The sequence below is a fragment of the Pongo pygmaeus genome, chromosome 22 (assembly GCF_028885625.2).
Source record: "Pongo pygmaeus isolate AG05252 chromosome 22, NHGRI_mPonPyg2-v2.0_pri, whole genome shotgun sequence".
Lineage (NCBI taxonomy): Eukaryota > Metazoa > Chordata > Mammalia > Primates > Hominidae > Pongo > Pongo pygmaeus.
In genome coordinates, this window is record NC_072395.2 from 56,924,415 (window position 1) to 57,204,850 (window position 280,436).

A 280,436-nucleotide genomic window follows, 5' to 3' on the forward strand; every position below is an offset into this window, starting at 1 on the left:
AAAAAAAAAAAAAAAAAGCACGTCCTGTCGATCAGTTTTGAGTCTCTCTGCCTTGTCTGTCCCGACTCCCCTTTCATGCACCGTGGCATGAGAATCTTTCCTCACGCTGCTCGTTGCGGTATTGCTGAGCATTGACACTGATCTGAAGGAAAAGCCGTGGTTGGATCCAGCTGTGTGTTTCACTCAGGTGCAATTCAGTAGCTGTTGCCAGGCTGTCCGTGCTTGTTGTGACTACCGGTTGGGGTCAGATTTGGGGTGAAGAATAAGTAACTTTCTGCATGCTTTGTCTCTACCTGAGACACTTATACAACAAGCCAAGTATAATCTCTCCAGCCCTGCAGATTTTCACCTGACTTGTTCAACCCCATGCGTAGACTCCCGCTGCAGGCCTCTGGCCTGTGGCTCACTGCATGCAGCCCCTGGCGTGCAATACTAGTGCTCCACGGCGTGATGTGCTTCCAGCCCTTGCACTGCACCTAGGCTCAGGGTTCAAACGGCCAGCCCGAAACGCCTGCCTGCCTTCTTTCTGGAAACAGCACGTCCCCGGCCGTGTGCCTGCCCCTTTCTCTACTGAGCTAGTCCCCAAACCAAAGGCAAGCCCCCTCGGGCCTCGGGGGATGGGGCCGGCCACGCCCCTGACTCCGCCCTGGCTCTGCCCCATACCCCTGCCGTGGGGCCGACCTGGGGGATGCAGACATCCGGCTCCGTATTCCTGCCTATCGGGGCCAGGATGCAAAAACAATTTTTGTGTAAAAGATGTCACACTGATCTGCTCGAGTGGGGTGGACACATGAATTAAGTTTTATCATGAACATTCGCTGCTTGTTAATTCAGGGATAATGGTGGCATTCTTACAAACTGCTCGGGAAATAGAATGACAGGAACACTTTTAGGGAGCCCAGGAAGTTACCAGGGACATTGGTGTCAGTCGGCCCAGGCAACAGCAGCGTACGCTTTTCAAAGATCATTGAGTTGTCTTAGAATTTGAAGCTGTGTAATGACAATGTCACCTGGAGTTTGTCTCCATTTCTTAACTTTTTGTTGCACAAGTATTTGGACAGAAGTCGAACTGTGAATGAGATACTGAAATGCACTAAATTGTATTAAATTAAACTGGAGTTACTTGATACAATGAAGAAATGCATCTGATCTACTTGTATTTATTGTCTCAGAATTGTACGTTGTGACAATCAAATGTTACTTGCCTAAATGCCAGGAAATTCAACTGGCCTTTTAATCACCAAGATTGCCAGCAAGTACTGTAACTGTAAATGAATATCTCTCTCTCTGGAGAACCCACACAAACCATTGACCTGAGTGCACATGACCGCCACTGGCTTCTTTTTCTATGATTGAAAATCTGCCATCGTTGACTGTTGGCCAGTTTCAAAGGGACCCATTGTATACAGGGTGCAAATGTATTATATGGATGTTTCCTTTTGTATACTTCATTTTTACAAGTTTTGCTACTCACAAGCTTTATGCAGTGGAGGATAGAGGTATTTTTGGTCTTTAGAAGCTTGTCAGGGTGAGGGCTGCTAACTTAACACTTCAGAGGCCTGTGTCCCAAAGGCCTGGCTACGTTTGCCGTGCTATGCGAGGACCTGTGTACACAGGCAGGTGTGCGCCTGCCCAAGCGCGAGTAGCTCTTGTGTAGTGGTGAAATGCTGCAGGCATCTGTTTATTAAAATTGCTGCTGTGAAAGACAGGGATAAAATATCCACAATATAAGAGAAAGCGACTCCGTGCCTCCTTCTGTTTCTTTGTTTCCAGTCTGCATAGATGTCTCCAAGGGGAAACCAGGGCCACCAGGCACTCCTGTCCCACGGGGCCACCCACCTGCAGAACCCACTCCCACAGGCTCTGTTTCCTTGGAGGCCATCCTGCCGATGGCACTTTTCAGGCCCTCCATTCTCTACGAGTTGCTTTCTGGAAGGGGAAATTGAAAAGGAGAGAGGTCACCTGGCAAAAACACAGGGGAAAATCAGCCAGTCCACAAAAACGCAAAATGACCTGATGATCTCCAAAAAAGGGTTTTAAAAGCCATCAAGGACAAAAGGTTTTCCTAAGTGGCATGTATACATCCAAAACTACTCTTTTTTTATAAAAACATTCATCTGTGGAGAAAACCAAGGAACCCTTTTCTCTTCTTTATTAAAAAGCAAAACAAAAACTCTTGTTAGAACCAAAAGATATTCTGGGTTCTCGTTTCGTGTCTTCTAAAAATAAGCTAAGCTGAAGACTCTGCGTGTCCTCATGCTCCTGGGAATGGCCCTGGCAACCTTGGTGACATGCTCTCTGCTCCAGGGCTGCCTCCTTCCCCAATGGCATTGGTGAGGGTGACAGGTCCATGCTGGTGCTTAGCCCAGCTCCTGAGAAGCTGGGAAGGCCTGGCTCAAAGTCCCGCGTCCAGATGCCATTTATTTTTTACAATATATCCTGAATTCAGAGCACCCAGAATTTTGCACGATGTTCTGTTGTTTTCTTGGGAGATGAAAGTGAAGTGCCTGGTGCCACTTGGTATGGGGATGTCATGGGTGGGTCAGGCCTTGCCCTCTAACAAGAGGGACTGACTTGCCTGAACCCTACTTCGCCTGTTTGAACACAAGTGCTCACGGGCATTGGGGGGCAGCCATGCAGACCCCTTCGGACTTCATCACCCCGAGCAGCACAGGCATCCGGCTCACCCAGGAGAGGGGCCAAGGTTAACCATGAGGCCCATTGCCTGCCTTTATTGGCCCAGATCCCACCTCCGCTTCAACCAGAAGCTCAGTACGTAGGAGTCAGTCCCTGCCACCTGACATTCTGGGACATGTGAGTGTGTACACATGTGCATGCATGCACACACCATGTGTGTGGGGACCTTCATGGCCATACGCATGCACACATGTACACACGTCCCAGCACACACACGGGCATACCTGAAGACTAAGGGGCAGTGTTAGGAAGTGGGCTTGGGAAACCATCCTCTTCATGTCTCTTCTTGTTTGTTTGTTTGTTTTTGAGACAGAGTTTCGTTCTGTCACCCAGGCTGTGGAGTGCAATGGTGCGATCTTGGATCACTGCAACCTCCGCTTCCCGGGTACAAGTGATTCTCCTGCCTCAGCCTCCCAAGTAGCTGGGATTACAGGCACCTGCCACCATGCCTGGCTAATTATGTATTTTTAGTAGAGATGGGGTTTCTCCATGTTGGTCAGGCTGGTCTCGAACTCCCGACCTCAGGTGATCCACCTGCCTCGGCCTCCCCAAGTGCTTGGATTACAGGCGTGAGCCACCGCACCTGGCCTTCTTCACGTCTCTTCTGCGCATAATGCCTGAGAACCCGGAATTGTCCAGGTGGCTCACACAGCAGCAGGGTTCATGGAGATAAAAGCCCTTCTTGAAGAAAGTGCCCCACCAGGGCTAAGGAACTTGATGAAGAAATCAAACAGTCCTGTGACGTCTTAGCAAGCTAGCAATGTGGGCTGAGCTTTGCTTTGCTGTTGGGTGTGAGCTCTTCCACTGCAGGTGGCCTGCACCTGGGCTGGGCAGGAACAAGTCCAAATACAGGTACCCTGGACTTGAGCCTTGATCGTCCCACGTGTGGCCAGGGGGCCTGTGAGGGTGCACGTGCACATATACATGCGCACATAGACACCCACGTGCACACAGACACACACGTGCACACATAGACACACGTGCACACATAGACACACATGTGCATGTACACCAGCAGGTGCTTGCCCTGCCGCTGAAGCCCTGGGGGAGGGACATGCCCAGTCACAGAGGCAGGCACCAGAGGACAAGGCCACAGAGGGCTCTGCATGGCTTCGGCTGCTGCCCTGCAGTCGGTCCCAGCCTCATAGCACTTGCCAGGTGGAGCCGCTCCAAAGTCTTAGGATTCAGGGATGCGAAATGCCAGCAAGGTCATGCCGTCCAAACGCCTGTCACATGTGCGGCCTCACTTCACAGCTGCTGGCGCAGCCTCTGCTTGAACCCAGCCAGATCCCAGCGTGCCTCTACTGTCTGAATTGGCCCATTCCATCGATCACAGATGTGGAGCAGAAGTGTGTTTCCGTGGGACACTGTGTTATGGGGGAGGCTTGGATTTGGGGGTCTGGAGGCCTCTAGATGAAAACCCAAAACTCACTCCTTAGGACCTGTGTGGCCCAGGCCAAGAAGGTTCTTAGCCTCCATGCCCTTCTGTGTTCTAGCCTGTAAGGTGGGGATGGTCATCAAGACGACCAGCGTACATCCTGAGCTTAGGCCGTGACAGGTGCTGAGCAAGTGGCTACTGTCCTGGCAGACCCGGGGGCATCCCAGACCTGCATCTGTCCTGGGCCCTGCCTGTGCCAACCTGGAGGGGAGGGGCTGTGGTAGTAGCCTTTGCTTCCTCTCCCCTTGGAACCTTTCATGAGCCCCCAGTGGCTCCTCCTCCCCATCATTCATCTTTTCCTGTCACTTCTTTCTTTTTTTTTGAGACGGAGTCTTGCTCTGTCCCCCAGGCTGGAGTACAGTGGCCCAATCTCGGCTCACTGCAAGCTCCACCTCCCGGGTTCAAGCCATTCTCCTGCCTCAGCCTCCCAAGTAGCTGGGACTACAGGCGCCCACCACCACGCCCGGCTAATTTTTTGTATTTTTAGTACAGACAGGGTTTAACCATGTTAGCCAGGATGGTTTCAATCTCCTGACCTCGTGATCCACCCGCCTCGGCCTCCCAAAGTGCTGGGATTACAGGCGTGAGCCACTGTGCCCGGCCTCCTGTCACTTCTTAAACCCTTTTCGTCTGGGTGCAGTGGTTCACACCTGTAATTCTCACACTTTGGGAGGCCAAGGCGGAGGATCACTTGAGCCTAGGAGTTCAAGACCAGTCTGGGCAACATAGCAAGACCCCATTTCTAAAAAAAAAAAAAAATTTTAATTGGCCAGAAACTGTGGCTCATGCCTGTAATCCCAGCACTTTGGGAGGCCAAGGCAGAGGATCACTTGAGCCTAGGATTTCAAGAGCAGCCTGGGCAACATAGCAAGACCCCATCTCTACAAAACAAAATTTTTTTTAATTGGCAGGGCACCGTGGCTCATGCCTGTAATCCCAGCACTTTGGGGGGCCGAGATGGGAGGATCACTTGAGCTCAGGAGTTTGAGACCAGCTCAGGCAACATGGTGAGACCCCATCTCTACTAAAAAAAATATATATATATGGCTGGGCACGGTGGCTTATGCCTGCAATCCCAGCATTTTGGGAGCAGAGGTGGACAAATTACCTGAGGTCAGGAGTTTGAGACCAGCTTGGCCAACATGGTGAAACCCTATCTCTACTGAAAATACAAAAATTCACCAGGCATGGTGGCGGGAGCCTATAATTCCAGCTACTTGGGAGGCTGAGGCAGGAGAATCGCTTGAACCTGGGAGGTGGAGGTTGCAGTGAGCCGAGATTGCACTATTGCACTCCAGCCTGGGCCTCAGAACGACACACCATCTCAAAAATAAAGAAATAAAAATTATATATGTACATATATATGAATAGCTGGGCATAATGGTGCACGCCTATGGTCCCAGCTACTTGGGAGACTGAGGTGGGAGGTTTACTTGAACCCAGCGGGTGGAGTTTGCAGTGAGCCAAGACTGTGCCGCTGCACTTCAGCATGGGTGACACAGCAAGATCCTGTCTCAAAAACAAAAGCTCCACCAGGTGTGGTGGCGCGCACCTGTAGTCCCATCTGCTTGAGAGGCTGAGGTGGGAGGATCACTTGAGCCCAGGAGGTTGAGGCTTCAGTGAGCCATGATTGTGCCACTGCGCTCCAGCCTGGGCAACACAGTGAAATTCTATCTCAAAAAAACAAAAACACCCCTTTTTGCTGGACTGGGCCTCCTTTGCGGGTGCAGTGTGGTTCATCCCTTAGCATCTCTGAGGCACGTGCCCTGCCGTGTCCCTCCACACTGCTGTGACAGTACCGCTCTTGTGCAAAGTTGATAGCACAGGGCATGGTGACCGATGTCATCCCCCCCGAGTAAGGGCACATGAGGAGGGTGGGCTCCTGACCGGCCTCAACAGGACTGCATCCACCAGAGCGACACACCCAAAGCCAGGGCTCTGGCTGCAGCTCCTCAGACCAGTGGGAGGTCATTAGACCCACAGGAGCACACGTGTCTCCGGGAAGTGGGATGGGACCATGTTGCCAGAAAAGCCAGATGAGCAAAGGTGAGCAAAGGCAGGCAAGCCCAAGGTGTTCAGACCCAGCCGGAGAGGCGGGAGATGGGGAACACAGCAGCTGCAGAGCTCTCCCAGGGAGAGTCCGCGTGTGGTGGGAGGGACCCAGCACAACTCCGTAGGAGCTGGTTTTCATGTGTGGGGCCCATGAAGACCTCGAGCTGCCTTCCGAAGGATTGTCATGCAGGGCAGGGTGCGTAAGCAGACGAGCTGCTCTGTGCCAGGGGAGCAAGCCCCAGGGCTGTGCCAGCTTGTGCTCCTCTACCCACACAGCAGGCAGTAGATTCCGCACCTGGGATGTCTGGGACGCCCACAGGCCTTGGCCAGGCTCAGCTCGCAGAGTGCAGAGCAAGGGCTGGTGGAGCTCCCTGGGCACTTGGAGCCAGGGAGTGTGTGCAGTGGCAAGGGGGGGGTCCTTGGAGACAAGCGAATGCTAAATGATCTGAAATCAGGATTGGAGATGGGGCTGGGGGGAGTCGGCTCTAGACAGGCATGTCCAGCCTGTTTGCAAAACCCATGCAAGATCTAAGGACATGCAGGGGACAGACATCGCGAGCGTGGGGTTTGGCTCCCATGTGCCTCTTGTCATGGAGGGAATTGAAGCCCTGACCTATGCCAGAGGTCAGAGGACCTGGAAGGACCCACGGCATGTCTGTCCTGGGTGCCTGCAGAGCTGGGTGGGCCTTGGCTGCAGCGTGTCTGGGAAGGGGCTGCACACCTGTCCCCATGGCTTCCCTTCAGATTCTCTGCGATTCTCAGTCGCCCGTCAGGACCAGAAGGGATTCTAGAGCATACTTTCCCTTCAAGCAGTTGTTTGTTTGTTTGTTTTTTGGAGACAGAGTCTCGCTCTGGCTCCCAGGCTGGAGTGCAGTGGCGTGATCTCGGCTCACTGCAACCTCCGCCTCTTGGGTTCAAGCGATTCTTCTGCCTCAGCTTCCCAAGCAGCTAGGATTACAGGCACGCACCACCATGCCCGGGTAATTTTTTTATTTTTAGTAGAGATGGGGTTTCACCATGTTGGCCAGGCTGGTCTCGAACTCCTGACCCCTCAGGTGATCCACCCGCCTTGGCCTCCCAAAGTGCTGGGATCACAGGCATGGTCACCGAGCCTGGCTCAAGCAGCTTTTAAATGCATCACTTCCGCCCCCAAAATTCCAACTCATACAACTGTAATTACATAGTCAGTTCCACCTGCCCAAGACTTTATACGAATCCTGACCCCCCTTGGCCAGGCGCGGTGGCTCACGCCTGTAATCCCAGCACTTTGGGAGGCCGAGGCGGGCGGATCACGAGGTCAGGAGATCGAGACCATCCTGGCTAACATGGTGAAATCCCGTCTCTACTAAAAATACAAAAAATTAGCTGGGCTCCTCCCAGCTGCTCGGGAGGCTGAGGCAGGAGAATGGTGTGAACGTGGGAGGCGGAGCTTGCAGTGAGCCGAGATAGCGCCACTGCACTCCGGCCTGGGTGAAAGAGCAAGACTGCATCTCAAAAAAAAAGAAAACTGACCCCCCCTCAGGCTGGTCCAAAGCCATCGGATGTACCCTCTCCTCAGAACAAACAGGAAGGTGGCTGCCACCTCCAGTGGCTTCATGGCAGAGCTTGTGCAGTCTCAGGACGCAGCCTTGGATGGCTGAAGACAGCAGGGCAGTTGTGAACAGTCTATGCCATGTCTCCTGCCCAAACCTTTCTGCTGCCCCCAACCAGAAAATAAGGATGGAGACAGCCTGCAGCCCCTTCTTTGCCAGTGAAAGATCTGGTGGGGAGGCGTGGGGTCTCTGGGGGCCGGGGGGGGGGTGGGTATGACAATGCTGGTGCCCATCTCTCTGGGGTATGCCGCCCGCTTTGGACTTCATTGTCGCTGCTGTGTCACCAGGGGCCCTGCCACACCCTGCCTCAGAGTGTGTGGGGTCTGTACCTGCCTTGCCCCTGCTGGCCGCTTTCTCCAGGACAGCCATGAACATTTCCAGTGTCCTCGGAGCAAGGAAGGAACGCTTCCTGGAGCAGAAGTGGCCATAATGACGCTAGGTCAGCAGATGGCCGCAGAGGCCTGGGCAGTGACCGGTCGGAGAACAAAGCCTGAGGTGTTCCCGGGCCGGTTTCCACGGGAGTCTTGGCGGTGACCCATGCACGGAGGAGACGTGTGCCTTCCCGGCCCCTCAGTATGGATTCCTGGTGCCTCTAGGGTCTGCTGATGGCAGAGCTGCACCCAGGTGAGCACAACCCAGGGTGGGGTGGGGGGGTGGCCCTTCACATTCCCTGTCCTCAGTGACAGAAACTCACTTTTTTTTATCCTAAACTCTGTTTCTGCTTAGAATTTGGGGCAACCTGCCCTAAAATAACCCTTCCCTTGTCCTTGGCATGAGGGGACTCTGTCCTCAAGGCATAATCATGTAGAAATAGGTCATCCTGCAGGTCCCCCCAGGAGACTCCTGAGAGGAAAGAGGGAACCCGCTTTGAGCCGCCTGGGTCATTCCTCCTGCACGTCCCCTCCCAGCCCCAGCCTGTGCCGGAGACTGGTCTGAGTTCAAAGGCCGCGCCTTCTTCAGAGAACGGCCACAGCTGGCAGAGTCAGGCCTCCCATCCGCTCCAAGACAGCTGGGCTCCCTGGGGCTGTGGGAAGATGACCAGCCGTTTCTGGACCTGTGTGCCCAGCACCTATCAGGCCACGGAGCCTCACCATGGCGCCTCCCCTGCCCACCAGCACACGGAGGGAGCAGGAAGGGATGCCCGCCAGAGGCTTCGCCCTCAGTGGGGGAAGGAAGTGATCCCACTCCATCTTCTGGTCCGAGGCCTTTTCCCTCTTCAAGGTGGGCCTGTCCACACCTGCCCCCGAGGTGGCTCTTCCGTCTCTCCCGCCGGTGCAGGTGGGACCCACAGGCTGCAAAGTCAGACCTGAGGGAAAATCCCGACTTCAGAAGTCATTTCTCAGCGTCCTCATCAGAAAATGAAAACCCAAACCAAAAGCTCCCCAGAAGGCCGAAGGAAAGGAGCCGGGCTCCCATCCGACAACTCACTGGGCCATAAGCACAACCTGGGGTGTGGGGAGAAGCCACCGCCCTGCCCTGGGGGTCTCCAGGGTACCTGGGCCAGAAGCCTGCAGTGGGGGCCCGGACAGTGGGGGCCCGGGCAGCGGTTCACGAGGAGACCTTGGATGAGAGCTTGTCTCTCCCTTTCTGCAGCAGCCACTAAGGAAGGCGCAGAGGGACTGGGCATGGTGGCTGACACCTGTAATCCCAGCACTTTCGGACACTGAGGCAGGAGGCTCTCCTGAGGCCAGGAGTTCAAGACCAGCCTGGGCAACATGGTGAAACCCTGTCTCTACAAAAATCAAAAAATTGGCTGGGCACGGTGCCTCACGCCTGTAATCCCAGCACTTTGGGAGGCTGAGGCAGGTGGATTACCTGAGGTCGGGAGTTCGAGACCAGCCTGACCAACATGGAGAAACCCTGTCTCTACTAAAAATACAAAATTGGCCAGGAGTGGTGGCACATGACTGTAATCCCAGCTAATTGGGAGGCTGAGGCAGGAGAATCGCTTGAACCCGGGAAGCGGGGGTTGCGGTGAGCTGAGATCGTGCCATTGCACTCCAGCCTGGGCAACAAGGGCAAAACTCCATCTCAAAAAAAAAAAAAAAAAATAGCCTGGTGTGGTTGTGCACACCTGTAGTCCCAGCTACTTGGGAGGATGAAGTGGGAGGACTGCTTGAGCCCAGGAGTTCAAGGCTGCAGTGAGCCACAAATGTGCCACTGTACCCCAGCCCACACAATGGAGTGAGACCCTGTCTTAAAATAAGAATAACAATAATAATAAAAAGGAACAGAGACAAAGCCACACGGTGCTCTCTGACTGCCGAGTCCCAGGACTTGGTACAAAATTGTGAGGGATCTTTGAAACTCCCAACAGCAGCCCACATGCTGCACGATGAGGATGCCGGGGACCAGACCAAGGATGCTGACCATGCCCAAGCCGTCCAGCTAGTTCAGAGTCAAGTGGAAATAACCAGGGCGGGAGCACAGAGAGCCACATCCCAGTGGCTCCAGATCCTCGTGTGGGACAGCTGGGTGCTTGGGGAACTGCTGTTCGTTCACAGGGCTTTGTGGCTGAGCTCAGAACTTGATCTTGACTTTGATGGATGGAAGGAATGTGAGTGCCTGGATGAAAGCGGATTGTCACGTAGCCACAGGATTCACGTGGGTAGAGACCCCTGGGCAGCAAGGAGCAGCCTCCAGCCCAAGTTAAGGCATGGAGACAATGAGCTGGGCGTGCCACCCGAGTGTGCCATCCTCAAAACCCCCAGCCCAAGGCACGGAGACAGTGAGCTGGGCGTGCCACCCTCGTGTGCCATCCTCAAAACCCAGCAAGTGCTCCCTCCTGACCTCAAGTGATCCACTCGCCTCGACCTCCCAAAATGCTGGGATTACAGGCGTGAGCCACCACCCTCAGCCAGGTTTCCAGTTTTTTGATGTATGTATTTATTGTTATTAACTTACCTCTTAATGCTTCTACTGTGTCCAGGAGGTTTTGGCACATTGCGTTTCCATTTTTATTTGTTTCGAGGAATTTAATATTTAAAAAACTTTTTTCATTTCTAAAAATATGGATCAGTTCATGAATTTGCGGGTCTCCTTGTAGGGCTCATGCTAATCTTCTCTATCATTTCCACTTTAGGATATTGCCACAGTTTCTACGGGACTGAACAAGGGGGGACCAGCGCAGAAATGGAAACTTAAAACAAAAGTAAGTATTTTAAAGGAAGGGGCCAGGGGAAGAAGAAGAGCACTCGCAGCTTCCGGTGAGCAAGAACAGCCCCTGAGCTTCCACAGCCCTTCGTATTTGTTGGGTAGAATGAGCAGGGAGGAGGAGGTGATGATTGCTCAGTTGCTCAATTGATCACAGGTTCATATTATTACTAACAGCCTTCAGATGTGCCCTGTAGAGCATCACAAGAAACACCTGTGCCTGGGGCGTGACTGCCTCAGCATTCCTTCTGGGCGGCAGAAGCAGTTTGTCAGTTTACCAGTTTGCCAACGTTCTGCTTTTCTGAGAACAGTTTGCTGCTTACTCATATACCCTCCAGTGGTATACTGAGTTGATCACGACCCTCACTTTCTACAGCTGCCACTAAGGAAGGCGCAGAGGGGCTTCCTTTCAGCCTGAAACAGTATCTGTGCTGCCAAAGTGAGTATGGAATTTTAAATGTTCATTCTTAAGCTCTTCCTTCACCCACTGGTCATTCAGGAGCATGTTGTTTAATTTCCATGTATTTGTATAGTTTCAAATGTTCCTCTTGTTATTGCTTTCTAGTTTTGTTGCACTGTGGTCAGTTAAGATACCTGGTATGATTTTGATTTTTAAAACATTGTAGAGACATGTTTTGTGTCTTAACATATTGTCAGTCCTGGAGAATGTTCCAAGTGCTGATGAAAAGAATGTATTTTTCAGCTGTTGAGTGAAACGTTCTGTAAAGGTCTGTCAGGTCCATTTGGTCTACGGTGTAGTTTCAATCCAATGTTTCTTTGTTAATCTTCTATCTAGATGATCTTTTTAATGCTGAGAGAGGGGTTTTAGAGTCCAATTGTTATTCTATCGGGGTCTATCTCTCCCTTTAGATCTATTAATAATAATAATTTGCTTTATATATCTGGGTACCCTGGTGTTGGGTGCATATATAAGTGTTATATTCCCTTGCCACATTAACCCCCTTATTATTATACAGCGTCTTTGTCTCTCGTTACAGCTGTTTACTTGAAGTCTGTTTTGTCTAATATAAGTACAGTTACTCCTGCTCACTTTTGGTTTCCAGTTTTGTGGAATTTTTTTTCCATCCCTTCACATTTAGCCTATATGTTTCTTTACACGTGAGGTGAGTTTCTTGCAGGCAGCGTATAGTTGGGTCTTTTTAAAAAGCCATTCATGCCAGGTGCAGTGGTTCATGCCTGTAATTCCAGCATTTTGGGGGGCTGAGGGGGGATGATTGCTTGAGCTCAGGAGGTCAAGACCAGCCTGGACAACATAGGGAGACCCCATCTCTACAAAAAAATTTAAGAAATTAGCTAGGTGTGATGGTGCATGCCTGTGATCACAGCTAATTGTGAGGCTGATGAGGGAGCATCACTTGGGCCTGGAAGGTTGAGGGTGCAGTGAGCTGTGATTAGGCCATTGCACTCCAGCCTGGGTGAAAGAGTGAGATCCTATCTTGAATGAATGAATGAATGAATGAATAAATAAATAAATCCATTCAGCCAGTCTATATCATTTAAATGGGGGAATTTAATCCATTTACATTTAGGGTTATTACTGATAGGTAAGGATTTACTCCTATCATGTTTTTGGTGTTTTCTGATTATTTTCTGACATAGAAGATATAGAAAATAGTCAGAAGTGCACACCTTGTGCTCCTAGACCAGGGCAGTGCTGCTGTGTGAATTCCCGGCAGCTCTCTAAGCTGGGCTCAGGGCTTGCAAGGACTGTGGGATTCTCCTGTTGTAAGGACTGTAGGTGTTGGCGGTGGCAATGGTGGCTGATGAGGATCTTCTACTTAACTTTGCCCCGCAAGGGGGTGTCGCTCTTGACTCCCGGCAGATTCAATCCAGGTGGAGGAGATGGAGCTGCAGGGCCAGGTGCCTCGACGCTGCCCTCCAATTTGATGGGCTTCCAGTCACCAAAGGTGTGTCTCTTCTCCCCACTGCACTTCAGCACTCTCCCACTGACACTCCAGTCAAATCTTAGCTATTTATTCATTGTCTTGGTCCTTTCTTGTGGAGGACAAGTGCCAGGGGTCTCTAGTCAGCCACCTTGATGACATTATGCTCTGTGGTTTTAATTTGAATTTTCCTGCAATGCAAATAATTAGTCATGCTTAGTGATGAGTGTTTTTTATATACCTGTTGGTCAGCTGCATGTCTTCTTTTGAGAAATGGCTATTCCTTTTGCCCATTTTTAAGATTGGGTTGTTTCTTGCTGTTGAGTTCTTTTAGTTCCATATATATATATATATATATATATATATATACACATATATATATACACACATATATATATGTATATATATACTTTTTTTTTTTTGAGACAGAGCCTCACTCTGTCACCCAGGTTGGAGGGTAGCAACGCCATCTCAGCTCACTGCAACCTCCACCTCCTGGGTTCAAGTGATTCTCCTGCCTCAGCCTCCCAAGTAGCTGGGACTACAGGCGCACACCACCACACCAGGCTAATTTTTTTGTATTTTTGGTAGAGACAGGGTTTCACTATGTTGGCCAGGCTGGTCTTGAACTCCTGACCTCAGGTGATCCGCCTGCCTCGGCCTCCCAAAGTGCTGGGATTATAGGCGTGAGCCACTGCGCCCGGCCCCTTATATATTTTGGATACTAACTCCTTATCGGATGCATGGTTTGCAAATATTTTCTCCTATTTTGTAGGTTTTCTCTTCACTCTGTCGATTGTTTTCTTCGATGTGCAGAAGGCTTTTAGTTTGATATAATCCCATTTGTCTATTTTTGCTTTTGTTTCCTATGCTTTTGAATCATATCCAAAAAAATCATTGCCCAGAACACTGTCATGGAGCCTTTCCCTACGTTTTCTTCTAGTGGTTTCACATGTTCGGGTCTTGTGTTAAGTCTTTAATCCATTTTGAGTTGAATTTTATACATGGTATGAGATAAGCGTCCACTTTCATTCTGCATGTGGATATCCAGATTTTCTGGCACCACTGATTGGAGACACTGTCCTTTTTCTGAGTAGTGAATACACTCCCATCGTTCAGACATTGCAGTCACCCAGCCCAGTGCAAAGGAGAGGCCTCAGTCTCCCCCAGCCCTGTCTGCCTGTGTCCTCCACCCCCTACTCCCTGGAGCTTGGCTGGTGCGGTGCCCATGATACCTACTCTGAGTGGCTGTCAGTCTGTTTCAATTGGTCAATTCCCGTGCTATATTGGCCAGCAAGTATCATAAGTCTTACCCCTGCTTGTAGATAAATATTTGTATTAGTGTATGTTTCCGGTAATTCTTTTTTTTTTTTTCTGAGACAGGGTCTCACTCTGTCGCCCAGGCTGAAGTGCAGTGGTCAACCTTTACTCACTGCAGCCTCAACTTGTTGGGCTCAAGCAATCCTCCCATCTCAGCCTCCCCAGTGGCTGGGATTACAGATGTGTGCCACCACACCTGGCTAACTTATTTTTTGGTAGACATGTGGGTCTCTCTATATTGCCCAGGCTGGTCTCAAACTCCTGGCCCCAAATGATCCTCCTGCCTTGGCCTCCTGAAGTGCTGAAACTACAGGCATGAGCCACTGCACCTGGCCTTATTCTTTCTTTTCAAAAAATGGACATGCTTGGCTGGGTGGCTCTCTGGAAGCTTCCTTGGCAGCTTAGTGTACATCAGTGTTTAGAAATGTTCCACTGCCATGTGGCACTGCACCCCCATTGCTGGGTCAGGAACGTGTCCCTCATCCACCTTATTGCTGATGCTGTTGGTGTCTCAGAAGGGTTTACTTTTTCTGCTCATGATGGGTTGGACTGAGGGAAAAACCTCCTATCACTAGCAGGTGTTGGCCTCTCCCTCTCCCGACATGAGAATGCATCTTAAATAAAGACCTACCTCTTTCTCCCATGTCTGAAAAGGGCCAAGACGCTCTGGCTGAAGTTGCCAGGAGGTCAGCACTTCTTCCTTTCCCCTGCATTCTGGGGATTGCCCCTCCCCACTGTCTCTGGTTGAATGTGTCTGTGCAAACCTCTGTAGTGATCTCTGCAAAGGGAGGAGGGGAGCGGGGCCGGGACTGAGCCCAGGGCAGAGGTGGGAGCTGGGCCGGGGGAGCCTCCCTTGGGGCCAGGCAGTGGCAAGAGCCACGTGGAAAAAAGCAAGTCCCTTTGATCAGAAAACCCACTGCTGTCCCTGCACCAGCCTGGGCCAGGACGGGACAGATGGGCCTTGGCAAGCCTCCCACAGACACCACGCAGCCTCACCCAACATCAGTCAGCCGCCTTAGGTCTGCAGCTCACAGCCCATCCTGCCAGGGACAGTTGGAAGACTGCCTGGAGGAGGCCTTTGGTTCCCAACAAAGCTGGGCTGAGGCCATGGGGCCCCCTGCAGACCCTTGGTCCTCAGACTTGTTTCCACATTTATTTAAAGGATGCAGGGAGGAGCTGGTTTTCTATTAATAACAATTAAGTACTCTTCATGTTCAAAACAGAACACTTATTACTTGCAATTTTCTGAGTCAGCCAAGTTCCCAGCCAGTGTATTAAACATGTAACGTTTAGGCAATGAGATGAACTCTTGATTTCGGTACCAGGCCGTGGGTGCATCTCTCCTAGAATTCCGGCAGCCATCCGGCCCCTCTCAGGGCTAGGGGCTGGATGGCAGGGGAGCAGGAGAGATGCGTCCATCACAGAGCCATCTGCCTTCGAGGCAGAGAGTGTGCATGGACTGGGGTGCAGGTGGTTTATTTGGGGTGGGCCCAGAGAGAGGGGGAAGGGAGTGGGGATGGTGGGGTGGAGAGGATGGGGGTAAGACAGGGACTGTCACTGAGCTAGTTCCTGCCATAGTTCGACCTGGCCAGGGCTGTGAACAAAGTACCTCTGAGCAGAGGGAGGTTTGCATGACCACCCACCTACGCCAGGGCAGTCATCATGGAGACACGGCCTGCTGGTGTCCATTTTCCAACGCTTCCTGGCTGAGCCTATTTCTGAGCCCATGGAGAAGGTTCTAGGCCTGGGGCAGAAAAGTGGGGCCCCCAACTAGTCTCAGAGGAGGGACCCTAACAGTGTCTGGTGCCACCCAGCTGCAGCTGAAATCAGAGTGAGCTGAAGGCATGTGGCCTGGGGCACCCAATGCGTCTGTCAGGGTCTGAGTGCACCAGGGAGGACTGTTCTCATCACCACTCAGGCCACTGTGACTGGACAGTTTCCCATTGTACCATTTACGTAGGAAGAGACGTAGAAACCGGGCTAGATGACACCACCTTCCAGGCTATTCGAGTGATGTTTTGGAGGTTGGCTTACTGGCAGCTCAGCCCTCAACCAGCTCTTCCCTCTTGCCACCTTCTTCTGTGCATATCACCCGATGTTAGGTGTGCCAGGGGTTGGCATGAAAGGCATCGGTGCTGCTCCTATTGCTGAGCCAGGCCACAGCCGGCTTCTGCCATCTGGGCAGTGGGTGGCTCCCTGGTCCCTGAGAACAGCAAGGAAAAGGTGGGGCACAGATGAGGGCCTCCAGCAGGATGGCTGCTCCTGCCCCAGTCCCGAACCCCACCGTGTAGGGACACAAGTGGGGGACATGAGGCCAAGGCACAGACAGGCCTCTTGGGGAGTGACCTCTGCTTGGAGAGGGAGCACGAGAATCCAGGCTGTCAAGAAGCCAAGAAAGACGCAACTGAGTTCAAAATAGGAGCATGGGCTGGGCACGGAGGCTCACACCTGTAATCCCAGCATTTTGGGAGGCCGAGGCAGGCGGATCATGAGGTCAGGAGATCGAGACCATCCTGGCTAACACGGTGAAACCCCGTCTCTACTAAAAAAAAAAATACAAAAAATTAGCCGGGTGTGGTGGCGGGCACCTGTAGTCCCAGCTACTTGGGAGGCTGAGGCAGGAGAATGGCGTGAACCCGGGAGGCGGAGCTTGCAGTGAGCTGAGATCGCACCACTGCACTCCAGCCTGGGCGATAGAGTGAGACTCTGTCTCAAAAAAAAAAAAAAAAAAAAGGAGCATGGGGCAGAGTGTTTGGAGCAGCAGCGCCAGGCTTGATTCCATCAGTGCTACTTATTTACATCACACTATACAGCCTAAAACCTGGGAAGAGCGTATTGTTTCTGCACAAGCTCACGTGGGAGCAGGTTCTTTCTGAAGACACCACACAATGACGGCAGCCGTTGACAGTGTGCCATGCACAAGACTGAGACTCAGCAAGAGGAGAGGCGCCAGGCTGAAGGCCGGGCATACCCTTGCTGTGCCGGGGGACCTGCCATTTCCTCTTGTATGAAATGGGGTGACAGCTGCAGTCCTGGCAACTGTGTTCCGGGCGCAGCCAAGCCCCAGTGGGCCTGATCTCTGAGCTGCCATGGGGCGATCCCTGGGCCTCTGTCTGTCTCTCCTCTCATCTGGGACGCGGAGCTAGGATACCTCCTCCCAGGCTTTTTATAGGCATTAAAATAATTCAAGGCCAGGCGTCGGTGGTTCACACCTGTAATCCCAGCATTCTGGGAGGCCCAGGCAGGTGGATCACCTGAGATCAAGAGTTCGAGACCAGCCTGGCCAACATAGTGAAACCCCGTCTCTACTAAAAATACAAAAATTAGCCAGGTGTGATGGCATGTGCCTGTAATCCCAGTTCCTCAGGAGGCTGAGGCAAGAGAATTGCTTGAACCCTGGAGGCAGAGGTTGCAGTGAGCTGAGATTGCACCATTGCACTCCAGCCTGGGCAACAGAGCCAGACTCTGTCTCAAAAAAAATAAATACATAACATAAAAAAATAAATAAACCCAGGTGTGTTGACTGCATAGAATACATATTTTAAAGGGGGAAATTCTATCATAATCCCTGCTTTCAGATGAGACAACAGATGCAGGAGATATGAAGAGTAATTGAGAATCCATGCGGCCCTGCTCCAGGATCTGCTGCTTAATCACAGTGTGGCTCCACTTTTTGCGAACAGGTAAGCTCCTTATGGACCGAGTGGGCTGGGTGTTGTGGCATGCACCTGTTATCCCAGCACTTTGGGAGGCCAAGGCAGGAAGATCACTTGAGCCCAGGAGATGGAGGCTGCAATGAGCTATGAATGTACCACCACACTCCAGAGTGGGTGACAGAGCAACTCTGTCTCCAAAAAAAAAAAAAAAAAAAAAGATGGAAAATGCAGATACGTGGGTAAAAGGGGGAAGAAACTGCTGAGTCTGTGACCCAATCGCAGTCGCTGATACTGTTTTGATGAATTTCCTTCCAATCTCTTGTAATGATAGCGGGGTGGAGTTTTTTTGCTTTTATGTAGTTGTTATTATATCACATCACTTTTTTTTTTTTTTTTGAGACAGGGTCTTGCTCTGTTGCCCAGGCTGGAGTTCAGTAGTACAGTCTAGGCTCACTGCAGCCTCCACCTCCCAGGCTCAGGATCCTCCCACGCTCAGGATCCTCCCACCTCAGCCTCCCGAGTAGCTGGGACCAAACGTGCAGCCACCACACCGGCTAATTTTTGTATTTTTTGTAGATAAAAGGTCTTGCTATGTTGCCCAGGCTGGTCTCAAACTCCTGGGCTCAAGTGATTCTCCCACCTTGGCCTCCCAAAGTGCCGGGACTACAGGTGTGAGCCACCGTGCCTGGCCTTCACTTCCAAGATTTTTATCAACTGACGTTTTAAGTATTTCCCAGATTATCATAAGCCCCTCTAAAAAGTGTTTATAGATGGAGAGGGTCCAAGTGCAGCTCTGTTACATGGATATACTGTGTACTGGCAAGTGCAGCTCTGTTACGTGGATATATTGTGTACTGGTGAGCTCTGGCTTCTAGTGCACCCGTCACCTACATAGCAAACATCGTGCTCAACAAGTAATTCCACAAACATTCATAAGCCCATTCTAAACACTGTTTTGACAGTGACACAATAGTTCATCAAATGGACAAAGCATGGTTCATGTGACACAGGCCTCGCCTGTGGTCCCAGCTAACAGTTGTTGACGTGCAGGTTGTTTCCCGTTGTTTGCTCCTGCAAAGCAATGCTGCAACATGTGTTTTTATCCATAAAGGTTTGGGAGAGATTTTGCTTCCTCAAAGAGCTCTAGAAGTGGAATTGCTGGCTCAAAGGATGAAAGACTGGAACTACTTTTTAAAAAACCGACACCTGGCCAGGCGCAGTGGCTCATGCCTGTAATCCCAGCACTTTGAAAGGCCGAGGCAGGCAAATCACTTCAGGCCAGGCGTTGGAGACCAGCCTGGCCAACATGGGGAATCCGTCTGCAGAAAATACAAAAATTAGCCGGGTGTGGCGGTGCATGCCTGTAATCCCAACTACTTGGGAGGCTGAGGCAGGAGAATCACTTGAACCCGGGAGGCGGAGGTTGCAGTGAGCAGAGATCATGCCACTGCACTGCAGCCTGGGTGACAGAGTGAGACTCCATCTCAAAAACAAACAAAGGTGACACCTTAGAGAATCTCCCACCGAGCCCCAGGAGGCAGTATTTTCCCTTTTTGGGACTATTTGCTCACCTGGGATATTATTTATGGAGGGATTGCTTAAATGGGTGGATGAAAATGCGCATCAAAAAATATCTGCACCAAGGTTGGGCTCACACCTGTCATTCCAGCACTTTGGGCTGAGGTGGGAGGACTGCTTGAGCTCAGGAGTTCAAGACCAGTCTGGGCAACATGGTGAGACCCCATCTCTACAAAAATTAGCTGAGTGTGGTGGCTGTGCCTGTAATCCCAGCTACTCAGGAGGATGAGGTAGGAGAATCTCTTGAACCCAGGAAACGGAGGTTGCAGTGAGCACAGATCGCACCACTGTAGTTCAGCCTGGGCAACAGTGAGATCCCGTCTCAAAAAAAACCAAAAACCAAAAACTGCACCAGGCTCAGGCCTGGCTTTCCCTGCACCCGGAGCGGCTTCTAGAACACCTGGTGAGCCCAAGAGGAGGAAGCGTGCGGTGAAACACTGAAAGCCACACACAGTGTGAAAACTCACATGTGATTACTTTAAAGTCACTTGGTTTTCTATTAAAAATGTGAGGCTGGGCACAGTGGCTCATGCCTGTAATCTCTGCACTTTGGGAGGCTGAGGTGGGCAGATCACCTGAGGTCAGGAGTTCAAGACTAGCCTGGCCAACATGGTGAAACCCCATCTCTACTAAAAATACAAAAAATTATCTGGGCATGGTGGTGGGCGCCTGTAATCCCAGCTACTCAGGAGGGTGAGGCAGGAGAATTGCTTGAACCCAGGAGGTGGAGGTTGCAGTGAGCCGAGATCATGCTACTGCACTCCAGCCTGGGCAGCAGAGTGAGACTGTGTCTCAAAAAAGAAAAATTTTGAGATGATAATGGGTCGACATGTGGTGTAAGAAGTAATCCAGGGAGGTCCTGTGCACTTTTCCTGAGTGTCCCCAGTGGTGACGTTTCGTAACACTGGATCACAGTGTCACAGCCAGGTATTGACGTGGACACAGTCCAGTCCAGAACATTCTGTTTACGCAGGAGACACTCTGTTGCCCTTTTCTAGCCACACCCTCCTCCCTCCTTACCCCACAGCCCTGTGGCCCCTGGCAAACACTTGTCTGTTCTCCATTTCTATAATTTTGTTATTTCAAGATGTTGGATAAAAGCAACTGCACGGTGTGTCACCTTTTGGGGCTGAAGGGGCTTTGTGTTTTGTTTTTGAGACAAGGTCTCTCTCTGTTGCCCAGGCTGGAGTGCAGTGGCCCAATCACAGCAACCTCAGCCGACCTGGCTGAAACAATCCTCCCACCTCAGCCTCCCAAGTCGTTGGGACTACAGGTACACGCCACCAGGCCCAGCTAGTTTTTGTATGTTTTGTAGGGACGAGGGTCTCCCTATGTTGCTCAGGCTGTTCTTGAACTTCCGGGTTCAAACTATCCTCCTGCCTGAGCCTCCCACAGTGCTGGGATTCCAGGCATAAGCCCCCGCGCCTGGCCTGGGAGGTTTTTACTCAGCATTATTCTCTGGAGGTTCCTCCAGGCCTTTGTGGGGATCGTTTGTTCCTTTCTGTGCTGAGTAGTATGCTGGGTGTGGATGGGCCACACTGTTTGACGATTAAGCGGCCGAGGGATGTCTGGATTGTGTCCGGTTCTGGGCAGCTTGCTGTGAACATTCACTGACTGGCCCTTCCTTTTGCCCTCTGTGCAGAGGGCCCGAGCAGTCCCTCTGGTTAGATAAGGCAGACACAATGTCCCAATACATAATTTAACAGGCTCTTTGCAGCCTGGAGACGATGTAATGGGTTACCAGGAAAAACCATTTGAGTTCAAGTTCCAGCAACTTTTCAAAAACAATAAAACAAAACAAAAAACACCCCAAATGCTGCCTCATGAAAAAGGGTACTAAAAAAAAAGAATGAACATCAATTCACAGGAATAGCATCATTTCACCATGATTCATTAAAAGAAAGTGCCAAACCAGTGTTTGTGCTGAATTCAAGCATTTTCTAAATTCCCAAGTGGAGAAAAAAATCTCTTATCGGTCTGCTCAGAGGGAAAATAGGCTTGCAGTCCACTTACTGCCCACGCAGCAAGGGCTGCCTGGACCAGAACTGGTGGGGTTGGAGGAGGGGACTCTGCCTTTGCCTCCCTTCCTCCAGAAAGAACGCTCCCTAATGTGGGAACCCATCCAGCCGCACAACGCTGTGTCCATGTTTTCGGGAAGGGGAATGGCTAGTGTCTGTCTTCTCAGACCAGCTGGACTCAGTTCTCTGTGAGAACAGTACAAAGACATAGATATTCCTCGGCTTGGAGTCTACACTTGGTATTGTCAGAGTTTTTATTTTTTATTTATTTATTTTTTGTTTTTTGAGACAGAGTCTAGCTCTGTTCCCCAGGCTGGAGCACAATGGTGCAATCTCCACTCACTGCAACCTCCGCCTCCTGGGTTCAAGCGATTCTCCTGCCTCAGCCTCCCAAGTAGCTGGGATTACAGGTGCACGCCACCATGCCCGGCTAATTTTTTGTATTTTTAGTAGAGACAGGGTTTTACCATGTTGGCCAGGCTGGTCTCGGACTCCTGACCTTGTGATCCGCCCACCTCAGCCTCCCAAAGCACTGGGATTACAGGCATGAGCCACCATGCCCAGCCTTGTCAGGGTTTTTAATTATAAATTTTAATTTTATCGATTTGAGTACATGTGACGTGGCATCTCATTTTCATTTTAACTTGAATTTCCCTGATGTCTAATGAGTGCTGAGTGTCTTTTCCTGACATAACCAGTCCTTTCTGTCTTTGATTCTTCTGTTGTTCTTTCCCTGACATGACCGGTCCTTTCTGTCTTTGATTCTTCTGTTGTTCTTTCCCTGACTTCTTTTGGATTAGTCAGATATTTTCTATTATTTCTCTTTTCTTTGTTGGCTTCTTAGCCAAACCCCTTTTGTTCATTTTCTCCCTAGTGCTTTTTCTCCTGGGCACACTCTATGTATGCCTCACATATCAAATTTAATGTAGGCTCAATATTGTATCACTTCAGTCTTCCCTCTTCATACATAACCCTTTGCATCTTGCACCTCACACCTGGAGTTCCACACTTCACAGTGAGGAGCTTATCAGTGGATGACCTCTCTCCATCCATCCTTCACACTGTCTTTACCTTTTACTTCTACACACACTGTAGAACTATCACAAGCTATTGTTTGTTTTAAACAGTCAGTGGTCTCTTAAAGAAATTATGAGAAGGGCCAGGCACAGTGGCTTATGCCTGTAACCCAGCAGTTTGGGAGGCCAAGGTGGGCAGATCACCTAAGGTCAGGAGTTCAAGACCAGCCTGGGCAACATATAGCGAGACCCCCTGCCGTCTCTACAAAAAATAAAAAAAAATTAGCTGGCATGGTGGTACGTGCCTGTGGTCCCAGCTACTTGGGAGGCTGTAATGGGAGGATGGCTTGAAGCCAGAAGACTGAGGCTACAGTGAGCCGTGACTGTGCCCCTGCACGCCAGCCTGGGCAACAGAGCAAGACCCTGTCCCCCAACCAAAAAATTTTTTTTCTCTTTATCTGTTTCACCAGTTTGAGTATGATATGCCTGCATGCAATTTTCTTTGTATGTGTTCTCTTCCGGTTTTGCTGAATTTCTTGATCTATAAATCAGTATTTTTCACCACGTGTTTGGATTTGGAGCCATTATTTTGCAAAAATGTTTCCTTCCTAGACTCACACTCTCCTTCTGGAGCTCCTATCACACATGCTTTTGGCCATTTCATACTGTCCCATAGGTCTCTGAGGTTCTCTCCACTTTTCTTCAACTTTTTTCTCTTCTTTGGATTAAATTCTATTCATCTGCCTTCAAGATTCCTAACTCCTGTCTTCTCCAATCTGTTAATCCAATTCAGTGAAATTTTCATTTCTGTTATTGTACTTTTCAGTTCTAGACTTTTCTTTTGATTCTTTTAGATACTTTGTTATTCTGCTGTGAATTTGATTCTTCACTCATTAAGACAATATTTTTCTTTAATCCTTTGGACATATTATTTTTATTTATTTTGAGATGGAGTCTTGCTCTGTCACCCAGGCTGGAGTGCAGTGGCACGATCTTGGCCCACTGTAACCTCCACCTCCCGGATTCAAGGGATTCTCCTGCTTCAGCTTTCCGAGTAGCTGGGGCTACAAGCGTGCGCCACCACACCCGGCTACTTTTTGTGTTTTTAGTAGAGATGGGGTTTCACCATGTTGGCCACGCTGATCTCAAACTCCTGGGCTCAAAGGATCCGCCCACCTCAGCCTCCCAAATTTCTGGGATTACAGGTGTGAGCCACCGTGCCTGGACTCCTTTGGACATATAGCTGCTTTAGAGTCTTTGTAAATACAGAATCTGGTTCATTGTAGGGGGACTGGTTTCTGTTAACTGCTTTTTTTTTTTTCTTAACTATGGTTTACATGTTCCTCTTTCTTTGCATGTTTAGTGATTTTTGTTTTTTTAGTGTATATTCGACACCGATAAATAACAAATGATAGACACTCAGGGTGTCCTTCCACTGAAAAATCCTGACTTTCGTACTAGTTTGTAGTTCCATTACTGGACATACCATGTTGGGCTGTGTAGGCTTAGCTTTAGGCTCTGTTTACTGAGGAATGTCCCAGGTGTTTCCCAGGCCCATTACTTGGCAGGACTTAACCTCCAAACTCTGCCTGCCTTGTGGACCCAGTCAGGGTTTTGCTTTAGACGTTGTTAAGGCGGGCCTGGAGTAGTCCTTATTCTAGGGGAGGGACTGGCAACCTCTGGCTCACAAGCCACATGTGTTGCTGGCCTGTTTTTGTACAGCACTTAAAGCTAGGAATGGTTTTTATATTTTTAAAGAGTTGTTTAAAAAAAAAAAACGAGCAAAAATATGAAATGAAAATTGCATGTGCCCACACAACCTAAAATACTTATCTGGGCCCTTTATAGGTTGTTTGCTGACCCCTGGGGACGTGATTCTCAATCTAGTGTCTCAGCTCAATGTCCTCAGTGTTAATGGCATTAAAAAGGTCTTGACTGGGCACGGTGGCTCGTACTTGTCATCCCAGCACTTTGGGAGGCTTAGGCAAGAGGACTGCTTGAGGCCAGGAGTTCAAGACCAGCCTGGGCAACAGAGTGGGACCCTCTCCCTACAAAAAAAGAAAAAATTAGCCGGGCGTGGTGGCACTCACCTGTGGTCCCAACTACTTGGGAGGCTGAGGTGGGAGGATCACTTGAGCCCAGGAATTCTAGGCTGCACTGAGATATGATCAAACCACTGCACCCCAGCCTGGGTGACAGAACAAGACTGTTTAAAAATAAAACAGGCCTTTCCTGTAGCACTGCTGGACCTCTAGTCTTTGTGCCATCCTCAACTCTGTAACAGCCGCTTCCTGGTAAACCCATGGAGTCGTCCCACACGTGTAGTCCAGCCTAGGCCAAAGACTTTCAGGGAACCCTACATCGACTTCCGGCTCCCCACTCCTGCTAAGCTGCTTCTCCTCCAGTGCCCTGCCTTGCCGGCCTGCTGCTTTAGCTGCCCAGAAGTCTGGTCTCTTGCCTCTCACACCATTACAGTGCACCACACTACACTATGTTCACGCATTTAGCAGCTGTGTTCACACCCAAACTATCTCATATATACGTTTTGTTAAAAAAAAAAAAAACTTCAGGACTCTCTAAACTTATGATGCCAAGAGTGAAGTTAAGCCCTGGAGACTGAGTCAGTAGCAAGTTTGCAATTCTGCTTCTTCTATTACAGTTTAATGCTCTTCCTCCTTGTTCTTGAGCAGAAGTGTCTTCCTCATTGTTCTTGTTCTGTAAATTAGGGCTCCCCAATCCCCAGGGCCACAGACACCTACTGGTCAGGCCACACAGCAGGAGGTGAGCTTCAGGCCAGTGAGCAAAGCTTCATCTGTATTTACAGCCGCTCCCCATCGCTGGCATTACCACCTGAGCTCCGCCTCCTGTCAGGTCAGCAGCAGCACTGGATTCTCCTAGGCGGGTGAACCCTACTGTGAACCACACATTGGAGGGATCTAGGTTGTGCGCTCCTTATGAGAATCTAATGCATGATGATGTGTCCCTGGCTTTCATCATCCCTAGATGTGACCGTCCAGTTGCAGGAAAACAAGCTCAGGGCTCCCACTGATTCCACATTATGGGAAGTTGTATTTTATTACATATTACAACATAAAAATAATAAAGTGCACAATAAATGAAATGTGTTTGAATCGTCCTGAAACCACCCCAACTCTGTCTGTGGAAAAACTGCCTTCTATGAAACCGGTCCCTGGTGCCAAAAAGGTTGGGGACTGCTGCTGTTAATGACTAAGAGAGACCAGGTCTCCCCCTTCCCATTTGGTGATTTTTGTTATAGATTAGCTGTCTCCATTGTCCTGTACCTGACTTAGACCAGACAGCACAGAGACCCCAAGACTGTTTCATCTTCAGTGGGTCCCCAAAGAAAAAGACCACCTCGACTAAACAGACCGTTGTAACTATGCATTAGGCCTTATACAGAAAAGATGTTGAAATTCGGTTAGGCTTCCCGAAACGTTAGCTATAGAAACGACCCCAAATTTCTACGTTTGAGAACACTGACTTCCATTCTTTATAATGTTTCCTGGGCGCCTCAAGCTTCGCATTTGACTAAACTCTAGATTCTGATCCTTTTGATTATTTTTGGTTGACAATTTTTGTCATTTTATGGCTGGGAGTGATGGCTCACACCTGTAATCTCAACACTTTGGGAGGCCGAGGCTGGAGGATCACTTGAGCCCAGGAGTTTGAAACCAGCCTGGGAAACATAGTGAGATCCTGACAAAAGAAAAGAAAAGAAAAAAAAAATTAGCTGGGCGTGGTGGCTGCCCCTGTGGTCCCAGTTACTGGCGGAGGGGGTGGGTGGGGGGGGGGAACAAGGCGGGAGGATCGCTTGAGCCTGGAAGGTCGAGGCTGCAGTGAGCCGTGATCCCGCCACTGCATTCCAGCCTGAGCCAACTGAGGAGGACCCTGCTCCAAAGAAAAAAAGAAAAAGAAACACCCGCGCCGCGCCCCCCCCCCCCCTCGTTTACGTGCACAAGAAGCCCATACGCAAGTAAGTGTGAGGTTTATTTTGTGGCATTCCGAAATGCCGGGGGCCAGGTCCCCACAAAAACATTTGCGGCGTGAGGGAGACAGGAAGAGCCCAGCGGTAGGCGGAAGGCACGCGCCGGGGACACTCAGCGGCGAGGGCCTGCGGAAGCCCCCAGCGCGAGAAGGAGCCCGGCCGCGGAGCAGCGGCCCCGCCGCGGGACGCCCGAGCTGCGGGGAGCGCGAGGGCAGCGAGGCCGGCGTCTCTGGTCCGGGAGCATCCAGGCTAGCTCACCGCGCGCGAGGCCCGCCTGCCGAGTCCTAGGCTCAGCTCCGGCGCAGGGCCCAGCGGGGCGCCCACTGCCGAGGGAGGAAGATGGACGTGTCCCGGGATCCCCGCTCCGCCTCCCACTTCCCACCTCCCGGTCCCGCGCGGCCGGACCCGGCGCCCTTCCGTCGGAGGCCAGGCGCCGCGAAGACCCGCCCCGTGAAGCCTCGCGCGCCCCGGAAATGGTCATGCGGCGGCGCCGAGGCCGGAAGTGGCTGCGGCCGGCGGCAGCGGGCGGCAGCTGCGGCGCAACCGGCTCCGGAGCTGCCTAGCGCGGCCGGGCGGGCGGCGCCGCTCAGGCTCGGGCTCCGGCTGGGCCCGGCGCGGCCTCGGGGCTGCCCATGGGGCGCGGGGGGCCGGGCCGGTGACGCCGGACGCCCATGGACGCCTCTGAGGAGCCGCTGCCGCCGGTGATCTACACCATGGAGAACAAGCCCATCGTCACCTGTGAGTGCCCGGAGGCGGGGAGGGCGCGGCGGTCGTTGGGTGGGCCCGGGCCCTGGCGTCATGCACCCGGCGGCCCTAGACCTTCAGCCCCTGGCGCGCTCCGGGCTGGGCCGCTTCCTGGAGGTGTGACCGGGGCTGCGGCTGAGGCGGGGCCCTCCGACTTTTCGGGGACGCCCCCTGACCTTCCCGCCGGGCGACCTCTGACCCCTGGGGGGCGCCCTCCGGGCCGGCTGCAGTTGGAGCCGGTGGAACCCGGCGGACTCTGCCCGGGACTGGGCGCGCGCCGGCGTCGCGGGCGAGGAGCGGGGGCTGCCGCCGCCCCGTCCCGCCCCCGTTGAGCCGCGCGCCCGGGACCTGGGGGCCCCGGCCTTTTCTGCCGGCGATTTTCCCCGCGGGCGCCCTTTCCCCGATTACGGGGAAGTTCTTGGGGGCTCGCAGAGTTGCAGGCGTTGGCGAAGTAGGAACAGTTTGTTGCGGGGTGAAGCGTCAGGTAGAGCCGCCGGGATTGCTTTCGCTCCTACACACTTCCCCGCCGCGCACTCAAACCATTTTACGGATGAGAAAGGCGAGGTTCGGGCGCTTAGGCGAGCTGCTCCCTATGAACAGCCTCCCGCTCAAGTCTACACTACGGACACCTGGTGCCTCTTGGGTGTCGTGTCCTCCCCGCACCCCTCCTTTAATGCATACACAAAGGAACTATTTTTCTGTTACGGGAAAAATGTTCCCTAAATTTTATAAGTATGACTCTCCAGAGTTAAATACGGTTAAGAACAGTGAGCTTATGGGAAGTATTGAAATGTTGGTTGGGTTTTTGGTGACTTGCAGAGAGGTGTTTCAGACTACTGCGATTGTTGACCTTTGACAGTATTCTGTATTTTCATGCATGTATGCGGTTAGTTTTTTTCTGATTGTCTTTCATGCTTGGAAAAGAAGCACTCTCTATTGCAAAATCTGGGTGCCCAGGCCACAGTAGACTGTATGTCGTGAGAACTCCTGTTTCCCTCTCACTCTGTCAGCGGGGATGCACCTGCTGTGTTCCTTCCTGTTAGATCCCTGAGAAACTGTATATTGAAGGTTGAATTTTGTTGCTTCAGCTTTAGATGATAGACTTACTTCTTTCCTTCCTTTTGCTTTATTTTTTCTCTTCCTCTCTCCCTCTCTCTCTTTTTTTTCTACAGAGACCTAGACGAGATGATAGACTTTTCTTAGGGAAGTGGACTGTGTCTCATTTAAAATTGGAGACTTGCATAGTTCAGCAGTAGCTTTTTTCCTCCCCAGAATATTTGTCAGCTGAAAGTCTTTCCCTGCTCTGCATCTTCAGCCCCAGAGGGCAGATGTGGGTAGAGCTGGTCTGTAGGCCCTGCCATTTCCCAGGGGCTTTCCCAGTGCTCAGGGAAGATGAAGCCATGCGCAGTTCATGTGAAGTTTTACTGTCTTCCAGAGGTTGAACATTTTTCTTCTAAAGTGCTGTGCACGTTGTGAATGCTGGATGCACATTAATTGCCTGTACGGACATCCACACATCTAATTTTATCTTCTACCTCCTAGCTTGCTTACATTTCAATAGCAATATGTATTTATAGGCATTATGTAAATACATTTCTGAGGAGAAAGTTCCTAAGCTCTATTAGATTCAACTGTAACTAAAGGGGTAAAATTTGTTATCTGGATGGTCAGTGTTGGAGATATTTAATGTTTAGTTCTGTACATGCATGCATCACGGACAGCTAAAGGATGCAGTTTTCTTTCCTACAGATTTATTGGATTGTCATCTTGGTGGTGGTTTTTTTCCTGTGTTTTGAGCAGCAGAGTGAATTTTTTTTTTTTTTCCTTCTTCTTTTTTGAGACGGAGTCTTTCTCTGTCGCCCAGGCTGGAGTGCAGTGGCATGACCTCGGCCATGATCTTGGCTCACTGCAACCTCTGCCTCCCGGGTTCAAGCGATTCTCCTTCCTCGGCCTCCCGAGTAGCTGGGATTACAGGCGCGTGCTGCCATGCCCGGCTAATTTTTGTTTTTTTTTTTCAGTAGAGACAGAGTTTCACCATGTTGATCAGACTGGTCTCGAACTCCTGACCTTGGGTTATCCACCTGCGCAGCCTCCCAAAGTGCTGGGATTACAGGCGTGAGCCCCGACCCTTGGCCTCAAGCAACATAGTGAATGTTAATCTCTGCACGGATGGTACACTGTCTTAGAAGGTGCAAACTTTCATTCATTGGAGTCTCAGAAGAGAAGGGGGCTTCAGTAGACTTTCAAAGTTAACTTGAAAAATGATCACTTTAAAAGTGAAGGTAAAAAGCTGACTTCATACTTCCCACTTGAAATTATGTTGTGGTATATCTGGGACTGAAGCTTTAGGAAGCACTTGGCCTGATTTCACTTTATACCTTCATCTTGCTCCCCTCTTTCAGCTATACATGTTTTGAAAGGAGAAGGTGGTATGAACAATTGCTTTAAAAAAAATCCACCCAGAGGCTAATTAACTCAACTTTTTAATATTATGTACATAGTTCTCTTAGTAGGCAACATTTTTGTTTTCAAAAATCTTTTAAATTCTTACTTGAAATGGTATTACCTCAGATCTGTTCATTTTAAAGTGAAAGTAGAGTTTATGCATGTTGTGAATTTTATTTTCATAGAATGTATAATATTTTACTTTAGTGAAAATGCATTCTGCTTAGACCTTTCTGGGAAGAATAGAGAATGTAACTGGTTCAGGTGAATTTAAAAACTGTGTATATGTAGGGATAGAAGAATGAAAAGTTCCCAAAGATTAAGGGTAATTAGAATAGATTATTACTTTAAAACCTAGCTGATTATTTCGCTTCATTTTATTATTATTATTTTTTTAGAGATGGGGTCTTGCTCTGTCACCTAGGCTGGAGTGCAGTGGCATGGTCATAGCCGACTGCAGCCTTGCTGGGCTCAAGTGGTCCCTTCCCTTAGCCTGCCAAGTAGCCAGCACTACAGGTATGACCCACCTCACCTGGCCTGAATTATTTTAATAATATTTTGAAGCTCTCCAAATTTTTTTTTTTCTCTCTCTCTGAGACAGAGTCTTGTTCTGTTGCCCAGACTGGAGTGCAGTGGCGCAATCTCGGCTCACTGCAACCTCTGCCTCCCGGGTTCAGTCGATTCTCCTGCCTCAGCCTCCCAAGTAGCTGGGATTACAGGCGTACACCACCATGCCCACCTAACTTTTGTATTTTAATAGAGACACAGTTTCACCATGTTGGCCAGGCAGGTCTAGAACTCCTGACCTCAGGTGATCTGCCCACCTCGGCCTCCCAAAGTGCTGGGATTACAGGCATGAGCCCCCACACCTGGCCCTAAATGTTTTAACAGACTTTAGCCCATAATTAAACCTCCTGCCTGAGGGGCTCCTGTGAAGAGGGACTAGCACAGTAGGGGCCTTCTTAAACTCAGAACTATTTAAAGCTTGTAAATACTGAAGAGTGTATGTGAAATGGCAGGGATGGGAGCTGAACAGTTAGTGGAACTAATGCTTTGACGGGGTTGGGTGATGAATGACCGAATCATAGCAATAGGAAAAGCTGTAGTATATTTTATTAATCATGAAAAATGCCTGGCGAAACTGAAACAAATCCAGCAGATCCATTTGGTCTAAATTTAAATTTTAGCGTAGATTTTTTTTTTCAGCCACAGGGTCAGTTTTCTGTTTTGAAATAGACTTGGGTTTCTGTTCCAAGGGTGTGTTAGGAAAGACACGTTACTTTTCCAGCTATCTCATTCAGTTAGTGACAAAGTTAATGTAATTCCACTGATTTGTGGCTTTTCTTTGTTGACTGTCCTCATACCTATAATAGCACATACCTGTTATTACCTTGGAATTGAATTTATCTGAACAATAATAGTACCCTCCCTCTAGATGATCTGTTTTCACTAGTCGCATCTATTGCCTGTTTCATTTTTCTGAGTTTCTGTATTTGGGGTTCCAGGTCTGATATTAGAAACTTTTAAAGGGGAAAACAGGCAACAGAAATGAGCAGATCTGTAGAGCTTCATGTCTGGTTGGACTTTGGGATTTTCCCCTGTAGGTTAAAGTTTTTTTAATTTTAATTTTTATTTTTTGAGACGGCGTCTCACTTTGTTGCCCAGGCTGGAGTGCGTGGTGCAATCTTGGCTAACTGCAAGCTCCGCCTCCCAGGTTCACGCCATTCTCCTGCCTCAGCCTCCGGAGTAGCTGGGACTACAGGCACCTGCCACCACGCCCGGCTAATTTTTTGTATTTTTAGTAGAGACGGGGTTTCACCGTGTCAGCCAGGATGGTCTCGATCTCCTCACCTCGTGATCTGCCCGCCTCAGCCTCCCAAAGTGCTGGGATTATAGGCGTGAGCCACCGCGCCCAGCCAGGTTAAAGTTTTTAAATTTGCACATTGAAATTTTCTACTAAACCTGAAAATGTGGTGCTTGCAATTTAACCATCACTAGTTTTACTACCGGAAAAGTCACTTGAAATGTCTGTTTAAATGGGTGAATATGTTATAAATGCAGATTTTGTTCCATATTGAATTCTCAAGGCAATGTTGAACCAAAGATTGAAAAGTAGGAGAAACATTCTCCTTAGGAAACCTCAGTTGTTGGAGAGAGTATGTATTTGGAGGCGGGGACTAAAGGCACCAACAAATGTGCTTAACTTACTATGTCATTTCTACCCGAGCATGGTTCAAAACCGTTCCATCTCGTACACATGACCTCGGTTCTTACATAATTTCACAGACCCTTAGCTGTGAAACGGGTAGACTACCAACCCCATTGGGTTGAGAAGGATGTGTAAAGCACTCAGGAGAGTGTCAGGATTATAGTCAGTGTGCAAAAAAAGTTACTAAGGAGAGATTCCTCAATTTTCTCTGTTCACAATGCTTTTAGTGTCTCGGTAATTTTTTTCATGGCACCTCTAGGCTAAAAGGAATACTTAAAAATTCCATTTATTAAGTAGTAGGTTCCAGTAATTTATTAAATATTATGTCCTAACAGGAGCTGTTTGAAAAAAAAATATGTAAGTTGGAAGAAAAAAATATTTTCATCATTCTTCCTAATTGCAGCAGTGTGCTACGGGGAGGCAGGCCCTGCAGGAGCTCTGTGGCGCCTCTCACCTGAAGGTCGGATTGGATGCTGCTGCTCCTTTTGGTTCTTTTTTTTTTTTCTTTTTGGTGGTACTTGCTTTTTATCAGAGCAGCCACCCTGTTTTGCGACGATAATGATGTCATTGAAAGAAGTGGAGCTCTGATATGTTGACACTGTGAATACCTTATGTGGGGTTCCTACACCACGAGCATTGCTGTTTCCCTCATAAATTTAAAATATCTCTTGGTGCCTCTCTGCGTAGTGTGTGGGAAGCCTAGGTACACAGTTTGGGAACCCGTGCTGTTAGTGTTATTAGCCCAACTCCGGGGTGGATTTGAACTGATACTTTAGAAGTGAAAAGCTTCCTTTCTTTTTAGCTCACACACCTATTTTACTACAAGATGTGTTTCTGAAGAGTTTCTAGTAAGTTCTTTATGCAAATGAAATGGAAAGGTCTGATTTTTTTTTTTAAGTGCTGATGAATCTCTGAAATAATCAAGTATGATACAGCTTGGGCAACATAGGAAATTCCTGTCTCTACAAAAATGAAAATAAAAAAGTTAGCCAGGTGTGGTGGTGTGTGCTTGTACTCCCAGCTACTTGGGAGGCCGAGGTGGGAGGATCACTTGGACCTGGGAAGTCAAGGCTGCAGTGATCTGTGATTGTACCTCACACTGCAACCTGGGTGACAGAGCAAGACCTGGTCTCAAAAAAAAAAAAGGCTGGGCGCAGTGACTCACATCCATAATCCCAGCACTTTGGGAGGCCAAGGTGGGTGGATCATGAGGTCAAGAGATTGAGACCACCCTGGCCAACATGGTGAAATCCCGTCTCTACTAAAAATACAAAAATTAGCTGGGTGTGGTGGCTCGCGTCTGTAGTCCCAGCTACTCTGGAGGTTGAGGCAGGAGAATCGCTTGAATCTGGGAGGCAGAGGTTGCAGTGAGCCGAGATCATGCCACTGCACTCCAGCCTGGCGTGAGACTCCGTCTCAAAAAAAAAAAAAGTATGTCAGGCATAACACATGAGCCAGTCTTTCCTTAGAGAGTTTTTGCTGTGTGCTTCCACCAGAGGCCTGCCAGCTGACAGTGTGATTGTGTAGCTCACCCTGGCTGAAAGTTGGTTATCTTTTAATGGAAATACAAGTAACTGACATAAGGATTTTTTGTCATAGAAAAGTTTGTTGCCAGTTGACAGAGTGTCTTCCCTGGAGTCGCATGCTTTAGTGTGTGTGTGGTCTCCGAAGGTATTGCACACTGATCTCCCAAGTACTGACCCTCCCACCCCCATACTCCACTCCAGATCTGGTGGCTTTAGATCTAGAGTTAGAGACCAGCAACGGCAGATTACAGGGTCTTTTTTTTTTTTTAAGACGTGGTCTCACTGTGTCGCCCAGGCTGGAGTGCAGTGGCATGATCTCGGCTCACTGCAGCCTCGACCTCCTGGGGTCAGGTGATTCTCCCACCTCAATCTCCCGAGTAGCTGCTTGTGTGCCACCACGCCCAGTTAAATTTTTGTATTTTCAGTAGAGATGGTGTTTCACCATGTTGCCCAGGCACGTTTTGAACTCCTGGACTCAAGCGGTCCGCTCTCTTTGGCCTCCCAAAGTGCTGGGATTACGGGCATAAGCCACTGTGCCCAGACAGCTGCAGGGTCTTAAACAGTCAAAACATTCCCACCTCAGTGCCTGCCTCTGTGGTTGTTTACCTCAGAGCCTCCTGTGGCTTCCCCTCCTGTGTCTCACCTTCTTTCTTCCTCAGATCTTTCCTCTATCTGCTCTTAACGTGAATTTCAAATACAGTCACAGTATTTTGGCCTTAGAGAATATTTGTTTTTAAATTAAAAATTGATAACCTTGGAGTCATTTGTGACTTCTTTTTTCGCTCACAACTGACATTATCTTTGAAATATATCTAGAATCCAGCTATATATAGGGCCTGTCTGGATAATCTGGGATAATCACATCTTGAGCTCCTGAACTTAATTAAGTCTACAAAGACCCCTTTCCCAAATAAGGTGACATTCACAGGTTTTGAGGGTTAGGATATTGTGGGGCACCATGCCACCTGCTGCACCACTGTCTGTGTTAGCTACCAAGCGCGCAGTGGCCGGCATTCATCAAGCGTCTTTGGTTTTAGACAGCCGCGTCTGTCTTTGGAGGTTTGTCCTTCCTGTACTCCTGACTGAGGGAATGTTATCTTGACATTTGGGCTTTTGGGTTCTAGATGTGGATACAAGGTGGGGTGATCCCTTCTTAGGAAAAGTCCAACCTCTTCTGTGCTCTCTCCCTTATGTGGCTTTTTGGACATTTGTTACATGGTGTTTCATTTCTGAATATTATTTTAGGCCGTGTTTGCAATTTTTTTTTTTTTTTTTTAAACAGTGACCAGGGACCATTCCATTGTATGTTTGGACATTTTTCTTTTTTTTTTTTTTTTTGAGACAGAGTCTCGCTCTATTGCCCAGGCTGGAGTGCAGTGGCGTGATCTCGGCTCACTGCAAGCTCGGCCTCCTGGGTTCACACCATTCTCCTGCCTCAGGCGCCCACCACCACGCCCGGCTAATTTTTTTGTATTTTTAGTAAAGATGGAGTTCACCGTGTTAGCCAGGATGGTCTTGATCTCCTGACCTTGTGATCTGTCTGCCTCGGCCTCCCAAAGTGCTGGATTACAGGCATGAGCCACCGCGCCTGGCCCATTTTTCTTATTTTTAACTGAGATCTGTTAGCAGTTTGAAGCGATTGTATACATTTCAGAGTTAGCTGGGCGTGGTGGTGCGTGCTTCTAGTCCTAGCTACATGGGAGACAGGCCAGAGGATCGCTTGAGCCCAGGAATTTGAGGGTGCGGTGAGCCATGTTTGTGCCACTTCACTCCAGTCTGGGTGACAGAGTGAGACCCTGTCTCAAAAAATAAAAAATAAAAAACAAAAAAACAAAAAAACAATTTCAGGGTTGAAATTTTTAGCGGAGCCTTGGAACTGACAACCACCTGTTTGGATAGTAACTTTAACTAAATCTGTAGCATGCCATTTGTGGGTACTGTCAGTTCACCTAGACCAGCCAGCAAGCTATAAACATCCAGGCTAATGAGAAGGGCCGTCAGAAGTCATTTTGAAGTTGAGGAGCTGAGGGCTGGTTTTGCTGTGACTGGCCATGATCAGTGTAACTGTTCAGTAGCACAGCTCGGACCAATATTAGCATGTCTGATGACTCCTGCTTTACCAAGTACTTAGGGAAGGCAGACACCATCTGTTCACATGGAAGCAGGGAGTTTGTCCCTAAAATTATGCCTCTGAGAAAGCCTTTGCCATATAATTAAATAAAAATGTCACTTTAGCATTCTAAGAATTGAGTAAGTCAGCTATACACTAGAAATTTTTAGTATAGTCTTACTCATTCCAAAATTAAATTCCTATTCTGAGAACTTGATACCCAGCACTGTCTTTGCTTCTCCTGTAGTCTGTTCTGTCCTTTGGGGATCCTGGGTTGTCTAGTGTGGACTGTGGAGGAGTTGGGCTGTTTTCATCAGTGAGCAAACATTAACGGAGCACCTATTACATGCCAGTTACTGCTGAAGGGGCTTGGGTTATGTCAGAGAGCAAAGATCCCAACCCTTTGAGAGTTTACATTCTGGCAAGAAGAGATAGATAATAGACAAATAATGTTAGGTGACAAGTGCTATGGAAAAAAGAAAAAGAGAAGGATAAGGGAAATGGAAGAACTGTAACATTTCACATATTTTATTATAAAAGTTTGCAATATGTATCAAAGTAGACAGAATATTATAAAGAGACCCTACAAACCTTTCACCCAACTACAATTAGGTGAATTGCCCAATCTTGCTTCTCTATACCCCCCATTCTCCCCGGTCTTATATTATTTTGAAGCAAATCTCAGACATAATTTATCCACGAATGGATGTTATGGACTGAACATTTGTGTCCCTTCCTACACACCGAAGCCCTGACTCCCAGTGTGCTAAGAATAGGAGATGGGCCTTTGAGAAGTACCAGGGTTAGATGAGGTCAGGAGGGTGGGCCCTTTATTATGGGATTAGATGAGGAAGAGTGAGAGGACACCTCCCCCTTGAAACAAGGAAAGGCCACCTGAGGATAACAGCAAGGAAGTGGCTGTCTGCAGTCTGTGACACAGGCCTCACCAGAAACCTAATCTACTGACACCTTGATCTTGGGCTTCTTGACCTACAGAGCTATGAGAAAACATTGCGATTTTTTTTTTCTTTCATAGGGTCTTTTCAGAGAAAAAAAAAAAATTGTTTTCTAAGCCACCCAGTCTATGGCATTTTTTTTCTTTTTAAAAATTTTTTTCTTTCTTTTTTTTTTCCTTTCATGGTATTTTTTAATTACACCTAAAACGTTTCTTTCTTTTGTTTTTGTTTTTGTTTTTGAGATGGAGTTTCGCTCTTGTTGCCCAGGCTGGAGTGCAGTGGCACAATCTCAGCTCACTGCAACCTCCGCCTCTCGGGTTCAAGCAACTCTCCTGCCTCAGCTTCCCAAGTAGCTGGGATTACAGGCACATGGCACCACGCCTGGCTAATTTTTTTTTTTTTTTTTTTTTTTTTTTGAGGTGAAATTTCACTCTTGTTGCCCATGCTGGAGTGCAGTGGTGCGATCTCGGCTTACTGCAACCTCCGCCTCCCAGGTTCAAGCGATTCTCCTGCCTCAGCCTCCCGAGTAGCTGGGATTACAGGCATGTGCCACCACGCCCAGCTAATTTTGTATTTTTTTTTACAAAGACAGGGTTTGTTAGTAGGGATGGGGTTTCTCCATGTTGGTCAGGCTTGTCTCGAACTCCTGACCTCAGGTGATCCGCCCACCTTTGCCTCCCAAAGTGCTGGGATTACAGGTGTGAGCCACCATGCCTGGGCCTAAAACGGTTCTTAATACCAAATATTCAGTGTTTAAGTTTCCAATGTGTCTTAAATGTCTATTTTTAAAACTGTTTGAATTAGTATCCAAATACAGTTTTTAGATAAATCCTTTAAGTCTTTAAAATCTTCATGTTCCCTCTGTCTCTTTTTTTTTCTTTATAACTTGATGAACCTGGCTCGTTTGTCCTGAAAAGGTCCCACTGCCTAGACTTTGGTAGTTGGAGCTGGAGGCTGGGTCAGCTTCAGGCTGGATTTTTTGTTGGCAGGACTGTATCATGGGTGGTGGTGTTCTTCCAGCAGGTGCGTGATGTCTGATTACCTCTCCTTTTGGAAATTGGCAGCCATTTATTTTCACATCATTAATTCCCTAAAGGTTGCAAAATGGTGGTATTCTCATTTCCCTATTTCTTTTTTTTTTGAGACAGAGTCTCGCTCTGTCGCCTAGGCTGGAGTGCAGTGGCACCATCTCGGCTCACTGTAAGCTCCATCTCCCGGGTTCATGCCATTCTCCTGCCTCAGCCTCCCGAGTAGCTGGGACTACAGGCGCCCGCTGCCACGCCTGGCTAATTTTTTGTATTTTTAGAGACGGGGTTTCACCATGTTAGCTAGGATGATCTCGATCTCCTGACCTCGTGATCCTCCCGCCTCAGCCTCCCAAAGTGCTGGGATTACAGGCGTGAGCCACTGTGCCCAGCCTATGTAACCATTTTCAAAGTGAGTTGGTTCACTGGCATTCTTCAGAGGTGATCAGTTGGCGTGTTTTTGTTGTTCGTTTAGTATGGCTGTGAACTTAATCATTATGAACATACTTGGTGTGTTTCAGTCCATTGCATTGTTGCCTCGTTGGTGAGCAGGTTGTTCTCCCTTTGGCCAGGGAGAGTCTCTTTCACGTTGGGGTCTAAGATAGAGGCGTCTTTGTCAGATTCTTTCCTATCTAGCCTGACAAGATGTTCCGGGCTCATTTTGAACATTTAATGCCCTGATCTGCGCTTAGCAATTGCCAAGGAGCCCTGATTCCTTTTAGTGAAAAATAGTATTTCAAGACCATAGTCTGTAAGCTTGGGCTCCTAGTTGCTGTGAGGCCTTTTCAATGGACAGAGCTAGGAATAGCTGGGAATTTTTGTTTGTTTTTTGTTTTTGTTTTGTTTTGTTTTGAGACAGGCTCTTACTCTGTTTGCCCATGCTGTAGTACAATGGCATGATCTCAGCCCACTGCAACCTCTGCCTCTCAGGTTCAAGAGATTCTTGTGCCTCAGCCTCCCGAGTAGTGAGTAGCTGGGATTACAGATGCATGCCATCACATCTGGCTAATTTTATATTTTTGGTAGAGACAGGGTTTCACCGTGTTGGCCAAGCTGGTCTCAAATTCCCGACCTCAGGTGATCCACCCACCTTGGCCTCCCAAAGCATTGGGATTACAGGCGTGAGCCACCGCACCAGCCGAGGAATTGTTCTTTGTTTGTTTTTTGTATTTTTAAGATAAAATACATCATAAGTTCACTCTTTTTGATGAAAACTCAGGGCTGCAGGGTTTTAATTAAGAGCTCCATCCTCTGTGTTTTCCCTTTTCCACACTGAAAATTCTAATTCTCATGGGTACTTGAGGAGGCTAGAGTTAGAGGTTCCCCAGCTCGTGCTGCTTCAGTCACCTGGGGGGCTTGTGGACACACAGATGGCTGGGTCCACTCCCCATTTCTGAATGAACAGGTCTGGGTGGGGCCTGAGAATGAGCATTTCTAACAAATGCCCAGGTGGTGCTGACGCTGCAGGGCCAGGGGCCACTGAATAGAACGTCACACGATTGCTCAGTTGCTTTCAGTTGCTTTATCCCTCATTACATAGACTCTGAATAACACTATTAACTCCACCATCAACAGCAGGACTAGTGAACACAGGTCTAGAACTGTTTTTGACAGTTCTTATTGGCATTTGGATGTATCCCATAAGGAATGAACCATCAAATTACTGTAGTTTTAAAGTTACTTGTCATAGCTCCTCTCTCTGAGATTATACCACTAAATGTATATGTATACATTTAAGATCACTTGTTTTATTTTTCCTGATTATTTTTAGGGGAAACCTTGAAAAAATCTAATTGCTTTATAATTATATAAAATATTTACTTCCAAAATTAAATCTACAAAATGAGGTCTATTTAAAGAAGCCTTGTGTACGTTCTGTCCTCTCCATGCTAACTCCTCCCTTCCTGAGTACTCCATCACAGTTTTGATGGTTTTCCTTCCACGTGAAAAACATCCAAACTTGTATTTCCGTTTCTTAGCTTGGACATTGCCAGCTGCACACACTGTCCCATCTCACTTTCCCCCGGAGTCCACTCCACGCTAGGAGTACGTTGAGGTCGTTCTCATTCCATGATGTCGATGTTCCGTGTTTATTCTGCCAGTCCCCTCCCGGTGGAATTGGAGTTGTTTTGTGTTTTACTGTTTCCAGTAGTTGTGCACAGATGGCCTGTCTGTGGCCTTTCCGATGGGCCTGTTGGGATGGAGCCCTGCAGGGCGGGTTGCTGGGCTGAGGTAAATGGTTATGTCACTGTGCTGATGCTGCCTCAGCTCCCTCCTGAGTGCTTGCACCATTGGGAAACTGCCTGTAGGCCTCGCTGAGAAGCCAGCCCTTGAACAAAGGCTGTGGCGAAGGGGAAGTCTGGGGAAAGACCAGTTTGGGAACCCTTCTGTCTAAAGCCTTAAGGCATTGGGGTGCCAGGAACAGGAGTGTCTCTTTTTAACTTGTAAATACAGTACTGTGGTTCAAACTGCTACAGTAATGCTGTGTTTATTTTAAAAATGTATACACTGTTAAAGGCTGATTCCTCAGTATTCTTATATTCAGATGCATTTATCCAGTCTTTTTGTTTTTAAACTCTTGAATTTTAAGTTTGCTCTCCGAGGGCTAGAGAAGGCAACTTGTTTCCTTGATTAGAAGAGTTCATTCAACTTCTTAACATTCTTGGCCTGTGTGTTCTTGTCTTTTAAGTTAAAATAGAAAAAGACTGGGACTTTCTGTCTTTTGACTAGTCTTTATGTATAGTAGTTCCTTTTCTGCAAATTTCCACAGTAGGAAACTTGATGAACACTAATGTATGGGTTTCCTTTTGACCCCACCTACAGTGGGTAGTAGTGTCTTATGACTGGGTGCTGGGAGAGAGCAGCAGAGGGCAGGGGGGTGTGTCCGTGTGTGTGTCTGTGTGTCCGTGCGTGTGGTGTGTGTGTGTGTGTGTCTGTGTGTGTGTGTGGTGTGTGTGATGTGTGTCTGTGTGTGTGGTGTGTGTGTGGTATGTATCTGTGTGTGTCTGTCTGTGGTGTGTGTGGTGTGTGTGTGGTGTGTGTGTGGTGTGTGTGTGTCTGTGTGTGTGGTGTGTGTGGGGTGTGTGTGTGGGGTGTGTGTGGTGTGTGGTGTGTGTCTGTGTGTGTGGTGTGGGTGTGTGTGGTGTGTGTGTGGTTTATGTGTGTGTCTGTGTCTGTGTCTGTGTGTGTGTCTGTGTGTCTGTGTGGGTGTGTGTGTGGTGTGTGTGTGTGGTGTGTGTCTGTGTGGGGTGTGTGTATGGTGTGTGTGTGTCTGTGGTGTGTGTGTCTGTGTGTGGTGGGTGTGGTGTGTGTGTGGTGTGTGTGTGTGGTGTGTCTGTGTGTGTGGTGTGTGTGGTGTGTGTGTGGTGTGTGTGTGGTGTGTGTGTGTGTGTGGTGTGTGTGGTGTGGGTGTGTGGTGTGTGTGTGGTTTGTGTGTGTGTGTCTGTGTGTGTCTGTGTGTGTGTGTGGTGTGTGTGTGTGGTGTGTGTCTGTGTGGGGTGTGTGTGGTGTGTGTGTGGTGTGTGTGGTGTATGTGTGTGTGGTGTGTGTGTCTGTGTGGTGTGTGTGTCTGTGTGTGGTGTGTGGTGTGTGTGTATGTGGGTGTGGTGTGTGTGCGGTGTGTGTGGTGTGTGTGGTGTGTGTGTGGTGTGTGGTGTGTGTGGTGTGTGTGTGGTGTGTGGGGTGGTGTGTGTGTGGTGTGTGTGATGTGTGTGTTGTGTTTGTGGTGTGTGTGTGTATGTGGGTGTGGTGTGTGTGTGGTGTGTGTGGTGTGTGGTGTGTGTGTGGTGTGTGGGGTGGTGTGTGTGTGTGTGGTGTGTGGGGTTTGTGTGTGTGTGGTGTGTGTGGTGTGTGTATGTGGGTGTGGTGTGTGTGCTGTGTGGTGTGTGGGGGTGTGTGTGTGTGTGGTGTGTGTGTGGTGTGTGTGTGTGTGTGTATGTGTGTATGTGTGTGTGGTGTGTGTGGCGTGTGTGGTGTGTGTGTATGTGGGTGTGGTGTGTGTGGTGTATGTGTGTGTGGTGTGTGTGTGTGTGGTGTGTGTGTGTATGTGTGTGGTGTGTGTGTGGTGTGTGTGGTGTGGGTGTGGTGTGTGTGTATGTGGGTGTGGTGTGTGTGTATGTGTGTGGTGTGTGTGTGTGTGTGGTGTGTGTGGTGTGTGTGTATGTGGGTGTGGTGTGTGTGGTGTGTGTGTGGTGTGTGTGGTGGGTGTGGTGGGTGTGGTGTGTGTGTGTGTGGTGTGTGTGTGTGGTATGTGTGTGTGGTGTGTGTGGTGTGTGGTGTGTGTGGTGTGTGTGTGGTGTGTGTGTGTGGTGTGTGTGTATGTGGGTGTGGTGTGTGTGTGGTGGGTGTGGTGGGTGTGGGGTGTGTGGGGTGTGTGGGGTGGGGTGTGGTGTGTGGTGTGTGTGTGGTGTGTGTGTGGTGGATGTGGGTGTGGTGTGTGGTGTGTGTGTGTGGTGTGTGTGGTGTGTGTGTGTTTGTGTGTGTTTGTGTGTGGTGTGTGTTGTGTGTGTGTGTGTGGTGTGTGTGGTGTGTGTGTGGTGTGTGTGTGGTGTGTGTGTGGTGTGTGTGTGTGGTGTGTGTGGTGTGTGTGTGTGTGTGTGGTGTGTGTGGTGAGTGTGTGTGGTGTGTGTGGTGTGTGTGTGGTGTGTGTGGTGTGTGTTTGTGTGTGGTGTGTGTGGGTGTGGTGTGTGGTGTGTGTGTGGTGTATGTGTGTGAGTGGTGTGTGGTGTGTGTGTGTGGTGTGGTGTGTGTGGTGTGTGTATGTGTGTGAGTGTGTGGTGTGTGGTGTGTGTGTGGTGTGTGTGGTGTGTGTGGTGTGGGTGTGGTGTGTGTGGTGTGTGGTGTGTGTGTGGTGTGTGTGTTTGTGTGTGTGTGTGTTTGTGTGTGTCAGAGGGAAGGCAGAGACCACAGGAAGGACCTGGAGGAGAGCCAGGCTGAATGGGTATAATGTTAAGCCAGCGATGACATGGCAGGCGGTGTACTGAGTACTTCTTTAGACTTGGCTTTTAAACTTGGTGGTGCAGAACTGTGGGAAGGTTCATTTGCTTTACTTCTCAAATATGTGCCTTCTAATGAAGGGAGGACAGTGTCTGTGCTAGAAATGTGGTCAGTTGCCTAGTCATCTTAGGGGATGACTAAATCTTGCTTTCTACCTAGAGAATCTGGATAACATCTGGATCCTTTTTTGTGCTTTCTCGTTGACCTTCACTCCCTGCCCCCACCCCCGACTGCGAAGGCTTTTCACGGACAGATACTCTGGCAGGAGCACCGGGGAGGCTTCCATACCCATGATTATGCATTTGATGTGAGTTTTCACCGTGAAAGAGCTCCCAATCTGAAGCATTAATTTTCATTACTGCCTCGACATTACACACGAATTATAGCAAATACTTTATGCATTATTGAACAGGCTGAGATGACTTCCCAGTTTGTAATCTTGGCCATTTTTATCGTCCATTTGAAAGCCCGTTTTACCAAAAGCCATTGAGGAGAAATGAATGTATGGCCTACGGGCAAGCACTTGCATTCCCAGGCTTGAAGACAGGCCCTCTCTAATCCCGTGTTTTCAAACATGAACTGCCTCATAGTGGATTGCAGCTTTCTTTTGTTTAATAGGCTTAAAGAATCATTATTTCTGAAAAATTTTCTATAAAGCAAATCTTAGATAAATTATACATTTCCTTTGACTTTTTTGTTCAAAAATAGAATCATAGAACCTTGCTTGGAGGGCCTTAAAATTAGTTCATCTCGTCTAGTCCAGTCACTCCACTGCTTTTAGTCACAACTGGGAGATGACCCAGCCCCCGGTTGAGGCCCCCAGCTGTGGGACACTTTCTGTCACTCTTCACCCCCCTCCACCCTCAGGTTCTTCTCTCTTAGGCCACAGCACTTCTTGGGTTGAGCTAAATCCATTTCTCTGTCTGTCCCACCCGTTAGTGCTCTGGGGCCTACGAAGCCCTAGAGAATAAAGCCAGCCTTTTAAAATAAGACAGCCCATTAGGTGGCTGAGGACAGTGTCTTGTTAACAGGTTGAAACACTCCACATGTCTCCAACAATTTAAGATAAAGTGAGATGTGTTTTATTAGAAAACTTACTGTTCCTTTTACCAAGATTATACTAAAAATTTGAAGAAAAATTGTTCTGTATCAGAGTATCAGCAAATATTCAGACTCTTTATGTCAAGATTTTTTTTTCCAACATAAATCTCCAAATAAAAGTATTGACCTTGAAAATATATCATGTCAGGTATTTAGGAAAGCGACGAACTGACTGAACATTCTGTTTTGCTTAGCCACTCTCTCATAGTTATAACTTCATGATCCTTTTATACTTTTGTGTGAGTAAGACCATCACGACTTTGCGCATTCAAGAATTGGTTCAGTAAAAAACAGATGACAGAAATGTTCACTCTGTCTGCGGAAGGCCTTTTGGAACCCATATTTTCAGCCAACCATTGTTAAAACAACTGCTGCAGAGTAAGTAGTAAACTTGTTAGAATTGAGAAGTTGGGAAGGAGCACAGGGCAGTATTGAGTCCCAAGCCAAGCTACCTGGGTTCGATTCCCAGCCTTGGCGCTCATTGGCTTGATGTTGGGCCAATTAGGGGAGTTCTTGATGCCTTGGTTTCCATATGAGGGTTCAGGGTGAGTATGCATGAAGTGCCGGGGGCATAGCAGGCCCACGGTGCTGTCTGGAGGGACGGTAAACAGGTGGTCTGTCTCTTGACTCTGTTCCCTAGCAGCTGTTCTGTGACCCTAATGTGATGGTTTTGGGAGGTGGGGCCTTTGGGAGGTGATTAGGTCATGTGGCTGGAGTCCCCACAAAAGGGATTAGTGCCCTTATAAAAAAGGGCCCCAGAAATCTCCCTTGCCCCTTCCCCCACGTGAAGGCACAGCAAGACCAAGGTACTCAATCTGCTGAAGCCTTGACTCAGACTTACACCCTGCAGAAATGATAAATCAATTTCTGCTGTTTATAAGCCATCCTAGTTTATTGTATGTTGTTACGGCAGCCTGAACAGACGAAGACATTGAATTTATTGAAATGTTACCTGTTACACTAAATCACTGAAGTCATCTTTTTGAATTCTTTTCCCCGTCGTGTTTAATTTTTATTTGCTTTGAACATAAAAGGTTTTAAATTACACAAGTAATGCATGAATACGTGCTTGTAAAAATCTCAGGGAATACAGTAATAATTCAGGAAATAGCTAAGCCTATGTTAGTAATTCTGATTGCATGTAACAGAAAATCCAATTGCAACTGCATAAATAATCCGAAAACTGATTGGTCCATGTAATCAGACTCCGGAGCTCTGCCCCCCTTTCCCGGGGATTCTCTGAACTGGGCTTTCATCACTCAGCCTGGGGGCCCATCCAGCGGGTCCAGACGGCACCCTAGAAAGAGTGCCCGTGTTCCTGTGAGTGGCTGCTGCTTGCCATTCCCTCTACATGTCTCTTCCCATTTGGGGGCTCCAGTGCCTGCTGTTCAGCCAGGGTGATGCTGTGCTCCCATGGGCTCTGGGGATCCATGGCGCCCCAGCTCCCTGACCTGCTGCATCCTCTTATCTCCCTGTCTCCCCAGTTGGCATGAGAGCCGATGGTGGGTGTGGAGACGCACAGGGAGGGGGGTGTATGTAGTGAAGTTGTGTTTTGAATTGCTCTTATAAATTATTTTGGTAGGTCTCCTCTGTCACCAAAAAAAGGAGACCTTAGTTATTGGAATAAAAGGCCTGAGTTGACTCTTAATAAATAGCCTCTTGAGTCAGAACAGTAAACTTGGTGACTTTGTGAACAGGGTTTTCTGAACGTGGGCACATCAATCTCAAGCCCCGTTTTGGCTCTTAGGAACTACCTTATTAACAACCGAGTTCTTACTGGGTTTTGTCATGCCTCTGTTGCCCGTGGGATTAAAATGAAAAATCAGCCTGGAAGGTGCTCTGCCTTGCAGTTCAGCCCTCAGAGCTCTAGTGACTTTTCTGCTTAATGGTTGGGTTAGTTCAGGAAACTACAAAGTCTGTGTTGTTAATTTAATTACCTACCGTGTGAGCCAAGATTGAATTCTTTTGGGCTCTTAAACTTAAGGTGTTCACCATCTTTTTTTTTTTTTGAGATGGAATCTCGCTCTGTCGCCCAGGCTGGAGTGCAGTGGCGTGATCTCGGCTCACTGCAAGTTCCGCCTCCCAGGTTCACGCCATTCTCCTGCCTCAGCCTCCCGAGTAGCTGGGACTACAGGCACCCACCACCACGCCCAGCTAATTTTTTGTATTTTTAGTAGAGACGGGGTTTCACTGTGTTAGCCAGGATGGTCTCGATCTCCTGACCTCGTGATCCGCCCGCCTTGGCCTCCCAAAATGTTTTTTTTTTTTTTTGAGACAGAGTCTTGCTCTGTCAACAGCCTGGAGTGCAGTGGCACAATCTCGGCTCACTGCAACCTCCGCCTCCCAGGTTTAAGCGATTCCCCTGCCTCAGCCTCCCGAGTAGCTGGGACTACAGGCGCGTACCACCTTGCCCAGCTAATTTTTGTATTTTTAGTACAGATGGGGTTTCACCATGTTGGCCAGGATGATCTCAATCTCTTGACCTTGTGATCTGCCCACCTCGGCCTCCCAATGTGCTGGGATTACAGGCGTGAGCCCCCACGCCCAGCTGCTCTTCACCATCTTTGATGTGCTGGTTCTCCATACCCCATTTTCAAAGGCATCTCTAATTTCGTAAGACTTCATGTGAAGATTTTAGAGTGTATTAAAATAATGGTTGTATATGCTGAGAAAATTGTGGTGATTTTTCTTCACATTCTTAATGCAGAGCTTCAGTGGGTTAGAATTTGGCCTTCAGATCTACGTTGGGGCACTGTCTTAGTGTGCTAGGGTTGCCGCCACAGAGTCACACAGTCTGGGAGGCTTAGCAGAAATGCATTGTGTCACAGCTCTGGAGACCAGGTCCAGGCATCCACAGCAGGGCCTCTGTGTCCTCATGGGGCCTTCCTGCATTCCTTCTGTCTGTGTGACCAAATCTTCTCTTTACACCAGTCAGTTGGATTAGGGCCCATCCTGAAGACCTCATTTTAGCTGAGCTACCTTATCAACTCTGAAAACCTTATCTTCATATGGTTATATTCTGAGGTACTGGATTTTAGGGCTTCAACAGGTAGGTTTTCATGGGACACAGTTCAGCCTATAACAGGTACTGAGGTCAGATGGTCACAGGTCAAATCCCTACTTATGTCAGATGACACTTTTGCCACTGTTGGATCTGCTGACTGACTGGTCATCTTCTAGGTGAACACAGGTTAGAGAGTTAGTCCGTGATGGAATGCGAGAGACATTGCTACTTGGTAGTCTCCATTTAGACGAGTCTTACTGTACGGCAGGGTTCCCGGGGAGAAGAGCTTGGAGCAGGTGTTGGAGGCAATTCCTCTTTTACTCTGTATGGATGTTATTTGTATATGTATGTGAAGTAACTATTGCAAAGGCAGAATGTGAGAGAGAGAGCAAGAGAGTGTGTGTGTGTGTGTGTGTGTGTGTGTGTGTGTAGTTTTATATAGAAAACCAAGTGGAAGAGGAGAAAGCTTCCATTTAGTTGGCTTACTTTCCACTTAGCAAAGAGTAATGATTTTTATATATTAATCTTGGAACCGTTTAACAGGACAGCAGAAATTGGCAATCAAAGTTAAGAAACCAGAGGCTAACTAAATATTTTCTTCTTTTCTTTTATTGATTTCTTTTCTTTCTTTCTTTTTTTTTTTTTTTTTTGAGATGGAGTCTCGCTCTCGTTGCCCAGGCTGGAGTGCAGTGGTGCAATCTTGGCTCACTGCAACCTCCGCCTCCCAGTTCAAGCGATTCTCCTGCCTCAGCCTCCCGAGTAGCTAGGATTACAGGCATGCGCCACCACGCCTGGCTAATTTTGTATTTTTTTAGTAGAGACAAGGTTTCTCCATGTTGGTCAGGCTGGTCTCAAACTCCCTACCTCAGGTGATGTGCCCACCTCGGCCTCTCAAAATGCTGTAATTACAGGTATGAGCCATCGTGCCTGGCCTCTTTTATTGATTTCTAAGATGACTACCAAATAAATGAACAAGATGAAAAGTGATAAGTTCAAACATATTGTTTTTGTGTTAACAAAATGTAGTAATAGTCCCTTTTTAACCACTATGTGCCATGCCTTGTTTGAAGTGACTGACGTGTGTTGTCTCATTTAATCCTCACCAGAGCTCCTCTGGCCGAGCTCTTCTCATTTTCCCATTTCCCATGTCCCCGAGGCACAGGAAGGTTAAATGGTCTCCCCAGGTGTAGTCAGCTGGTCAGTGATGGAACTGAGATGGGGACCGGGCAGTGAGGTTCCCAGCGCCCTGCCCACTCACCGTGCCATCTGCCTGGAAATGTTGTTGCCCTTCCTCAGTGACTTGACATTATTATATGAGTTTCAGGAGGTTTTTTATTTTTAGGCTTTTGATAGCAAAATAAGCAGATGCATTAATGGCACACATCAATTCCCAATGATTTCTTAAAGATCAATATAAAAGCAATTTGGAAAATGGTTTGCTAAAGTAAAGAGGATCCTCTGAGTACAAGACTTTTAGTCATCTATATTAAAAGGTTCTTTTTTAGCTTAAGTGTAATACAGTTATATCATCATTTTATGAGAACAAAATGGATTTTTCATTTCTATTAAAGCAAAGATAAAAGAGCTGAATTAACACTGAGCGTGTAGTGTAAAGTCGGCCACAGCTGGATTCCTAACTCGTGTCTGCCACTGTCATCTCTGCACACTGAACACATTGGCCCTCAAAGCTGACTTTCCTCATCTGTGGGGTCGTGTTTGTGCCTTTCCTCCCAGGAGTTATGGGGAAGACAGAATGAGAGGGTGCCTGGCAGGTGCCTTGTGTAATATTCGCACATGGGGAGCCACCTATAAATTTTAGCTCCTCCTGGCATTTGGTTGAACAGTGAGTTGATTTTGGTGAAGTTTTGGTTTCTTTTTCTCCATGGATTTTGGCTGTCTGGGAGAAAGTGGAGGCTGTAGAACACAGTGAGGTGGAGCAGGCTCCCTCTCTCCTTAGCTTCATGTCCTTGGGGCAAGTTCTTCACCTTCTCTGATCCTCGTTTTCCTCGTGGAGAAAATCACACCCACCCCATGGAGATGTCACGAGGGTTCAGCTTCATCACATCTGTCCCGCGCTGGGTTTTACTGAGACTCATTATTTAGAGGCACAGGTACAGAAGAATCTTGCGATATCGCTTTACTAAACATAAAATTACCTAAAAACACCAATTTATTAACCTCTAGAGCCCATTTTGCATGTATTCACCTAAAAATATGGTAACTGAATTTCTTTCTTCCCTTCCTAGGTGCTGGAGATCAGAATTTATTTACCTCTGTTTATCCAACGCTCTCTCAGCAGCTTCCAAGAGAACCAATGGAATGGAGAAGGTATGAGTTGTGTGTTTTTTGGCTGTATCCCTCTCTTCATTTTTTAAAATGAAGTACATGTTTTTTAATAAGTATATGTTGTTTAGACATTTATGTGAACAAGTGAAGTAGCACAAGTTAAAAGCCTCAGTTCTAAAGAAACAGAATGACCTCACATAATCTATGGGTCTTATTCTTTATGGAATACCATAGTTTTCTTTCTTTTTTTTTTTTTTTTGAGACACAGTCTCGTTCTGTCGCCCAGGCTGGAGTGCAGTAGTGCGATCTCAGCTCACTGCAACCTCCACCTCCTGGGTTCAAGCAATTCTCCTGCCTCGGCCTCCTGAGTAGCTAGGATCACAGGTGTGCGCTACCGCACCCGGCTAATTTTTGTAGTTTTAGTAGAGACAGGTTTTGCCATGTTGGCCAGGCTGGTCTTGAACTGCTGACCTCAACTGACCCGCCCTCCTCGGCCTCTCAAGGTGCTGGGATTATAGGCATGAGCCACTGTGCCCAGACTACGATGGTTTTCTTAACGAGACGTTGGAAAGTGGAAGCAAGACAATTATTTTGAATTAAAGACTCACTTTTATAGGAATGATCTGTGATTCTTCATGGTTAACCAGAATGTCTTAAAGGCACAGGCGTTTTGCAAAGGAGACATGTACTCACTTAGACTCTACCTTAAAGCAGAAGAACTGGGCTGTATCAGCCACCTTCTAAGACCCTCCCTCCACCCTGGCCCCTGTGCGTTTTCCGTAAGGACAAGAAGGTAAACAGAAAGATGGTGTTTAAAAATTAGGAGCGAGGTTAGATCAGCCGTCACCGTTGCTCTGTTGCATGTTTACAGTTAGTCGTCTGGTGACATACTCATAGGAAATCACTGGCTGGGAATCCTCTTCTTGGAAAACTTATTTCTTGTAAGACCAGATGTTACTTGTAAATATAAATTTGTGTATATGTAAATATAAATTTGTAAATTTGGATTTTGTCTTGTAACATAGGTAATCTGATTTTAACCAGGGTATACAGAATTTCCTGTTGTTATTTGTGTTTATGTAATTCTGATTCTCATAGCATTATTCCTTTCTGACCACCAGTTTGTGCCTTAGTAACATGAGGGATTAAGGTGGCTTTCTGGAGTTGACTTACCCAGGTGGATATAGTCTAATTTCTGTGCTGATTATAGTGTCTTACAAGATATGCATTTAGTTGCTAATATTTAATATAAAGAGTGTACAGAGTGTAAGAGAAAAATCGCTTAACATGTGAGGAGGCCCAGTGCTGTGAAAGAGAGAAAAGAGTTTAGCAAATGGAGTAATCTGTAAGGGCATTCTGATAGATAAAGGGGAAAAAAAAAGTGTGTTCATGAAACAAGATAATTTTGAGAAAAAAATTAAATAGAGAAACTATGCAGGCCCAGCATGGTGGCTCATGCCTGTCATCCAGACACTTTAGAAGGGTCAGATGGGAGCATCGCCTGAGCCCAGGAGTTCAAGACCAGCCTGAGCAACATAGTGAAACCCCTGTCTCTGTAAAGAAGAAATAAAATTAGCTGGACGTGGTGGTGCATGCCTGTAGTCCTAGCCACTTGGGAGGCTGAGGTGAGAGGATCACTTGAGCCCAGGAGCTGGAGGCTACAGTGAGCTGAGATTGCACCACTGCACTCCAGCCTGGGTGACAGAGCAAGACCCTGGCTCAAAAATAAATAAAAAGAAACTGTGTAGATTTAATGTTTGTATTCATCTCTTCCCCTTTCTGAAACTCCAGTAGATGGACTACATAAATACTAAACAAATAAATGGACTAAAAAAAATGGACCAAAGAAATGCTAAACAAATAGCTCTAAAGAACTAAAAAGGCAGACGTGCATAAAGACAGAGAAAGGAGGAGGCAGTGGAGGCTGGAGAATGTAGCTATGTTTTTGGGAGAAAGAGAAACAGGTGGAGGAATTGGGAGAGAAAGCTGAGGAAGTTCAATCCCTTGTGTCTTGTGGCTCCATGAGAGGAGGGGAATTTCTGACAAGGGACAAAGTGCCAGATCTTGGAAGGCCCGGGTGAAAGCAGGGCTGGAGATGGGGGTTGGCAGAGGTATGGACAGGGACAGTTAGACTCAGGGTCCCCACTCCTGTCTGTAGTGAAGTGATTGCTGTTATTGCCCACCCCCGCCGCCCCTCAGGTACCTGGAAAGTCTTTCTGTGGACAGAAGAGCTCCACACCCTCAGATCTGAGGCGCTGCAGAAGGCAAGGGAGAAGGGCCATTCTAAAACCAGTCAGCCTAGGTTCTGAACAGGGCACAGCTCTGCTCTGGGAACTCTGAGGCCAGATCCATGCTTCCTAGGCAAGAAAGTAGAGAACTTATCTCAGGAAAATTGGATGGCCCCAGGGAAAACACTATGTTTTTCAGAAACGACCTTGAAATTTAGGAAAGAAATGTGTTACCTTAGAGAAGATACGTCCACCTGAAACCTCAAGATGTGTCTTTATTGGAATAAGGGTCTTCGCAGATATACTTAAGATAAGGACCTCAATGTGAGATCATCTTCAATTAGGGTAGACCCTGAATCCAATGACAAGTGTCTTTATAAGAGGCAGAAGAGAAGACACAGACACAGAGGAGAAGACCTTGTGAAGATGGAGGTAGAGATTAGAGTGATGTGTCCATGAGCCAAAGAATGCTCAGGATGCCAGCAGCCACCAGAAGCTGGGAGAGAGGCAAGGAACCTCCCACTGCAGCCAGAGGGAACTAAGCCCACCCACACCTTGATTTCAACTTTCTGGCCTCATGAAACATGCAAGAATAAGCTAATGTCCTAAACCTCCAGGTGTGTGGTGGTTTGTGACAGCAGCTCTGGAAACTCATGCAGGAGGGCAGGTTGAGAAGGATGGAGTAGGTACTTGCCGTAGTTTGAATGTGTCCCCAAACATTCTTGCGTTGGAAACTTAATTTTTGCCCTCGTGAGTGGATTAATGTTGCTGTCACGGGAGTGGGCTCCTTATCACATGAGTGGCTTTGTTATCAAAGTGAGCTCTCTTTGGCTCTCTGGCTCTTGCCCTGTCACCATGTGATGCCCTCTGTGGGTTTTGACATAGCGAGAAGGTCCTCACCAGATGCTGGCACCTTGATCTTGGACTTCCCAGCCTCCAGACCTGTGAGCACAATAACTTTCTGTTGCTTATAATTTACCCAGTGTGTGGTATTCTGTTACAGCAGCGGAAAACAGACCAAGACATGGATGTGTGTGTGTTGGTGGGCGGTGAGGGGGAAGAGAGGGAGAGAGAGAAAAGCTTTTCAATACTCTTTGTATTGAAGTACTTAGCTCAGCACAGTGGCTCACACTTGTAATCCCAGCACTTTGGGAGGCCAAGGAGGGTAGATCGGAGTTTAAGACCAGCCTGGCCAACATGGTGAAACCCTGTCTCTTCTAAAAATACAAAATTAGCCAGGCATGGTGGCACACGCCTGTAATCCCAACTACCCGGGAGGCTGAGGCAGGAGAATTGCTTGAACCGGGGAGGAGGAGATTGCAGTGAGCCAAGATTGCACCATTACACTCCAGCCTGGGTGACAAGAGCAAAACTCTGGCTCAAAAAATGAAATGAAATAAAATAAAACAAAATAAAATAATTACTTTGATAAAAAGTAGAAATTTAAAATTAATTGATTGGATCTAGGAAATGAAAACAATGGAAACAAAGTTTGCCAGATGCGTTAAACAGCTGTATAGCTGAAAAGCAAATTAGTGAGCTGGAAGAATTGAGTTTAGAGACTCGGGAGATCATTGCTAAAAGGAGTGGGAGAGCGTGGAGGAAAAGCTGGCTCTGGAGGATAAATCAAGGAGCTCCAGGATCCACCTGAGGGGCTTTTCAGAAGGAAAGTGGAGGGAACAGAGGACACGTGACATTTGAAGAAAGGCTGTCAAGCTTCTCCCAGAAGGGAGTCGGGATACTGCAGGAGCCTAGTGAATGTCAAGCAGAATGAAGAAAACAAAGCAAACAGAAAATCATGCCAGGGAATCAGAGAGAAACAGAAGAAGAACCAAGTAGACAGTTTCTAACAGAACCATTTACAGTGCAACATAAAATACATTTACGAGCAGCCTCCCCACAGTCCTGAGGGAAAGTACCCTAGACCCTAGAATTCTTTATCATTCACAGTGTCATCAAGAGGGAAGACTCTGTCACAGCTTCCCACCCTGAGGGTCTTGCGTGAGCCACAGGTGCTGTGAGGTTTTTCCTCTAGGCCCCCGGGTGGCCATGTGGGGCCCAGGATGGCCAGGAGTTCTGTTCCATCACTTCTGTGTGCAGAAAGCCATTCGTGTCTACCCCAGAGTCCCATTCACATATGTTCATTGCTTGTCATGATATGGAGATAGGTGCACTGAAGTGAATACAAATATTTTCAGACATCAATAAGAACAGAAACCTTGTGACCCTCTGAGTAATTAAAGGATGCATCCCAATACGAAGGCAGATGAACCCAGGGATCCAGGGTGAGAGCAACGTCTGCCAGCAACATGACACGTTTTGCTGAAGTTAAGGTGTCACTTTTTAAAAAAAAATTAAAAATCTAAAATTTCAGATGTGTGTGAAGGAGAACAGAGAGAAGGGGGGATAGACTTTAACTTTAGTCTTTGTAATAAAACCTTAAGTTACATACTGAGAATTAAAATGTAACCAACGGTAGAATAGAGATAGATGATAAGACTTTCAAACCAGCGGAGAGAAAAGATGGAAAAAGAAAACTTGATTAATCTCCCAAAAGACAGGGAAAAGTAGAGCTGGCAAGTAGAAAATGCACGTATTTAAGCATCAGCATAGTCACATTAATGATGGTTGGTTTTAAGTTATTAAACACAGCATCCTTAGATTGGATGAAAAACAAAATCCAGCTATAACATTCAGAAGAGGCGCAGCTGCTAGAAGCGAGAAGTACAGGCATGGCACAGAGATCCATGCAGTGTGGTTCACGGTTAGAAGCATCGTTAGGCCGTCACTGAGAGCCTTGGATGAGATGCAGGGGACGTGTGGGATTTCTTGATGGGTTCCTTCTTCTTGGGTTGAGAATAAAGTAGAGGTTTGTACTGCTATTTTATTTGTGCTCTGCAAACAAAAATCTGTTATCTTTTCGCCAAATAACTTTGTTTCTTGGATAAAATACAAGTTGTTCCAAAAATACGAATGCAACCCTAAAGCTTTCGTAAGTTAAAACTGCACTTGGGACATTTGGGACATACTTTTCTTCTTTTGTAGTGACATAATTATAGATTCCGTTACACTGAAACCCACCGTCGAGTCTGTAGTGGCCCTGGTTAAATGCAGTACTTGGAAGAATGTATTACTGTGCCTGTGTCCTTGAGGAAAATGAAAGATTTTGTGGAAATGGAGCTTTGACCTGTTCATGTGAACTGTGTTTAAAATAATTCATAGAACGTTTTTGAGCAGAATAGCATAGTTATGATTTGGGGTTAATATATATGCTCTGAACTCGTGGATACGGTTACATTATTTGTTGTTCTGTTTCCCCTCTTCTGATGAATGTTGTTTAGTTGTTTTCTCAGTGACTTCAAACAGTTGTTTACAGGTCCTATGGCCGGGCTCCGAAGATGATTCACCTAGAGTCTAACTTTGTTCAATTCAAAGAGGAGCTGCTGCCCAAAGAAGGAAACAAAGCTCTGCTCACGTTTCCCTTCCTCCATATTTACTGGACAGAGTGCTGTGTGAGTACCAGTGACGGGAAGAGGACGCACTGTGGGATAGGGTTGAAAATGCATGGAGAGTGCTGTGTGAGTACCAGTGGGGGAAGAGGATGCATGGTGGGATGGAGTTGGAAAGGTGTGGAGAGTGCTGTGTGAGTACCAGTGACGGGAAGAGGACGCGCGGTGGGATAGGGTTGAAAATGCGTGGAGAGTGCTGTGTGAGTACCAATGGGGGAAGAGGACGCATGGTGGGATGGAGTTGGAAAGGTGTGGAGAGTGCTGTGTGAGTACCAGTGAGGGAAGAGGATGCGCAGTGGGATAGGGTTGAAAAGGTGTGGGTCTAGCCTTTGTTGAGGCAGCTGTAATTTTTCAAATTTACTTTTTAACATACTCTGTTATGGGTTGTCCCTTCATTCCTCGGCCAAGTGCGGGACTTGCTGTTGCGTGTTTGCGCCCTGGTCTGGTGTGCTGTGCTCACCGTGGCACCAAGTGCGGTCGTGTTCCCATGTCTCCAGTCTTGTGAGCTGTCTCACTGTGCCCCACGGCTGCCGGGCTTAGTCTGGGCTGTGTTTGATCATGACTTTCAGCTTTGTTTTCATGACCCCCGTGTCCCCGTCGTGGATCCATTGTCCTTGGTCATCTTGTTTCTTCTGCTTGTTTGTGACCCCACTGAGGCTAGGACCGTGTCCTTCCTCCCTGCTGCCCTGCCTGGGCAGGAGGCGCCCCGTGACTCTCCGTGGAATGAGTGGGCCTCAGCCCTGTGGCCGCCGCAGCTTTCACTTGTATTTTCCGGTTGTGGATTCATGAATCCAGAAAGAACCTTTTCATTCTTGACACACTTCTTCTGTCGTGAACTAATAGAAAATTCTGTGCGGCATTTCTTCCTGTATTTTGACTCAAATAAAGCAAGATTTAGCAGCATAGAAAGTACATAGATTATTACACACTGTGACATTGTAGCCTAAACCTGAGGCACAGAGGTGTTGGTGATTTTAATGAGACAGGAACTGTAAGTCTGCACCTGGTTTTCCTCAGACTTCACCTCATGCACCCTTTCTCTGCTGACTTTGCTCCACCTCCTTTCCCAGGGGCTCCACACAGTGAGTGAGGACACACGTGAGGAGTTTTCCACCGGGGAAGCCTCTGCCGGAGACTCTGTGCCCAGGGTTTTCACCAGGCTGCTCCGTAGGCCCCCTCTGCCTGGCGTGCCTGAGAAGGACACTGTCTCTGGCCTGCTGTGCCAGCTCTTCTCCCCATAACCCCTGGTTGTAATGTTCCATTTGATCACTCCTTCAGGAGTTGTCCAGTTTCTCCCTGGTGTGGGGCTGTTGTCCCCTTGCGATCAGTAATCTAACTCTGGGGAAGCACTGTGAGACGACATGAGTGTCCTGCCCCTCACCCAGTGGTGATTCTTTCCTGAGCCAGTCTTTACTAAGGGTGCTAACCTTTCCACCCACCTCCGTCAGCCCGTCCCCTATTCTGGGGAGCACCCGCAGGGCCTCCTGTTCAGGCAGTGGTTAGAGTCAGTCACCTTTACTGATGCTCAGGTTGTCCCAGATTTGGCCATCAAGAGTCACTTCAGACTGGCACCTGTGTTCTTTTGAGCACTTTCTAATCATTTATGGCATACCAGGATGTTTTAGGTTCTGGGAGCTCGTTGCCCTTGTGCTGGAGTCAGCCGCGTCTCCATGGAGCCCTGGTTCCTCTGGCAGCAGGTGTGCTTGCTGCCATGGGGGCGTTGCTGCCTCTCCACCCTTTCAGCAGACAGAGCTGATAGGGATGTGCCTTAGACATCATGAACTGGGCCGGGCATGGTGGCTCACGCTTGTAATCCCAGCACTTGGGGAGACCAAGGCGGGTGGGTCACGAGGTCAGGAGTTTGAGACCAGCCTGGCCAAGATGGCGAAATCCTGTCTCTACTAAAAATACAAAAATTAGCTGGGCGTGGTTGGCACATGCCTGTAATCCCAGCTACTCGGGAGGCTGAGGCAGGAGAATTGCTTGAACCCGGGAGGTGGAGGTTGCAGTGAGCCGAGATCGCGCTACTGCACTCTAGTCTGGGAGACAGAGCAAGACTCTGTCTCAAAAGAAAAAAAAGAAATCATGAACTGATACTGATGCGTCCAATTTTATAACCTGGAGGGCTCTTTCTTGCCTCTTATTTATTTCTGCTCTCACCAACATCAACAGATCTCTGTATTTGCTCAGTGCTACAACGTGCATAAGATAGTTTCAGAATTGCTACACCCACGCCACAACTAGGAGCAAACCTACTGAGAACAGCTCCAAACTTGCAACTAAACTTTTCCTTTTGGACAGTGTGTATCATAGTGTTTATTAACGTCTCCTTCAGCTTCATCCTTCTCAGGGTTTTTATGGTTACTCTTGCATGTTTAATTTAGGTATTTTTGTTGTGATCAAACTAAGTTTATAAATTCCCATATGCAGAACTAACATCTTGATCACGTTGAGACATACTCAAGAGCAAGGGCTGCCTTTCCTCTTGTGCAAGTCTACTTCTGTGTTTTACACTTTATTTTATTAGAGATTTTTAAAAATTCTCTCTCTCTCTCTTTTTTTTTTTTAAAGACAGGGTCTTGTTCTGTCACTCAGGCCAGAGTGCAGTGGCGGGTTCTTGGGTCACTGCAACGTCAACCTCCCGGGCTCAAGTGATTGTCCTGCCTCAGCCTCTTGATTGAGTTGAGACCACAGGCATGTGCCACCATGCCCAGCTAATTTTTTTGTATTTTTTGTAGAGATAGGGTTTTGCCATGTTGGACAGGCTGGTCTTGAATTCCTAGGTTCCAGGGATCCACCTGCCTCCACCTCCCAAAGTTCTGGGATTACAGGTGTGAGCCATGGTGCCTTACAGGGTCTTGCTCTGTCACCTAGGCTGGAGTGCTGGAGTGCAGTGGTGCGATCTTGGTTCACTGCAACCTCCACCCCTCTAGGCTGACGCCACCCTCCCACCTCAGCCTCCCAAGTAGCTGGGACCACGCCTGGCTTTTTTTTTTTTTTTTTTTTTTTGGTGTTTTTAGTAGAGATGGGATCTTACCATGTTGCCCAGGCTGATCTCAAACTCCTGGCCCCAAGTGATCCTCCTGCCTCAGTCCCCTGAAGAGCTGGGACTACAGGTGTGAGCCACTGCACCCAGCCGCCATAGTTCAATATTGAACTATATTTATTTGCATTGCTGGTATAAATCCCACTTAGTCATAGTATTATTTTCTTAATGGGGTATTAGAGTCTATCACTTCAATTTTATTTAGGAGTTTTTGCATCATAATTCACAAGTGGTTGATCGGTAACTTGTGTTTTATGCTCTTTTTATGAGGTTTAGGTATTGATGTTCTATGTAATTCATTAAAATAGTTTGAAAGTTTTTACTTACTTTCTGTTTCTGAAGTCATTTATGTAGCACTGGAGCTACCTGGTCTCTAAGGTTTGATGGAATTTTGGGAAACTAGCTGGGCCAGGTACTTTTTTGTAACTCTGATGAAAATTGGTCTGTTTCAGCCATTTGCTAATTTTGATAAACTGCATTTTCTTGGAAATTACGTATTTCAGTTAAGTTGTAAAACTTACTTTCATTGAGGTATATGAAGTGGTCTTTCTTTACTTTTTTTTTTTTGAGATGGAGTTTTCGCTCTTCTTGCCCAGGCTGGAGTGCAGTGGTGCGATCTTGGCTCACTGCAGCCTCCGCCTCTTGGGTTCAAGTGGTTCTCCTGCCTCAACCTCCTGAGTAGCTGGGATTACAGGCATGCGCCACCACACCCTGCTAATTTTGTAGTTTAGAGACGGGGTTTCTCCATGTCGATCAGGCTGGTCTCAAACTCCCGACCTCAGGTGATCTGCCTGCCTCAGCCTCTCAAAGTTCTGGGATTACAGGCGTGAGCCACCACGCCCAGCTTTTTTGACTTTTAAAATGTGCTGTCAGTAATTATTTTCCCATCATTATTTATTTATTTATTTATTATTATTTTTTGAGACGGACTCTTGCTCTGTCACTCAGGCTGTAGTGCAGTGGCGCATTCTCGAGTCACTGCAACCTCTGCCTCCCAGGTCCAAGTGATTCTGCCTCAGCCTCCCAGTAGCTGGGGTTACAGGCGCCTGCCACCATGCCCGGCTAATTTTTGTATTTTTAGTAGGGATGGGGTTTTACCATGTTGGCCAGGCTGGTCTCAAACTCCTGACCTCAGGCTATCTCCCAAAGTGCTGGGATTACAGGCATGAACCACGGCGCCCAGCCCCCATCATTATTTCTTATTTTGTATATTTGTGCTTTCTCTCTTTCTTCCTTGATTAAATTAGCTAGTTCGATTTTTTTCCCTCCAGAGAACCAGGATTTTAATGTATTCATCTGATTTATCGTTAGTCTGTTTTCTACTCAAGTTTCTACTTTCATTTCTATTATTTTCTTCTTTTTGTTTTCTCATGGTTTACTTTGTTCATTTTTTAGTTTTCGGGAGTTTGAAATGCATTTATTTTCATTCTTAAATTTTTATTGATATAGGTCTTTAAAGTTAGGAATTTTTCTCTGGTTACTACTTTAAATATATCCCATTGTTTTATCATTATTTTTCAGAAATTCTCTATTTTTGATTTGTATTTCACCCTTTCATTAAATAGTTGTTTAACAGAAAGCTTTTTAGCTTACAGAAAAAAAAAGATTAAAAAAATTTTGTTTAGGAATTTCTAGCTTTATTGCATTGTGTTCAGAAAGTGTTTATATTTTTGCTTTACGAAACTTATTTTTAAAATTTTATGAATTTGACTGTTGTGTGACCTAATAAATGATCAGTTTTTTTTTGACATTTCATGTGTGTTTGAGAATGTATGTTCTGTTTCCAGATTGTAATGTTAAATATCCACAAGACCTATCTTACTGCTTGTGTTGTTTAGGTCATTTATATTTTGAATTTTGTCCATTTGACCTATCTTTAACTGATAGTGGTATGGTAAAGTCTTCTGTTAGTGGTGTGTTTCTGTTTCTCTTGCATCTCCTGTAGTTTTTGTTTTGTATAGGTGGTTGATGTATTATTTGGTGCTTAGGTGTTTACAACTTTACAGTTTTTATGGAGTGAAATATGTCATTTACAGAATGGCTTCTGGGCAGTGTATCTTGCTTAGGGAGGCCTTGTCTGTCTGAAGAGAACTGATTTTCTGTATTTTATTTTAATAATTTTGTAATTTATGTCTTATATTGGGACCTGTATAGATTCGAATTATTTATATATATTAGGAGCTGTGGGAGTTGAGGGTCTAATTTTACTGTCTGAGTGCATAGCAAATTGGTCTAACACCATTTCATAATAGTGTGTCTTTTCTCCACTTACTGGGAATGTCACCTTTATTTTAAACCAACATCCTGTATGGACAGTATTCTAGACACTTTGGTTCTATTGATCATTGTCTATCCTGTGTCAGAATCAGACTTTTAATTTTTTTTTTTTTTGAGATGGAGTCTTACCCTGTTGCCCAGGCTGGAGTGCAGTGGCTTGATCTTGGCTCACTGCAACCTTTACCTCCTGGGTTCAAGCGATTCTTCTGTCCCAGTCTCCTGAGTAGCTGGGATTACAGGCGCCCACCACCACCTCCGGCTAATTTTTGTATTATTAGTGGAGACAGGGTTTCACCATATTGGCCAGGCTGGTCTCAAACTCCTGACCTCGTGATACACCCGTCTCGGCATCCCAAAGTGCTGGGATTGCAGGCGTGAGCCACCGTGCCCGGCCTATTACACTTTTATAATATGTATCAATATCTTTCTTTTAAAATAAACCTTGTGGCCGTCTAGATTTTCCCTTCCACATGTCGAGTGTCCAGATTTATTTTCTGAAGATGGCTGTAGCAGCATACCCATCCCACATGCTCCTCTCTATGTGACAGTGACTTTCCCTTGTTGAAAGGCTGGGCCTGTGTTTCCTCCAGTTGAATCTGGGTGGGCCTGTGACTGTGGCAGAAGCAACACTGTGATGCTTGAGAGGAAGTCCTAAAAGATAACGTGCCTTCTGCTGGATTCTCTCGGGGTGCTTGTTCTTAGATCCCAGCCACCATGCTGTGGGGAAGCCAAGCAGCCCCGTGGGAAGGCCACTTGCAGGTGTTCAGCCTGCCCCAGCTGAGTCCCACTGTGTGTTTCAGCTCCCAGCCTCAACACGCCGCTGACACCAGGTGGAGCAGAGACCTTGGTTCCCACCAAATCCTCTATAGGTTGTAGATCTGTGAGCAAAAGAAAGTTTTACACCACTATAGCTTGGAGTGGGCTGTTACACAGCAGTAGATAACTGGAATATCAGTTGAAAAAGAGAAGGCTGGAGGCATTTTGGTTGGGATTGCCTTGAATAAGTTGTTAATTCATTTGAGAAGAATTTTAATCATGAGTCTTCTTGAATCAGGGAATGTGGTATGTATGTTTTTCCATTCTTTATGACTTTTTTCTGCCCTTATTTTTCATAAAAGTTTTACATTTTTATTGTTAGCTTTAGCTTTTGTGGCCATTTTGAATGAGACTTTTTTTTCTTAAAATTACATTCTAATAGCCTTTTTTTTTCCAAATCTTGATTATCGTCTATTTAAAAAAAGGAGTAAGTTGATAATATTTAGGATTTTAGATTTAAAAGTAAAACTATTTGTTATGTTGAGTAGTTGCTTTAGGATTTATAGAGTACATCTGTAACAGCATAATTCTTCCTTCAAGTAATATGAATTATATTACTTGATGCATGATATAAGAACTTTGTGTCATTGATTTGTTTTCTCCCTCTCAGCCTTTGTTATTGTTGTCATACGTCTTCTATACATGTTAAAACCCCATAGTACATTGTTACTATTTTTTGCCTTAAACAGTCTGTTATGCCTTGGAGAGATTAAAATGGAAAATCATGTCTTTTTTTTTTTGGAGACAGAGTTTCGCTCTGTTGTCCAGGCTGGAGTGCAGTGGGGGTGATCTCAGCTCACTGCAACCTCTGCCTCCCATCCCAGGTTCAGTCGATACTCCTGCCTCATCCTCTGAAGTAGCTGAGATTACAAGCGTCTGCCACCACGCCCGGCTAATTTTTTGTATTTTTAGTAGAGATGGGGTTTCTGTCATGTTGGCCAGGCCAGTCTTGAACTCCTGACCGCAGGTGATCTGCCCACCTGGGCCTCCTAAAGTGCTGGGATTACAGGTGTGAGCCACTGCACATATTTACCCACCCAGTTTCCATTTCCATTGCTGTCTGTTCCTTTTCTTTAAAATCCCTCCGCCTCCCGGGTTCAAGCAATTCTCCTGCCTCAGCCTCCTGAGTAGCTGGGATTACAGGTGCACACCACCACGCCCAGTTCATTTTTGTATTTTTAGTAGAAACGGGGTTTCACCATGTTGGTCAGGCTGGTCTCGAACTCCTGACCTTGTGATCCGCCTGCCTCTGCCTCCCAAAGTGCTGGGATTACAGGCGTGAGCCACCGTGCCTGGCCTTTGTTGCTGTCTCTTCCTTTGTGCAGATCCAGGTTTTCATCTGGTCTGGATTTCCTTCTGGCTGAAGGATTTCTGTAACATTGCTTGTAGTGCAGGTCCGTTATGGTAAGCTCTTTCGGCTTTTGTACATTGGGAAAGTCTATTTTGCCTTAATTTTTGAAAAATATTTTCACTCGTTAGGGAATTCTAGGTTGACAATTTTTTTTAAAGATGTTTCACCTCTTTTGGGTTCCATTGTTTCCCATGAGGAATCTTTCATTATTATTTTTGTTATTTTGTACATAAAGTGGCTTTTTTTCTTTGCATTTTAAGATTTTTTCTTTTTCTTTCTTTTTTTTTTTTTTTGAGACAGAGTCTCGCACTGTTGCACAGGCTGGAGTGCAGTGGAGCAATCTCGGCTCACTGCAACCCCCGCCTCCCGGGTTCAAGCGATTCTCCTGCCTCAGCCTCCTGAGTAGCTGGGATTATAGGTGACCGCCACCAGGCCCAGCTAATTTTTTTTTTATTTTTAGTAGTAGAGACGGGGTTTAACTGTGTTGGCCAGGCTAGTCTCGAACTCCTGACCTTGTGATTCGCCTACCTCGGCCTCCCAAAGTGCTGGGATTACAGGCGTGAGCCACCACGCTGGGCCAAGACTTTTTTCTTTATATTGGTTTTTAACAGTTTGATTATGGTATACTTTGGTGTAGATTTCTTCGTATTTCTTGTACTTGGGGTTTGGGAGTTTATTTTTTTTCTTTTTTGTGGGGGTGGATATGACCTTTATTGAGCATATCCACCAGAGAGAAAATAATGTTTGTACAAAACCAGATGTTTGTTACTATAACTTCTGCATCACAATTAAAATCCGAGCAGTTTTTAAAAAACAGTCAACTCAGTCAAAACCCACTGCTTCAGAATCAATAGCTTCTTTGAAGCCACAGTAACACTTAAATATGGTTAAGACTCGAATGTAGAAATTTGGTTGGTTGGAAAGCTAATTAAACTTCTAACTTGCTTAAATAGAATTACAGAAAGGTAAAATTGTGTTTTTCACAGAGATGCAGTCCACTGGAATCACCAGCACTGGACAGCTGGTAGAGTATTTAGAGTCTTGAGAAACAAGGAATCCAGGCATCCTTTAGACAGTCTGCTGTTGTCCCTTCTTCCCAGTCAGAGATTTGTGGGTGTGTGCAGTGACACCACCAGCAATTGTAGCCTTGACAAGAGACTCCAATTCTTCATCTCCAGGAATAGCAAGTTGCAAGTGACGAGGGGTGACACGCTTTACCTTTAAGTTTTTTTTTTTTTTTTTTGAGATTGAATTTCGCCCAGGCTGGAGTGCAATGGCACGATCCTGGCTCACTGCAACCTCCGCCTCCCGGGTTCAAGCGATTTTCCTGCTTCATCCTCCCGAGTAGCTGGGAGTATAGGCAGCCACCACGCCCAGTTAATTTTGTATTTTTAGTAGAGATAGGGTTTCTCCATGTTGGTCAGGCTGGTCTTGAACTTCAAACCTCAGGTGATCCTCCTGCCTTAGCCTCCCAAAGTGCTGGGATTACAGGCATAAGCCACTGCAGCCGGCCACCTTTAAGTCTTTTGATGCGTTTCCTGCCAGTTCAAGTCCCTCTGCGGCGAGGTACTCCAGGATGGCTGTGTTGTACACAGCGGCAGTCGCGCCCACACATCCATGACTAGCCGTCCTAGATTTCAGGTGTCGATGAATACGGCCCACTGGCAACTGCAAGCCGGCTCTGCGAGCGGGAAACCGCCTTTGTCTTGGCCTTTCCGGAGTCCTTCCCCACCTTACTGCCAAGCCATTTTGAATTCTGCTGAAGCTCAAGCAAGCAAGGCAGAGAAAGGGCTAATCAGACCCATGGTGAGATCCCACCACCTACTCCTTCGGTGCACTGTGATTCAAACTGCCTGGGGTTTATAGTTTTGATCTAATTTGGAACATTTTTATTTTATTTTATTTTATTTTTGAGACAGGGTGTTACTCTGTCACCCAGGCTGGAGTGCAGTGGCACCATCTTGTCTCATCACAACCTCTGCCTCCTGGGTTCAAGCGATTCTTGTGCCTCATCTTCCATGTAGCTCGAAGTATAGGCGCGTGCCACCATACCCGGCTAATTTTTGTATTTTTAGTAAAAATGAGATTTCGCCATGTTGGCCAGGCTGGTCTCAAACTCCTGGCCTCAAGTGATCCCAAAGTGCTGGGATTACAGGCATGAGCCACCGCACATGGCCTGATGTAGAACATTTTTGGTCATTGTTTCCTCAGATTGTTTTTCTGTTGCTCCCTCTCCTAGGGATTCTGTGTGTGTGCGCTACATGAAGTTCCATAACTCACTGATAATCTGTTGATATTTTTTGTAGTCCTTTTTCCCTTTTTCTTGGTGTTTCATTTGTGTAATTGCTGCTGCTCTGTCTTCCTGTTAACCTTTTCTTCTGCAGTGTCTAATCGGCTCTCATTCCACTTAGTATATTTTCATTTTAGATGTTGAGGTTTTCATCTCTAAAAGTTCCATATGGGTCTTTTTCTTAATTAAGTATCTTCCATGTGTCTTCTTCACTTCAGTTCACTACCTTCTTCAACATATGAAATAACTAAGTGACAGTAGTTACTGTAACTCTTTTAATTGCTTTCTGTGTCATTACTGGGGCTATTTCTATTGATTGATTTTTCCTTTTGAGTATAGCTTTATGATTTGATAGGTCTGGAGCAGTGATCAGTCCAGGACAAATTATTCCTTACAGCCGAGGCAAGACGGTCTTGAGTTCCTCTGGTTTTCCAGACTGGCCTATGGGGACAGCTCTGTTACCTGCCCTGTGTGACTGCCAAGCATGGGTGCCTCTGATCGTGTCTGCGGGTTCTGTTCCAGCAATGGGTGGTTCCTGCATGCACTTACTCATCAGTTCCCTGTGGAATACTCGGGGGCCCTGTGCCGGTCTACGTTACTCACTGTGTTTCTCTCCTCTCCCAACACAGTCCTAGGAAGTCTAGCTGTCTTGATCTCCCTGGCCTGGGCTCTGTGTCCTCAACTCAGGGAGTCTGCCAGCTTCCCCTCTGTCCCCGCCCGCCCTCCCCACCCTCTGGTGGGCACCCAGAGGGCTTGCTGGGCTTGTTTCCCATCTCTGAGTGTTGAGGGGAGGAATCATTGTCCTTTGTTCCTTGGTGTCCTGGTCTTGAAAACCATTGATTTCATGTTTCTTGGTTTTTGGTGTTTCGTTTTGTTTTTTGTTTGTTTGTTTGTTGTTGTTGTTGTTGTTTGAGACAGAGTCTTGCTCTATCATCCAGGCTGGAGTGCAGTAGTGAGATCTCAGCTCACTGCAGCCTCCACCTCCTGGGGTCAAGCAATTCTCCTGCCTCAGCCTGCTAAGTAGCTGGGATTACAGGTGCACGCTACCATGCCCAGCTAATTTTTGCATTTTTAGTAGAGATGGGGTTTCACCATGTTGGCCAAGCTGGTCTTGAACTCCTGACCTCAAGTGATCTGCCCACTTCAGCCTCCCAAAGTGCTGAGATTACAGGTGTGAGCCACCATGCCCACCCTGTGTTTTTTTTTTTTTTTTTTTTTTTTTTGGTTGGTTCAGGCGGTGGTGTAAATCTAGTCCCTGTCACTTCATCTTGGCTAGCAGTTCACTCATTGATTTCTAGCTTTTGATGGAGTGTAATCTATTACTATCATAGTATTAATAATTAATATTGATGTGCAGATTGTTCTGAATTTGGCTTCTGTACTGATGTACTGAGAATGTACTGATTCTTTGAGTACTCTCTGGGCTCATCCCTCCTCTTGCTTCATCTCAGGGCTCAGCCCTGGCTCCTTCCAGTGGGAAACTGTATTTAGAAGTCAGGACCTGGAGCTAGGGGAGAGCTTTGCTGGTGAGCTCTCAGTGGGCATGGCTAGAGAACACATGTGTGTACACCCACACGTGTACGTGCACACATTTACAGCTGTATTTCGTGTGTAGCTGCTTGTGTACGTACATACATACATGTACACACACGAGCCCATTTCAGTCTAGCACTGCAAGAGTGATCCTGGTTTCCTCCCTTCTATGTTTGTAACTCCCTTCTCCACATGAAGGAGCCAGGCGCTGGTTCTCCTCCGTGTTTCTGATGGGAGTAATCCCTCTGTGAATGACCATCCTCCTGTCACTGCTGCTCTGCTCCCAGCAGGTGGATGCCCATTCCCACACTTGCCTGGCAGTGTGCCTGGTACAGACTTCCTCCTCACCTCACTTGATCTGCAATTAGGACAGGCTCGGGACTTGAATAAAAAGGCATCCCTGTCTGGGGGATGCTCTTTGTGCCCTGCTTGGCCCCTTATACCACTTATACCCTTATACCCCTGTGCCAGCCCCAAAATCCTTCATCATCTCACTTGGGGCCTCACATCTTGTTCTGTACTTCCCTCTACTGCCACCTGGACACCCTCCTCATTGCTGAGCTCTGGTATCTGGGGCGGCCTGCTGTGCTTGCCCACCTTGGGCCCTGATGCCCTGCCCCTGGCTGCTGCCTCTGTCTTGGAGCTGGAGCCTTCCCCTCTGACTCGGCTCTTGGGTCCTGCATGTGTTCCTACCCACTGCTCATGGGTTTTCCTGTAGTGACTTTGTTTTCTTTCTTTTTTTTTTTTTTTGAGATGGAGTCTCGCTCTGTTGCCCAGGATGGAATGCAGTGGCATGATCTCGGCTCACTGCAACCTCCGCCTCCCAGGTTCATACAATTCTCCTGCCTCAGCCCCCTGGGTAGCTGGGACTACAGGCGCCCACCACCACGCATGGCTATTTTTCTATTTTTAGTGGAGATGGGGTTTCACTATTTGGCCATGCTGGGGGACTTTGTTTTCTTTAGAGACCCTTAGCTTCACTGGCTCTGCTGGTCCTCTTAAGAGTCACAGAGTCGTTTTTAACACGTCGTTTTGTTTGCTCGCTGGGATGAGTGATAGGCTGGATCTTGCCAACCGGTTTGCCCCAGAATTATGTGGAACTTCTCTGTACTCCCTCTGTCCTGCCTCATGCTCTGTGAGGTTTCTTCTAGAGAGTTCCTGCAAATTGACTGAGCAGAGCTGCTCCAGTGTCCCCTTGGGATGTGGCAGCCCCTGCCCGGTGTGGACAACTTGGAGCCAGGACTCCTTCTGGGGTGGGCGTGGGGAGGAGTCCAGGTAAAGGGCTCTTGGTGGCTTTGTAAGAGGTGGAGAGGCTTCCAGCAGCTCCTTGGATGGCTCACCTGTGATGTGTGGATGGGGGCAGCTGGGTGCTATGTGTATTTTTTTGGCAGTCACAGGCTCTGGGCCCTGTTGGCCTTTTGGTTTTGCTTCCAGGCATGGCGTGTTGGGGCTTTCAGCACAGAACGGTTCACCAATGCTGTAAAATCTATGCTTCAAGTCCCAAGAACTGCCATGCTATCGAAAATATGCACTAGATAATTAAGTTACTGTTGGATATTTATTTGCAGAAAATTGAGTTTACCAGATGGTTTTAATCTCAGTTTTCAAAGTAAAAGATCTTTTCAGATTGTATGATATTTGTAATTTAAATCAGGACGTAGCAGTTTTAAAAATCAGGATACAAATGAGAAGTACTGCCTTTTGGAACTTTTTATTTAGTTAATTAAACCAAAAGAGAGGCTGGATACAGAATTTAGGATTTAGTATTTTTTTTTGGAGATGGAGTCTCACTCTGTCACCCAGGCTGGAGTGCAGTGGTGCGATCTTGACTCACTACAACCTCCACCTCCCAGTTCAAGCAGTTCCCCTGCCTCAGCCTCCTGAGTAGCTGGGACTACAGGTGCACACCGCCACGCCCAGCTAATCTTTCCATTTTTAGTAGAGATGGGGTTTCACCGTGTTGCCCAGGCTGGTCTTGAACTCCTGAGCTCAGGCAATCCACCCACCTTAGCCTCCCAAAGTGCTAGGATTACAGGTGTGAGCCACTGTGCCCGGCCAGGATTTAAGATTTAACTCACTCGTGGATACTCTGATTGGCTTCTCTCTGCCTGAGTGTTACTCAAGAGTGACTTGAAAGTCCAGAGGAATTAGGGCAGGACAGTGAGGAACTAGCAAAAGAGGAGAAAGCACTGATTTAGATGGTAGCTGTGAGTTACTGTGTCCAGATATTGTCAGTGCCTAACTTGGAAATAAGTATCTTGGTTTTAGATTTTCTAAATCTAAATGGAGTTGGACTCTTCTGAGTGGATTTCTGGAATAGAAGGGCAGTTATAAGTGATAATAGGCAAAATGTCTGTTTTCCTGGTTCTTTATGGAAGAGAACCAAGCTGAAGGCCTTGGCATGTATGTAGGAAGGGCTCTTTCTCTGGCAGGCTCATGCTTGGGCCTCTGCGTGAGAAGCAGGATTGATTTCTGGGATGGCGTGGCTCCCTGCTGCCTGTCGGGAAGTAGAGCAGCCTTGCGGAAGCTGCAGGTCGCCTTCTTTCTGAGGTCTCACAGCTGTAGCTGCTTGCCTCTGAGATGGCCTTGGCAGACTTGCGGTTGGGGTGGTTCCCAGGGGTACAGAGCTCAGAGGCTGTGGTAGAAGCTGCCGGGAAGCTTGCCTGGGGTTCCTGTGGGCAGTCCGGGCTGTGCCATGACAGCCAGCTTGCCTCCTGAGACGAAGGCATGGCACACAGCAGGATGGCAGTCATGTAGTGCTTAGGCCTAGAGCTGTTGGCCATAGTGGACCTGGGTTTTAAAGCCCTGACTTGCCTAACAGACAGTAGTGCTGTGGGCAGCTCACTCAACCCTCTGACTCTCAGTCTCTTCATCTGGATCGTTGAGACACTCACATCCCTTGGGGTTGTGAGAACTGGGGATCGTGCATGCCTGCGTGCAGCACTGAGACCCACAGAGCACGCTTGCTAGGCCGCTGTGCTTTTTATTCAGTTTAAGTCCCGAGCCTGTCCTGACGCTTTAAAACATTGTGGCCATTGTAGGCTGTTATTAGGCACATTTTGCTGTATAAACTAAAGGGCATTAGTTAACCTGCTTTCACAGTGACTTGTTTGTTTTTAGGATACCGAAGTGTATAAAGCTACAGTAAAAGATGACCTCACCAAGTGGCAGAATGTTCTGAAGGCTCATAGCTCTGTGGACTGGTTAATAGTGATAGTTGAAAATGATGCCAAGAAAAAAAACAAAACCAACATCCTTCCCCGGACCTCTATTGTGGACAAAATAAGAAATGATTTTTGTAATAAACAGAGTGACAGGTAAGTGTATCTTTAATTTTACCTCATTTGGTTAATACTTGACATGATACAGATTGCTGGCTTCCTGGATAGTAATAAATATTTACTCAGCAATCTTGAGTGAGCATCCATGGGGTGCTGTCAAGGAGACCTGGTGCCTGTCCTTGTGGAGTTCCTGTTCAGGCAGGCAAAGAACTCGAAGCAGTCATCCCCCGAGTGTGCTGCCTGGGAGGAGCGGGTCTTGGGCCCATGGTCCTGGGAGGCGTCTTGGTGGGTCCTTTCTGAAGACTGACAGCAGCAACTCTTGCAGTTCTTCTGTAGAACAGGGGTCCTTAAAGGTTTTTTTTTTTTTTTTTTAAATGACAGCACCTGTGTTTTTTTCTCTACCTTAACACCTCCTGAGAGTTCTTAAGAACACACGTTATAAAATGCTGATCTAACCCCTTCAGAAACTGTGAAAGGGAATCCTGAAACTTTGGCAGTTAATAGATTGTATGGGCTTTCTCCACCTTGCCCTGCTCTCTCTCCTGGAGTAGCTCACTCCCTTTCTCTTCAGTGATGCCATTGCCAGCTGAGCCAGCCAGCACGTTAACTCCTCTATAACTGATGGTCGGTATCTCGTAGTTTAGCACTGGAACTCACCCAGGGCCTGGGGATTCAGCGGCGAACCTGGACCCTGCCCTGGTCCAGCAGGTCGTTATAGCCGTGGTCACCATGCTTATGGTGGTGAGGGTTCAGATGGAGGACTCCAGAGTACTGCAAGAGCCTACAGCCGGGCAGTTGGCCTTCTCTGGGGCCAAGGGAGGCTCACTGAGAAAGCAGAGATGGGCTGAGAAATAGAGGATGCATGGGGGGTAAGGGAGGAGCAGGGGCAGGCAGTGCGAGTGCAGCCTGCAGCCCCAAACAGACAGGGCCCTGCACTGTTCTGTCATGTGACTCTCCATGCCTCAGTGGCAGTTCTTCAGCGGGAGGAGCTATGGATGGGTGCCTTTTTCATGTTCCACACGATACTGGATACATAGTAATGTTCAAACTTGCTTTTTTTTTTTTTTAATGTTTTGAATTAAATAATTAGGTAGTTGAGCTTATGGTTTATCTTAGAGAAGTTTCATTCAATTTGGACTTATGGAAACTTCTTTATAAGGTGTGTTACTCATAAATTAGTTAATCAAAAGGAATCAGCTTAGCATTTAACAAGATGCTACATGATTGAGTATCCATGCTCTCTCTGTGGTTCAAGTACTGACATTTTTTTGTTCTGAAAAAGAGAGTGGACTGCCATGAAGCCTGGCAGGAGGAGCACTCTGTTCTGTAGCCTAACGGGAGTGCAGGCCAGCGCTGACGGGGAGACCATTGAGGCAGGGCTAGGAATCAAAACCAAGTGGCCTTGGAGGTTTTTATTAATATCACAAAAGAAATCATATTTATTTGGGATTCTATTAAGTAAACAAATGGGTGCTAATGAGGTCTATTAGTCTCAACTTGTGAAATGTTCAAATTGTATAATTTTTGCAAGGTACCTATTGATTACTTTTAAGTGTGTTTATAATCTTTATCTAATTTCCAATATGTTTCTACTGAGCCTATTTAAAACAAACTTGCTTTTTAATGACTATTCTTTATACATTAAATGTAATTTATTAAAACTTTCAACATTTCATCTTGAGTAGGTTTAAATATACCTTCTACCATTTGATTTTTATTAATTTAAAGCCACCTCTTAACAAATCTATTTTTTTTTTAATGTAAAGAGTTTGGTGAGATTTTCATAAATTTGAATTTAATAGAGTCTGTATTGACAATTGTTTTGTTTTTTTACTTTTTTTTTGACAATTGTTTTATTACCCAGTATAATTTCTGGCCTTTGAAAATGTGGCAACACTTGGCCCTTAAGTGGCTTACTATTTTTCAACATTAGACTGGTGTTTAATTTTGATTATGCACACTACATGCTCATTGTAGAATTATTAGAAAAAGGTAATGAGCAAAAAGAAAATGGATATTAACTCTTAGTATTTTGGTATGTAACTTCTCAGACTTTTTTTCTTTATGCATACATAATACGTGTGTGTATTTTAAGTTAATATAACGTTATGTGTTGTTTATACTTGTTTTTTTCACTCAATATATTGTAAAGATTTTCCACAAACAATAAATGCATTTCCAGACTCTCAGTGTTAGTGAGTGGATAATATTCCATAGTATTAATGTGCCGTAAGTTATTTATGCATTCTGCTGCTGGACTTAGGTTATTGCTTACTTATCGTTATAAACAACAATATTAGATTACTTTTCTAGCTCAAATGTTGTGAGCATCCTTAATTATTTCAGAATACCTTCCCTAAAGGAAAATTGCTTGGTAACAGATTTTGTGCATTTTTCGGGCTTTTGCTAAGTACGAGGCTGGTAGAGACAAGGGTTGACTTGTTATCAGCAGTGTGACTTGTGACAGCAGTAGCCGTCATGGTGACTCGCTGAGGCTGCAGCCGGGAGCCCCTTGTTCCACATGTGCCTCCAGCCCCTGCAGTCTGTGTGCCTGGGGGAATCACACTGCTCTCCAGATTGGCCCCACCATCCCTGACTTCATTCGTTGTTTTGGGCTCTCCTTTTCTGAGTTAACGATTTAGGCTTGATGTGAACTTCTGAAGTGTAGTTCTTTTTTACTTAAAAAAAATTGATGATGATGTAGAAACAGGATCTAATAGAGATAGGACATTTCATGACTGTGTATCTGATTGATCTCTGAAAACAGTTACTGTTTTGGTGGTTGGCACTTGTTTAGTTTCCATTTCCATTCACCCCGTAGGTGCACAGGAGAATTCGCGTCTGGTCGGGAGTAAATGTTGGTAACTATAATCCTTGAGAATGCCTTAAGGATAAACTACCTAACTCATAGGTTCTAGCAAGCTCCTACTGTGGATAAATACTCGTTAGTCCTCTGGGGGACCTTTGGAGTGAGCGGCTCTGGTCCCTTTGTCTTTGGGGGAAGGAAGTGTGCAGTGGGGTAGATTGAATGGAATTAAAGCCAGCCACCAAGTGATAAGTTTTCTTCTTGGTTCTGGTTGTTCACATGGTGGAACATGTAGAGTGTATGCTGCTTCACTGTTTTGTCCACTGATTTATAATTGCATGAATTTAGCCATGCCTCCAAAGGATATGCTGGGGCACGGAGAAAAGGAGCTTAGAGTCAGTTCATTTTGCTACTTTTTGGTAATTCAAGTAAAATATTTACTAAGGAGAACTGGTGAAGCTCATAGAATCAATGTTTTAAAATTATTTCTGAGTTCAGATTTATTAATCATCTTTCTAGATTACTATGACTACGGCTAAAGACATTTACCATTTCCAGCCTATCAGATAAATACATTGCCTTGTCCAAATCTGTTGGGAACTTTGTGTAATTTCGTGTGTTTGACCTTTTTACATCATGGGTTCAGCCTCTTTGTAATTAAACTGTTCCGCCCTATATGTTAAGCCATGTTCTAAACCTTTATTTGTTAATTGTTTATTAACCCTCCCCTTCAAGAGCTCACAGGCTAGTGGGAGGGATAAAGGTCCAGAGAAGGGGAGTGTTTTCCTGTGAGGCCCACAGCCTAGCAGCAGTGTGGGCAGAGCTGTTGGGATGGTGATGGGGGAGGTTCGTGAACATGCCACGCTTGTGTGGAAGGAATGTGCTCACGAAGCGAGGAGAGCGGGAGAAGGTCAGCAGGCTTGAGCTGGGAAGCAGAGGAAGTAAAGTGAGACATTGTGGTCCTTGTGTGCCGTGCTGAGAAATCTAAATTTATCCTGTCGATCCCAAGGAACCAAAATGTATTTTGAAGGCGGCAGGGAACTGAGTGAGGCGTGATCACATTATTTTACAGAGAACTCAGACCTGCGTCTTTGGCTCAGGGCTCATGTAAATCCCTTTCCCCCTTTCCAGTTGATTCTATAGCAAACTCTCCTTTGAATTTCTGTAGAACTTACTGCTCATGTTCATGACCAGTTCGTGATGAAGCCTTTTCCTAACCTGGTTTCTTACTGCCTGCCTCATGTTTTTGACTGTTTATAGACGGAAGAAGCTAGATGCGGTGGCTCATGCCTATAATCCCAGCACTTTGAGAGGCCGAGGCAGGAGGATTGTTTGAGCCCAGGAGTTCGAGACCAGCCTGGGCAACATAGCAAGACCTCATCTTTACAAAAAAATACAAAAATTAACCAGGCATGGTGGTACGTGCCTGTGATCCCAGCTACTGGGGAGGATCACTGGAGCCCGGGAGGTGGAGGTTGCAGTGAGCCAAGATTTTGCCACTGCACTCCAGCCTGGACCACAGAACAAAACTCTGTCTCAAAAAAAAAAAAAAGGAGGAGGAAGGAACGAAATTGCCGCTCAGGACAATGGCAGCTTCTGAGCCGTGGCGCTGTGCATGGAGGGTCTTTCCCAGATAGTCTGTTCATGTCTTTGCAGGTGTGTTGTGCTCTCCGACCCCTTGAAGGACTCTTCTCGAACTCAGGAATCCTGGAATGCCTTCCTGACCAAACTCAGGACATTGCTTCTTATGTCTTTTACCAAAAACCTAGGCAAGTTTGAGGATGACATGAGAACCTTGAGGGAGAAGAGGACTGAGCCGGGCTGGAGCTTTTGTGAATATTTCATGGTTCAGGTACTTGACTCATTACAGAACTAGACAGTTCCCTTCTCTCCCTCCCTCCTTTGTTCCCTCCCTCTCTCCTCCTTTCTTTCTAAGTAAGGCACCTCTCGTGGTAATCTCATTGGCAGAGTTTTTAAAAACAAAAAACCTGGAATATCTTTAGGACTAGAAAGGAAGTGCGTGGAAGCAGATGGGGCATGAAAAGGACACACACACTGCCCCGGGGAGCCTCTGGGGGCCAAAGCTGGAGCAGTTTCAGCGACAGAATAAATAAGGGTAGAGTCGGGGTTTAACCCATGGAATAAAATTAATATCCATGAGTCTGTATCGATAGAAGTCATCGGTTAAATAAATAAATGGAGGAGAAGGGTCAACTCTTCCATACAGAAGAATACCACTTAAACGCAGAAGGAAAGAAAAACAGAAAATCACTTTTAAGCCAGTGCCCCAGCAAGAACTGTTGGAGGCAGGATTACTGATGGGTGTCCGGGGTGGTGGGCAAAGGCCTGAGAAGAGGTGGGCTTGCATAGTCTCACGGTGGCCCCCCAAGATGTCTGTCAGCTACCGAGGGAGCAGTAGCCACTCCACAGTGGGGAAACCAGGTACATACCACCTGAATGAAATGCTAAGGCCGCTTCCGTCCATGAGAAGCTGTGTCCACCTCATGAAATCCTTGGTAAGATGTGCTGAGAAATACTTAGCGTCTTTTCTCTGTAAAAAATGATCATCTTACAGCAGTCATGGAACATATCAAATGAACCCAAGTAGAAGGACATTAGACAACGTAGCTCTCTTCAAGGGTGCCACGGCAGTGAAAGACAGACTGTGAAGCTGACAGACTGCAGGGGCTGAAGGAAGCAACAGCTCTGGCCTGGTTGGGGGTTGAGGGTGGGGTCTTAGAGCAGAAACAACTACATCAGTGGAAAAACCACTGAGATTCCAATGAGGGCTATTTAGTTAATAGTATTATACTTAGGTTAATTTTCTGGTTGTGACAATTGTACCACGGTCATATAAGATGGCAATGTTCGGGAAGCTGAGTAAGGGCTATATGGAAACTAGGTAATTTTTTTTTTGGCAATATTTCTGTAAGTCTAAGATTAGTTCAGAATTTAAAATGAGTAAGGAAGGAAATTCTGACACACACTACAGCATGGATGGGCCTAGAGGACATGATGCCGAGTAAAATAAGGCACTTAGGGACAGATGCTGTGTCTGCTTATGTGAGGTCCCTCGAGTGCTCAGGTTCAGAGACAGAAGGTGGAATGGGGGCTGCCAGGGGCTGGTAGAGGGAGAATGGGAATGAGTGTTTAATAAAGGACAGAGGTTCCGTTTGGGAAGATGAGAAAGTTTGGGATATTGGTTGCACAACAGTATGAGTGCATTTAACACTACTGAGCTGTACTCTTCTCTCTCTCTCTTTTTTTTTTTTTTTTTTTATGATGGAGTCTTGCTCTGTCACCAAGGGCTGGCGTGCAGTGGCGTGATCTCAGCGCACTGCAACCTCTACCTCCCAGGTTTAAGCGATTCTCCTGCCTCATCCCCCTGAGTAGCTGGGATTACAGGTCTGTGCCACCACGCCCAGCTAATTTTTGTATTTTTAGTAGAGATGGGGTTTTGCCATATTGCCCAGGCTGGTCTCAAACTCCTGGCCTCAAGTGATCTGCTGGCCTTGGCCTCCCAAAGTGCTGGAATTATAAGCGTGAGCCACTGCGCCCGGCCTGAACTGTACTTTTAAAAATGGTTAAGATGGTCAGTTTTATATTACATACATTTTAATCACAATTTAAAAGAAAAAGATTAGTTTATTAGAGTGCTCAGTCTTGAAAATACTTCACAAAGAAAATGAGGTTCAACATAACTTAGCAGTTTCTCTTGCAAAACACAGCCCACCACTGTTTTCAGGGGAAACAGGATACAAAGGAGAGCTCTCAGTTCTCACCTAGTGAGTGGGACCTGGGTGGGCCCTTAGGGGTCTGGGAATAATGTCCACAAATACATGGGGTGGAACTGGATTCCAAAGACCTGACCATGTCAGGGGAGGTTTATGTGCGTGCACATCCTCCTGGTCTTTACTTTTTAATATGCGGTAATGGAGATCAGAAAGCAACCACCTGTTGCCGTCTCTTCATTTTCTCATTCAACAAAGGTTACTGAGCACAGACAGGTGCCAGGCCCTCCGTGATGCTGGGACACCGTCAGTGTACGATTCTTGTGAGCTTGTGTGACAGTGGAGGAGATACAGGAAAGGAAGTGACGCAGATGCTAGGGCGAGAGAGAGGCATGAGGCAGAGGTGGTGTGGGGTGCCGCGCGGGTCAGGAGGAGAAAAGGCCTGCCTGGGCTGGGGACTTAACCAGAGCCGAAGGAGTTTGGAGAGCAAGCCATGTGGCTGTGTGGAGGAAGAGGAGGTGTTCCAGGCCTCGGAATGGGGCGGCGCACAGGCCCCGAGGCAGCTCCCTGCCACGCACACGTGAGCAGCAGTGAGGAGGCCTTGGTGGTGGAGCTGAGTGAGGCCAGAGGGCTAGTGCTGGGAAGGGGTGGGGGTGGGGGACATAGGTTTTGCAGGGCCTGGGGATGTCTTGAAGGGATTTAGGAGTCTTGAATGTGATGAGCAGTCACTGACTGAAATGGGAAAGACTGTGGGTGGAGCACTTTGTGGGAAAGGTTTGGGGTTCGGGTTTCCACGTGTAAGCCTGAGCTGTCTGTTAGGTGTCCACACAAGGGTGCTGTGCTTGCCGTTGGAGCCAGAGTCGGGTCTGAGCTGGAGTCCTAAATGTGTGGTGGTTATGCTGTGTAGATAGGCTCCATCCCGGAGAGGGAATAGTGAGTGTAGACAGGGAAGTCCAAGGGCTGAGCCCTGCGGCCTCCAGCAGAGAGCCTGGGGGAATGAGAGGAAGCAGCCGTCTGACCAGAGGGAGCCACAGCGAGGGGTGAGGGGAGCAGGTGGCCGGGTCCTGGACAGCAGGAAACATCCCAAGGACAAGGAGGTGACCAGTTACATCCGGTGCTGCCGATAGGTCAGGGAGGGTTCAGAAATTATCTTAGCTTTCTCTAGCTTCTTGTGCGTGCGTGAATGTTGACATATGTGGTCATCACATGGTGTTTACTTAGCGGAGCATAGACATTATTCACAGTGCTGCGTGCCTTTCTCTGTTGTCATCTTTAATGGTACATACTGTTTCTTCAATACGTTATGTTTTTGTTTTTTTAAAAAACATATCTTGGGTGAATAGGAGGAGCTTGCCTTTGTTTTCGAGATGCTGCAGCAGTTCGAGGACGCCCTGGTGCAGTATGACGAACTGGACGCCCTCTTCTCTCAGTATGTGGTCAACTTCGGGGCCGGGGGTGAGTAGTGGCACTTCAGTAACTCATGCTTTTCTTAGTGTGGCTTTCTCCAAAGCTACAGATAATCTTGAAGCAGCCATTTATTTACCTCAGGAGTATGCATGTTTTGTTGTTGTCTTTATACACATTATATCAGGTATATTCTCGTGATTCCTAGAGGAAATGAAATGAGAATTAAGAATTAGTCATTTTTACTTTTAGAAGAATCTTAAGTAACAAAAGTAATTAAAAAAACAACTGTTTTCCAGGTATAAAATGTCCTTTCCACAACTCAGTGGCCTGCTGGTGATGCTTCAATTCTGTCCCTCATTAGAATCAGAGTGGACGTCCGTTTGCCTTCCATCCAGGGGTTGTCTTTGGAATGCTCGAGTGCTCATTGCTGTGAGCTTATATAATACCCTTGGGTGTTCGTCTTTCTTTTGCACTTTTAAATGATATCTTAAGCTCTTTTACAATTACAGAATTAGCACAGTGAAACCATACACAGAGGGAAACATTGGTTATTGTCCTCAGTGTTTTTCGCTGGTACTTATTTTGATGAAAGTGATACCATGTTATGTAGCTGTTTCTCTGTCGCTCCTTTTTCTTACAGCCCATCGTGGGCATCCCTCCAGGTTAACAGGTGGGGTTTGGAGTTGTTTTTGTTACAATTGATATTCCTCGCTGGATTCTGGTACCTGGTGTTGGACATTGGGTTCTTTTATGCTTCTTGCCAGCACAAGCAGTGCTGTAGTGGGCGTCTCTGCCAGGTGTTCTTTTTCAGAACCCTTGTCACCACGTGTGAAGGAAGGAGTAATTTTGAGGAGCCCCAGTGTCAGCAGGAGAACCTGGAGGGAGATGAAGTGTGGGGATGGTCAGTGCTGGCTGTGAGCACCGTCCTCACTCTGGAACTCATCAGTGGCGCCGATGGATACTGGCTCATAGTGCTTCTGAAGATCAGGTCTGGATATCTCACTCTCCTGAGATGCCAGTATAGACACAGAACCAAAGCAAAGTGTTTACTAAGTAAAAAAAAACACAAAAAAACAGAAGAGGTAAAACTCTATTTCTTATATTTTATGTGTCCTTTTTTTTTGAAATGGAGTCTTGCACTGTTGCCCAGGCTGGAGTGCAGTGGCGCAGTCTCGGCTCACTGCAAGCTTCGCCTCCCGGGTTCACGCCATTCTCCTGCCTCAGCAGTGGGACTGGGACTACAGGCGCCTGTCACCACACCTGGCTAATTTTTTGTATTTTTAGTAGAGATGGGTTTTCACCGTGTTAGCCAGGATGGTCTCAATCTCCTGACCTCGTGATCCGCCTCAGCCTCCCAAAGTGCTGGGATTGCAGGTGTGAGCCACCATGCCCGGCCTTATGTGTCCATATTATACATATATATCTATTTATTATTTATTTTTGAGACAGTGTCTCACTCTGTCCCCCAGGCTGGAGGGCAGTGGTGTGATCTTGGCCCACTGCAACGTCTGCCTCCCGGGTTCAAGCGATTTTCGTGCCTCAGCCTCCTGAGTAGCTGGGATTACAGGCACACGCCACCATACCTGGCTAATTTCTATATTTTTAGTAGAAATGGGGTTTCACCATATTGGCCAGGCTGGCCTCGAACTCCTGGCCTCAAGTGATCCTCTTGCCTCGGCCTCCCAAAGTGCTGGGATTATAGTTGTGAGCCACCATGCCCAGCCTATACATACATACATACATACATACACACACAAACACACACACACACTTTTTTTTTTTGAGACAGAGTCTCACTTCGTTGCCAGGCTGGAGTGCAGTGGTGTGATCTTGGCTCACTGCAGCCTCCTCCTCCTGATTTCAAGTGATTCTCTTGCCTCAGCCTCCCAAGTAGCTGGGACTACAGGCGCGCACCACCATGCCCAGCTAATTTATTTATTTATTTTAATTTTAAATTTATTTTATTTTTTGAGACGGAGTCTTGCTCTGTAGCCCAGGCTGGAGTGCAGCGGCGCCATCTCGGCTCACTGCAACCTCCGCCCCCCGGGTTCACGCCATTCTCCTGCTTCAGCCTCCCGAGTAGCTGCGACTACAGGTGCCCACCACCAAGCCCGGCTAATTTTTTTTTGTATTTTTAGTAGAGACGGGGTTTCACTGTGTTAGCCAGGATGGTCTCAATCTCCTGACCTCGTGATCTGCCCGCCTCTAGCCAGGATGGTCTCAATCTCCTGACCTCGTGATCTGCCCGCCTCGGCCTCCCAAAGTGCTGGGATTACAGGCCTGAGCCACTGAGCCTGGCCAATTTTTTTATTTTTAGTAGAGACCAGGTTTCACCTTGTTGGCCAGGATGGTCTCGATCTCTTGACCTCGTGATTCACCCGCCTCGGCCTCCCAAAGTGCTGGGATTGCAGGCGTGAGCCACCGCACCTGGCCTGTATTTTTTAAATATCTTACATTTTTTTAAAAATAGATTTATTTAGCAAAAAATGTTTGAATTTAATAAAGGAATGGCAATAACTGGTACATACATTAGTTGAAAATATTAAAATATTTTCACTGAGCACCAAATAGAATAGTTCTCAGTCTTTTCATGGAGAACTCCTTTGAGAGAATGCCTAGAACTTAATCTGTTTATTTAGGTTTTTAATCGAGAAATCTAAAACTGCCAATCACAGTTTTTAATTACCATGAGATGACCAGGTTAACAACCTTGAGGTCATATCATATGAGCTTGTAAAAGCTGTGTTTAACCTGTACATTCTAACTGAGGGCATTTGTTAGCCTCAGGCAGGCTGGTAATCACAGGTCCATGTGCCTGTGATGCCATATACACAACATTGAGTAAATAATGTCATGTATAAGGTAAAGACCATATGGTCCCTGGCAGCAGAATAGGTGCTGGGTGGCTTCAGGGACCAGGCACCTGAATGGATGTCAGTGCATGTGAGAAGGGGCCTTCAAGGCTGAAATATCTTACATATTTCTTATATTTCACCTAATTTATTTGTTTTTTTCTCTCAGTTTTAAAAGTTGGGGCAATTTAAAATCCAAAAGTAAGCCTGGACCAAATTTTGCCACTGAATAAGATGGTTCGTTTTTGTTCTTTCATTCAACAAATACTTACTGAGGGACCACCATGTGCCAGACACTGTTCTAAATACAGGGAGGAATAAAGCAGAATCCCTTTTTTTATGGTGCTTACATGAAGGGGAAACAGGCACAGAAAGGTAAATCTATCACTTGCCGTCCATAGTAGTAAGTTTGGGCTGTAGAAAGGGGCTCAGGTGAGAGATGGGGCGGTATGTGCCGTTGGAGCTTAGATAGGGCACTGGAGTGGCCTCTCTGTGGGGGCGGCACTGGCACAGAGGCCTGACTGAAATGTGGGAGTGCCCTGTGAGAATCCTGTGGGAGGGGAGCTTAGCCAGGGGAACTGCTGGTACAGGGCTGGGCTGGCGGGGCTGCAGCACACTGCTGGGTGCTTCAATAGCCCTGAGGATGCTGGTGCAGGGGCCGGGCTGGCGGGTTCGCACCACACTCTGTGTGCTCCAGCAGCTCTGAGGATGCTGGTGCAGGGGCTGGGCTGGCAGGTCCACACCACACCACTATGTGCTCCCCGGCTCTGAGGAGAAGCTCGCATCAGTGAAGGGAGGGTTTAACCATGCCAGGATGCCACGTAGGAATGAACTGGTTATGACACCTCTCTGTTGAAGTGAGAAAAATAGATTCAAAGATTTTTTTCAATAATGATTGATGGACTTGTTATTATACATTGTTATGCTTATTTTAAGATCATATTTGAGTCTTAGGGATGTAAGTAAACCTCTGGGAGCCTTGCTGAAATTTTCGACAAGCAGTAATTCTTTTTCCTTCTATGTGCTGCTACCAAGTCCTCCCTGTCCCTTCCTCTAGGAGCTTGACTCAGGGACGTGACGTGGTTGAGTTAGGGAAATAAGGAAGGAATATGTAAATCTAAGGAAGACCAAAAACACCAGGATGGTCAGAGCAGGCTGCACTCCAGCCCACAGGTAAAGATAAGGAAGCCCAGCCCCTCTGCAGCCTAAGACTAGAGCCCTCCCTTGGCCTGAGACAGAGCCTGAGCTCCCTAACCATGTAGCCTGTCTGTCTCTGGGTGACTTCCCAACCTGTTCAGCTCCCGCCCGTGACTTTCTGGGCATGGTAGGGTGGCGTGCCCTGTTGCCTGGGTCACGTTACCCTCAGCTTGGCTGTCAATGCTGGGAGCCGAATGGGTGCGCATCACTAGACCACAGCGGGTGGGCAGTGTTCACAGAAAAACTGGTTATGAAGCTGCCTGTTTGCCCACCATCCTCAGCCTGAGCAGGAAGCTCAGGAAGGTGAAGTACCTGCAATCAGCACCTTTCATGATGTGTGTTTGTTTAGATGGTGCCAACTGGCTGACTTTTTTCTGCCAGCCAGTGAAGAGCTGGAACGGATTGATCCTCCGAAAGCCCATAGATATGGAGAAGCGGGAATCGATCCAGAGGCGAGAAGCCACCCTGTTAGATCTGCGCAGTTACCTGTTCTCTCGCCAGTGCACCTTGCTGCTCTTCCTGCAGAGGCCGTGGGAGGTGGCCCAGCGCGCCCTAGAGCTGCTGCACAACTGTGTGCAGGAACTGAAGCTCTTAGAAGTGAGTCGGCTGTTTTCCCAATTTACCCGTTTCTTGATTGTTCCAGCAGAAATCTCTGAACCTTGAGATCCCAGGCATTGAACTGTTTGTGCTTAAGAAAGGGTTTTCTTTTCTGAATGTCTTTAATTTTCAGTATATTATTTGCTTAGTTACTTTTTACGTTGATTAATTGCTCAAAAATAGAACTCTGTTCTCAACATGCTGAAGTTTGTGCCGGTCCAGAGCAAGCCTCTTAGATGAGCTTCTCAGTGAAGCTCACTGGCTGACTGCGGCCTGCGCTGCTGCTGCGTGAGCTGTCTCCATGGGGAAGAGTCACTCACCTGAGGGACACGCAGAGCTAGATTTTGCATGTAGACATTTATTTTATTTCAGACATTTATGTCATGTAGACATTTATTTTATTTGTCTTTTCAGATAAATAGTTTTGCACATGGCCATGCAGGTAGCAATGTGAGTGACACACAGCAGGCTGTGCCCCATTGATTAGTAGTACGGAGCTTCATGGAAGATATGTCATAAATAAGTGTGTGTGTGTGTGTGTGTGTGTGTGTGTGTGTGCGCGCGCGCGCACGCGCGTGCACTTATTGGGTGTGTGAATGTAGTTAGTAAAACATTTGTCTTTAGAGATAAATCCACCCAAGCACTGAACTCTTACTGTCCATAGAACCATGGACATTCTAGTGAGATGAAAGGACTGTAGAGACCGTATCTAGTCTGGTGATTCTTGTTTCAGGGTCCTCTTTACCCAGAACAATTCACACACACACAAAATGATACTTAGGACTTGAGGATTTGTGTACACCCCTGCCACCCATCCCCTGGTTAAGATCTCCTGAGTGAGTGGTCTCTGATGCTGTTTTGTAAACAAGAAAACGGAGTCTGGAAGTGATTAGGTCTGAAGAGTATAAGCCATTGATGGGGATGGTGTTTCATAATATAGGAACTTATTTTTGTGTGCTTGGTTTGAAATAATTTTAAGAGATTTAAACTTTAATTAATGAAGAGAAATATATTTTAGTTAATTTCAAAAGGAGAAGTTATTTCAGAGCTAAGCTCATTAGTACCTAGCCCAAGTCACAAACTCAGAAACTTAAGAATTTTTATCAAATGATTTTTCTTCACCTAATGAAGCAAATGAGGAAAAGCAACATTTTCCGCCTCAAAATGACCCTCTGGGCTGCCTGTAATCACCTGGATTTAGAGACTGCCTGGGTTGCCCTAACCGCTGGTTGGGGACGGGGCCGTGAGGGAACCATTCACTCCTAGAGCCGGGCTCTCTGTTCACGTGTGCCTAGGGATTTCACGTGATGTTGAGATTTTTGTCTTACTAGCCGCGGGGGGGAAAAATTGAAGTAATCAAGTCCAAATGATTCAGACATGATGTCTTCTGAGTGAGACGACCCCAGGAGGCTGATTGGAGAGGGCTGTTAGTTTTGTTATTACCTTGCGGCTGGAAGGAGAAATGTGTAAGTAATAGAGGGTGTGGGCTCTGGAGTTCCTTGTAACGTCGGGGTTCACAGGAGCCACACGGGGTCTGTTGGCTCCTCTAGGTGCTCGTCCGCAGGGCTGGGAAGTCACTGAGGTATTTTCAAGGCTTTGTATTGTGTGAGGAGCCTCTTATCCGCGGTGTATTTTCCGAGCCCTTTGCTTTGCTGAATGAAGTTGTTGTCCGCTTGGCCTTTCCTTGAGTGGAAGCTGCCCATTGCTTTTAGTCATCGCTATTGCACCTCTTTTCACTGTTGAGTTCTGCGTCTCCAGTGAGAGGAGGTGGCCAAAGGTGAATGCTGGATTTGAGGCAAGGACATGTCACCCACTGATGACTTTCTCACAGTCTATCAGTCTCTTTCCTTCTAAGAACCCACTTCCTGTTTCCTCATCTCCTTCTGATGTAAGCTGGCTGCGCCTCCTTACATGTGCTGTGCCTGTCGGCTTCCCAGGCCAGAGAGGACAGCCTCCCTTGTTGCTTGTGTTGAAGCCCACACAATCCTCTTTGCACACTTTGCTCCCGTGTTTGATCAACACTGAGATTCACACTGTTTACTTAGAGGGCTTCGCTGGTAACTTCACGTCAGAAGTGTTTCTCTTTCTCTCCTTTTTTCTAAATTTTTGAATTTTTTGGTAGAGATGAGTGTCTCACTGTGTTGCCCAGGCTGGTCTGGAACTTCTGGGCTCAAGTGATCTTCCCTGCTCCCCTCCCAAAGTGCTGGGATTACAGGTCTGATCCGCCCCGGCTGTGTTTTTCTCTCTTGTGCAGTAGTTTTTACTCCAGTCTAGTTGTTAGGATTTTTTGGTGAGAGTCAGGTTTTAGGGCTACAGTTGAGCAGAGGCCAGAGGATAGGTGTACCACTGTCAGCTGCAGATCCCACTGTCCCACTTTCGAGTGGGTGGCTTATAAAACATGTTCTGCTAACATCTTGGTTGCTTTACCAGTTGATTTGAAGTACCTCATTTATTTAAAGAGAATAGGAGGCAACGAAGTGGCCAGCTGTGATGGAAACTAGCCCTGCTCTGTAGTAGGGCTTGATCCACACTCCAGGGGCGACGGGGGCTGAGGAGGGGAGCAAGATGGCCACATAGAGGCCTCTGCCCTGTGGGTGCCGCTTACTAGCCTTGCGCACTCCCTTGATGGAAAATGTGTTAAGAATGGAGATTGTGCCTACTTTGCACAATCTAATTTTCCCTCCATTTACAAAAGTTGAATGTTTTCTCTATGTAAATTTGGAAAATAACAGACAAATATACGAGGAAAATGTCGTTGCTTTTGCTAGCAGGAAGAGGTTCCCTTTTTTTGTCCATGGCCTTCTTATGTATAGATGAACTGCAGTTATTTCCTTGCTCCTATTTGGACATTTGAATTCTTCAAAATTCTTTGCAATTGCAGCAGTTTGTGTCCTTATACATACATCTTTGCGTGTAAATTCATACAAGTAGAATTGGAAGGTTGAAGATAGACATGTCTTTAAAACTATATGTTGTCAATTTGTCCTCCAGAAAGGTCTCCCCATTTTCAGTCATGCTAGTGATGCCTGTTTTCCTGCACCTTTGGTAAGAAAAAAGTATGATACGTATATATTTTGTTGCCAAATTAGAACGGGGAAGATACTTTCTTGAAGGCCATAATGTGTTTGTTACAATGATTGCCCAAGTGATTTTTTGGGGGGTTGCACTCAAATGGTAGGAGTATCAAAAGAGAGAAGAACAAGAATGCCTTTAATTTTATACTTGGAAGTGGCAAAATGGCACTTGCCATTGCTAATACAGCAATCAGGAGAGGAGGAGGGGCTTTAAGGAAAATTAATATAAATTAAGAATTTGTTTAAAAAGTCTGTTATTCACAAAAGATGATATCCAAATGGCCAGGAAGTATCTGATGGCCCATTAGGGAAATGTGAGTTTTCTGGAGACGGTGAGGCCACCACCCGGTTCCAGAGTGAGGTGACCAAGCTGCACGCTCTGCCATTCAGTCTCAGGCTCTCAGGGCGGAGCGGAGCCTTGGTCTTTGTTGTGTTGGGTGCTGTGGCATGCTGGGTGGCAGATGCCACCATAGGGGCATGGCCTTCATGGTGTTGGCTGAGTGCCCATTTTCTGTGTCGGCCACCGTTTAGGAGCAAGGGGCTGACATTTGTTTGGATGACTCAAAGCCATGAAGCCATGGCTGCAGAACAATTGTTCTTTTCCAGAGTTTGTGAGACTCTTGTTTTTTATTCTCAAGCTGCACTCTAATGGGTAAAAGAAGCCAGGGTGGCTCCAGCACTCTGTCCCCTTCCCCCGAGCTCTTGCGTCTCTGCTGCAGGGATGCTGGTGGGAGAAGAGTGCTGGTGCTGCCTGTGTTCTGCTGTGAGTAGCCTGGCGCACTTGGGGCTGGGGGCGTCTTTGGAGCCTGAGAAGGCGTCCCTCCGTTGAGGCAGGGGTAACATTGCAAATAGCTTTACCCATAGTAGCCAAACACTGGAAACAACCCAGACACTTGATAGGAGTGGATAAATAAACTGTGGCCAACTTGTAGAAAGGTTTAATAAGCAGCAGTGTAAAAGAACAGGCTGACAGACTCAGCAAGGTTGAATCTTAAAGATACTGCGTTGAATTAAAGAAGCCCCATGTACGAAGGAGGACATGCTGTGTGATTTCATAATATGAAGTTCACAAATCAGCCAGAAGGAATTGATGGTGGCCGAAGTCAGGATAGGGAGTGCCTCTTTGGGGTGGGTCTTGACTGGGAAAAGGGACTTGAGAGAACCTTCTAGGATCATTTTATTTCTTGATTAGGTGGTGGTTACATTTGTAAAAATCATCGACCTCTAAATTTAGGGTTTGTGCCCTTCACATACCTTGTTGTATGCATTTTGCCACTTGTTTTTTCAAAGCAATGAAAAAGTATCACTGCAATTAGGTGTTAAATAAATTTGTTTCGTTAACATGTCTGGAAGTCTTAGATGTCTTACTGTGGAAGGTCTCGCTGCTGCACAGCCCACCTCTGTCAGGCCCTCCAAAGTATAGAGAAGAAGCAGAGTGCCCGGCCCCCTTTGGGGTGTTACCTGGGGTTTGGGTGGGAGCTGAGAGACACACACGGTAAGTAGTAACATACGAGGCAGGCGGCTCTGCAAGGCGGCACTGCAGAAAGGGTTGTGTGTGCCACATCACATGCCAAATTCACATGCATGTCTTTTTTTTCCATAAAAACTGAAATTTTAAATGATGTGTGATAGGAAATGTAGGGAGCTGTGATTCTCCTGGGAAATAAAGGCACTTAGAGCACGGAGCCAGTGAGAACTCACAGCAGAGACCAGAGCAGGCTCGGGGGAGGCTTTGCACTGTGGGAGGTGTGAGTTCCAGAGGGAGGGGTGGCCGAGCTCACCTTCAGGTTTCTGTTATTCAGTGAAAGCGGGCCCCTGTTCCTTGGCGTGGGTGTATGCAGGACCTGCCTGCTTTCTCCCACCTCCTCCAGGATGGAAGTTGAAGGTGAAGTCTCAGCAGCCAGTGGCCAATGGCTGCCACTGGATTTTGTTGTTTTTACCCCAGAAAAGCTGCTGATACTTGATGCTGCTACTTTTCTAATAACTGTCGTTCAAGCTTACCAAAGCGGGACTTGCTCTTTGCAGGAAAAAAATATACCAAGAACTGTTCTATAATCATGCCACACAGTAATTAATGCCACTGTTGGCATTTTGGTGGTATCATTTGGGAGCCTTTCTGGGGTGCACCTGTGCTGTCAGGTGGCTCCTCAGCTCTCGGCTGCTGCTGTTCCCTGCTGACTCAGTTCAGCGCCTGGTTGCGGAGCGGCCCTCGTGCCCTGGCTGCTCTTGCTTCTGCATCTAGTGTCCTCTGCCGCGGCTCCCCTGCTGTGGCTCCTGGGCTTTATCTCCCTTCTCTGTGGATGCATCTTTACTAAAAGCACTGTACGTCTTCCTGCTTTGTAAGAGTCTCTCGTGGTCTCCTAGGAGGTTTTTGTTTGTTTGTTTGTTTTGAGTTTCGCTATTGTTGCCCAGGCTGGAGTGCAATGGCATGATCTTGGCTCACCACAACCTCCGCCTCCCGGGTTCAAATGATTCTCCTGTCTAAGCCTCTCGAGTAGCTGGGATTACAGGTGCATGCCACCACACCTGGCTAATTTTTGTATTTTTAGTAGAGATGGGGTTTCATCATATTGGTCAGGCTGGTCTCAAACTCCTGACCTCAGGTGATCTGCCCACCTCGGCCTCCCAAAGTGCTGGGATTACAGGCGTGAGCCACCGCGCCCGGCCTCTCCTAGGAGGTCTTTCTGTGTGTGCCCAGGGGAGGTGCCTGTTTACAGAAGCTTTTGCGCAGTGGGTACTGATGGTGGTAGCGTCTTGGGAGATGAAAAGTATCCCAGATCTCCTGGCACCTGGGAACCAGGTGGGCCTGCAAGGTGCGGTCAGCCCACTCCAGGCCTGCTGTGGTTTGACTGATGAGGACGCTCCTCAATCGGAGGGACACGCTCTGTCCAGGATCTCAGAGCTGCGTCCTGCTGCCCCGCTTTTCTGTGCCTTCTCTCAGTGTGGTATGTTTGGGTGAGAGAGTTGTGCAGCTTTATGAAAGTGGCTTCCAATTATGCAGTTTTTGTCCTACACTGATTTTTTTCCCCCAAAAGGTTTAAGTAGCTTATCTTATTTTTCAAAAGTTGGGCTTTTTAGCTTTTATGGGAACATTTGATGGCACTCTTTGGTTCTTCCTTGTTGGTTCCAGGTCCTTTATTTGTGCTCAGGGTGCCTTGCAAGAGTTCTTATGGGAGTCAGTTTCCCCAGCATTGGCAGCTCATCACCTGTTGACTGGTGATTTGAAGAGCACAGGTGAACACATTTCACCAAAACTAAGACACATGGTGAAGTTAGTGCCACCAGAGAAAAAGTCAGCATTGCCACTTGAAAGTGTAAGATGCCACTTGATAAAGAGAAACATTCCTATTTCAGAAGTGCTAAAATGTGGAGGAAAACTGCATCTTAATACAGCAGGCGCTTTTGCTTTTCTGATAGTGTTTCTTTTGTTTTTTAAGTGGAAAGGCTCAAGTAAATACAGAAGCAGAGAGGATAACATAATGCCCGTGTAGAACCCATGAACAGTTACAGTAGGCACAGTGCCTGGCCAGCCTCTACTTCATCTGCATCTTCATTCACTTGCCTTGGGACGTTTTTCAAATACAGACATTGGGTTTCACCTGTAAATACTGCAGTGTATAGGGAGCACTAGGGAGCTCTTTTTCCCAAACATAACTATACTGTCTTTATCACGCCTGAAGAGTGAACTGTAATTCCTCATGTGATATTTCTACTTGGTATTCAGTTTCTGCTGTTGAATGTGATCTTTCTTAAATGTGACCAAGCAGTCATTTGAGGTCTTAGTTTTCCCTCCCCTCTTGACGCTGATCTGTGGCCAATCCTCACTCTTGGAGAAAATGATCATATTTGGTCTTTTTCTAGGTTTTTCCTTTTTTAAAAAAAATTCTTTTTCTATATATATTTTTCAGATCTGGAACTGCAGACGCTTTTTCTTAATAAGGTTTTCAAAAATACAATAATTGAAAGTTATACATAAAACCTGATAACACATTTGAATGTAGGTCACACTGCTTTTCTCTTCCCATGTGAATGTAGGTGATTAGTGTTCTCTGCCCCTTTCTCTCTCCTGTAGCTCTACATATCACAGAACTGTTAGATGAGGTGGCTGCTTGAAGGATGGGGGGTTTTGCACGTTCAAGCTAGAGCATGTGGGTTTGTTCAAGCTAGAGCTCTCCCGGAGCACCCCTCACACGTTCGCATTTACACCCCCACAGGTCTCTGTCCCACCTGGTGCTCTGGACTGCTGGGTGTTTCTGAGCTGTCTGGAGGTGTTGCAGAGGATAGAAGGCTGCTGTGACCGGGCACAGATCGACTCAAACATTGCCCACACTGTGGGGCTGTGGAGCTATGCCACAGAAAAGGTGCCTACCTGCCCAAGTGTGGAATGCTCGCGTTGTCTCTGCAGCCATGCCTGGGTGGCGGAGGAAGTCTGCTGTTTGGAGGAAAGGTGTTGCTCATTTAGATCACAATGCATCCACTTTAGTGGCCCTAGAAGGTGTCTGGGTGCAGCCAAAGAAGTCATAGTTCCCTACCACATGTCGATGTAGTCAGCAGACAGCAAGCACTTGCTGTGCTCCTGTGAAATTGACTCTGTACCCTGAGTCAGGGGACACGAGGGTGGTGCTGAAGTGTCACCTCAACAGGCAGAGCTGTGCTGGTGTGTGCAGCAGGTAGGCTGCCAGGGCTGGGCTTATGCAGGTGCAGGTGGAGCCTGGGGAACTCAGGGAGGTGAAGGACAGAAGCGGAGGATTCCCACCCTCTAAGCCTCACTGGGAGCTGTTGTGTAGGATGTATTTTTGTATCCAGATTTGAGTCATTGGGTAGGAAGGCTAAATTTCTTCTAGAATTTAGCTGGATTTGAATTTTTATATTTAAATTCTTGAATTCCCTGATGACTCTTATGGCAAATTAATTGAAATTGTGGATTTATCTTAACAGTTAAAGTCCTTGGGCTATCTGTGTGGACTTGTGTCAGAGAAAGGACCTAACTCAGAAGATCTCAACAGGACAGTTGACCTTTTGGCAGGTTTGGGAGCTGAACGACCAGAAACAGGTACTTTTTTGTGTGTACCTATGTGAGTGGTGAGGTGGACAATAATGAAAATGTCCTTTGCAAGTTGGCACATGTAACCCAAGTTCTAAGAGTAATCATATTACTCACCATTTGGAAAATTATACCCATTATTAGCTGACTGGATTAAAGCACATGATAGTTTACCTTTTAACAGCATAATGCAATATTAGAAATAGTTGAAGAAATTGGAAGGAGTTTCAGAAATGTAGCTGAGTTTCTCCTGGGCTTAAGGGACTTTATAGCTCATGTTCAAATGCACCACTCTCTCTCTGAATTACAGATGATCTGTTTTTCTAACAATACGACCTGACGATTTTTTTTTTTTTTTTAAGAGACAGAGTCTCACTGTGTTGCCCAGACTGGAGTGTAGTGGCACAGTCTTGGCTCACTGCAGCCTCGACCTCCTGGGCTCAAGGGATCCTCTTGCCTCAACCTCCCAAGTAGCTGGGACTACAGGTGTGTGCTACCACACTTGGCTAATTTTTAATTTTGTGTAGAGATGGAGTCTCGCTGTATTGCCCAGGCTGGTCTCAAACTCCTGGCCTAAAGTGATCCTCCTGCCCTGGCCTCCCAGCAAATTTTTTAAAATAAATTGGCTGGGCACAGTGGCTCCCACCTGTAATCCTAGCACTTTGGGAGGCCGAGGTGGGTGGATCACCTGAGGTCAGGAATTCGAGACCAATCTGACCAACATGGAGAAACCCCGTCTCTACTAAAAATACGAAATTAGCCAGGCGTGGTGGCGCCTGCCTGTAATCCCAGCTACTTGGGAGGCTGAGGCAGGAGAATCGCTTGAACCTGGGAGGTGGAGGTTGTGATGAACAAAGATTGCTCCATTGCACTCCAGCCTGGGCAACAAGAGCAAAACTCCGTCTAAAAAAAAAAAAAAATTCTCCTGGATAATAAGACTCTTTGAAAGGAGGATTACTCATTGTTTTACGTAGGAATATATGATGAGTATTATTTAGCAAGACTGTTGCTAAAGAATATCTGATGAGCTGAAAGCATTCTTAGTAAATTGAATAAATGTTTAAGGGAAAAAATACATAGTATTTATATTTCACTGTTTCAACTTGAGACCATTTCAGATCACTTCGGAAGTAATTTAATTCATTGGAGTATTTGTAATATATGTTTCTAAAAAAGTCTAGTTCTAAAGATCAGAGAAAAGCATGACACAAAGTGTTTTGACTATTTTATGAATATGTGAATTGAAAGAGAATGTACATAATCATGTAGTTTCCGTTGGCATTGGCCGGTTTATAATTTCACAAGAGTCAGATGAGGTCATCTACCTGCAGTATGTGAAGGTGAATGTAAAGTCATGTGACTGGACATGATGAAGATGAAGAGGGACTCTCGTTTCTTTCTCTTTAAGCCAACACAGCTCAGAGTCCTTATAAGAAACTGAAAGAAGCATTATCATCAGTGGAAGCTTTTGAAAAACACTACTTAGTAAGTATTAACAGTGTTCAATGTCTGTTCCATGAATGCCTGTCTCGAGAAGGCTTTGCTGCCTGGCCTGTGGAGTTGGGAAGGAGCTGGTATTGGGGGCCCCTTCTTGTTGGCTTGTTTAGTTTCTTTGGTACCTGGGGAGTTGTGGACAAAGCGTGGAATAGTTTTGTTCATCGACTGTGTATTAGTACCCATGGCACCATGTTAGGCATGAATCATCTTTGAATATTTACAGTTTTGTTCAAATTGGGTTTGCTCACACAGAAATTATGAGAGGATACTGAATACTTTTCTTTGTAAAAAGGAGTAATTTGGACTTGGGCAGAGCTTATTGTATTTGATTTTGAAAGACTTAAATTAGCAAAACTTTAAAAAACGGTGTAGGCAGAAGTGTGGCGGGTCAGCGTCATCCCCGGGTCATTGGCAACTTGAGCGTTTGGTCTGCCCGTAATGGCTGTACCTCTTATACACACAGCTATGAAAAATACCCAGCATGTCACCCACGTGCGGAAAGTCCTTGGAAAAGTTAGATGTTTTGGATGAGTTTGTGGATTTCTTTTATTATTATGCTTCATAATTTATACACAGGTTACCAATTTTGATTATATATTACAGAAAAATTCACAAAAATAGATGCAAAGGAAAAAATAATGTTACATTATTAACAGTGTCTTCTGCGGGCTGGGCATGGTGGCCCACGCCTATAATTCAACACTTTGGGAGGCTGAGGCAGGTGGATCACTTGAGGTCAAGAGTTTGAGACCAGCCTAGCCAACATGGTGAAATCCCATCTCTGCTAAAGATACAAAAAATTAGCTGGGCGAGGTGGCGCCTGTAGTACCAGCTACTTGGGAGGCTGAGGCACAAGAATCACTTAAACCTATGCAGTGAGCTGAGATCTTGCCGCTGTGCTCCAGCCTGGGCGATGGAGCAAGACTCTGTCTCAAAACAAAAACCCAACAATGTCTTTTGTGTAAGCTTTAGGTGAATAAATGTAGTATTTGTCCATCTTTAAAAGTTCAAGTACATAATTGTGTTTTTACTTCCCCACAGGATTTGTCCCATGCCACCATTGAAATGTATACAAGCATTGGGAGGATTCGATCTGCTAAGTTTGTTGGAAAAGATCTGGCAGAGTTTTACATGTAATTGATTTTGTACTTTTCTTTGAATTCTAAACATACAAATAACATGAGAAGATTTGTTATATATGGAGTTAGTGTAAAGTGTACATAAATTTGTAGATTGAAAAGTGTAGATTCTCTTACCCAGTCCTCATAATTTTGTTTTTCAGTTTCTTCTGAAAACCAGATGGAGAGCTTTTCTGCTTGTTACTCTTAATAACTGTTACTGGTCTTTGAGGTTCTTTTATTTAATTAAATATATACATTTTTGTAACTAAGTTTAATTAAAGAATTATAAGACAGTATAATGGTGAGTAAATTGGCATATAGATTCTTACATATTTTGTTATATAGCATTTCTCTAGTTTTATCAAGTATTAAGAGGACTGAAAAACCTCAAGGCCATTGATGTAAAGCTACCGCATGTGTCAGGTTTGTGAAAGAGGGATGATCTAGGGATGACTGGAAGAAGGTGTGTACAAATACTACAGCATTTCCATTCCAGCTCCAGCTTTGAAGTTTGATTCCAGAAAAACTCAAAATTTAGTGTATTTCTAGTGTGCTTCATAAAATCAGACTATCAAAGAGAAGAAACCCCAGTGGGTCATGTGGTTACCATTTCAAAGTACTCAAAGGAGATACAAGCTGTAAGGAAAAAGATACTTGTTTTCATTTTCTTAAAAAAAAAAAAAAAGTGTGATTGAAATGAGATCTTGAAATCTGTACTCAAGTAATTTCATTAGGTGAAGCAAGAAATGAGAATTGATTTGAACTGATGTGAATTGGCTAGAAAGGGATTCTTAGATCAGCTAAGTGAACTTTCTGGTTTTCTAGATGTGGTTGGAGCAGCTTAGCCAATTACCCACTAATTAACAGCAGAGTCACAGCTAGAATATAGCTCTCTTGAATTTCCATGTAGTGTATCTAAAGAGGAAGGTGCTCCTTAATGAAGCAAAGAGGCTTCTTGGGAAAGGGGAGGGGATCCTTGTTGCTCCTGAGGCTTTGACAAGCCCTTATTAATTTGCATTTTAAAGGCAGGCAAGGTCGCACACACCAGTAGTCCCAGTTATAGTGGAGGAGGCTGAGGCGGGAGGATCACTTGAGCTGAGGAGTTTGAGACTGCAGTGAGCTCTGATCATGCCACTGTGTTCCAGCCTGAGTGACAGAGCAAGACCCCATCTTTAAAAAAAAATTGTGCTTTAAACTTTGCTTTGGGGGCTGCTATTTTAATTCTCCAGCGTTCTCTGGAAGCCGGAGCCTGTGGAGTGCTCTTTGCCTGAGTTTCCAAGTGGCTCTGTGCTGCCTTCCGCTTGCGCCCTGTAGGCTGCTTCTGTGTTTCTGTGCCTTTAGTAGGTAGTGTAGACCCATACTTGGACTTCCTGGCTTCATTGCTGACTAGCAGTGTACTTGTGGACAAGCCCTTCCTTCACCTTCTCTTAGCCTTGGCCCTCTTGCCTGTCAGCTTGAGATCATGAATGATAGGCTCACTTTCTTATCCTGAGATTCAGCTATGCAAGTTCCTCGACGTGTGTATAAAGCCAGACCGACAATGTGTTGTGCTCTTATCACCACACGCTTATTTCTCAGATCTTTGCCTGGGAGTCTAATTATGTCGTCCTGAGGAGGTGTTCTTTCTCATGGAGCGGGGTGGGTAGAAAAGGGCTATCTAGAGATGTTGAGTCTGTCCTGGCATGGGGTCTGGAGGATGGAGGCCAAAGCGGGAGAGATGGGGTCTCAATGTGTTGATTATCCCTAGCTGTAATGAAAGCTACTGTTTGTTGACTTTGCAAGGAGGAAAAAGGCTCCACAAAAGGCAGAAATCTATCTTCAAGGAGCACTGAAAAATTACCTGGCTGAGGGCTGGGCACTCCCCATCACACACACAAGGAAGCAGCTGGCCGAATGTCAAAAGCACCTTGGACAAATTGAAAAGTATCCTTTAATGTTTTCATGAAGCAGGAAAATTATTTTCTATTTATACAGCAACATTGCCCGCAATCAATGTTTCATTCACACCTATTATTAAGGAGAGAAAAGTCCTAACTTATACATATGTATTGTATAGAAAATGAATGAAATGTCTAGTCGATTTTTTATAATCTAATTTTGAGTCCTAGTAACTAAAAAAAAAAAAAAAAAAAAAAGCCCTTTGGCTTTTGAAGCCTCTATGAAGGCCGTAGGAGACTTTGCATCCGCTTTGCCCCGCACTCCTCAGTGTGAACCTCTCCACGCTCCTTACCTCTCCACTCCAGCTACCTGCAGACCAGCAGCCTTTTAGCCAGTGACCACCTCCTCACTGCAGAGGAGCGCAAGCACTTCTGCCAGCAGATACTTGACTTTGCCAGCCAGCCGCCAGACAGCCCAGGTAAGACCAGTTCCTACAACTTTACTAGGAATATTTTCAAATATTACAGAAGTAAAAAGAATACAAGATATACCAACCACTTATAGTAAACAATTGCCAACATTTTGCTGTGTAGCTAACATGTATCTATGTCTTTCACTTGCCTTTTTTTTATTTTTGCTTAAAGTCAAACTCTAGACCACATTGGATCTTCTAAAAATAAGGACAGTCTCTTAACCACACCCAAAGAATTAATAAGGTTCTAATATCATCTACTAAGTAGGCCATATTCACATTTCCCTAATTGTCTTAAAATATTTTATAAATCATTTTTAATAGAGTCCAACAGGATATCACATATTACATCTGGTTGTTAGATCTCAGTTCTCTTTTAATTTAAAAAAAGTTCTTCCCAAAAAAGTTCTTCCCATCTTTTCTTCTTCTCTTCCTCCTCCTCCTCCTCCTCCCCCTCCTCCTCCTTCCTTTTTTCTTCTTCTTCTTCTTCCTTCTTTCTTCTTCTTCTTTCTTCTTTCTTCTTTCTTCTTCTTTTCTTCTTCTTCTTCCTTTTCTTCCTTCTTCTTCCTTCTTCCTTCTTCTTCTCCTTCTCCTTCTCCTCCTTCTTCTCCTTCTCCTTCTTCTCCTTCTCCTTCTTTTCCTTCTCCTTCTTCTCCTTTCTTCCTTCCTTCTTCCTTCTTCCTTCTTCTTCTTCTTCTTCTTCCTCCTCCTTCTTCCTTCTTCCTTCTTCTTTTGGGTCTCGCTCTGTTGTCCAGGCTGGAATGCAATGCTGTGATCTCAGCTCACCACAACCTCCATCTCCCGGGTTCAAGCAATTCTCCTGCCTCAGCCTCCCAAGTAGCTGGGGTTACGGGCGCCCGCCACCATGCCCTGCAAATTTTTTGTATTTTTAGTAGAGACAGTGTTTTGCTCTGTTGGCCAGGCTGGTCTCAAACTCCTGACCTCAGGTGATCCACCCACCTCGGCCTCCCAAAGGGCTGGGATTACAGGTGTGAGCCACCGTGCCTGGCCTTTTTCTTCATTTTTTAAGACAGTGCTTTTTTTTTCTTTTTTTCTTTTTTTTTTTTTTTAATATAACAGCATTATTGTGATATTCACAAACCATGTAATTCACTCATTTGAAGTTTATAATTCAATGGCTTTTAGTCTGTTTCAGAAATGTGTGCAACCGTTACCACAGTCAATATTATTTTTTTTATTTATTTATTTTTTGACTATCTTGCTCTGTTGCCTGGGCTGGAGTGCAGTGGCGCGATCCCAGCTCACTGTAGCCTCAACCTTCTGGAGTCAAGAGATCCTCTTACTTTGGCTTCCTGAGTGGCAGGGACCACAGGTGTGGGCCACCACACCCAGCTATTTTTTTTCTTCTCTGTCACCTAGGTTGGAGTGCAGTGGCATGATTGTAGCCCACTGCAACCTCTGCTTTTTGGGCTCAATTGCCCCTCCCACCTCCACCTCCCGTGTAGCTTGGACTACAGGAGCACACCACCATGCCTGGCTAATTTTTGTGTTTTTAGTAGAGACAGGGTTTTGCCATATCACCCAGGCTGGTCTTTAACTCCTGAGCTCAAGGAATCTACACACCTCGGTCTCCCAAAGTGCTGGAATTACAGGTGTGAGCCACCGTGCCTGGCCACCACAGTCAATTTTAAAACATATTTATCACCCTAAAAAGAAATGCCATACTTAACCCCGCCACCCCCTTCCTGCAGCCACGAATCTACTCTCTGTCCCTCTAGATTCCGATTCTGGATGTTTCATACAAATATAGGTTGAGTGTCCCTAATCTGGAATTCCGAAATGTTTTAAAATTCAAAACTTTTTGAGGACCAATATGACTCTCAACGGAAATGCTTATTGGAACATTTTGGATTTTTAGATTAGGGCAGCTCAACAGCATGTCATACAAATATTGCCAAATCCAAAACAATCAGAAATCTAGAATGCTTCTGGTCCCAATCATTTTGGATAAGGGATACTCAACCTGTAGAATCTGTCAGCCTAAATAATACACACAGGGAGTCTCTCTACAAAATAATATTTATTTGGAAATAGGGCATTGCAGTGCGAAACACAGGCCATAGTAAACTATGTGCATATTCAGGAAAGGGGTTTTAAAGGGAAAATGAGGATTACGTCACTGGTTTGGGGTGGTGATTCTCGGCTACAAGGATCAACGGGGTGGTGCCAGTCAGGGTTGGACAGCAGTTGCTGAGCAGATACCTTGGTGGAAGAGTGTTTCGTATAAGGTTGCAGCGGCCTTTCTGCCAGGCTGTGGTGTTTGCAGATTCTTTCGTAACATTTTTTGTTATCAGGCATGCATGCATGAGAGTCCTCCCTTCATGGCCTTCTCTGGCTCTGTTAGTCAAGGTTTTGTTGTAGTTGTTGTTGTTTTTTAGCACAAGTGACTCCCTTTTGATTCTGACAACTTTGACACATGGTCCAGTGTGTGCTGTTTTGTGGCTGGGTTCTTGACTGACCATAATGTTTTCGAGGCTCATCTGTGTTGTGGCCTGTGTCAGTGCTTCATGTCCTTTCATTGCTGAATCCTCCAAGCCAGTTGTCCTACAGGCTGGCCTGCCTTCTGGAATTTATCTCAGTGTTTCCTCATAGGAGCATCTAAATGGAAGTTAGAGTCAAATTCATTGTTTTGGCAAATATACTTGTAGATCATGCTGTGTGGTAAGATTAGATTTATTGTGAAACTGAGCTCCTCGCCTTAGTTTGTCTAGTGTGCTTATTTAAGGTAGTTACTGTGTTACTCTATTCGGGCTAATATAAACAACAGGGATTTATTTTCTCACAGTTCCGGAGGCTGGAAGTCTGCTATCAGGGTGCCCCAGGGTCAGTTTCTGGTGAGGGCTCCCTTCCCTGCTTGGAGACAGCTGCCTCCTCGCCTTGTCCTCACATGGTGGGAAAGAAGAGAGAGCAAGCTGTCTGCTGACTCTTCTTAAAGGACAGTAATCTCATCATGTGTGCCCCACCCTCACAATCTCATCTAACCCCAGGCACGTCCCAAAGCCTGGTTCCAAATACCATCAGGTTGGGGGTTAGCGCTTTACCACATGCAAGTCGGAGAACACATTTCAGTCATAGCCATGTCTAACTATTTGAAAACCAGTTTTCCTAGAAGTTTCAGGTCAGGTTGATGTGGTTATTGACTGCTGGGGTGTATTCACTTATAGGCATCTGGGGCCCGGTGTGGTGGCTCACACCTGTAATCCCAGCACTTTGGGAGGCCTGGGCAGGCAGATCACTCGAGGTCAGGAGTTTGAGACCAGCCTGGGCAACATGGCAAAACCCTGACTCTACAAAAAATTAGCCAGGTGTGGTGGCGGGCACCTGGAGTCCCAGCTACCCAGGAGGCTGAGGTGGGAGGATCGCTTGAGCCCAGGAGGACTGGGCTGTAGTGAGCCAAGATGGTGCCACTATACTGTAGCCTGGGCGACAGAGGGAGACCCTGTCTCAAAGAAAGGGGGAAAACAAAAGGTCCATCTGGATGGGTTTCTCAGGAGCATCATGACATTAGTTTGGCTTTGTAGAGTCTTTAATTTGCCCAAACTGATTGTTGGTAGAGCCATGACCACATCTGCTGCTTTGTATTTGAGATTATTTGACTTGTGATTTTCCTGCCAACGTTCCTTGGTATCTCTATATGAATAAAATATTCCACAATTGTTTACTGTTTTCTCATGATCTATGGCATCGGTCTTGGCAAGTCCTTTAGTTGATGAATATTTAATAAATAATTAACTGGTCAGTTCTGCAGCCTTGTGTATTTTCTAGACAAAACCAAGGTACTTACAGTTTGGTCAGAGAGAGAAGGGCCCAGAGAGAGCATTAGGCTCTCACTCCAGCAGCAACTGTAGACCTGGCTGGTTGCTGCCGTCCTGGGCCTGGGGGCACAGAGGGGTCCTACTTAATCGGCTGACTTCGTAGACTGGCAGACACCTGGGGTTTGTTTCCACATCACAGCAGGGCACTTGGGCATCTTCACTGAGCATGTTTTTAAGTAGGTGAGAAAATATTGGAATCCTTTGGAAATAGCTCTAGAAATTGGACTATTTACAAACTGTAGTTTGAAATTGAGAGGTAATTGACCTGTATTTCTCTTAGGTTTGTCAAAGCAGACTTGAGAAGGTTAATTTCTGTACATTTTATGATTTCTAGGCATTATGTAGGTATTTGCTAATATTTTGCTTTTGATACAATAGCTTTTGGGGGGTGTGAAGATGGCAAGAGGCTGGGCTCAGCTGTTGTGCACATCACTGCTTCTTGCTTCAGTCTGCTCTCGGTGATCTTACTGTGTCCAAGGCCTGCTGCTGCTTACTGTCAGGAAGTGTGACTTGGGGAGTCAGTTATGATAATGTCTATTTACAGGTCATAAGATAGTGCTACCCATGCATTCCTTTGCACAACTGCGAGATCTCCATTTTGATCCCTCCAATGCCGTGGTCCACGTGGGCGGCGTTTTGTGCGTTGAGATAACCATGTACAGCCAGATGCCTGTGCCTGTTCACGTGGAGCAGATTGTGGTCAATGTCCACTTCAGCATTGAGAAAAACAGCTACCGGAAGACTGCGGAGTGGCTTACCAAGCACAAGACGTCCAATGGGATCATTAACTTTCCACCCGAGACCGCACCTTTCCCTGTATCCCAAAACAGTTTGCCCGCGCTGGAGTTGTATGAAATGTTTGAGAGAAGCCCATCTGATAACTCCTTGAACACGACCGGGATTATATGCAGAAATGTCCACATGCTCCTGAGAAGGCAGGAGAGCAACTCCTCTCTAGAGATGCCCTCAGGGGTGGCTCTGGAGGAGGGTGCCCACGTGCTGAGGTGCAGCCACGTGACCCTGGAACCAGGGGCCAACCAGATAACATTCAGGACTCAGGTATGCGTTCAGGGTGGGAACTTGACTTTCAAGTTTGTAAAGAACGGCCATGGAGCTTACAAGAGCTGTCTGGAGTGTGGTGTGAATTGAGTAGAGTCCTTTGTTCTCCTAACCCTGTTTTTGTCTCTATCCTTATACAAAAATACACTGATGTTTTCTTTCGTATTTATACAATTTTCTGACATTTGATAAATTCTGAGTGAAGTTCTTAACGTAGATATTTGTTCTTAGATTAAGTTAGCTTTTTAACTCATTGGATTATTGGATTCAGTTAGCTTTTCCCCCTGTGTATGAAAATATACACCCTCATTTGTTAAAATGAGGTTTCAAAGAAGGTGGTACACTTTCCCACTCAAACTTATTTTCCTTTTGTGGCTGGCTGGGTGTCAAAACTGGTGTTGCTCACCCACTCTAACATAAAGTTTTCTCTGACACAGGATATCCTGTAAGTTCCACTAACTCAACAGGATTTGGCCTGTGGAAAGTACAGCTATTTGTCACATTTTTTAGTCTAGAGCAGGGCTTAAATCTCGTGCTGAATATCTCTACAATGTCACAAATACAGTTTATTAAGTTGAAAATACCTTATTAAAGTTAAATTTAAGCATCAGTTACTCAGAAAATCACAAATTGAGAGATTCTGAGGGCCTTTTGAAGAGCCCAAGCTTAGAGGTTTAGGCACAAGAGCAGGGGGTACAAGAGGGAAAGAAGTACAGGCCTTTCTGGAGTTCAGAGAGACTGCTGCACCGCGCAACCGCAGGAAGCTCCTAACTACAAAACTGGGTGACGTGGTTTCAAATGCCTGATTCTTTGACTCTAGGCCAAGGAACCTGGAACGTATACACTCAGGCAGCTGTGCGCCTCGGTGGGCTCCGTGTGGTTCGTCCTCCCTCACATCTACCCTATTGTGCAGTACGACGTGTACTCGCAGGAGCCCCAGCTGCACGTGGAGCCACTGGCTGGTGAGTGGGGTCCCCAGCCCTTGAGGAGGCGCACCGCTGGGGCGGTTCTGAGGAGACCTGCTGAGATGCCAGGCTTCTCATAAGTTTTAGCTGTGTCTGCCTTTAAGAGATATTTTGGGTAACATAATGGAAATTTTGCCTGGGAACTAGCTGACTGCCTCTTTTGTTTATCTGAATATTTGCTTTCCTGTAATTGCTTTTTCATGTTTAATAAACATGGTGTATCTGAAAATAAGAAACACAGAAGAATTAGCTCTGAGAGTGGAAAAAAGAAACTCAAGGTATTTTTTTCTATTGGCTCACTCAACCTAATGGTCAATGCAGAGGACTTCTGGGCCCAAATGTGCAGGGTTTCCCCCAACAGGCAGGCAGTCAGCCCTGCAGCGAGGCTCCTGCAAGTTAGTTCTGACCCTGTCTACTGGAGCTGGCATCAGACGCCACAGGGTGAGGGCTCAGTCCCCAAGACAGTCCCCCTTTCCCATGCCAGCCACCAGCCCAGGGTTCTTTTGCTTGTGCTCCTGACCGACTAGCTAGAAATCAGGGCTCTCACAACCCCCTTTCAGGGTTTGATGAATTTGTTAGAACAGCTCACAGAACTCAGGGAAACACGCTGACTGGATTATTATAAGGGATATAGATGAAGAAGTGTGGAGGGTGAGGTATGGGGAAAGGGGTGCAGAGCTTCCACGCCCTCCCTGGGCGCCACCCTCCAGGAACCTCCATGTGTTCAGCTGCCTAAAAGCTCTCCAGACCCTGTCCTTTGGTTTTTATGGAAGCAACATTACACAGGCATGATCAATTACACCACTGGCCACTGATGAGCAACTCGACCTTCAGCCCCTCTTTCCTCCCTGGAGGTTGGGTGCCACTGCTGAAAGGCCCGACCCTCTAATCCTGCCCTGGTCATTCTGGTGACCAGTCCTCATCTTGAAGCTACCTTGGAGCTGCCAGCCTCCAGTCAACTCATTAGCCTACAAAAAGACTTTGGAGATTCTAAGGAATTTGGGAGCTGCTATGCCTGGAAATGGGGTTGAAAACTACATGTGTATTTTACAGTGTCACATTAGCCAAGAAGCAGCTAATGTCTACCACAGGGTTTCATAAATATGTATATAATTTCTTGCTTAGAAGTACATTTCAAATGCTAAACACTAGATTTAGTTAGGATCTATACTCAGATCCCAGCACTTTGGGAGGCCAAGGCTTTGAGACCAGCATGGGCAAGCCAATCCAGGCAGGATGACAAAACCCCATCTCTACAAAATAAATGAAGTAAATTAGCTGGGTGTAGTGGTGCACCACGGCCTCTAGCCCAGCTACAGGCTGGAGCCCCAGCTGAGGCTCCTGCCTCAGCCTCCTGAGCCCAGGAGTTTGAGGCCTCAGGGAGCTGTGATTGCGCCACTGCTCTCCAGCGTGGGTGACAGAACAAAACTCCATCTCTTAAAAAAAAAAAAAAAAAAGTTTTCCTTTGAAAGCGTTGATTAAACTTGTCCATCTGGCATGGCATTTGAGAAATTCAAAGCTATTGTCCTTTCTGATAAGTTCTAAAATTGGAAGGAGTTGCTATAAACAAATGATTGAAGAACATGTGGCAGCTGAACAAGAGTGAGTGAATGTCTCCTTTGTTCAGGCTAGCAACAGTTTATTTATTTGCCTGTTTCTTCTATGTGGAAAAAAATCACAAAGGGTATTTTTCTGTTGTTCCCCCCTTCCCACTATTTTTCTGCATTCGTGCCTCTTGTGTGGCCACCAGCAAAGGCTGTCAGATGTGGGACACAGCAGTCAGTCTCTCCAGTGATTCTTCCATTGGAACATTGTGTAGAGAAGCTGAACTCGATTCCCGCAGGGGAGCCGAAGCACCAGCCAGCAGGCCCTGCCCTCCCCATGGCCCGGTGGCTGCAGTGCCAGGCTCATGGCCTGGCTCCTGCTTCCTGCCTAGTGTCCCCTGTCTCTGTCCACTCTCCCCCTGGTCCTGGTATCTTGCCTGCCTTCTGTCTTCCCTGCAGCAAGATTCTCAGAGGCCTCAGCTCACTCCTGCCCCTCATTGCTGTCTTGGAATGAGGGGGAGCCACCTGACTGCTGACTGTTCTTAACCCAAAAGCCCGTGGCCTGAAGCTGAAAAAGCCAAAGAAGGTTTTGAATATTTGAACAGCACCAGCACAGTCAAGTTTTCTTTACAGTCTCTTCTTAAGCCTCATTATCTGATTCTCTTCTACTACTTATTGGCAGGCAAATTTTGTGACCCTCAGAGACGTAGTCATGATCATAATCCCTGACTTGCTAAACCAAGATGAGTATAAGACTCCTTGACTCACAGAATTCTTTTTTCCCCAGCAAGGTTCTCCTTCAACCCTGTGGTCCACATCATTGAGATGAAAAGTTAGGGCAGAAGGGGATGGAAGTAGAGAGAATTCATGGAGATCCCAAAGGAGCAAATCTTTCATAGTAAAAGAAATAGAGCCCCTCTCACCCCATTGCAGGCCCTAAGTTGCTGTCTTCTGGTTGGCAATGGTGCTGAGCCGTGATCTCTTTTCCTTTAGATAGCCTTCTGGCAGGCATTCCTCAGAAAGTCAAGTTCACTGTCACTACCGGCCATTATACAATAAAGAATGGAGACAGCCTGCAGCTCAGCAATGCGGAAGCCATGCTCATTCTGTGCCAGGCGGAGAGCAGGGCTGTGGTCTACTCCAACACGAGAGGTGAGGTGCCTCCCACCCAGGCCCAAGGAGGATACCCACCTTGCCCTGCACCGTGTGGGTGTGAGGGTGAGCCTGGCCTTGCTGCCATCCCGCTGAGCGCCCCTCAACAGTGTCTGGAGTCAGCGTTCCATAGGAGTACTGCGGCCTGGTGCCTGTGCTGGGGTCCCATTTGAGGTGATAAACTGAGAGTGGTTCACACGCTGAGTGGCCGAGCAGTGCTTATCTGGCTGAGGATTAGGAGATGGGGGTCACGGCTGGGGTCACGTTCCATGGCGATGCCTGCCAGACCCTGTCCACCCCGGGCTGGCCCTGCTCCCGAGAAGCAAACGCAGAGCAGCCCTTGTAGGTGCTGTTGAGAGCCCTGAGCACTCCCATCCTCCCAGCCACGAGGAAGGGGAAGGGGAGGACCGTGCTCCCCTGGGTGGGGGTGGATCTGCAGATGAGCTGGAACGGGAGAAGGTCATGCAGGGACCTACACAGGACTTGGGTGGGCCCCGTGGGAAATGCCCTTTTCCTGTCTTCAGATTGAGATCAATGATGGGTCTGGGCGCCTGCCTGCCGGCTTTCACACGGGGCCGCTCTGTCCTAGGGGCTTTGTTCTTGGGTTTGCCGGCCAGGTGCGCAGGAGTGGGAGAAGTTGAGCAGTGGCCTCACTGCTGGGCCATCACCTGCTGTAAGGAAAAGGACAAGTGAAACCGAGGGAACAGCTTTGAAGTGACTTTTTCTGTCCTTCGTAGAACAGTCTTCTGAGGCCGCGCTCCGGATTCAGTCCTCCGACAAGGTCACGAGCATCAGTCTGCCCGTTGCGCCTGCGTACCACGTGATCGAATTTGAACTGGAAGTTCTCTCTTTACCTTCAGCCCCAGCACTCGGAGGGGAGAGTGACATGCTGGGGATGGCAGAGCCCCATAGGAAGCATAAGGACAAACAGAGAACTGGCCGCTGCATGGTTACCACAGACCACAAAGTGAGTAGGGACAGTGGAGGAGCTTAGCTTGTGGGGCCTCCTCCGCCAGCCTGCCTGCTGGGAAAGGCGAAGTAGTGATGCCTGCTGTTAGCCTGGCTCCTTCTGATTCCCGATGCCCTGGGCATGTGTTTAGCAGTTCTATCTGTGAATCACCCTTTCTTAGATAAGAGGTGCATTTTTTGCAAGGACAGAGACAAGCCAGCTCTACGTTTCCCTCTCAGTTCCAGGGGCCAGGGAGTTTGCTGTAAGAGGTTAGGGCCGGCCTAGGCATGAGGGGCGTAAAACTTGGGTCATGTCCATTAGACCGATGACGAGGCCAGAGGAGGTCTGTGTCGTGTGTGCCTTGGTGTCTGTCCACTGAAACTCATAAGCTCAGCCAGGGAGGAGCTGTCTCATTTTAGGCTTTGGTGCTGGTACTTATTGACAGTTTCTTGAGAAAGATGTGATTTCGGTCCCAGAGCCACAGGAAATCAGCTCATGGAATGTGTCGCTGCATCATGTTACTCAGGGTGTGCCCAAGTCTTGTAGCCCAGAAATCAATGCTGAGGGCTCTGAAACAGCCCAAGGGTCGCAGTATACGCCCAAGAGCAGCGGGGGAAAAGGGCAAGGAATGCCGTCTTTCCAAAGCACGAAGTCACCAGACAAGTCCACGCCTGAAGAGGAATGTTGTAATGTTCAGCTTTTGAAGATACCCGCGGAAGTGTCTTTCCCTTAACTCACACACACATTCACCATTCGCGACGGTGGCGCTTAGCTCAGCAGGAGCATGCAGCACTGGTGGCACGCGTGCTGTGTGCCGTGTTATCCTGCTTTTCCCTGGCGCTGGCGGCACGCGTGCTGTGTGCCATGTTATCCTGCTTTTCCCTGGCGCTGGCGGCACGCGTGCTGTGTGCCATGTTATCCTGCTTTTCCCTGGCGCTGGCGGCACCTGTGCTGTGTGCCGTGTTATCCTGCTTTTCCCTGGCGCTGGCGGCACGCGTGCTGTGTGCCATGTTATCCTGCTTTTCCCTGGCGCTGGCGGCACCTGTGCTGTGTGCCGTGTTATCCTGCTTTTCCCTGGCGCTGGCGGCACCTCTGCTGTGTGCCGTGTTATCCTGCTTTTCCCTGGCGCTGGCGGCACCTGTGCTGTGTGCCGTGTTATCCTGCTTTTCCCTGGCGCTGGTGGCACCTCTGCTGTGTGCCGTGTTATCCTGCTTTTCCCTGGCGCTGGCGGCACCTCTGCTGTGTGCCGTGTTATCCTGCTTTTCCCTGGCGCTGGCGGCACCTGTGCTGTGTGCCGTGTTATCCTGCTTTTCCCTGGCGCTGGCGGCACCTCTGCTGTGTGCCGTGTTATCCTGCTTTTCCCTGGCGCTGGCGGCACCTGTGCTGTGTGCCGTGTTATCCTGCTTTTCCCTGGCGCTGGCGGCACCTCTGCTGTGTGCCGTGTTATCCTGCTTTTCCCTGGCGCTGGCGGCACCTGTGCTGTGTGCCGTGTTATCCTGCTTTTCCCTGGCGCTGGCGGCACCTCTGCTGTGTGCCGTGTTATCCTGCTTTTCCCTGGCGCTGGTGGCACGCGTGCTGTGTGCCGTGTTATCCTGCTTTTCCCTGGCGCTGGCGGCACCTGTGCTGTGTGCCGTGTTATCCTGCTTTTCCCTGGCGCTGGCGGCACCTGTGCTGTGTGCCGTGTTATCCTGCTTTTCCCTGGCGCTGGCGGCACCTGTGCTGTGTGCCGTGTTATCCTGCTTTTCCCTGGCGCTGGTGGCACCTGTGCTGTGTGCTGGGGTATTCACCTCTTCCCTGTGGGGAATAAGGCTTGAGACTCGCTTCCTTCCTGCCCTTAGGGCTGTAATAGCTTTGTCCTCACTGTGCCCCTAAACTGATTTGCTTTTCAGTTACATATTCAGCCTCCCATGGATTAAATGCTTAGATAATTCATTAAATGTGGAGTAGTTACTGATTGGCTCATGTCATCTGGAAATACATGACTGAAAGCACTTTGTCAAAACCCTGTGCACATTGCAACACGCATGGCTCCGCGGCCCTGCGCGTATGGGAGCAGCAGGTGGGTCTGCTGCTTAGAGGACGGCTGTGCTCTTCCGCCGCTGAGATGACTCTGGTGATGTGTGCACGTCTTGCCAGTTCTGCGTTCGTTTCTCGTCTGTATACGTAGCTTCCTATTTCTCGTTGGTTTGTGTATGTGTTGGGTAAGGCTTTGCTGCCTGGATAATGAGTGGTTGAAGCCATAATAAAATGTCTAGGGCGTGGGCAGGCACTGCAGGTGTATCTGGGCAGCAGTGGTGGTGGCTGTGCTGTCCATCGGGCGAGTGGTCTGAGAGTGTCTTTGTGCTTCCTCCTCAGGTGTCGATTGACTGCCCGTGGTCCATCTACTCCACGGTCATCGCACTGACCTTCAGCGTACCCTTCAGGACCACGCACACCCTGCTGTCCTCAGGAACACGGTAACGGAGGCGTGGCGTGCGGGCCCTGGCTTCTTTCCCCGGACTCTTCTAAGTGGAGGTTCCTAATGTTCAAAACTGGCCTTCGTGATGACCAAGGATGTCGTCTTATGTGACCACAAGGCCGTTGTTCGTCTCTTAAAATCCACAATTCCCTGGTATCCTGTGACACCCAGTTCATATTCAGGTTTTCCCAACTGTCTGAAAATGACCTTTTATGGTTGGTTTGTGTGACTTGGGATCCAAAATCTCCATCAGGCCACTAGATCTCTGCTCATCCTTTCTTCCCTGGTTTCAGGCCATCGACTTGTTCACATGCAGGCCAGGTGCCCGCCTTTCTGGATCTGGCTGGATTTGTTAACCAGTTCCCCTGTCCCTGTATTTCTTGTCAATTGCCTGCAACCTCTAGAACAGGAGCTTTCAAGCTCAGCATTAGTGACATTTTGGGCTAGATAACTCTGTTGTAGGGGCTGTCCTGTGTGCTGTAGGGTGTTGAGCAGCACCCCAGGCTCTCCCACGAGATGCCAGTAGCACTCCCCACCTGCAGGTGTGGCAGCCACAGATGTCTGTAGACACTGTCCAGTGTCCTCTGGGTGGGGCGGACGTGCCCCAGTGGAAAACAGATGCCCTAAAGGCTTGAGTAGACTCCAGTTCTGCTTTGAGGCAGGCGGGGCTGTGTGCTTCCCGTTGACTGCACTGGGAGGCCCACGGTGTCCAGGTGTCCTACCTTAGTGACGGTGCTAGCATTGATCACTGGGCTCGGGATGCTAGCCTGGCCTCTTACCACAACTTTTTATCCATTGATGATGTGTGGATAATTTGGAAACAAAAATGTCAGAACCATGTTTAGAATGGAACATTATACTAGCAGCTTTTTTCCCCTTCAAATCACAGCAAAGGGAACTATAGATACTAATGGTTAAAAACATCAATAATCTCTAAAAGAACCTTATTAAAAAATTATTTTTCAGCCGGGCGTGGTGGCTCATGCCTGTAATCCCAGCACTTTGGGAGGCCGAGGCAGGCAGATCACGAGGTCAGGAGTTCAAGACCAGCCTGACCAACATAGTGAAACCCCGTCTCTACTAAAAATACAAAAATTAGCTGGGCATGGTGGTGGGCGCCTGCAATTCCAGCTATTCAGGAGGCTGAGGCAGGAGAATCGCTTGAACCCGGGAGGCAGAGGTTGCAGTGAGCTGAGATCATGCCATTGCACCCCAGCCTGGGCGACAAGAGCAAGGCTCTGTCTCAAAAAATAATAACTATTATTAATATTTTCAAAGTTTTGCATGTAATGGAAATGGATATAAGCCCCGCCTGTCATCTCTCAATGGAGAGTCTTCACCCGTAATGAGGAGGGCTGCTGCTCTCTCCTCGTGGCTCCCCAGAGGCCAGTGAGGGTGACCAGCCATGATCACTTAACAAGGCTGGTCAGAAACTATGTTCTTTCTTCCATTTCCTCACAGAAATCGCCTCTTTAAAAACGTTTGTTTATTTTTATTTGTTATTTTTTTGAGATGGAGTCTCGCCCTGTCACCAGGCTGGAGTGCAGTGGCGCGATCTCAGCTCACTGCAACCCTGCCTCCCGGGTTCAAGTGATTCTCGTGCCTCAGCCTCCCGAGTAGCTGGGATTACAGACACATGCCACCATGTCTGGCTGATTTTTATATTTTTAATAGACATGGGGTTTCACCATGTTGGCCAGGATGGTCTCGATCTCCTGACCTCATAATCTGCCCACCTTGGCCTCCCAAAGTGCTGGGATTACAGGCGTGAGCCACCGCGCCCGGCCAAAAAGGTTTATTTTCTGGCACTTTTCGGTGTGAAATCTGAAGGGAAACTTACGCAACAACTTAGCTTACTTTGCTTTGTTGCTTTTTTGATTCCCCAGGCAGAGGGGGTCTCCTTAACAAAGCTAAGATATATTTAATAAAGTTCTTACATATCAAAATAATACTTTTTGTTTTTCTACTTTAGGAAATATGTTCAAGTTTGTGTCCAGAATTTGTCAGAACTCGACTTTCAGCTGTCAGATAGTTATCTTGTAGATACCGGTGATAGTACCGACCTGCAACTAGTACCACTGAACACGCAGTCCCAGCAGGTAAACATTGTGTAGACCTGAGCATAAACTTCTCAACAGAGAACCAGAGCGTGCGGAAATGATGTAGTATGTGTTGCGACTGAGCATTTAGATAGAACAGCTGCACTGCTGATGAGTAAAGACTCCTGTGCAGCTCCTCCGGCTGCCCTGAGGCTGGATCAGGGCTTGCTGCTGAGTAAGTGGGTGGCTGGATGGATTATTCTTCTTTTTAGAAGAATTAAATCTGAAATTGGTCCCACTCTATGCGTAGACGTGTGCAGATCCAAGCTTCTGTTTGAACGCACTGTTGATTCCATGGGCACTGCTCCACTCTGCCCGGAGCCTGATGCCTGCCAGTGCCAGAGCGATGGTGCCCGACACCTTGGTGCCTTTGTAAAAGAGCCATGCTCGTGCCTGCATCTGGACCTTGCTTTTCCTGTTTATGCCTCGCTGCCTGGATGAATCTTGACCTTGCTTTTTCCGTTTATCTTTCACGTGTGTTTTTAGGCAGTAAATGCTGAGTGTTTAGAGATCAAAGGTTTTCTTAATGGATGTCTGAATCTTTAGCATTTTCAAAGGATGTTCCCCCACTAGTCCTTTAGCTCTTTCAGATATTACTGGAGCTCGTCACTGTGCTTTTAGGTGCGGACTTTACATGTAATAGCGGTGTTCAGCCCCTACATTAGGTTGTGCTGGTTCCTAAAATAATTTAAATATAAAATAATTGGCTGGATGTAAAGATTTACTTTTTATCTTATTTTTAAATTTTTTATTTGTCTTTTTTTGAAATGGAGTTTCGCTCTTGTCGCCCAGGCTGGAATGCAATCGTGTGATCTTGCCTCACTGCAACCTCTGCCTCCCGGGTTCAAGCGATTCTCCTGTCTCAGCCTCCTGAGTAGCTGGGATTACAGGCGCCCGCCAACATGCCCAGCTAATTTTTGTATTTTTAATAGAGATGTGGTTTCACCATGTTGGTCAGGCTGGTCTTGAACTCCTGGCCTCCGGTGAACCACCCACCTTGGCCTCCTAAAGTGTTGGGATTACAGCCATGAGCCACCAACTCTAGCCAAGATGTACTGTTTAATTAATTGATGATATATTCCCCTGTTTTGGAGCGCATGGGATATGCTATATATTAATTAGTATCCTTTGGGCATGGTGGCTCACACCTGTGATCCCAACACTTTGGGAGGCCCAGGTGGGTAGATCACTTGAGCTCAGGAGTTTGAGACCAGCCTGGGCAACATAGCAAACCCCATCTCTACAAATACAAAATTTAGTCAGGCATGGTGGCACACACCTGTATTCCTAGCTACCCAGGAAGCGGAGGTGAGAAGATCTCTGGAACCTGGGAGGTTGGGTTGCAATGAGCTGTGATGGCACCACGGCACTCCAGCCTGGGTGACAGAGTGAGACCCTGTCTCTAAAAAAGGGAAAAAAAAAATCAGCAGGGCGCAGTGGCTCACACCTCTAATCCCAGCACTTTGGGAGGCTGAGGCGGGTGCACTGCCTGAGCTCAAGAATTCAAGACCAGCCTGGGCAACCCGGTGAAACCCCGTCTCTACTAAAATACAAAAAATCAGCTGGGCATGGCGGCAAGCGCCTGTAGTCCCAGCTACTCGGGAGGCTGACGCAGAAGAATCGCTTGAACCCAGGAGGCGGAGGTTGCAGTGAGCCGAGATCGCGTCACTGCATTCCAGCCTGGGTGACAAAGCGAGACTCCGTTTCAAAAAGAAAAAAATTAACCTACTTTTTAATGATCTCATATGATATAAAACTTATGGAATCATAAAAAATTAAAGATTTACCAATTTTGTACAATCTTCTGCTAGGACAAGGCCAGGCAAAGGGAGTCAGGGCAGGGACAGGTGCTGTGGGGCCTAAAGCAGCATGCACAGGCATGCTTTGAGGCAGGGGCCTGCCCATGGTGTCTGCTCAGCACCCTTCGCATGGTGTGTGTTTCGCTGCAGTGTCTGTGTCCTCTTTGCGGTTATGGTGCTGTGTGAACAGTGACCCCCGACTCTCTTTCCAGTCCATCTACAGCAAGCAGTCGGTGTTCTTCGTCTGGGAACTCAAGTGGACAGAAGATCCTCCTCCTTCTCTGCACTGCCGGTTCTCTGTCGGATTTTCCCCAGCTTGTGAGGAGCAGCTGTCTATCTCCTTAAAGCCGTATGCTTATGAATTTAAAGTGGAAAACTTTTTTGTAAGTGATGTATTATTTTGGGAGGGTGGGGTGGAAAAATGAAAGATGGCATTATGTTCTTTATAATCTGAAGAACTGAATAGACAGCTTCTGTCAACATAATGAAGGAGCAGCTGGAGAAAAACAGTTGTTGGGGTAGTTGAATCATTGACCGTCTTTATTTTAGAACCCCAGGTCCTTCTCAAGTGACACATCTGAGATGCCCACACTCCTGGGGGCATCTCTAAGAGGAGCGTTTGTCATTTGGAAAGCCCAAAGATTCCTTTTTTCTTCTATCTTTTTCCCTTTCTCATGTTGACTTAGTAGCTCCCTGGAAATATTTCTTGGAGTCATTTCATCTTCAGGGGCATTGCTTTCTAAGGCATATCTCTAGTTTTCCAAAGAAAAGCTGAAAACATATGAAAATCTGCTAGCTGAATATTGTGAAGATTTTCTTAGAACTTGTGCATCATTTGGTAGAAGCCAATTTGAGTGTGGAATGAAGAGTAGCCTTGAGCTAGGTGAGTAGATACAGGTGTGTGCTGTGTTCCTTTAGGGAGATTATTTGACTTAATGTTTTGCAATTTTGTGATACTTCCTTTTCTTCTCTTTACTATTTGAAATTATCAAACAATGTTTATTTGAAGTGTTTGTCTTTATAGTTTTGATATTAGCAGTTTTTTTCTATCTTCTTCTATCCAAGACAAATTGTTTTGACCTTCATGTTTTATATAACTCTCCTTATTTAATAAATTTAAATGAATAAATAAAATCACAAATTATTAAATAATTAAATCAAATAATAGTATATATTATAATAATAATTTATATATAAACAAATTATTTTTATGAGACAAGGTCTCACTCTGTCGCCCAGGCTGGAGTGCAGTGGCACAATCATAGCTCACTGCAGCCTGGACCTTCTGGGCTCATGATCTTCCCACCTCAGCCTGCCAGGTAGCTGGGACCACAGGCACGTGTCACCACACCTGGCTAATTATTTTTATTTTATTTATTTATTTTTTGAGACGGAGTTTCATACTTGTTTCCCAGGCTGGAGGGCAATGGCATGATCTCGGCTCACCACAACCTCTGCCTCCCAGGTCCAAGCGATTCTCCTGCCTCAGCCTCCCGAGTAGCTGGGATAACAGGCACATGCCACCAGGCCTGGCTAATTTTTTGTATTTTTAGTAGAGACGGGGTTTCACCATCTTGGCCAGGCTGGTCTTGAACTCCTGACCTCATGATCCACCCCGCTTGGCCTCCCAAAGTGCTGGGATTACAAGCATGAGCCACTGTGCCTGGCCCAAAGTACAGGTTTGTATGTTGCCATATCTATTCAATTCTCCTGGTAAAGACCTGAGTGGAATTTCTGGGTCATAGGGTAACTCTGTGGTTAGCTTTTTGAGCAACTGCCAACTTTTTCCAGAGGGCTCTACATTCCCACCAGCAACATAGTGGATTCCAGCTGGGACCCAGAGAGTCCCAGCTTCTGTGTGTCCTGCCAGCGCTTGTCTCACTGTGTTTTTGGTTGTGGCTGTCCCATTTGGCGGGCGTTTCCCCAGTGGCTGGTGATGTTGTGCTGCTGCTCGTGGGCGTGTGGCCTATTTTTCTGCCTTCTTTGGAAGGATGTCTGTTTAGATTCTTTCCTGTTTAAATAGGGTTATTTGTTTTTTATTATGAATTGTAAGTTCTTTATATATCCTAGGTACCAGGTCCTTATATATGATTTGCAAATATTTTCTTCCATTTGTTGTCTTTTGAAGCACAAAAGTTTTAAATTTTGATGAAATCCAATTCAACTCTCTCTTTTATTGCTTGAATTTTTTGCTTTGGACCGAGAAAATCATTGCCTTTGGTCAAAAAGATTTTCTCCTGCATTTTCTTCCAAGATGTTCGTAATTTGAGCACTTACATTTAGGTCTGTGATCTACTTTGACTTAATTTTTGTGTATGGTGAGAGGTAGGGTCCAAATTTGTTCTTTTCAAATGACCCACCAGGTGTCCCTATCCCATCTGTCATGACGATGCTTTCCTCCCTGCATGGTGGCCCTGGCCCCCTTGTCAGATTCCAGCTGGCCGTCAGTGCTCGCGTGTCTCTCTCAAGAGGCTCTGCGGTTCTGGTCCCTGTGCCTGAGCTCCAGGCACTGCCAGTACTCGCTTGTCTCTCTGAAAAGGCTCCGTGGTTCTGGTCCCTGTGCCTGGGCTCCAGGCACTGCCAGTGCTCGCATGTCTCTCTGAAGAGGCTCCGCGGTTCTGGTCCCTGTGCCTGAGCTCCAGGTGCCGCCAGGTGAGGCCCCTGCTGCTCGCCTTGGGCTGTCCTTTCCCCCAGCCACTCTCCTTCCCAGAAGCAGCCGAGAGCAGCGCTCAGGCACACGCAGGTCTCAGCACAGCCCCTTTTGTCCTACTGCAACTCTGGGTGTCCTTCAAGCCCTGAGGCAAATCTGCATTCTTTGCTGGATTCAGAAACATTCAGACTGTGCTCCAGCCAGAAGCTTCTGAGGAGGAGGTATTTCAGTGGGCCTCTAGCACATGGTTCCATTGCTTCAGTTCCCAGGACCTATGGGCACCCGGGCCCATGGCTGGCACTTTTGCATCTGTGTATTTGGGATCTTTTCTGCCCTGTGGCTTGAGAGCCCCAGGAAGTCCCAGCATGGCCCCTCTTGAGACTGGTGGGAGTTTGTCCCATGTCTGAACAGAGGTAATTGGGGATTTGATAGGAGATCACCTAGAAAGGCCGCTCTTGGGACTGCTGTTTAGGCTGTGAACTCCCATCAAACGGCTTCATCTTGGCCTCAGACTCCAGACAAACACTTCTTAATATACTAAAATCTCTTCTTTGAACATTTTACAATGCCAATAGAACACTTTTAAGTCAAGTTATACTGTATTACACACGCTCGCGCACACACACGACGCTTCCCCTCAGAAGCGGAACTGCCAGGTTGTAGTGCGTGAGCCCTTTTTCATCTTGGCAGTGGCAGGTGTGTTTTGATCGTTTGTCATGGGTGGTGGTAGAACGTTAAGCATGTTTGAATAGCCACTGAGAATAGGTTGATTATGGAAAGAAAACACGGACAAAGTAGATTATGGACTGAATTGGGTTATACCAAGGAATTCCTGTTGCTTTTGCTAGTTGTAATAATAGCATTGTGTTTTGGTAAGAAAAAGGCCTTAGTGTTTAGTAATGCATACTGAAGCAGATGGGGCAAAATAACAGGTTGTCTGAAATTTGCTTTATTTTCTTATTTTAGAGAAGAGTCTTGCTCTGTCACCCAGGCTACAGTGCAGTGGCGCGATCTCAGCTCACTGCAACCTTTGCCTCCTGGGTTCAAAGGAGTCTCCTGCTGAGTAATCCAAGTAGCTGGGATTACAGGCATCTGCCACTGTACCTGGCTAATTTTTGTATTTTTAGTACAGACGGGGAGTTTCACCATGTTGGCCAGGCTGGTCTCGAACTCCTGGCCTCAAGTATCTGCCCACCTCGGCCTCCCAGAGTGCTGGAATTACAGGTGTGAGCCACCATGCCTGGCGTGAAATTCGCTTTAAATTACCTCAGGCAAATACAGAAATGTACATGGCTTGATAGATGATGCTGAGGCAGCAACATGCTGAGATCTCGGGATCTGGGTAATAGGCGGCTGGAGGGTCGCTGTGCTATCCTTTCTTCCTGTGGTTGAAAATGTTCATAATTTAAAGAAGGATGTTAAGGTTCGCAGTGTAGGACTTCCGAAAACATTGCATCTCCAGTGGGAATTATTAAGAGTGAGTGGCAACAGTTGCTCTAAGGCCAGCCAGGCAGATAGGTGTCTTTCCTCAGCTCTCCAGGGTCTGTGGGCAGCTCCGCTTTTTCCTCTAGTTGCATTTCTTGAGACCACTTTAGGTACATTTCCTTTCTGTTCTCTCCCTTTACTGCCCAGACATTATACAACGTGAAGGCTGAGATCTTTCCCCCTTCGGGAATGGAGTATTGCAGAACAGGCTCCCTCTGCTCCCTGGAGGTTTTGATCACGAGGCTCTCAGACCTCTTGGAGGTGGATAAAGATGAAGCACTGACTGAATCTGATGAGCATTTTTCGACAAAGCTTATGTATGAAGGTAGGTGGTCTCGAACCCATGGTTTCAAGCAGTCCTCCCGCCTTGGCCTCCCAGAGTGTTGGGATTACAGGCGTGAGGCACTGCACCCGGCCTATCTTGCATTTTGAATGGCTCTTTTACCCAGGCATCATAGTGTTACACCCTGTGCCGTTAGTCATGTGGGAAACGTGGTTTCCTGAGTTGTGCAGATCTTCCAAATGTGGGCACCTTTTGTTTGACAATATTTTTTTAAAATCTGCATTTGTGATCTCTCAGGGAGGGCTTGGAGCATCAGGACTCTTTCAAGCTCACAGTGGCAAGTGTAAATTTTCCAAAATTCTGATTTTTGCTTAAAGTCTCAGATGGCATCATGGGCAGCAAATACTCGTGTTGTTTTCTTTGAAGTGACAGGCTTACATCATTTTTAATCAAACGTCTACCAAATACCCAACACTGAATAACTAGCTTCCCCAGCACTCTTGCAAGTGAAAAGGGTGTTCTGTGAAAACAGCAGCTATTTCAGCTCGCGGCACCGAGCGCTCCCTGTGTGCTTTCCCTGAGCCAGCTGTCATTCTGCAGCAGAGACCCAGAGATTGTCAAGAACACAAGCACTCAAGAATGGAAATAACTCAAATGTCCTTCAGCTCGAGAGCAGTTAAACTAACTGGCACATCTGATTCCTCCTCAGCAGTGAAACAGAAGGGACTGTTGACACACGCAGTGCCGTGGTTGGATCTCAAGGGCATTATACTAAGAGTAAAACGCCAATCCTATAAGGAGGTGTACTGTGTGATTCCATTTCTAAATGACATCCTCAAAATGCCAACCTCAGAAGGAGAGCGGGTCAGTGTTTCACGGAGCAGCGGGAGGCAGCAGGAGGCCGTCCTCTGCGGTAATGGAGAGTTCTGGGCCAGGGCCGCTGTGGTGGGTACACAAATCTACACATGTGACAAATGCCATAGAATTAGACCCAAAGAATGCCTGCGAAAGCTGCTGAAATCCAGTGGGGTCTGCAGCCTGGTTCACTCTGCAGTGAAATCCAGTGGGGTCTGCAGCCTGGTTCTGTCTGTATTGAAATCCAGTGAGGTCTGCAGCCTGGTTCACTCTGTAGTGAAATCCAGTGGGGTCTGCAGCATGGGTCACTGTATAGTACCAGTGTCAGCTTCCGGTCTTACGTGAGGTGGCACAGTTGGGTGAAGCTGGTGATGAAGGTATGTGACCCCTCTACTACTTTTACAACTTCTTGTGAGTCCATAAACATTTCACAATTAAAAAAAAGTATACTTCACAATTAAAAAAAGTATACTCAGGAGCTGAATTTAATAAAATGAGCACTTTTGACTGCTTTGTGAAGCGTGGCATTTTTTTTTGTTTTTTGCTGTGAGTTCCTGGTAGTGAAGAACATGAGTGACGTGACTGCACAGTCTGGCCGCTGAGTTCATGCCATTGTGGTTGCCCCAGCAGCGCCGAGGTCAGCAGCGTGGAAAGGCAGCAGTGTAAAAGCTGTGAGCTTGCGGGTGCCCTGAGAGCCACACTCTGAGAACCGTCACTCCATTGTCTTCCTCCTGACACTCCTAGGGCCTCTGCGTGTCCTGTAGTAGCTGCTGTCCTCAAAGGTCCCCCATGCCCACCTACAGGATGTCCACCTCCCTGAGCCCTCTGCTGCTTGTGGCCTTCTGGTCACTCACTCCCCCTGGGCGGTTGCTTGGTATCCTCATGATGGGAAGCTGTGACCTCTTTACCAGGTCGACTGCTACTGGATGGCAAGGATCCTGTCTTGCTTACTTTCATATCTCCAGGGCTGGTCCCAGTGAATGATCACTTAAGTGTTTAAATTGCATTGAATTACATGATGGTAGTGTTTTAATAATTAATGTTAATAATAACACCTGCCATACATTAAGACACTGCCATGTCCCAGGAGTGGTACTAAGTGCTTTACATACAGGGGGTCTTCAAAAAAATCATGGAAGATACATTATGAAAAGAACTATGCATGGATTTCAACACTTTTTGCACCAAAATAAGCTCCTATTCACTGAGCAGGATCTAGTTTGAGGCACTAAGAAGGATAAGACATCAGTTTTAAAAGAACCCCTATCGAGCAACATGAATTCTGCTAAAATTAAATCAAGAACCAACATTGGCCAGGTGCGGTGGCTCACTCCTGTAATCCCAGCACTTTGGGCGGCCGAGGCAGGCGGATCACCTGAGGTCAGGAGTTCAAGATCACCCTGGCTAATATGGCAAAACCCCGTCTCTACTAAAAATACAAAAAATTAGCTGGATGTGGTGGCAGGCGCCTATAATCCCAGCTACTTGGGAGGCTGAGGCAGGAGAATCGCCTGAACCCAGGAGGTGGAGGTTGCAGTGAGCCAAAATCGTGCCATTGCACTCCAGCCTGGGCAATGAGTGAAACTCCGCCTCAACAACAACAAAAAAACCAACCAACATCAAATTTATGGTGAAGCTTGGGTGGAAGAATGGTGAAATCATTGATGCTTTATGAAAAGTTTATGAAATTCTTTGGACAGTGCCCGAAAGAATTAGTAGTTTGCAAATGGTTATCTTAAGAAGGGATGAGATGATGCCGAAGATTAAAGCCACAGCAAGCAGACCATCCACATCCATTTTCAAGGAAAAAATTCACCTTGTTCATGCCCTAATTGGAGGGAACTGACAACAGCAGAAATGACAGCCAACACCGCAGACATCTCAACTGGTTCAGCTTATGCAATTATGACTGAAGGGTGAGCAAGCGTTCCACTCAGTGGGTGCCAAAACCCTAGTACCCAGGTCCACGGCCAACCAGAGCAGAGCTTCCCATGGAAGCTTCAAACACACGGGATCAAGATCCTGAAGTATTTACTCAAAGAACCATAACAGGAGATGCAGTGTGGCCTTCCCAGTACCATCCTGAAGACAAAGCAGACACGGCAATGGCTACCAAGAGGTGGGGTGGCCCCACCAAAGCAGAAGCAGACTGGTCAAGAGCAGAGGCCACAGCAACAGGTCTTTGGGATACTCAAGGCATTTTGCTTGTTGACTTTCTGGAGGGTCAAAGGACAACAGCATCTGTGTATTATGAGAGTGTTTTGAGGAAGATAGCAAGAGCTTTGGTAGAAAAACCCCTGGGGAAGCTTCACCAGAGAGTCCTCCTCCACCATGACAAAGCTCCTTCTCATTCCTCTAACAAGCCCAACTCCGTGAGGGTTTCTATGGGAAATCATGAGGCATCCACCTTGTGGACCTGATTTCGGCTCCTTCTGACTGATTTTTGTTTCCTGATCTTAAAAAGTCTTTAAAAGGCACCCATTTTTATTCAGCTAATAATGTGGAAAAAGACTGCCTTGACATGGCTATATTCTCAGGCCTCCCAGTTCTTCAGGGACGGACTAAATGGCATCGTAAGCAATGGCATCATTGCTTACAAACATGTCTTGACCTTGGTGGGGCTTAAGTTGAGAAATAAAGCTTAGATTTTCTGTTTCCATCTTTGGATTCCATTTTTGCATGAACTTTTTGTAGTTCCCTCATATGTATTCTCTTTCCATCCTTAAAAAGCAGCTCTGTGAGGCTGGTGGTGTTCTCACCACTGTACAGAGGTCATTGAGCCTGGAGGCCTTGGGATGCTCTTCTGAGTGGCAGAGTTGGCTTCAAACCCAATGGTCTTGGAGACTGCCACTTACCAGACAGAACTCATTTAAGTGCCAAAGTAACCATACTTTGGAAGATGACACAAAAATTTGAAAACAAATCATTTATTAACCTCACAGGAAAAATGCAGTTTTCTGTACACGTCCAGCATAATTCATTCTAGTCCAGAACTAATTGAAATTGGACTCAGTGAAATAGGGGTTGTCACTGTGAAAGTGCATGGCTTTATCTTCAGGTGCAGCTACAAGGCACTGGGCTCTGTGTGCGCAGTGTTTTGTTAGACAGCGTCGGGTGAGAGGATTGGGTAACGGCGGCTGTGACTCTCGCCTGAGTACTGGAAGGCCCATCCTGGATGACACAGCGCTTCCTCTCGTTTCAGTTGTCGACAACAGTAGCAATTGGGCAGTGTGTGGGAAAAGCTGCGGTGTCATCTCCATGCCAGTGGCTGCTCGGGCCACTCACAGGGTCCACATGGAAGTAATGCCGCTCTTCGCCGGGTATCTCCCTCTGCCCGACGTCAGGCTGTTCAAGTACCTCCCCCATCATTCTGCACACTCCTCCCAACTGGACGCTGGTAAGGACTTTTTAAGAAAAAGTTTACCTTCAGTATTTGAGCAGGTGATCACTTTGTGCGAGAGGTGATAAACTTATGACTGAGCAGGTTTGAGAACTAGCAGCATGTTTTCAGTGCCAGTAGAAACTGGTACCAGAAGCCTCATCCGCTATTAGAATCTCAGGCACCTGCTCTGAAAGCCATGCCTCTGTGCGCAGAGTGCTCTGTCAAGGGGCCCAGCCTCGGGTGGCATTCTGCACGTTCAGCCTAGCTCCGTGTGGCTTTGCCTGTCCCCAGGTGAGTGTCGGCGCAGCTTGGGTCTAACTTCCTGTGTGTTTTGCAGACAGCTGGATAGAAAACGACAGCCTGTCGGTAGACAAGCACGGGGACGACCAGCCGGACAGCAGCAGCCTCAAGAGCAGGGGCAGCGTGCATTCGGCCTGCAGCAGCGAGCACAAAGGCCTACCCATGCCCCGGCTGCAGGCACTGCCGGCCGGCCAGGTCTTCAACTCCAGCTCGGGCACGCAAGTCCTGGTCATTCCCAGCCAAGATGACCACATCCTGGAAGTCAGTGTAACATGACAACGCCAGGATGAACACACGCCACTTCCCAGCTAGGAGTGCACTTTATGGGACTGTGACTGGACTCTTCTCCGTTCTGGCTCCAACTACACCTTCAGTGGTCCTGCCTGGCCGTGGGGACATCAGAGAGTGTCATCACACAGCTGGCCAGCTGAGTTCTGTTGTTGTTTTCATGCCGCCTGTGATCTCAGATTCCTGCTTTTCTCACCCTGTCCCCATGCTGGTGTCCCATGCCGCTTACTCAGAGCCCCGGCCTCCCTCCCCCTACCTCACACGCTGCTTACGAAAGTTTCCACCCACGCTGTCTCCACGGAACAGCCTCCATCTGCTGGCTCTTCGTGGAAGGCCATTTGTCTTTCAGGTAGACACTCAGCAGGCCTCGCAGTCTTAGTGACGTGTGTGCCTTTCTGGTCACACAGCTGCCCAGTTTCCTGATAGGGGTGGATTTGTGTCCCCTAAGGGGTAAAACAGCCATTTACCGCAGATCCTCTCGTTGTGCTTTTCTAGAATAACACCCTTCTAGGGGAGGTGGGTGGGGGGAGGGAGGGATCATAACCCCTTCTGTGCCTTGGGATGCCGGAGCTGGGGGACCTGGAGGCCCATCAGCCGGAGCCACGTGAAACGTACTGAAGAAAGCTCAGACCCGGCTGTGAGGAGTGCCTCAGTGGTGAGGTGGTTTAGGGATAAATGTTTCTGGAACCCTGTGGTCCCCCATAATGTTGATAGAATATCATATGCACTGGGAGTTAAATATATTTAATTTAATATCATTATATATGTGGGGGTTAATATGTTGTTTTTCTGTCCCTTTAAAGTCTTTACATGTAATTGTAGCTGTATAATCATTTTTCTTTTGCATCTTAAGTCTTAGAAATTAAAGTATTCCATCGTGAGGATGAGAGAGGTCCTCAGTATGGTTTTGGTCTGGTTGTAGGGAAGGACTCAAGTCCTGGAATGTCCTCCACTGGTCTACTCAGTTGCAGTCACACTGTTCCAATGGATTATTTGCTTTCGGTTGTAAATTTAATTGTACATATGGTTGATTTATTATTTTTAAAAATACAGACTAACTGATGTAATGTTTATGTATAAGTTGCACCAAAAATCAAGGACAAAAATAAGTGTGTTTGTTTTTACAGGTGTGAAAGTCACAGCTTGTAAATAAGTGTTGTATGTATTAAACCTTTTCCAGCTCTCCAAAGCGATGTATTTTTGTACATTTGAAATAGAGTACTCTTAATTTACTGGGCAAATGTGCTTGGAATTGAACTTGACAAGATTAGCTCAAGCAGATAAAGTCAGGTCCAGCAGTGGGTGACCCTCGTGTGAATCCCCGTGGATGTGCAAGTCATGGAGAGAAGGAGCACCGGGTTCCTGCCCAGCACTGTGCTTGTGAGAGGCGGCGGGGCGTGGGAGGAAGGAGGCACAGACCGGGGAAATATGACAGCCGTCATTTCCAGTATTCTCTATGTTGTCTTTTAGCTCATTCAACAAATAAAGGTGATGTGACTTTTTTTTTCCTCCTGTCTTTTTCGTTTGTAGAAATTGGAGACGTGTAAAGAAGATAAATAATTGTGTAATTAAACTTTCCAGAAATTTATCTTCCTCATATGCAGTTTAAAACTAACAAACTTGGTCGAACTAGTTAGCAAATCAGAACTTCAGAATCTAATGATAGTTTAGGGTTTCTAAAATAAGGTTTTTTATTGTAAAAATTGACGATTGCCCTGCATTTCTACCAAGTCCTGTGAATAAAGAGATGGGAGACTTGATTCTGTCAGAAGAGCCTGTAATCCGTGTTGTCAGCCTGGGAGCCTTCCCCAGCATAATGTAGCTTTCTCTCTTACCTTCTGGAAGAGGGAATGTGATTAAATGTTTCATTTATTACTGTTTGATTTTCTTGTATCTGGGTTCTACTCCCAGGATGAAATTATCCAACTACATATATATTTAGAGGAAGAAAGTGAAGGGGAAATTTAAAATGTTTACGGCGCTTTCTTATTGCCTGGAAATGGAATGAAATCAAATTTATCAGTTTTTTCCCCCTAATTACCCAAAAGATCTCTTGCAAACTGTTACATGAATGCTTCTGCCTCTTTAAGACAAAGAAGAATGTCACCCAAAATTGTCATTTTTTTCTTAATGTTCATCATAAAAGTCCTAAAAGAGTAACTGTAATTGGATGTTTATTGTTTTATATAAAGTAAGGTCTATGTGTTTGAGACAAGCTGGTTTTGTTGATAAAGATATAAGAGATGTTAAATAATTGTGAAGCCAGATACACAATGTGTATCTAAAAAGCAAGGAATTTGCAGCCGTTTTACAAATATCTGTGGAACATGTAAGTACTGTCAAATGGAAAATAAAATAAGTTATAATTTTTGTGAATTTCATGGGATGTCCTATGATTGGAAAAATTATAACTCTTCTGATTCTAATGTGGAAATTGTTGTATTTAATCTGAAAATGACTTTACCTACAACAGTTCCATCGTCAGCACAGCCTAGGAGGGTCAGATTCCTGTATTAATTACTCTTAGTGGAGATGCTAGATATCCCATACAGAATTAGCAGAGAAAATACACACAGGCTTCTATTCAAATTTTCTTTAGTGCTTAAAATTAAGTTTTAAAATGAAATCAGACACTGCAGGTTTATACATAAAGTGAAAAGCTATACTACTTTTTATAAAAGGGCAAACTGGGCTGATCTAAATGTTTTACTTTCAACTGTGTTCTTTAAAATAAATCCTACCTGGTTTTTAAATTTTATTTTTCATGAAAATGCTCCTTTCTTTACATTTATTCATCCTATATACATCAGGCTGTAAGACCCCCCCCCCCCCAGGCATCATTAATACAATGTGTTGGGATTCTGTGACTGGAAAAGGTGACAAGTTGGTGACTTTGACACTGCAGGTATTCCATTTTCATGGTTTACTACGAAAAGTCATTTTTCATATTATGTAATATATTGTTAGATTAAAACCATTGTATTAAGACTGTTTAAAATGTAAGCATTGTAATTCTGAAAATACACATTTTAAGAAGAAACTATTTTGCACTGGATCTTTTGCTGCGACATGGTGTGACAACAGTATGTAATGTGAAGATTTTCTTGTTTTATCTCCCTAGTCCTTGTTCCTGACTCTTGGGCATAGATTATTTGCCTTTTGGGAAGCATTCGGATTTTTTTTTTTTTTTTTCCTGAGACAGTCATGCTCTGTTGCCTAGGCTGGAGTGCAATGGCGCGATCTGGGCTCACTGCAGCCTCCGCCTCCCAGGTTCAAGCCATTCTCCTGCCTCAGCCTCCCGAGTAGCTGGGACTACAGGTATGCGCCTCATTTTTATACTTTAGTAGGGACGGTGTTTCACCATGTTGGCCAGGCTAGTCTCGAACTGCTGACCTCAGGTCATCCACCCGCCTGAGTCTCCCAGGCGTGAGCCACCGCACCGGCCAGCATTCGGGACTTTATTCATAATTCCTTACCCAATAGTTCACAAGAACGAAGACATTTGGGTGTGCAGCGCCCTCGGATGTTGTGGACGCTGCTGTGCCAGGCTGGGCGTCCGTGCGGAGAGCGCCCTGCGCTGGAGCGCGCCTAAGAGGCGCCCTGCAGTGAGGCTCCGGGGGTGTGGGCGGGGCCCGGAGAAGGCCCCGCCTTGGGAGGGGTTGGGCCTTTGGCGTTCAAACTCCGCCTCGGGGCGGGGCGAGGGCGAGGCGGCTCCTCCGGCATCCTGGGCCGCTGAGGACGGTGGTGCGCGGCCCCGTCCCGGGCGCGCGCGCTGTGGGCGGTGCACACCGTCCCTTCCCGGAAGTGCGTACTGTGGGCGGTGCCGCGCGGACCCCCGGGAAGTGTCTCTGTGGGCGGCCGCCGGGTTGAGCTGCGGCACACGTGCGACGGCCGTGATGAAGTTCGCTTACCGGGTGAGCGCGGCCGGCGGGCGGTCTGTTGGATCGGCGCGGCTCTTCCGGTGGACGGCGCCTGAGCTGGCTCCGGGCGGGCTGGGGGCGCGTGGTCTGCTTTCGCGGCGTCTGGCCGCGTGGGGGTCGCCGGCGGTCTGCGCGCCCGTGGCCTCGGGGACGCGGGGCTGTGGTGGGGCTCCTGGGAGAGCTGGGACGGAGGCGCCGACGGCTTCTCGGAGGGAACAGGGACATTTGTCGGGGTCTCGGGATATTTTTAACCTGAGTATGGCCCAACCCAAAGGCTGGAGTTGGTGCCGTCGGGGAGGGCACAGCACCCTCGGGAGGGATGAGGAGGTGGGACGGGGCGTGGGCGCGCGCAGGCGGGGTGAGAACAGGAGGGACCCGGGGCCCGGTGCTGCTCCCTAACGAGCGAGCGTCCAGGTGAGCGGAAGGGCGGGGAACCCAGGTGTGAGCTCTGTTTCCCGAGGCCGGAGGGAGTTCCTGAGGCGGACGCCCTCAGCTTTGAGAGCCAGGGAAGACTTGTCCCAGATGTGAAGTGCAGGAGGCGGGTGAGACAGGTAATAAGAGGGGGCCGCGGAGCCGGCCTGGGGGTCTCTGAAGCGTTTGCTACAGCTGGCTGGTTATGGGGACGCCCGTGTTTCCCACAGTGGCCCTGACCGTTGGGCTTCCAGGGTTGCACGGGCCGCCTGCTGCTGAGCCCACCGTGTACTACACTTGTCCTGTCCGAAACTGAGCATGGTACTGGCCCCTCAGAGTGCTGCTCCTGTGTCCCCTGTGCTGGTGGAGGCACCACTGTGTGCCCAGCACCAAACCAGAAACCATATCCACGTCCTCACAGGCCAGGGCTTCATCCGCTCCACATTCCTGCTGCAAGGTGGCAAAAAATGTGCCTTGGAGCCTGGCCGCTTAAAGTCCTTCTGCTGACCAAGCTCCTCCCTGAGGTTCTGAGGGCACTGCCCGCCCACAGCTTCGGGGCCTGGCGGGTGCCTTCCCATTTAGATTCCAGCTCAGGTGACCCTTCCAGGTGGCTCTCCGTGACCACCCTCTAAAGTAGCCCCTCCTCCCACACTTCTCATCCCCCTCCTGCTAGAGATAGAATATAAGGTGTGCGTGTCTGTGCGCATGGCAGTCTCCAGTGAACGCTCGTGCTCGTGAATTAGTAAATAGGATGCTGGCTTACCACACTGCTGGAAGCCCTGAGCTCTAAGCACTTTTGGGGTGCTGTTCCATTGTTGCAGCTTTTTTCTTGGTGAAGTGTGGGCTCCATGCCCCTCTTCACCTGGCAGGCGCCTCCTGTCGTGGGAGGCTTCCTCAGTGCTCACAGGGGCATCTTACCCATCTCTGTGGGAGCTTGGGGCCGCCCGGGCTCCTCTGGTCTCCTGAGGATCAGGCTCACTTCTTCCTCTCTTACCAAGGAACTGTGAACGGGCCCCCAAGGTGGGGTTCTCTATGCCATCTCTCTGCCCAGATGCCGCACTTAGTGCTTTTCTGGGAGTGGACTGTTTTCTTTGTGTTGAGACAATTTTGTTTTCTTTACAGTTTTCAAATTTGCTGGGTACGGTGTACCGGCGTGGGAACCTAAATTTTACCTGCGATGGAAATTCAGTTATCAGTCCCGTGGGCAATAGAGTCACTGTATTTGACCTTAAAAAGTAAGTATGTGAAAGTGGTATTCATAATAGTGATACTGATTAGTATTATCACTATTTTTTAAGTAACATATGAAAATTTGATAGTGTCTTCTGTGCCTTCCTTTTAATGGTACACCCTTTTTAATTAAGGGAGCCCAGGACAGGACTACAGGACGGATTAGAGTCAGCAGATCAGTTGTGGAAATTGGCAGCCAGACCCAGTTATTCGTTCTAGTGCCTTAGCCAGGCCCCATAAAGTGGTGTGTCACTTGTCTCCGTTCCCTGGGAAGGGACCCTGTCTCTGTGCTGTGAAGGGTGGGTGGGGGAAAAGGTGTAGCTCAGGGTTAGCCCTTCCCCCATCAGGGAAGGCCTCTAAGGGCTGAAAGGCCAGGGCTGCTGGGGGAGTTGAAGGTGCCTTGGACCCCTGCTCGGGAGCCCTGCTGCCACTGGGCCTCACCAGTCGGACGGGCAGGCCCAAATCTTCCAGCTCTGCAGCCGGAGGTCAGTTTTTTTCTCTGGGGTTTAGCGATTTCTTCCTGTGTGCTGTTGCACTTTGCTTCACTTTGTTGCACTTTGGCTCTGTGCGGATGCTGTTTTACCACAAAGTGAGGGTGTGTGGAAACGCTGCTTGGAGAAAGTCGGTCGGTGCCGTTTTTCCAGCAGCGGGGGCTCACTTCATGTCTCTGTGTCACATTTTGGTAATTTTGCAATATTTCAAAGTTTATTATACCTGTGAAGGTGATCTGTGATCATCTTTGCTGTTACTATCGTAATTGTTCTGGGGTGCCGTGATCCATGCCCATGTAAGACAGCGAGCTTAATCGGTAAGCATTGTGTGTGCTGTGACTGCTCCACCGATCGGCTGTTCCCCACCCCGCATCTCTCTTCCTCTGCTTGGAAGAGAAACAAACAATATTGAAATTAGGCCAGTTAATAATGGCCTACAGTGGCCACTACATGTTCATGTGAAAGGAAGAGTCACACAATTCTCATCTGAAATCAGAAGCTAGAAGGGACTCAGCTTAGTGAGGAAGGCATGTCAAAAGCTGAAATAGGCCAAAAGCCAGGTCTCTGCCACCAAACAGGCAAGTTGTGAATGCAAAGAAAAAGCTTTTGAAGGAAATTAAAAGTGCTACCCCAGTGAACACACGAATTACAAGGAAGCAAACAGCCTTATTGCAGATACGGATAAAAGTTTGAGTGATCCAGATAGAAGATCAAACCAGCCACAACATTCCCTTAAGCAAGTCAAAGCCTAACGTACAGCAAGGCCCTACCTGTCCTCGTTCTGTGAGGGCTGAGGTGAGGAAGCCGCAGGAAAAAAGTTGGAAGCTATCAGAGGTTGGTTCATGAAGTTTAAGGAAAGAAGCCATCTCCACAACATAAAAGTGCAAAGTGAAGCAGCAGGTGCTGATGGAGAAGCTGCAGCAAGTTACCCAGAAGATCCAGCTGAGATCATTGATGAAGCTGACTACACTAAACTACAAAATTTCAATGGAGACAAAACAGCCTTCTATTGGAAAAAGATGGCCAGGTGCAGTGGCTCATGCCCTGTAATCCCAACACTTTGGGAAGCTGAGGTAGGCAGATCACTTGAGGCCAGGAGCTTGAGACCAGCCTGGCCAATATGGTGAAACCCTGTCTCTACTAAAAGTACAAAAATTAGCCAGGCATGGTGGCACATTCCTGTAATGCCAGCTACTCAGGAGGCTGAGGTGGAAGAATTGCTGGAATCCGGGAAGCAGAGGTTGCAGTGAGCTGAGATCGTGCCAGTACACTCCAGCCTGGGCAACAGAGCAAGACTCTATCTAAAAATAAATAAATTAAAAAAAAAGAAAAAGATGCTGTCGAGGACTTACATAGCTAGAGAGAAGTCAATGTCTGGCTTCAAGCAACAGGCTGACTCTCTTATTAGGGGCTAATGCAGCTGGGGCCATTAAGTTGAAGCCAGTGCTAATTCACTGTTCTGAAAATCTTAATGCCGTTTACAATGATGCTGAAGCTACTCTGCCTGTGCTCTATAAGTGTAACAGCAAAGCCTGGACGACAGCACATCTGTTTACTGATGGTTTCCTGAATCTTTCCAGCCCATTGTTGAACCCACTAAGGTTCCTTTCAAAATATTTCTGCTATTGGACAACGTACCTGGTCACCCATGAGCTCCGATGGAGACACGTAAGGAGATGCTGTCTTCGTGCCTCCTAACAGCACATCTCTTCTTCAGCCTACGGGAGTAACTTTAACTTTCAAGTCTTACCATTTAAGAAATATATTTTGTAAGGCTCTAGCTGCCAAAGATAGTGATTCTTGTAATGGTTCTGGGAAAAGCCAATAAAAAGCTTTCTGGGAAGGAGTTGCCATTCTAGTTGTCATTTCATGATTCATTGAATGAGGGCAAAGTGTCGACATTAACGGGAGTCTGAAAGAAGTTTAGTACCAAGCCTCATGGATGACTTGAAGGGTTCGAGACTGGTGGAAGAAGTTACTGCAGATGCAGTAAAAATAGCAAGAGGATTAGAAATGAAAGCAGAGCCTGAAGATGGGACTGAATTGCCGCAATGCTGTCATCAATCTTGAATGAATGAGGAGCTGCTGCAAAGCAAGTGGTTTCTTTTTTTTTTTTTTTTTTTTTTTGAGACAATGTCTCACTCTTGTCCCCCAGGCTGGAGTGCAATGGCGTGATCTCGGCTCACTGCAACCTCCACCTCCCGGGTTCAAGCGATTCTCCTGCCTCGGGCCCCCCCACCAAGTAGCTGGGATTACAGGCCCCCACCACCACGCCCAGCTAATTTTTGTATTTTTAGTAGAGATGGGGTTTCATCATTGTTGGCCAGGCTGGTCTAGAACTCCTGACCTCAGGTGATCCACCTGCCTCGGCCTCCCAAAGTGCTGGGATTACAGGTGTGAGCCACCATGCCCGGCCAACAGTGTCATTTCTTTTTCAGGAGTGGGGGGTATCCACAGATGAACTCTGGCACGTGGGGTCCAGTAAGATTGGAGGCGCTACTTGGGGAGGGTGAGCCACTGGTCCCAGGCCAGGCCTGGCCTGTCTCCCTCATGTGACTTAAGGACTAACAGTACACTGTGGTTTTTGTTTTTATCAGCAACAAATCTGACACGCTGCCCCTGGCCACTCGGTACAACGTCAAGTGCGTGGGGCTGTCCCCGGATGGCCGCCTTGCTATCATCGTCGATGAAGGTACTCGCCCTTGATGTGGGTGGGGACTGAGGGGACCAGTGAGGAGGACTCAGGGCTGTGTGGGTCTGAAATGATCCACTCCCTAGTCGCTTCCGTGTTGGGGCCTGGGTGGGGGTTGGGGATGAGGGTGTCACGGGTGAGGCTGCGTCCCCGCCGCAGGCTGTGTCTGTGGCATCACCTGTGGCAGGGCAGGGCCTCATGGCCCTTGGGCAGTCTCAGTCCTGACTCCTCACAGTGGACGCGAGAAAGACCTTTCTCCGTTTTTCCCGAGCTGTGTATCTGGGGTGGCCCCTGGGGTAGCTGCACGGTGGTGACCTCTGGCGTCCTGCAGGGGGCGATGCGCTGCTGGTCAGCCTGGTCTGCAGGTCTGTGCTGCACCATTTCCACTTCAAGGGCTCTGTGCACAGCGTGTCCTTCTCCCCTGATGGCAGGTAAGGGGGACGGCTGGGGGGCAGGAGGGGTCGGCCGTGCGTGCCGGCGGTGAGGCCCACTGCCCAGCTCTCTTCCCTGGGCCCCGGGTTGTGATGTTGGACACACGGCCCAGTCTTTGGCATTGGTGACCCCCTTTTCTGGAGCAGAAGGCTTGGTGCGGCCAGGCTGCCCTCCCTCCAGGGCTGTTTCTTCCCTGACTTCCGCTTCCTCTGCTCCTCAGCCTCCATCCTGCATGAGGCGGGACTCCAGAAGGCCCAGGTGGGCGCAGGCTGAGACTCCACAGTGGCCTTAGGGCCATTGCTGGTCTTGAATATCAACTATGTCGGCATTCCTTCCATAGGAAGTTTGTTGTCACAAAGGGTAACATTGCCCAGATGTATCATGCCCCTGGGAAGAAGCGGGAGTTCAACGCCTTCGTTCTGGACAAGACCTATTTTGGGCCCTACGATGAGACCACCTGCATCGACTGGACGGATGACTCCAGGTGCGGCCTCGAAGGCTTGGGGAGAGTGGGGCCTGAGTGAGGCCCCTTGGACGGGTCCCCCGCTTGGGCCCTGCAGCTTTGTTCTGCAATGGCATCTCGGCCTCCTTTGGGGCTGGGCGCTGCCCGCACCATCGGGACTGGCTGGGTGGCTGTGGTCGAGTCTTCGTGGCTCTGAAGTGCGTGCTGTGGCCGAGCCTCCTGCCTCTGCGCCGCCCTTTCACCTGTTTGTCCCGGAAACTGGGAATGCTGCGGTTGGCTCGGGCAGCGTCTGGGAGGTGTGAGGAAGGCAGACAGGGCAGGGGCAGCGTCTGGGAGGTGTGAGGAAGGCAGACAGGGCAGGGGCAGCGTCTGGGAGGTGTGAGGAAGGCAGACAGGGCAGGGGCAGCGTCTGGGAGGTGTGAGGAAGGCAGACAGGGCAGGGGCAGTCTGGGAGGTGTGAGGAAGGCAGACAGGGCAGGGGCTGTGCTGGAGTGTCTTCCTGTGCCTGAAGGCTTCTCAGCTCACTCTGAGACCACGTGGGGCTGTAGCGGTCTCCATGCAGCCCTCTGGAGCATGCACCTGGCTGCTTTGTCATGGCCAAGCCCTGAGGAGGTGCCGTCTCTGTCTTTTCCAGGTGCTTTGTGGTTGGGAGCAAAGACATGTCCACCTGGGTGTTCGGAGCCGAGCGCTGGGACAACCTCATCTACTATGCACTGGGGGGACATAAGGATGCCATTGTGGCCTGCTTCTTTGAATCCAACAGCCTGGACGTACGTCCCTTTGTCAAGTTCCCTAGCTTGACGGTGGCCAAACCGGCTAGTTCAGGGAGGCCCCAGGCTGCAGGTGGCCTCTTCCTGCGGTTCCCCCAGGCTGTTCCCATGTGGCCTGGGGGCATCTAGGGACCAACAGCAGCTGTTGCGGCCCATTGAGAATTGTTCTCAGAGTTCAGAGGGGCCTTCGGTGCCGCTGGTCCCTGGATCTGAGCTGGAGGGAGGTGCCTGGTTGTGGCAGCTGGGCCAGTGTGGCTGGGGCTGGGGTGACCCTGTGCTTCCCCTTTCAGCTATACTCGCTCAGCCAGGACGGAGTGCTGTGCATGTGGCAGTGTGACACACCCCCCGAGGGCTTGCGGCTGAAGCCCCCTGCGGGCTGGAAAGCAGACCTGTTGCAGCGGGAGCAGGAGAAGGAGGAGGAGGAGGAGGGGGACAGAGAGACCACCATCCGGGGAAAAGCCACTCCGGCCGAGGAGGAGAAGACAGGAAAAGTGAAGTACTCACGGCTGGCCAAGTAGGTCTCCGAGGGTGTGGTGGGCTGCGGTGGGGCACTCCTGTGGGAATCTCTTGCCCTCAGAGGGATCTGGATGTGGGGTCCCCAGGGCCGAGGAGTGGGAGGTACAGAGAGCAGGCCCGCGTCTCAGGGCCCCAGTTTGAGCACCCTCGAGTGCTTGGGTGTTGACCCTGCCCCTTAAGCAGGGTCCCTGCCTCGGCTCTCTGAGCTGCCTGTGTGCCCAGGGCAGGGCAGAGGGCGGTGGGTAAGGGTGCATAGGGGGCAGAGAGGTGTGCGGGCACTCCGTGACGGGAATAGCAGCACCTTGGGCCCTAAGGGGGTTGGGAGTTGTCTGTGGCCCCACCAACTTCTGTGGAGTTTGGTGTGGGCAATAGTCCCTTGGCCTCGTGCAGGGAGACGCAGGGAGAGCATTTGGCAAGGCTGGAGGGAGGGACCGGGCTGTGAGTGGGCGCAGCGGGTGGTCTGAGTCCTGCTTCGGGGCCCGCTGGTGGGTGGTGCTTGGTGTTTTTTCGGGCACTGAGCTGGCTATGCAGCCCCACATCCGAACTCAGTCCCCCAGACGAGACGAGACAGCCTGGCCCTGCGGACTGCCTGTGGGATGGCCTTAGCTGTGCCTGGAGCCCTGGCAGAGATGCCACCCTGATTCGGAGTGTCCCACGTCTGGGCTGTGGGGGAGGCTGGTCAGGATCTCATGAAGGCAGAGTTGCCCGCAGCTGTGGTGTCTCCGTCACCTGGGTGTTCCAGCCTGGGCTCCTCCTTGCTGCAGTTACTTAGAACCTGCTGTGTGCAGGGCTCCAAACTTGGCACTGAGACACACTGCCCACCCTTGTGAGGCCTCCTCTCCGCCGGGGAGGAGAGGTGCAGTGATGAGGTGGCTGCATGTGGAGGTGGGCGGCAGTTGGGGTCCCTGGGCAGGGAAGGCGCCCACATGAGGCCCTGCCTGTGGAGGGAGTCAGGCAGCCAGAACGGGCTGCGTTTGGAGGGTGTTGGGGTCTGATGGGTAGGTGGGAGTTGTGGCCATGAGAGTCCTGGGTCTGAGGAGCAGGGAGGGCCAGCTGGACTGGCCCTGGACTGCTGGACTGCCAGGGGCAGCGGAGTTGGAGGGTGGCCAGAACAGGTCCAAGTGGGTCAGTGCCCGCGAGTGAGTCAGTGCCCGCGAGTGAGTCAGTGCCCGTGGGGACTTGGGGGTGTTGTGCTGGAGTCAAGACTTGAGTGGGGACTGGAGGAAGAGGAAGGGACGATAGGCCCCCCCAACCCCGCCCTGGGGAAGGGAGATTCCAGGCAGCTCCAGGAAGACAATGTGCCTGCTAGGCGGGGAATGCGGGCTGTCAATGCGAAGCATGTGAAGGGAGGGCCTCCTGCAATGGCAGCCAGTGCTCCCTATCACTTGTTCAGGAGGGACCGGGGCCAGAAAGAAGAGGGAAGGACCAGGGCTGAGCTACACTGTGACTTGGGGAGGTCTCGAGGGCAGAGGTGCCATCAGGGTCACCTTCGTCTGCTGATGGGGACCGAGGGTTCCTTAGAGGAGGAAGCAGCAGGGGATGATGGGATTCGGGTGTGCCCGGTGGCCATGCTGCACCTCCCGCACCTCCTCTGCCTCCCATGGGCACTGCTGCCTCTGGATGCACCACTAGCTCTGCTGTGGGGCCAGCTGGCGACAGTGCAGATGCTGTGTGAGGTTCCCTTGGGGTCCCGAGCTTGGGATGGAGGCGGGCAGCTTCAGGGCCTGGGGTGGAGAGGGAGAGGGCAGGTCTGGGACCTCCTGCCTGGATCTGTGTCCTGTGTCCTGGAGCCTAGAGCGAGCTGGGGTGGCAACCTGGCTCTGCGCTCCTCCTCACAACTCTTCTCTCTCGTCAATTCAGGTACTTCTTCAATAAAGAAGGAGATTTTAACAACCTGACAGCTGCAGCATTTCATAAGAAGTCTCACCTCTTGGTCACTGGCTTTGCTTCTGGAATCTTCCATCTTCATGAGCTGCCAGAGTTTAACCTCATCCACTCCCTGAGGTAAGCCTCGGCTCGCAGTGGGGTGTGGTTTTATGCACTCACTGGCCCGGAATCTGAGGGCCCAGCCAAGCCTGCCCTTAGCAGTGGGGGCAGCAGAGCCACTTGGAGTGCCAGCTCAGACCACAGGACGCCAGCCCGAAACCTGCCCAGCCGCTGGTGCTGGTCAGTGCGACAGTGTTGCCGCCCCCACCGGCAGTCAGCACCATTGGTCTCGGGTCAGTCACAGCCTTTCGAGTTTTTGTCTCCACTTTTCTTCATCTGTGAGACACAGAGAACAAAAATACTATGCTCATAAACTTGTGAAGTTGCAAGTTTTTGAACGCTGGCCTCTCCTCTGGGCTTTCTCTGATTCTTTTCTTTGAGACAGAGTCTTGCTCTGTCGCCCAGATTGGAGTGCAGTGGCGTAATCTCGGTTCACTGCAACCTCCGCCTCCCGGGCTCAAATGATCCTCCCACTTCAGCCTCCTGAGGAGCTGGGGCCACAGGTGTGCGCCACTACACCCAGCTAGTTTTTAAATTTTCTGTAGAGACGGGTCTTGCTGGGTTTTCTCAGCCTGGTCTTGAACTCCTGGGTTCAAGCAGTCCTTGCCTCCGCCTCCCGATGTGCTGGGATGACAGGCGTGAGCCACTGCACCCAGCCCTCTGATACTTGAACTGAAGTGAATTGTTGGAGTCTGGTGACTGGGTGGGGTAAGCTCCACACACAGGGATAGAATCTGGTGTCTGGGGCTGCCCTGAGTGGGCACTGGGGCTTCAGCCCGGGCAGGCTGGCCTCCCACTTACAGGCCCGTTCTCTGCAGCATCTCAGATCAGAGCATCGCCTCAGTGGCCATCAATAGCTCGGGGGACTGGATTGCTTTTGGCTGTTCAGGTTTGTCCCCAGCCTGGGTGGTAGAGATGGACTCCTCATTAGGGACCACTGCTGCCCGGCTACAGGCCTGCTTGACAGCCACCCACTGGGGGTGCCCTCCCCTCCCCCAGCTGCCTTTCAGAAGGGGCCCTCCCCTCCCCCAGCTGTCTGCCATGGGGTGCCCTACCCTCCTCCAGCCGCCTTTCAGGGGGTACCCTCTTCTCCTCCAGCTGCCTCCCGGGGGTGCCCTCCCTGCCCTGGCCCTCCTGAAAACACCTCTCTGTCTTAAGCCCCTTGCTCAGGGGTGGGGGGTCATAGCTTGTCTCAGTTGTGACCGGCAGCCACTGGGTTGCGCGGGCGGGGCCCGTCACTGGCTGGCGGAGCTGCAGCATCAGACAGTGGTCCCAGCCTATGCTTGGGGGTTTGTGCGTTTCGCCCCGTGCCCGGCAGCTTTCTCAGTCCTGTGCCAAGTGCGAAGGTGTGCCAGGCCAGTCTGACCTGGGGTGGGCCTGAGCCGGGTACCCCAGCTTCCCCCGTGTGCACAGGCCTGGGCCAGCTGCTGGTGTGGGAGTGGCAGAGTGAGTCCTACGTGCTCAAGCAGCAGGGCCACTTCAACAGCATGGTGGCCCTGGCCTACTCGCCCGATGGACAGTACATCGTGACTGGCGGGGATGACGGCAAGGTAGGCTCCTGTCCCTGTCCTGTCGGCCTCTGTGCCTGGGGGGCTCTGAAGATGCAGCGGTCTGTGGGGCTGTGCCTTGACAGTAGGGCTGGTGTTCACAGCTTCACCCGGGCTCATTAGCTCAGTAGGCGTTTAAAAACATACAAAAATTTGAATGGAGAGGGTTGGGTGTCCCTCTTTCTCCTTTCTGACTTGGTCTCCTGCACGGTGGTGGCTGCGTGGCCGAGAGTGGGTCTGTGGTGCCGGCAGCCGGCATCCAGCCAGCGTCCAAGGGGCTCCAGTACGTGGCCGAGGGTGGGTCCATGGTAACGGCAGCTGGCATCCGGCCAGCATCCACAGGGTTCTGGTGTGTGCAGTCACCCCGCGGGCCATCTGGGCCTTAAATGGGCTCCTCCTGGAGGTGACAGGAAGAGACGGGGCAGACGGCCCACTCACCACCCACTCAACACAGCCTCAGGCCTGTGGGGGAGGCGTGGGCACTGGGCAAGGTTCTCAGGATGTGGCGTCACATGCGGGGGTCTCAGGGATGGGGGGGTCTCAGGGATGGGGGGTCTCAGGGATGGGGGGTCTCAGGGATGGGGTATCAGTCACAGTTGGGGGTCTCAGGGATGGGGGGTCTCAGGGATGGGGGGTCTCAGGGATGGGGTATCAGTCACAGTTGGGGGTCTCAGGGATGGGGGTCTCAGGGATGGGGTATCAGTCACAGTTGGGGGTCTCAGGGATGGGGGGTCTCAGGGATGGGGTATCAGTCACAGTTGGGGGTCTCAGGGATGGGGGTCTCAGGGATGGGGTATCAGTCACAGTTGGGGGTCTCAGAGATGGGGTATTACTCACGGGTAGGGTCTCAGGGATGGGGCAGTACAGGGGCAAGCATCTTAGGTGGGGCGGCATGGGGACAGGGATCCTGGCCGAAGCCGTGGCACACAGGGTTGGGGTCTGTCCCTGCCTCTCCTGTCCTGCCGCAGGTGAAGGTGTGGAACACCCTCAGCGGCTTCTGCTTTGTCACTTTTACGGAGCACTCCAGCGGGGTGACTGGTGTGACCTTTACTGCCACCGGCTACGTTGTGGTGACCTCATCTATGGACGGGACCGTGCGAGCCTTTGACCTTCACAGGTGATGTGTTTGCTCCGGGTTGGCTCGGGGCAGGCTTCCCCCATGCAGAGGGGAAGGTGGAGGGTGAGGCTGCGGCACAGCTGCTGGAGCAGGGGACCCTGGCACGTGACGCTGACCTTGCCTCTTCTCTGCAGGTACCGAAACTTCCGCACCTTCACCTCTCCACGCCCCACCCAGTTCTCCTGCGTGGCAGTGGATGCGAGCGGTGAGATCGTCTCTGCAGGGGCGCAGGACTCCTTTGAGATTTTCGTGTGGTCCATGCAGACAGGCAGGCTCCTCGACGTAAGCACCCTGAGGGGCTGGGCTGGGGCTCGGGAGGGGCCCTCCTGTCTCTTGGGAGAGGAGTGCAGGGAGCTGAGGTTATACTCCGAGGGCCCATGCCCCTGGCCCAGACCTGCCCAGAGAGCCGCCTCGGCCGCCACCTCCACTCTTCACGCCTCCTTGCTCTATGGTAGGTTTTGTCTGGACATGAAGGGCCCATCAGTGGTCTGTGTTTTAACCCAATGAAGTCCATCCTGGCCAGTGCCTCCTGGGACAAGACAGTGCGCCTGTGGGACATGTTTGACAGCTGGAGGACCAAGGAGACGCTGGCTCTGACCTCTGATGGTGAGCACGAGGCAGCAGGCAGGAGCAGCGGCCTGGGGACCAGCAGCATGCTGTCACACCCGCTGCCCTGTTCCTGGTTGTGGGTTTGGTGTGAACCTTCTGGTGGGAAGCAGGGGGTGGCTTTTAACCCAGACCTGCTGGCATGGCAGCCCTTGAGGTTGGCAGTACCTAGGAGACAGCAGATTGGCAAGTCGGGCCAGCGTGGCTTCCACGAGTCCTTGTAGGGCTCCCGCTCTGTGGGCAAGTATGCCAGGCAGGAGAGAACAGCTCCCCAAGGGTGAAGGGCTGCTGCCACAGCTGCTTCCTGATTTTCAGAGTTGCTTTGGAGCTCTGCCAGGCTTTTGGCATCACATGTGGCTTCTTTGCAGAGCTCTGTATTCTAGTCTGTCCAGCCACCCTCAGTAACCACCATCACTCACCCGTCAGCCTCACCTTCCCAGCGCCCCCTCCATCGGCCTTCGTGGGTCCTGTGGCCCCAGCTGGACTGCCTCGTGCTCGTCACTGGCGCTGAGTTGTTCCCTCACCTATCTGGGTTGGATTCTCCTGGGAGGAGATTCTTGTGTACCAGACCAAACAGGCGCTGGTCTCTTAGGGGTGCCAGGGCACGGCCTGGTCTCCAGCCAAGGGTGGTTGGTGGCCTGCCTGCGGGAGACTAGGGTCTTCGTTGGGCCTTACTTTGCATCTCTGTTTAGCTCTGGCTGTGACTTTTCGCCCTGATGGTGCGGAGCTGGCTGTGGCCACACTGAACTCACAGATTACCTTCTGGGACCCCGAGAACGCGGTGCAGACGGGCTCCATTGAGGGCAGGCATGACCTGAAGACCGGCAGGAAGGAGCTGGACAAGATTACAGCCAAGCACGCGGCCAAGGGGAAGTGAGTGTCGGCGTTGGGCCTCCTGATTTGAGACCTCAGCCAGCCACCAACCTCCTGCAGCTTCTCCGTTTTTGGCTTTGTCCTTTGTTCCTGAGACCGCTGAGTCCCTGTGGGTGGAGGCAGGTGGTCCTGAGCCCTCTGGGGAGAGACCATGTCCTCCTCAACTCCTGGGCTCTCACAGCCCCCAGCACAGGAGGACGTCTGGATTTGCTGAACATAAACTTGTTCAGCTGAGAGCTTGCATCCACTTCCAAACCTTGATCCTGAATTATGACATCGTCCTGGTGTGCAGAGGGGAGAGCAGCCGGGTGCCCGAGCTCACACCGGAGACCCGGCACTTGGGGAGGCTGAGGCGGGTGGATTGCTTGAGCCCAGGAGTTTGAGACCAGCCTGGGTTACATGGCAAAACGCCATCTCTACAAAAAATAGAAAAATTAGCCAGGTGTGGTGGCACATGTCTATGGTCCTAGCTAGTCAGGAAGCTGAGGCAGGAGGATCGCTTGAACCCGGGAGATCAAGGCTGTAGTGAGGATGGCGTCATGCCATTGCACTCCAGCCTGGATGCTAGAGCAAGACCTTGTCTCAAAAACAAAACAAACAAAAGCAGAAAACAGCCCTGGCAGCCTCCTAGGAGTAAAAATGCAGGTCCTCAGTCACCTCACCTTGCTAGAGAGTGCTACGTGGATGGTGAAGACATAGTGTCCCCTTGTCTCGAGGAGTCAGGCCAGCACAGCACTGACCGAATTGCCTGTGCGGGGTCCTGGCTGGGCTGTGAGGCTCACCTGGATGGAGGTCAGGCTTAGGAGAAGGGGGAGGATCTGTGGGATGTGCCCGGGGTGGGTGTGGCCTTGGGGCCTGGACCTGTGTCCCAGGAGCTCAGAAGCCTGTTTGGCAGAGGGTCTTCCTCCAGAAGGAAGTAGCGACCCTGTCTTGGAAGTGGCATGAACGCCTATGTGCAGTCCTCATGGGTTTGCCCTGAGTGTGGAACTTACGGGTGCTGATGGTTCTGTTTCCAGCTTGGAGGAGCTGCACGGTTGCCATTCCCATGAGGAACGCCGTTGGCTTCTGGCTTCTCCACCTCCTCGCCAGCACTTGTTGCTTTATTATTATTATTTTTTTAATGAGAGCTGTTGCGGTGGATGTGAATTCGTATCTCATTGTAGTTGTGATTGTAGTTTCTCTAATGACATTCAGCATTTTCTGTCTGCGGCTTGGCCGTTTGTAAGTTTTCTTTGGAGAAGCGTCTGTTCAGGTCTCTTGCCTGTTTTTGAATTGGGTTGTTTGGTTTTCGATTGTGGATTTTAGGGGTTTCTGTGATACCTGATGTGCAGATATTTGTTCGCTTTGTGAACCGTCTTTCCACCGTTTTGGTGGCACTCTTAGTTCTGATGACGTCCACTTTGCTCATTTTTTCTATTGTTCTTTGTTCTTTGCTGTCATAACTAAGGGACCTTGCCCACCCCGAGGCATCTGTTGAGCTGGGCGGTAAGGGCTGGTTTCTGGTTTCCGCAGGACTAAGCAGATGTGACTGAGAGTAGGCTGCTTAGGGTGGAGGCCGACTGGCCGCCGTTTTGTGCTGACCTCAGCAGGGAACACTGTTCCTTGAGCCACTTGTTCCTTTTGTGAAAAAGACATTGACTCTCAGGAAGCTGAAGCATCTAAGGGTGGTGCTGGCTCAGAGCGGAACCAGGTGACAGCACCATTGAACATTGTGGGTTTTAAAAGTCTCGTGTGAGTTGAGGCAGCGAGCCTTGGTGAAAGTTGCTGAGGCTGGTGTTTGCTTCCTGGAGGGCTGGTATAGGATCTCCTTTATTTCCTAAGGTTAGTTTTTATTGTATTGATTTTGAGTTTTGATTTTTGAGACGGTCTCACTCTGTCACCCAGGCTAGAGTACAGGAGTGCAATCGTGGCTCACTGCAGCCTCCAACCCCCGGGCTCAAGTGATCCTACCACATCAGCCTCCTGAGTAGCTGGGACTATAGGCACATGCCGCCGCACCCAGTTAATTTTATTTTTTGTAGAAACAGGGTCTTGCTATATTGCCCAAGCTTGTCTTGAACTCCTGGACTGAAGCATTCTTCCCAACTCAGCCTCCCAAAGTGCTGAGATAACAGGCAGGAGCCACCATGCTGGCCTAAAGTTGGTTTTTAGGAGCCATATGCTGCGGTTTCCACGGTGGCCACCCTAAGTCCACGTGTCCTCTCCACCCAGGGCCTTCACCACCCTGTGCTACTCTGCAGACGGCCAGAGCATCCTGGCAGGAGGCATGTCCAAGTTCGTGTGCATCTACCACGTCCGTGAGCAGATTCTCATGAAGAGGTTCGAGATCTCTTGCAACCTGTCTCTGGATGCCATGGAGGTGAGCCGGCAGCGCGGGGCTGGATGGATGTTGCTTCCAATGCAGGTGGAATGCGTCGGGCTCCTGCATTCTGCACTCCTGGCTCCAAGGGGCCTTGGGCACAGTCGTGGTGCTTGTCCTGTATCTAAGTGCATGGGTCCGTCACCTGCCCCAGCAGAGCCCGGCCGTGAAGCCCAGTGCCTGCCTCAGCCGTGTGTGGAGCCGCGGTCCCCAACCCTTTTGGCATTTGGGACCGGTTTCGTGGAAGGCAGTTTTTCCACAGACAGGGTTGGGGGGATTGGTTTTGGGATGAAGCTGTTTCACCTCAGATCAAGATCACCAGGCATTAGATTCTCAGAAGGAGGGTGCAACCTAGATCCGTCACATGTGTGGTTCACAATAGGGTTCGTGCTCCTATGAGAATCTAATGCTGCCACTAGATCCGTCACATGTGTGGTTCACAATAGGGTTCGTGCTCCTATGAGAATCTAATGCTGCCACTAGATCCGTCACATGTGTGGTTCACAATAGGGTTCGTGCTCCTATGAGAATCTAATGCTGCCACTGATCTGTCAGGAGGCGGAGCTCAGGTGGTAATGCGAGCAATGGGGAACGGCTGTAAATTCAGATGAAGCTTCACTCACTCGCCTGCCCACTGCTCACCTCCTGCTGTGCAACCTGTTTCCTAACAGGCCATGGGCCGGTACCAGGGGTTGGGGACCCCTGTTGTGGATGACCCTGCCAAGGCTGGTTGCTATGAGGCTGGAGATGTGGGGGGCAGTGCCCAGCACACGCTGGCTCGGGAGACACGGACACCTGTCAGGGAAGGAGTGAATGAAGAGGGTGCTGGTAGGCCCTGCCCGATGGCTTCCTGCCCGGGGTCCCGCGTACAGGGCTTTGCCTTCACTGTCCCCACTGGTGCCTGCCCTCCCCGCTCAGCACAGCCCTCGGCTCAGGTCCCACTCACATGCTGGGTTCACCTGCAGGACCTCAGAATGAGAGTGAGGGAGCCCTGGTAGCCTCTAAGCAGGGGTGTGGCTGCTGGGTTCACCTGCAGGACCTCAGAATGAGAGTGAGGGAGCCCTGGTAGCCTCTAAGCAGGGGTGTGGCTGCTGGGTTCACCTGCAGGACCTCAGAATGAGAGTGAGGGAGCCCTGGTAGCCTCTAAGCAGGGGTGTGGCTGCTGGGTTCACCTGTCCACGCCCCATCAGAGCAGAAGCCCAGTGTCCCCTAAGTGTTTCTGGGGGAAGGTGTCCTTGGCATTTTCACGAGGGAGTAGACGGCCATCCTCGCTGTGAGCCCCAGCCCTTGTGATGGTGGCAGCAATGGCAGCATGTAGACCTCAGTCCATCCCCTCCACAGCCTCCACACCTGCCCCGCTCCACAGCTTCCACACCCACCCTGTCTGCAGCTAGCTCTGCAGGAAGGGTCCCTGGGGCACTGCAGGGCTCTCTCCCTGTCCTCGTTCTAAACAGGGCTGAGGCTGGTCTGGTGTTGGCGTCAAAGAGCAAAGGTAGGAGAGGAGGGCCAGGCGGCCGGGCCGTCAGAAGCAGGGCGTCCACTGCTTTTGCTGTTCTAGGAATTTTTGAACCGAAGAAAAATGACAGAGTTTGGCAACCTGGCACTAATTGATCAGGATGCTGGGCAGGAGGACGGAGTCACAATACCACTGCCAGGCGTCAGGAAAGGTAAGCAGAGGTTCCTCCCGCATCTGCCCACCACTTCACCGATCCTGGGTGACCGTGCACTCATGCCCCTGGTTGGGGCTGCAGTGTGGAAATAACGGTCACTACGTGGTGACGTTTGCTGGACACTGGGGGTGTCGAAGGCCCAGTGGGTTGGTGCTGGTGCCGTCAGCCCCTGTGGCCGGAGAAGCTGCCCATGTGTTGCTACATGTGGTCTCCCTGCCCTGGCGGGACCTGTCCATTTACTGTTGGGACTGGGTGCCCTGTCTGCTGCACAGCACACAGCATTCTGGCGTGAGGCCATGTGCGCTGCACGGAGAGCCAGGTGCTCTAGAAGATCTGGGTCCCGGGTAGACCGTCCTGATGGGACACTCGCCAGCCAGAAACCCTGAGTGCCTCCATATGCAGGCCCAGGGTACCGTGTTGAGCACAGCAGACCCACTCCTGGGCTGGGCCGGGGTCCTTTTCTGGGTTGGACACGCAGTCTGCTGGCCGGGCTGGCTTTTTCAAGCATCTGCCCCACGGGCTGGGCCATCTGTTTGGCAGCTCACCTGGAACAGCCTCTGCGGCCCCAGCACAGGCCCACCTGCCACAGCTGCAGCGAGGGAAGGGCTGCTTATGCCTCCGCTTTGTGCAGGGCCCAATGAGTAGAGGCTGCTGCTCTTGATGGGGCTCCCACGGCACCCCCCAGCCAGCTGGGAGACCGCAGGATGACTTGCTTCGTGGGGAGAGCAGCTTGGATATGCTGTCCAGTGACCACTATCGGTTCTTTTTTCCCCAGGTGACATGAGTTCTCGGCACTTCAAACCTGAGATCAGGGTGACCTCACTCCGCTTCTCTCCCACTGGTGAGCACTGAGCCATGGGCTTTTGGTGCCAGTGGGCACTGGGGCATCTGTGCCGTGGCAAGGCTGGCCACCATGGAGCTGCCTGCAGGCTCTGGGCTGTGCCCTGTGTCCCTGGGTAAGAACATGGCGCTGCAAACCCTGCAGGCCGCAAGATGGCTGTTGTCCCTGAGGATGGACGGCTATGACGGTGCCAACCTCAGACGCACTGAGCTTTGAAACATGGCAGGCCTGGCATGCCCTCGCTCTAGCAGCTCCCCAAGTGCCCTGGATGTGCTGCCTGGCTGGGGCGGCTCTGCCATCATGGAGAGCCTGTCTCCTCCGCACTGCCCCCATCCTCTCGCAGCGGGGAGGAGTGTCTGTGCCACAGGCCTGTGGAGCCTGGCGGTGCACATGGTCCCCACACAGAGGAGCCAGGAGCAGGGCTATTGGCAAGTGTGCTCCAGCCTAGACTGAGTGTCAGAGCCAGGGGTCTGTGCCGTCGGGCCCAAGGGCCAAATCTGGCTGGCCACCTGCTTTGGTCACTGATGTTTTACTGGGACATTTTACTGGGCATTTTTTCGTTGGCGGATCCTTCTGGCTGTCTCTAGTGCTCCGTGCAGCACTGAGTAGGTGCGGCAGAGACCACAGAGCCTGCGGAGCTGGAGACGCCTGAGCTTGACAGAAGACTTGGCTGGCTCCCGGCGTCAGGAGAGGAGGACGCATGCGTGTACATATTTGCTTATATGTGCATCCCTGGGAGAGTAACTTCGGGATGATCCATTCATTCCTTCTCAGGGGAGTAGTGGGGTGGGGGCTAGAGGCAGACGTCCCGGTTCCTGTTGACTTTTGCACTTTGTCCCAGGGGAATGTACTTAATACTGTTTCTTTAAAAAAAAAGAAAAAATGTTGGGAGGAATGAGCTTAAATTTTTAGGAAAGCACTGCTTAATTTCCCAGGGCGCTGCTGGGCGGCCACCACCACAGAGGGACTCCTCATCTTCTCCCTGGACACCCGCGTGCTCTTTGACCCGTTTGAGCTGGACACCAGCATCACCCCCGGGAGGGTGCGCGAGGCACTGCGCCAGCAGGACTTCACCAGGGCCATCCTCATGGCCCTTAGGCTCAACGAGAGCAAACTGGTGCAGGAGGCCCTGGAGGCAGTGCCCAGCGGCGAGAGTGAGTCGCAGCTTCGGTGTCGGGCGCCGAGGTCATCCTCTCTTCTCCTGCTTTGAGTTGTTGGCAGAATAAGCATGTTTTTTTCTCCTTCTGCAGTTGAAGTGGTCACCTCCTCCCTTCCTGAACTGTATGTGGAGAAAGTGCTGGAGTTCTTAGCTTCCTCCTTTGAAGTGTCTCGCCACCTGGAATTCTACCTCCTGTGGACTCACAGACTGCTCATGTTGCATGGACAGAAGCTGAAGTCCAGGTAGAGGGCCCCCCCCGCAGTTCATCTGTGGCTTGTCCTGCTGGATAAAAGGGAACTTTGACATGCAAATGCAGCATGAAGTGAGCCCACTGTACCACGGGGTGAGCACCGCATGCTTAGGAGTCTCCCTTTCAGAGCCGGGACGCTGCTGCCTGTCATTCAGTTCCTCCAGAAGAGTATCCAGCGGCACCTGGACGACCTGTCGAAACTGTACGTGCAGGTGCAGGGCCTGGGGGTGGGTGGGGTGCACGGTCCCCTGCTGGTCCACACTGTGGAGTGCTCCTTGTGTCATCTGATTTGAGGACAAAAGGAACCAGTGCTGGAGGCTTGTCTTCTCACCTGCGGGTGAACTGCACCTGCCCGGCCACCCCGTGGTTGACCAGCTTGGGAAATGGCCTGGCGCTGAATGGAAAGCAGCGAGCACTGTGGCAGGCAGACAGGCTGCAGGTGGCGTACTCCAGGTGCGGCCGGAATCCTCCAGGCTCTTGGAGGGATTGCCGCGTTTGTAGGACCAGGCAGCCTTTCCTGAATTTGCAGGTCACTTGCACAGGCAGTGGGGGTGGTCACAGGACTGTGAGGCCAGGCAGCCTGGAGTCCTGGAGGCGTGGCTGCCCTGAGCTGTGGCTCCCCTAGAAAAGGGTGCTGCTGCTGTTACTGCTGCGAGGATTCATCCGCCGGCCTAGGACAGGGCCCGGCCCTCCGCAGTGCTCACTTTGCAGGGGTGCCCGCCTCTTCTCCTGTCATTTCTTTGTGGTTTGTGCCTTTTTTGTCCCTACCAATTCACCTTCCCTAAAGGTCCTGCAGAGCCGGGACTAGGCAGGCGTCAGAGTAGCCATGTGAGGGATATCACCCTCTGTTGCCAATCAGTTGCCAGGTTTCCCAGCTGCGTTTCTGAAACATCTGTTCTCTGCCCTATCTGCGAGTTGCTCTGTCCAGGGTTCAGGGGCTGAGGCCTGAGTTTGGGTCTTGTGGGTTTGTGTGGTCCTCCCGTCTGTCCTTGAAGTGTCACTCAGTCTTTGGAAAGAGTCCCAGAGTCTAGGTCGAGCCTTTCCTCCCCTCATGTTCTGGGTGCCCTACAGAAGGCTGGGATGTGCCCTGATCCACAATTTTGGTGCCAGGCCTTCCCTCAGCTGAGATGTCCTGGACTTTGCACAGAGCTCTGTAGAGGAGGAGGATTGTCTAGCTCCCTTATTTATTTATTTATTCATTCATTATTCTTTTTTCCTTTTTTTTTCTTTTGAGACGAAGTCTCGCTCTGTCGCCCAGGCTGGAGTGCAGTGGCATGATCTCGGCACATTGCAACCTCTGCCTCCCAGGTTCAAGCAATTCTCCTGCCTCAGCCTCCCAAGTAGCTATGGTGCCAGGCACATGCCACCACCCCCAGCTCATTTTTGTATTTTTAGTAGAGACAGGGTTTCACCCTGTTGGCCAGGCTGGTCTTAAACTCCTGACCTCAGGTGATCTGCCTGCCTCTGCCTCTCAAAGAAAGTGCTGGGATTATAGGTATGAGCCACCATACCCGGCCGAGCTCCTTTAGATTTATTCCCTCTTATGGGATGTTTTTAGAGTTCACGTAAGCGCATTGTTCCTTGGACCTCCTGTCTAGGCGTTCACTGCCAATCTGTAGGGTTGCCATTGGCTGTCAGGAAGAGTCCTGCATAGAGGGTCCTGTGACCTGCAGATGCAGTGGGGTGCTTCCTTCCTTTCTCATCCATTTATCTTTCAGTTCTCATTTCCTATGTAAAGTGATGGTGGCATCACTTTTCTCCTTTATTCTTTTAACTCCAGAAAATTAACTGATTCAGAGCCTGCTTTCCTCCCCTCTCGCTCCAAAACACCACATAGCTCTGCAGCGGTCTCTTCTTAAGTGTTTGGTGGAACTTGCCGGTGAAGCCATCTAGATTGGGCCCAGCGGAAGGGCTGAACTGCCAGGATGACCCCAAAGGGATAGGATGTTACAGTTGGGTCCTTGGGTCCTTGAAGGCCTCTGCTGCCCCAGGGCTGGATGGGGCAGAACCAGATTGTTGGGGCAGGGAAAAGAGGAAACAAATGGCTGCTGGGGTGGAGGAACCAGCATGTCTAGCCCCTGCTGCTTTTCTCAGGGGTCGCAGAGGAGGTGGTTGGGTGCAGGACAGGCCAGGGCCTGGGCGTTGCTGGCATTGACCATCCTGTGTGTGATTGACAGCTGTAGCTGGAACCGCTATAACATGCAGTACGCACTAGCAGTTTCCAAGCAGCGGGGCACAAAACGCTCCCTAGACCCACTGGGAAGTGAGGAGGAGGCAGAAGCATCTGAAGATGACAGCCTGCACCTGCTTGGAGGAGGAGGCAGAGACTCGGAAGAAGGGATGCTGGCCGAGAGCTAGCCGGTTGCAGCGTTGGATTGTGCCGGCTAAGACCTGCCAGGGAGATGGGACCCTTGTGCCACCTGGGCCAGCAAAGAGGAGGGGTCCAGAGAGCAGCTGAAATACTGTCCCTAGTGGTAGTGACTTGCTTTTCCTGTGCACACATGTAGCCCATTAGGACAGTGAGCCGACGGGTCACGCCAGGGGCCGGCACGCACTGGCACCTGGCCCCAGGAGCGGGGCTGTGTGAATGGTGATGAATGTTGAAAATGCCTCTCAGAGAGGTATTCCCATGAACTTTGTATGAGACTTATTTATATCTTTAACATAAAGGTTTGATAAAGAACTTATGGATAAAAAAAGATGGAGTTTTCTAACACGTGAGGATGAAGTCTACACTTCAGATTAAAAAGGGTTATGTTGTATCCTGGTGTCTTGTGGGGGCTCCCGACCTGCCTGTCTGCCCACTAGGGCCTCCGTCGTGGGGAAACAGGCTGACTGAGCAGGGTGCTCCCGCTGTCTAGCGGGGGCCCTGCCCTGTGACCTGTGCATATCCTTGGGGTCAGGGGCACAGAGCCTCTCCCTGACCTCTTGGGGACGCTTTGGAGTCTGGGGCTGGGATTGGCCTGTCTTGGTGAGCTCACTTAGACCTGCACCAGCTCTGCGTGGGCCACACGGAGGAGGGGACAGCTCCTCCCCTCTGCAGTGCCCTTGGGAACGGTCATCATGAGAGTGGCTTGGGTCTCCATCATGGTAGGACATCCTGGTCCCCACAGCTCAGTAACAGCAGCCTCCAGGGTCAGGACCTGAGGCTGACCCAGTGCAGTGGGCACTTCACTGACTGCCAGTGCTGTCTGCCAGGCCCAGCCTGTCCCTCGCCAGCGGTGTGGCCCACGAGACCCTGGGTAGTACCTGGCTCCCTTGCTTATCTGGGAAGTGGAGCTGATATCTGCCTGCCGGCCTCCCGGGGGTGGTGTGAAACCACATGTGCTAGAGAGGAGATGAATATGACAGGCAGTGCCTTGTGGCCCACAGCACTGTGCCTGGAGGCCTGCAGACCAGAGGTCTTTGTAGAAGGGAGGAGCTCAGGCCCTGATGCCACCAGGTGTTCTGTGGCTGCACAATCTGTGACCTAGACTGGAGAGAATCCTTAGCTATCGCCTACCCAAAGCACAGTTTCCAGCGTTCCCCTCCCTCGCCTTACCCTTTTCTGTGTCACATGTGCATGGCGATGGACACCTGAGTAGTTGCCCCTGGGACAACTGGAGCTGTGGCTCTGCAGTGGGGTCTGGGAGCTCCCGGCCAGGGGCAGCTCCTGCGCACTTGGTAGAGATGGTCCTGGCCCCTGCACCGACTGAGCGAGAGTCTGCATTCGGCATTTCCTTTCTGAGTGGCGCTTGGTGTTTTTTTTGTGCCATCCCACAACCCCATCACCCCCACCAGCTGAGGCTCCCTGGCTGGCCGCTCCGCAGGACCTGAGAAGCCTGAAGAGGGCCAGGCACGGAGGAGCAGGAACGAGGACAGTCAAATGTGCCAAGCTCGTCTTTGGTTTTAACTGTTAATGTCCCATGTCTGTTATTCTAGTTCCCCACTATCTTGCAAGGATTGGCAGTAAAGTCTTAGTGATGGATGACGCGACAGTGGGGAAAGTGACAGCCGTGGGCTAGATCATCAGATGTGTCTGTAGAATCCAGCGTGTCCCTGTGAACATCCTCCAGCAGTAACCATTCAGGTTATTTAAAAAACCTGAATTATTAGGTTGAAAATGTGTAAATCGGGGAAAGAGCCAGCACTTATCCAGCCATTCCTCTGTGAACTAACCCATGCATAACAAATAGATTTTTTTAACGGAAGAATTCCAGCTAGGACCTGAGCCGCTGGGATCTTCACAGCTGTGCTGTGAACGTTAAAAAAACAAACAAACAAACAAAAACCCAAACAGTGCCCGGGAGTGGTGGCTCACGCCTGTAATCCCAGCACTTTGGGAGGCCGAGGCGGGCGGATCACCTGAGGTCGAGAGTTCCAGACCAGCCAGACCAACATGGAGAAACCCCCTCTCCACTAAAAATACAAAATTAGCCTGGCGTGGTGGCGCATGCCTGTAGTCCCAGCTACTCGGGAGGCTGAGGCAGGAGAGTCGCTTGAACCTGGGAGGCGGAGGTTGTGTTGAGCCGAGTTCGCGCCATTGCACTCCTGCCTGGGCAACAAGAGGGAAACTCGGTCTCAAAAAAGAAAAAAAAACCCAAACAGAATCGGCGGCCCACTTACCCCCAGACTAACCCAGATGAAGCCCCTGGGTGGAACTGCAGTTTCCAGGATGCAACATCCCGGCGTCGGTAAAACCCGGAGGGGTCGCTCCGCCAGGAGACAGTATGAAAGCGGAGGGGTAGTCCTGACCCCGCGTGGGTCCTGACGCCGAGATTATGACGAATGGCCATTTAGGAGGATGTGGACCCTGGGTGCTCGTGCTGGTGAGTTAAGGATGAGAGGGAGGTAAGGTAACAAGCCCCAGGCTGAGCCGCCCCGAGGCAAGGCTGCTCCGCGGATGGCGGGAAGGGCGCGCCGCCTGTGGAGGCGTCCGATGAGGGCGGGGCTGGGAACCCCGGGAGTCACCAGCATCCCTCAACCTCGAGCCCGAGCCGTCAGCCACCACCGGAAGGAAAACACGGTTCCCGAAACTCTACCCGGAGGCTCTGCGCAGGCGTGGCCCCGCCCACCGGGGGCACTCACGGGATAGGGCTGAGACGGGGGCGGGTCTTGGCTCTGCCCCGAAGGCCGCGCAGGCGCGGTCCCGACAAGCAACGCGTTTGTAGACGGGTGGGTGCGCACGCTCTGTCCCGGCGTGACCTTCCGATCCCGCTGTCCTCACCGCAATGGCGGCTGTGAGGGCCCTGGTGGCCTCGAGGCTCGCTGCGGCATCTGCGTTCGCGTCCCTGTACCCCGGCGGTCGGACGCCTTCCCAGCGCGCAGCCCTTCACCTCTCCGTGCCGCGCCCCGCGGCCAGGGTTGCGCTGGTGAGTGGACGGAGGGGGTGAGGTCAGCTCCCGCCTCCAGAGATCAGCCTTCGCTGTTCTCTGCCCAAGGTCGGCCCCTCTTCCTAGGTCCGCTCCCGCCGCCCCAGGTCGGCTCCTTCACCCCGAGTCAGCTTCTGTGGCCCAGGTCGGCCCCATTTTCCCGGGTCAGCTCCCGCCGCCCAGGTCGGCCCCTTTCCCCTGAGTCAACTCTCGCCTCCCAGGTCGGCCCCTTTCCCCCGGGTCAGCTCCCGCTCCTCTCGCAGGTGCTGTCTGGATGCGGAGTCTACGATGGGACCGAGATCCACGAGGCCTCGGCGTAAGTCCTCAGGAGCAGCTGGTCCTCCACCCCGGGGGCCTCGAGAAGGCCTCTTTACCAGTGAAGTTTACTCTTTTTTGAACAACTTAGAGAAAGCATGTATTTTATTTTATTTTTACTTTTTGTCTTTTGAGACAGCGCCCAGTCTGGAGTGCAGTGGTGCGATCTTGGCTCACTGCGGCCTCCGCCTCCTGGGTTCAAGCGATTCTCCTGCCTCAGCCTTCCGAGTAGCTGGGACTACAAGCATGCACCACCACACCCAACTAATTTGGGTATTTTTAGTAGATACGGAGTTTCACCATGTTGGCCAGGCTGGTCTCAGACTCCTGACCTCAAGTGATCCTCCCGCTTCAGCCTCCCAAAGTGCTGGGATTACAGGCATGAGCCACTGCACCCGGCCGAGAGAGCTTGTATTTTAAATACCCTATTCTTGGCTAAAAAAAAGCAAAAATGACTCGCAAAACCCAGGGAGACACTAAGGAAGAACAGTTTTTAAGTGTCACCTAGAGGTGATCACTCAGCATTTCACTTGAGTATTTTTCAGGACACACACATTTTGAAAACACTGAGATCACGCTCACCCATGTTTTGCAAGTGTTTCTGACGCATGGGAAGTAATTCCCATTCATTCAGTTCTCAACATCATTTTAACAGTTGGTATTTCTGGGTCCTAGACAGGTTACCGTTTATATAACTGGTCAGCTGTTGCTGAGTGGTTGGTGGCCTGATTTCCTGTGTTACTGGAAATGACTGCAGGCCTAACCGGTAGGGCAGGAGGCCACCACACATGCCAGGTACCTGTAGTTCCCATGTGGTTCAGGGTGAACTGGAGAGGGGAGAGCTGGGTGGTGGCGAAGGGGTGTCAGGCCATGGAGAGGGGCCTGAGCCTGGTGGCTTTGTGGGCGGCCCGCCTGCGCCGGTTGGAGTTGGCACTAGGCAGAGTGAGCTGGGGGAAAGGGCCAGGATGTGTTTCATGATTTGGCCTTAGTGGGTTAGAAAATAGCCCCGAATAGCTTGAGCCCTCCCAGGCAGAACGGCAGGTCACTGTGTCTGGGGTGTCTGGGTGGATTTCTTATGGGTAGCGGAACCCAAGTGCCAGGGACAGGTGCTGACCTCTCCCTCTGGCAAGTCACTGCACTTCATGCCTCGGTTTCCTCCTCCACGTAAGGGGCACTGAGGGCTTAGTATGTGGGTGGGCTTAGCGACCTATCTCCTGTTGGCGCCGGGAGTTGCGGATGCCAGCGTGAGCCCTCGTAATGTCAGCTGTTGTCCCCAGGAGGAGCTTCTGTTGCCCTTGCCCTTGGGGAGATGGAGCTGCCTGGCCTGTGGTGTTGTCCTGGGGTCTCTGTGTCTCTCCCACCGTCTGTGATGGGAAAGTTGAGGGAGACTAGAAATTGAACTAAGTAGTGACTGAAAGCCCCGTCACACCCTCTGTGCACGTGGCACTCTTGAGCACACTGCTGCTTCTCACTCTTGGTGCTTGCAGCAAGCAACTGGAGGAGGGCAGCCAGGCCCTGGGTGTAGGCAGAGCACTCAGCAGCCGGGGACCCGCATGCCTCCAGGCTGTGCCCTCAGTGGAGTCACCCGGCCCCCATACCCCAGTTTGCAAAGGGAGCTGTTGGGACCAGCTGATCTCCATAGCCTACTTCTGAGGGTCTGTCATAGTTGTAACCCACCAACCGACAGTGAATTGGAATGGGGGTGTGGGGGATATTTGGCTTGGTATGGAACCAACCATAACTTTTTGCAGAGCAAGTAAGATATTAATATACATTAGGAATTTGCTCCTGGCACTTAGCTAAAATCCTGTTTTTAAAAATGTGTTAACACAAATCTGAGTGGGGCACGTTTTGAAGAGTTGTCTCTGGTTTTCCCCCGTGCAGGATCCTGGTGCACCTGAGCCGTGGAGGGGCCGAAGTCCAGATCTTTGCTCCTGACGTCCCTCAGATGCACGTGATTGACCACACCAAGGGGCAGCCGTCCGAAGGCGAGAGCAGGTGTGGGGGTGGGATTGGAACTTGCTTCTTGTCCACCTCCCACGGTGCAGCCTTTTTTTGCTGGCTTAGCGTAAACCAAGTCTTGTGTGGAAATGAACGTCCTTCTGAGCAGCTGTGCTCAGGCTGTTCTGGAAGTAATGCTGCTAGGGCTCAGGAGTGCCTTCCTTCCAGTACTCACAGAAGGAGTGAAAATGGCGACTGTATCGCTTCCCACTGAGTAAAGCTGCTCATACTTGGTCTTGAGCAAAGATGGTGTTTCTCAGTTTGGTCGCCCACCTTCTTCCCCTGTCTGGGCTCCAGATCTGTTTTGCTGGTTCCCAGCAGCATGTCTGTTACTGCGGTGTGTGTGGTTCTGGCCTGTGTGGCCCGAGATCCCCTTCCCTTACCCGTCCTGCCCGACAGCCCTGTGCAGGCCATTCCCAGCTGCCTTCCAGCTGGCTTCGGACCATGAGAGGTCGGGGCTGGAGATCCGAGGAAGAAGCCATAGCCGCCTCCTGGGGCTGTGCTTCTCACCAGTGGGGACCCCTGTGATTTCTTTTCCTGCCTGGGACCCTGGCTTCTGCACCTGGACTTGCACCTTCGGCCCCCACACCTGGGGGCTAGCAGCTTCCTGCGGTGGCTGGCCTTCGGGTTGCTTCACTGGTCCTGAGTCCTGGCTTCTTACCTTCCCCCCTGAGTCCCACCGTCCCGATGAATGCACAGAATTCTGTCTGCTTTAGACACTCGGAGAGACTTTCGTTTCCCATGGGCCTTGACTGACGGTGCAGAAGATTCAGAGTGATTTGGCGCAGGTTCTGAAGTGGTGATCTGAAGAGCCCAGCATAGATTTAGCGTTGCTAGAACCATGTTGCCTTTCCAGGTAGTGACCAAACATGCTGACCTGGAAGTAAATCCCCGTGTGGCTGAGAGCCACGTGTGTGGAGCGTGTTGCCTGTGGGCTGTGCCCCTGCCCCGCTCCACAGTCCTCCACCTGCATGCTGAGGCTTTTTGCCCTGTGTTCTTTCCCAGGAATGTTTTGACCGAGTCTGCGAGGATCGCCCGTGGCAAGATCACAGACCTGGCCAACCTCAGTGCAGCCCACCATGATGCCGCCATCTTTCCAGGAGGCTTTGGAGCAGCTAAAAACCTGTGTGTATTTGAGCTTCGAGGTCTCCCGCTTTCCATGTGGAGCAGATGGGAAGGGGGTGCACCTGCCTGCTGTCCGATGTGGGCAGTGGAGCAGCGATGGGACGGGGTGGTGATAGGAGCAGCCTCTGGGTTTAGGGTCTGGGCAGGGCACGTGCCTGCCCTCTGACTCGGGAGCCGTTCTTCGGGTTGGGTCTTAGGTAGCGTTTTAGCGAGACATGCTTTTTTTCTGCTTCTCTGCTGCCTCTTCTCTCAGCATTCCTGGTACCCAACAGCTGTCAGAGTGGGTTTGGGGATCCCTCTTATCTCATCACTGTGCTGGTAGGTCTCATCACATTGAAATCAGTCTCTGAGTATTTACTCCTTGCAGGTACCAGTTTTTTCTCTCTCTCTTTCTTTTTTTTTTTTTTTTTTTTTTCCTGTAGAGATGAGGTCTTGGTCTGTTGCCCAGGCAGGGATGCAGTGGCATGATCCTAGCTCACTGCAGCCATGATCTCCTGGGCTCAAGCCGCCATCGAGCCTCATCCTCCTGAGTAGCTGAGACTCTAGGCGCATGCCACCATGCCCATGTTTTTTTTTGTGTGTTTTGTTTTTTTTTTTTTTTTTGTAGCCATGTATGTAGCCCAAATTGGTCTGGAACTTCTGGGCTCAAGTGACCCTCCTGCCTCCCAAAGTGCTGGGATTCCAGGCCTGAGCCACCGCGCCTGGCCCCAGTTCTCTTATGGAAACTTAAAGGATCAGAAATGGGTTTCCTTCTTGGTAGTTTGGGCGGCGGTCCTGACAGGAAGAAGGGAGGCCGCCTTGGCATGGCTGTTAGGGTTGTTTCCATGGTAGCTGGACCGTGAACTGTGGAGGCCTGGCCGGCTCCCACACGGTGGCGTCCTTGAGTTCCAGATCTTCTTTCTGTTCTGTGTCTCCTCTCTCTCTTTGCACATTCATGGAGGTTCTCTGGGCACTGCCCCCATGGCCCTGCCTGCGAGGTGGAGGTGGTGCCGGGCTGACCCTCCAGGGACAGCTCTGCCACCTGCAGGAGCACTGGCCACAGTGCATCTGAGCGTGCAGGTGGCTTCTGTGCCGCAGTGTGGGTGGTAGCCCCAGCAGGGCTGGCGCCGGTCGGCAGCTCCTGTTTCAAGGGCAGGTTGGAGGCTGGCTGATCGCTCACCCCACTCTGGGTAGCCTGCACCCAGAGTCGAGGGGCAGGCAGTCTCCATCCGAAGAATGCGCCCCTCCTTATCCCGAAACCTCAGAGGTCGCCTTCCTCAGATGCCAGCCGTTTTCTCAGTGCCCTTGGCCGTGCCCTCACCCCTCTCTCTCACCGGAAGCCCCACCCCAGCCTGTCATCCCCCCACTCCTGAAAGCCAGCAAGCCTCGTCGGTGCCACCCACACCCCTGACCTCACGCAGCCCCACGTCAGGCTCCATCTTTTGTCCAGTTGTCCCCGCGTTGCTGCCGTCTCCACGAGGCTCTGACCACTGACACCGTGTGTGGCGGGGCGCAGGGGCAGCTGGAGGGTGTGCTGGTGGCTACGTGCCCTGGCATCGCTCCTTCACGTTTTGCCAACCCAGAGGCACAGGCTTGAGGTGTGTGGTGGTTCTTGGGGTCAGTGGGTCTTGGTCTTGGTTTTCAAGGTGTTGATGGGCCCTGGGATTGACGTGCCCGTGTGTCTGAGTCCATGTCCCCTGGGCGAAGCTCCCATTTTCACTGATCTGTCCAGAGCGTTCTGGGTGAGCCTGCCCTGCGTGTTCATGGTGCAGTGCGCTCTGCTGAGCTGCAGCCGTGGCCACTCTGCACCCTCTGAGACAGTCACCCATGGGGACGGCGAACACCCACTGCCTCCAGAAGATTCCCAGCACTCTGCCAGCAAAGACATGTGGAAAATGCTGGGGCAGAGGACTGGGGTGCGTGAGGGTGGCGTAGAGCCCAGGGGTGGGTTCGTGGGAAGCTGTGTCCACTTGTAGATTTGGTGGCATTGCCAAATCACACGCCTCATGGGCAGTGTGGAAAGACCTCCCGTGCCCCACGTGCCCTCCACAGCTCCTGCTCCTTGGCCTGAGGCGTGGATGCTGGTGTCGCAGGTAAACTGGCGTTTCCTTCACGGTCATCGAAGCAAGAGTGCTTGGTATGCCTGGAAGCCGATTGCGTTTCTTTTTTCGGGAACTCCTGGAGTTTCCTGCTGCCCCTTTGTTTTAAGGAAAAACTCTCACACTGTGTTTCTCCCCTTCCCACCACAACAGTCGTCCACACAGAAGGTGGGTGTGAAGGGTCTTCCCCATGCACCACGCAGGGGTCGCTGCTGCCTTCTAATTCAGTTCCAACAGTATGGACCTGGGGTAGCGTCTGATCGCACGGGTTGAGGGCTCCGTCCCCAAAACTGCCCTCTGACACACACCGGTAACAAGTCTGAGCCTCTGGAACTGACCGATTGGCTTCAAGTTGGGCTTCCCACAACCCCGTTTGCTGGAGTGGCTCACAGTGCTCAGGGAAACATGACGTCAGCATTCTCCCCCAGGGAGTGGGGGACCCTCTCAGGAGAGGGTCCTGAGACCCACAGTCAGAAAGGTGGGGAACATTAGAGTCCTGCTTTGGGGCAGGTGAAAGGCGGGCAGGAGGTCAGAGGCTGCCCAAGGCCCAACACAGCCAACGTCGTAACAGAAAGCTAAGAAGCACCACGGGAGTTAGGAGCCGGAAACCAGTGTCTGAGTCTCAGCACCGCAGCCCAGCTTCCGCCAGCTGCTTCGGAAGGTTCCAGGGCGTGGGTCCTCTCGTCCTGGTGGCCTCCTGCTGCACCACTTCCTGATCCTCCTGCTTTCTATGCTTCTTTCTGTTTAAAAAACAGGAAAATATGTTCACATCAAACGCGCATATGTGCAGCCATGCCCATGTCCCTTGCTGCAGCTGACTGAGGGTCTGGAGCTGTGCCTAGGAAGCCCCCGAGGAATAGACCCTGGTTGTGAGGCTGTCTGAGGAGGCCTTTTGTCTCCCGGTAGGAGCACGTTTGCCGTGGACGGGAAAGATTGCAAGGTGAATAAAGAAGTGGAGCGTGTCTTGAAGGAGTTCCACCAGGCCGGGAAGCCCATCGGGTGTGTACAGCCGCGCAGGCCTCGGGGAGTGAGGGAGGAGGGTGCGTGGGCCTGCAGCCTCTGTTCTCAGCCAGGAGCTGCCGCTGATCTGAAAACTCACAGCTGATTTTCTTGTTTTAACTGAGGGGATTTCACACGATGTCACTGGTGACTTAACAGGAAGGAGAGGGCACACTTCACTTCCCTAGAGGAGACCTGGAATTCTCTTGGCTCCCAGAGGTGTCCCTAGGCAGTCCCTCAGGACCGCTAGCCTTTACCAGACCCCTTCTCCCAAGCCCCTTAGCCACAGTACCCCCAACCCCGCTGACTTCTGGCCAGTCACTGCAGCACGTGCACCATCCCTGATGCTGTCCACTCCCAGCGGCCTCCCTCCTGGGGAGCCACAGCCGACCACGCCCCTTTGTCCCTGCTCAGACAAAGCCTGGGTCCTGAGGCTGGCGGCACGAGTAGGGTGCCCACTCCTTCATCCACGTAAGCGCCTTGGCTTACGTGGCGGGTCACAGCCCCGCAGGGAGTGTGTGCTCTTCACCGTCTGCTGCCGGGAAGTCACTCTCAGATGTGTGAGGGTGACCCAGCAAGGCCGAGTTCCGCCTCGGCAGGTGTGATGCTTCCTCGAGCCTCCCGGCATCTGCTGCTTGGTGGTCCTGGAACGCGGCACTGCGCTGCGCTGTCCAGGTCTCAGCTGTGTCTGGTGCTGGCAGGGCGAGAGCTGCACTTGCGTTGATGAACATCTGTGAGGCGCACTCGCAATGGCCGCTCACTACCGGGTTCTGTCAACCCAGCAAGGATAAGGCTCTGTCGGAATCCTCTGTCTGAGCGGGGCTGGGAAAGACACTCCCCACCCACAGTCACTCACTTAAGGAACTGTCTGGTCACCGTCCAGGGAGGCCCCTAAGGCGGAGCCACGGGAAGAGGTGCAGGCTCAGAGCTCCCGAAGGAGGTCCCTGCTGCAGCCGCATCACAGCCGGGGTGAAGATTTCGCCCACGGTCTCCACCTCGGGATCCCGTGCTTGTCAGAGAAACGTTCCCGGGATGAGCGCCCAGAGGGAGTTGCCCATGGCCCTTTCTTTTGTGACTAATTCAAAATCTCGGTGAAACAAGACAGCCCCTAGCAGGTGAACCACTGCCTCTGAGCATGTGCGGGGCGCAAGCCCATCTCCCTAGTCCAGCCATGAAGCTCTCCTGAAAACTGCAGGGCACAAGCCCGTCTGCTCCCCGGTCCAGCCACAGGGCTTCCGTGCACGGTGACCCACAGGCTCTTTTCCTGAGGAAACCTAAATCCTTAACCGCTGCAGCTTTCCCTTCCTAAGAGAAGAAGGGGCGTGGCGTGGTGTGGCTCTGTGGCCGAGCACACCCTTTACATGCCAGCCTGTCTTGAGGTCCCTCCTGCAGCCAGCCCCACCCACCCCTCAGCCTGGTGCCAGAGGCCTGCGTGGCCAGCCAGGGGCTGTTAGGCGGCCTGGCCACTCACTGCTGGGACCCCTTCCTTGAATGCAGTAGTTGAGGTGGGCGCTGGGCTGTGCCAGGAGCCGCTGTGGCATCTGTAGCTGGCACTTGATGGCCGGGCGGCTGCACGCAGCATCGGGAGCTGCTGAGAACCTGCTTCCCGGACTTCCTGCCTGCTCAGAGGGCGGCAGGGGGATTTCATCTCATAGGCAGCCAGAAGCTGCTTCAGGACATGCAGTTTTTCGGGGCAGGTTTGTTTTGAGAGTATCGCTTTGTTGCCCAGGCTGGAGTGATCTTGGCTCACTGCAACCTCCGCCTCCCAGGGTCAAGCAATTCTGCCTCAGCCTCCCAAGTAGCTGGGATTACAGGCACCTGCCACCAGGCTGAACTTTTGTTAATTTTAATAGTTTTCGCCATGTTAGGCTGGTCTCGAGCTCCCGACCTCAGGTGATCTGCCTGCTTCGGCCGCCCAAAGTGCTGGGATTACAGGCATGAGCCACTGCACCTGGTTGTGAGATGTGTTTTTAACAGTTTCGTTACAGCCCATGGTAGCAGTTTCCACCTGGGCCTATCGGGAGTGGGTAGGGCTGTAGACAGCGGGAGGAGGGATGAAGGAAGACGGGCCAAGGTGTGGGGTGTTGAGGGCAGGATGGGGCCTGACAGCTGTGGGCTACACCACAGGTTGCCAGGGGATGGGGCTGCTGTTTAATGAGGCCGTGACCCTTCCACTGTTGCCCCTGGGTGGCCATGAGGTGCTGGACAACACAGGTCACTGAAGGCCCTGCTGTGGGCACAGTGCCTGGCACACAGAGGGGCCTCTGTTGGCTGGGCAGGGAGGGGTTCCTGGTGAAGCAGAAGCAGGTCCCAGGGGTGGGTGTGGCAGGACCTTGGGGCTTAGCCCATGGCTGTTGGGGGCTCACCTCGGGGGTCGTTGGCCTGGTGCTTGAGTGCCTGCAGGGAGTGCTCGGCGGGGAGTGGGGCTGAGGACACTTCACTCTCAGCCTTGAGTCACCTGGTGCCACCTCCATCACATCCCATGGGCCACAGCCTTCTGGCAGCCCAGGCTCACAGGGGGCAGGGACGGCAGGGCTCCCGTGGCAGGGCAGCCTGGGGTCGTGGCAAGGGTAATTTCTGTTCTGCAGGCCATGCAGCATGCCTGACCCATGTTCTCACCTTTCAGCTTGTGCTGCATTGCGCCTGTCCTCGCGGCCAAGGTGCTCAGAGGCGTCGAGGTCACCGTGGGCCACGAGCAGGAGGAAGGTGGCAAGTGGCCTTACGCCGGGACCGCGGAGGCCATCAAGGCCCTGGGTGCCAAGCACTGCGTGAAGGAAGTGGTCATATCCTTCCTGGTAGCCAGGCCCGGCCTGCCGTCGTGCTTGTCCCGGAGACGTGCATAGGGATGCCCTTCCCTCCGGGCTGCCTTGGTGGGTGGCCTCTTCACTGGCAGCTGCACCTGCTGCTCTCCCTGTGGGGCCTCCCCCGGTGGGCACCATGGCTATCTGTCTGAGGGCATAGAGCAGATGGCTGTGACAGCCCAGCTGGTGTGAGGTGGGTCGCAGACACACGTCAGAAGCGCAGCTTTGGTGCGTGGTTGGCAGATCCAGGTCCCTAGCCTGACTGTTGAGTCTGCTCAGCAACCCCCAGGCAGCAACACTCGGGGCCCAGCCAGGGGAGGGTGAGGAAAGAGTGTGCGCAAGGTGTGGAGGGAGAGCGGCTGGGCGTGCAGGAGGCAGGGGCTTCCTGAGATGCTGGGGGAAAGCGGCCGGGCGTGCAGAAGGGGCTTCCTGGCTTTATTTGGGTGGAAGTTCTCAGGCCAGTTTGGGTGGCCAGGTGATTCAGCCAGCCTCGTGGCCTCCAGCCCCTTCTGTTGAGGTGTGTCCCCTGAGTTCTGAGATGATGGACCAAGAACGCCAGTGGGGCTGTTGCCCAGGGAGATTTGGAGGGAGGCTCATGGAAGGCCCTGCCTGGATCTGGGAGAATGTCCATGTGGGCCCATTTGAGAGAACAGAACACTCCAGGGTGCCGGAAGGCACTGGAATGAGTAGAGCATGGACCTGGTCCCCTGCAGGTGTTGTTCCGAAGGGTGCAGTTCCTCTCAATAGGGTAGCTATTTACTCACAGGCAGCTTCGGACGTCAGGCCCCGTCTCCCTCCCTGCGGCTTTCCTGCCGGGCAGGAGCGCAGGGCAAGGCTGGCCCCAGGCCTCTGACTGCTTTCAGGAAGATGGGGACACATGTCTTGGGTGGTGTTGGGGAGGCTCAGGTCTGTGGGCTGGCCGGCCCCAGTTGTGCCACATGCTGCCCTGTTGCCTGTTGCCCTGCAGCATGAGGACCGGCTCCCTCACGGCCAGTTCTTCATCTGAAAAGTGGAGGCGCTGCCACTGCCTCCCGTGGTGGTTGTGAGGACCCCAGGCATGTGTGCGCCCCCATGGCGGGGCAGCTCGTGGCCATGTATGGGTGTTGGGCCTGTGTGATGCTGGCATGAAAGGTGCTCCGTTCCCTGGAATTTCCCCCTGCTTTCTTCCTCTAGAATGCATGTGAATTGGGAACAGGTTCCTTCTTATGTTGTTCAGCAGCATAAATCATACAGAAAGCGGGGTCCTGCCCGCACAGACTGCACCAGGAGCGAGTTCTCCTGTTCCAAGTTATCTGAGAACAAAGTTAGGACATGCGGTGAGGGTGGGGGAGGGGCTGGGGCTCCACACCTAAAAGTCCCTCGGGTCCGTGGTGGGTGGATTTTTCCATAACTCTGCACACGAAGCTCACGTGGACCAGAAAAACAAGGTGGTCACGACCCCAGCCTTCATGTGCGAGACGGCACTCCACCACATCCACGACGGGATTGGAGCCATGGTGAGGAAGGTGCTGGAACTCACTGGAAAGTGACGCGCATGGACGAGGGCCCAGCTAGGCGCCAGCACTTGGCCTTACCCTCTGGCTGAGGAGCTGTCGGCTGCTTTCCATCCAGCTGGGAGTCTGGCAGGCCCTTTTTTTTTTTTTTTTTGCTGAGACCTGCAGGCGTTCTCTCTGTAAGGAGAGTGTGCTGCAGTGCATGGGGGATGTTTCTTCCCGGGCATGGCTGGGCTGCTCTCACATACAGAGGCCGAGGGGCCAATTCGTTCTCTGCCACAGGGACTTGCCTCACTGTGTCCCAAAAACAAATGGCAGCCAGCTTTTCCAGAAATAGAAAAGTCTGCCGTCTGAGGTTTTATACTTCAGGTTAGTTAGTTTTTGGAAGGAAGAACATTTTTAGGTTTGCAAGTCTCCTCATCAGGAAACCAGAAATACCACATTTACGGACCATGAAAGGTTGGTTCTTGACTCTGAAGGGACTTTTCAGTTAATCAGCGTAAGGGGGTTTCTAAAGCAGGCAATCCCTGTAGCCGCAGAGAATAAACGCCTTCCCAAAATGGCAACTTCCCACAGCCATGTTTCAGGCCTGCTGAGACTGCTGAGTGAGGAATGGCAGTGAGGTTTCTTCAATTAGTCTCAGTTCTCTTAATTTTCAGGAAGAAAGGGAAATTGCAGCTCCTCAGCCCCCAGGATTGACCTCTGGGGAGTGATGGTAGCGTTGGGGCCAGGCCGTGGGTTCAGGTGTGGCAGAAGCTTGCAGACGCGTCTGAAGGGAAATAAAGTGTGTTGGTGTTCGAGTTTGTGCTGTGTTCATCTGTGTGTGCAGGGTTGTTTGGGGAAGAAAGCATTTGGGGTGGGAGTCAGGTGTTTGCACACTTCACTCAGTGTCACATATCTGTTGCCTTTTGGGTCTGTCTCTGCCTGAGCAGCCAGGGCCAGGCTAGCCTGAGAGGCCCCACGCTGGGTGGGTGGCAGGAGCTGCCCAGCGTTGGGGTGGCGGTGTGGGAAACACCCGCTCTGGCTGCTGGCATGGCTGTTCTGTGTGGTCTGGTTTGCACCTCCCTGTGTGTCAGGTGCTGGGCCCGGAACGGGTGTGCAGGCCCTGGTCCCGCAAGACTCGAACCCTCAATTGCACTGGTACCCACCACACCCCCTTGGCCCTCCCCACCCGCTGCGTGGAATCAGCGGATTCATTCTACCGCCTTGAGAGGGCGTGGGGGGCCCATGGGTAAGGCAGGAAGGCCCCGGTGCACCCCGCATCGGGTCTCGGCCTGACACTTATGGTTCTTCCTCCGTGGGAGCTGGGTTCTCCAGTAGCCTTCCTCCCACTGAGGCCGGGCCTCAGGAAGGCCTCACGGGCACCCACACCTGCTGCACACGCCCACAGCACTCTTTGCCTTGGGGCCAGGATTACCCTGGCCCAGGCAGCGGAGGAGCCTCCCACGTCCAGGGTAAGGTGGGGCTCCTCCCCTTTCTCATAGGCTGGTATGGACACATTTTGCATGGTCGGGGGGGTGGCGGTGGTACCCGTATACCACGCATGTTTATTCACGTGTGCGTGAGTGTATGGAAAAGTGCACAAGTCACAAGCATTCACTTTGGGGTTTCCACAAATATGCCCAAAACCATAGCTCGGGCCTGGAATGGTGGCACTGTCCCCAGCCTCCTGTAGGCACTGGCTGCGTGCTTGTTTGAGCTCTCTCTCTCTCTCTCTCTGTTTCTTTGAGGTGATCCAGTGTGGCGCCCCACACGCAGGTGCTTCTGCTGGGCCAGGCCTGTCCTCACCTGCATCTGCCCTTAGCCCAGGTGGCCCTGGGGGTCCTTAGTGTCCTCACTTGCGGATGAGGCTTTGCTCCGCCCGGGGCCCTGCAGCTTGTAGGGCTTGGCTGGGACTCAGCTCCGGGCAGCACAGCACCAGAACCCCAGCCCTAGAAATAGATCTTGGGACGTTGGGAAGCCCAGAGAGGGGCCGTGACAGAACCGGAGAGCTCGGTCCTGGGTTCACTGGACAGTGACTCTGGCTGCTGCGTGCCAGGTGCCTTCAGGTACCAAGGGCACTGTCATGAGCATGCCCTCGTCCTGGAGCTCAGGTGGGGGCAGCCAGTACGTGGCCCGGCGAGCCATGGAGTTCCCCCGGCAGTGGTGGGGGGGTGGACATGCTGGGAAGGAGGATGGCAGTGCCAGGCATGCATAAAGTGATCAAGGAAGGGGACGGGGGTCCAGTGGGAACAGGAGCTAACCAGGGGTTCAAGGTCAGGGCGTGGGGAGGGAGGGAAGCTGGTGACATGCATGGTTCCCAGGACCAGCTCCTCCTGCCATCCCAGAGGCCTCTGCATCCCACGGGCTGTGCACCCTGGAACGTGGTTGTGGCTTTAGGCGCTGCCACCAGGGGGCGTGGCAGAACTGTCTTTGGGGCTGACCACGGGCAGGCGGCCCCTCACCAAGCTGCTTCCTGTTGGCGCCATCAGAGTCTGGGCTACCCTCTCCTGAAGCCCTCCCTGGTTTCCACATGCCCCACCCCTTTGCCCTGTCCCTCTTGTTTCCTTCCAGGGCACCTCCTCACCTCCTGTCCAGGTCACCAGAGCTCCAGCTGTGGACATGCCCCATTCCCCCATAATCCTTTCTTCGTTCTCCATTTCTCCACCACTCCCAGCTCCCCCACCATTCCCAGCTGTTCTATACTCAGTCCTCTGCTCCACACTCAGCCCCCAGCTCCCCCACCACTCCCAGCTGCTCCACACTCAGCCCCCAGCTCCTCCACACTCAACCCCCAGCTCCCCCACCACTCCCAGCTCCTCCACACTCAACCCCCAGCTCCTCCACACCCAACCCCAGCTCCCCCACCACTCCCAGCTCCTCCACACTCAACCCCCAGCTCCCCCACCACTCCCAGCTCCTCCACACTCAACCCCCAGCTCCCCCACCACTCCCAGCTCCTCCACACTCAACCCCCAGCTCCCCCACCACTCCCAGCTCCTCCACACTCAACCCCCAGCTCCTCCACACTCAACCCCCAGCTCCCCCACCACTCCCAGCTCCTCCACACTCAACCCCCAGCTCCCCCACCACTCCCAGCTCCTCCACACTCGACCCCCAGCTCCCCCACCACTCCCAGCTCCTCCACACTCGACCCCCAGCTCCTCCACCACTCCCAGCTCCTCCACACTCAACCCCCAGCTCCCCCACCACTCCCAGCTGCTTCTCCATTCCCACCTGTTCTTCCTTCCTGGTGTTCTTCTCCCCAGACCTGGTCTGACTGTCCCTCCCAGTCCCTCATTACTTGGGGATGGTCGTCTTCTGCTCTGACCTCCAGGCTCTCTTGGAGGCTGCTCCTTCCCTTTCCTCCCCCTGAGCTTCTTGCTGTCCCAGACCCCTGCCCAAGGAGGCCTCTAACTCCAGCCCTTCTCTGCACTACACTTGGAGTGGGGCACCGCCCACTCAGCATATCCAGACCGGGGCCCCCACGCGCGCTTCTTCCTGTCTCATCATGTGCCCAGCTCCCCATGGGAAACTGGTCCCAGCCGCCTGTTTCTCCCTGCCCCTCCCTCTGCCCAGCTATAGGTTTTGCCTCCAAATATGTCCAAGCCACCCCCTTCCTCTCCTGTGCCTAGACCAGGTTCATGCCTGCTCCCCATGTCTGGTCCTGACACCCTGCATCCCTCCCTCCTGGGATGACCAGCCTCCCTCTTTGTGTTACTGGCTCTCTTTGTCTCTCAGCTCTCAGCATCACTGCAGAGAGGACTTCCCAGCACGCCCTGGCTGAGGAGGGGCCCCTGGGCCACTTGCCTCACAGATCTCGAGGTCTGTGAGTACACACGTATCACAGCTTTGTCATCTGTCTCCCCACTGCACTGGGAGCGTCAGGAGAGAGGATGGGGGCCTCATGGGTGCCCCTCCATCTTCCCCGGCCAGGCCTGGGCCCTGAGGTGGTGGGCTCTTGGCGTGAGCCGGCCAGTGCGTGCTGCGAGGCCCAAGGCTCACGGACCTGACAAGCCCACCTTGGCGCCCGCCCGCTCCCAGGCCCCTTCCACCTACTGCTGGCCAGCGCCTTCCTCTAGGGCTCCCTCAACATCACCTTTGCTGTTTTGTTTTAAATAGACTTTATTTTCTAGCGCAGTCTTAGGCTCGTGGCAAAACGGAGCGGAAAGTACAGAGAGTCCCACACACTCCCTGCCCCCACGCATGCACGGCCTCCCTCACCATCACCCCCGCACACCCCCGCCCGCCAGAGCACACATTTATTATAGGCAACCAACCCACACGGACACGTCATCTCCCCGAGTCCGCGGCGTCCGTTAGAGTTCACTCTTGGTGTTAGCCGTTCTGTAGATTCGGACAAATGTAGGACATGGATCCACCATTTACAGAGAATGCAAAATGGTTTCATTGCCCTGAAAACACTCGGCTCTGCCCGTTCCTCCCCCACCCTCCACCCCCATAACCACTGATGGTTTTGATTGTCCCCACAGCTTTGCCTCTTCCAGAATGTCTTGTGGTAGGACTCATACACTATGTGGCCTTTTCTGATTGATTGACTCCTTTCGCCTGGTAATAGGCATTTCTATTTCCTCCGTGTGTTTCTATGGCTTGACAGCTCATTTCTTTTTAGTGCCGAATAATATTCCATTGTTTGGCTTTACCACAGTTTATCCGTTTACCGCCTCAAGAGCATCTTAGGTTTGTCCCAGTTTGGGGCATTTATGAATAAAGCTGCTATAAACACCGGTGTGGAGGTTTTTGTGTGGACATACATTCTCACCTCCTTTGGGTAAATACCGGGGAGTGTGATTGCCGGATCATATGGTGAGAGTTTTGCAAGAAGCTGCCAAACTGTCTTCCCAAGTGGCTGCACCATTTTGCGTTCCCACCAGCAATGAATGGGCGTTCCTGTGGCTCCACGTCCTCACCAGCATTTGGTGGTGTTCGTGTTTTGGATTTTGGCCAGCTGGTAGGTGTGAGTGGTATATTGTTTTAACTTGCTATTTCCTAGTGACGTATGATGCTGAGCCCCTTTTCGTGGCTTATTTGCCATCTGCGTATCTTCTCTGTTGAGGTATCTGCTCAGAATTTTTGCCCATTTTTAAATTGATTGTTCCTTCTTTTTGTTGAGTTGTAACAGTTGTTTGTAAATTTTGGATCGTAATCCTTTCATGGATATCTCATTTCTAGTTATTTTCTCCAGGTTTGGGGCTTGTCTTCTTGTTCTCTTGACAGTGCCTTCACAGAGCAGTTTTTAATTTTAATGAAATCGAGTTTCTGACTGGTTTCTTCTTGGATTGTGTTCCCCCGCCCCCGCCTTATTAAAAAAAGAAAGAAAGAAAGAAACAGGGTCTCACTATGTTGCCCAGGCTGGTCCCAAACTCCTGGGCTCAACTGATCCTCCTGCCTCAACCTTCCAAAGTGCTGGGATGCCAGGTGGGAGCCACTGGGCTGAGTCTTGTGTTTTTAAAACTCATCACCAAACCCTCGGTCATCTAGATTTTCCCTGTGTTATCTTCTAGGAGTTTGATAGTTTTGCATTTCACATTTAGGTCTGTGATCATTCTGAGTGAATTGCTGTAGGGGTGGAACGCGTGTGTTGGGATTCATTTTTGGAATGTGAACGCCCCGTTGTTTGGCTCCATTTGGTGGAGGCTGTGCCCCATTGCATTGCTTTTGCCGCTTTGTCACAGACCAGTTGACTCTCCATGCGGGTCTGTTTCTGGGCTCTCTCTCCGCTTTCATTGGTCTGTTTTGCCAGCACCCTGTCGTGAGTACTGTAGCTTTACAGTAAGTCTGGAGCCTGCCAAGTCATCAGAGTTGGAATCTGCCCCTATCAGATGTCCAAACCATGCCCCCAGGGCCCTGAGATCAGGTCCCCAGGAGGGCCTGGCTGAAGTCCCCGTAGCCCTGAGCGCCAGGAGAGCAGGGTCTGCCTGCTCTGGGAGGTCTGTCCTCGCAAGGCCGGACACCCAACCCTGGTTGTCCTGGTCTACCTAGTGTGACCCTGCCCTGTTCCTGCTTCTTCCAAGCACCCGTGACCCTGGGAAGCCCATCACAAATGCCTCCCTGGACAACCCATGCTGTAGAGTGCACCACGCCGTTCCCACCACAGCCTCAGGCAGCACTGGCACCCACAGCAGAGGCCGCCCTCACAATCTCACACTTCAGGAGCCCGGGTGGGATGCCAGCCAGGCTCCCTAGAGGTGGCTTTGCCGGCCCAGGTAGCCCCATCTCTCCGGGACCCCACTGCTCCCCGGGTCCAGCCCAGGCCCTGATTTCACAGCGGCTCCATAAAGAAGTAAAATGAGAATATGCACGGGGCCCACACTTAGGGGACTCCTGTCACATGGTGTCCAGCATGGCTCGTGGGTGAGGACAGCAAAACCACCAAGAAATAACCCGAGAGGCCAACAGCAGCTCCCTGGGAAGACCACACTCTCCAGGAAGACATAGCAACTCTGAAACACACAACTTAGGTAGAAATCTAACAAGATATTTACAAGATCTGTGAGGAAAATTATAAAACTTTAATAAGTCAAAGAGGTAAAATGGAAAGATATTCCACACCCCTTATTATGTATAACCCCTTTTATTCCTGATAAGCTTCTTTGCTCTGACGTCTGCTCTGAAATTAATATAGCTATTCCAGCTTTCTTGTGATTAATGTGAGTACGGTATTTCTTCCTCTGTTCATTTACTTTTAATCTATATGTGTCTATTTATTTATTTATTTATTTATTTATTTGTTTGTTTATTTATTTAGAGACAGAGTCTTGCTCTGCCACCCATCTCTACAGTGATGAGATCATGGCTCACTGCAACCTTTGCTTCCTGGGTTCAAGTGATTCTCCTGCCTCAGCCTCCTGAGTAGCTGGTCTACAGGCACAAGCCACCACGCCCGGCTAATTTTTGTATTTTTAGTAGAGATGGGGTTTTGCCATGTTGGCCAGGCTGGTCTCGAACTCCTGACCTCAAGTGATCCGCCCGCCTCTGCCTCCCAAAGTGCTGGGGTTACAGGCGTGAGCCACTGCGCCCAGCCATTGTTTTTATTTTTAAAGTGGGTTTTGTGTAGATAACGTATAGTTAGGTCTTATTTTTTGGTCCATTTTGACAATCTCTGTCTTTTAATTGGTGCGTTTATACCACTGACATTCAAAGTCACTATTGATATGGTTGGATTAATATCTACCATGTTTTTTCCTATTTTCTATTTTTTGTTTTTGTTTTTTATTTTTTCTGCCCTTTGTGGTTTTAATTGACCATTTTATGATTTTATTTTCTGTTCTTTCTTAGACATCAATTATACTTTTTCACATTTTCAGTGGTTACCCTAGATTTTGTGATACACATTTCCAACTATTTCAAGCCCACTTTCAAATAACACCGAACTGCTTGCTAATCGGTAGCACAAGTATCTTTTTGTTTTGTTGTTTTTTTGAGACAGGGTCTTGCTCAGTCGCCCAGGCTGGAGTGCAGTGGTGTGATCACGGCTCACTGCAGCCTGGAACTCTTGGCTCAATCAGTCCTCCCACCTCAGCTTCCTGAGTTGCTGGGACCACAGGCGCATGCCACAGCACCTGGCTAATTTTTGTATTTTTTATAGAGACGGGGTTTTGCCACGTTGCCCAGGCTGGCCTCAAACTCCTGGGCTCAAGCGATCCACCTGCCTTGGCCTCCCAAAGTGCTGGGATTATAGGCGTGAACCTCTGTGCCCCACCAAAAGTATCTTTTAATAACAGTATGTTCCCAATTCTTCACTCCTGTCCCCTGTATCACTGCTATTATTAGTTTCACTTATACATAAGCATATATAATCAAGTACATTGTTATGACTTTAACAAACTTCTGTCTGTTCCATTAAGATTAATGGCCAGGCACTGTGGCTCATACCTACAATCCCGACACTTTGGGAGACTGAGGTGGGAGGATCGCTTGAGGCCAGGAGTTCAAGACCAGCTTGAGCAACATAGTGAGACCCCATCTCTCCAAAAATTAAAAAACGAGCTGGGCATGGTAGTGTGCACCTGTGGTCCCAGCTACTTGGGAGGCTGAGGTGGGAAGATTGCCTGAGCCCAGGTGATCAAGATTGCAGTGATTACACCATTGCACTACAACCTGGGTGACGGAACAAGACCCTGTCTCAAAAAAAAGAATAAGAAAAATAAAAGCTTTTATTACCTTTCTTATTCCTTCTCCATCACTCATGCCTTTCTTTATGTAAATCCAAGTTTCTGACTTGTACATTTTTTTTCCTCTCTAAAGAACTTTTAACACCTTTTGCAAAGCAGGTCTACTAGTAACAAATTCTCAGTTCTTGTCTATTTTTCCTTGACTTTTGAAGGATAATTTCTCTGGATACAGAATTCTAGGCTTGTGGATTTTTTCTCAATACTTTAAATATTTCATTCCACTGTCTTTTTACTTGCACAGTTTCTGAAAAGTCAAAACTAATTCTACAAGAAATGAATGTATTCTTCCTCTGTAGTTCAAGTGTTCCTCGCCACCCCTGCTGGCTTCTTTCAAGATTGTTTCTTTAACTTTCTGCAGTTTCAATAGCAAATGCCTAGGTGTAGATTGGGCATGATACCACTTTTAGCCTGCTCTAAAACACTTGGTGCCTGGACAGGCACCCAGCAGGGCAGACAGTTCCAGGACTCACCCAGCCTGCTGCAAGCGTTTCCCTGCAGGAATGGGGTGTGGCTGCGGAAGGGGTGTGGCTGCGGAAGCCTTCCAGGCTCCTGCTGGGTCTGGAAGTACTCCCTACCCCCGTGTCTGTGTTGCTTTCCTAGGGCCTCCAGCCGTGGTGAGAAAGGCGTGGGTGGGGGCCGAGGGAGGGGCTGGCTGGCTTTAGACTGTGCTGCTGCGTAGATGGGTGCCTGGCAGCCTCCCTGGGCACAGCCGTGGAGGAGACTGTGCCATCTCTATCAGCCTCAGTCACCTCGACCCCGAGGCCCAGAGGCTGCCCTAGAGGGGAGGAGCTGGAACCTGGGAGGTCGGCCAGGTGTGCACCACAGGGTCATTGGCTGGCACTAACCACCAAGTGGCTTCAGGGGTGGGGGCAGCCTGGGGAGACCAGGCCAGGAGACCGGTCCAAACCAAACGGCTGACTCACGGGATTGTGAACAAATACAATGATGGTTATTTCAAGCCACTAACAAAATCAGTTTCACTCAGCTTCATGTCCTTGGGGCCCATCTGTGTTGTAGCGTGTGTCAGAATTTCCTTCTTATGGCTGAAAAATATTCCATCGTGTGCGTGGGCCACATTTTGTGTGTTCATTCCTCTGGCGACAGACACTTGGGCTGGTTCCACGTTTTAGCCGTTATGGATAACGCCGTGAACATGGGCGCCAGGTGTCTCTCTGAGACTCGCTTTCGGTTCTTCTGGGTACACGCCTGGAAGTGGAGTTGCCGCGTCATGTGGTCATTCTGACTTGAGGAACTGCCTTCCTGTTCTCCCTGCAGCTGCAGCACCATCTTCCATCCCAGCAGCGCTACACAAGGCTTCCGGTTTCCCCACATCCTCGCCAACACTTGTCACTGTTTTTGTTGATAATGGATGTGAGGTGGTTGTGGGGATTTCTTGCCAGGCCTTCCTGGGGAGCTGCTGTTGGCCTCTCGGGTTATTTCTTGGTGGTTTTGCTGTCCTCACCCACGAGCCATGCTGGACACCATGTGACAGGAGTCCCCTAAGTGTGGGCCCCGTGCATATTCTCATTTTACTTCTTTATGGAGCTGCTGCGGAATGGAGGGCCCAGGCTGGACCCGGGGAGCAGTGGGGTTCCGGAGAGATGGGGCTGCCTGGGCCAGCAAAGCCACCTCTAGGGAGCCTGGCTAGCGTCCCACCCGGGCTCCTGAAGTGTGAGATTGTGAGGGTGGCCTCTGCTGTGGGTGCCAGTGCTGCCTGAGGCTGTGGTGGGAATGGAGCAGTGCACTCTGTAGCGTGGATTGTCCAGGGAGGCATTTGTGACGGGCTTCCCAGGGTCACGGGTGCTTGGGAGAAGCAGGAACAGGGCAGGGTCATCCTGGGTGGACCCGGACGACCAGGACTGGGTGCCTGGCCTCAAAAGGACAGACCTCCCCGAGTAGGCAGACCCTGCTCTTGTGGAGCTCAGGGCTAGTGGGACTCCAGCCAGTCCCTTCCCCGCTCCTCCTGGGGACCTGATCTCAGGGCCCTGGGGGCGTGGTTTGGACGTCTGACGGGGCAGATTCCATCTCTGGTGATGACTTGGCAGGCCTCCGGTGAGAGGAGTGCAGCACCCTGGCTGGTGCTACGGGAGGGGTGAGGGGAAGGCGGGGCAGGGCATTCTTCCCACGGCCACCGAGTTGCCTGGAGGGCCTCATGAGGAAGGAGTTTCACTGCCCAGACAAGCAGTGTTGGCCAGCCAGGCCTAGTTCCTGATTCCAGCTCAGCGGCTGACTCTTCTGCCGTGGGACCTCAGACAAATCACGTGCCCGCTGGGGCTCCAGAGAAAGGGGCCGAGGACACCTGCTCATGGGGCTTGCAAGGACTTGAACTGCATGTGTGTGCAGGTGTGCACATAGGCATGTGTGATGTGTGTATCCATGCATGTGTGTGCAGGTGTGCACATAGGCATGTGTGATGTGTGTATCCGTGCTGGTGTGTGTGTGCAGGTGTACAGCGCACCTGTGGGCAGGCAGGTGTGTGTGCACACATGTGCACATAGTCATGTGTGATGTGTGTATCTGTGCACATGTGTAAGCCTCTGGGACCAGGTCCGGTAGGCCCCAGCCTGCAGGTGTGGCATGAGTGGTAACTATTTTTATTGCCTTGCAGTGTGAGTTACCTTCTTAGAAAACTACCGCAGCCACAAGAAAAACAAACAGCAGCCAGTCATTTAGAGACACGGGCTGGGTGCTGAGTGCAGCAGAGCCTTTCTACGGCGAGTGCGGAGCCTGGGGCCGGCAGGAGCTGGGAGGTCGTCGTCTCTAAGCCTGGAGCTGGCGGGGCGCTCCCGCTCCTGTGGTGGGGGCAGTCCAGGGCTATCAGGCCCTCTGGCTGTCCCGGCTCCCGCGTCTGCCTGGTGGGCAGAGGGGAGGATTGGCAGTTTGCTCCTGCCATGTGGCGTCTGGCTTGTGGGACGCCCACGTTGCCGGTCCTCAGGCTGCGCCTGGGACACACCCTCCGAATTTTCCGAGGACCGAGTGCGGTCACACACAGGACCGTGCTGTAAACCTGCGCAGCTCCGAGCGAGTGCACAGGGCTGGCGGGCCATCGACTCGTCAGCAGTCGGGGCTCAGTGCTAGCCCAGAGCCAAGGCGGCTCGTGGGTGTCTGGGAGGTTTGGGGTTGCTCAGAGGAGCCCCCCAGGTCAGACTCGGTGCCTCAACCCCTTCTGGAATTCTTTGGTCCATCCCAGAGCTCGGCTCACATTCTTCTCCCATCTTTTAGGCCTTCTGGAACCTTCCAGGGCCCTGTTGCTCCCACCACTTCTTCCGAGGGCGTGCCCACCACGTGCTGGCTCTGTACGTATTTTACCTCATTTAGCCGTTGCTGCAGACGTGCATTGTAGCCGTATCGGAAACCCAGCGCTGCTGTGGCAAAAAATCACCACACTCCAAACCAGCAGAGATTCACCCCACACCCCCAAACCAGCAGAGACTCACCCCACACCCCCAAACCAGCAGAGACTCACCCCACACCCCCAAACCAGCAGAGATTCACCCCGCACCCCCAAACCAGCAGAGACTCACCCCGCACCCCCAAACCAGCAGAGACTCACCCCGCACCCCCAAACCAGCAGAGATTCACCCCACACCCCCAAACCAGCAGAGACTCACCCCACACCCCCAAACCAGCAGAGACTCACCCCACACCCCCAAACCAGCAGAGACTCACCCCACACCCCCAAACCAGCAGAGATTCACCCCACACCCCCAAACCAGCAGAGACTCACCCCACACCCCCAAACCAGCAGAGATTCACCCCACACCCCCAAACCAGCAGAGACTCACCCCGCGCCCCCAAACCAGCAGAGACACCCCACAGCCCCAAACCAGCAGAGACTCACCCCACGCCCCCAAACCAGCAGAGACTCACCCCACGCCCCCAAACCAGCAGAGACTCACCCCACGCCCCCAAACCAGCAGAGACTCACCCCACGCCCCCAAACCAGCAGAGACTCACCCCACGCCCCCAAACCAGCAGGGACTCACCCCACGCCCCCAAAGCAGCAGGGACTCACCCCACGCCCCCAAAGCAGCAGGGACTCACCCCACGCCCCCAAAGCAGCAGGGACTCACCCCACTCCCCCAAACCATCAGGGACTCACCCCACGCCCCCAAAGCAGCAGGGACTCACCCCACTCCCCCAAACCATCAGGGACTCACCCCATGCCCCCAAACCAGCAGAGATTCACCCTCCCACGGTTGTGGTGACGGAAGTCCAAGGTGGAGGTGTGGCAGGGCTGGCCCCGAGGCCATGAGGGGGTCTGTCCCAGGCCGCTCCTGGCTTTGTGGCCTGAGGTCTTCGGTGCTCCTTGGCTGGCGGAAGCACTGCCATGGCCTCGGCCCTGTGTCATGTGGCCTGTTCTCTCTCTGTGTGTCTGGGTGGGTCAGGGCCCACCTGGCTGACCTCACTTTAACCTCGTTACCTCTGTGCAGACCCTGCCTCCAGATAAGGTCACACTCACAGGTCTGGGGTCAGGACCTCAACACATGGCTGTAGGGGACACAGTTTAGCCCAGGAGGGAAACTGAGGCACGGAATGGGGTGCATTTCCTGAGGCCCCATGGCTCACAAGGAGACAAGGAGGGGCCGCGGGCTGGGGTCCCAGATGCCCTCTCAACACAGCAGCCACCATCCTGGCTAGTCCCAGCCCCTCCTGGGTCCCCCATCTTTACTCAGGGTGGCCCGTGTGCCTGGCCTGTCCTCAGATCACCCTGACTCTAGTGTGGGACACCCCACCTCAGAGGGTAGCTCCTCAGGGTTGGGTTATGGTTTTTTTAAGTCTGTTGGAACGGCCCCCGATGGCGTGGGCCCAGCTGTTGAGGAGGTGGGGCTGTGGTCTTGACTGACGGTGCGGCGCCCGCATACCTGACCTGGTTAGGACCTCCAATCTGGAATTGCTACTGACTCAGTTTCCCCACATGGAAGCCACCCCTCATGCCAGCGACGGGCCTTCTTTTCTGTCCCCTGCTGTGGCTCCCTGGCGGGTCTTCTGCACCCTGTGTGGCCTGGGTTCTTGGCCCCAAGGGAAAAGGGGGCCCCTGCTGGGGGCAGAGAGGGAGGGGCGGGGCAGAGAGGGAGGGGCGGGGCAGAGAGGAAGGGGCGGGGCAGAGAGGAAGGGGCGGGGCAGGGCCCGGAGAGAGATCTCAGGATTGTCTTCGGATGGCACGGCCTGGTCCCTCAGGTTCTGATCATTTTCTTCATTTTCACGACTCCCTGCACTTCCTGGTTTTGGGTGAGGCCAAATAGCAGAAGTATTAAAATATTCCTCCTTGAGCGTCTCATGGTGTTTCTGATCTGGGCTGAAACAGGAAGCTCTGTGAGATGATGTGTCACCGGAAGTCTCTGGGAGCCTGGGCTGTGATCCGGCCCAGCCCACCCTGGTGGGGAACGCGTCCTGGGGACCGTGCTGGGTTTTGGGAAAACACTGGGTCACCCCCTCCCATTGAAAGATGGCCTGGGGGAGCTGGGTCCTGTCTACGTGAGTTTGCTGGGGCCGCCTCGCATACACCATGGCCAGGTGCTCCCACAGCAGTTGCGGGTTCTCTCCAGTCCTGGGGGCGTCCCGGGTTGAGGTGCGGCGTGGCTGTTACGAGGCCTCTCCTTGGCAGGCGGGCGGCGCCACCTCCCCGTGTCCTTGCGTGGCCGCCCCTCCTGTGTGTCCGTGTCCTCCTCTTTTAAGAACGCCGGTAGGTCGGGTCAGAGCCCACCCTGGTAACCTTGTTTCACCTTTGTCGCCTCTGTAAAGACCCTGTATCTGAATACAGGCGGATCCTGAAGTCGGGACTTCACCCTGTGAATTTGGGGGATGCAGTACAGCCCATACCTTATCTTTTGTATGTGTGTGTGTGTGTGTGTGTTTTTAAATCTGTCTGGCAAAGCAGTTAGCTGTGTTGTGTAGACAACGCCGTGGGCAGAACAGAACTTGTTCTCGGGCAGAAGGAGAGTGAGGAAGCTGAGCAGGGATGGTGTCCCAGAGGCCTTGGAGGCCCCAACATGGTCCAGGAGCCCCCAGGAAGGCTCTTGCTGTCCCCAAGCCCAGAGGTTTTCAGGGGTCTATGTGAATTGTCACCTTTTTTTTTTCTTTTTTTCTCTTTTTCTTTTCTTTTTTTTTTTTTTTTGAGACAGTCTCACTCTGTCACCCAGGTTGGAGTGCAGTGGCGTGATCCCGGCTCATTGGAACCTCTGCCTCCTGGGTTTACGTGATTTTTCTGCCTCAGCCTCCTCAGTAGCTGGGACTACAGGTGCCCACCACCATGCCCGGCTAATTCTTTTGTGTTTTTTTTTTTTTTTTTTTTTTCAGTAGAGATGGGATTTCACCATGTTGGCCAGGCTGGTCTTTAACTCCTGACCTCGGGTGATCCACCCGCCTTGGCCTCCCAAAGTGCTGGGATCACAGGCGTGAGCCACCACGCCCGGCCTACATTTCCTTTTTTTAATTGGTAAAATCTACACAAAACACAAGGTTTACCACTTTAGCCACTTTAAAGAGCTCACTTGGTGTCCCCAAGGGCCCCGTGGTGCCACCACTGCCAGTGCACAGGCCCGGCCCCTCCCCCGCCAGGCCTGTCTGTCTCTAAGGCCTGCTGTGGCCACACATGGACCTCACACCCTGGAGAACCTGGGCTTGTCCTCGGAGGAAGCAATGACAAAGAGCCCACCCGGTCTTGGATCCCAGCTCTGCACCAATGGCCGTGAGACCAGGGTCCCTGCCTCAGTTTCCTCATCTGTCAGCGAGCCTGGACCAGGGTTGTGAGGTGGTGTGGGAGGCCATTGCAGTCCTGGGCACAGCCCTGGGGGCCAGGAGACGCCTCCATCAGCCCTGGGCCCAGGCGCTGCCAGCATTAGGGCAGTCCCTGAGGGTCTCCCCAGAGCACTCCAGACCCCCTTCCCCTCCGCGTCCCCGCGCACCTTTGCTCCTCAGCAGACGACAGGCCAGCTGCTCTCCTGGGCTGGTTCTGCAGCGCCGACTGAGATGAGGGCTCCTGTGCAGGTGACGCGAAGGAGGGATGTGCAGTTGAGGGGACAGGTGAGGGGCAGGGCAGGGCCTCCCTTAACCCACCCCCCATGGCCCTGGCACAGAGGTTCCAGTACCTGGGCTCCAGGCAGAGTGTATCTAGCACCCCAGAGGCCCAGGTGGGCTGTACTATTGGCTGCTGGGAGCCAGAGCCCTGGCTGGGTAGGCAGGGGACGGGGAGGGGAGAACATGAGGGGACCCTCCCAGCAGCCTCTGCATGCGGGCAGCCGGCCTGCCACCCTGGGGAAGCAGGAGGGGCTGCCTTGCCAAGGGACCCTCACAGATGAGGTGTGGGGGACAGAGACCCCCGACGACTGCTGGAGGCACCCACAGGGCTCCCTGGAGCCTCCCTGTGGTCCTGGGTCCCCTTACCTGATTCTTGCAGGAGGGGCCAGCACAGGGCAGGTGCCAGAAGAGCAGGTGCCGGAAGAGCAGGTGCCGGAAGAGCTACGGCAGCCCAGGCAGCAGGGGAGGAAGTCAGTTTCCTCGGGGGGTTTCCAGACAGGGACCGTTTTTATTGAGGGCACAGAATGTCTCCAAAAGGTCGGTTCTTTATCACGAGTCACCAGAGAGAGGGGGACGGAGAGAGGAACGCCACAGCCTCCAATTCCGCTTTAGCTCTGTGCCTGGGAGCAGTGGCTGGGCGAGGGTGGGAGCCAGGCTCCCCGAGAGGGCAGCAGTGGAGGCTGCACTGTCCCTGTCCTGCCCCTGCCCCTGCCCTGTCCTGCCCTGAGTCCCTGCCCCCTCCCTGTCCTGCCTCATGTCCCTGCCCCCTCCCTGTCCTGCCCCACATCCTTGCCCTGTCCCTGTCCCTGCCCCTGTCCTGCCCTGCATCCCTGCCCCTCTCCCTGCCCTGCCCCACATCCCTGCCCCGTCCCTGTCCTGCCCCATGTCCCTGTCCCTGCCCCGCGTCCCTGCCCTTGTCCCTGTCCTGCCCTGCATCCCTGCCCTGCCCCTGCACCTGTCCTGCCCCGTGTCCCGCCCCTGTCCCTGCCCCTGAACTGCCCCTCGTCCCTGCCCCGTCCCTGTCCCTACCCCTGTCCTGTCCCGCATCCCTGCCCTTGCCCTGCCCCTCTCTCTGTCCTGCCCCACCTCCCTGCATGGGTCCTGGGCCTCAGCACCGGGTTCTGGGCCCGCTTCCTTGCAGCCCCTTCCCCAGAGCCCACCAGAGACCCGAATCCTCACACTCGCGGGACAGGTAGCTGTGGGTGGCTGAGAGGGACCTGGCCCCTCCCTGGCCAAGTCCACAACGTCAGGACCCTCGCTGCCCTCCTGCTTCGGGTTCAGCCCCAATGCCCCCGATTTGAAGCAAAGCTGCCCAGTGCCCTCTCTGGGGCCCTCCCAGGAGATGCAGGCTGGAGGGGCTGCCCTGGAAAGCCCATCCTTTCCCTAGAGAGGTCCCCGCCCTGAGAGGGAAGGGCCCGGGTGATGATTCCAGGCTGGGAGGAGGAAGGCGCGTGCCAAGCGCTCCTCAGAGCTGGTGACGCATGGCGTAATGTGCAGCTGCTGCTAGAGAAGAGACGCAGGCAGATTACTGAACCCTGATAAATGAAAAAGCATGATTGCGGTCTTGCCAGCATAGGCGGCCGCGGTCCGTGCTTGCAAGTCTGAGGGTGGAGGAGCCCGCCGCCCGCTTTTCATGGGCCCACGCCTGTGATCCAGCATCTGTAAAACTGCCCCGGAGGCCGCAGCCTGCCCTGGCCCAGCCCCTGGGACTGCGAGGGCCGTGGGATACTTTCTCCAGTGGCATTTACAGAAAACTTCCCTCCACCCCACCATTTTAGTTGGCTTTGGGATAGTTTGCAGTATTTCCTGATTAAAATAATGTTGAGAAGAACATTTTGGCCTCTGAGGCCTTTTCCCTAGGGTATTTTCTGAGAAATGACAGGGATTCAAGGGCTGTTACATTTTGTAGCCATGTTGTGTTATAGAAAGGCGCGTGGGTTCCTGCATGTGGGCTGCTCTTCTGTGGGATTCTTCAGACTGGACACGGCGGGGGGCTGGACATGCAGTGGGGGGGCTGGACACGTGGGGGGGCTGGACACGCGGCGGGGGCTGGACACGTGGCGGGGGGCTGGACACGGCAGGGGGCGGGACAGGCAGTGGGGGGGCTGGACACGGTGGGGGGCTGGACACGTGGCGGGGGGGCTGGACACACAGCAGGGGGCTGCACCCAGGGCAGGGGGCTGGACACACAGCAGGGGGCTGCACCCAGGGCAGGGGGCTGGACACACAGCGGGGGGCTGGACACGCGGCGGCGGGGCTGGACGTGTGGCGGGAGGCTGGACATGTGGCGAGGGGCTGGACACTCAGGGGGCCTGGATACATGTGAAGGGTCTGGGCAGGCAGGGGCCTGTGTGTCAGGCGCCCGTAGCATATGGTATGAGCCCTGCTTTTCTTTTCTTCTTTTCTTTTCTTTTTTCGAGACAGTTTTGCTCTTGTTGCCCAGACTGGAGTGCAATGGTGTGATCTTGGCTCACTGCAACCTCCGCCTCCTGGGTTCAAGCGATTCTTCTGCCTCAGCCTCCCAAGTAGCTGGGATTGCAGGTGCCTGCTACCACACCCAGCTAATTTTTGTATTTTTAGTAGAGATGGGGTTTCACTATGTTGGCCAGGCTGGTCTTGAACTCCTGACCTCAAGAGATCCACCCACCTCGGCCTCCCAAAGTGCTGGGATTACAGGTGTGAGCCACCACGCCCAGCTGAGCCCCGCTTTTCTAGATCTTGGTCTAGGGGAGAAAAAGGAAGCTGTTTCCTCTCCACTCCCAGGGCCCAGGGAGAGGGAGGTGGTCCTGGCCCCCTGGGGAGGGCAGGACTTTGGTTGTAGGGTTGGCCCCCAGAGCCAGGGGTGGAAAGGGTCTCCAGGGGAGCTGGTGGGTCCTTCCCCGCGGGGCTCTGCTCAGCCTGTGGTAGCCACGTGGCAGGGGCCCCATCCCAGACCTTCAGCCACTGCCAGCCTGGCCAGCCTGCATCTGACGATGTCCGGTTCTCTCAGGTTTCCTTGATCAGGCTTCCTCAATGCCCAGAGCTTTGGGACACTTCTTGGTGGCTCTCCGGGGTCCAGGTGGCTGCCGTCCGCCCCAGCTCTCCATGTTGCCCCCTTCTGAGGCCCTGGCTCCTGAATGCTTCAGCCTACATGTGCCTCCTCGCTCTGTTTTCATGGGTGCTACCCCTACGCAGGGCCCACCTCCTGGCTTCAGCCCCTGCCCACTCTTTGAGCAGGGGTGGATCTCCCCAACACTCTGGCCCACACAGCTGTGCTTGCGTCCAAATGACACAGGCGTGGCAGAGACTCCTGGAGCCTTTTCTCGAGGGGGCCTCAACCTTGCTTCCACGTGCAACCTCGCCGAGTCCAACGGAGCAGAAATCCAGAGTCAGGTCAGAGAGAATCCTACTCCGATGTCTGAGCTCCAGGAGCAGATCAGACCTCAGTCCTCGACGCCTTCAGCAGGACGCCCCAGCCCTGCTGCGCCCTCCTGGTGATTTTCCAGCCACGGACCCCCTCACTCCTCAGCTGTGAACCCCCCTTGTCCTGCTGCACCCAACATGGAGCCCGTCTGTCCCCCACTGCGGGAGTCCAGAATGAAGTCTTCCTTGCCATTGTAATAAGCACCAGGATAATTTTTCCTTAACAGGTTCTCTCTAGACTGGATCAGGAACAGTCTCGGCTGTAAATTGTGAATTAGCTGTGACCCTGCCACCCACGGTTGCCTGCTAGAGTTCTTTCTAAATGTTCTATCTGAGCCTGGCTGTTGCTGCTGGCTCTGGAGGTGCCAGGGTTTCTAAACGTTATATCTGAGCCTGGCCGTTGCTGCTAGCTCTGGAGGTGCAGTCACACCACCCTGGCTGACACCTCTCGGCCTTACCTGCCGTCTCACCCCACAGAAGGATCTGGGGTGAGCGTCTGGCTCCAGGCACTGTTGCAGGGCTGTTGGGTCCTGTGTCTGAGCCCACAAAGGCTTCCTGGGAGAGGTGTCGCCGGCCCTGTGGACCCTGCTCCCCATGGGCTTCCGGGTGTAGATCAGGTGCCCAGCATGTGCCCCCAGACAGGGGCTCCCCTCTGCCCTGCCTCTGGGACCCACTTTCACCCAAGTCCTGTGGGGCTGGCATAGCCTAGGGCCCTGGTGCTGGCAGAGCCTGGCTGGAGCCTGGGACAGGGCAGGGCCTTCCAGGCGCGTTCCTGAGCGTGCACTGAAGGTGTTAGCACGCGGCACTGGAGACACCACGCTGGACGAGGCTGGACAAGTGCCTCCGCCAGAAGCAGCACAGGCCTGACACAGGCAAACCTCCCGGAGACCACCCCACTGACCCCAGCCCCTGCTGACCCTCCCAGGAGGTATTCCTGGAAATCCACCCTGAGAATTCTGCTCCAGGAGCTGAACTAGTGATATCAGCATCTTAAAGTGCTGACCTACCTCTCGGCTGTGTGATGTCTGGGGGTCCGTCCAAGACCAGCATCCCCAGGGCTGACGGGTCTGCAGGGCACAGAGATGTGGGACCTGCTGTGTCTCTGCCCCACAGTGGCCATGCCGGGACACAGAGCTGCTGCTTGGGGAAGGGACAGATTCAGACACCGTAGTGGGTTAACCTGAGGCCCTCTCAAAAGACACGTCCACCTAGAACCTGGAGAAGGGACGCGTCCGCCTGGAACCTCGGGAAGGGGCGTGTCCGCCTGGAACCTCGGGAAGGGACGTGTCCAGCTAGAACCTTGGGAAGGGACGCGTCCACCTGGAACCTCGGGAAGGGACACATCCACCTGGAACCTCGGGAAGGGACACATCCACTTGGAACCTCAGGAAGGGACATGTCCGCCTGGAACCTCGGGAAGGCCTTTGCAGATGTGATCGAGTTAAGGATCAAGATTCAAGATAAGGTCACCCCAAGTTGCCTGTGTGGGCCTTGAGTCCAGTGGTGTGTCCTGGCGGGAGACCAGCAGAGGTGGAGGGCGCGTCCATGGGCTGAGAAGGGCAGGACTGCGACAGGAGGGAGGCGCGGGGCTGCTCCCCAGAGCCACTGCGTCCCCACGCTTGACCTCAGGCTCCTGGCCCCACAACCATGACGGAATAAACTGTCGTTTTAAGCCCCCTGCTGTGTGATGATTGGCAGTGCCAGCAATGGGAGCTGATACAGACCCTGATCGGGGACCCAGACACCTGGCAGCTTGGGCCGGGCCCCTTCGGGTTAAAGCTGGCCCTGCCGCCACCTGTCCCTCGCTGAGTCCTCGCCACGCACTGTGGCTGCACCTGGCAAGCACAGGGAGCCCCTGGGGTCCTGTAGGGGCAGACGTGGGTCCCTCGGTCTGGGTGGCTGAGATGGAGCCCCTCCCCAGCTCCGGGGAGCACTGGGCCGGTGACCACCCATGAGTGGTGAGTATCTCTCCCGCTGCACCTTGAGGTCACCCAGGAACCTTCGGAAGTGCTGATGCAGGGACCCCCCTCCCCACCGTCCAGGGTGGACTGGCTAGGTGGTGGCCCGGGCATCGGGACACATTACGGCTCTCCAGGGAGCATGGTGTGCAGCCAGGATGGAACCCGTGGTGCTGGCGCTGAGGATGGCAGGTGCCTGCCTCCACCTCCGTGGGCCGGCCTTCGGGGCCCCGTTTCCTGGAGCAGCGAGGGCTTCACGTGGCTGTTGAGCTGCAGAGGGAGGGGCCCTCCCAGCACCCCATTCAGAGCTGGCGGAGGAATCTGAAGGCACGGGGAGGGCGGGGTGCAGCCGAGGTTGCAGAGAGGCTGGACCCTGAAGCCTCAGGAGTTCAACTGGCATGGGGTGGGGGGAGTGGCAGCCGGGAAGCCGGCCCGGGGCTTTCTCCTCTCATCCTCCTTTGCTGGCGTCTCAGGTGGAGGGGCCTGTGGGGCAGGCGGTGGCTGGAGCGTGGAGATTGTTGTCAGCACAGAGTGTGGCACCAGTCGTTGAGACGCAGTGACAGGCAGATGGCTGCCCAGGCCGCGGCCTTGTCTGCGCCTGCCTGAGCATGCAGAGAGGCCCCCACACTGGTCACCCAGGGTCTGGGTGTGCCCGCAGATGCTGCCCCCGCGCTGTGGGCAGCCCTGGCCCAGGCAGGTTCTCTGGAGCTGCTCCCACCCAGTGCAGGCCGTGTGCAGGACCTTTGTTTATCCCCCTGGATGTTGAACTTGGCCAGCGTACGGCACTGAAACAAAGGCCCTGACTGCTGCCTGAACCCGCCCCGGGCTCACTTCCGTGCCCAGGCCTGCGGGAGGGGCTGGGGTGCGCAGGAGAGTTGGGCGTTGGGAGGCCACCCCACCGCGTGCCTGCAGTGCCCTCTCCTCGGCCCCGGCCCCCAGCATATCCATGGGGTGCCTTCAAGTGTGGGTTTCAGGAACCTCCACATTCTGGCCTGGAGTCCTGGCCATGGGGAAGGGACGCCCGCTGCGCTTATTCTGTGCGGCCGCCTCGTGCCCATCAGAGGCTGCACCAAACCTCATGCGCCCTCTGGGCGATCAGAGCCAGAGGCCTCAAGTAGCCCAGCCCTGCTGGCTGCTGCGGGACCTCAGCTACTGTGGGGCAGGCGCCTGTGGGTTCCCAGGCCGCTCCCCTCCCCGCAGGGGTGTGAGGAGGTGCAAAGGGGATGCCTCCTGCCCTGACTCCACGGCCAGACCAGCGCTGTGTGTCCTGAGTGAGGACACCTGTCCCTGAGCCCCAGAGACTCACTAGGAGGCAGGTGTGAGACGGCTGCAACCCAGCCCCTGCTGCAGTTGGCCCACAGCAGACCTCTACGAGGCTGGGTGGTGAGGGGATGGCTCAGACCGCCTGTGCCCAGGACCCCTGTGTTGGCCTCATCCTGCGCCTCAGCCCCAAACCCTGCAGCTCCCGGTCACCCTCAACAGCGCCACAGGGCTCCTCTGACCCCACCCTTGTTGCCAGCCCAGCCAGAGTCTGACTTCTCCCTGGTGCCACCCCCACCCCCGGGGATGACATGCCGGGGTGGCGGAGGCAGGCCCTGGGCCCGGGGGCAGGACAGGCAGGGACCATGAGCAGCTCCACAGAAACCCTTCCCCAGGGCCTCAGGGGCCAGGCAGGACCCCCACTTCTAGGAGGAGACCCCAGTGCCCCTCATGCTCAAGGGTGCAGTGGGTGGAGAGATTCGGAGGGGGAGCTGGGGGCTCCGGAGGAGGGGCCGTGGGTGGGACCCCTTCCCCCTCTGGCTGCAGCAGGCAATGAAGCTGCATCAGGGGCTCCACCTTGTGACCACAGTCCTGGGGCACCCAGTGGAGGCCGGAGACACCAGCAGGTTCTCCTGGTCCCATGGCCCCACCTGCCCTGTCCCCCAGAGCCCCCCAGGCTTGGGACGAGCTGCGAGGCAGAGGGGTCGGACCGAGGGCACAGGACACATGACGCAGAGTAGTTGTGGCGGCTGCCCCTAGGGAGATGTGGAGAGAGGCCCCAGGGCACCCTGGAAGCGGAGGCTGTGGCTCCGTGTGTCCCAGGCCACAGCACCGCCCCTCACAGCCGAAGCTCTGATCCCTTGGTCTCAGGAAACACCTGGGAAGTGCAGGGCGGGCGTGGGTCTGATTTCAGGGCGAGGGAGCTGGCAGCCCCAGGAGCGAGGAGGGCCCCAGTCCCCTTTCACCAAGCCCGTCCTCCCCTTCCCGCTGCCACAACACCCATGCCTGCAGCCGTGCCAGCTAGGAGGGCGACGTAGACAGGATTTCTCTCTAGAAAGGATCCTGGGGTCCGATTGAGAAGCTGGCTTGAACGCTAGATGCTGTGGCTCAGAGCACTGGGTATGCACCCAGAAGGAGAAGTGCTCATCATATGGTAATTCTTTTTTTTGTTTGTTTTTTTAAGAAAAAGGTCTCACTCTTTGCCCAAAGCAACTTTCTTATTTATCTTTGCATCCTAAGAGTCTAAAACAATGACTGGCATGAAGTATACAAACTATACATTGCCTAGTAAGTGGATAAAACGATTAATTTATTTGCCCAACATTCAAAACGCGATGGGGTGAGATTCACAGCCATGCCTTCTCATTGCAACGCTCAAGCTCCTTGTGCTGCTCCACATCGCCTTTCAGTACACGAGAAACTGTAGGATCCACGCCGCCTTTCAGTAGAGAAACTGTAGGGTCCACGCCGCCTTTCAGTACACGAGAAGCTGTAGGATCCACGCCGCCTTTCAGTAGAGAAACTGTAGGAACTACGCTGCCTTTCAGTACACAAGAAGCTGTAGGATCCACACCGCCTTTCAGTACACGAGAAACTGCAGGACAAATGACCGTATGCCCAGGTTCCAATGGCAAGACGCCACACCCCTTATGATACTATCTTTGTGCACATAAAATGTTCAATTTTATCTAATAAATAAGTGACTTGTAATTAGTAAGTGATTGCTCAATGACTTAAAAACTACAGTATCTCTAATTTCTTCTAATGGAAACTTCTCAGGCCATTTAGGGACATCCACAGATAGTGAACAGCGACATTGGAAAGAGGGCGTTCAGTGTGGGGGAGTCTGCACAGTTCCACCTGTTTGATTGTTTGATGTGTGGTGGTACCGACATGGACACGATCCATCTTGTTTTTTTTGTTTCGTTTTGTTTTTGAGAAGATGTCTCGCTCTGACACACAGGCTGGAGTGCAGTGGCTTGATCTCGGCCCACTGCAAGCTCCTCCTCCCAGGTTCAAGCAATTCTCCTGTCTCAGCTTCCTGAGTAGCTGGGACTACAGTCACATGCCACCATGCCTGGCTAATTTTTGTATTTTTAGTGGAGACGGGGTTTCATCATATTGGCCAGGCTGGTCTTGAACTCCTGACCTCAGGTGATTGGCCCCCCCTCGGCCTCCCAAAGTGCTGGGATTACAGGTGTGAGCCACCTTGCCCAGCCAACACTATCCATTCTAAAGAGGGTTCATGCTCTTCGACCCCAACAAATAATGGATTCCTTTGCGGTTGTGGATGGGTAAGAAATCAGCCTTGACCACCTAAGGGCGTAGCAGGGCTTCTGCGTTAGGTGACAATTTTAATAATCCTCTGTTTTCTGTTCACACTTAGGAGTCTGTTTCTGCCCTGGGACGAGGACCCAGAGGCCACTTTGATGTTATGGAACAGGCTGTGTCCTCCGTCGTCCTGCTGTAGGGAGTGTTGTCAGCTTTCCCACCACCACTGGCATCTGGGAAGCTTGGTCTGTCCGTAGTGACAGATCCGATTGCAGAGAACCAGGAGCGTGTCTGATGATGAGGGCAGAATTTCTACCCAGTTACCTGCAGTGCGGAGATGAGGGAAGGGATCTAACCCTGCAAACACTTTTGAAAAAAACCTAGTATATAAAAAGGAATTAGGGAATCAAACCTTTCTTAAGGGGCACAGGATAAGACAGTATACACCAGTGTGACCGAAGTTTTTATTTCTGCTGAAGAATTCAGCTAAAGCGCAGCTGCATGATCATAGCTCATGGGAACCTCGGTCTTCTGGGCTCAAGCAAGCCTCCCAGCCCAGCCTCCCAAGTAGCTGGGACTACCGGTGGCCATCACCATGGCTGGTTAAGTTTTCATTTTTTTGTAGAGACAGGATCTTGCCATTTTGCCCTGGCTGGTCGCGAACTCCTGGCTTCAAGTGATCCTCCTGCCTCGGCCCCCAAAGTGCTGGGATTACGGGTGCCAGCCACCGCCCCCGGCCTGGCAGTTCTATTTGAATTGTTTTAGGGACTGCCATCGTGCTTCCCACAGTGGCAGCACTGTTTTACACTCCTGCCAGCAGCACCCAAGAGGTCTCGTTTCTCCACATCCTTGCCAGCACTTGTGATTTTCTGTGTTTTGATAATAGCCATCCCGATGTGTACGTGTTGTGAAAACTGTGACGTACGTAGGAAAGTGTAAAGAATAAGAGTGTGGACGCCCAGCCCGTCCCCTCAGGAAACGCTTGAAAGGATCCGTGTTCCATTTGCATTATTTTTTCATGCACCATTTTTGAACACAAGTTGCAGACATTTGAACACTGGTCCTAAAAACATCAATCCGCAAACTTCCGGGAATGAGAACCCTCCCCGCGTCGCCGCGATCACATCAAGGCCTTCGGAAAACCACACAGCATCTAGCCTCCTGCTCGCACTCGGGTGTCCCAGGTGCCCTCACTCGGTTCCATGCCTCGCCTTTCTGGAATCGTGCCCCAGCTTGTTAGAGTGGCACTGACTCTGCTGGGAGGATGTCCTGCCACCGGGGTTTGTCTGATCCCACTGCCCCAGCGTCTTTTAGAACAACTTGTCCCTCCTTCCCCTCCCTGGGTTTGTGATAACCTGGAGGTTAAACCTTGGAGCAGCCGCTCTTCACCTGGGGACTTTGCCCCAGGAGACGTTGGCCAACTCTCTTGTGCCTGGAGGAGGAAGGCAGGTTGTGCCTGGAGGGGAGAGGCTATGGGACAGAGCGGAGTGGGTTAGGTGCTCTGCCCATTTCTCCTGCTTCTGCACATCTCTGCCACCTCTGCCTCCCTGCTCATTGCCCTCTCTGTTCCCGGCCTTTCCTCTCACCCTCAGAGTAACGGTCACGTCCCAGAGGGCCACTGGCGCTCAGGCCATCTCTCACCCTCCCAGCCTGCTCTAACCTGGACCCCCGGTTTCCCCCATCTGCCCTGCCCGGGCCCCTCAGCTCCACACCCAGGACCCCAGGCCTGACACTCTTGGGTGTGGCTGCACGCCTAAGGGCAGAGGGCTTGGGTAGGGGGTGAGCGGGGGCTGTGGCCCTGCTGCCCCCGCTGCCTCAGTGGGAGAGGCCCTGTGGGCAGCCTGAGAGCCGAGGCCTCAGTGGTATTTCCTGGGAGGGCAGCCCCCAACCTCCCACACCCACAGAGGGGCTGGAGCAGGACACAGGGTCGCTGGCTCTGGCCTCGGGAGCACCACAGGGCACAGGCCTGGCCTGGCCCCGCCATAGCCTGGAGCTGACCTTTCCTCGTTGACTTGTGGTCCAGGACTTTCCAGGACAGGCTTCTTGCCCCAGAGAAGGCTCCCGGGGAAACCCCAGGAGTGTGAAAGTGGAGCAGCCCAGGTCCCTGCCCTAGAAGAGCCACCAGGAGCCAGGACACCCCCTCCCGGGGACCCCTCCCACCCTCCAGCCCCAGCTTGACCCCAGACTTCTGCCCTCAGCCCCCTGGCTGTGTCTGAGCACCTCTGCCCTGGGGTCTTTGCACGGACCGTTCTGCCTGGAAAGCTCTTCCGGAGATCTGCTTAGGCCGCTCCTCCTCGGCCGCGTGCTCACTGAGGCTTCCCACCCCCGCACACATGGGCACTGCCTGCCTCCCGGTCTCTTCTTTCCCCAGAACCTTAGCTCCAGGGGGCAGGGACCTGCCTATGTGGTTCCAGCCCAGGGCCTGGCCCGAGCAGGTGCTCCTTCTGTGCTTGTTGAATGAAAGTGAAGTGACCAACAGCACAGACTTCTTCCGAGGAAGAGAGAGAGCAGAGAGCAAAGCAGAGGCCTGGGGGACCCTGTGACCCCCAAGGCCGCTCGGCTGGTTCCCTGCAGACAGCCCTGGCTCCTGCACTTCTACCTCTCTCAGCCAGGGACCAGGCCCCCACCAGCCAGGAGCCCGGGACACGTCCGTGTTCTGGGACTTGACCTTCATCTCCCCACAGCCTGCATTCCCACCCTGCCTGGCTGCAGCCCTGGTTGGTGGGAAGGGGCTCCAGGCGGCCCCGCCCTGCTCCGGTATGTGCAGACATCTGGTGTGCAGTGACCTTCATCCCAAGCAAGGCCTAGAAAGGGGGAAATCGAGGCAGCATAGAGAGCCGGCCCAGGGCAGCCTTCTGTGCTGGAGCATGGGGTATGAGGGGGCTGCCGGGGTGGTGTGGGTGGCCCGTTCCCTGGTGATGAGTGTGTGGGATGGCGCTCAGCCTCTGCCTGTGCGGCCTGCTCAGTGGGCCCTCCCACTCCCTGGAGACGTCTCTGTGTGGTTGTGTTACCGGAAGGGAGTCCTGATCCAGACACCAAGAGAGGGTTCTTGGACCTCGCACAGGAAGGAGTTCAGGGCGAGTCCAGAGAGTCAAGTGATAATTTTATTAATAAAGTAAAGGAATAAAGAATGGCTACCCCACAGGCAGCGCGGAGGCCTGGGCTACTCCACTGAATATTCTTATGCTTATTTTGGTCATTTCTGGATTATATGGTAAACAAGGAGTGGATTATTCATGAATTTTCTGGGGAAGGGTGGTCAATTCCCGGAACTGAGGCTTCCTCTCCTTTTTAGACCACGTAGGGTAACTTTCGGATGTTACCATGGCATTTGTGGACTGTGTTGGCACTGGTGGGAGTGTCTCTTAGCAGCTAATGCATTAGAATTTGTGTACTACGAGTGGCGAGGACGACCAGAGGTCACTCTAGTTACCATCTTGGTTTTGGTGGGATTTGGCCACTTCTTTACTGCAACCTGCTTTATCAGCAAGGTCTTTGTGACTTGTATCTTGTGCCAACCTCCTCTCTTGTGACTAAGAATGCCTTAACCTCCTGGGAATGCAGCCCAGCAGGCCCCAGCCTCGTTCCACCCAGCCCCTATTCAAGACAGAGTCGCTCTGGTTCAAACACCTCTGACAGTTGGACAAGTTGGTGACAGCCAGGAGGGCCCGACGTGGACATGTGACAGGCACCGTGTGGCCATCAGATTCTCAGGAGAAGAAATCCCCTTCTGAAATAAGGCACCCTGAGAACCGGCGGGAAGGAGCGGGGACTCCGTCGGGGCTTTCCAGGGAAGCAGCCAGGGACTTGCCCTGATTTTGGTTTCTCCAGGTCGGAGCCGCCCCGCAGGCTGCCTCAGCTGGCGGGAGGAAGTGAGCAGCTCCTGCAGAACCTCTGGCTGGCACAGAGCCCGGGGGCGGGGGAGCCCTCCCTGCCAAGAGAAGCCATTAGGTTAGTGGACAGCACTGACTGGGCCAGTGGGGCATTCTCCAGCTGGGTCAGCCGTGGCCCCTGCCTCGGGCTGGAGTCCAGCGGGCACTGCTGCAGAAATGGAGGCAGAGCCAGTTGGAGGAGCCGCCTCCAGGTGGAGGTGCCCCAACAAGATGGGGCGCTGGGGTTGAGCTCAGGCCGTCAGCCCCGGAATCCAAGCACCTCGCCCTCGTGCTAACCCAGCCTCACTAACTGGCAGCCGGGGGCGCCCTCCCAGCCTGCCAGGGACACCACACTGGGCACACACCACTTCGGCTGCAGGACCCCATCCTCACTGGCTGTGGCGGGAGACTGGTGAGCCGTCCTTGTAGATGGGACTCCCCCTAGGGTCCTGAAGGACTGTCCTGGGGGCTGGGGAGCTGCTGGCCTGGGCCAGGAGATCATTGGGGTGGTGAAGGGGAGAGGGTTAGGGCTTCGGGAGGGGGACCCCCTATAGACCGGACAACGGAATCCACAGCCACCACCACCCCCCCGGCTGACCTCATCTTCCGCCAGGGACCCAGTCCTGGACAGGGTCACTGAATTGCTACCCCCAACCTGTCCCCACCCACTGGAGACCTCAGCCTGCCCTGCTCACCCTGGCACCGGCCAGCCTGTCCCCACGGGGTGCCCAGGGCGGGAAAACAGGTGCAGTTTCCCATGACAGCATCTCAGGACCCCTGTCTGCGCCCCTTCTTGGCGTGTCTTTAAATGTCTTCGTTAGGCCGCTCATTGTGATCCCTCCTGTTTTAATGGAAAAATCTTTTAAATACTGGGAGGACCAGTGGTCTTTTTCTTTCTCAAATAGAGATGAGGTCTCACTACGTTGCCCGGGCCGATCTCAAACTCCTGGCCTCCAGCGATCCTCCTGCCTTGACTTCCCAAAGTGCTGGGATTCCAGGCGTCAGCCACTGGGCCTGGCCTAAATTCTTCTTCTGTACTTGCTGGTTTTCCCAAAATGTGCACACACTGATGTTAGAATCAGAAAGAATATCACTCCTGTGGCAGTATTGGGAAGGTGTGTGTCACAGCCACAGGTGTCCACAGGATAGACTCTCACAGCAACAGACGTGCTAATGTGGGCACTGGAGCTTGCACCCTACACCGGGCACTGCCCATCCCTCCCCAGTTCCCAGACCAGCTACGCCAGGGATCCAGAGTCCACTTCCGTGAGTGTGACGAGGACAGGCGAGGTCTCCTGAGTCCTTACCAGCAAGTCGGGCACCCCGTTGAGTCGTCTTCAGAACCCTCAAAAGTGCACGCCCCCGCCCTGTGGGTCTGGGCCACGATCCCAGGACACAGTTCTGAATGCTGACATCCTGAAAGATCAAAATCCCAGAATTATAATTCTGGAAAAAGTAATTTGAAAACATTCTGTAAAAGACATTTGTTTGGCCGGGCGCGGTGGCTCACGCCTGTAATCCCAGCACTTTGAGAGACCGAGGCGGGTGGATCACGAGGTCAGGAGATCGAGACCATCCTGGCTAACACAGTGAAACCCCGTCTCTACTAAAAATACAAAAAATTAGCTGGGCGTGGTGGCGGGCACCTGTAGTCCCAGCTACTCAGGAGGCTGAGGCAGGAGAATCGCTTGAACCTGGGAGGTGGAGGTTGCAGTGAGCCGAGATCGCGCCACTGCACTCCAGCCTGGGCAACAGAGCGAGACTCTGTCTCAAAAAGTGAATGAATAAATAAATAAATAAATCAAATACATTTATTTATTTACATTTTTAAGGGGGATTTATTTGAGACACCGAAAAACACGACAGAACCCCTCATAGGGGACTTTACCCAATAAAATCGGTGATCATGACATTTTCTCCAGCACAGACACAGAGGTGTGCTCACTCAGTCACGTGGATATGAGTTACGCGCAGGTGAACCATTCACAGAGAAACTGGTCAGAACACCAACATGTTAGGTTTTGATCTTTCAGGAGTTCAGGATTTGGGATGATGGTGTTCGGGGTCAGGTCTTTTGAGGTTCTGATCAGCGCTGCCTCACCGCGCGATAGTGCAGAACGGGGAGACCCAGGTCGTCCAGGAGCTGGACTCCAGCCGGGACAGTCTGTCTGTGTCAGAGCTTGGGTCCCTCATGGGGGACTCAGCCTTCACTCGGGTTTCCTGCAAAAATGGAGAGCTTTTTTTTTAAGTAAGGATGCCAAGGATGGCAGGCATGAAGCGGGCAGGCAGAGGTGGGAGCTGGTTAGCAGCATCTCCGATTACCGTGATGGGCAGAAAGAAGGTTCTAGACAACAGTATCTTGATGAGGTCAAGAGGAACTGAAACCCCCACCCCACTTCCCCTGCCCCATCTGGTTCTGGGAAAGGGGAAATGCAGGTGGTGGCTGTGCGTGGGGCAGTGGCCCGCCCCCGCCTCTCTGCCTCGCAGACATCCAGACTTCCAAGGCCTGGCTGTCTGCAGGGCGGCCATTGCTGTGTGTGTGTGTGTGTGTGTGTGTGTGTGTGTGTGTACGCGCGTGCATGTGTGTAGTTCAGGGAAGAGGCTGCATTTCACAGAGACTCTGTCCCAGGAGGGAGGCATTTTTTCTTTCTTCCTTTGTTTCTTTCCTTCCGTCCTTCCTTTCTCTCTCTCTTTTCTTTTCTTTCTTTCTTTTTTTTTTTTTTTTTTTTTTTGACAGAGTCTTGCTCTATCGCCCAGGCTGGAGTGCAGTGGCGTGATCTCGGCTCATTGTAACCTCCACCTCCCAGGTTCAAGCAATTCTCGTGCCTCAGCCTCCTGAGTACCTGGGACTACGGGTACGCACCACCACGCCCAACTAATTTTTGTATTTTTAGTAGAGATGGTGTTTCACCATGATGGCCAGGCTGATTTCGAACTCCTGGCCTTAAGTGATCCTCCTGCCTCGTTCTCTCAAAGTGCTGGGATTACAGGCGTGAGCCACCATGCCCAGCAGGCATTTTCATCTGGACTCTGCCATGGGGCCCAGCAAATCAGATGTGACCTGGTGACAGGTGCCAAGAAGGTCTGGCGACCACAGGTTTCTTGTCGGTTTCTGCCTGGGACCCCCGCACCTCCCTACCAGTATCCCCAACCCAACCAAAGACCGGCCAAGTACAAACCAAGGGCAGCCCTGAAGCCCAGGACCGCGAGGCCCGGAAGGCCCCAGGGCAGGTGATCTGTGGCCCTGGTGTCTCAGGTCAGGAGCAGGGCAGAGCCACCTTCCTCCCTCCCTGTGCTGGGCTGCATGAGCTCAGGGACCTTTGGACCTGAGAAAGGTCAGGCTCACTTCCTCCCCGTGCCTGCGGTTGGCCGCAGGGGGAATATTCTCCTGACCTGAGTCCCAAAGACCTGGGCGTGGAGTTTCCCTGGACTGGGAGAAAGTAAACACCGAGGGACTTGCCAAGAGGAAATGGAGAAGCCCAGGTGTTCTGGGCGGAGCTGAGTGTCCCGCAGGGGGTTCCGCAGCTCCTCGCCTCTGGAAGACCAAGGACAGCTTTCCCCAGGGCTACGGCCTCGCGCTCCCCTCCCATCATGGCTGGGCCTTTAGTTGGGGGTGAGTGTCCTACAGACGAGGGGCTTAAAGCTACAGGAATGCCTCGTCTCGCAGAGCTGGAGGCTGGAAGTCAGATCGGCCTGTGAGGGCCGCGGTCGCTCTTGGTCCTGAGCCCTCCTTGTCCGGCTGCTGGTGTCACGGGCACTCCTTGGGGTTCCTTGGCTTGTGGGAGCATCGCGCCAGCCCCACCTCTGTCATGAGGCCGTCTCCCCTTCTCTTCTCGAAGGACACCTGCTAGGGCGAGGGCCTCTACTTCAGGATGACCTCATCTCATTCTTCACTAATCACAGCTGCAAATATTTATTTCCAAATAAAGTCGCCTTCCTAGGTTCCAGGGGACCTGATTTTGGGAGGCACTGTTCCCCCAGCACAGGGATACAGCAGGCCCTTGGCCTCATCAGACATCTGGTGCCCACGCGCCCTCTCGCTCACGTTCTCCAGGCCTCTGCCCTTCTCAACACCCGGACGTGGGCGTTCAGGTGTCCTTCCTGCCCTGGCGTATGCCCCACTTAGCTGAGTGGGGGGCTTAGACCTCCACCCCATCTGCAGTCCTCCTGGGGCCTGCCAATCAGACCCCCTGCAGCTGCATGGTTTTGGGGCATTGCTGTGAGGCCCTGGGGCTTTTCTGAATCCATCTGCAAGCTGGAGCTGAGGCCAGGAGCTGAGGCCGGGAGCTGGAGGTGAGGTTGGTAGCTGAGGCTGGGAGCTGAGATGTGGAGCAGAGGCTGAGGTTAGGAGCTGAGGCTGAGGCCACTGGAGCTGAGGCCAGGAGCTGGGGCTGAGGCCAGGAGCTGGGGCTGAGGCTGGGAGCTGGGGCTGAGGCTGGGAGGAGGGGTTGAGGATACCTGGAGTTTGGGAGCTGGGCTGAGAGGCCAGGAAGGAGAACCCTGCCGCCACCCTGCTGCCCCCCCCCGCCGCCCCCCTGCTGCCACCTTGCTGCCACCCTGCCTCCTGTTCCCAGCCCTCTGGCCAGTCCCTGTGTTCGTTTTCTGTTTTCTACTTACCAGAAACTTAGCAGCTTGAAACAGCACCCGCTCAGCACACATTCCCGATGGGAGAGTGAAACGGTGCAGTTGCTGTGGGAAATGGTCTGCTGATTCCTCGCAAAGCTAAACAGTTGCCATAGCACCCTGCAGTTCCACACCTGGGGATGCACTGCCAGAAATGAAGACAGGTGTCTGAGCAAAAACTCAGACATGAGTGTTCACAGCAGCATTATTCACAGTAGCTAGAAGGTGGAAACAACCCAAGCATCCGTGGACCGTGGAACAGATCAATAGGCCACAGCGCACGCACGATGGAGTATTGTGCAGCTGGAAAAAGGGTGGAGCTCCCTTACACATTATGGCATGGGCGAGCCTCAGAAACATGGTGCTAAGTGACTGCATTTATATAAAAAGCTTGCACTGATGTAAAGTGTCTGGAGTAGGGAAATCCAGGAGATGAAGTGGATTCGTGGCTTCCAGGACCTGAGGGCAGAGGGAAGGGACCGGCTGCTGATGGGTCTCCATTTGGGAAGATGAACGAGTTCTGGAGCTTGCTTGAGGCAGTGTCTGCACAACAGTGTGAATGCACGGAATGTGGCTGAATTGGACTCTTCAAAATAGTTCAGGTGGGCAATGTTATGTTATGTGTGTTTTACTACCATACAAATAAGTAAGTAAATGGACAAGCCTGCACCATCTGGTAGCTCACACCTGCAGGTCAGGAGCCGGCCTGGGTCCCCTGCTGGGGCCTCACCTGGGGCTCAGGCCTCCTCCCGGGCTGGTTCAGAATCCAGGTCCTTGTGGGTGTGGGATTGAGGTCCCCATTTTCTTGCAGCTGTTGTCAGGGACTGCCTTCAGCTCCTAAGGGCTTTCTCTCAGGTCCCTGCCTGGTGGCTTCTGGTGGCCCCTCCATCTTCAAGCAGCAGAGGCCGGTGGAGTCCCCCCATGAGTGGCTCTCTCTGGCCATCCCTTCTGCACCTGCCAGAGGAAACTCTGCTTCTAACGAGTTGGTGTGATGAGGTCAGGCCCGGAGGCACCTCCCTGTTTTAAGGTCAGCGGGTTGGTGAACTTCACCATGCCTTCAGAATCCCTCTGCCACACAATGCAGCTGTCTTGGGAGTAACACTGGAGGCAGAGACCACGGGCGACCTCCAAGGTCTGCTTACAACAGTCGTTTCCACAGAGTTGAGTCAGCTTGGGGCTTCTCCGAGTGACTGCGCACAGGCGTGCTGGGGCTTCTCCGAGTGACTGTGCACAGGCATCCCTGGGGTCCCTGGGGTTAGGACGCTGGCACTGGCTCAGCAGGTCTGGGAAAGGCCAGGATTCCAGTGCCCAGGCTACCGTCCAGGTCCACACCATGACCCAATGGACGCTCTCCAGCCCCTCCCTGAGGCTGGGCCCATGGGATGAGCTCAATGCCATCCAGATCAGAGTCCACCCCCTCCACACCTTGCCATGGTCCTGATGTCACCAAGTGCATTGTAGCCCTAACCCTCGTGGGCCCCCCTTCATGGGGTGGTGCAGGCAGCGTGTTCTCTGAGGGTAAGGACAGGGCCCAACAGGGGCTGCCCCAAGGAGCCAGTGGAGCCGTGGTTCCCCATCTGCCCACTTGTCTGCCCACCCTCCCCTGAGTGGAGGCAGAGGAGCTGAGAATGGCCTGCTGGCCAGCCTGGGGGGAACCAGGTTCCTTATGGTCTGCTCAGCCACAGAGCCGGAGGCCCCTCCCAGCAGCCCTTGCCTGCCTGCTCTGCCAGAGCTGCTCCATGCAACTTTTCTGCAGCATAGTCCTGTTGCACAAACACCTCTCTCTGCTTTTTTCTTTTTTTTTCTTTAACCATATCTGCTGTATCATACAAGCACTCAGGATCTTGGTTGCAATGAATGGAAACCTATGCTAAACAACTTTCTCAGAGGGCTCTTGGGGCTCTGGAAACCAGACAGAAGGCTGGAGAATGAGGGCTGGGCGTAAGCAGGTCCAGGGAGGCCAAGAGGGCAGCCTGGCTGTGAGGCAGCTGCTGGTACAGCCCAGACTGTCCCTGCTTCTGGGTCACTTGCTCCAGACCCAAAGCTCTGCCTGGGAATGTCTGGTGGTCAAACTCCAGCCATGTGGCTCCCTCTTTTCAGAGGTGAACTCAGTCTTCACTGATAAAGGTAAGGTTCCTGGTGAATCCTGCAGCTTGAATGTCCATCCCCATGAATCCCAGCTGAGCCTGCAGGGCTCCCAGCCCCAGGCCTCCATGGAGAGGAGATGAGCCGGCCCTACTGAGCCCTGTCCAAACTGCACATGTGTGAGTTAAAGAAACGGCTATTACTGTTTAAAGCCATGCAGTGTTGGGCTGGTTTGTTAAATCGAAATAGATTACCCAGGCTGGGCGCAGTGGCTCACACCCGTAATCCCAGCATTTTGGGAGGCTGAGGCAGGTGGATCAGTTGAGGTCAGGAGTTTGAGACCAGCCTGGCCAACATGGTGAAACCCCATCTCTATCGAAAACTATAAAAAATTAGCTGGTATGGTGTCATGCACCTGTAATCCGAGCTACTTGGGAGGCTGAGGCAGGAGAATCACTTGAACCAGGAGGTAGAGGTTGTAGTGAGCTGAGATTGTGCCACTGCACTCCAACCGGGGTGACAGAGTGAGACTGTCTCAAACAAACAAACAAACAAAATCACCCAACACCACAGATGATCATCAAGTTCATGAAGATGGACCTTCAGTTTGCAGGGGCTGTGTGTCCATCTCATTGGCTTGGGTCTCCTTTTTTATCCTCAAGGGACTCCCAGGTGTTCCGATGCCCTGGCACTGAAGACTCAGGCCATGCCCCGGCCCACACCCTGCCCTGCGTGTGTTGCAGCCTGAAGTGGTCCACTGGGCCTGGCATGTCTCAAAAGCCAAAAGGGAACAATGCTTCCTGGCTCCACATTCAGTGACAGCACGTCAGCAGCTGGAAGCCAGCATCGGTGGGGGTGTTTACACCATGGGAATGGGCCCACTCCGCAGACTCGCGCTGTACCAAGAGAGCCAGTTTGGTTTCTGGGGGTCTCGGGGTCAGGTCCTCATGCTTGTCTTGGACCCACCCCCTAGGAATGTCCCCACCCAACCCCCACTATAGCCCAGATGGACCGGGATGAGCTCTGCGGGGCTCCCGCCTGAGCCATCTTGTCTTCAGCTGCATTTGGGCTCTGAGCTCCAGCCATGCTGGCTCCATGACCCAGGATGGGATTCACGCACTAACGTGAAGAAAGCAATCTCCCGAACAGAGGAAGGAGTGGACCCTGGAGGAGCCATGGCCCTGGGTGGTGGCACCAGGCAGCCGCAGGACCAGGGGCAGCGGTGAGGCACAAAGCCTCAGACTGGGTGTGGTTCCCACTCGTCCTTACCGGAGAAACCTGCCTTTTCAAAGCATAATTCAATCAAAAGGCCTTTTGTGGAGCCCAAACTAGAAGGCTTTGGGTTCCAGCGCTGTGCCTCAGTTTCCTCATCTGGAGCATAAGGATGGGACCGTCACTGGGTGTAGATGTGGGGTCCCGGGAGGCGTGCAAGGGCCATGTTTGGGCAGGTGCCTGGAATGGAGGAGGCCTTGGTAAGCATTCATGAGCGAACCTCCCCCCTGCCAGCTCACGTGTCCCACTCCCTCACACGTGGGCCAGTGTGTTGTCACCCTCTCCACAGTGAGGAAACTGAGGCCCAGCCCAATGGCAGAGCCAGCCCAGCAGTCTGGGCAGCCCGACTCCAGAGCCAGGCAGGGAATTGCCTCCCTTCACGCTCAGGGTGACTATGCCAGTGCCCACGGTGATGGGTGGGCCGGGGCCAGCTGGCCTGGGGTCTGCCTTGCCATCTGGCAACACCACATCACTCTTCGATCCTGGCAGTTGGATTCTGTTACCAACAGCTTCACCAAACCGCCTTTCATGACACCCAGGACAGCCATGAGGCTGCCCCTGCCCTGTCCTACTGGTAGTCACAGCAGCTCAGAGGCTGGAGGTCTGGAAGCCCCTAGTGCTCAGTAGAGCAGTGAGACGGGAGAGAAGCAGCTGGGGAAGGAGGCCTCTCCGTCTCTGCACACTTGGGAACATTCCAGAGTGACTGGCATTTCCCGTAACTTTCTTTGGGATGAAGTGAGGCTGAGAATGTGAAGTTCCCAAGGGTTACGGACGCTCACTGTTGCAGACACAAATGACCACGCATTCCATCATGGGACCGTTTTCCTTTGGAAAGAGAATGACCCAATTTCCTTTTTTTCTAAAACTTAAGTCATTCTGCCAAATTTCAACATCCTAATTTTTTTTTTTTACAGCTTTTTTTTTTTTTTTAATTAAGTATTTATTGATCATTCTTGGGTGTTTCTCGGAGAGGGGGATATGGCAGGGTCATAGGATAATAGTGGAGAGAAGGTCAGCAGATAAACACATGAACAAGGTCTCTGGTTTTCCTAGGCAGAGGTCCCTGCGGCCTTCCGCAGTGTTTGTGCCCCTGGGTACTTGAGATTAGGGAGTGGTGATGACTCTTAAAGAGCATGCTGCCTTCAAGCATCTGTTTAACAAAGCACATCTTGCACCGCCCTTAATCCATTTAACCCTGAGTTGACACAGCACATGTTTCAGAGAGCACGGGGCTGGGGGAAAGGCCATAGATCAACAGCCTCCCAAGGCAGAAGAATTTCTCCTAGTCAGAACAAAATGGAGTCTCCTATGCCCACCTCTTTCTACACAGACACAGCAACAATCTGATCTCTCCTTCCTTTCCCCACACTTCCCCCCCTTCTTTTCAACAAAACCGCCATCGTCCTCATGGCCCACTCTCGATGGTCGCTGTCCCGATGGTCGCTGTCTCTTCGGAGCTGTTGGGTACACCTCCCAGACGGAGCGGCCGGGCAGAGGCGCTCCTCACTTCCCAGACAGGGCGGCCGGGCAGAGGCGCTCCTCGCTTCCCAGACAGGGCGGCCGGGCAGAGGCGCTCCTCGCTTCCCAGACGGGGCGGCCGGGCAGAGGCGCTCCTCACCTCCCAGACGGGGCGGCCGGGCAGAGGCGCTCCTCACCTCCCAGACGGGGCGGCCGGGCAGAGGTGCTCCTCACATCCCAGACGATGGGCGGCCGGGCAGAGACGCTCCTCACTTCCTAGATGGGGTGGCGGCGGGGCAGAGGCTGTAATCTTAGCACTTTAGGAGGCCAAGGCAGGCGGTTGGGAGGTGGAGGTTGTAGCGAGCCGAGATCACGCCACTGCACTCCAGCCTGAGCAACATTGAGCACTGAGTGAGTGAGGCTCCGTCTGCAATTCCAGCACCTTGGGAGGCCGAGGTGGGCAGATCACTCGAGGCCAGGAGCTGAAGACCAGCCTGGTCAACAGGGCGAAACCCCGTCTCCACCAAAAACACAAAAACCAGTCAGGCGTGGCGGTGGGCGCCTGCAATCCCAGGGACTCGGCAGGCCGAGGCAGGAGAATCGCAGGAGAATCACAGGAGCCCGAGGCAGGGACGTTGCAGCGAGCCGAGATCACTGCAGTACAGTCCAGCTTTGGCAACAGAGGGAGACCGAAAAAAGAAGGAGAGAGAGATCGAAGAAGGGAGAGGGAGAAGAAGGGAGAGGGAGAGGGAGAAGAAGGGAGAGGGAGAGGGAGAGGGAGAGGGAGAGGGAGAGGGAGAGGGAGAGGGAGAGGGAGAGGGAGAGGGACATCCTAATATTAAATCACTGGTAGAACCTCCATCCTGAAGTCTATCTTGGCCTCACTACAAGACCCCTAAAGAGCCGTCGTCCCTGATAAGGTGGAGGTTTTAAGTTTTAGTGATTGTTATTTTGCAATTCTTAGATTTTATTCACAAAATCCACGTGGACTCAATTCTAGCTCAAGCCATCTCCATGTCCCTGGCCACCACTGCCTGCCTGCCCTTCCCTGTTTATGGGCCTTTGTTTGGAGTCACCTCTTGTTTGCCTCAAATAATTAATTTTGAGTTGCTTTTTCGGGAAGGAAATGTTCTTGGTGCAATTTCTGGCCTCTATGTAGCTGAGAATGTTTTTTCTGTTGCCTGGACTGGTGCAGCGGGTCTCCCTGTAGTGACCCGGCCAGGCACAGAAGTCTGGGTTTGCAGCTGTGAGACTCCAGCCGTCACCCCGTGGTCTCCTGGCGTTGGTGGGTTTGCAGCCATGAAGCTCCAGCCGTCGCCCCGTGGTCTCCTGGCGTTGGTGGGTTTGCAGCCATGAAGCTCCAGCCGTCACCCCGTGGTCTCCGTGGTCTCCTGGCACAGGATGCCGTTGGGCTACTCAGTTTCTCTCTGTGCTTGTCTGGTGTTTTATGCTTGAAGTGGAAGATTTCCACCAGATTCATTTTCATTAATTTTGCTTGTCCCCATGAGCCATTTGATTAAATAGATTCAGATCTGTCTTCAGTTCTAGAAGTTCCTTCTCTTACATACTTTATGTCTGCGCCGTTCCGGTTGTTCGAGTTTCTCTATCTGGAAAATTGCTCCTTCGCCCAGCAGGTTTCTGGCTTCCGTCCTCCATGTCTGCTTTCTCTCTCCTCATCTCTGCCTTCCTCCTCCCTGGGGCATGGGGCGTGGGGCGTGGGGCGTGGGGCTGCCGCCGCCTGTGTCTCAGCCTCCTGGTCCGGCTCTGTGCTGCGTGGGTGCTGTTCCTTCAGCTCCCAGTGTCCTTGAAAGCTGCCGCTGGGTCTCTCCTGAGATCACCTCCTCACACCTGCCTTCAGCTAATTCACGCCCATCCACCAGCTCCTGTTCCATCCCCGTCTATTTCATTTGGCTTCTCACCAGCTCCTGTTCCATTCCTGTCTATTTTATCTGATGTCTTACCAGCTCCTGTTCCATCCCCGTCTATTTCATCTGACGTCTCACCAGCTCCTGTTCCATTCCTGTCTATTCCTTATTTTATTTATTTATTTATTTATTTTTTGAGACGGAGTCTTGCTCCGTCGCCCAGGCTGGAGTGCAGTGGCACCATCTTGGCTCACTGCAAGCTCCGCCTCCCAGGCATTCCCATCTATTTCATCTGATATCTCACCAGCTCCTGTTCCATTCCCGTCTATTTCATCTGACATCTCACCAGCTCCTGTTCCATCCCTGTCTATTTCATCTGACGTCTCACCAGCTCCTGTTCCATTCCCATCTATTTCATCTGACACCTCACCAGTTCCTGTTCCATTCCTATTTCATCTGACATCTCACCAACTCCTGTTCCATTCCTATTTTATCTGATGTCTCACCAGCTCCTGTTCCATCCCCGTCTATTTCATCTGACACCTCACCAGCTCCTGTTCCATCCCTGTCTATTTCATCTGACGTCTCACCAGCTCCTGTTCCATCCCTGTCTATTTCATCTGACATCTCACCAGCTCCTGTTCCATTCCCATCTATTTCATCTGACATCTCACCAGCTCCTGTTCCATTTCCATCTATTTCATCTATTTCATCTGACATCTCACCAGCTCCTGTTCCATCCCCATCTATTTCATCTGACATCTCACCAGCTCCTGTTCCATTCCCATCTATTTCATCTGACATCTCGCCAGCTCCTGTTCCATTCCCATCTATTTCATCTGACATCTCACCAGCTCTTGTTCCATTTCCGTCTATTTCATCTGACATCTCACCAGCTCCTGTTCCATTCCCATCTATTTCATCTATTTCATCTGACGTCTCACCAGCTCCTGTTCCATCCCCATCTGTTTCATCTGACATCTCACCAGCTTCTGTTCCATTCCCATCTATTTCATCTGACGTCTCACCAGCTCCTGTTCCATCCCCGTCTGTTTCATCTATTTCATCTGACGTCTCACCAGTTCCTGTTCCATTCCCATCTATTTCATCTATTTCATCTGACGTCTCACCAGCTCCTGTTCCATTCCCAACTATTTCATCTGACATCTCACCAGCTCCTGTTCCATCCCTGTCTATTTCATCTCACCAGCTCCTGTTCCATTCCCATCCATTTCATCTATTTCATCTGACATCTCACCAGCTCCTGTTCCATCCCCATCTATTTCATCTATTTCATCTGATATCTCACCAGTTCCTATTCCATTCCCATCTATTTCATCTGATGTCTCACCAGCTCCTGTTCCATTCCCATCTATTTCATCTGTTTCATCTGATGTCTCACCAGTTCCTGTTCCATTCCCGTCTATTTCATCTATTTCATCTGACATCTCACCAGCTCCTGTTCCATTCCCATCCATTTCATCTATTTCATCTGACATCTCACCAGCTCCTGTTCCATCCCCATCTATTTCATCTATTTCATCTATTTCATCTGATATCTCACCAGTTCCTATTCCATTCCCATCTATTTCATCTGATGTCTCACCAGCTCCTGTTCCATTCCCATCTATTTCATCTGTTTCATCTGATGTCTCACCAGTTCCTGTTCCATTCCCGTCTGTTTCATCTGATGTCTCACCAGCTCCTGTTCCATCCCCATCTATTTCATCTGACATCTCACCAGCTCCTGTTCCATTCCCATCTATTTCGTCTGTTTCATCTGACGTCTCACCAGCTCCTGTTCCATTCCCATCTATTTCATCTGACATCTCACCAGCTCCTGTTCCATTCCCATCTATTTCATCTATTTCATCTGACATCTCACCAGTTCCTGTTCCATTCCCATCTATTTCATCTATTTCATCTGATGTCTCACTAGCTCCTGTTCCATCCCCATCTATTTCATTTGACATCTCACCAGCTCCTGTTCCATCCCCATCTGTTTCATCTGACATCTCACCAGCTCCTGTTCCATCCCCATCTATTTCATCTGACATCTCACCAGCTCCTGTTCCATTCCCATCTATTTCATCTATTTCTTCTGACATCTCACCAGCTCCTGTTCCATTCCCATCTATTTCATCTGATGTCTCACCAGCTCCTGTTCCATTCCCATCTATTTCATCTGTTTCATCTGACGTCACACCAGTCCCTGTTCCATTCCCGTCTATTTCATCTGACGTCTCACCAGCTCCCGTTCCATCCCCATCTATTTCATCTGACATCTCACCAGCTCCTGTTCCATTCCCATCTATTTCGTCTGTTTCATCTGACATCTCACCAGCTCCTGTTCCATTCTCATCTATTTCATCTGACATCTCACCAGCTCCTGTTCCATTCCCATCTATTTCATCTATTTCATCTGACATCTCACCAGCTCCTGTTCCATTCCCATCTATTTCATCTGACATCTCAGCACCCAGTACCTACACTTAACAATTTCCTGAATTTATCCAGTGAAACTAGCGCCTAAATGTATTCTTCCTTCAGAAAGTGTTTTTAATCCGCAGGTTGAGTACTGTGTTTTCCTGATTTGATAAAACAATATTTTTATAGCTCTACCAGTTTTCCTTTTCTTCCTCGTGAATAATCAGTGTGATTCAGCTGGGACTTTCCCTGTCGAACAGGGAGAGTGGGTTTTTCCAGCCTCTCCTCCTTTTCACTCCGCTGTGGTTGAATTCCTACTTGCTCTTTCGGCAGATGGTGTTTGCCAACTTAGTTTTGCAGCTGCCTGGGGGGATTGGGGTGGAAGCAGCCCCGGGAAACCCCATGGGGGACTTTGTGGCTTTTACTCCATCACAGTGAAGCCACGGGGCTGGGCCAGGCCCTGCCCTTTGGGAACAGGCTCCTCCGGTGCTGGCCTTGGCCTTGGCCCCACTTCATCCTGGCCCCTGCCCAGGCTTCCAGCCCCTGCCCACAGCTGCCCCCTCCAGGGGCTGCCACTGTCGAGGTCAGGGAAGGCTCTTGCTACCTGGGGAGAGGACGCCCTGGCCAGGAACTGTCCCTCAGCTTTCTGTGGTCTCTGTGTCCCCCGAACCCTCTGGGTGCCCTGCTGGGCCCCTGCCTCCCCTTGTCGCTCAGCCTTCATGGTAGGGGCTGCGGGTCCCAGCGCCTCTCCTCCTCCTTGGTCACTCACCTCCCACTGAAGCAGCCCCGTCTGCACCAGCGTCCAGGAAACCCCAGTGAGGCCCCTCCCTGCCAGACCCCAGGTGTGGGGACTTCTGCTCCACCTGCCGCGTCTGCCACGGGGCCCTTTGGAGAAAGTGTTTTACCCAAAGAGGCGAGTCCTGGTGATGCTGGAGCCTGGCCCTCATTGCTGTCAGCCCCCAGCACCTGGTACAAAGGCCACTCATCCCAGTCTCTGAGCCCTGAAGACAGCGGAGGGCAACCTGAGACACAGGACCCTCTCCCACCAGCTCCGGGGGCCCATGCCAGCCTGGCCAGCGGCCGGGACCAGCACAGAGGCTGTGGATGGGGAGGGTGGTGCTGGAGGCAGGGGGCATGCTGGCGGTCTTTTGGGGGTGGTGGACAGCCCCACACCCTGCTTGCAATGGTGCGTCAGGCAGTGGCCCCCGGTGCCAGCTGCTTCCCCCGCAGTGACCTTGGCTTCTCTTCTGCAAGCCCCTGCCTGCCCCGAGATGCCAAGCCCCAGGATCCTCCAGAGCTGCCCTCACCGCCTGTGGCCCCGAGCGCCCACCCTCGGGGCTGAACCTTTGCAGGAGGACAAGCCATGCCGGCCTCAACTAGCGGAGACCTCTGTGGCCACCTATGGGTCCTCTGCACTGTGTGTGGGGCAGTGAGGAGGGAGCTTCCTGCCCCCCGGGGCCTGCTCTGCTCCTGCTCCTTGGACCTGGAGGAGCCGCGTCCACACAGACATGCACGACAAATGCGGCTGCAGACACGCACGAGGAATGCAGCATGGTGAGCCAGACCCAGGATGGCGCCTCTCCCCCGGACAGGAGCACTGGCCTGAGCCTGGCCCTGGGTGAGCTGCACAGCCATTCCCTGCCTCGGTTTCCCATCTGAAATCAGAGCACTCCCTCCACAGGCTGGCACGAGGACTAAGATCGGGGTAGACCTGTGACCCTCAGGGGAGGGTCCCTACAGGCATGAGCTCCTTGGCTTTGTTTCACAACGATTGTGACCACCAAGCAGACGTAAAGCATCCTGCTGCGTTTAGGCCCTACCAGAGCATAGCCTTGGCTGATGTGGTCCTCGCCCACTGAGCCAGGCATGACATCTGCCGGCCTCTGCTGAGGGGCCGAGAAAGGATGAGGGGTGGAGAGGGGTGGGGAGGGTATTCTCTGCATCTGCCCTCCTGTCCGCGGGACACTGGGCCCTGACGTCTGACTGAGGCGGGCACGGGTCCCAGGCAGGCCCGTCCAAAGCCTGCCTCAGGAGTGTGAATCTGTGGCTAGGGCCACCTTCCCAGGACACCTGGACATCAGCTGGCTGAGGTCCCCACCCCTGGAGACTGGATCAGAGGGGGCCAGAGGGGAAGGAGGCAGTGTCTAGCCCCTGAGAGGAGCAGGAAGGAGGGATGAGGCCAGAGTCCGAGGCTGGCAGGCCGCCCGGGGTCCACTGCTCCGGGCCTGGTTTGGGATCACAGATCGCCCTGCTGACACGCTCCCTGTCTGCATCTGCATGGAGGAGTTTGCTGGCTGTGGCCTGCAACCCACACATCCCAACCACAGACACGCTCTTTCCCCACTTTTGGTCCCTCTAACAACTCAATGCTCAGAACTTTCTATTGCCCAGGACTCTCAGGGTCCCTTCGGAGGCCGGACAGACCCTCCCCTCCCCAGGCCTTCGTGCAGCCCCTGCTGCCTGCCAGGCCCACGTTGGTGAGGCCGTGTCGGGGCTGAGCTCCTGGTCATTCTGTGGCTGGCTGGGCCCAGCACCCTTTCCAGTTGCCCTCAGGCCACCCAGGAGCAGCCGCGTAAGGATTGCTAAGCCTGAGTTCTCTGCATCTTTCTTCTTTCACTAATTTCTTTCTTTTTTTTTTTTTTTGAGACAGAGTCTCATTCTGTCACCCAGGCTGGAGTGAAGTGGCACGATCTCGGCTCACTGCAACCTCTGCCTCCCAGGTTCAAGCTATTCTCCTGCTTCAGCCTCCCAAGTACCTGGGATTACAGGTACCCATCAACACACCTGGCTCATTTTTGTATTTTTAGTAGAGATGGGGTTTCACTATGTTGGCCAGGGTGGTCTCAAACTCCTGACCTCAGGTGATCCATCCACCTCGGCCTCCCGAAGTGGTGCGAGCCACTGCTCCTGGTCCACTAATTTCTTTTTCATGCTGATAGATGTCCTGTTCTTGAACCATCTTTGCATTCCTAAAATAAATCACCTGCTTGGGGGTGGTGTGTGATGATGTTGACACATCGGTAGTATATTTTTGCTAATATTTTATCCAAACTGTGTGCATCTATAGGTACAAGCAACATAGCTTTATCATTTTATATGCTCCCCCAACCACCTTTTTTTGTTTTGAAATGGAATTTCACTCCTGTTGCCCAGGCTGGAGTGAAGTGGCGCAACCTTGGCTCACCGCAACCTCCACCTCCCGGGTTCAAGTAATTCTCCTGCCTCAGCCACCTGAGTAGCTGGGATTACAGGCACGTGCCACCACACTTGGCTAATTTTGTATTTTTAGTAGTGACAGGGTTTCTCCATGTTGGTCAGGCTGGTCTCGAACTCCTGACCTCAGGTAATCCACCTGCCTCGGCCTCCCAAAGTGCTGGGATTACAGGCTTGAGCCACCACACCTGACCCTATATGCTCCCTTGACAAAAGCTGTGCCTTCATAAATAGGAGGTTTCCCATCTTTTTCTGTGGCCTGGAAAAGTTAGAATTATCTTTTTAAAGGTTAAATAAAATTCAGCTGGGCTGCATTTTCCTTAAAGATAAATATCCATCACCTTTCTAATTTCTCCTGTGGAAGTTGGACTATTCGAATATTCCAGTTCTTCTAGGATTGAGTTTGGTGATTTCTATTCTGCTGGAAAAGCAGCCCTCTCTGTTTTCATGGGGATGGACTTTGACTGTCTTCATCAGTCCCAAAAGTCCCAGGGTGGACACTGCTGCCTAGCCTGGGTGAGATGCCCACCTTCAGCCACGTCTGGGACAGGAGCTGGGGGCAGCCACCAGCCTGGGTCCAAGGTCTCCCGGGACCAGCCTAGGTGGCCACGTGGCCGCCCTGCAGGAAGGATGGCTCTCCCTTGTGGTGTTTGGGAGGTGACTTCCATGACAGCGACTGTCATGGACACTTCTGGGAGAGATGCGAAGGGAACAGATGATTTTGAGGCCGTTCAGGCTTCACACACGGTTTTAGTCCCAATATTGCAGTCCTCATCAGCAAATGTGATCCCTCCCCCACTGCGTCGGAATATTCTGTACCAGGTTGTGTCTTATTGTTTGAAAACAAGTTCTGCTAGTTAATCGGTTCAGGAGCAGCACGGGTAAGTAACCTCCCCATCTTCCCAACTTGGAATGTCTGCCTCTTTGTAGATGTATCATTGTTGATAGGCTTTTTATTAAAGTTAAATTCCCTTTATGTTTTTAACGTTTGATTATAATTTAATGTATTCATTTTTCTTTTTAAGCATTTCAAATACCTGACAGGAAACATTTGCAAAACAGCCAGCCAGACTTGTCAAACACTTAAATTACTCCTATCCTTTTAATAAATGAAGCTCATAGCAAACCAAATGCACTTAAACATTCTAATAGCTTCACAAACTTAATTACTTAACATCTCCCAGCTTAAAGTCACAACTCTAATAGAAATAATACATTATCCCTAAACTTTAATTTAAAAATGACTACGCACTTTGGGAAGCTGAGGCAGTGGGTCACTTGAGACCAGCCTGGGCAACGTGGTGAAACCCCGCCTCTACTGAAAATACAAAAATTAGCCGGGTGCCTGTAGTCTCAGCTAGTTGGGAAGCTGAGGTGAGAGAATCACTTGAGCCCAAGAAGTTGAGGCTGTAGTGAGTAGTGATCACACCACTGCACTCCAGTCTGGGCAATGGGAATGAGACCCTGTCTCAAAATAGTAATAATAAATAATAATGACTGATACAAAGAGTTGGCTCTCTGAATTATTTCTAGTAAATTTTTGTTTCTATATAGTATGGTTTAATGCTGACTTTGACATGTCTGTAAAGAATTTAACATTTTGACAGGGCACGGTGGCTCACGCCTGTAATCCCAGCACTTTGGGAGGCCAAGGCAGGTGGATCATCTAAGGTCAGGAATTTAAGACCAGCCTGGCCAACATGGTAAAACCCCGTCTCTACTAAAAATACAAAAATTAGCCAGGCATGTTGGCAGATGCCTGTAATCCCAGCTACTCAGGAGGCTGAGGCAGAAGAACCACTTGAACCTGGGAGGCGGAGGTTGCAGTGAGCCGAGATTGTGCCATTGCACTCCAGCCTGGGTGACAGAACGAGACCTTGTCTCTGCCAATTAAAAAAAATCATATTCTGGGCTGGGCGTGGTGGTTCATGCCTGTAATCGCAGCATTTTGGGAGGCCAAAGCAGAAGGATTGCTTGAGTTCAGGAGTTCAAGACCAGCCTGGGCAACATAGCAAGATCTGGTCTCTATATTTAAAAAATAATAATAATCATGGCTGGGCGCAGTGGTTCACACCTGTAATTCCACCACTTTGGGAGGCTGAGGCAGGTGGATCACTTGAGGCCAGAAGTTTGAGACCAGCCTGGCCAACATGGCAAAACCCTGTCTCTACTACTGAAAATTAGCCAGGAATGGTGGCACACGCCTATAGTCTCAGCTGCTTGGGAGGTTGAGGCACGAGAATCGCTTGAACCCGGGAGGCAGAGATTGCAGTGAGCCAAGATTGTGCCACTGCTCTCCAGCCTGGGTGACAGAGCGAGACTCTATCTCAAAAAAAAAGTAAAAATAAAATAATCATATTCTGCATATTCCTCCCATATCAGATACACAATTTGCACCTACCTTCTTCCACTTCATGGTTGTGTTTTCACTGTTCAGTGTCCTTGGTGCCCAGATGGTTTAAATTTAATGTTTTTTTCTGTTGTTCCTTGTGCTTTTGGTGTCATATCCTAGAAATTACTGCCAAAAGCAATGTTGTCAAGCTTTTCCCCTGGGTTTTTGTCTGAGAGTTCTATAGTTTTTGCTGTTACATTTGGGTTGTTGGTCTGTTCTGAGTTAGTTTTGGTACATGGTGTGAGGTAGGGGTCCAGCACTATTCTCTTGAGCGTGGAGATGGTGATGGGCTTTTCTGAGAATAAGTAGTTAACCAGGATTTTTCCCTGTAGATGGCTCTGTGTTCTTGGTTTGCTTTGTCTCTGGCTGTAAACTACTGGCAGAGCAGACTGTGGACATGAGATCAAATGAAGGTTTAATGAAGGCCATTTGTTTAACCTTGGCTTGGATTTGCAAGTAAACAGACTTAGAGACAGACCCAGACATCTGAAACCACTTGATTAATCTAGTCTATGAACAACACAAATTCCACACACAGATAGAAATTTGACCCTTGGAAACTTATCTTTTATGCTGCCTTATCCTCAGCTCCTAGCAGGCTCAATACTAACCTGGAAAATGGAAGGATTGTGGGAATCCTGCATTGTTGCTGCTTATGGATTCTACCCATTCCTAGCAGTTTAGAGGCTACCCAGCCGGCTCCTTCTGCCTGGCCTCCCTCTGCCTGTCTGTCCGTCCAGCTGGCAACACCATTCTGGCTCCTGTCCTCTGGCCGTGGTGGCCCTGTCCCATGGTGTCACATGGGCGCATGTCTCTGTGTTCGTCATCCAGGCCAGGAGCCTCTTGTCTACTGGCCTTGGGACCTGGCTTGCTGTGTGCTCTGGGCCTGGGAGCCTCCCTCTGTCCATATACTCAGGCCATGCTTATGCCCTGTGCTCACATGTGTGAGGGGTTCTGCAGTGCATGTGTGACGTGGTGTGTGTGGCACTCTCAGCTGCCCTTCCTGTCTTCTCTCCCAAGCCTAGGCAGTCCTCCACCGTGTTGGGACGCAGGGCCCCAATAAGAGGGATCTTATTTCTCCTTTGCTTGTGAAGCTCAGTTTGGCTGGATATGAAATTCTGGGTTGGAAATTATTTTCTTTAAGAATGTTGAATATTGGCCCCCAATCTCTTCTGGCTTGTAGAGTTTCTGCTGAGAGAACCACTGTTAGTCTGATTCCACTGCTGTCCCATCAGTGGCACAGGGCCCTTCATGTCCTTGGCGCACATTGGCCCCAGGGGACCCAGACAAGGTGGGGCTGGGTGGGGGCTGGCGTGGGCTGCGTACACCCAGGTCGAGCTGAGCCTGGCCCATGCTGGGCACCTACAAGTCAGGAGGACCCCCACCCACCTGGTACTTACACATCAGGGGTTCCCAACCCCGGGGCCTCAGACCACTACTGGTCTGTGGCCTGTTAGGAACAGAGCCGCACAGCAGGAGATGAGGGTGGGGAGCAGTGAGCATTCCAGCCTGAGCACCATCTCCTGTCAGATCAGCAGCTGCATTAGGGTCTCATAGGGGCGTGGGGGAGGGATCTCAATTGCATGCTCCTTATGAGAATCTAATGCCTGATGATCTGAGATAGAACAGTTTCATCCCAAAACCATCCCTTTACCTGCATCCATGGAAAAATTGTTCTCCATGGAACCGTCCTGGTGCCCAAAAGGCTGGGGAGTGCCATCATAGAGGACACAGGAAGCTCTGTGATTTGAGGCATCAGGACGGAGACGAGGGACAATGGTGTTATTTCAAAAGGCTGCATGCGGTTTGTCCTTCTTCCTTCAGGACGAGGTGTGATGAGCCAGAAAGTCTGATGGGGATTCCCAGCACTATCCTAAGTCCTCCTCTGTAGGGCCTTGGGCTACCTCTGGGCCAGGAGGCCACCGCTCGGCCAGTCCCCCAGACCCCAGGGGTGAGCCTCCCTGCCTGGGCACGTGCCTGGGGCTGCTCCCTACTGGGCTGCCTGGCCAGCTTTCCCTGCCCGCTCTGACGGCGAGTCATTCTGGGTCTCACTTGTGACCACGAGTGGCTTCAGGACACAGGACACAGTTCACATCTCAGGGCTTTAGGCTCTGGGCTCTCTCTGGACATCTAGGGGCCAGGGAGGGACCTCAGGCCTTTGTAATGGGAGGCGACCCTTCTTCCCTGGACACACAGCTGACAATAGACCCCCCCCCCACCACCGTGCATGAGCACACGGGGTCCCCACCCAAGGGTGTCATGTGATAGGATGAGGGCAGGGATCCACAGCTCGGGCTGGTGGAGCGGGGCGGGTCTGGGCAGAGGCCCCTGGTGCTGGCCTCTGTGTTTGGCAGAGATGCAAAGGCAGGCAGGGAGGGGAAGCTTCGGAGTCGGAGAATGGAGGCACAGGTGTGCCCTGGGAAGTCAGGCAGCCAGGCGCAGGGGTGGATCACCAGACAGCAGGCTTCCTATGGGATTGGTGAGGGCTGCACAGTGGCTTTCTCTGGTCGGTCCTAAGTTTAAAGTGAAGCCGGGTGCGGTCGTTCACGCCTGTAATCCTAACACTTTGGGAGGCCAAGGCCGGCGGATTACTTGAGGTCAGGAGTTTGAAAACAGGCTGGCCAACATGGTGAAACCCCATCTCTAATAAAAGTACACAAAAAATAGGCATGCGTGGTGCCAGGCACCTGTAATCCCTGCTACTTGGGAGGCTGAGGCGAGAGAATCGCTTGAACCCGCGAGGCAGAAGTTGCAGTGAGCCGAGATCACGACACTGCACTCCAGCCTGGGCAACAGAGCAAGATTCTGTCTCAAAAAAAAAAAAAAAAAAAAAAGTGGGAGCAAAAATTAGGGAAGCTAACTAATGAGTGAATTACATTTGTCATTTGATGTATTAATCCAGTCCCAGCTGTTTGGAGCTGATGGTAACAGGAGCTGTTGTTTAGCTTCCTGGATGCTCTCTGGAGATGACAGTCTCCCTTCCTATGAGTCAACACAGCAGGCGGCCTCTGGGCTGCTTACCAGGGATAAGGGCGACCTCCCGGGCTGGTTATGGGGGAACGGGGGCGGCCTCCTGGGCTGGGTGCTGCAGATGTGAGATAGAGTTCCATTTTTATAGCTGGGCTGGCCGCTGTCCATGTGCGCATTCAGTCTCTAACAGCTAAAATTTCTCATCGTAAGTTCAAGTAGTTGCAAAGGATATAACTTCTGATATATTATAAAATCAATGTGTAAGAAATAACCATGAAGTCACTCTTTTAAATGTATTCAAAACCCCAGTGATTTGATAGCCAGCATTATCTGTTTTAAAAATACAGGCAAGCTGGGTGTGCTGGCTCCTGCCTGTAATCCCAGCACCTTGGGAGGCCAAGGCCAGAGGATGACTTGAGCCCAGGAGTTCCAGACCAGCCTGGGCAACAAAGCAAGATCCCATCTCTATAGAAGTAAAAATAAAAAAATTAGCCATGGTGTGGTGGCACGGGGCTGTGGTCTCAACTACTCGGGAGGCTGAGATGGGAAGATCACTTGAGCCCAGCAGGTCGAGGCTGCAGGAAGCCGTGATCACATCACTGCACTCCAGCCGGGATGACAGAGCAAGATCCTGTCTCAATTCATCCATCCATCCATACATCCATGCATCACTCAGTTTAAAAGAACAAAAACCAAAGAAATCTGAAGAGCTTACAACGAAAAGATGCTCTGTATTCCCTTCTCCTCCCCGGATTAGCTGGGTGGGTGCCAGGTCATCACAGGGTCCTTCTCCTCCCTGGATTAGCTGGGTGGCGCCAGGTCATCACGGGGTCCTTGTAAGAGGAAGGCAAGGGGTCAGAGTCGGGCAGAGAAAGCCAAGGTCAGAGGGGAGGAGAGGCTGCTGACTTTGAAGATGGAAGAGAGGCCTGAGCCAAGGGTGCAGCAGATCCTAGAAATGAGAAGAGGGACACGGATGCTCCCCTAGTGCCTCCAGGAGGAGTGGGACCCAGCCAACACCTGGATCGGAGCTTCTGACCTCTAGGGCTATAGGAGAATAAATGTGTGTTGCTGAAGCCACAGACTAGTCAGCTACTGCAGCCGTTGGAAACTACAGCTATTATCATAATGCCCACAAAACACGCTCCAGCAGCGTGAGAACAAAGACAGTTGTGTGGTGGTTATGTAACCTCGCCTAACGAGACCATGTTTAAGAAAAGCCAAATAAAAACAAGAAGTGATTATTTAAGCAGTATCCTAATAAACGGCTTGCAAAAATATGTGAGCAAATGAAGTGGTCTCCATCCAGAACCTTGATGCTGGTATTTATTTTGCTACTTAAGAGAGTAAGAGGGCCATCTGGATCGTGTCACGGAGGGTGTTTCGACATCATGTCCCTACTGGCAGTTGCAGAGGCAACACATTGGTCCAGGCTGTGCATCCGGGCTCCAGGCCGCTTCCCGTGGAGCAGGGCAGCTGCTTCAGGAAGAGGCTGAGAGCTGGGGTCTGGGCGGCCGGGCTGGGATCTGCGCTGGGTGGGGAGGAGAAGCCCACTGCACTGGGGTTCAGGGGTTCCCAGAAGAGGAGACCAAAGCCATGCAGGGTGCTTCGCGCCTGAGTCTGAGCTGAGCTGGTGGGGGACCCCCAACACAACGAGGACGCACCGGGTCACAAGGACTGTGCTCGCTAAACGTCAGGGACAGGGTGGGCCCACCTTCCTATAGTGCTCCCCATTAGTGCTCCCCACTGGGCCAGCGTCTGGCTCACAGCTGGGAGAGCTGGGAAGGGCTTCATGGGTCAGGGGCACCCACCAAGGGCAGTGTTACTGACCAGATGGAGCCGGGACAACCAAAGAAGTTGCACCTTTTTTTTTTTTTTTTTTTTTTTTTCAGAACACAAGATTCCCTTAGAGTGTTGTTCTTTGCGGTTCTTCGTGATTTGGTTCAGTTGTTACCATTCCTGATGCTTCCTCCTAGGAAACAAGAGTAAACCACAATGGCCTATAAAACAAATATTAAAATCTCGCATGTACTCTTGGGACAGACGTTGTCTTGAGTGACGGCCTTCCCAGCCCTGGCCAATGCCTGTGCACATCCTGAGCTTGTCTGAGAGCCGGAGACCCCTCTGAGAAGTGGGATGGCTCCAGCTGGGAAGCCCCCGCCCTGCCCGGGAATGTCAGGAGCCTCAAGCAGATTTGCTCTTAGATATTTATTTTTAATCGAGCCTAACAGCGATTGTTGAGCCGTCTTTTTTTTTTTTTTTTTTTTTGTAAGATGTCCCTGTCGAGAAGGAACCACGAGTTGGCTTTCATGGAATGGGTGCTCTTGGTGGCCAAATAGAAATAAAACCTGGCTGTCTGGTCCTGATCCACTCACAGAAGTGGCGTAAACACCTTATTTATGATCTGGGACATTCAACACCATCTTATAAAAGATTCATAGAATACACATTCACACACCCACAAAAATCGAAAGAGCAGATTTTCCAAAAATAGGTGCAAGAAAGATCGAACTTCCAGGATAAAATTTTAGAACCAACATTTCCATTAACAAAAGTGGTCTTGTCTAAAACTGTACCGACCGCACTAAAATCCCATGCAAAACAGAGCTCTGGTTATGTAGAGTATGATCAATAGTGAGAAACTGTGAGGCATCCCCGTGGGATCTGACACTTCCTAGGGGAGCTTCTCTCCACTGGTAATAAAGATATAATTAGGAATTTCAACTACCTGCGATTTTGCCAACTTACGGCATTTGTTGAGAATTTCGGTCCCCGTGTTTATGCACACACCTTTCAACCTTTTAGATTCGACGGTGATGGGTTAGTAAACGTCAATTCTAAAGTGGTCGTTTTCAACTGGGGCAATTTTACCCCGCAGGGGACACTGGCAGTGTCTGGAGACATGTTTGGTTGTCATGACTTGGGGCAGAGGTGCTACGGGCACCTGGAGGGTGGAGGCCAGGGTGTGGCTGAATGCCCTAAACGCACAGGATGGTCCCAGGACAAAGACACCCCTGGTGCTGAGAGCAGGGCCCTGTTCTAAGAGATAGGTGGCTGAAGCCTGGCTGGAGGGCACTAGTGGCACTCTGGGCTGGTCCCCCAGGGCCCCATCTGCCAGGTCAGAGGCCCATGTGGGCCTGCAGGATGTGCGTGCTTCTCTGCTGTTGAGATTGCATCAGCACAACACCCACAGCCGTGACACGGGGGCAGGCACCTCAGTGACGCCAGAGTCGGGACAGGAGGTGTGGGGATCTGGGCTTGCTTCCTTTTTTTTTTTTTTTTTTCTTTTTCTTTTTATTTTTTTATTATTATTATTATTATTATACTTTAGGTTTTATGGTACATGTGCGCAATGTGCAGGTAAGTTACAGTCCCAGGACAGCTCCTCTTTGGTTGTGGGAGGCCCGGCTTCAGCCTTGTCTGTGGCTTCCTGGTGGACACAGGCCTTGAGGGACGTTTGTCTGAGACGGTCCTTATCCTACTCGTGGGGACACAGAGCACCAGTTCCTCTGGCCCCTCCAGGAGCAAGACACATGCACTGTTGAGGCCTTGGAAGCCTACACAGGTTTATCACTCACAGCCAGACCTGTCTGTCAGGGAGCAGGTGGGGTCATCCCGCCCTGAAGCACCGATGAGCTGATCCCGGTCATGCAGGGCGGGTGGGGACCTCTTGGCCAGGCCTGTTCATGTAGCACACGTGGCTTTGCTGCCCATAGAATCCAGGGCCCCCAGTGTGTGGCATCACTCTCCATCCCTGAGGCCAAGCCTTACCCTGGAGGCAGGCTCAGGTGAGATGCCCCTAATGGACCCACCTGGCAATGGACTGCTCTCAGGTCCTTCAGCTCGGTGCACTCACCCGGAAGCCCTGCGTTCTGTCCTGGGGTAGAGGCTCAGGGTTGGTTTGAAGCCATATAGTCAGCTCCCAGAGTCACAGAAACGTCCAAGGAAGAAAACTGTCCACTTGCAGACTTTTAAAATTCATTCATAGTTCAATCAAGAGAACTTGCTGTTCCTTCCTCAAATTTCCTAGAATTGGTCTTCTCATAATCACCACCTAGGGCAGAGCCGTGGCCAAGGTTCCCACAATGAAGCGTCTGTGTCAGCGCTGACGAGGTCTGCCGAGGACACGTTTCTCTCTGCAGCCCGGCACCAGTCTCAAGGCCATCGGCTCCGACAGTGTCACCTCCTGGGACCTTCCCTTCACCTATGGTCCCAGCGGCATGCGGGCCTGGTGGAGGAGGTCCTGGCCTGCCGCCCAGGGATGGCGGGTCCAGGCACAGGGCCACTTGTCCACTTCTGGCCCCTGAGGTACTGGGAGGGCTGGTGAGCAGCATGTCTCGCTCCGAGACCGGCCAGGCTGCTGGGGCAGGCATCTGACGTACAGTAGTTCCCACACGTGGCAATGTCACGAGCAAGAGCCACGCGTGATAAATTCAGGCCATCCACCGTGGCAACACTGGGAAGGCTGATTCTGTAGGAAAGGATTGGCCTTGGGCCATCACTGTTCAAAGAAGAAGAAATCCCTGGATCACTGTCTGATCCAACTCCAAACAGACACTCCACACAGGGTTCCTCCTGGAGATCACAGCTCTTCTTTTGGTGGAGAAGAAGGAGGGAGAATGAGCCCATGTCGGGGATCTCTAGGCAGCCCGCCATGGCCCTAACGACTCAAAGAAAACTCACCAGTCCCTGGTCACTCGGATGCCCTTGGAGGCGCTTGGATTTACTGCAGGGACCCCAAGAGTCGGCCACGGCAGATCCCCGTCTGCCAGCCCGCCGAGGACTTGGGGAGGGGAGGGAACATTGCAGCAGAAGGGAAAGTGGGTCCACGCTCAGCTTCTCGGTTTATCATTTTAGACTTTATGCGTTGGCTTCCTGCGACACACATGGTTACATTTTAACTCTTTTACAACCACATTTCCTCCCCCAATCCTCTCAATGTCATGATTTTTCTTTTGGAAATGGAGTCTCACGCTGTTGCCCAGGCTGGAGTGCAATGGCACAATCTCAGCTCACTGCACCCTCTGCTTCCTGGCTTTAAGCAATTCCCTTGCCTCAGCCTCCTAAGTAGCTGGGATTACAGATGTGCACCACCACGCCCAGCTAATTTTTGTATTTTTGGTAGAGACGAGGTTTCACCGTGTTGGCCAGGCTGGTCTCGAACTCCTGTCCTCAAGTGATCCGCCCACCTCGGCCTCCCAAAGTGCTGCGATTACAGGCGTGAGCCCCACGCCCTGCCTCCATGTCATGGCTTTTACTCCACAGTGTGTACGCCGTTGAGATTGAATAAATATGGATTACAACAGAGACCAGTGTTGTGCTATGATTACATTTGTCAGCTTAGACAACAGAGAGGCTCTGTGAAAGAAAATGACATTTATTCAAAAATAGGGCATTGCAGTCGGAACACACATGCCGTGGTAGACTATGTGCATGTTCAGGGAGGTAAAGGGAGACAACGTCTTTTAAAGGGAAAACGAGGATCACACCGTTGTTTTGAGGCGATTCTCCTTGTCTACAAGCATCAGCGGGGGGGTGCCAGTCCAGGGTTGGACTGCAGTTGCTGGGCAGATGTCCTCACAGTATTTTCTGTCTATGGTTGCAGTGGATTTCATACAGCGTTGTGGTTTCTCAGAGTCTTTCGTGATAGTAATACAGGAGTTATTAAGAAATAATTTTTAGGCTGGGTGCGGTGGCTCACGCCTGTAATCCCAGCACTTTGGGAGGCCAAGGCAGGCGGATCACCTGAGATCAGGAGTTCGAGACCAGCCTGGCCAACATGGTGAAACCCCATCTCTACTAAAAATACAAAAATTAGCCGGGCATGGTGGCGGGCACCTGTAATCCCAGCTACTCGGGAAGCTGAGGCAGGAGAATCACTTGAACCCGGGAGGTGGAGGTTGCAGTGAGTCAAGATCACGCCATGGCACTCCAGCCTGGGGGACAAGAGTGAGACTTCGTCTTGGAAAAAAAAAAAAAGAAATAATTTTTAGGCAGCTAGATAGGGTAAAGATTCTAGGTGGAAACTAACAGAAAGGCGGCTTAAAGAGCCAGACCAGCAAGCTTTGATATGCAAACGCCAGCAAATAGACACTGGGTCTACCCATCATGGTGATTCCCACGTCTTCTCCTTGTCGACAGGTGTGCCAGGTGTCATGGCCGCCCCCACATGACACCATGTGTTCAAAACGTCATGGCAACCCACATTTGCATATTAAAGGACTAAGGTGGGAGGGCCGGGTTTTTCATGGACTACGTGAATGATACACCCGGTCAAACCAAATCCCTGCCCCTATGCAAACCAGACACCGCCTCCTGCAGCCTCCCGCTATCGTGGAATGCCTTTCTGCGGCATGCGGGGCCTCTTTGCTCCGAGCCCCACTGCGTCTCTGTATAGGGGAGCTGTTTTCTTCTTGCTTCCTTCTTCCTTGCCTATTAAACTTTTTGCTCCTTAAAACCACTCCACGTGTGTCCGTGTCGTTTTATCTAAATCGGCGGAGGACTAAGGACCCTGATGTTCCTCCAGTCATTGGAGCCATATCAATAGCTTTTGTTATCAGTGATTCATGCAGGAGAACCCTCCCTTTATGGCCTCCCCCAGCTCTATTTGTCAGAGTATATGTCGCCCGGGCTGGAGTGCAGTGGCACGATCTCAGCTCATTGCATCCTCTGCCTCCCAGATTCAAGCGATTCTTCTGCCCCAGCCTCCCGAGTAGCCAGGACTACAGGTGCCAACATGCCTGGCTAATTTTTGTATTTTTAGTAGATACGGTGTTTCACCATATTGGCCAGGCTGGTCTCAAACTCCTGACCTCATGACCCACCCACCTCGGCCTCCCAAAGTGCTGGTATTACAGGCGTGAGCCCCTGCGCCCAGCCTATTTGTCAGAGGCTTTTTTTTTTTTTTTTTAAACAGAAGTGACTCCATTTTAATTCTGATAACTTTCTCATTTTCCCCTTTTTACCAAGGTCTTTCTTTGAAAGAATCACTGATCAATTATTCTATTGTTAGGTTTTGATTGTCCCTTGTTGGTGCTGGGATGGCGTGTCCTGGGGTTGCTGGTCTTGTCCCACGGTGGAGGGAAGTGATTAGCAGCTAAAAGTCAGTGGCAAAACCTTTAGCCACATTTGAACAAGAGAGATTTGAAAGGAATGTCTCTCAGGCTGAGTCTACCTGGAGCCCATTATTAATTTCAGCTTTATTTGTTTCACAGCCTTTGCTATCATCTCAAAGAGCCGGTCCAGCATGGTTCAGTTACGAGGTGTACATCTGCAGAAATTTAACAAGTAACAGGTACAAAGTTTAAAAAGGGAAAATACAAAGTAAAATTAATAGTAATATGAAAATCCCAGTTTGCATAACAGTTTTGAGCTACAAACCTAGGCTTAAGATCACCAGATGAATCAACTAAATGACCATGATCCTGTGACATGAGCAGGTAGACGGTAAGAGGGAGGGCATCTCTGATACAGAATCTCGTCCCGATGAACTGGAAGCACTGGCTACAGTGTGAAAACGCCAGCTTCTCCCCCTGGTTTGCAGGTGAAATGTCTGTGGTTATGGCATTGGATGGTTTGGTGAACTCTTGTGTGGCCCATATGTCAGATATGAGACTTGTTCCTTAAAATTCATCTAGTTTCAGTTTATAGGGATTTAGGAACAGAGCAGTTTTTATTTTTAGTAATTCCATGGAAGAAATTTTGACTGAAGCAATCTAGAAGAATTTAGGATCTAGTCTAGTCTGTAGGTAGATACAAGAGCTCAAATACAATGCCCAGAGCTACAGTCTCCTAACAGATGTATTATAGCTTTTCTTTTCCTTTTTCAAAAAGTATAGAGATAAGGGTCTCTCTATTTTGCCCAGGCTGGTCTCGAACTCCTGAGCTCAAGTGAACCTCCTACCTCAGCCTCCCGAAGTGCTGGGATTACAGGTGTGAGCCACCGCACCCAGGCCTATAGCTTTTCTTTAGAAACATAACTTTTTCTCTCTATGTTGATCAGATGGGAATCTCAGATTTAATGGCCTCTTGAGGCTAAGAAGCCAAACCAAGGCAGGCTTTAGATCTGACCTATAGCCCTGAGGTTCCTGGGCCTGCCAGATGGTGACAGTTTTTATTTACTCTCGCTGTAAGGCTGAGACCTTTTTTGGGGGGGGACGGAGTTTTGATCTTGTTGCCCAGGCTGGAGCGCAATGGGGCGATGTTGGCTCACTGCAACCTCTGCCTCCCGGGTTCAAGCAGTTCTCCTGTCTCAGCCTCCCGGGTAGCTGGGATTACAGGCGGCTGCCACCACGCCTAGCTAATTTTAGTATTTTTAGTAGAGATGGGGTTTCACCATGTTGGCCAGGCTGGTCTCAAACTCCTGACACCAGGTGATCTTCCCACCTCGGCCTCCCAAAGTGCGGGGATGACAGGGGTGAGCCAGCGCGGCCGGCCAGGCTTGGAACGCTTGAGGCACATTCTCAGAGACACGATTTCGGTCACAGCCTTGGTAATATGACTGGTGTTTTCAGTTGTAGCCTGTCATGAAAAGAGATTGACACATTACATTTTTGATACTACCTTATGTTTTTCCTGGCCTTTTGTTTATTTTTTATTTATTTTTTAGAGACAGGGTCTCACTGTGGACGTCCAGCCTCTGGAACTGTGAGAGGTACGTGTCTGTTATGTAGGCTGCCCAGGCTGTGGAATTGTGTCACAGTGGCCTGAGTGACTGAAGCACCTGCCTGTAGGCCAGGACTGTGGCTCCACAGCCCAGCTTCCAAGCCTGGCCAACCAGGGGTTTGGCATGAAGACCCTGGCAGGGCTGGGGCTGTGCTGGAATCCACTGAGAAGGTTCCTGTCCCTTGGGCTGCCCACCAGGTCCCCTTTCTGCTCTGATCAAGCTGGACAAAACATCGTGGGGCCATAGCACAGGGAGCCAACGCAAGCTGGGATCGTCAGACGTTAGGAAATCCCAAGGAAGAAGAGAAAGCGGACACATTCGGCAGACGTCGGCACACGCTCGAAGCAGCGGACAGGCACCTCTCTGTGGACAAGGCAGACTGCGCGGCCGAGATTCCGCATAGATGCCTGCTTCCTCCACGACCTCCACGTGTGGCTGGCCCAGTCCGGGTCCCCCTGACCTCCTCTGTCTGTCTTGGTGGCCTCACGCCGTGGGCTGTGATGCCGGCTACGCTGCTTGGGTGGCCGAGGGTCTGAGCTGTGCGACGCCCAGCCTGGGTCTCTCCCGAGCTTTCCCACGTCCTGTCTGCTCCTCCTCCGAGCTCCCCGTTAACTCTCACAGCTGCACCAACCTCTCCCCCAGGGCAGGCGTGGAAACAGCCTCCTTCTCCCAGGCCCGCTCTGCCTCCTGCGTTTCAAGGCAAATCCGTTCCTCCAGGAGATGATGCAACCACATCCTGTTGGAGCCCAGAGAAGTGCGGATGCAGGCCAGGGCTCTTTCTTTCCTAGAACCCTGCCTGGGAGTGGCTTCCCTGAACTAAGGACTGAGACTTTGTCTTCGTTGCCTCTTGGCCTGTGGGCACTGAGCATGCAGTAGGTGCTCAGTAAATGCTTGCAGGCCGATGGCCAGAGCCATTAGCCCTCATCTTGGTGAGCTCGGCAGCCGGTGTCGGGGCTGGGCTGGGCCTCGCTGTGCGTGGGGGCGGTGCTGGGCTGCTTTGCTGGGAGTCATGGACAACTGCAGGAACACGGCCCCATCAGTGCAGTCAGAGTGCAAACTCGGAGCGTCCTTCTCTGGAAAACGAATCGCAGTAGCCCCGATATTTGGGGCTTTCTGTGTCCCCTGTGCATGGTTAGAGAAGAGAAAACATGCACTGGTTTCCTGAAAATCCCTAGGATTTCTTCAGAGGTCTCAGCTTCTGCCCACAGCCTCTGGGGAGCAGACCAGGAGCCCCGCAGCACGGGAGTCCCCAGGCCCACCCTGACCACAGCCCAGGAATCCCGAAGCAGAGGTTCTGGGTCAGCTTCTGCAGACGCTGGAGAGGGCGGAAGGATCAGGGCTGGGCCTCCAGGTGTAACCGTCTGATGGGCTCTTCCTGCCCCTGCACAGACAAAACCACTTCACTGGGCCCAAGGCATTGCTATAAGGAGTTTAATAGACAGCAGGCTGGCCACGTCACATGGGAGACGGAGTTATTACTCAAATCAGTCTCCCCCAGAATTCTCAGGCTCGGGTTGTTCAGGGATAGTTTGGCAGGCCAGGGAGTCTGCATCTGGCGGGGCCACAGGACCCGTTTGTGGCGGGCAGGGGGGTCGGTGGGTCCGAATCCAGGTGGAGCCATCGTCGTCAGAAATGCAAAAACCTGAGAAGACACCTCAAAAGGCAGATCTTAGGGTGTACAATAGTGATTCATCCTCAGGAGTAATTGGGGAAGTTGCAAACTGTGTGGCCTCTGAAATAATGGCTGTTATGATTTTTGCAAAGGCAGCTTCACAGGGACGAGGCCAGGACAGAGGGCACAGCCCGCTGGGACTCCAGGGCTGCCCCTGCACCCCCCACATCAGCTCAGTGGAGGCCTGGTGTCCCCGCTGCCGGGGGTTGACACCCACTGGCACCCCCTGTGGAGCAGCTGTGGGCGGGGGCTCTGCAGGGAGGGTGGCGGGGGGCCAGGTGAGCCAGCCCAGAGCCATGCCCGCACCTGCTGTGGGCCCTGGCCAGGGCAACCGCTGCCTCTTCCTTTGGTGTCCCTACCCCATGGCCCCTCTCTTCAGGCCTGTTCTGCCTGGCCCCGCTGCCTCCATCCGGCTGCCTTCCATGAGCAGCAGCTGCCTCCAGCCCCAGACCCTTCCTTGGTGGCCCTGCCCCTCTGATCTCCGTGAGCCAGGATCTCCCCGAGGATCCCTATTTCCCACGGGCTTCTGGCAATGGGCTGCTCACTCCCTCCTTCCCCTCCTCCTCATTCATCTGCCATCTGTGAAATGTGGAGGAGGGGCCTGCCCTGTGCCAGGCTCTGTGCCCCAGACACTTCCCCAGCCAGGCCCAAGGGCCGAGCGTGAGGCTGGCAGGTCTGCACTTGAGGTGGATGGTGAGGGTGCCCTCGCCCACCTGCAGCCATTGTCTGCTGAGTACCTGTGGTGCAGATGGGGATGGCTGCAGGGCGGGCACCCTTCTAGGCACTGGAACCGAGGGCTGGACAGGACAGGGTCTCAGCTCACGCAGTATTGCGACCATGGGTGCTGGACATTGGTAGGTCTCTCTGAGCACAGCCCAATGGAAGTGAGGAGGGCGTGTGTTGGGGGAGCATTTGGAGAGGGAGCCACGGGTACAGGTGCCCTGCAAGCTCCAGCACCCATGGGAAAAAGGGAGGGAGAGGGAAAGGGGAGGGGATGGGGGAGGGGAGGGGATGGGGGGAGGGGAAGGGGACGGGGGAGGGGAAGGGGACGGGGCTCTTAGGGTGTGGGTGATGCCTGCAGTCTTGGTGTTGAAGGGAAAACCAGGGAAGAGGGAAGGCAGGAGGCCTGGGAGAGAAAGGGAAGAGCTGTTGGGTGCTGGCAGAGCGGAGCGGGCTGTTGGCATCATTCGGTCCCAGGCTCCACCCTGCCTGCACCTGGAGGCCTCCCTACCCCAGCCTCCCTCACCTGGCTCCTCCGTGCTCCAGACCCCTCCCCTTTCCAGATCCAGGATTCCCCCTGCCCAAACAGCACTGACCAGGCCCCCAGGGCCTGTGCCTGCAGCCCCCAGTGACGGGTGGGCGTAAAAAGATACAGCGGGCCAGGCGGGGTGGCTCACGCCTGTAATCCCAGCACTTTGGGAGGCCGAGGTGGGTGGATCACGAGGTCAGGAGTTCAAGACCAGCCTGGCCAACATGGTGAAACCCCGTCTCTACTAAAAATACAAAAAAATCAGCCGGGCGTGGTGGCATGCGCCTGTAATCCCAGCTACTCCGGAGGCTGAGGCAGAGAATTGCTTAAACCTGCAGGGGCGGAGGTTGCAGTGAGCCAAGATCTTGCCACTGCACTCCAGCCTGGGCGACAGACCGAGACTCTGTCTCAAAAAAAAAAAAAAAAAAAAAAAAAAAATACAGCGGCTATTCTGGGGGTCTTGGAACGACCCTGAGAAGTGAGTGTGAGCATGTTCGGAACACGCAGCCGAGCCTGAAGGAGGACTGGGTGCCTGCAGTGGGAGCCATCCCCCTTCTGGGTTTTCTGATTTTAGCCTCTCACTGCCTTTGAGCGATTTTCCAATCTGTACATTACAGATAACAGAGAGCAATGCAGATAATTTTTGCTTATAGCCACGTGTAGTGGGTTGACAGTGGCCCCCAAAAGCTATGTGTAAGTCCCAACCCTCATGCCTATGGGGTTGAGCTTATTTGGAAATAGGGTGTTTGTAGATGTGTCATTAAATTAAGGCTCTTTTTTTGTTGTTTTTTTTTAGGTGGAGCCTCACTCTTGTTGCCCAGGCTGGAGTGCAGTGGCATGATCTGGGTTCACTGCAACCTCTGCCTCCCGGGTTCAAGCGATTCTCCTGCCTCAGCCTCCCAAGTAGCTGGGATTACAGGCACCCGCCACCACACCCAGCTAATTTTTGTATTTTTAGTAGAGACGGGGTTTCACTATGCTGGCCAGGCTGGTCATAAACTCCTGACCTCAGGCAACCTGCCTGCCTTGGCCTCCCAAAGTGCTGGGATTACAGGTGTGAGTCACCGTGCCCAGACAAATTAAGGCTCTTGAGATGAGGTCATCCTGGGTTATGCGGATGGACCCTGAATCCGACTCTGGCACCCATGTGGAAGGAACAAGAGGGAGATTTGGGGCCCGCAGAGGCAAACCACAGGAGGACGGAGTTGGAGACTGGAGCACCGCGGCCTTGGTCGGGGGGCACCAGGGCTGCCGGCCGTGCCAGAAGGGGCTGAGGCTGGACCGGATTCTCCCCGAGTTCCCAGAAGGAGCCAGTCCTGCTGACGCCTTGATGCTGGCGTCTGGCCTTCAGAACTGTGCGAGGACAAACATCTGCAGTTTCTAGCCCCCGCCTGTGGTCCTCTGTCGCAGCAGCCTGGACAGTCTGGACTGCCTGGACAGCATGCAGATGGGCTCTGCCCGCGGCTGCCCACGAGTTCCCACCACTTGCCCGTTGGTGGGAGAGCCAGTCCTCGTGTGTGAAGGGTCCCTGTATCCCTTTACTCCACGTACACAGGTGCCTTTGTCACTTCTCCTTTGACCTGGCTGGCACATCTTACCGGTTTCTGCACTAACAGTGAGTTGAAGGAAATCTTGAACGTGCGTTCATTTTATATCTGTATCAGAGTCTATTTATTTCTTGTTGACACTAATCTTTGAGCATGAGTAGCTTAGCGATTGTGAAACAGAAACTTCTAGATACAAAATCAGTCTCCTGGCTGTGACCCAATCATCTGCTCAGTTCTGATTACCTGTGATTAAGAAAATAAATGAGAACACCCGTTGGGGGAAGGCTTCCCTCCCCCAGGCACAGCAGCTTTAAAACCGAAAGGGAAGTGGGTGCTATGAGCAGCTCTGTTCAGGCCTGAGGCCACGCATGTGTGCCCCGTGGGGGAGACGTGCACCAGCGAATCAGGAAACAGTGGTGACGGCCGTTCCGGGAGGCTGACTGGGGGTGCAGGGGTCACTTTTCTAATATGGGTGGGTCTGTGTCCCCTGCAGGAACGTGGCTGCAGCGAAGCCGGTCAGCCAGCGGTCAGCTCCAGCCCCTGTCCAGGCCCTGTGGGTCCTGCTGACCAGGCTGCGGTCATTCCCAAACCAGTTCCCAGCCCCCCGCTTGCCCTACTTGCTCTCACACCAGCTCCTTCCACCCCCCACACCCACCTGCCAGCTCCCAGCCCAATCATCGCAATCGCTATTCCACAGGTGTACGCGGTGGGTGGGGTCCGGTATCGCCTGCCATGCCTCACTCACCGGGCACCCAGGTCACCTGAGGCCAGGGAGCAGCCACTCGCCCTGACCCCTGCTCCCCGGGCCCCTGAGGCACCCGGGAGGACCACCCGGCCGCTTCTGCTCAGAGCCCAGCACCCCCGAGTCTGTGAAGTGGTCACATGTGACCGCGTTTCCAGGTGGCTGCCCAGGCGTGGGTTCATGGCCGCTTCCGGTTTCCTCCTGGAGCTGAACCACACACCTGCTCTGTCCCGGGCTTTCTGGAGGGGTTTTCCGAAGTGAGACCGTGGGCTCCCTCCAGGGCTGGGGGCAGGAGGACACACGGGGAAGGTGGGCAAGCAGCCCCAGGCTGAGGGAGGCCTCCCCTCTGCAGCGTTTGTTCCTTCATTTGTTCATCCCCAACACTGTCTTGGGCATCAGGGAAAACAGGTGTCTCTGGTCCACATGCAGAAGAGCAACCACCGTGGCACGACGGGATGACTCAGACCCCGGGCGGGGGGTGCGATGGACACAGTCATTGTCCAGGGACACAACTTTGCCTGGACCAGAGCTTCTCACCCCAGGCCATTTTAAACCCCAGGGGACACTTGACAAAGTCCAGAGACATTTTGGGTTGTTCCTTTCCAGCCCCGGCGACGGTGGGGACGTGTCCATGTCTGTGTCCCTCCGGTCACTCTCTCTGGCCCTCTCCCTCCCTGGGGGCAGCTGCTCTCAGCCCTCCCTGCCCCCACATCATCATCCTGCCTGTCCTTCTGGGCCTGCACATTTGTTGTGGTTGGAAGGAGCTACCAAGGAGGAGGATGTGAATGTGCGTGTTCACAGGGAAGCGGGCCCCGCGGCCTCCGTCACTGTCTTCCGTCCCCAGGAAGAACCCAGGCCTGGGTGATTCATCGGGGCCTCAGGGCCGGGAGACACTAAATCTTCTGCAGATGTGGTAAGATCCTATCACAGCGGAAAGGGAAGGGCTAGAGTCTCAGGGAAGGTTTTGCTGGGGAGACGGGCTTGGAGGGGGCTGAGGCTCATGGGAGCTGCAAGGGTACAGGAGGGGAGGGGACCCCAGGGCAGGTGGATGGACACCTGGCTGGGTAAGAAAAGGGCCTCTCAGAGGGCAAGGGAGGGCCAGGGAGGGAGCAGTGAGCCCTGACTGACTGTACAAGCTTGACTGGCTGCCCTTGTCCTGCAGGTGGTGTGGGCTGTGTGGATTTTGGATGTGGGCCCATAACATAGCCATATTGCTGGAAAGCAAGTGAGTGAGGCAAGAAGAAGGCCCAACCTTGGGAGGCTGACCTGGAGGGCAGGCAGAGGCGGGTGGTAAGGACCTGCCTTACCTGTTGAGGTGACAGTGGGGGACATATTGCAAGGAAGGAGGCCCTGGATCCTCAGGATGGGGATGGTGGGTATAAGGGTGACAGCCAATGGATGTCCACCTGCACAAATGCCCATCTGCATAGATGTCCAAAAGCACAAATGCCCACCTGCATGAGTGCCCACTTGTACCAATGTCCACCTATACAGATGTCCACATGCACAAATGCCCATCTGCACTGATATCCACCTGCACAGATGCCTACCTGCATGAATAACCACTTGCCTGAAAGCCCACCTGCACAGATGCCCACCTACACAAATGCCCACCTGCAAAAATATCCACCTACACAGATGTCCACTGCATGGATGTCCACCTGCGTGAATGCCCACCTGTGTCCACATGCACGAATACCCACCTGCACAGATGCCCACCTGCACGGATGCCCACCTGTACAAAAGCCCACCTGCATGAATGTCCACCTGCACAGTTATCCATCTAAACAGCCCTCTGGTGCCTCCTTTTGCTTGCACATGTTCAAATCCTCCCAGTCCTACAGTCGATTGTTCCTAGTGGGGTCATTCTGGGCATGTTATTCTAAAACTTGTTTTTTCCCGTTTCCACATCAGAGAAGAAAGGTCTAGCTTGTTTCTTTGCTATAGAGCGGGGCCTGAGTGAGGTCAGGACCACAGAGCAGACCCTATGAGTGTTGGTCAGGACACAGAGCAGGACCCCTTCAGGGTCTGGAAGAGGGTTCCCCAAGCTCCTGTTCAACCTGAGTGAGAGGCTCAGACTGCCCCCGACACACTGCACAGAAAAATGGGCCATTGACTCAGAGCCACCCACATTAACAGCAGTTCAGCTGCAGCCCTCCGGCAGGCAGGTCCTGGGAACACTAGGAACCTGAGACCCTGTCCCTTCCTGACAGTGGGGTGTGACATGAGGAGAAACTGGGTACCTCCATTCTGCTCATGAAAGTCACAGAGGGGACCCGAGACCCCAGGCCCCTGGCGATACCAGCACCCCACACAATGCCTTTCTGGGACACACCCCACCGACACGGCCTGCCCAAGGCATCAGCAGCCTGTGTAGAGGAGTCAGCTGGGGGTGGCAGAGCCCCAGGGAACAATCGTGGGTCACTGGCAGATGAGCCATGCGCCCACACAGCACAGGCCCTCATCCCTGCAGCTGGGGGAGCCCTCCTTGGGAGTGGGCCCAGGATCCGGGCAAAATGACACAGACCAGATCCAGGAGCAGACCGAGCAAAAGTGGCAAAAGCATTCTCCAGGTTAAGGGAACATTTTCACCAATTGAGAGACCAGCTGTCCCTCCAGACCAGAGGGTTCCACATCCCTGGAGGCAACCAACCCAGATGCAAAATATTTGAAAAAGAAAAACGAAAAAAAAAAGAACAATACAGCAATAAAAAAGAACACAAATAAAAAATACAGTATAGCTATTGACAGAGCATTGCGTTGTGTTGAGTCTGATAAGTGATCCAGCAATGGTTTGCAGGATGCTAGGCAGACACTGCGCCATTTTATTCTGGGGACTTCAGTATCCGCAGGGGTCCCGGGACTAATCCTCAGAGGATACCGAGGGGCAACTTGATGTTATTATTTTATTTTATTTTATTTTATTTTAAAGACAGGTCTTGCTATATTGCTCAGGCTGGTCTCAAACTCCTGGGCTCAAGTGATCCTCCTGCCTCTGCCTCCTGAGTAGCTGGGACTACAGGCATGAGCCACCATGCCTGACTTATGTTATGATTTTAAAAAGTAATCCATCAACCTGAAGAAAAGCCCACTGTCCTTCACCTTTGGAAGTTCCTACCCACCATGGGTAAGATTTCTGCATGGACAGTCCCTGCTCCTCCAACCTCTCTCTCGAGTCCCCTGCTCAGCTGGCATCCCCCCACCCACTGTGGAAGAACATTCTGGGTTTCTCTGTCAGCCCCAGGCCCACCCCTTGGGGAGATGACTGGTGACTTACTTGTGTCTGTCTCTCCAGCTAGGCATGGTGCCACAGCAGGGGGTGTTAACACTGCAGGCCACACATTCCCGGCACCCAGGACAGGAGCAAACAAAAGGATGGATGATTGACTGGCTGGATGGATGAATGGAGGGACGGAGGGAGGGATACAGGAATGGAGGGATGGAGGGATGGAGGGAAGGATGATGGAGGGAGGGAGGGGATGGAGGGGAGGGAGGGATGGGTGGGTGGGAGGGATGGATAGATGGAAGGATGGAAGGAGGAGGGATGGATGGATGAAGGGAGGGAGGAATGGATGAATGGAGGGAGGGAGGGATGGACAAGAGGGAAGGAAGGATGGATGGGAGGGAAGGATGGAGGGAGGGACGGATGGAGGGGTGGAGGTAGGGATGGATGGGAGGGAAGGATGGAGGGATAGAAGGATGGAGGGAGGGAGGAACAGATGGATGGATGGATGGAGGGATGGATGGATGGAGGTAGGGAGTGAGGGAGGGATGGATGGGAGGGAAGGATGGAGGGAGGGAGGGAAGGATGGAGGGAGGGAGGGATGGATGGATGGATGGAGGGAGGAATGGATGGAGGGATGGAAGGATGGAGGGAAGGAGGGATGGAAGGATGGAGGGAAGGAGGGATGGATGGAAGGATGGAGGGAGGAATGGATGGAGGGATGGATGAATGGAGAGAGGGAGGGAGGGAGGGAGGGAGGGATGGGGAGTGGATGGGAAGGAGGGAGGGATGGATGGAGGGAGGGAGGGAGGGATGGATGGACAGGAGGGAGGGATGGATGGACAGGAGGGAAGGATGGATGGATAGAGAGATGGAGGGATGGATGGATGGATGGAGGGATGGATGGATAGATGAAGGGAAGGAGGGAGGGAGGGATGGATGAATGGATGGAAGGATACAGGACACAAGGTCATAGGTTTGACAAATATCACCTCCTCAGAAGCCTCCCTAACACTCACAGTTTGATAAGTCCCCGGTTTGATTCTCTCCCAGAGCCCAGGTCACTCCAACACTGTCTGGTTTACCTGCCTTCTGCATGGCTTGCCCTCTGTCTCCAATTCCTGGAACAGGTCCCACCACCTGACACGTGACATCTGTCAGGGACAGATGAATGTGGAATGAATGGAAGGATGCCTGTGAATGAACGTGGGATGAGTGAAGAGTGACTGAATATGGGATGAATGAATGAGCTAGTGAATGTGTGATGAATGTGTGAGTGAGTGAATGTGGGCTGAGTGAATGTGGGACGAATGAGTGAGTGAATGTGTGATGAATGTGTGAGTAAGTGAATGTGGGCTGAGTGAATGTGGGACGAATGAGTGAGTGAATGTGGGATGAATGAGTGAGTGAGTGAGTGTGGAAGAATGAGTGAGTGAATGTGGGCCGAAAGAGTGAGTGAGTGAATGTGGGATGGATGAATGAGTGAATGTGAGATGAATGAATGAGTGGGTGAATGTGGGATGAATGGGTGCGTGAATGTGGGATGAATGAATGAATGAGTGAATTTTAGATGAGTGAGTGAATGTGCGATGAATGAATGAGTGACTGAGATGAATGGGTGAGTGAATGTGGGACGAATGAATGAGTGAATGTGGGATAAATGAGTGAGTGAATGTGGGATGAATTAATGAGTGAGTGAATGTGAGCTGAATGAACGAGTGACTGAATGTGTGATGAATGAATGAGTGAGTGAATGTGTGTTGAAGGAATTAGTGAATGTGAGATGAATGAATGGGTGAATGTGGGAAGAATGAGTGAGTGAATGTGGGATGAATGAATGAATGTGTGACTTTGGGATGAATGAGTGAGTGAATGTGGGATGAATGAGTGAGTGAAGGTGGGATGAATGAATGAGTGAATGTGGGATGAATGAATGAGTGAGTGAATGTGTGATTAATGAATGGGTGACTATGGGATGAATGAATGAGTGAGTCAATGTGGGATGAATGAATGAATACAAAGCCCCCGACCCCCCAGGTGCTTCAGCAGAACAGTTTCATGGGAAAGGAGACGTCCTGGACCCTGGGCCTCATGAAGCCAACTTTGGGGCTTCAGCTGAGAGTGTTAAAAATAGAGACCGTTAAAAAAATTTTTTTTAAAACAAACGAATGGAAATTCCCTTTATCAAAAGGAGTCACTGTCATTGAATTCACAAAAGTTACATGTTCAGGAGCTGAGGGCCTTTTCTTGAAAATATAACACACCTCTCTGGGGGCTTCCCTGGGGACAGCCCGGGAGTGAGGCCAGCTGCTCGGGAAAGCTGAGGCTGACACGGGGGTCTGTGTCCAGGCTGGGGCCTTTGGAAAACAGTCATCCAACAGTCACTAAGAAAGACACTGACAATTCATTCATGGATTTTGCAAATAAACCATGGGCCCCACATAAAGGATTGTTATTTAAGGAAAATGCCCTTGGCCAATTTGTCCTGAGGATTTTTTAGACAAAACAGCATTTGTCAGCGTGGAACTTTGCAACAGGAAATGCAAAGATCCAGATAAATAAATAATTTGGGCTGGGCCTGGGGGCTGACACCTCTAATCCCAGCACTTTGGGAGGCCAAGGCAGGCGGATCACCTGAGGTCAGGAATTCAAGACCAGCCTGGCCAACATAGTGAAATCCCGTCTCCACCAAAAATACAAAAATTAGCTGGGCATGGTGGCACGCATCTGTAGTCCCAGCTACTCGGGAGGCTGAGGCAGATGAATTACTTGAACCCATGAGGCGGAAGTTGCAGTGAGCCGAGATCGCGCCACTGCACTCCAGCCTGGGCGACAGAGCGAGACTTCGTCTCAATAAATAAATAAATAAATAATTTGGAGAAGGTCGTGGGCTCAGGGCTGGCCATGGGAGAGCAAACAGTGGTGGGTGCGGCTAAGGAGGTGCGCCAAACAAAACACACCCCAAGCGCAGCCCTGATTTTAGAGTTCACAGTTGCTGTCGTGTAAATGCTCCATACTCCTGCTGTGGCCATTTGTAAGCTTCCAGCTAGTTCTCAACTAGCTGCGAAACTCTTGAATATTTAGTAATGGTTTCCACACCTGCGGCCCTGGGCAGGGCTGGACCAAGGTGAGGCCTGGGGAAGACCCTCATGCTCCAGTAAGTGCAGCGTTGGCCCCAGGGGTGAGCACACCCCGCGTTTTCCTCCCTGACTTCCCAGATTGTCTCCCCTCACCCATTCTGGTCGTGGCCAACGTGGCTATTGCCATGGATCACAACCCCTGGCCAGACCATCCCATCCCCCTGGGCCTCTGGCTCCTTTCAGTAAAATCAGGGTGGGACCCTGTCTGTCACCATAAGCCCGCTCCCGTGAGGTCACTGTTGGTCACTTCCTTTGGCCTGCCATTTGCACAGCACAATGGTTCTTCTGAGTGAGTATAAGCTGGCTGCATGTTAGACGTACCTGGGTCCCACCTCACTGTCAGAGGTATTTGAACCAGAGTGACTCCATCTTAAATAGGCACTGGGTAGAATGAGGCTGAGACCTACTGGGCTGTATTCCCAGGGTCTAAGTCACAGGTTGAGACAGGAGGTCGGCACAAGGTATGGGCCACAAAGATCTCGCTAATAAAGCAGGTTGTGGTAAAGAAGCTGGGGTAAAACCCACCAAAACCAAGATGGTGACAAAAGTGACCTCTGGTCGTCCTCACTGCTCTTTTTTTTTTTTTTCGTTGACACAGAGTCTCACTCTGTCGCCCAGGCTGGAGTGCAGTGGCGTGATCTTGGCTCACTCCAAGCTCCGCCTCCCGGGTTCACGCCATTCTCCTGCTTCAGCCTCCCGAGTAGCTGGGACTACAGGAGCCCGCCACCACGCCTGGCTAATTTTTTGTATTTTTAGTAGAGATGGGGTTTCACCGTGTTAGCCAGGATGGTCTCGATCTCCTGACCTCGTGATCTGCCCGCCTTGGCCTCCCAAAGTGCTAGGATTACAGGCGTGAGTCACCACGCCCAGCCTTTTTTTTTTTTTTATTTTGAGACCTAGTCTCGTTCTGTCACCCAGGCTGGAGTGCAGTGGCGCGATATCAGCTCACTGCAACCTCCGCCTCCTGGGTTCTAGCAATTCTCCTGCCTCAGCCTCCTGAGCAGCTGGGATTACAGGCACACGCCTCCATGCCTGGCTAATTTTTTGTATTTTAGTAGAGACAGGGTTTCATCGTGTGGCTGCTCTTTATACACTGATTATAATGTATTAGCATGCTAAGAGACGCTCTCACCAGCACCACGACAGTTTACAAATGCCTTGGCAACATCAGGAAGTTACCCTATATTGTCTAAAAAGGGGAGGATGGCCAGATGCAGTGGCTTATGCCTGTAATCCCAGCACTTTAGGAGGCTGAAATGGGCAGGTCACTTGAGGCCAGGAGTTTGAGACTAGCCTGGTCAACATGGCAAAACCCCATCTCTACTAAAAATACAAAAATTAACCAGGTGTGGTGGTGCACATCTGTAATCCCAGCTAGTCGGGAGGCTGAGACATGAGAATCTTTTGAACTCAGGATTCGGAGGTTGCAATGAGCCGAGATCACACCGCTGCACTCCAGCCTGGGTGACAAAGTGAGACCTGTCTCAAAAAATAAATAAATAAAAAATAAATAAAGGAGGAACCCTCAGTTTCAGGAATTGTCCATCCCTTTCCTGGAAAGCTCATGAATAATTTACCCCTTGTGTAGCATATAATCAATAAATAACCATAAAAATAGCCAACCAGCAGCCCATACTTCTGCTCTGCCTATGGAGTGGCCATTTTTTAAATTCCTTTACTTTCTTAAATAAACTTGCTTTCACTTCATAGAATCGTCCCAAATTCTTTCTGGAAGGAAGTCCAAGTACCGTCTTGGGGTCTGGATTGGGATCCCTTTGTGGTAACACAACCCTTCCGTAACTGCTGTTAATGGGAAAAAACAGACTCTAGAATATTTTACAGAGGTTTATTTTGTGGCCCAGAGAAAACACAAACCCAGGAAGCCTTGAGTGAGTGGCCCCGAGGCAGCCGGGTTACAGCCTGAGCGAGTGGCCCCGAGGCGGCCGGGTTACAGCTGGGTTTTACTCATTTTAGGAAGACACAAGTTAAAGGACAAGACATAAATCAGAATGTGGAAGAAGCACACTGATTTGGCCTGAAAGGCAGGAGATCTTGGAGCAGGGTTTACAGGTCATAGGTAGGTTCCACGATTCTTTTCTTTCTTTTTTTTTTTTTTTTTGAGACTGTGTCTCACTCTGTCGCCCAGGCTGGAGTGCAGTGGTGTGATCTCGGCTCACTGCAACCTCTGCCTCCTGGGTTCAAGTGATTCTCGTGCCTCAGCCTCCCAAGTAGCTGGGATTACAGGCGCCCGCCACCACGCCTGGTGAATTTTTGTATTTTTAGTAGAGACGGGGTTTCACCGTGTTGGCCAGGCTGGTCTTGATCTCCTGACCTCAAGTGATCTGCCCGTCTCGGCCTCCCAAAATGTTAGGATTACAGGCGTGAGCCACTGCACCGGCTGGTTCCGCGATTGTTTAGTTGACGGGTGATTGAAAGCGTGAAGCTTTGTCTACAGAGGTGAAGTCGGCTGGAAGGAAGGCTGGAATTAAGATGAGGGGTGTGGGGGCAGAGGCCCTTGGTTTGCAGATGAAGCCTTGTAGATTGCAGCCCTCAGAGAGAATAGATGGCAAATGTCTCTTAAAGGTGTCAGGCTCTCAGTTAATCTCTCCTAGGTCTGGAAAGTACTGGAAGGGGAAGTCCTGGCTGCATTCATGGAGATTCTCTACAGGTGCTAGTTTCTCTGAGAAAGGATGGTTCTGTGGGGCCATTTCAAAATATGTCAAAGAAATATATTTTAAGGCAAAATATTCTCATTTCCTTCAGAGTCTGCTATCCGTCATGTGATGCTATACCAGAGTCAGGCTGGAATTTGGTGTCTTATTGCCACACAGAGTGTGTTCCATCCGTCTTAGGATCCTGATTTTAATGTCAGGGCTGGCCAGCTGTGCCTCAACTCTGAAAGGGAGGGTTGCGGCTGTAACCAGCAAAGGTCCGGCTGCTCACCGCTTAAAAAGAAGCCACGATGACAAGAGTGGGGTGTGATTGAAAGAGAGTGAGCTGCCGGGCGCAGTGGCTCACACCTGTAATCCCAGCACTATGGGAGGCCGAGGCGGGTGGATCACGATGTCAGGAGATGGAGACCATCCTGGCTAACATGGTGAAGCGCTGTCTCTACTAAAAATACAAAAAATTAGCTGGGCGTGGTGGCGGGCACCTGTAGTCCCAGCTACTCGGGAGGCTGAGGCAGGAGAATGGTGTGAACCCGGGAGGCGGAGCTTGCAGTGAGCTGAGATGGCGCCACTACACTCCAGCCAGGGTGACAGAACGAGACTCTGCCTCAAAAAAAAAAAAAAAAGAAAAGAAAGAAAAAAGAAAGAGCGTGAGCTTTATTCTCATGCTAGCAAGGGGGAGATTGGCTGGAATCCTTTCCAAAAATGGCCACTCTTCAATTTGTAGAGGGACGTATAGAGGGGGTCTGGAATGTAGGAGAGGCAGGGGCTAGGAGGTGCCAGGTGACCTGCTCTGATGGCTTCTCTTGAGTTATTGTTCCATCTGTTACAGTAGGCAGCTGGTCAGACATGAGCAGGGCAGGAGAGGGCCCTCCCAACCAGGAATGTCAGGCGACCATCAGTGTTGGTCGGGTGGCTGTTAACTGTCTCTCTACAATAATAATTGGTCGCAGCCAACGCCGGGGAAAGGCAGTCTCCCAACAGACAGAAAAATCCTTCCCCGTAAGACCTCAGGCATTGGGTGAGTGGGCTCAAGCATGTGTATTAAAAGGCAAAATTGTGGAGTGTGACTGGTCTATGGCCTCCTAGGGACATTTGACAGGTAAGGGAACAACGCCTCAGGTGAGCAGGTGCGCAACTCCAGTAAACACACAGCGCGTGCTCCACCCGAGTGCTGGCAGCCGCTGCACATGTCGACAGCCCACCCCAAGGGAAGATTCAGGGGAGAAGGCAGGCCAGACCCCGGAAGCGTGCCAACATAGAAAACCCCAAGTCGAAGTTTAAACCACACACCTGTCCTTCAAGTCACCTGCTTGGCCCCCTTCCAAGCGTCCTTTCCTTCCTTCCATTCCTGCTCTAAAGCTTTTTAATAAATGTCACTCCTGCTCTAAAACTTGTCTCGGTCTCTTCTTCTGCCTTCTGCCCCTCGGTCAAATTCTTTCTTCTGAGGTGGGGAGAATTGTGGTTGCCGCCGACCTGTACGGATTTGCCACCGATCACATCCCCTCAGTCAAATTCTTTCTTCTGAGGAGGCGAGAATTGCGGTTACCGCAGACCTGTACGGATTTGCCACCGATCACATCCCCTCAGTCAAATTCTTTCTTCTGAGGAGGCGAGAATTGCGGTTACCGCAGACCTGTACGGATTTGCCACCGATCACATCCCCTCAGTCAAATTCTTTCTTCTGAGGAGGCGAGAATTGCGGTTGCCGCAGACCTGTACGGATTTGCCACCGATTACAGGTTTTGGTGCCGTGTCACTCGGATAACTTCCACCACAAACACATCTGGTGAAGGGACTGCGCCATCGCGGGTCACCCCCAGATTACAAATCAATCACAGTCAATCTTGCACTGAGTCTTTAGCCAGGAGTGAGCTCCGGCCTTGAAGTAACCCGCCTGCTGGGGAGCAAATTCTGGAGATGCCTGGTTCGTGCCAGGATCTGGCCCCCAAAGCTTCTAGGAAATAGATGGCCAGATAGGTGAGCATGGGGTGCACTTAGCAAGCATCCAGATAAACAAATGTGCACAGGGCCCGGGAGCTGCAGGTGGGAGAGGGAAGGCAGTGGGCTCACAGCTCACTCCCAGGCTGGATTTCAAGATGAAAGGAAGCACATCTGTAGTTTGCTCAAAGCCACGTCTTGAGACTGGGGACAAAGGAGGAAAGAAAGGCCGTGTTAAAACACAGTTCGAAGCTGAGCTGCTCGGTGACATAACGAGGCCTGTGTGACCACCCAGGAGGAGGTTTTTCAGGCTTCTCTGGGGTGGACATGGCCAAGCGGGGGTCACTTCAGTTGGCTGGGGACTTTGGGTTTTATTTTTGGTTTACACTGGCCTGGTATGGAACTGGGCAGTTCTAACGTGACTGGGTGTGTACTGGTGGCTTCACTCACCCACGGCAGGCAGGCACCTGGAACCAAGACTCAGAAAGAGGCAGGAAGGTGGAGTGAGAAGATGGAGCTATTAGGGGCGTGGCAGGGGCAGGTCAATCACCCCGAGGCTTTGGGGAGCTTCCTGGTCTCTGGAAGGGCAGTGTGCTCGCCCTCCCCTGTGCATGGTGTTGTTAACAGTGTTATCAGGAGTGTCTGCTGAGCTGTGACTTTGCCATGCCATGCAAATACTCACAGGCAGCACTACTGTCAGGAAGATGGAGGCTGGGCTGGGAGGCTTGCTTTCAAGGCCACGAGTGTCAAACCCACAAACCGCAGAGCAGAACAGCCTTGGCCAAGCGGACGAGGAGGGCCTCATCCTCCATCTCCCGCCTCCATCCTCTTCCCAACTGAAGTCAGAGGCCGGGAGGTGGGAAGCCCTGGGCCAGACGGATAATCCAAAGCCCTTGGTTTTAGGGACCGTCTCTTCAGTGTTTCTTCGCTGAGTAAACCAGCCCAATCTCTTTTTTATAAAGTGAGCCCACAGGTTGGCCTGAGAGTGGAGAGGAGTGAGGAATCTAGCTGTTCTGGGGCCCCGGGCTGTTCAGAATCCATTGTAAACCACTGGAAAGCAGGTTTGTGTATTTGTTTAACTGCATCTTGTGCCTGGTCATTGTCTCTGTCTAAGCTCCCACCCAGCCCGGCTGCCTTCCCCGGGTCCCCACCTGACCTGCACACCTGCTGAGGACAAAAGCCTGTGTCCCCCACATGCACGGGACAGCAGTGTCTTCCCAGGCCCTAGAGTGCCCGCCTGTGTGGGCAGCCCCAGAGCACAGTCTTCTAAAGAACTCATTGAGGGTCAGGGGTCGGGGGAGTGGGCTCCAGGGTCCACTCCCAACCTTATAGCTTTTACCTCCGGAATCCCCAGGATTCTGTCAGGAGGGTACCTGAGTGGCTTACAACAAGAACTTTGCCTATCCCTTTACCGTTTGCAAAACAGCATCTCAAAAATCAGTCAACGTGGATTCCAAGTTCTGCCTTAGGCCACATGGGACGGAGTAGCCCCCGGCTGGAAGACCGGACCTTTACCCCCAGTGCCACAAGAAGACTCCCCTCTGTAGCCTCCCCACCGGCTGTGCCCTAAGATCAGTGCTGTGTGCACAGCCCAGCAGAGGAGCCCAGGAGACTCCAGCCGGCAGGGAGCTGCTGCCCCAGGAGCACGTTCCAGCATCTGGAAACACCTCCTACTGCAGCTGCAGGGGAAGTGCCTGGAAGAGAAGGAAAAGAAAGATGAGAAGGAGGAGGAGGAGGAAGAGGAGGAGGAGGAAGAGGAGGAGGAGGAGGAGGAGGAGGAAGAGGAGGAGGAGGAAGAGGAGGAGGAAGAGGAGGAGGAGGAAGAGGAGGAGGAGGAAGAGGAGGAGGGTCGTGCCACGCTCATGGCAAGCGCCACCCTGGAGCTTTCTGTCTCAGTCCAAGCACATCTACCCGCCCTTCCTCACTGCATTCTCCCAGGGGCCTCTGGCTGCACACAGGCATGGCCTGCATTTGCATAGAGGTTCTGGGCCCTTGGTGGAGGGCCTGGCCTGCCCCATCTTGGGTCCCGGCCCAGTGTTGTGGCTGCCAGCCTGCCCTCAGAGCTTCACAGGAACCGAGGGTTCAGGCTCTGCGTGGAGTCAGGGTGGGCCTGGGCAGCCTTTGCCGGAGAGGTTCCTTCCTGACGTGGCTGTGCGGGAGGAGAAAGTGTCAGTTCCTCTCTCAGGCCCTGTAGACAGGTGTCCGGGTAGACAGGAAGTTCTGGAGGTGATTTTAGCTCAGTCTGTTACTTTACTCCCGGCAGGCTGGCTTTACCGTGGTTGTCCCTGTGGCCGTTGGCTGACGTTGCTGAAATTCCAGGGCTCTGGAGTGTCCACATGTCCACGGGAAGACCAGCCACCATGCCCCTGCGGCTCAGGACCATGCTCCTGAAGCCCAGAGTCCTGCCCTGGGAGCAGGTCTCAGCCAGGACTTACTTCTGAGAAGAATGAGAGGGGAAGTGCCTCCAGGCCGGGATGCCAGCTATAGCAGCGCCCTCCAGCAACGTCCTGGAGGAAGAACCTCATTCGTGCCAAACTCATTAATTCTAATTCGTCATCATGATTCTTCGCAATGAAGAAAAACTCCAAGCCAGTGCCTTCTTGGGGCATGACAGGCCTCCCTCTGGCCTGAGTGGGCAGCTGTGCCCAGACCTGGGCTCTTCCGAAGGTGTGTGACTGCCCTGCACACAGCCGGGTTCTGCTTGATGCTTCTTCACGGTGGAGGCAGAGAGGTTCCTGGGGTTACCCCATCATCGATAATTTCATCGTTGATTTTTTTTTTTTTTTTTTTTTTAGGTGGAGTCTTGCTCTGTCGCCCAGGCTAGTGGCGTGATCTCGGCCACTGCACTGCGCTACAACCTCCGCCTCCTGGGTTTAAGTGATTCTCCTGCCTCAGCCTCCCGAGTAGCTGGGAGGACAGGCACCCACCATCATGCCCGGCTAACTTTTTTGTAGTTTTGTAGAGATGGGGTTTCGCGATGTTGGCCAGGCTGGTCTTGAACGCCTGACCTCAGGTGATCCGCCCGCCTCAGCCTCCCAAAGTGCTGGAATTACAGGCGTGAGCCACTGTTTCCAGCCTTTGTTGATACTTTCTAAACCATCCCTCCCAAACCCGGGTGGCTTGCTGCCTGCAGGGCTCCTGACCTCAGTGGCTGACTCCCCACACCTGACTCCAGCCTGTTCTCCCTGCCTGCTTACCTGGCTGGGTTTTTCCCATTTCCTTTCGGTCCCTGCAGAGGACAAATTAAAGTGAAGAATGTCACCTGTGGGTGGCTTGGGAGAATGAGAGGCAGAGAGGGTCAAAGTGATTGAATTCTGGGTTCAGGAAAAAGGGATATGGGTAATGTGTAAAAGAAGAAAAAAATACAGATGATTTGGTTAAAAGCAATTTGATCAAACACAAATTACTCAAAAGGATTTCTTGGCAGAAACGAAAAATTATTTGAACAATAATGTTTGACAATATCCAATCTCTATCTAGTAATTATCTGGATTTATCCAACCATAGGATATTATTTCTAAATACCTAAGTTAGTGGAATACCTAAGAAAAATGTTATCTTGACTTTTTTTGTTGTTGTTGAGACGGAGTCTCCCTCTGTCACCCAGGCTGGAGTGCAGTGGCGTGATCTCAGCTCATTGCAACCTTTGTCTCCTAGTTTTAAGCAATTCTCCTGCCTCAGCCTCCTGAGGAGCTTGGATTACAGATGCCCGCCACCACACCTGGCTAACTTTTGTATTTTTAGTAGAGATAGGTTTTCACCATATTGCCCAGGCTAGTCTCAAACTCCTGACCTCAGGTGATCCGCCCACCTCGGCCTCCCAAAGTGCTAGGATTACAGGACCGCACCTGGCCAATTGACAAATTATTTTTATTTTTATTGATTTATTTATTTTTTAGACGGAGTCTTGCTCTGTCACCCAGGCTGGAGTGCAGTGGCGCCATCTCAGCTCACTGGAAGCTCTGCCTCCCAGGTTTACACCATTCTCCTGCCTCAGCCTCCTGAGTAGCTGGAACTACAGGCGCCCATCACCATGCCCAGCTAATTTTTTGTATTTTTAGTAGAGACGGGGTTTCACCATGTCAGCCAGGATGGTCTCGATCTCCTGACCTTGTGATCTGCCCGCCTCGGCCTCCCAAAGCACCGGGATTACAGGCGTGAGCCACCGCGCCAGCCTATTTTTAATTTTTATTTATTTATTTATTTATTTTTGAGATAGGGCCTTGCTCTGTCACCCAGGCTGGAGTGCAGTGGCACAACCATGGCTCACTGCAGCCTCGACCTCCCTGGGCTCAGCTGATCCTCCCACCTTAGCTTCCTGAGTAGCTGGGATTACAGGCACACGCCACCACAACCAGCTAATTTTTGTATTTTTTGTAGAGATAGGGTTTCACAATGTTGCCCAAGCTGGTCTCAAACTCCTAGGCTCAAGTGATCCTCCCGTCTTGGCTTCCCAAAGTGCTGGGATTATAGGCGTGAGCCACCATGCCTGGCTGACAAATTAGCATATAAAATATGACTTAATTGTGGATTTTTATAGTTATGGACCTAATGGACATAATGAAAGTTATGTAAGGAAGCACACCTTAGAGCAAGAATGCTTAGAGTGAACCACGGTAATAAGACCTTCAGAGCCCTTTATTTATTTATTTATTTATTTATTTATTTATTTATTTATTGAGATGGCATCTCACTCTGTTGTCCAGGCTGGAGTACAGTGGCACAATCATGGCTCACCACAGCTTCGACTTCTCAGGTTCAATTGATCCTCCCCCTTCAGCCTCCTGAGTAGCTGGGACTACAAGTGTGCACCACCATACCCGGCTAATTTTTTAAAAATGTTTTACAGAGATGGGGTCTCACCATGTTGCCCAGGCTGAGATTATTTTTATTTAAAAAAAAAAAAAAAGATTGCAACATGAACTCCCTTCCTAAACAGATGATGCAGACTTTTTTTCCTTTCAAATGAAGAGGTTTTATTGTAAGGTGCATAGAGAACACAGTCAGTCACGAGAGCAAAAGGAGCAGGTTCCAGGATTCTGGGGAGATATGGGTACAAGCTGAGAACTCCCCTGAGAAGCCTGTGTGCAGACAGCCCCAGGTGATCCTGGCTGTCCAAGGACTGAGGGCAGGTTGGGAAAGGCCCTCATCACGCCAGGGGCCAGCTCCCCACACAGCAGCTGAGTAGCACCCAGAGAACCCGGATCTTCACTGAGGGTGGCTGGCAGAAGAGCCACAGCCCAGGCCACCAAAGCCACCAGAGCCCCTGTGTGGCAAGGCTTATGATGCCAGAGTGGTGAGTTGGTTGCTGTTCTCAGCAGGATCCTGGGTGTAAACGGCCATTCCTGTCCAGCACGGCTTAGGGGGCTGAGCATGTGATAACTTGTGTGTCCTGTGCCTGTGCAAACACGGCTTATGGGGCTGAGCATGTGATAACTTGTGTGTCCTGTGCCTGTGCAAACGCGTGTGCCCTGGGTATCACACCCAGAGCCCTGCTGTGTGCAGAAGCCTCAGTCATCACGTGTGAGCTCGCAGTATGGCCTGGTCATGGGGCCCTTTCCACAAGGTGCACTGCTGCCGCAGGAAGGAATTGCTGTGCCTGCAAATTCTGGACATATCAGACCCTAAATAGAATGCTGGGAGCAGGCAGGTTACAGAAGCCTCTGAGTGCGGCGGCTCTATGGGAACTGGGGTGCTTCACTTATAAGTATTTGAGGTATTACAATGTATCAAATCTTTTTTTTTTTTTTTTGAGACAGAGTCTCGCTCTGTCACCCAGGCTGGTGGGCAGTGGTGCAATCTCAGCTCACTGCAACCTCTGCCTCCTGGGTTCAAGCAATTCTCCTGCCTCAGCCTCCTGAGTAACTGGGATTACAGGCACCTGCCACCGTGCCCAACTAATTTTTTATTTATTTATTTATTTATTTTTATTTTTTTAGACAGAGTTTCGCTCTTGTTCCCAGGCTGGAGTGCAATGGCGCGATCTTGGCCCACTGCAACCTCTGTCTCCTGGGTTCAAGCGATTCTCCTGCCTCAGCCTCCTGAGTAGCTGGGATTACAGGCATGCACCACCACACCCGGAATTTTGTATTTTTACTAGAGATGGGGTTTCTCCGTGTTGGTCAGGCTGGTCTCGAACTCCTGACCTCAGGTGATCTGCTCACCTCAGCCTCCCAAAGTGCTGGGATTACAGGCGTGAGCCGCCGTGCCTGGCCAATTTTTGTATTTTTAGTAGAGATGGGGTTTTACCATCTTGGCCAGGCTGGTCTTGACCTCCTGATCTCGTGATCCACCCACCTAGGCCTCCTAAAGTGCTGGGATTACAGGCATGAGCCACCGCACCTGGCCTGTTTATTTTGTTTGTTTGTTTAAGTCCCCCCCCACCTCCGCCAAAAAAAAAAAAAAAAAACAGAAAAAGAAAAACTAACCTGTGACTCTAAAGTGTCTGGTAGCCAGGTGCGGTGGCTCACGCCCTTCAGCCTGTATGGAAGCTGGCCCCCCGAGGGTCGCCAATCTTTGCCAGTGCTCCCTGGCCTGTGTGGGGCCTGGCTGAGGGCGAGGGCAACAGGAACGCATTATGTCTGGGGCTGAGCAGGACTTGCGGTGCCTGGGCCCTTTGAGCCTGGTGACTCCTGAGTGTGACTCCTGAGTCTGACCCCATCACCCGTGTGGGCCGACACCAGCACCTTCCATGCTGTGCTCCTGTGTTTGCTGCTGGTCTCCAGGAGCGGCCGCTTCTCCATCAAAGAATACCCCAGTCTTCACGCCCAGGGCTTCCCCCAGACCCCAGCCCAGCCAGAGAACAAACGCTCCATTTTCCCTCCCTTGCAGCTGCGGTGGTTGCCACCACACGGAAGGCCCAGAGGAAGGGGGGTCTGGAGTGGCTGGAGCTGCGGCCTCCCCAGGCTACGGCCAGGCCTACCAGGAGGAAGCCCCTTGCAGGCTCTAAGGTTAACGCCGCCAAACCAAGTCCTGATCCTGAGAGGCTGCCTCTGAGGCATGGAGAGGCCCCCACGGAAGGACTCCGCAGGTGCTGGAGCTCGGTCCCTGCATGGACAGCTGCAGCCTGGGCAGGGATGGGGGAGCAAAGCTGCAGGCCCGGCCCATCGTGGAAACTCAGACCGGTGGGCCATGGAAGGACATCGCCAAGTCCATGTAGGGGGAGCCTGGGGACAGCATGGGGAGTGGGAGGGGGGACAGTGGGGAGGGGGGAGAGCGGGGTGAGCTGGGGACAGCATGGGGAGTTGGGGGGGGACAGTGGGGAGGGGGGAGAGCAGGGTGAGCTGGGGACAGCATGGGGAGTGGGAGGGGGGACAGTGGGGAGGGGGCAGAGCGGGGTGAGCTGGGGACAGCATGGGGAGTTGGGGGGGGACAGTGGGGAGGGGGCAGAGCGGGGTGAGCTGGGGACAGCATGGAGAGTGGTGGGGGTGGGGAAAGGTGGAGGGAGGGCAGTGCATGGAGGACAGTGGAAGGGGGAGGCAGTGGTGACAGTGGAGAGGGAAGACTGGGGAGGTAGAAGGGAGGAGGGTAGGACAGTTCAGCCCCCATTGGCAGGGGCAGCTGGGGAGAGCAGGCCCCACCTTTGTGTGCCCCCAGGGCCTGGGCCTGCCTGGTTAAGAGTCTGCACGCTCCCAGAGCTGGAGCTTCTCAATGTCGCTCTTGCAAGGTGAGCCCACACTCCGCTGGGAAGAACGCAGGGGGCCCAGGAGTCCTCCCTGGGAAAAGTGTGCTGTGCCCCGCCATGGGGTTCGTGGCAGAAGCCCCTCCCCTGAGCTCAGGCCTCACCTCCAGCCACTGAAGACAAGGAGATGCAGAGAGGAGGCCTCTGGAGTCTTGCCCCTCACCCCCGCACCCCGGCACCACAGGCAGGGCTTGGCAGCCTTCTTGGAGGCGCCTGGGCCTGGACAGCTATTCCAAAGCCACAGCCGCCCTCCCCAGGGTGGGTCCCTTGGTCTTAGGAGCGTCCAAGCTGCAGAGCCCAGTAGACAGAACCTGGATCCAGCGCCTCACTTTACAGGAGGGGAAACTGAGGCACAAGCATGTGCTACCTGGCTTGGGGGCCAGCAGGCAGCCTTTTCCCTTCTGTCACCTGCCCTAGGGATGGACCGCCCCATCTGCCAGCCTTGACTGGAGCCTCCCTGGTGGGTGTTTACTGCACACCTACTATGTGCAGGGTGGTGCAGCTGGCGAGAGTCCCCTCTCCTGTTCCACAGACCAGCAAGTTTCCCCTGAGCCCTGGGGCAGGCAGGACCTTTGGCTGGAGGTGGGTGTGCAGGGCAGGGTCTCTGAGGGGAGACCTCAGACTGTAGACTTGTGGGTGGACGCTTCTCTGTGTCGGGGCCTCCTGTGTCCAGAAGGATGTTGAACAGCATCTGGGGCTTCCACCCGCTGAAGCCGAGGAACAGCCCCCAGCTGTGACAACCCAAAATGCCTCCAGACCTGGCCCTATGTCCCCCAGGGGGACAGAACAGCCTGGTGTAGGGCAGGGTCCCCCGAGCAGGAGTGGCACCTGTTCCTGCTCAGACCACAGACAGCTGAGCTGGCTGTGCCCAAGACTCCCTGCACCCACTGAAGCCACAGGATACAGGCACGATTTGCATCTTACTCTCTTAAGTCAGGTTTCTGGAGATGGCTGTCACAACACTGGAATCCAGCCTGTCTACAGCAAGGGACAAAGAGGAAGCTGATGGCGGGCTGAGCGGGGCAGGCGTTACAGGGTGGGTCTCACAAATGCCGACATGACAGGCAGGGCTTCTGAGGGGGCTTCAGGGACCAGCAGGGAGGCAAGACTCAGGCACTGACCTGCAGAGGGCATGGCCTTGGATGCACAGTGGTGACAGCAGCCTCCAAGTGTCCCCCGTGCCCCAGGCATGAGGGGTAGAAGCTTCTGGGGCCTCTACATCTTTCCTGCCTGTCCCCTGGTGAAGGAAAATTGCCTCCGATGGGAAAAGCTGGAGCCAGACTCCCTCTCCCTGCATTAGTGTCGCCGTCCTGCCTGTGAGGTCCCTGGGCCCAGGGCACCTCCCGGGACACCCGAGTGGTGATGCACGACCCTCAGTTCTGGGGCTTAGGACCTCTGGGTGCCCCCGCAGGTCCATCCTGGAGTCACTTCACAGTCACTGCAAATGGGCACCACACCCCACTTTCCAACGCCCTGACTTTCCACACCCAAGCAGCTCCTTGTCCCTGCCAATCAATGCCCGGTGATGACAACTGTTCTTTTATAAATACCACACATCTTCTAATGCTTTCATGTTAAAAGCGGGAGTGGATCCCACATTCACTTAAAGGCCCAGGTAGGGACTTTTTTTGTAGAAAACCAATTTCTTGTAACAAGTACTGGAACCTCATTGTAGCCATGAGTCCTCACTCCTCCTTTTGTTCTAAGTCTGGGTCTGAGAAGTGCAGGCCTCACACAGCTGTCAGTTCCACGTGACCAGGGCTGTAACAGGTCCTGGCTGACCCTGGGACTGTCAGGGGATTCTGGGACGTAAGAAGGAGGGGCGTTTGCCCATAGCCCCGGGGCAGACACTGTGTCCTAAGGGCCAGGCCAGGCCGTCTACTCCGTCTCCTTGAGGCGAGTGCACCCCGGGTCACCTGGCAGCGTCCTTTCCAGCCCTTCTGGAGACAGTCAGCAGCTGATTCATTCCGGGAACCAGCATGGCAGGTGCCAGGGCTGGTCAGGGCCCAGGGCTGTACCCCTCAGCACTGGGCCACCCCGTCTCCTGCCCCCTTGGGACTGTTGGGCTCTGAGGAACCTGGCGCTATGGTCGGAGGTCTTCATCAGAACCCTGGGGACCCTCAGGGTTGAGTGGGGTGGGGCTGCTGAGGGTGGTGGGGGCCGGGGGAGCCACTTCTCACTTTGGGGATCACTGCTGAGGTAAGAAGGGGGACCGTGGCCACCAGGTGATACCCTCTCCATGCACCTAACTGCTGCTCAGGACTCTGGGGCCCGTGTTGCCAGGCCTGAGCCTGCTGGACATGGGCGTCTTCAGCCCTCCTGGGCTGTGTCTTTCTCGCTGCAGAGCCAAGAGCCCCGGCATCCTCTGCGGCTGGCCAAACACGGCCCTGGCACAGCCTTTCTTCTGGCAAACTCCACCCATGCCTCTTCCAAAGGCAGCTCAACTTTTCACCAGAACAGCTGAGGGACACTGTTCCTCCCAGGGAATGTGGCAGAGGACACTGAAGCCCAGTGGGGACTTCCGGGGGCTCCTCGGTGTGGACGGCTGCCTGCACTTGTGGGCACACACATGCGTGGGTCCTGTGGCCTCCGGGTGGGAGGCAGGTTGGGAGCGTCCAGGGCAGAAGAGCTCCTGTGACCATGCCCCCTGAAAACAGCCTCGCATGACCCCAACAGCACAGAGGCCGTCCTGGAAGAGTGGATGCCCAGTCTTCTTTCTTAACCAAACACTCTTCGGTCTCAGGATCCTGCATCCCACGGGAAGACCCACAGTGGGTCTGGGGTACTGGGAAGAGCCTGGTGCTGAATCCTGCATGCTCCGGGTGGAGACAGCCCATCACCAGTCCCTTCCTGTGGGTGACTGGCAGTGATGGCAGGGAGCCCACTCACTTGGGGACATTTGCCTTTGGTGTGGATGACGCTTTTGAAAGGGCCTCATTCCAGGATCACAGCCAACGCCAGCAGGTTCTCCCTGGGATCCAGCAGTGGTCCTGCTGGGGGCTGCCCCAAGTGCTCCCCTGCAGTCTGGGAGTCCATTCTCAAGCTGCCACCTGGCCTCTCATGGTGGCGTCTCACGGAAGCCCTGTCCACACTCCGGGCAGTGAGCTCTGGTCAAACATGGCCTTGGAAGGGAAGTGAAGGAGAGAGAGGAACATGAAGAACCCCTTTCCATTCTGCAGGCAGACGTTGGTTTTCTCAGGACTCAGCTTGGTGGAAACAAAGGGTTTAAAGCTTCGGAAACAGCGGCCTGTACAGGGCACTTCGACTGGCTCTGACAGGAACAGGCCATCCATGTTTTTAGCAAGCTGTGTTCCTGCGTCATCTGGATGGGCTGACCTGGCCTTGGAAGTGCGTTTCTGTGGTCGGCCATCAGCTCGCCTGGGTCCACAGGTGACACCACAGTGTGGTGGCTGCGCACACCCTAAGCCCACTGTCCCTGGGGAACCCCTTCTCATGGGTGGCAAACGGGGCTCAGAAGGGATCCTGGCCCATGGCATGGAGCCCGGCTGGCCTGCCTGCGAAGCCCAGCGCCCCCTGCAACCAGAGGCACCTGCCAGGTGGGTGACCATGTGTGGACATTTTTCCCAAATTAGACAGGAATCCACAGCTATGTTGCTCCTGGAATTGAGGGGCAAACCTCCACCAGGAGCCGCCCGAGAGCTGTAGGAGTGGCTGCCGCAGAGAGAAGCTGGCAGTGCCTGGACCTGCTCTAGACACCCCATGGGGGCTGGGCGCCGGTGCCTGGACCTGCTCTGGACACCCCATGGGGGCTGGGCGCCGGTGCCTGGACCCACTCTGGACACCCTGGTGGGCGCTGGGCGCTGGGGAGCACAGGGGTCCAGCACTCATCTCTCTGCTTCTGTGCATGTTGGGAAAATCCCATTGCAGTGTGAAAAAGTGCACACCACGATGCCATCCCATGCCAAGGGGAGGCTGCAGGAAATGCCGTGCGCACCATCGAGGGCTTCACTGCGTCTCCAGGAGCAACAGTTGTTCAAGGCAAAGGACTTTTGCCTTTTGAAAGTTTTTTGAAAATCTGAAAGACAGCTGGCAGCCAAGCCTCCCCTGGGCCCCCCAGAATCTGCTGCTTCCCATGGCAAACTCACCAGTGAGCTCTGGCTCCGGCCTCACAGCCCAGGCACCTGGGGGACAAACCAAAATGGTCAGGGTGGCAGCGATGGGGGGTGTCCCTAAAGCCCCTGGTGTTCCTGAGCTCTCAGCAGCCCCCTAAACACCCTACTTGGAAGTCTCCCCGAGGCTCCCAGTTCCAGGCGGGGAAAGCACTCACAGATGAGGGGCTCCCCAGGCCACATGGCTTTCAAGAAAGATCCTCTTAAAGGGGTAAGTGCCTGGGAAGCACTTAAAATGCTGTGACCTGGCTCTGGGACCCTTCCACATCCCAGCCAGCCGGCAGTGGCATCACGGCCGTGGAAGATGTTTCTGGGATGACTGAGATTGGCCACAAATGGGAAAGGCAGGGGCAGCCCACAGGAGCCGCCCCTACTCCGTGGCCACTGCACCTGCACCTGCCACCCTTGGGGGGTTCTGGGACGAGCCCCACCCCGTCATCACTGCAGCCAATGTTCAGGGCTTCCTGCGCCACTGCGTCCTGCTGCTGTGTCTTACGTGGCTGAAACACAGACCTCCGGGCTCTGTCGTGGAGCTGGCCAGAGTCACAGACCCACAGGGCAGGGGTGCTCAAGGCAGCCTCAGCGGCTTCCATGGAAACGACCTCCACCCCAACCTCTACATGCAGAAGCCACCCTGCCCACCCGACCTGCAGGGCGGACCTCGCAGCGCCCTTCTGGCTTGGCAGTGTCAGGAATGTCAGAGATGCTGGGTTTCAAAACCACTTTGTGGGAAACTTTGGGTTGCTAAGGCTCATGAATATTAGTGCTACCACAACAAAGTTTCTTTTTTTTTTTTTTTTTTTTGAGACGGAGTCTTGCTCTGTCGCTCAGGCTGGAGTGCAGTGGTGCGATCTCGGCTCACTGCAAGCCCCGCCTCCTGGGTTCATGCCATTCTCCTGCCTCAGCCTCATGAGTAGCTGAGACTACTACAGGCGCCCGCCACATGCCCGGCTAATTTTTTGTATTTTTAGTAGAGATGGGGTTTCACCGTGTTAGCCAGGATGGTCTCGATCTCCTGACCTTGTGATCCGCCCGCCTCGGCCTCCCAAAGTGCTGGGATTACAGGCGTGAGACACCGCGCCTGGCCTACCACAGCAAAGTTTCAAGCTAAATCAGTATCAGTGAGGGAAGTTAAAGCAGGAAAACGTTCACACCAACAGAACAAACATTAACATCCACAATATGGGGCCGTCTCTACCTGCATAGCTGTGTTGGAGCCATCGGCCCCTGCACACCCAGCCTATGGCCACCGCCACAACCACAAGCAGGCACAGGACAGCCAGGATGCTCCACGTGGCCACGTTCTTCTCGCCGGTACTGACTGGATTCTCTGTGATCTTGTCTCTCTCTCCAATGTCATTTCCTACAAGAAAGAGGAAAATAACCCGACTTAAAGGATCTTAGAGGAAAAGGGTCTTTTTTTTCATCCTTGAGTAGAAAGTGTTGCAGTGAAGTATTTATTCCAGAGAACTTCCCTGACATGATTTTGAGGTTTTAAAAACACCAGGCTGATGAGAGGAGGGTTTTCTCTTGCAGAGGGGCTTCATTTCCTGCAGGGATCTTGTTCCTCCCCGTCCTACCTGGGAGAGGCGATAACCCCAACCACAGCCAGGGGACCACAGGGCTGGGTGTGGTGGGAAGCACAGGTTCTTACAGGATTTTTTTTTCTTTTTTTTTTTGAGGCAGAGTCTCGCTCTGTTGCCCACGCTGGAGTGCAGTGGTGCGATCTCGGCTCACTGCAAGCTCCGCCTCCTGGGTTCATGCCATTCTCCTGCCTCAGCCTCCCGAGTAGCTGGGACTACAGGTGCCCACCACCACGCCTGGCTAATTTTTTGTATTTTTTTAGTAGAGACGGGGTTTCACCGTGTTAGCCAGGATGGTCTCGATCTCCTGACCTCATGATCCACCCGCCTTGGCCTCCCAAAGTGCTGGGATTACAGGCGTGAGTCACCATGCCCGGCCCTTACTGGATTTTTGAAAATCTGCAGGCATGCACCACCAGGCCTGGCTAATTTTTTTTTTTTTTGTAGAGATGAGATCTCACTATATTGCTCTGGTTGGTCTCAGGGCTCAAGTGATCCTCTTGCCTCAGCCTCCTAAGTAGCTGCAACTACAAGTGTGCACCACTTTGCCCAGCCAAAATGAGCCACTTTATGCTTTATTTATTTATTTATTTTTTTGAGACACACTCTTCCTCTGCCGCCCACTCTGGAGTGTAGTGGTGCGGTCTTGGCTCACTGCAGCCTCCGCCTCCCGGGTTCCAGCGATTCTCCTGCCTCAGCCTCCCAGGTGGCTTGGATTATAGGCACACACCACCACACCTGGGTAATTTTTGTATTTTTAGTAGAGACGGGGTTTTGCCATGTTGTCTAGGCTGGTCTCAAATTCCTGACCTCAGATGATCCACTCACCTCAGCCTCCCAAAGTGCTAGGATCAGGTGTGAGCCACCCCTCCTGGCCCAAAATAAACCATTTTAAAGCGAACAATTCAGGGTGCCAGTGCCATCATAACCACCACCTAATTCCAGGACCTGTAACCCCCAAAAGGGAACCTTGTGTCCATGAGCAGTCACTCCCCACTCTTCTCTGTCCTCTGCTGTCCTTCTGGGCAGTTCATTGGGGAGAATGGTCGTGTCCATTTCAGATGGACTGTGAGCCCGTGTCAGCAGCAAGAAGGAGCAGATCCAAATGAAGGGGTCTCAGAACAGCTGGGGCCTCTAATTTTTCTCTTAAATTTTGTTCTCATTTAGTTCTTTATAGCACTCCCTTCAAATTTCACTTTTAAAACTCTAGCTTGGGCGTGGTGGCTCACACCTGTAATCTCAGCACTTTGGGAGGCTTAGGCAGGAGCATCGCTTGTGTCCAGGAGCTTGAATCTAGACTGGGCAACATAGTGAGGCCCCATCGCTACAAATAATCAAAAATTAGCCAGGCGAGGTGCATGTGCCTGTAGTCCCAGATACTCAGGAGGCTGAGGCAGGAGAATTGCTGTCCTCCTGCCCCAGAAGCCTCTAGTTTGCTTTGTGTCTCAGTGGCTCACCCTATTCTGGACACTTTGCATAAAAAGAGTTCCACAGGCTTGTCCTCAGGTGTCTGAGTCTGTCACTTGCATAATGGCCTTGAGGTTCTCCATGCTGCAGTGTGCATCAGGACAGCTGCCTCCTTCCTTCTTCAGGCTAATTGTCCCCTGCACGCATGGATCACATTTGGTGCATCCGTCCACCCACGAGGAACACTTGGGTGGTTCCCACCTTCTGGCTGCCATGAACATTCACGGACAGGCATTTGTTTGAGTCCCTGTTTTGAATCCTCTTGGCTATATCCCTAGGAGAGAACTGCTGGGTCCTGCAGTGCTTCCACGCTTAGCTTTTCGAGGAACTGCCACAGCGTTCCCCATGGCAGCTGCACCCTTCTGCTTTTCCACTGCGATGCACAAAGGTAACAATGCCTCTGGTCTCTGTGTGCAATGCCTTTGCCCTTCAGAGAGCCATCCTCACCAGCAGACAAGCAGCGGCATCTCCCTGGGAGCTTGTTCTCAATGCCTGGCGCATCTCCAAACACACCTGGAGAAACCACCTGGACGGTGCTCAACCTTGAACCTCTGAAGCTTTTAGACACTGTCACGATGCCAGGTGCCAGCCCAGAGCTTCAGGTGCAATGGGTCCGGGCATGGGGGCTTTCACAGGCTGCCCAGATGACCCCACTGTGTAGCTGGGGTTGAGACGACGGCCCTGGGAGAATTTTCTGCTGCCACTTGGGCTGCTCTGCAGGGAGTATGCTAGCTGGGAGGCAGTTATCAGAGGCTGCTTTGGGAGCAGCCCCTCATCCTGCTACACGCAGCTCACAGACTCTGAATGTTGAGTCAGAAGGGCTGAACCCTGATTTCAAGAAGGAGAATGTCCGGCTCTGCTGGGGATCCTGGGGGCCAGGGTGGGCTTCGAGGGTATGACCTGTGCAGGCTTCTGGGGTTGAGCTCAGAAAGGCCGGCAGGAGGTGCAATGCTTGTGGTCACTGTCTGGAATTCTTAATGCTCCTGAAACAAGGAGCCCTGCATTCTTGCTTTGCACAGGGCCACACGGTGAGTCCTGCTGGCAGCCTCTTTCCTGCAGACGGCAGGACCCCAGGACCCCTCCTCGATCATCTCCTGCCTCCACCTTCTGCCTCTCATCCTGACACAGGACATGGGGACACAAATGGGGAGGGCCTGTGTCCTCTACAAAGGAGTCCCTGTAGAGGAACCCCTTCCACAGGGAGGAGCTGGGCACCCTTTCCACAGGGAGTGGCTGGGCACCCTTTCCACAGGGAGTGGCTGGGCACCCTTTTCACAGGGAGGAGCTGGGCACCCTTTCCACAGGGAGGAGCTGGGCACCCTTTCCACAGGGAGGAGCTGGGCACCCTTTCCACAGGGAGGGGCTGGGCCAGCAGCCGTGCCCAGTGGGATTCCCGTGTCTGGGGGCTTCAGTCTTCTCAGGGGACACACGCCCAAGAGGCAGGGAGCTTGGGTGGGGGCTACACAGCTGTGGGCTTCTGTCCTGGGCTGCTGCTGCCTAGTCCTGCGGCTTCTGAAGTGTTACCCAGCCTCAGAGTTCAGCCCTCATCTGTAAAGTAAGTTTAAGAAAACTGACTCCAGGTGAAGAAAATGGAGCAATATGCACTGGGCACGGTGCCCATTCCTGTTCCTGGGGACCGTGGTGGTTCTCACTGTGTGGCATGTGCCTCTCACCTCCTCTCCCTTCCAACCACCTTTCGGGTGCTGAGCTGCGTTGAAGGGACTTTTTGTCTTCTGCCTCAGGGGCTCTCCCAAGCCAGCGCTGGCCCCACTCAGCACGCAGGGCTCAGCTCAGCACGCAGGCGCCGGGACCTTACCTGTCTGGCTGCCGACAGTCAGGTTCTGCTGCAGAAGCACGTTCTCTATGCAGCAGCCAATGTTCACGCTGGGGGTCCGCGCGATCCTCAGCACGCTGACCACGTCGTACAGGCCCCGCGTGTTCAAGAAGACGGTGTCATTCTGCAGAGCCTGGTCCAGCAGGCTGTTGTCCGTCTTATTGATCCAGTACACGTTGGGCCTGGGGTAGCCATTTATGGATGTACACGTGAAGGTGAGCTCATCCTGGGAGGGGCTGTGGGGGGCGCTGACGATGGGCACGCTGAAGTTTGCTGCAGGTGAGGGAAACAAGTCGTGAGAGATGCCAGGCCCTGCTGGTCAAGAAACAGAGGGTACACAGTGCCAAGGCTGGGTCAGAGGGGAGGCAGCCCATTGTGCCCTGACATGGGTGACAGGCCAGGACCAGGGCTGTGGTCTGAGCAGCAGGCTCCGCCCTGCCCTGCCCAAGAGTCATCCCCCAAGCCAGTACCAGTTGCCAGGGACCGCTGAGCCTGTTGGGCAGTGACTGGCACCCACAGACCCCCCACTCCACGGCCGTCGGCTGTGCCGGGACCCCCTCATTTGGATCTGGTCATTCTCACTGCTGACACAGGGGCTCACGGTCCATCTGAAATGGACACAGCTGTTCTCCCCAATGAACTGCCCAGAGCTCCTTGGTTGCCTCTTATTTTTCTCTTAAATTTTGTTCTCATTTAGTGCTTTATAGCGTTCCCTTCAAATTTCACTTTTAAAACTCTACTTTGGGCGTGGTGGCTCACGCCTGTAATTCCAGCACTTTGGGAGGGTGAGGCAGGAGGATCGCTTGTGTCCAGGAGTTTGAGACCAGCCTGGACAACATAGTGAGACCCCATTTCTGCAAATAATCAAAATTAGCCAGGCGAGGTGGCATGTGCCTGTAGTCCCAGATACTCAGGAGGCTGAGGCAGGAGAATTGCTTGAGCTCAGGAGGCTGCAGTGTGATCACGCTACTGCACTCCAGCCTGGGCAATAGTGAGACCCTGTCTCAAAAAACAAACTAACTGGCCGGGCACGGTAGCTCACGCCTGTAATCCCAGCACTTTGGGAGGCCGAGGCAGGTGGATCACGAGGCCAGGAGTTTGAGATCAGCCTGGCCAACATGGCGAAACCCTGTCTCTACTAGAAATACAAAAATTAGCTGGGTGTGGTGGCACACGCCTGTAGTCCCAGCTACTCGGGAGGCTGTGGAGAATTGCTCGAACCCAGGAGGCGGGGATTGCAGTGAGCCAAGATTGTGCCACTGTACTGCAGCCTGGGTGACAGAGCAAGACTCCGTCTCAAAAAACAAAAACAAAAACAAAAACTAACTAACTCAAGAGGCAAAGACAGCAAGGCTAGGAGCTCTTCCAGGAAACCAAGCAGCCACAGGTCATGCGCTAAGGATTTTTCAGCTGTTTAGTTTCCCTCGAAGTTAGACAGAAGCCTGATAACACAGATGAGAATTTTCTTCACTGGAAGAAACAGTGAATGAGCCAGGGAGGACGTTTCATGAACACTTTTCCACGATGTGAGGCTGGGATGGACCCAGCTCTCTCCGCCTCGACTGTCCTACCTGCTACATGCAGTGTGACCACAACGCTCAAAACCTCCTGGAATCCCAGGGATTGGCTCAACACCAGGCAGTGAAACTTCTGCTCGTCCTGGGGGGTGACGTTGAACAAGCGCAGGGAGAAGTCGCCCCGCTGCATGCCGGCTGGTGACATCAGGGCTCGGTTCCGGTAGCGGCTGTCCACGTTTTCCAAGGAGCTGTTCTGTGGGATGTGGTAGGTCACCACGGTTTTCGACTCACTGGTTTGCCAATATACGTAAACGTCATTTAAATCAAAACGGCTTCCTTCAGGGCAAGAGCAGCTGAGCTCCACGTCGCTGCCTACCATCGCTCTGACTTCCTTCTCCTGAGTATCTGCAATGGCCCAAAAGGTGCAAAATCTGTTTTCGGAGGCTGATGCCCAGGCCATGAAGCTACTCTACGGGGCAGGCTTTGGGTTTCAAGCCTCAAACACCAACGGTGGCTCAGAATTTATTAACAAGGCACAGGTAGGAATGCAGTCAAACTTGAAAAATGCAGACATTTTATGGGGAGGTCCATGTCGGTCTTTGGCTTCGATGATACACTCCCATTATGTAAGGGGCTGCCAGGGGGAGGAGCGGCTGGATGGGACCTGGCCGCTCAGTATTATCTTTGTTACTCAACACTATTTTTACTACTTCTTGGGAGTCTATAATTAATGCAAAATAAAAAGTTCTTTAAAAATCAGGTATTTAAGGGAAAACAATTTCTCAGCAATTACACTATATTGCTGCTCACTTGCATCAGGAAAGGTGTCACAAATGTAGCAGACACAGGGTAGCTTTACTGTTTGTGCAACTACGTAAATGCCTGTGGGAAAATCTTCTTTTTTTTTGAGACGGAGTCTTGCTCTGTCACCCAGGCTGGGGTGCAATGGCGTGATCTCAGCTCACTGCAACCCCCGACTCTGGGGTTCACGCCATTCTCCTGCCTCAGCCTCCCAAGTAGCTGGGATTACAGGTGCCTGCCACCATGCCCAGCTAATTTTTTGTATTTTTAGTAGAGATCGGGCTTCACTATGTTGGCCAGGCTGTTCTCGAACTCCTGACCTCAGGCGATCCACCCGCCTTGGCCTCCCAAAGTGCTGGGATTACAGGAGTGAGCCATTGCACCTGGCACCTGCAGGAAAATCTGTGTGTGTCTCCTGCCCCCAAAGCCCTCTGGGCTGGAAGGCTCGGCAAGGTTTTGGGTTTGTGCTGTGGTGCCTCGTCCTTATTCCTGGCTCTTCCAGAGGCTGGTGGCTCTTAGGGCTCAGCAGGGTTGCTGCCTGGGATGGGGAGACCAGGGGACCCAGGAAGCCCTGGCTCAGAGGAACTGCATTCCGCCCACAACAAACACGGAATCAAATAAGAACTCCGGAGTTTGCAGAAGTGTTTCCCTTTAAGGAAAGGCTTCTATCCTGTGCAGCAACTTAGGTTTAGGGTCCAACTTTCTCCAAAGGGCCACTTGAGAAGCAAGAAGGAGCCTGGTGAGGCTGCTCCCAGCACCCTGAGGCCGGCAGTCCACACAGCCGGAGAGCCCATCTCTGAGCTGGGCGCCCCATGGCAAAGCACCCCCTGAACTTACCGGCTCGAAGGCTGCTGAAGAGCAGGAAGAGCAGTCCAGGACTGGAAAAAACAACCAGAAAGGCAGGTGAGGCGGGGCCACCAGGGAGTTACCTGCATCTTCCAAACAGGAGCAGGCTGGTTTCCCACGGGCAGGAGGTAGTTAGGCACATCGCAGAAATGTGAAGGCAGAGCCAGGAGCCTGCCTGCCTCTGTTCTCCATGGGAATTCGGGGTCCGGGGCCAGGACCACCACCCCGCTGCCCAGCACAGCAAGTCCGAGGGGCTGACAGCCTCTCGCCACTCTCTAGCTCTCGCGGTAACAAATCCCCAGAAACACAGTGATGCTGGCGTGAGGATGAAGGGGAGCGAGGGACACCACTGAGGCTGGTCTAGCCTTCCTGGGGACAGATGCCAAGAAATTGTAGGAAATCAGAAAAAAAAAAAAAAGCTTTCAGGGCACATATAGTAGGAGTGTCACTTAAAATGCTGGGGTGACGGAGAACATCAGGCGTGCCTGTGACAGGGTTAGGTGAGTGACGGGACAGCCCTGTGGGGAACGCGGATCATTTTGAAACCAAACCTGAGCTCCTCCTGTTTCAGATCCTGCTACAGCTGGTGCCCCTGCCTCGGGCAGCAAATTCCCCTCATGACTCCAATGCCCCTGCCATCTTGGGTCTGGGAGCCTTTGCACCCTGCACGCCACAGGCTTGCCACCTCCTCCCGCCAGCCCCCAGGATGCCTTCCCCAGGTGAAGGCCCTTAGTGGCCGGGACCACTTTGGTAGCAGTGCTTACCCCAGCCCCCCAAACCATCAGTTTCTGGGGCCAGCTCCCCACGAAGCGGGAGCCCCCGGAGCAGGGACATCTCCTTCTCTGATGTCTGTGCACCTCCAAGGTCTGGGAGACGCTCATCCCTCTTCTCGTGGCCTCTGCCTGGGAAAGCTTGGGGCCTTTGTAAGTCAAAGGTTGGTCTTGTGGGAACCTCCCAGTGGGCTGTCCCTGAGCCCTGGAGCCACAGAAACCCCTGCCTCACCCACGATGGCTGTCATCTGAGTCTGCATGGAGGTGTGCCTGTGCCAAGTGAGCACACATGCACCAAGGCCGCCCAGGCCACCAGGGGCTCTTGAAGCCTGCAGGCAGCCCTTCCTCTCTCTCCCACTCCCCCTGTTGGGGCCACCATTCTGGCTGGCAAGATGGCTGTGATGGCCTCCAGCAGGCCCCCTGCCTCCACCCGGACCTGCCTGCCTCCAGCCTCAGCCCCTTCAAGCATCTCCCCAGAGCCATCATCTAAACGACAGCTGTGAGAACCCCTCTGTGCCCCCATTTGTCTCCCACAGTGCCCATATTCATCACCAGCCCACAAGGCCCGTCCTGTCTGTGGAGGCCTCCTCAGGACATCTGCGGGCTTCCTGGGCCAGGGTGGGGGGGTGCCTGCTCCAGGCTGTTTCTGGCTTGTCTCCTCCCTGGGTGCTGCCTACCCAGCGGCCTCTGTGTCCTCTCCTTGGACCCTCAGCACCCCTGCATCTAACCTACCCCCACCCTGAGCTTGCCTCAAGACCCAGCATAGACAGGGCCGCCTACTTGAAGGTGTGGGTGGCGGAGGGCTAAGACATTTGGGAGGGCTATGACATTCCGAGACTTTTAAATTCTTTCTCTCTAGGGCAGGATCATAATTGCATACACTTCTAATGGGGAGGGGTACTGGGGAGTGTGACACCGGTGTGGCCCGGCTCTGGGCTGTGCGGGAGGCATCCCTGGAGTCAGGGGCCTCACAGGTTCACCCAGGGGAGCACAGGCTGCGGATCCTACAACGTGGGTTGCGAAGAGTATATTTTGGATATTTTCGCAAAAATCCAGGAGGAAGCTGTCCCTCCTGGTTCAGGCAGCCCCGCCTTCCCCAGTGCGGATCGGCTGCCTGGCTGCGGGGAATCCCACGTGTGTGGGGGAGGGCGTGTCCGCAGACCGTGGGCACCAGCTGGCCTTGGAGAGCGCTCGGCCGGTCACCTCCCTCCTTCTCCCTTCTTCTAGGAAATCAGCAGTGCCCGGGAGTGGAAGGGGCAGCGCCCGTGCCCCGGCGTGCAGGGTGCGCCCGCCTTCCCTCCCTCCTTCCAGCGTTCGCGGTCCTCCTTCCCTGGCAGGGACCCCGCCCCCGAGCCCGCCCCCGCACGGCTTCGCGTCCTGCCGTGGGTCCCGGCGCCGGACCCCACCGCCCACTGCCGTCCACACCCCGCCGGCCGCCCCGGCGCCTCCGCCGCCCGCTCCTCGGACCCGCACTGCCAGCCCGGCACCTCCAGGCGAGCCCCGCAGGCCCCGCGTCCGAGCCGAGCTGGGGACCCGCGGGCCGAGCCACCCCGCCCCTGACCGCGGCGCCTCCGCTCCTTGCCAGGCTCACCTGCCCAGCCGCATGGTGCGGGCGGAGACCTCGGGCCGCGGAGACCTCGGGGCGCGGAGAACTTGGGCCGCGGGAGACCTCGGAGAGGAGCAACCTCGGGGCGCGGGAGATCGGCTCTAACTGCTCTCCCGCCGCGCCCGAGGCTCTGAGCGCCCAGCGCGCGGCGTGCTGGAGGCAGCCGTGTCCCCGCCCCGTCCCCGCCCCGCCCCCGGCCTGGCTCCTCTGGCTACCGAGACCGCCCCGGGACAGGAGGCGGGGCGCTGCGCGGCGGCTGCGGAAAGTTCAGCTCTGCCCAGGCGTGTGCCAGTCGGCTGGAGGCGGGAGAGAGGCAGGTCCGCCTGTCCGCCTGGACGCGGACCTGGGCGCCGTAGGTGCCCTGGGAAGCGCAGGGGTGGGGGTACCCGGGAGGAAGGTGGCCAGGGGTGCTGCAGGTGCCGGCGCAGCGGGGGAGGGGACCGTGGGAGGCAAGGGCCGTTCCCCGCGCCGCGAACAATTCGCCGGTCCTGCGGCCCTCCCCGAGGAGGAGTCCGGGGACCCAGGCCCCCAGGCTGGGAGAGCGCTAGGCCCCTGGCAGGCTGCGCTCCAATGATCTCCAGGACTTAGGCGAGTGAGCTCAGCGACTTCTGAGGAATGAATGATTGAATGAACGCATGCATGAATGGAGGGAGGGAAAGTGGGCGGGCTCTACCCTCTGGGCCAGCCCCAGCCCGCCCCCACCTGGCCAGGCTCCCCTAGCCTTCGAGGGGTCTGAAGGGTGCTGGCGCAGCCTCTTTGCATAACACTGGCTCTGAGGATCCCCCGCCGAGAAACCGAGGCAGCCTTGCGGCTCTGGGCTCCTCAGCCTTGGCAGTGGCGTCTGGCCTGGAGTCTGGGGCAGCAGGTTTGGGAAAGGCTGCACCACGCAACGGAGGGTTGGACCCAGGGCCCCTGCTCCCTCCCCACCGCACCCAGCCCACCCCACCCTCCCTCCCTGATCCCTGCAAGCCCCAGGGGAGGCCCAGGGGGGACTTGACTCCCTTTCTGCAGAGGCACCTCAGGAAGGGCCTGGGTGAGCCTGCTGGACAGGGCAGCGGGGCACCCTCCTCCCGGAGCCCCTGCCTCTGGTCTGAGGCTCGGATCCCCACCGCCTCCTGCGCATGGAGGAGGCGAGAAGCGCAGGGAGACGGAGGCCCCAGCCTGCACCCCGCAGGCTGCCATTCCTTCAACCAAGATGTAGAGAACGCCGTGGACAAAAGCTTAAAAAAAATTCTGAAACCTCTGCCCGGGGGAAGTCAACATTTTTGCGGAGCAGAGAGCCCAGGCACAAAATAAGAAGGCGGAAGAGACGGGCTGGGGGGGTAGGGGGGACGGCGGCGGGGAAGGGCAGGTAGGGCGGCGGCGAAGGCGCAGGAAGCCCTGAAGCTGGGCGGCTTCCCCCTCCCAGGCCACGCTGAGAGGTGGGGATTGGGGGGATTTAAAGTCGCGCGCCTGGCAGGGACGGGGCGGGGGTCACCTGCCCTCGGGCGGGAAGAGCTGGGCACGGCCCGCGGCGTGCAGGGCGGAGGCACTGGCGGTCCGCACACGGGTGAGGTGAGGCGCGTAACCCCATCCGAGCCGGACTCTTTAGGACGAGTCCCGTCCCTGGAGCCAGAAAACCCAGTCCAGCGCCAGCGTGGACGTGCGCTTCCCGGGACACGCTCAGGGACGCCGGCTAGGAGCGGGGAGGCTGGAGGGCTGGCGATGTTGGGGGCTGAGGCTCCTCGCCCCGGGGCAGGCGGCTGCTGGTAAGGGACCGCATGGCCCCGCAGGTGAGGAGGGCGCAGGTGAGCCGGGCGGGCGGGCTGCGGGCAGCGCCACCTCCCCCCGGAGGCCCTCCCTGATTGACCGGCCGGGATCCGCGCGCCTCTGGGCCTGCGGCTGAGGTCCGGGACTGCGCCGCGCGGATTAGCTGACGCCGGGCCGAGCGCTCCACCCCCAGGGCCGGGCGCACCTGAATCCCCTCCACCCACGGGACTGCGGGGAGGGGGACGGCCCCCGGATACCGCGTGGGGGCTGTGGGAGGATGGGGAATGGGTCCTGGGGGAGCAGAGCCTCCCAAATTAAGGTCTCCCAAGAGCGCGGCCGGTCATCCGCGGCGGCGAAGGGAAGGTGCCCTGTCGGTGGGTCCAGACCCCGCAGCCCCCCAGTGCCGCCCGGGGGCGGTGGGAGAGGCGCCGACACCACAGGGCCCGCCGTGCTGTGGCCGAGGGGGCAGGTCAAGGCTCTGCTTCCCGGGCAGACGCCAGAGACCCCAGCAAGCCAAGTGCTGCGGGCAGGCCCCCCCCGAGAGAGGGGACGCCGCGTGGAGGGCACAGCCAGGCAGGGGCAGGAACGCAGCTGGGCCAGAAGGGGACACTGAGGCAGGCCGAGGCGGCCGCGGGGGAGGGTGCCAGGACCAGCCCAGGAACCTCGGTAAGCGGTGGCTGGTTCAGATCCCAACTCCGGAGCTGTGTGACCTCCGAAAGTTCCTTAGCCCCTTGGTGCCTGCATCCCCTGATCTGTGACATATTCATCAATGGGGTGGTTGTAAGTGAACGCACACAGCACACCGGCACGTGGGTCACAACACTTAGATGGGTTTAGATGAAGAAACAGAAAAACCCTTGGGAAGTTTCCTGTAGTCAAAGGAAGGTTTTCATTTTCCCCCTCAACCGTGACTGTTTCTTGGGCCGGCAGGATAGGCTTTTGTTCTAGGGCTGTGGAGAGAGGGCCCCTTGGCAGTGTCCAGGGCCAACTGGGAACCAAGCAGGAATCGTATTTGTGCAGCCCGGAGTTCCAGGCTCTGGTTGCAAGTCGTAGTGCTTAAGCAGGAAGCAGCTGCCCACCGCCCCTAGCCCCAGGCCGCCCTGCTCTGCCGTTTCGAGGGCGTGGGGGTCTTCTGATTTCCACCTTGATGCTTCTCCAGGCCCCGGTCCTTTTGGGGTCTGGCACAGCATGGGCGTGGGTTGATGCTGAGAGCTCAACTTCTGGTCCAAGGAAGATCTTTTCTCTTCGGGGAACAGTCATACATTGTTTAACGAAAAGGATACATTCCGTCTGAGAAATGCGTCCTTAGGTAATTTTGTCCTTGTGTGAACACAGAGTGCACACACCGGCCCTGGTGGCACAGCCTGTTACACGCCGAGGCTGTGTGTCACAGCCTGCTGCTCCAGGGCCACAAGCCTATGCTGCAGGTGACTGTGCTGAATAGCGTAGGCAGCTGTGACTCACTGGTATTTGTGTATCTAAAGCCATCTAAACATAGAACAGGTGCAGTAAAAATATCGCGTTGTGATATGGGAGCACTGTGGCATTGCTTGTTGACCGAAGGTTGTTATGTGGTGCATGACTGTAGGTTCGTTTCCTGTGGGCGCTGGAATGAATGACCTCACGCTTGCTGGCTCAAAACAACAGCAATCTATTCTCTCTCAGCCCTGGAGATTGGAAGCCTGCCTGGTGGAGGCGCTAGGGGAGCATCCTACCTGCCTCTCCCAGCTCCGGGTGGCCCAGGCATCCCTGTGCTTTGCTCCAGGTGCCACCTCAGTGGCCATGTGGCTTCTCTGTGTGGTCAAGCCTCAGTTTGCCCCTCTCTTATGAGGACCTTTGGGATGACACGTAGAACCCACCTGGATGATCCAGGGAGGCCTCCCACTTCAATTTAATCCCGTCAGCAAAGTCCTTCCTTTGCCACATGAGGTAACATTCACAGGATCCGGGAATGGGGACATGGGCATCCTCTGGAGGGTTGTTTGGCTGAGCATGGGATCATGATGCAGGCCCTGTGTGTAAAATTCAAATACTTGGAAGGCTGGGCACAGTGGCTCACACCTGTAATTCCAACACTTAGGGAGGCCAACGTGGGAGGATCACTTGAGCCCAGGAGTTTGAGACCAGCCTGGGCAACAGAGCAAGACCCCATCTCTACCAATAATTTTTAAAAATTAGCCGGGCATGGTGGCATGCACCTGTAGTCTCAGCTACTCTAGAGGCTGAGGCTGGAGGATCTCTTGAGCCCAGGAGATGGAGGCTGCAGTGAGCTGTGGTTGTGCCACTGCACTCCAGCCTGGAAGACAAGCTAGACCCTGTCTCAAAAAATAAAATTTAAAATACATAGAGAATCTCAAGGTGGTGTGGACAGTTCTGAGTATTGGGGAGAAAACAAAAGAAGGAAAATGCATTTTGGGTGGCAGAAAGCCCCTCACAGTGCCCTGGGCCCCTGCTTTGAAGCAACCCTCACAGAAACTGAGCACGAGTTATGTTGGGCCCATGACACTGGTTCCCTGGATGGACGCAGCCTGAGCCCAGCCCGCCCTGTCTGGAGCTCTCACCACCCCGCCTGGCCCGTGCCCATGGGCTCACGATGGCTTCAACCCCGTTATGTGTCAGCTCAAGCACGGCCTCCCCAGAGGGCTCATTTGCACTTGGATGCCCTCACCTGTGCTCCTTCTGTGCCTTCAGGAACCCCGGGGTCATTACAGAGCTTGCTAAATTCATCCCTGGACGTGAGACGTAAGCATCCAGGACTGTCCCAAGATGGGAGAGGCATTCAGTCATGTTAATTCAAGTGAAGGCTTCTATTCTACTTCCAGATACACATTTTTAACCTTCAAAGTGTCCAATTTTAAACTTTCTTCCACAAAGCATTTTACGTACCACTAATAGTCCCAGTGCAGACCCTAAAGTTCCCCTGTAAGATTCATTTCCTGTGATTCGAGCCCAGCCTGAGGCAGAGCTTTCTGCTGGGTTTATCCTCACTCAGACTCAGACTGCAAGGGCCAGGGGGAGCCCTGCTTTTTGCAAGCAATACCACCTGGGGTAGGACCCAAAAGTGACATCCTTTGTGTGTGGATCTGGCCTTGGCCTCCGCACTGTCTGTTCGGCAGGTCCCTCCTTTGCCTGCCAAGGCCGAGGTCCTGTACTTCTGCAAAGGTCCAGGCTGTTTGGTGCAGCTACCGTCAGGGTGCGTGGTTTCTCTATGAACGCAAACAGCGGTCTCATGGGGAAGGCCCCGGCAGAAAGTGCATCATGTGGGACAGGGCGCAGGCGCTCCGAAGACACCTCCTGCTCACTTCTGGCCTCCACCCCATGCCCTGCAGGGTGACAGATGGCTGTGCCTATACATAAAACACCAGACTGACCAATAACTATCTTATAATATACTTGAACTTCTCAACTAGAACACAGAAATGCTTTCGGGAAGTACAATGTGCACCACCATGTGTGGTCCTGTGCACAGCGGCGTGGGCCTCGCCCCGCCCCATGAGCCAGCGTGATGGGGGACAGACCCTGAGTCTCCAGAACCCAACGGAACGTGGGTCCACAGTGACGACGCAAAAAAACCAGAGACAAGCAAATAAAACAAGAATCCGAAGAGGAAAGAGACAATGTGAAGAAAATTACCTTTGTTCTAGGAAAAGTCTTTTCTTTTTCACAGTATAGTGACTCATTTATAAAGAGGAAGTGAGTTCTGTTGAAAAATACTTGAAATATTCTCTTAGGGGGAGAAAGCAGTTCTTCACCAGTTTGGTGGGCCACTTGGCCGCGAGCTTCGAGCTCTGCCTGTTCTGGGCCAGCAGGGACAATTCTTCTTCCGAAACCAGAGCCAAGTGCCTGCTGCTGAGAGGAGGGGAGGGAAGGTTGTGAGCAAGCACAGCGCCCACCAGGCGGCCCGGAGATGGGGCTGGGAAGGAATTGCTGCGAGGGGGTGAGGGGAACAGCCAGTCTCTCAGTTGTCCCAGGTGCCTGGGACCCCCCCGGAACCCCCGCCTGATTCTGGGAGTTTTTCTCATGGAGGTGGAGTGAGCGGCAGGGGACCAGATGACTCCCCTGCCTCCTACCTCCCCCAGCCGGGGGCTGGTCCCCTGGGAAGCAGGCTGGGGGTCACTCCGTGTGAACAGCGAGCTCCAGGGCCATCGCTAGAGGATGTCACCATCCCTGGGCAGCACCCCCACAGAGGAAAGGACAGGACTCCGGGCAAAAGCTGGCCAAACCCTCGCAGTCAGCGAGCATTCCCAGGGAATTCTATCACAAAAGCCGACCCGTGGGTTCCTGGGGCTGCCTGTGCCGGGAGCCCCAGCCCTGGGCACAGGAAGGCAGGTGGGGAGAGGAAAGGTCCCCTGCCAGCCTGCTGTGAGGAGCCCTTGAGGAAGACAGGCTTTGCAGACTTGGCACCAACACCCACTCTCCTGCTCCCAGCCACCCCACTTAAGGCCAGGAACATTTCTCAGTTTACTTTGGGGTGAAGGCTGCGAGTGAAGTGCCAGATACAGTGTCCCCCTCCGCACCCTCCCTAGGGTAGTGGGGACTGTCCTTAACCATCCTGGGGGTTGATGGTGGCCACCTCCGCAAAATGATTTCTCCTTTCAGTGAGTGGGTGTCTCTCATGTCACTGTTGAGACACCCAGGAGCCTGGCAGGGAAACCTGTGGGAAGGAACTGCCAGCCTCCTTCTGGGAACCAGGTGACCCCAGGATCACGGCTCAGGTGCATCCAGCCCCTCCAAACCCTGTGAGCTCTGTGGGGCCTCGCTCAGAAAGGGGGCCTGGGAAGGAGCAGCTGCCAGCCCACGGCCCAAGCCTGCAGGGGCCGCAGGTGTGGCCACTGGAGCGGAGGGAGGCGCCTTTTGTGGAGCAGCCTTTCAACCCCGGGTCTGGCTGCACCTGCCACTTAAGAACCCTGATGGGGCGCTGTTCTCTCATTGCTGTGTGGAAGCATGGAGCCTCCGGGGGCCAAGGAGCCTCTGGGGCCAGGCAGCAGGTAAGGCATGGCCTGTAACGCACACAGGTGTTGCTGGGTCTGCCCCCACCTTCACCCCTGCTCACCCAGCCCCACAGAGCCTGGCATGGCCTCCCAGGAAGTGACATGGTGGGGAACAGGCTTAGGGTTAGGGGGAGGTTGTGCAAAGGCCGGCATGCAGGTGAGAGGGCTTCTGAAGAGAAAGCATTCTGGAAAAGTGCTTCAGCTCAGCCCCAAACTCAAATCCAGGGGAGGCCAGGCCAGCAGGACCTGTGGGTGCCATGCCTTAGCAGGTGCCAGGCAACAGGATCGTGCCTCGGTGGTGACGTGGGAGATGCTGCAACCCGGGAGGTGAGAGGGAGTAAGTTTCCAGAACTCACTCTCAGGCAGGAGGAGACATGACTCAGCTGAGCCAGAAAGCGCGTGTTCCACACGAATGCACATATGAGCGAGGCACGCCAGGCGAGTGTGGGAGTGAGGGGATGGATGGGCAGTTGGCTGGAGGGCGTCAAGTCTGGGCTGCCTGGAAAGGCTGTCGAGGGGCGGGGGCAGCTGGGAGAGGCCGTGGGGGCAGCAGGAGGGGGTGCTCAGCCGCAGAGAGGGTGCGTGGGGTGGGGCCGTGTGTTCAAGGCCCTAAAAGGTGGGGAGGGCAGCCCAGGAGTGCACTGTAGGGGGTGCAAGCGTGTGGGTGGGTGAGACTGATGCGTGTGTGCCTGTGTGATTGTGAGCACATGTGACCATGTGGATGCATGTGCTAGTCGTGAGTGTGCTTGTGTGAGGATGTGACTGAGGGAGCATGTGGGTGTGTGGATGAGCATGACTGTGGGGATGACTGTGTGTGTGCGCATGAGCACACAGGCGTATGGATGAGCATGACCGTGGGAATGACTGTATATGTGTGTGTGCACATATGAGCACACAGGCGTGTGGATGAGCGTGACAGTGGGAATGACTGTGCGTGTGTGTGCATGTGTGAGCACAGGTGTGTGGATGAGCGTGACTGTGGGAATGACTGTATATGTGTGTGTGCATGTGTGAGCACAGGTGTGTGGATGATCGTGAAAGTGAGTCGTGTGAGTGTGGCTGAGTGTGAGCACTCATGAGCTTCTGGGTGTGCAAGGGAGGTGGAGAGGCCACACGGAGTGAAAGCCTGGGGCTGCAGCCGATCCAGGGCCAGGCCGCCATGGCACGTATGAGTGTCCAGGGGCTGGAGCTGAGAGCCAGTGCTGGAGAAGCTCCCCAAGGGGAAAGGGGCATCCTCAGGCTTTGGGGCCTTCAGGGTCTCAGGGTGGCCCCAAAGGCCGACCGCAGTCCCACTGGGGGACAGAGGCTGCTCTGGGCTTGGCTCTGCTAGACAGACCCCATTTCCTCAGTGAGCCCCACTTCTGGGTCCATGTTCCCCTTGACCCTGAACGCTTTCAGCTGCCCAGGAAATACCTCCTTATGGCTGGGATGTTGCTCCACACACGGACAGCATTCTGCAGGGATCCGCCGTGGACATCTGGGATGGTGACTGGCTCCATCTGGGGGCGGGAGGGTTGGCCATGGGTCAGGGGACCTGGACGGTAAGCACCCCCCACAGGCCCACTGGCCTCAGCCGCCAATGGCCCTGAGTGGCCAATGGACTTTCTAGCCAGACTGTGTTCCCTACGTCCTTTTTTCTTATAAATCACCTTTGAAGAAAAATGCTGATGAATTATTTTAAACTGACAGACAGACTCTGTGGCAATAAGATATCAAATTACAAGCAGGACCTCAGGCCGCGCCAGGCAAGGGTCGAGCCGCGTACCCTACACTGAGAGGACGGACTCTGCTCTCACGCCACAGCTGCTTCTTTTTCTGCAGCGGCTAAACACGCACTGGCCCCGTGGTGAGCAAGTTTCAAACAACTGTAGCTCATCCACCTGCAGACGCCAACTGACCACGTTCCACAGCCATGACCACAGCTCTGACTGGGCAGGAGACTGACTTTAGGAACCTCCTCCTGATAAGGGACCTCCAACCATGGACCGGCTCCGGCCGGTTTACAGAGGCTGCGCACTTGAGTGCCTGTGTCCGGAGATGACCTCTGAGGTTTAGGGCCTCATTGCGACACACTGACATGTTAAGACTCCACCCCAGAGTGAACACAGGTCGTATGTTACATGCATTTTGTTCAGTACGCATGCAGCAGGACCCCCTTCATGAATATTCACTGCCCCTCCATAACCTGCTGCATATGTACGTTTAGCCAACCCGGTCAGCACAGAGCTCCTGCCCCAGCCACCCCTCCCCTTCGAAGTGCCTCCTCCTGGCTCCTCTGGTCTTGGCGGAGGCCGTGCTTCCCAGCCTGGGGGACGGGGCCTTGCAGGCTGTGCCCCTTTACAGAAACAAAGTCTCCTGCTCTAAAAGCACAGACCTTGTGATTTTCAGCTCATGGCATTTGCTCCCCTTCCGAATAGCTGGATTTGCATTCCAGCCACTCGACGAGATTCCAGCATCAAAGGAACCTCGACGCTGCCTGGGCCCCCAGCAAACGCTCCGGCCCACAGGTGCTGCCCACTCGGCGGGTCGGGCCCCCGCAGGTTGTAGCCCCTCCATGGAACCTGAGAGCATGAGGAACTTTCCCCTCCTGAGCCTCACGCCTGTGTCCTGTGGCTGAGGTGTGGCTGTCCCTCCCCAGCCCTGGAAGTGTCTGGAACACCTGGCCCATCAGCCCCAGAGGGGACCCATCAACTGAGTCCAGAAGTGGCTGCTCTGACAATCAGGATTCAGGCATGTGAAGAAAAGGCTGTATGTGTGTGGTGTGAGTACGCTTGCACGTAGTGTGCCTGTGTGTATGTGGCAAGTGTGTCCCTGTGTGTGGTGCATGTGTACAGTGACTGTGCACATGTACACTGCAGTGTGTGTGCACCTGTGAGTGTGTGTGGTGTGATGTGCATGTGTGTGTGTGGAGACTGAGGGGGCAGGGGTAGGAGGTAAGCCCCCGAGGCCGTGTTCTGTGAGCACAGGAGTGGTGTGAGGTGGGACTGCCCTCCAATGCTGTCCTTGAAGGGGCTTCGTGTCCCAGGCCACGGTCCCTGCCTGGACTGCACAGCAGCTCTCCTGGGCCCCATACACACCTGGAAACCAGGGGCCGCAAGGACCCAGGCCCGGAGCCTGGGGTGTAGACAGAGCTCCACCAGAAAAGCCCCTCCCTCACGTGGGCAGGGGTCAGAGGGAGGCCCACGCAGCCCTGCACACACCTCCAGGAAGCGACATGCGACGTCCTCGTCTTCTTTGTTGAGCACCAGATTGTCCACAAACATCCAGAAGAAGGGTCTGGGGCTGCCTAGCTTGGGCCGTGCGTACTGCAGGAGCCGGTGGAACTGGAACAGGTACCAGCCTGGAGTGGGGTGAGGGGGCAGGGCTGAGGGGGGTCCGGGGGGGCTGGTAATAGGGGCGCTGTTCAGGTGCATCTGGGTGGGGGCCTAAGGAAACTGGAGCTTAAGAACAGGGCTGAGGGGGTCTAGGGGACACACCGGCCTGGGTCTGAGGGGTCCCCCTGCCCCTGTCCCTCCAGCAGCAATGGAGCCCTGCCCAGTGCTGGGGCTACAGAGGTGCAAGGACCCCTCCTCCCCCAGGCAGGCCTAGAGTTGGGAAGAGACAGACAGGCAACCCCGAGGGAGGAGCTGACGCAGAGCGCGTGCCGCGGTACAAATACCGCCTTTTAGAGGAAGCTCCAGAGGACACGTGAGCTGCAGTGATGTGGGCACGCTGGGGGCTGCACGGGGTCAGCGGGAGGCTTGGGGGCACAGGGAAGCCTGCAGTGATGGGGACGCTTACTCTGTTGCTCATGATGAAGGGTGCATGGGTGTGGAGCTAGCTCAGAATTCATCCAGTCGGACACACTGAGTGCGTGCAACTTACTGTATATCAGTGGTGCCTCGATAAAGCTGTTTTTGAAAAATGCTGACAATTTGCAGTTTCTGCCCTGGCATGGAGGTGTGAGGAGAGAGGAGAGGAGGCAGGGGTGGTGGGGACAGGCTGCCAGAACTGAAGCATCACTCACTGGGAGGACGGTCACTGGTGTGGCCCAGGAGAGGTGTGGCGCCGTACACAAGATCGAAGGGTCCCCACTCCTCCACCTGCAGGACAGAGGGGCGTGGGCGCTGAGAGGCAGCAACAGTGGGCAAGGTTGTGTACGGCAGCACGAGATGACCCCAGGGCAGACCCTGCTCAGCTCGCAGGTCCCACAGGCCGGGGCAAGCCGAGGAGTGGAGCCCATTAGGGCAGAGCCATCCACAGCCACCACCAGCCTCAGGGGCTGCCTGCCTGGAGCCCAGAGGAGAATGCTCCGGGTCTGTGGTGAAGACTCTGTGCCATGCATTTGGGGACTGAATTCTGCCTTTATTTTTTCTTGCTCAAATTCCTTTCTGAGGAGCGTAGGGGAATCACGCCTTACAAACCACAAAAGCTTGTGGAATGGGTGTTTTTAACCCGGTATATTGGGACTCTGCCATGGTATCACACGACAGACAGCAGACCTCCTTATTTTAACTCAAGCATTCCTTTCTACTACCTCGCCCGGCCCATGTACTGTTTTCTGATTCCACCTGCAGTTCCCATCTCCCTGAAATGTATAAAACCAATTGTGCCGGCCGCGGTGGCTCACGCCTGTAACAAGGTCAGGAGATGGAGACCATCCTGGCTAACACGATGAAACCCCGTCTCTACTAAAAATACAAAAAAATTAGCCGGGCGTGGTGGCGGGCGCCTGTAGTCCCAGCTACTCGGGAGGCTGAGGCAGGAGAATGACGTGAACCCGGGAGGCGGAGCTTGCAGTGAGCCGAGATCACGCCACTGCCCTCCAGCCTGGGTGATAGAGCAAGACTCCGTCTCAAAAATAAATAAATAAAATAAAAATAAAATAAAAAAATAAAAATAAATAAATAAATAAATAAAACCAAATTGTAATTGACCGCCTCAGGTGTACTTCCTCGGGACCTCTTAAGACTATTTCCCAGGCCATGGTCATTCTTATTGGCTCAGAATAAACCTATTTAAAAACTTTGGCAGAATTTGGTTTTTCTGTCTGTCATCACATTGCCCTTAGAGAACCAGTCCTGGGAGGCCCAACATGCAGACTACCTAAAGAAGTAACTAACTGGCATCTGTGAACACAGAAGGCGCTGTCCGCAGCCCTCCAGGAGCTAACATCAAGGGCAGAGCCTTCCCTGCTGAACAGAAACAGCCCCCACAGAGTACCAAGGACCAGGCTATTTCATGGCCGAGCTGGAAGAAGACAAAACACAGCCATCCAACAATCTTGCCTGAACACGTGCCCTTTAGTCACAAAAAGTGACCAAGGGGAGGCTGTGAGCAACACTGGCTTCATTAACAGTGATGGCCCTCACTCTGTCATTCTTCTTAAATAAAAATTAACAGCTGGATGCGGTGGCTAACGTGTGTAATCCCAGCACTTTAGGAGGCCAAAGCAGGTGGATCACCTGAGATCAGGAGTTCAAGACCAGCCTGGCCAATATGGTGAAACCCCATCTCTACTAAAAAATACAAAAAATCAGCTGGGCGTGGTGGCGGGTGCCTGCAATACCAGCTACTTGGGAAGCTGAGGCAGGAGACTCGCCTGAACCTTGGAGGCGGAGGTTGCAGTGAGCCCAGATTGTGCCACTGCACTCTAGCCTGGGCAACAGAGTGAGACTCCATCTCAAAAAAACAAAAAACAAAAAAGCCCCCCAAAACTTAACAAGATAGTCAAATATCAGAACCCCGTCTCCTGATAGCACCAGTCTACAATGGACCCCACTTCCCTGGACCCCATCAAATCACATAACAGCCCGAATCCCATTAGCCCCAAACTCCTCATGCCTCCGGAGCATCCTTTTGTGTCCTTCCATGATGTAGCAAGTGGATAAACCTAACTGTTGACGGCAGGTGCGACCTGAGGGTCTCCGAGTGTCGAAAAGGCATGGCGGGGTGGGGACAGCGGAGGTGAGGGGGGCTGCTGGTGCCAGGCTGGGACCCCCCAAAAGACTTGTACATAGGCAGCTGCTCATGCTTCTCTAACAGCGGCATGGGAAGGCACCAGGGCAGTGGGGAATCTGGCCCACGGGGGGAACGCACGGCTGGAGCTGTGTCACCTCCTTCCAGCAGCGGGAGGATGCTTTCAAATAGTGACCAGTTGTCCAGGTCAAGGCTCGGCCTCCTCGTTTTAGAGGGTGGAGTGGGGGTTCAGCCCCTCCTTGCCAGACAGTGCCCCATCACAGGCAGTGGAAATTGGCTACTTGGATTTCAAGATGTTGGACAAGATGTTTGCCCAACTGCCCTGCTCTGAGCTCTGGGCTCTGGGCAATGCTGGGACCACCAAAACGTGCTGCTCAGCCCTCCGCTGCGGGGCATCACTGTGGTGGCTGGGCTGGCGCGGGGGCTGACTCTTGCCAGACCCAGGACCCCCACCGGGCTGCCGAGAGGCCCCCGTGTGTTCGGGACTCCTCCCAGCCCCTGCTGCCGCCTCCTTGCCTGCCTCATCCTTGGCATTTCCTCTGAGGAAGCTCGCACCCCTGCTCCCACTAGTGTCTGAGAGTGCGCGGCGGTACTCACATCCTTCCTCACCGTGTCTGTGACATCATCCACGTGCTTCAGTTGTCCCGCGTCAGAACCACTTTCCAAAAAGCCCAAACTCGTCAGCTCTGGATGGGGAGAGACCAGAAGGGCCCAGAGGGTGAGCATGGATTGTGCCCCTACAGGGACTCGAAAAGGCTGACAGCTGATCGGAGGACCCTCCTACCATTAAGGAGCCAACTTTATATTTTTGTTGTTGTTTTGAGGTGGAGTCTCGTTCTGTTGCCCAGGCTGCAGTGCAGTGGTGCGATCTTGGCTCACTGCAACCTCCGCCTCCCAGGTTCAAGCGATTCCCCTGCCTCAGCCTCCCCAGTAGCTGGGACTACAGGCATGTGCCACCACGCCCGGCTAATTTTTTTGTATTTTTAGTAGACAGGGTTTCACCATGTTGACCAGGCTGGTCTCCAACTCCTGACCTCAAATGATCCACCCACTTCAGCCTCCCAAAGTGTTGGGATTACACGTGTGAGCCACTGCACCCCGCCCAGCTTTATCTTTTTAATGACATGGCAGGAGGATTAAGGATGGAGGTTTTTGTCTCACAACAAGCTAAACAAGCAAACATTGCCAAGTATTGATTTAAGAGCATCAAGTATGGCTGGGCACAGAGGCTCAAGCCTGTAATTCCAGCATATTGGGAGTCCGAGGCGGATGGATCACCTGAGGTCAGGAGTTCAAGACCAGCCTGGCCAACATGGTGAAACCCTGTCTCTACTAAAAACACAAAAATTAGCTGGGTGTGGTGGCGAGCACCTGTAATCCCAGCTACTCGGGAGGTTGAGGCAGGAGAATTGGTTGAACCTGGGGGCGGAGATGCAGCGAGCCGAGATCGAGCCTGGCCAACAGAGCGAGACTCCGCCTCAAAAAAAAAAAAAAAGGATGTCAAGGACTGTATTACAGCACCAGGCATTTCTGGGATGCGATGTCACCTCTGGCTAGGAAATCCACAGAGCGGTGGAGTCCACTCCACTCTGCAGCTGGTGTGAGCTGCAGAGCCCTGGAAAGGCCTTGGAGGAGGCCCCGGCTTTCTCAGCCCTGCCTGGGCAGCAAGACCTTGGGCAGGCTGTGCAGGCGCTGCGGGATCAGGCTCCTGGTCGGCTGCGTGGGGCAGATATGTGCTCCCGCATGAGGCCGCTCTGAGACACTGGGCCTTAGTGGGTGTCCCAGCAGGACCCATCCCTAACGGCCAGAGGAGCGGGAGTGTCTTCATGGATTTGGCTGTGCCTGCGGGGCCCAGAAGATGAGCGCCATTTCCAAAGGCCCCAGTGCAGGGAAAGCATGGGCCCAGGGTGGGGAAGGGTGCAGGACACCAGCAGCTGGCCGGCCTAGGAGAGGGGGTGGGGAGTCCCGGGGGGTGGCCCGAGGGGCAGTCAGGTGTGTGGAGGCATCTTTCCATGTGTGTCTTTGGGACGTCACTGACTCACCTTTCTTGATGTCTTCAAAAAGGGACAGCACCCGGACCGGCTGTCTCCTCCACACAGGCACAGTTTCGAACATCTCAAGGGGATTCTCCTATTTATTAAAAAACCAAAACAGGACATTGTGCCGGCTACTTGGTTACAGAGCCCTTGAGTTACAATGAAAATTCTTCCCTGGATGAACACTTACTCGAGACTCACCAGAGACACACCTAAGACACACCTGCTGAGGTTGACTGGGCCTGTCCTGACCAGCACTGCCCCCGCAAGGAAGGCCAACTCCACCCCCTGCCCCAGCCTCAGTCTCCCACTCTGACCTGTCTCCAGCTGAGAGACAGTACGTGTGGAAGGGTTTGCTAATTTTTTTTTTTTTGAGATGGAGTCTTGCTCTGTCACCCAGGCTGGAGTGCAATGGTGCAATCTTGGCTCACTGCAACCTCCGCCTCCCGGGTTCAAGCGATTCTCTTGCTTCACCCTCCCGAGTAGCTGGGATCACGGGCACATGCCACCATGCCTGGCTAATTTTTGTATTTTTAGTAGAGACGGAGTTTCACCATATTGGCCAGGCTGGTCTTGCTCACCCAGGCAGCTTCCAGAACCTCGGAGAAGAGAGCCCCAAGGCCAGAGATGCCGGGGAGAGGTGAGCCTCGGGGCAGGTGAGGCCTGTGGTTTTCCCTGCCCCTGCCAACCTGATGGGCCAGGCGGGCAGCCAGCTCTGGCCTCACATGCTCCCTGTTAAAGGGCCAACCCCCAAGGCCCAAAACTCGGGGGCCTCGGCTTTCAGAGTGCTAGGCTCTGTTCCTATAAAATACCTTCCCATCTGACCCTTTCCTTCGAATCGGAGCAGGCTGAAGCTTGCTAGGCAGGGAGAGATGACTTCGTTCAACCTTAACAAATGTGAGCTGGAGGCCAGTGCAGTTTCATGGTCAGCTCAGGCGTCCCTTGCTCCCCGCTGGCCGCCTCACCAGGGGCCACACCCCTTCTATAGGAGCTTCCCGTGGCTGGCCTGCAAATTAAAACAGACTGGAGGGGCTGGGCCTGGTGGCTCATGCCTGTCATCCCAGCAATTTGGGAGGCTGAAGCAGGTGGACCACTTGAGGTCAGGAGTTCGAGACCAGCCTGGCTAACATGGTGAAACCCCATCTCTACTAAAAGTACAGAATTAGCCGGGTGTGGTAGCGGGTGACTAATCCCAGGTACTCAGGAGGCAGGAAGGAGAATCACTTGAACCTGGGAGGCCGAGGTTGCAGTGAGCCAAGATGGTGCTATTGCACTCCAGCCTGGGCAACAAGAGCGAAACTCCATCTCAAAAATAAAAAAATAAAAAACAGACCAGGGGACTTAGCACAGCAGAAATTATTCTTTCACAGCTCAGGAGGCCAGAGGTTTTGAAGTGAAGGTGTGCCGGCAGGCGTGCCTCCCTCAGAAGGCGCCAAGCGAGGATGTGTCAGGCCTCTCCCCCAACTCCTTGGGCTGCTGGCACCCATGGCTGGTGGACGCCTCACTGCAGTCTCTGCCTCCATCATCAGGTGGCTGTCTTCTCCGTCTCCATTTCCCAAATCTCTTACAATGACACTAGTCGCTGCATTGAGGGCCCACCCTAAATCTGGAATGATCTCATCTCGCGATCCTTAACTAAATTACATCTGCAAAAACCCTGTTTCCAAATAAGATCACATTCACAGGTACGGGATGGAGACTTGGGTGTCCCTCTGAGAGGGACACAATTCCACCTTCTCTGCCTTTGTCTGAGGTTCCTGCCGGCCCCCCTGGCTCCCCGGCTGGACTCCCAAAACGGCCCACACCTGGGCAGCACAAGCCCAGGCATTTGCTCCTGAGGACTGGACTTTGAGACGTGCCAGCCACCCTCTCCCGGCCCCTCTCCTATCTGCTACCAAGGCCTCGTTCCTAGGCTTGGAAGCAACAAAACTGCCAAAGCAGTTCCCAAAGCCACCACCCAATGGAAGCCACTATCAGAGAGGAACCCAAGAAAGAGTGTGTGCTCCGAGCTTGCAGCTGTGGTGCCCATCGGCGCGCCTGCATTCTGCAGCAGGAACCGAGGGAAGGCCGTAAGTCAGGGCCTGCTGCTGCCGGGTCCTGCCCCTCCACGGGCTCCTTACCGACTCTCGGTCGTAGAAGGCCTTGAGCTGGCTGCGCCACTTCCTCCGACGCTGCAGCAGCCCGCTTCGGGAGGAGGGCAGGCACAGGTAGCACACCCAGTTGCTCATGGCATGCACCTTCCCTGAGGTCCCGGGGCTGACCAGGCTATCCACACACTCGAAGCAGTAGCATCTAAGGCCAAACAGAAAACCACAGCAGCGGACATGACAGCCCGCCTCTCCTGAGGATGGCAGAGGTGGGCCTGCGCCTTGTTTTGGGGGGAAAAGTCACGCTGGAGCTCCCTTTAGGAAGATCAGGTGGTGGACTGGGAAGGGGGACACGGTCCTTCCTAGAGACACAGAGTGACAGGAGCCGACCCAGGTGCAGAAGACAGGGAGATGGATTCACAGGCAATGACAGATCCAAGGAACCCCCTAAGCCACCTGTCTGCCCCCAGACTCGAGCCTGCAGAAACGGTGTAGGGACTCCCAGCAAAACCAAATGTAGCAACACCAGCTGGGGGAGAGAACGTGAGGCAAGGGGAGCTGTAAATACAAGAATGGCCCAGAAGGACCCAGGAGAGGAGCCCACGGAGGGAGCCGAGGTGAGGGACTAACGAGTGAGGGGTGAACATGCCTCTTGTCACCCCGGTCATGACTGGAAGCCTGGGGTGTGGGGTTTCCATCGCTCCCCTGCGCAGTGATGTGGCAATACCAAGACTGAAAAGAAAAATCACAATCGCCAACCATAGACACCCGCCTCCCATAGCTCAGGACTCTATGCCAAATGACGCATTGGAGACAGAAATCAGAAGCTCTCAGGGAAATCATCCATTTGGGAGAAAAACCCACCCACACTCCAGAATGAGTAGCTGAAAGGATGGGTGTGTCCTCAGCCCCTTCACCCGCCCTGGGCAGGCCCCTCGCCTCACCGGGTGCAATCAGGGTTTCCGCAGATGAGCAGTGTCTCTCCAGAGCAGCAGATGGAGCAGTAGGATTGGTACCCGTCATCGTCGTACAGGAAGAGGGCATCCAGGAACTTGTCCTTGGAAGGAGCAAAGCAAGGCTGGCTTGTGTCATCCCTGCTCTGAGGCCATGAGGGAGTCACTCCCAGCCTTCCTGCCTACCTTACACGGGGCACAGATCCCTCCCTCAAACAGAGGGTGCTGTGTGTGAACCTGGAGACTTCCGCAGCAGATGCAGATGTCTAAAAGAAACATTCAAAGCACACTGTGTTTTCCCAGTGCTGTCAAATGCAGCAGACGACTTAGGAATAAATTTAGCCAAACAAATATGAGGCTTATACACTGAAAACTGCAAAGCATTGTTGGAAGATGTTAAGGAAGATGGAACAAAATGGAAAGACATCCCATGTTCATGGATCAGAAGATTTAACATTGGCTGGGTGTGGTGGCTCATGCCTGTAATCCCAGCACTTTGGGAGGCGAGGCAGGCAGATCACCTGAGGTCAGGAATTCAAGACCAGCCTGGCCAACATGGTGAAACCCTGTCTCTACTGAAAATACAAAAATTAGCTGGGCATGGTAATGGGTGCCTGTAATCCCAGCTACTTGGGAGGCTGAAGCAGGAGAATCACTTGAACATGAACCTGGTAGACGGAGGTTGCTATGAGCCAAGATCATGCCTCTGTACTCCAGCCTAGGGGACAGAGTGAGAGTCTGTCTCAAAAAAAAAAAAAAAAAAAAAAAAAAGAAGACTTAATATTGTTAAAATAGCAAGAGTCCCCAAATGGATCTGCAGAGCCCTCTCAAAATCCCAGCTGGCTTTTTGGCAGGAGTTGACAGGCTGATCCTAAATTCACATGGAAATGCAAGGGATCCAGAAAAGGCAAACCCACATTGAGAGAAAGTCGAGGAGTGGTTCCCTAGAGTTAAAAGAAGGGAAGCAAGAAGGGGGAATTTGGAGTGACTGTTACTAGACATGGGTTTTCTCTTCCAGGTGATGAAAACCTTCCCAAATTAGATGGTGATGATGGTTGCTGACTCTGTAAATAAACTAAAATACATTGAACTGTATGCTTTAAATGAAGCTACAGGGGCCTTGGGAGGGGGAGAAGGGATACACATGGCACAGTGGTGTCCACTGCCTCCTTCCAGGATCTCACTGTCACCCAGGCTGGAGTGCAGTGGTGTTATCATAGCTCACTGCAGCCTCGACCTCCCCAGCTCAAGCAATCCTCCCACCTCAGCCTCCTGAGTAGCTGGGACTACAGGTGCGTGCCACCATGCCTGGTTAATTTTTATGTTGCCTAGACTGGTCTCAAACTCCTGGGCTCAAATGATCCTCCCACGTTGGTCTCCCAAAGTGCTGGGATTATAGGTGTGAGCCACTGTGCCCCGCCTCTTTTGTCTGGTGTGGGCCAGTATGCAAACACTCACCTTCTATATTTCGCTGGTTAGCCTTGACTTCATATGCAATAAGATCTGGAAAAGAAGGTGAGAAGTAGCCCCTTTCTTCTGCCTCTGATCTCTTAATTTAAATTCCGCCAGGAAGTGAGCATCACACATTCCTTTTCCAAAGTCACAGGAGCCTGAGGTCTCTGCCATCCTGCCCTCACAGGAGCCTGAGGTCCCTGCCATCCCGCCCTCACAGGAGCCTGAGGACCCTGCCATCCCACCCTCACACCTTATCTTGGTGTGTTAAACGCCCATGCCTGGGGGAAGACTGTGGGTGGGGAACCTCCTGCCCCAGCCCAGGTGTCTGAATAATGCATGAATACTCCAGAAGCCTGGAACTCCAGACCTCATCCAGGCCTGGGGTCAGCATCCTAAGTGACTGGTCCAATAAGCAGATGAGCCCTCACCTCTGCCTGTCCCGGGTGAAACGGAGCTTGAGAGCTCACTGGATCCCACCAAAATCACGTCCATGCTGGGCTCGGCCTCCGGGTCCAGGGCTGGGATGGCTGCCATGGGGATGCCGCGTCAGGACACATGGACACAGACGTGAGAAAGCCGTCAGCCCCTGCTCAGATCCCTGATGCACCCCAGCAGGGGAAGCAGCTTGCTGAGCAGACCCTGACTAGCTCAGGCCACCCGAACCCCCGCAGTGACACCCACCTGCCCAACCCAGGGATGAGGGGCAGGACAGCCAAGGCCAGTGCCAGCCCTGAGAGGGGCTTGAGGGTCCCCTGAGGCGTGCCCCCACCTGCCTGGCCCTGTTACAACATGGAAGATGGGGCAAAAAGGGGAGGGCAGGGGCCTCATGAGGACCTGGGGCCAATGGCCACTGCAGCCCCTGCTTTCCTCTGGGCCCAGCTTTCGACCCCTCAGGGACCCCCATGCTCCAGCCTCCCACAGTGTCCCCCAGGCCCAGCAGGGACCCCTGGGGATGGTCTTGGCCAGCTGCACCCTCGAAGGCAGGATAGTCAGGGGGTGGGAGAGAGACTCACGGGTTTCACAGGGCTGCTGCCACGGCTCCGGGTACAGCCAGCTGGTAGGTTCAAGGTTCCAGTGGTCCGGGGCTTCCAGGATCGGGGTCCCCGGGGAGGACTGGGCCATGGAACAAGGGACAGCGCAGGCAAAGAATGAGCTGGAAGGATCCAGGCCCACCTGGGACAGCGGGCGGCCAGAGGTCACCAGGCTATGGGGGCGAAGAATCTGGGCGTGTCCCGCGGGGGCGGGGAGGGGCGGGGGCGGAGCAGCCCTTCAGTGCCGGTGTGCAGTGGGAGGGGCGAGGAGCTGCCGGGGGTCACTTGGGGTGGGGAGCTAGGAAGCTGGGGGAGGAGCAGGGAAAGGGAACCCTCAGGTGGGGAGGGTTAAGAGCTCAGTGGGGCTGAGGGATTGGGGTTCAGAGGATGGGGCCCTCAGGGTGGAGTGAGGGGTGGGGTTTAGGGACCTCAGTGGGGGATGGGGTTCAGGGGAGGGGTGGAGATGGGAGGACTGGGGATGGGGCAGATAGGGGGGTTTCAGTAGAGGGGCCCTTGGGGTGGGGTGGCGGATAGGGGTGGCTGTGGGGTAGGGGCAGGGCGCTCAGGGGTGGGGCTTAGGAAGGTCATAGCGGTGGGTTTCAGGGCAAGGGTGAAGAAAGGGATGAGGGTGGAGGGGTGGAGGGGTGGAGGTAGGGCGGGGGTGGGGTTAGGTGGAGTTGGCCCCCTGGGTGGAGATGGATGAGGATTAGTGGAGGTGGCCCTCAGGGCAGGGTGGGTGGGTGGAGGGCGGGGCTTAGAGAGATCTGTTGAGGGATTAGGAAGGGAGTGGGGGTGGGGGTGGATGGTGAGTTGGAGATGGGGGCCTTCAGGGGAGGTGGTCCTCTGGCGGGATGGGGGTGATGATAGGGTGAGGGTGGGCACTCAGGGGCAGGGCTCAGTGGCGGGGGGTGGGGTTCGGGGCAAGGGTAGGGACGGGGTGAAAGTAGGAATAGGGGTGTGATTCCGAGAATGGGGGTTTCAGGGGAGGTGGCCTTTAGGGCAGGATAGGGGTGAGAATGGGGTGGGGATGGGCCTTAGGGATCTCAGGGTCGGTCGGGATGGGAGTGGGGGTGGGGGTAGACGGTGAGGAGGAGATGGGGGTGTTCAAGGGAGGTGGTCCTGTGGCGGGATAGAGGGAGGGGCGTTCAGGAGCCGGGCTTGGGAGCTCAGTCTGGAGCCCCAGGTTTAGGGGGCACCTGTGGGGGAGAGAAGGAAACAGGGAAGGCCCTGGAGGGTGGGGTAAGGGGTGTTGGGTGGGGAACGTCAGGGCAGGTGGGGGGTCGGGGAGCTGGGAGGGGTAGGTTCAGGGTGGGGGTGGAAGGTGGAAGCAGGGAAGGGAGCAGGCAGGTGGGGTGGGCAGAGGGGCACTGTGGGAGGTGCGGGGTGGGTTGGGAAGGGGGACTCTGTTGGCAGGAGGTTGGGGGCTTCAGAGCAGGGGGTGGAGGACCGCCGGGCAGGGCTGGAGCCACAGGACAATTATGCTGGTGGTCGAAAGTGGGAGAAGACCCTTGCGGGAGGTAACCCCCCTGAAGTGTGGGCTGGGCCTGGTGACTTCCTTCTGCAAGTACTGCATGAGGGGTGACCACACGGGGGCAGCCTGATGGCCCCTTGGCCCCTGGCCCAGGCCAGCGTCTCGGGGAGGATTCGCCTGGGTGGGTGCCCTGCGCCGGGGCTTTCTCCCCCCACCCACAGCCCAGCCTCTCCAGGTGTGAACGGCTGGGTCCAAGCAGAGGCGGCCCAGTGCCTGAGCCCTCCTCCCTGGGGCTGTCCGGCCGCCCAACGGGGGGGGGTCTGAGAAACTCACAGCAGGGGGGACCCTGAGGCACTGCGACAATGAAGTGTCACGTGGGATCCTGGATGGATCCCGGGACAGAGAGGGGCGGTAGGGAGTGGGAAATCTGAATAAAATGTGGCTCGTTGGCTCTATTTTGGTGTGTCTGCAGGTTTGTTCATGTAACCACAGTGTTCAGGGTGGCCTGAGGGCTGGGTGGGGGTTGTGGCAGTTCTGGACTAGCGCCTCAAGGTTTGTGAAACTTTAAAGCTGTTCTAACGTAGTTACTTTTTTTAACGGAAAAAAAGTGAAGGGAGAGAATATTGATGATGACAGTGAGATCACCTCCCTGTGTTTGAGTAAAATGATCTTGATTGTTTTCTCCTTTCATTCCAAAGAGCTTTGTTTTTCAGGAGCTCACGGGATTGAAAGTGATTAGAAGGAGCCAGCGGGTGCAGCAGGCCCATCTGTCCCCTGACCCCAGCCCCACACCCAACCTCCCCTGCCCTGCAGGGCTGTTCCCACCAGCACAAGTGGAAAGGGGAGAATTCCTGGGGGCTGGTTTTGGCTCCAAGGAGGGGCAGTTTTCTTTTTTCTTTTTCTTTCTTTTTTTTTTTTTTTGAGGTGGAATCTCGCTCTGTCGCACAGGCTGGAGTGCAGTGGCGCCATCTCGGCTCACTGCAAGCTCTGCCTTCCGGGTTCACGCCATTCTCCTGCCTCAGTCTCTCAAGTAGCTGGGACTATAGGCGCCCGCCACCATGCCCGGCTAATTTTTTGTATTTTTTTTTTTTTTTTTAGTAGAGATGGGGTTTCACCGTGTTAGCCAGGATGGTCTCGATCTCCTGACCTCATGATCCACCTGCCTCGGCCTCCCAAAGTGCTGGGATTACAGGCGTGAGCCACCACACCTGGCCTGTTGTTCTTTTTCTTTTTCTTTTCTTTTTTTTTTTTTTTTTTGAGACAGAGTCTCACTTTGTTGCCAGGCTGGAGTGCGATGATGTGATCTTGGCTCACCGCAACCTCAGCCTCCCAAGTAGCTATGATTACAGCCATGCACCACCATACCTGGATATTTTTTTTTTTTTTTTTTTTTTTTGAGGAGTCTCCCTCTATTGCCCAGGCTGGAGTGCAGTGGTGCCATCTCTGCTCAGTGCAACCTCCACCTCCCGGGTTCAAGAGAATCCTCAGCCTCCTGAGTATCTGGGGTTACAGGCGCGCACCACCATGCATGGCTAATTTTTGTATTTTTAGTAGAGACAAGGTTTCACCATATTGGCCAGGCTGGTCTCAAACTCCTGATCTCGTGATCTGCCCGCCTTGGCCTCCCAAAGTGCTGGAATTACAGGCGTGAGCCACCGCGCCTGGGCTGCCAGGCTAATTTTTTGTATTTTTAGTAGAGATGGGGTTTCACCATGTTAGCCAGTATGGTCTCGATCTCCTGACCTCGTGATCTGCCCGCCTCAGCCTCCCAAAGTGCTGCGATTACAGGCGTGAGCCACCGCGCCCAGCCTATTTTTCTTTTTTCTTTTTTTTTTTTTTGAGACGGTGTCTCTCTCTGTTGCCAGGCTTGGAGTGCAGTGATGTGATCTCGGCTCACTGCCACCTCACCCTCTGAGTAGCTGTGA

The 280,436-nt window shown here is 52.1% G+C and overlaps 5 protein-coding genes and 1 non-coding gene across 18 annotated transcripts; 3 read left to right on the forward strand and 3 right to left on the reverse strand.

Annotated features, from left to right (window-relative positions):
• Positions 1-10,783: 10,783 nt before the first annotated feature.
• On the reverse strand, positions 10,784-10,885 carry LOC129022740 (U6 spliceosomal RNA). The gene has a single exon (XR_008496537.1). It is a non-coding gene; the product is annotated as a U6 spliceosomal RNA (small nuclear RNA).
• A 16,020-nt stretch (positions 10,886-26,905) lies between these two features.
• TRAPPC10 (trafficking protein particle complex subunit 10) lies at positions 26,906-122,982 on the forward strand. 7 transcript variants are annotated; one of them, XM_054468393.2, is made up of 23 exons: positions 26,906-27,168; positions 48,792-48,873; positions 54,436-54,571; positions 69,002-69,198; positions 73,625-73,820; positions 77,043-77,154; positions 81,505-81,752; positions 89,041-89,187; positions 89,765-89,879; positions 91,279-91,355; positions 92,409-92,500; positions 94,271-94,411; positions 94,732-94,844; positions 99,219-99,733; positions 100,554-100,695; positions 103,236-103,394; positions 104,132-104,361; positions 106,699-106,799; positions 108,774-108,900; positions 110,912-111,082; positions 114,982-115,159; positions 119,175-119,369; positions 119,692-122,982. In XM_054468393.2, exons 1-23 carry the CDS (start codon positions 27,102-27,104, stop codon positions 119,928-119,930), a joined length of 3,780 nt encoding a protein of 1,259 aa, XP_054324368.1. In that variant the 5' UTR covers positions 26,906-27,101; the 3' UTR covers positions 119,931-122,982. The 7 variants fall into 7 exon arrangements, with proteins under 7 accessions (XP_054324368.1, XP_063515786.1, XP_054324370.1 ...); XM_063659716.1 differs by lacking the exon at positions 54,436-54,571 and having other exon boundaries at positions 27,125-27,168; XM_054468395.2 differs by lacking the exon at positions 26,906-27,168 and having other exon boundaries at positions 54,426-54,571.
• Positions 122,983-123,648: 666 nt separating this feature from the next.
• Positions 123,649-146,037, forward strand: PWP2 (PWP2 small subunit processome component). 2 transcript variants are annotated; one of them, XM_054468414.2, is made up of 21 exons: positions 123,649-123,856; positions 125,396-125,508; positions 128,592-128,686; positions 129,018-129,117; positions 129,459-129,602; positions 130,216-130,351; positions 130,642-130,865; positions 132,728-132,871; positions 133,672-133,742; positions 134,267-134,403; positions 135,369-135,517; positions 135,652-135,799; positions 135,973-136,123; positions 136,816-136,996; positions 139,208-139,355; positions 140,914-141,022; positions 141,801-141,866; positions 142,802-143,020; positions 143,117-143,267; positions 143,403-143,477; positions 145,453-146,037. In XM_054468414.2, the coding sequence occupies exons 1-21, from the start codon at positions 123,839-123,841 to the stop codon at positions 145,631-145,633; spliced, it is 2,760 nt and encodes a 919-aa protein (XP_054324389.1). In that variant the 5' UTR covers positions 123,649-123,838; the 3' UTR covers positions 145,634-146,037. The 2 variants fall into 2 exon arrangements, with proteins under 2 accessions (XP_054324389.1, XP_054324390.1); XM_054468415.2 differs by lacking the exons at positions 141,801-141,866; positions 142,802-143,020; positions 143,117-143,267; positions 143,403-143,477; positions 145,453-146,037 and having other exon boundaries at positions 123,688-123,856; positions 140,027-140,935.
• Positions 146,038-147,149: 1,112 nt separating this feature from the next.
• GATD3 (glutamine amidotransferase class 1 domain containing 3) lies at positions 147,150-160,238 on the forward strand. 3 transcript variants are annotated; one of them, XM_054468417.2, is made up of 7 exons: positions 147,150-148,626; positions 148,890-148,942; positions 150,826-150,939; positions 151,948-152,067; positions 155,052-155,144; positions 157,771-157,927; positions 159,346-160,238. In XM_054468417.2, the coding sequence occupies exons 1-7, from the start codon at positions 148,486-148,488 to the stop codon at positions 159,472-159,474; spliced, it is 807 nt and encodes a 268-aa protein (XP_054324392.1). In that variant the 5' UTR covers positions 147,150-148,485; the 3' UTR covers positions 159,475-160,238. The 3 variants fall into 3 exon arrangements, with proteins under 3 accessions (XP_054324392.1, XP_054324391.1, XP_054324393.1); XM_054468416.2 differs by having other exon boundaries at positions 157,771-160,238; XM_054468418.2 differs by lacking the exons at positions 157,771-157,927; positions 159,346-160,238 and adding an exon at positions 155,993-157,761.
• Positions 160,239-241,915: 81,677 nt separating this feature from the next.
• ICOSLG (inducible T cell costimulator ligand) lies at positions 241,916-256,912 on the reverse strand. Of its 3 annotated transcripts, none has more exons than XM_054468914.2 (7): positions 256,766-256,912; positions 254,396-254,436; positions 252,812-253,162; positions 251,223-251,513; positions 247,555-247,719; positions 246,333-246,368; positions 241,916-245,348 (listed from the first exon to the last, which is right to left on the reverse strand). In XM_054468914.2, the coding sequence occupies exons 1-7, from the start codon at positions 256,777-256,779 to the stop codon at positions 245,338-245,340; spliced, it is 909 nt and encodes a 302-aa protein (XP_054324889.1). In that variant the 5' UTR covers positions 256,780-256,912; the 3' UTR covers positions 241,916-245,337. The 3 variants fall into 3 exon arrangements, with proteins under 3 accessions (XP_054324889.1, XP_054324891.1, XP_063515693.1); XM_054468916.2 differs by lacking the exon at positions 254,396-254,436 and adding an exon at positions 254,488-254,773 and having other exon boundaries at positions 256,766-256,909; XM_063659623.1 differs by lacking the exon at positions 252,812-253,162 and having other exon boundaries at positions 251,223-251,552; positions 256,766-256,910.
• Positions 256,913-262,179: 5,267 nt separating this feature from the next.
• On the reverse strand, positions 262,180-276,543 carry DNMT3L (DNA methyltransferase 3 like). Of its 2 annotated transcripts, none has more exons than XM_054468881.2 (11): positions 276,438-276,543; positions 276,013-276,057; positions 274,741-274,820; positions 274,546-274,658; positions 273,635-273,806; positions 271,521-271,608; positions 270,076-270,164; positions 267,527-267,602; positions 266,721-266,860; positions 264,934-265,019; positions 262,180-262,375 (listed from the first exon to the last, which is right to left on the reverse strand). In XM_054468881.2, exons 1-11 carry the CDS (start codon positions 276,541-276,543, stop codon positions 262,210-262,212), a joined length of 1,161 nt encoding a protein of 386 aa, XP_054324856.1. In that variant the 3' UTR covers positions 262,180-262,209. The 2 variants fall into 2 exon arrangements, with proteins under 2 accessions (XP_054324856.1, XP_054324855.1); XM_054468880.2 differs by having other exon boundaries at positions 262,180-262,378.
• Positions 276,544-280,436: the final 3,893 nt, after the last annotated feature.

What these genes read in the sequence shown, in the direction of transcription:
- TRAPPC10 (XM_054468393.2), top strand. Translation starts at nt 27,102, where the DNA reads ATGGACGCCTCTGAGGAGCCGCTGCCGCCGGTGATCTACACCATGGAG. An exon ending in TGGTTACCACAGACCACAAA is followed by an intron (nt 104,362 to 106,698) that starts GTGAGTAGGGAC and finishes CTTCCTCCTCAG; the next exon opens with GTGTCGATTGACTGCCCGTG. An exon ending in GACAAAGCTTATGTATGAAG is followed by an intron (nt 115,160 to 119,174) that starts GTAGGTGGTCTC and finishes CTCTCGTTTCAG; the next exon opens with TTGTCGACAACAGTAGCAAT.
- PWP2 (XM_054468414.2), top strand. An exon ending in TTGAATCCAACAGCCTGGAC is followed by an intron (nt 130,352 to 130,641) that starts GTACGTCCCTTT and finishes TTCCCCTTTCAG; the next exon opens with CTATACTCGCTCAGCCAGGA. An exon ending in TGTCTCTGGATGCCATGGAG is followed by an intron (nt 139,356 to 140,913) that starts GTGAGCCGGCAG and finishes TTGCTGTTCTAG; the next exon opens with GAATTTTTGAACCGAAGAAA.
- GATD3 (XM_054468417.2), top strand. Translation starts at nt 148,486, where the DNA reads ATGGCGGCTGTGAGGGCCCTGGTGGCCTCGAGGCTCGCTGCGGCATCT. An exon ending in CCGCGGCCAGGGTTGCGCTG is followed by an intron (nt 148,627 to 148,889) that starts GTGAGTGGACGG and finishes CTCCTCTCGCAG; the next exon opens with GTGCTGTCTGGATGCGGAGT. An exon ending in CAGGCCGGGAAGCCCATCGG is followed by an intron (nt 155,145 to 157,770) that starts GTGTGTACAGCC and finishes CTCACCTTTCAG; the next exon opens with CTTGTGCTGCATTGCGCCTG.
- ICOSLG (XM_054468914.2), bottom strand. An exon ending in GGTCACACTGCATGTAGCAG is followed by an intron (nt 251,514 to 252,811) that starts GTAGGACAGTCG and finishes CCTCACCTGCAG; the next exon opens with CAAACTTCAGCGTGCCCATC. An exon ending in GACTGTCGGCAGCCAGACAG is followed by an intron (nt 247,720 to 251,222) that starts GTAAGGTCCCGG and finishes TCTTTCTTGTAG; the next exon opens with GAAATGACATTGGAGAGAGA.
- DNMT3L (XM_054468880.2), bottom strand. Translation starts at nt 276,543, where the DNA reads ATGGCAGCCATCCCAGCCCTGGACCCGGAGGCCGAGCCCAGCATGGAC. An exon ending in CCTTCTACGACCGAGAGTCG is followed by an intron (nt 271,609 to 273,634) that starts GTAAGGAGCCCG and finishes TTTAATAAATAG; the next exon opens with GAGAATCCCCTTGAGATGTT. An exon ending in AACATCCCAGCCATAAGGAG is followed by an intron (nt 262,379 to 264,933) that starts GTATTTCCTGGG and finishes CCCTCCTCTCAG; the next exon opens with CAGCAGGCACTTGGCTCTGG.